Source organism: Eleginops maclovinus, chromosome 6 (assembly GCF_036324505.1).
Source record: "Eleginops maclovinus isolate JMC-PN-2008 ecotype Puerto Natales chromosome 6, JC_Emac_rtc_rv5, whole genome shotgun sequence".
NCBI lineage: Eukaryota > Metazoa > Chordata > Actinopteri > Perciformes > Eleginopidae > Eleginops > Eleginops maclovinus.
This window is the reverse complement of record NC_086354.1, coordinates 889,048-1,177,405: the sequence shown is the minus strand read 5'-3', so window position 1 is coordinate 1,177,405 and position 288,358 is coordinate 889,048. Positions and strand designations below refer to the sequence as shown.

The window sequence follows — 288,358 nt, the reverse complement described above, 5'->3', positions numbered from 1 at the left end:
AATTTCTCACAGCACAAAGAATGGCAGAAGAGGAGAGAAGACGAAGAACACCACCACTGCCTGTGCCAGCTCATCAACCGATAGTAAAAATAAAACCAACCAGTCTACCCAGGTTCGACGGATTCAAAAGGAATTTCCATCGATGGAGGAAGGACTGGGAGAACCTGCAAAGGCAGGGGGAGCCGACCGGCTCAGTAGAGGCAAAGAAGTTCCAACTCCTGGACAGCATTGAGGAGAGAATTTGCCGGGACCTGCGCCTGCCTACTTACAACACTGCTGAAGATATGTTCAGAGTGCTGGAGATCAGGTATGGAAACAAGTCTACAATTGCCCTGGAGATAATTGAAGATCTGGAGAAATGTCCTGCTTTAAGAGCAAACCAGCCAAGGAAAGTCATGGACATGATTCAAACCATTGAGAAGGCCCTGAACGATCTCACAGAGCTCGGAAACACTGGAGCCATAAAGAATCCTCTGGTGATAAGATCCATAGAGAGCAAGCTGCCAGACAATATGAAGAGAGACTGGCTCGTATTCATGGTCAACCCAAGAAATGGCGTGACCCCAGACACTCACTTCGACAGCCTTCTTGGATTCCTGAAGACCCAAGAGGAAATTCTTGAGAGACTGGAGCAGCTTAGTGTGAGTGACAAGCCTGAAAGGAAACTTACTTACCTGGACAAGAAGTATGCCTCCACACGTTCCACAAGGAGGGGAGGATGTATTATCTGTGGAGATGAAAAGCACCGGGAGAAGATTTTCTTTTGCAAGCGGTTTAAAGAACTGAAGCCTGGCGAGAAGCTGAGTGCTGTGGAGAAGTTGGGAGCAGTGTTGGGGAGTAACGGAATACATGTAGCGGCGTTACGTATTCAGAATACAAATTATGAGTAACTGTATTCCGTTACAGTTACAATTTAAATAGATGGTTGTAGTGGCCAAACTTCGTTTTCAGGGTTCATTAATTAGACCACTTCGTGTGGGCAGCCTAAGGTTTTCTGACTCGTTCCATATCCCATGCTTCACCGTTATTCATTTTACTTTCAGTGTACTCACGGACCAGTTGAGTTTCTTTTTGTTTTCTTTAATTCTTGACGTCTTGGTAACACAAAAATATCTTGGTACAAACACAAAACAGGTAAAATAAATAGTAATATCACTTGGTATTATCCTTCATAAGGCACGGACAAGGCCAGGGAAACGGACACGGTCAAAAAGCTATGTGCCTTCGTTGCTGCACGCACGTCAACTGAGCAGCACGTCTCTCATACAAAATTACACGTATCCCTTAGAATCCTGTTAACCTATCAAATTTCAGCATTAATAACACAGTTCGAAATCAGCATATTTAACTTAACTAGTCTACAACATTGTTAATATTATTCTGACCTATTTACATTCAAAAATATTAATCAAAATAACTTAACAATAATTTGGCTCTCACATTTCCAGCCCCTAATTGTAAGACATGAAGGCTGACAATTACTCACTATAATAACAACTATAGAGCCAAACAAATCACACATTAAGTATTACCTATCAACGAAACTCACATCTTTCACAGATAACATTCAGAAAGTTACAATATTCACATTCCTTTTTTTTTTAAATTTATTTTATTTTTTTTATCACTCACTGTCCTTTTCGCAAATGAGGCAAAGTTTGTCAACAGGTCTTTCTAAGGTGCTGGTCTTTGTCTTGATGACCACACGTCGCACAAGTCCCTTGGCATCTGGAATCACCCGTTGAACCCTCCCCAGTACCCACGAGCTTCGTGGTGCAGTATCGTCGACGATCATGACGATGTCCCCGGCACTCAAGTTGTTCTTGACGCTGGTCCATTTCTGTCGCTCCTGCAGCATGGGTAGATATTCACGCACCCACCGCTTCCAAAACACGTCAGCAAGATGTTGCACTTGCCTCCATCTACGGCGGGAATATGAGTCCTCCTTTTGGAACAGTCCAGGGGGAAGGACTGGCTGCTTCTTCATCAGTAGCAAGTGGCTAGGGGTTAACGGCTCCGGATCTGTTGGATCGTCTGTTGTTGTGGTCAGTGGTCTATTGTTCAGCACTGACTCCACTTCGCACATCAGTGTCAGCAAACATTCATCACTGACTGTCTGTTGCTTGAGCACAGACCGGAGAACCTTTCTCACAGATCTGATCTGCCTTTCCCAAATTCCCCCGAAGTGAGACCCAGAGGGTGGATTGAATATCCACTGAATTCCTCTTTGCATCACGGATTCTGATATCTTGGACTGGTTCCACTGTTGAATTGCTGTACGCAGCTCACGCTCAGCGGCCACTAGGTTAGTGCCATTATCTGAGCGCATAATAGACACCTGTCCTCTCCTGCACACAAAACGTCTGATGGCATTCAGACAAGAATCAGTGTCCAATGTGTGCGCAATCTCTATGTGCACTGCTCTCGTTGTGAGACAGGTGAACAGCACACCGTATCTTTTGACTGTACTGCGGCCTTGTTTGACATCAAATGGCCCAAAGTAGTCGACCCCCACGTTGGTGAAAGGAGGGTTGTCAGGCAGAAGTCTGTCTTCTGGCAAATCTGCCATCTTCTGCTCTAAAGGTTTGCCTTTAACTTTTCTGCAGATCACACACCTTGTTAGAAACTTTCTCACTACTGAGTTGGCAGAGGGTATCCAATATTCTTGTCGTAACTGGGAGAGCATGTAAAGTCTTCCGCAGTGTCCAATCTTTTCGTGAGTGTCTCTCAAGATCAATGTGGTGACGTGTAGGTCCTTCGGAAGGATTGCTGGATGTTTTGAGTGCTCTGGCATAGCAGCAGCAGAGAGACGACCTCCGACTCTCAGCACACCTTCATGAAGTTTTGGATCGAGTTTCCGCAAGTGACTGGTCTTCTTCACGCTGTTGCCTTTCTTTAGCATGGTGATCTCTTCCTGGAAACATTCGTTCTGACAGAACTTGATGATCTCTGTTTCTGCTTGCATTAGGTCTTCCAAGGTAAGTATTGTGGTTGTTGTCATTGGTTTCTTGTCTTGTCTGTTCGTATTGTCTGTGTTTGTTTGTTCTTTCTTTTTTCTACAGCGTTGCAGAAGCAGGTCTTTAAACTTGAGAACCCACGCCACAGCTCTCTTCAAACGGTACCAGCTCGAGTAGTGGTCGAACAGTTTGTTCACGAGATGCACATCTTCAGCTGCTTTTGTGAGATTAACTGTGGCGGTGTGTCTCACCTCATTGTCAACTTCGTCAGTTTCTGTTTTGTCAGGTCTTTTTGGCCAGTTGTGTTCTGGTTCTTTAAGAAAAGCTGGACCCTGGAACCAGCTTGCGTTCTTCATGAATTTGGTTGGTGCAAGCCCTCGGGATGCACAATCGGCGGGATTAGTTGATGTGTCAACATATCTCCATTGCTGAGGCATGGTTAGCTCTCTGATTACAGCGATGCGATTTGCAACGAATGTCTTAGAGCGAAGCTTCTCGTTCTCAATGTACTTTAGCACCGTTGTGCTGTCAGTCCAAAACAAAGAATCGAGTAGATCCATCTGGAGCTCGCTTCTCAGCATCTTGTCTGTCTTCACAGCAACCATCGCTGCTGTCAGTTCAATGCGTGGGATAGTGGTCTGCTTAATTGGAGTCACGCGGGATGTGCCCTTCATAAAGGCGCAATGAACATGTCCATCTTCACCAGTCAACCGTAGGTAAGAGACAGTTCCATACCCACTTTCGCTTCCATCAAAAAAATGGTGGAGCTGTGCTGTAGTCACAGGCCCAAATTCCACTGGTCTCAAGCCTCTCGGTATGGTCACAGCTGACAGCTGGTTTAGTTCTTTCAGCCAATTGTTCCATTTTCTGCTGAGCTGTTCTGGAATCTTCTCGTCCCAAGCAAGTTCCTCCTTGCACATCTGCTGTAGTATCAACTTTGCAGGAAGAATTGCTGGAGCGAGGAATCCGAGCGGGTCATAGATGGAACTTGTGATCGAGAGAATTCCTCGTCTCGTGACAGGTTTATCTTTGACGTTGATCCTAAACTTGAAGGCATCAGACTCAGTGCTCCATAGAACACCCAAAGCTCTTTCCATGGGTAGCGCGTCGTGGGTCAAGTCCAGGTCTCTGATGTCTTTCGCTCTTTCATGGTCAGGGACAGAGGAGAGCAACGCTCGGCTGTTGCTTGCCCACTTCGTTAAACGAAATCCTCCACTAGCGCACAATGCTGTGAGGTCTTTGTACAGCTTGACTGCTTGATCTTCATTAGCAACAGATGTCAATGAGTCATCAACATAGAAGTTCTTCAGGATTGAGTTCACAGCTTCAGGTGATGACTTGCTGCGGTTCTCCTCAGCCGTTCTTCGAAGTGCGTAGTTCGCGCAACTAGGAGAAGAAGTCGCACCGAAAATGTGGACTGTCATCCTGTACTCAACGATGTCTTGACTTAGGTCTCCTGCTGGCCACCACAGGAAGCGCTGCAGGTTGGTGTCATTCTCAGGAATGCAGACTTGATGGTACATGGCCTCGATGTCTGCAATCATCGCAATTGGTTCTTGCCTGAAGCGGAGAAGAACTCCAATCAACGAGTTTGTTAAATCCGGTCCCTGAAGTAGCTCACTGTTTAGTGAGACTCCCTGGTAGCTGGCCGCACAGTCGAAGACGACGCGGAGCTTCTTCTTCTGTGGGTGATATACCCCGTGGTGGGGAATATACCACAGTTTTCTATCATGGCGGTTCAGTTGTGGCTTAGGAACCTCAACGGCGTACCCCTTGCTCAGCATGTCATTCATAAAGGCTGTATATTCTTCATGGAACTCGGGATTCCGTTTCAACTTGTTCCTGAGGTTCAACACACGTTGTAGCACTGAACTGCGATTGTTCGGCATCTGGACACACAACTTCTTTGTTGGCAGACTGATGTAGTAATGTCCATCCATAAGACGGGCAGAACTGGACACAGACTCCATGAATTTGTGGTCCTCCTGAGACATTTCAGATCTTTCATCACAGTGGCTTTCAGGAAAATCATGGTTATACTGTTGTATAAGCAGATGCTCCACACTGTCCATGGCTATTCTGTTCACAACAGCATGTGATTGTGCATGATCGTCAGCTGCAGTGTCTGTCTCTCTAAGCGGCCTGTTCAGGATCCATCCAAGTGCAGTTTTCACAGCATATAGACCATTGTCCTTACTTGGGATCACTTTCCATGGCTCCAAGATGGTGTACTCTTTTGTTCCAATGAGAAGCTCCACTCCAGCATCGATCTGAGGCAGCCTAACCTCTCTGAGGTATGGCCACTTGTCAATCTCTCTCTGAAGCGGAATGTTCTCGAGACACAGGAATGCTCTTCTGTGTGTAGACCTTTGACACTACGATGAAATTGTTGTCTTCAAGGCTGCTGACCTCCAAGTCTGTGAGGACGTAGCTTTCTACCTTGCCCTTGGAATTGATGGTACTCAACATGAGATCAGTGCGTCTGCCTTGCACATTCAGCTGCCTTGCCAAAGCTTCCGTACAAAATGACGCAGAGCTGCCAGGGTCCATGAATGCGTAGACCTCGACAGTCTTGTCACTCTTGCTGACTTTCACTTGCGCAGGAACGATGGCAAGCACACACCTGTCTCCAGCCCCAGTACAGGCACTAGTCTCCTTCTCTTCTGACACCTCTGGTGGTGCTCTGGCAGCACTGACTTTGTTGACCTCAGTTCCAACAGGTTTCTCCTTGGTGATCTCCTTATAAAAATGCAGCAGGCTTGGATGCTTCAGAGCGCAAACATCGCATGTCATCTTCTTCTTACATTCCTTGCTCAGATGACCCTTCACTAGGCAACTGAAACAAAGTCCATTCTTCTTCAAGAAGTTCACTCTGTCACTATGAGCCTTTTCTTTAATCTTGCGACACTCATGCAATGTGTGATTCATTTCACAAAACAGGCAGGGCTTCGTAAAGGCTCTGCTGAGTGAGACATCTGACTTCGACTTTGTGTCGCTTGACTCACTTCCACTAACTTGGTCAACTTTAGTAGCAAAACTACTTCCCTGCTTTCCTTCTTTCATTAGTTTGTATCCCTGCTGTGGTTTCTTAGTGACCTTATCTGTGGCTGTGGTGTCAATATCGCCGAAGAGTGGGTCAGACACAATCTTTGCTTGACGTTCCACAAAGCTCACCAGCTCTGTGAATCTTGCTCTTTTGTTGCGCTTCTCCTGGATGTCATACGCATGAGCTCTCCATCTTTCTCGTGTTTTGAATGGCAACTTCGAAATTATGACCCTCATGGTAGTGGGATTATCCATCTCTTCCATATAATCCAGATCTTCCATGGCATTACGACAGCTCACCAGGAACACAGAGAATGCACTCAATGCTTTACTATCCTCGGCCTTGATCTGAGGCCACTTGGACACCTTCTCAATTAGCGCCGTAGCCACCTTCAGCTCATGTCCATATTTTCCTTCAAGCAGCTTCCAAGCCTTAGCGTAGCCGCGTTGTTCAGGCATATGCTGACAGCTCCTCACTAGATCGCGAGGTTCACCTCTGGTGTACTGATCCAAGAAATATAGCTTGTCAGCATCGCTGTCTGCTCTGGAGTCAATGGCATGAAGGAATGCTCTCGTAAACGATCTGTACTCCAGCGGGTCTCCCTGGAACACAGGCACGTCTCTTTGAGGTAAGCGGAACAGCTGCTGATTTCTTGCAAGCATCTCTGCGATGTCTGTCTGTTTTTGCATCATACGATACATCTCACTGGTAGCAGTGTCTTGGTATGAAGTACCTCTGAGTTGCATAGGCGGCGGTAGCATAGCTCTGGGTGGCTGCAGCGTAGCACTAGGCAATTGCAGGGTAGCTCTAGGCGGCAGCAGCGGCGTAGCTCTCAGTGGCGGCTGTGGAGCTCTTGGTTGTTTTGGTGTGGCGCCGGGTGACGCTCCTGGGTAACCAGTACGCATCTGGTCTTCAGGTCTTTCAGTGAATAGCCTTGCACTGTCAGTGAATTTTGGTGTGGCTGAAATGTTTTGCATATCGCCATATCCATCTTCAGTTTTGAAATCAATAAGCTGCGTTGGTAATGCTTTGGCCCCACTCACTTGAGACAGTCGCCCTTCAGATTCTTCATACACTTTTACTTTGGCAGTAGATACTGCTAGAGCAGTTTCAATTTCCAATCTTACCATTGCTGCTTTAATTTCCGCTTCTTTCATTTCTAACACTTGTTTTTCCTTTAAAGCAGATGCTTGTGCTATGAGAGCTGCTCTATTAGCTTCTTCTTTAACTCGTGCTGAAGATACACTTGACACTCTTGATCTCCTTGAAATTCTAGAAACACTGTCCCCTGGTGTTATCTCTTGATCAGCTACTTGTGCTTCAATCCACTTCTTTGTATTTGTCATAAACTGTAAGCACTGTTCTGACTTTGGCTGAAACCACATCTGCTGGTCAGCCTCCTTTTCCTCTTCATTAATAAGATACAACAACACTGCCTGATTGCATTCATTAAACTCTTCAAACAACTTGTTGTAAACTTTCATTTCTTTTTTAACATCTCCCAAAGCTGGTACATTTTCACCTCGCAAGAGCTTCTCTATTTCGTTAGATTTTGCTGTCATTTGTCCTACTTTACCTCTTCTGGCTGTTGTCACACAGTGTAATCTGTCTTCCAGTCCTTTAGCTGTTAACGTCCTTTGTCTATCGTCATGACGCACGTCACTCAGAACGTCTTGGTCCGCCATTATTCACGAGGTTTCACTCAGCTAATCTGCTACACAGCCTCGTTTCAGTTTAACCCAACTGTCTTCGGGTTTTTAACTTAGCACAAAAATGACTGCAAGCTTATTCAAAACGAACTTCTCAACATTCAAAACGAGTAAAAAGTAACTGCACAAGCACTGTCACTTATCATTCCACAGCTGGCAAACGTAGCCTCCACTTAAGCTGGGCATACACTGTGCGATTTTTGGCCCGATATCGACAAGATTTTCACTCGTGCGACTATTTTGGAGATCGGGCCGAGTTTTGGCTCAATCGTGCGTCTCGCATCGTGTAGTATACATGGGGTAACGACAAACGATTAAGCCCTCCCGACCACCTCCCGATCGATCGGATGAAAATCAAACTTGTTTGAAATTCTGGTCGCCCCTCGTGAGGCTCTCGCACAGTTGAAGCAGTTTCACGAGCCGATTTGCCTCATCCTGTCACACTACGCATGCGCGAACATAGATACGGAAGAGAAAATTGACAACAGAAGAAGAAGACAACAGAACAGCATGGCAGCACAACGCGTGAACTGGACGCCGGCAACGGAGGGTCGGCTTGTTGAGCTATGGCAGGCACATCCCTGCTTGTTTGATGTGGCTTCACAGTCCTACCATGACCGCAACAACAGGGATAAGAGTTGGATGGCAATTGCAACCCAATTGCAGCTGCCTGGTAAGTTTTTGTCCGGACTAGCAATTTAGCAATGTGGATAACAACTGTTATCAATAACTGTTGTTGGTGGTGGTGGTGTGTGTGTGTGTGTGTGTGTGTGTGTGTGTGTGTGTGACTCAATTTCTTTTAAGTTTATGGGACCATCGAAAATGTATAGATGATTAGCAGATAATAATGTTAGCAGTACATGTAGTAAGCATACATCATACAGTATGTTAATGTTAGCCTACTTTTGCAGTGAACGAGGTAAAAACGAGGGTGGCATCACTGCGGACGCAGTTTGGGAAATTGATCAAACCCAAGCCCAGTGGCAGTGGGCAAAAAACACTGACCCCCAAACAGCAGTGGATACTGCAGCATTTGGACTTTTTGAGGGTCCATGTCGCGCACAGATCTACAGAGTCCACTCTGAGAGTAAGTTTTAAATAAAGTAAAGTCTAGTCACTTTATTTATATAGCACTTTCACACAACATAATTGATCCAAATCCAAAAGTGCTTCAAATAAAAAGAATACAAAAAAGTAGGCTAAGAATATGTCTGTGAAGATTCTCATTCATCCAGGTCATGGTATTCAGCTGCAGTTGTTTTAAGGTGCTATATAAATGAAGATGAGTTCAGTTCAGTTAGTTAAGGCAACTGGACTTCTTTTTGGAGTTGAAGACGTTTCACCTTTCATCCAAAAGGCTTCTCCAGATCTGGTTTGGAAATTGGAAACCAGGGGAATAAATCTCTGGATCGTGGGTGGTACTGTGACCTGCAGACCACTCCCCTCATCATGTGATTTTCCCATGGCAGTGCTATGTCTAAATTAAGTTACTCCTGCTCACATTGTCTAGGTTTAGTGGTAATACAATGAGAAATTGGTATTTGACCTAAACAACACTGTTAAGATCTTAACTTGTGTGTAATCACTTTCCCTGTCTGCTTTCTGCACTGTTTCCTTCAGCCTGGGTCGGAGTCGGAGGACACAAGTATTACAGAGGAGGGAGAGGAAGACCAAACCACAGTTGACATTGACGCAGATGTCGAAGATGTCACTTCGAACATCAGTAGTCCACTGTCAGAGCCCACGGAAAACCCCAGTCCACCAGTCAAAGTGTCAAGTGGTCAGTCTAGTAAAAGACCTCGAGTCCAGAAATCCAACTCAAAATTTGATGAGCACAACCTTGAAATGGCCAAATTGTCCGTGCTTCAGCAGGTCCAGAAAACCTTATCTGGCTCCGATGCTGATTCAGAGGAACGGTTTGGCCAACAAGTAGCATCAGAGCTAAGAAACCTTACCAATCCCGCTGTACAATTAAGGGTAAGGAGGAACATTATGAACTTAATTTATGATGCTCAGGAGACAGCGATCAGCCAGCAGGGCAGCGTTCCTGGAAATCTGTATGGCAGCCAAGCACAATTTCCAGGTACACAGGTTAGGCCACCTTTATACCCCATGCTGCACCCCTATCAGGTCCAGTCAGCCCCCCAAAGCCACCAGGCCACAACCCAGCCAATGTCATTTTTGTCAATGCTGAACACTAGACAAGACTAGTCCAACAATAACACCCTTCCTGTGTTCTTTCACTAAATTTACATGTTCTTTATAAGTCACTAATGTGAGTTACCAACTACCTCAATGTTGTTCTTTGTGTTACTGGAAATATTTTTGGATTTATTTATAATTGTTAATGAAGAAAATCATTTTGTTTATTTTCCCCACAGAGGTAGATTTATTTTTGTAATAATGAAGGGATGTGTTTAATGTTTCTGTACATAGTTTTTATACATGTTCAATAAACAAAGAGTAATGTTTCTTCAAATACAGAAGTGAACTGTCATTTTATAATAACACAAAAATAATGACTTGGTAACTTTTCTCAGACAATTTGGTTGTCTCATCTCCTACACCATGCCTTCTTGCCAAGACACACTCCCTGCTGGTGTCTGAAAGTAGCTGCAAAGGAGGTTCCGCTGCATTTTCGCTTCCACTGAAGGGTTTCTTGCTCGTCCCATCGCAACTGACTGAAGACCTCCCTCCCGTCTCCATGCTCCTTCAATGAGCCTGTGGTTGGCATCTTCTGTGTCTACATACCCAGGTGGTACATAGGCATCTGATCTGCGTTGCCGCAGGAAATTGTGAAGACACATGCAGGCAAAGACAATCTTCACAACCTTGTCAGGTTCCAGGCAGATTGTGGTTCTGAAAACTCTGAAGCGGTTTGACAGAATTCCGAATGCATTTTCTACCACACGTCGTGCTCTGGACAGGCGGTAGTTGTAGATGCGTTGGTTGGTGTTGAGGTTTCTGTGGGGGAATGGCTTCATGAGGTCAGGGCGGAGAGGATAAGCCTCATCACCAACCAGCACATATGGCATCACAGCGTCAGTGCCTGGCAGGGTTTCCACAGGGGGGAAGTTCAGGGTGCCTTTATCCATCGCCTCCCTCAGGTCCGAATGCGCAAACACTCCTGCGTCTGACACCCTTCCCTGTGTCCCTGCGGACGCGTAGACGAACTTGTAATTAGCATCCACTACAGCCATGAGAATGATGGAAAATCGTGACTTGTAGTTGTAGAACAGGCTTCCGCTCTTGGCAGGGGGTTGGATGAAAATGTGTTTGCCATCTATAGCCCCCAAGCATTGGGGAAACTGCCACTTATGGTAAAAGTCGCTGGCAATGGCCTTCCATTCGGCATCAGTTGATGGTGTCTGAAGGAAGTACAAAGTAATACATGACATTAATCTGGTGAAATAATGTTTTCAAAAACACTTTGAGTTCTTTTTTTTTTAAATTTCACCTTTCATAAAGACAGTATAAATACACAAAGGACTCAGCTGATTTAGGTGAGAAATCATTGTGCAAGCCAACCTTTCAATAGTCTGACCATGGGTAATGTGATGTTCTGTATGATTTTAGATTATTATTCCCAGTTAAATTTACCTTCAAGTAATCTTCACGCAACACAGAGGTAAGGGCTGTGCATGTTTCCATGACGATCCTGCTCAGTGTGGTGCTTCCAATCCTATACTGGAAACTCAACGAGTTGAAGGTCTCGCCTATCAAAATGGAGAAAATGTCTATAGTGTTGTGTGGATTTAAATGTTAAAGGTGGACAATGAGATCTTGCCTGGTTTTTAGTAAATTTTCATTTTTGTCTAAAATCGTAAGCATCTCCCTATGATCAGCTTGCTGCCTGCTCCCAGAATACATTGTGAAAAAGTCCGGTCTTCGGAGACAACATGGGCAATGAGCAAAGTTGGGGGACAATAAGTAAAGTTAATTTAGTAGTGTGAAATTGAAAGTAACATTTTGTTTGGTGTTTACGTGGAATATCAACAGAAGTGACATCATGCAGGATCTCATAGTCCACCTTTTAATGTAAGGGAAGATGAACATCGACAGATTTTAGTATGGATTGAGAATAGAATCTAGTAGGTGGTAATAGTACCTACATGGATAGAAAGAGGTGTAGTTGGAGGTGCCAGCATAACTGATGTAGAAAGGTGAAAGTTGTATGATGTAGTGTGGTTGTATGCAGTTGCATGTGTGAACTTGATTTTTAATATGACAGATAGATGACCTTGCCTCACTTTCAACCTTTGAGTAATAGGGAGCATATGTCAACACACTTGCCTGTTGCCAAAAATCTAAGGGTAACAGAAAGCCTCTCCTTAGGGCTGATGGCCTTCCTGAGGTGAGTATCCTGCTTCACAATGTGAGGAGTAACCCTCCCCAGAAGAAAATAGAACTCCTCTACAGAAATTCTGAGGAGGTCCCGAAAACCCCTCATATCATCAACCTATAAAACAGAACACAGGCGCATTATAGATGTTAGATGTCGTTGTTAATTTAAGAGTCTGATCAAAACATTTAAATGTTGTATAATAAGACAAACTGTCAAAGTAAAACTGATGCCTCCATCACATCAATAAGATTGTTTGCATAGTTCCTCCCCCTAGACAGCTGCAGTCATTGGATAGACCATCACATTTCAACTGTATTGTATCTACTGTAGGCTACCCTAGGCTACTACAAACACAGAACAGTAGAAAGTCAGTTAAAGTTGACAGAACTATAACAAGTAGTCTACTTATGGATTTATTGACTGACCACGTTGGTGTACACGAGCTGAAAGGGTCTGATAGGCCTAATGTGCTATTATAACAATTTACTTACCTCCAGCTCTCGTTGAAGAATTGACAGGCCATACTGCCCACGTCTACCAAGCCATTTCCTCGTCCATACACGTCGCCGTCGTCTTTTTTTTTTTGCTGTCTGCACACAGAATGGCACAAATTGCCAGAGCAACGCGCTTTTCTTTGGTGAGTAGCATCATCTCAGGAAAGCATCTGTGAGAATCCAAGCATCTCCCACTTCCGGCTTCTTCTTCTTGCAATTCCGGTCAGTCCGACCGAGTCCGACGTGTCGTGTAGTGTGAGCAGCCAGATCGCATCAGACCATCGGATCGTACAGTGTGAGAACGGGAATCGTGAGCTGCGACGTTTTAACCCTTGCGATTCTCGTACAGTATGAGCAGCAGCTGAATACCGCGATTCCAAAAATCGCACAGTGTATGCCCAGCATTAGCTTGGTTAGCTTAGCTCCAATTCGTTTTAGTCATCCAAGTTAGCACCATTAAACGTCGTTTTGCAAACGTTTCTGAAACTATACATCTTCTTACTTGTCTTCCACATCAAGCTTAGGAAGCTTTTTGACTTAATGTAGTGGCCAAACTTCGTTTTCAGGGTTCATTAATTAGACCACTTCGTGTGGGCAGCCTAAGGTTTTCTGACTCGTTCCATATCCCATGCTTCACCGTTATTCATTTTACTTTCAGTGTACTCACGGACCAGTTGAGTTTCTTTTTGTTTTCTTTAATTCTTGACGTCTTGGTAACACAAAAATATCTTGGTACAAACACAAAACAGGTAAAATAAATAGTAATATCACTTGGTATTATCCTTCATAAGGCACGGACAAGGCCAGGGAAACGGACACGGTCAAAAAGCTATGTGCCTTCGTTGCTGCACGCACGTCAACTGAGCAGCACGTCTCTCATACAAAATTACACGTATCCAGGGGTGTAGTGGGCGTTGGACGCGGGGGCAGTCCCGGCGTCACGGGGGGGGCGTGAGGGGGCGTCGCCCCCTCACGCGGACTGTCCGCCCCCTCAATCAAAATAGTATTTTTTTAATGTATTTTTTATTGTTTTTAGTTTTATTACAACAGTTTATGATGTGTTAAAAATAACAGAAAACTCCACTGACAAACCAAAATGAACAGCATGGGTAAATAAAAAAACAGCTTTGCAATTTACGCAGTTTAGGCTACGTCAAATTGACGGTTAGCCTACTGACGGTCAGTGCGTCATCCCGATTCCCGCCATAAAACAAAAACAAACGAAGCAACGTAGCAGCTATTTTAATTCAAGCGGACATTCAGAATATTTTATACATCTCTGTCTATGGACAGAATGGATATTCGCAAATGGCTGAAAAAGCCAGAAACAACCACACCGTCGGCGGCATCACCGCCGCCTGGCAGCAGCAGCAGCAGGAGCACCGGAGAGGACGAGGAACCAGGGTGCGAACTGGAGGGGAGCAGGGGGAGCTATAGCTCCCCTAGTGGTGACATGAGCTCCCCTGGGAACATGGTTTGCGAAATTTTAGGGGAGCTCTCTAAAATATTGATATGATGACCAAATAAATGCCATTTTGGGTAATGTTTTTTTCAAAGGTGTAAAATAAGTGAAATAAAATTCTATTCATAGTTGTCAGGCTGTATGACGTCAAAATGCCCAGTTGGCGGGCAAGAAAGGCATTCGATAGCTCTTCTAGTTCTACCACTGGAATTTACCTAGGATCACCGATTACCTTTCATTCAAAATCAATGAATATCTCTACCTTAATGTGTTCTGACTGAGTAATACAATGCAAGACAGTTGTTGTTCGGTTGGTTGTTCAAATCGGCGAGGAGACAAGCCAGGACTAGGCATATCAGCAGCAGAAAAAAAACCAGGTTGTGGTTACAGTCAATAAGACGTGACCCCTGCCTTCGGAGATGCCATCAAAGTTTGGCAGCCCTCAAAGTATACACGTGAATAGTTGAATTTGCAAATAATTATTTTCTTACAAATCAGCCCTCTGTCTCAAAACAAGCTTCAGCAGCTAACTGGTAAAGTGTAGGCTGAACTAGGTTAGCCTACTGTTATCCTGGGAAAGCATAGCATCCTCTGAGCTAGATAACTCTCACCCTCAATTTGCGATATTCAGCCAGTCTATGAAACTACACGATTCATAACACGGTGACGGTGGTTTAAGTATTAAGTTTGCGTAGCCCATACATGCTCGGTAAATCTGTTTCTGTTTCATGTAAATCTAGACCTTTGGCACCCCGTGTGCAACGGATTTTCTATTTAATAGGCCTATGTCACAGAATCAGAATCCCCCCCCCCCCCTCAAAAAAAATAAAAAAAATAAATCCGGCTCCCCCGGACACCGTGGTATAGTTCGCACACTGCGAGGAACACCTGCCGAGGGAGGAGCCGCGGGTTCAGCCTCGCAGTGAGGAGAGTGAGCTGGGTTCACTGGGACCAGAGAGCCCGCTGTCGCACTCACAGCATGGTTTAGGCCTACCAGAGGACCTCGGAGTTGACAAGCCAGCTCAGGTTCATCTCAGGCAGTTTCCAAAGAAGCAACAGCATAATAATGACTGTAAACGGTCATTTTCGGCTAATTGGTACAACGAGAGAGACTGGCTTGAATATTCGCAGCAATTGGATGCAGCCTTTTGTTTTCCCTGCAGGAAATTTGGAGGGAGTGACTCCGTTTTCACAAGAACTGGATATACTAATTGGAAGCATGCTAATGATAAGGCAAAGGGATTTAGCAGGCACAGTAACAGCAAAGAGCATCAAGCATGCAATGGTAGCTGGAAAGAGAAGGAAATGCGATGCAACACAGGCAGTGACATTTCAACCATGGTTAACTCTCATCAGCTTGCGCGAAACCGCCTGTATGTGTCTGCAATTGTTGACATAATTGAATTTCTTGTCTCAAACGAACTGCCACTGAGGGGTGAAGTGGATTCAGTCAATAGCAGAGATGAACTGGGAAGCGGAATGTTTCTCTCCCTGTTTGGTTACACGCTGAGGCAAAACCAAGAGCTTGCAAAGGCTTTCAGTACAATTCCAAAAAACGCAACTTACACATCACATGATATTCAAAATCACATCATTGAACTGATGAGCACGATCGTAACAGAGCAAATTGTTAAAGATGTCGGGGAGTCATGGTTTACACTCAAGGTGGATGGAACTAAAGACCCGACAGGCAGTGAAAATGTATCTATAGTTGTGCGTTATATGGACAAGGACTACAAAATGCAAGAGAGGCTGTTATCAATGCAGACAACGGACAAATGTGATGCCCAGTCACTCACTAATGTTGTGCTTGATGAACTGTCAAATGCTGGCCTTGACGCAAACAAAATTCTTAGTCAGTGTTATGACGGAGCCAGCGTCATGTCGGGACGAGAGGGAGGCATGCAGAAGCTTATTCAAAATAAGTTAAACAGAGAAGCGCCTTACATCCATTGTTTCAACCACCAATTACATTTGGTGATCGTGCATGCTATTTCCTCAGAGAGTGCAGTTGGGGATTTTTTTGAAGTGTGCAATTCCTTTTATAAATTTATGAAAAAGCCCACTGTAGCCGCACAGTACAAAGGAGAGAAGCTTAAAAGGCTGTTAGAGCAGCGATGGACCGGACACCTTGACACGGTGTCTGTGGTGCTGAAGTCACACACTGCACTGGTGGACTTCCTGAAAGAGATCGGAACCATGGGAGCAAGTGCTGATGTGAAAATTGAATCTGTTGGACTTCACAAGGCCATTACAGAACGGAGCTTCACATTTCTCACCGGTGTGATGCACAAACTATTGGGGCTGATGGACCCAGCCAATCGGATGCTGCAAGCCGAAGAAACAGATCTAATCACTGCAGTCCAGCTCATTCAAAGTGCCTCTTCTTGCATAGAGGATCTACGATCAGATGCGGAATTTCAGAAACTGTGGTCTGACAGCGATGCAGGTGATGGCGCCGGCGTGCCTGCTCCTCCAAAACGGCAGCGGCAGGCCACCAGGACGCTACAAGACTACGTGGTGAGTGAAAGCCTTGGGCAGCGCGAAGTGGACATTCAACAAGAGTGCAAGCGGCTGTTTTTTGGCATCATCGACTCTATTCTGAGTGAAATGGCTGCACGTTTCAGCGAGCGTAATGGGAAATATATGTCAGCTTTGGACGCTTTGGACCCCGCCAGTGTGAATTTCCTGGAGGCTGAGAAAGTGAAACCACTACTGGATTTAACAAACACAGACATGGTTGAGGCACAGTTCACAGTTGCGCGAGAGTTTTTGAAAAGCCGGTGCACAGGCCAGGGAGAAGTGAGAGTGACTTTGAGTCACCTTGTTGCAAAGGAGTCCAGGGTATTAAGTGCCATGCCAGCGGTAATGACAGCATTCAAACACGCACTAACATTCGGGGCATCAACTGCTACATGTGAAAACTCGTTCTCCACGTTGAAGAATGTATTTAGTGAGCACAGACGCAGCATGTTGCATCGACGCAAAGCCCATCTCATCCAGCTGGCCTTTGAGAATGACCTCAGTAGGAAATTCAAAGATGAATGGAAGGAGATGCTGCTGAGGAGGTTCCACTCGTCAGGAAAGAGGAGACTGCAACTCTACTGAAGGTAAGAGCTGGTTATTTTATCATTTGTATTGTTGCTACTGTTTGTTAGCAATGTGGTTATTGATCATACGTTGTTGGATATGTTAGATCAGCGCCTCTGATCTGTGGAGTCTGTTTTGATGTTGCTCTGTTATGTTTTCTCATTCTATGCAGCATCATGTGACATGTCACCGCCGGTGACATGTCACATGATGCTGTGACTCACCGCCCCACCTCGGTTTTCAGCTGCCCCCCCCTCTGTACTGAGCTGGAGCCGGGACTGCGCGGGGGTACGCCGTCCACCCACTTCTCCCGACGTGATATATAAAAAAATAATAAATATAAAATAGCTTAGGCTACAACCAGTGGTGTAGTGGGGATTTTTTAAGTGAGGGTACGCTATTTGTGACGTCACCCCCCAAACACACACACACACACACACACACACACACACACACACACACACACACACACACACACACACACACACACACTCCCACCCAAAAAGCCATACATATATTCAGCTTAACATGCAGAAATACACACAGGTGTCATATGGATTATTGTTTGTTTGTAGCCCAGTTTCCCGTCCTTTGCATCGATCCAGGGATAGGCCTCCTTTTTTCTCTTCCACATCTCCTCAGTCCAGATCGCGAACGGTGAGCTGTCGGAGCTCCCCATAGAAATATGGGAGCTCCCCACCGCCTCCGCGCTAGCATTATCAGAAGATGTGGGAACTTCGGTGGTGGTGCTGGCTTGTGGCTCAGTCAACGTCTCTGGCTCCTGAATTTCATTGCTGACATCTTTCCGAAAATAAAAATCAATACTTTTCTGTCGATTTGACATTTTAATAACTACACTAACCACACTGAAATCAAAATAGGCTACACATCACATCCACGTTCTCGTTGTTTTTTTTTTTGTCTTGTTTTAAGTCTCAGGTTGATGACGATTATCGAATGTTCATGTTATGTTCATGTCGTAGCCAATATAGGTCACGGACAGATACTGGGGATGTCTTATGTAGCCTATGTAGGTTGTTCTCACCATTGCCAATATCTCCGGATTGACATTTGAGTTGTAAGCTATTTTTTTAAATTTTTTTTTTTAGTTGTAGCCTAAGCTATTTTATATTTATTATTTTTTTATATATCACGTCGGGAGAAGTGGGTGGACGGCGTACCCCCGCGTCCAACGCCCACTACACCCCTGGCTACAACTAAAAAAAAAAATTAAAAAAATAGCTTACAACTCAAATGTCAATCCGGAGATATTGGCAATGGTGAGAACAACCTACATAGGCTACATAAGACATCCCCAGTATCTGTCCGTGACCTATATTGGCTACGACATGAACATTCGATAATCGTCATCAACCTGAGACTTAAAACAAGACAAAAAAAAAACAACGAGAACGTGGATGTGATGTGTAGCCTATTTTGATTTCAGTGTGGTTAGTGTAGTTATTAAAATGTCAAATCGACAGAAAAGTATTGATTTTTATTTTCGGAAAGATGTCAGCAATGAAATTCAGGAGCCAGAGACGTTGACTGAGCCACAAGCCAGCACCACCACCGAAGTTCCCACATCTTCTGCTAATGCTAGCGCGGAGGCGGTGGGGAGCTCCCATATTTCTATGGGGAGCTCCGACAGCTCACCGTTCGTGATCTGGACTGAGGAGATGTGGAAGAGAAAAAAGGAGGCCTATCCCTGGATCGACGCAAAGGACGGGAAACTGGGCTACAAACAAACAATAGTCTATATGACACCTGTGTGTATTTCTGCATGTTAAGCTGAATATGGCTTTTTGGGTGGGAGTGTGTGTGTGTGTGTGTGTGTTTGGGGGGTGACGTCACAAATAGCGTACCCTCACTTAAAAAATCCCCACTACACCACTGCACGTATCCCTTAGAATCCTGTTAACCTATCAAATTTCAGCATTAATAACACAGTTCGAAATCAGCATATTTAACTTAACTAGTCTACAACATTGTTAATATTATTCTGACCTATTTACATTCAAAAATATTAATCAAAATAACTTAACAATAATTTGGCTCTCACAATGGTATTCAGAATACAGTTACATTGTTGAAATCAATGGATTACATGACGATACTTCTCTGTTTCACGAGTTTATTCACTCTAAATAAATTAATGCATTTCCCAGAAGCCCCAACCCCAACATGAAAACGAACGATTGTTTGCGTGATTAGTCACCATCAGGGCCGTAGCCAGCATTTTGGAATAAGTGAGGTCCATGATGCGCGCGCGGCGATTTAACAAAAAAATATATATAAATATTTTAAATTATATTGTTTTTTAGATATACATTTATGTATATGTATAATATATATATATATTTTATGTATTTATTAAATTACAAGTCACACAAGAGTTTTATTGTTGAAATGTCTTTTAATTGTATAAACCAGCATTTTCCCCCCAAAAAATGTACTGTACTATATTTACATTTTTTTTATAGCAATAGTACACCACCATGTTTTTAAAGAATATAGGGGGTAACTTTGAACTTGATGAACTGAATGATGAATGATTCCAAAATAAAAATAATATTCAAGTAGAAATAAATCATTGCAAATTACAGCCCCTAAAAGTACAAATGGCATCACCTAAAATCTCAACAATCAACTTTTTAATCAAATGCAAGCTGAATCCTCCTATGACCAGAGGCATCCCACCGTCGAAGGATATTCTCCCGGTCCACTTCCACTTTCTGATGCACATGCATCATCGCCAGGCCCGTCAGTCTGTCGTTGGACATGGTAGATCTAAGCCATGTCTTTAGTCTTCGCATGGCTGAGAATGACCTCTCACAGGCACAAGTTGTCACTGGCAAGGTTAAGAAAATCTTCAACATACATTTTATGTTAGGGAAGAATGACAGGTTGTGGTTTTGTAGAACTTCTAGGGCAAAAGAAGGAAGGGGGCCATCTTCAAATTTATGTCTCCAGCGCTCAATTTCCTGTCTGGCAGTGTCTTGGTCAGGGAGGTCTTCGTGGTACCACCGAAGCATCTCATCCTCTCGTGCTGGTGTTAAATATTTCAAGGATGATGGCACCAAGTATGATGCAAGGATAGGGGGCTTATTATTCTTGGCAAATCTCTCATCCAACTGAGCTGTGATGTGGTCCAAGAAGGGGTAGAAGAGATTTATCCTGTAATGGTCCTCCACTGATTCTGTGGTCACGTTTGCTCTGTATGGTTGTCTCACAGATACCCTCCGCTTGGCTGGGACAACACCTATTGAATTAGCCAATGCAGTGGCTTTCTCAAAGCACAACCTGGAACCTTTGTCCTCTCTTTGGTTGGCGATGACCTGCCGCATGTTTCTTGCTTCCTCATAGGCTGTGAGGATGTCCAAATTTGTAGTCTGCAGCAGTTTGGTTAAAGGATGTATGTATCCAAGTATTTCATTTACCATCACAGCTGTAATTATGGTCTCAAATGATTCCATGCTGTGCCTGAGGGTGGCAGCCTTTGCAGAAACAGAAGGTTTTTCAACCCCCATTTTTTCCAACACAGAATGCACCGCTGTGAACTTCTCCACAAATGCGCTGAGGGTGGTTGATCTGCTGCTCCATCTTGTGTCACTCATGAGTGGGATTCCTGATTTTTTTGTTGTTTGACCTTCTTTACTGGTTTCTGCCTCCAAAGCACCTTTTCTGGCACTAGATCCTGAAAAGAACACTGCAATTTCCTCAATAATAGACATTGTATTCCTCACTATAGGCAGATCTGAACAGCCATGCACTACAACTAAATTAAGTGCATGGCTCCTGCAGTGGGTGTACATTGCCCTGGGATGAACATCACTGATTCTTTTTTGGACTCCACTCACATGGCCACTCATTGTAGATGCCCCATCATATCCTTGGCCCCTTAAATACTCAGTGTGAAGTCCCCATTCAGTCAGCTGTCGAAGAATTACTGTGGCTATTGTCTTCGCATCTTGCTGAGTCAAAGGGCAGAATCCAAGAAAGTCCTCTCTTATTTCAGAACTCTCTCCCTCCCCAGTCACATACCGAACGCAGAGTGATAGTTGCTCAATTCCACTGATATCCATTGACTCATCAGCTAAAACAGTGAAGAACTTCGCTGTTTTGATATTGTTGATAAGAGTCTCCCTTATGTCCTCTGCACAGCATGCAATGAGATCATTCTGAATTTGTGGGGATATGTATTTTGCATTCTTGGCTGCAGTCTCCAGATGTTGCTTGAGTGTAGTGTCAAACTGTGCTTTCCAGTTAACAAAATAGTTAAAATTTCCATTTTCACTGGATCCCTCCCAGTTCCCCCGGAAAGGCACATTTCTTTTCCCTAAACATACAATGATGTCTATGATGGAGAGCAAAGCCTTGCGGTTAGCCATGACCTTGTCATCATATTGCTTGCTGATAACAGATTTAATATCTTTCTTTTGGCCTTGTGTGATCAACATGAAATTTTCAGCCAATTCGGTGGCTCTCTGGTGTCCCTCTGAATGGCTATGCCTTGGGATCACGCCTCTTTTATCACCAACTGCATTTTTCCAGTCAGTAAAGCCCTTTGTAAGGAAGCTAAAGTTTTTTCCTTTTACTTTATTAAAGCAGAGGCAAGTGGCACAATAAGCTGCATCCTCAGATGGCGAGTAGCTCAGCCATTCATAATTTTTCTCCCACTGGGGATTGTACATCAGCTGTTTTCCTCCCAAGGTACGTTTGGGATAGCTATATCCCTGTGGTGCTAACCACCGATTTTGGAGTACACTTTTTTTCTCATCATCTGTAAGGGCATCACCATTAATAACTTTGTTTTTTACCCTAACCGGATGAAAGGGATGCTGAGGGCATGAACTTCCAATTTCTTCTCCCCCTATTTCCATGTTTCCCTGCTCCCTGCTGTATTCATTCTCTGCGCTTCTCTGCCCTCCCTCCTCCACTGTGTGCCTCTGCGCTTCATCATCCTCTGCGCTTCTCTGCCCTCCCTCCTCCACTGTGTGCCTCTGCGCTTCATCATCCTCTGCGCTTCTCTGCCCTCCCTCCTCCACTGTGTGCCTCTGCGCTTCATCATCCTCTGTGTGCCTCTCTCCTTCCATCTCTGAATGACTCTCTTCTCTGTGCTCCAGCTTACTTTCCCTATTCTCTCTTTCATCCTCCTTGCTTTCCTGTTTACTATCTCCATCTCTGTCCTTTTCTTTCTTTTTCTTTGACAGAAATGCATCCATTGTGTTTTGTTTTAATCTCTTGGACATGGTTGGCCTGCTCTTTGTGACTTGTTTTCTGTGGAATGGGTATATTAAAATTAATATGAGCTGAAAACGTGCTAGATTAACTGAACATTAATATCTAAAGGTGCCCCCTCCAAATTTAACCCATAGCCTAACCCAATAAAGTCAATAAGACTAGATGCTTATTAATCTACCTGAAAAGGAAGCTTTGGCTGATCCTACAGTATGGGTCTAATGCTATATAAAATAGTTGTAACTAATTTTTGTCACTTATCTTATTCTTGCATTAATATCAATTCAACTGTAGTCTGCATAAATTCACCATTGCAGCGCAGCCGCCTGCTGCATCACAGCAGATTAAATAGGTTCTACCATGTAAGGGAATTCTCTCCTCCCAAATGTTTCAGATGGTTTGGCCCACGGCTCGTCTTTTAAATAACAACGGCGCGAAACAGAGCGCGTCAGTGATGGAGGGTAGAAAGAGGCCAGGTGGAACGGAGAGGGCTAAGCTTAAAAAAAGACAGGAGGTGGCAGCCAAATGTGCCAAATTGACAGATATGTTCTCAAGACAAGCTGGTAGGTTACTGAGAGATATGGATAATAGGCCTGGTTGTGAATTTGATCAAATAGGCTATAACGTGGCGAACGTTTGCAATGTCAACTCAACTGTCATCTGACTGCTTTTGTTGTTAAATATGTAAAATCTCACAATTTATATGATTTAGAAGTGTATTCCTATATTCAAAGAAGAACCGAACACTTTCTTTACATTCCAGTTCTGATGAACAATTGCTTAACGCTTTATCACACTGTATCTCCTCATCAACTGTAGCCTGCATTCCCACAGGCGCGCACATGTGGTTACTAACGCAATATTAAATAGGGACGATCACATTTGTTGTTTGATATTTGTTATTAAATGCATCTCAAACATGCAATTAAAATAAATATAATTATTTAGAAGTGCTGTATGCAAATATTGTACATGGTTCGCGTGTGCAGGAACAGGGGCAGCGCGAGCACGTTGGGGTGTTTAGTTGCCTTTTTGAATTACTGGAGAGTCTGCACGCGCGTTCTATCCGCGGGAATCAGCATCATGTTTCATGTTCAAGCCTTCCCCTCCCATTTATTATAATGTGAGCTGAGCCCGCTCAGACCCGTGCAGGGAATAGACTGTTCTATTTTCAAGTTGCAATGAGCACTTATCCGGACACCGCGCGGGCACGACGCTTTGATGTGAAAGGAAGAATCTGTTTTCTTGTCGATTTCTATCCATTTCGGACTGAGCACGAATGCAGATGCAGAGATGTTCACGTCCCGTGCTTGCTGTGTGTAAACGAACCGAACACTTGCTTTACATTCCATTTTTCCATTTTTTGACAAACAGTTTCAAATGTGCTGTCACGCTTATCTCCTCTGCAACTGTAACCTATTTCGTCTCGCCGTCATATCGTGCATTTCCACAGAGGCGCGCACACTGTGGTTATCAACTCACTATTAAATATATTTTTTTATTGTTATCGATTGTTTTCTAGCAACAGCTCAGCAGACCACTTCCAGTGCTACTGATGATCCCAAGGAGGGCACGACTACTGAAGGGCCAGGTAGAGGAAGATACTGTAGTTAGTCAAGATAGACATTTGTGATGTAAAATATTGGCATAGAGAAGAAAACCATGGTAGGGTGGTAGACTAAATCATGCAAATCATTTAACACAACCACAATTACAGTAAATAAATAAATGAATTAATCAGTGAATAAAAGGATAAATAAAGTGTGTCATGTTTTCTAGCAACATAGACAACTCTTAATGAACATTTTCTGTAGCCTCAGAGGATCAGGTGCAGTCTGAAGGAGAATGCAGTAGGCATGGAGAGGCCAGGACCACAGAGGAAACAGGTAGCAGGATTTAAAACGAACTAATTACTTGAAATGGATCAAAATAAGTCCAAATGAAATAAGTAATCACTTCAATCAATAATTAATCAATAATTGTCTATGTGACTAATTGCTATAATATAGGAGAGTCAGATGCTGAGAGGGAGGCTCGAGGAACCTTAGAAACAGCAGGAGTGCAGCAGGAGATCTCACAGGCAGCCAATAGCATAGATGAGGAGGCATTTGATTATTTTTCTCGTCCTCAGAGACAAGACCTACAAATGTTTTTTAGTTTCCATCCTCAGCAGCCCACAACACCCCCTGTAGCCAAAGTGTTCTACAACAAACAAGGCACCAACCGCAAATGGTTGACTTTCAGTGACAAAACAGAATCACTGTACTGTTCTGTTAGTTTGGCATTTGCGCCACCTGCTAAAACAAACAATCCCTTCATTAAGGGTGGTATGAAGGCATGGCAACATATCCATCAGCGCATTGAAGAGCATGAACAAAGTAAGATACATAGGAATTGTACAGATGCTTACTTTCTGATGGCTAAAGATGCAAATGTAAACAGCCTTTTGGCAGGCAAACAGATGTCTTTACATCATGAGAAAGTTAAACAGAAGCGCCAGGTAATGGAACGCATTGTTGATGTGGTTAAAGTCATTGGAAAATGTGGTCTTAGTTATCGAGGGGATAAGGCAGAGGCTGCTTACACCCTAGAAAACACTGCAGTCAATCATGGCAACTTTTTAGAGTTGCTACTGCTTTTGGGCCGATATGATCCCTGTCTTCAGCAACACATTAGCAGTTGCATTGAGCAAAGCAAAATTCACCATGACAGTGGGGGAAAAGGAAGAGGGTCTCTTGTGACACTTTTTTCCAAGGACATAGTCAACAAAGTGGTGGATGTACTCAAAATGCTGATAAAACGCAGAATCGCTGATGAGGTCAGAGAGGCAGGCATGTTTTCGGTACAGATAGACACTACTCAGGATGTGTCATCCACAGACCAATGTTCTGTCATACTAAGGTATGTGACAGATGTGATTCATGAGCGACTGGTTGCTGTGGTGGATTGTGAGAAGTCCACAGGTCAGCATTTCACTGACCTGTTGAAACAGACTTTGGATGATCTCAGCATTGATATTGGCACATGTGTGGGCAACTCCACTGATGGTGCTGCCAATATGCAGGGCCAATATCAGGGGTTCTCAGCATTGCTCTCTGAACTGGCTCCTACACAGATTCACATGTGGTGTTATGCCCATGTGTTAAATCTTGTTCTGACAGACACAACAGGCAGTGTGGTTGAAAGCACATCACTTTTTTCCATTCTGAATGATGTGGCAGTGTTTCTGAAGGAGTCGTGGAAACGCATGCAAAAGTGGGAGGAGATGAGTGAGGACAGACGTCACCGGAAATTGGCTCCAATAGGAGCTACAAGGTGGTGGGCTAAGGATCAGGCCCTTACAAAGGTGTTTGGGAGCTTTGGCGATCCAAGGGATGCTCTCTATGTTGACCTCTTGTTGACCCTGGTGGCAATTGAAGCGGATGACACTATGAAGTCAGTGGTCAGGGCCAAAGCAAAGGGGCATGTGGAAACCCTTTTGAGATATGAGGTTATACTCACAGCCCAGATTTTCCTCCGCATCTTCAGGCACACCTCCCCTCTATCCAAGTATTTACAGACACATGGGATGAATATTTTGTCAGCTCAGCGTTTGGTTGAGGGGACAGAGGAAAGCCTCAAAACATTTGCCAGGGACTTTGAGGGAGTTAAAGGAGCAGCTGATGTGTTTGTGAGTTGGGCCAACAAGAAACTGGAAGAGGCAGACAGTGAACTTGTTGTGGAGAGTTCTCTCCCAGAAAAACGACTCAGAAAAAAGAAAAGAATGCCAGAGAGCTCCAGGAAGATGACCCACCAGTCTCACCTTATACTGCATTTGAGGTCAAGGTCCATAATGTTATTCTGGACACAGTTGCTGGCAGTATCAACAGGAGGTTTGCAGCCAATGCAACACTTGCCTCAGATGTTGCTTGCCTTGACCCAAACAACTTTGCTGAGTTGAGGGAAAACGGAATCCCCAGTACAGCACTGCAAGAGTTAAGCAAGTGTGTATTGAGGTTTGATGACAGAGCGACTGTCAGCAGGTTGCATGACGAGCTGTATAGCCTGGCATCCCAGTGGGAGAGACTGAAAAAGTCTCCTCTGGAGGATTATGTGGTCGGGACAGGAAGAGAGGTCACACAGACTGATGAGGAGGGTAGTGGAATTTCATACATGGAGCCAGAATTTGAGCTGGAGAGCAGGACATGCTCTTCTTGCAAAAACTGTGCTATCTGCGTTTACTTGATCCTCACACAATATAACCTCCTCACAGATGCTTACATGTAATCGGGTTGGCTTATAAGTTTCTCTTGACTCTTTCAACCACCCAGGTTGCATGCGAGCGGAGCTTCTCTGCCTTAAAATGTGTGAAAACCAGGCTACGAAGCTCAATGTCGCAGGAACTCCTTGATGCATTTATGCTCATGTGTGTTGAAAAGGACATTTTGATGTCCATTGACAATGACACTGTCATTAACGAATTCGCAAAGACAAGCACTTTGCTGAGGAAACTTTTGCTGTTTTAATCTTAAATACAGTATGTGCAGTTTGATTTTTGAAATAACTTTGATTTGTGAAATAACTTTTCTTCTTTATCATTATCTTTATTTTATTTGAATTTGAATTATATATTGTTAAAGTGACGCAAAGTATTATATACCTTTGTTTAAAACAAATAAAAAGCATTGAGAGAGAATTGTTTTTTGTTTGTTTTATCTTTTCATGGACTCAAATTCCTCCTCCATATCAGAGTGGCCTGAATTTGAATTAAATTCCCGGACTGAGAAAATGGCCCACCCCGGCCCTGCCAACAAATGAGCTAAAATATCCGTTGAAGTCGTGGACAGTCCCAAAACGGATATTTAAAACGGATATTTTGCTCATTTGGACACTATTTTAACGGTACAGGGAAAAATAGTAGCCTACTTTCACTTACCAAATGGTTTCTTGACGTTGACACAGGCTAGAAGTTACTGTCGTTACTGCTATCATTCACACACTGACTTCATGTCGGCTGAACATTCTTATCCTCGCGTCGCACGCGCGCTTTGTGTTATTTTTTTTCTTAGTTCTGCACACGTAAACGCAAAAAGCCGAAAGTGCACACAGGAAACCGAAAACAAAGCCCATGGATGTTAACCACAATCTGCAAAGCACGTTTCACAGAGGTTTAATGAGAGGTTTTTAATGTTTGATTCAGTTGGGCATTTTTGACGTTCAAAAAAAAAAAAAACCTCGGATGAAATAAGCGAGGTCCGGACCTCCCTTACCTCTAATGTGGCTACGACCATGGTCACCATGAAGTCCGAAGAGGAACAGCAGGAGCTAGAGATAGAGCTGGAGCCGGAGCCGGCACAACAGAGCCAGGGCAGGAATGCGTTTCTTACATGGAAATTCAAACAGCATTTCACATTAAAGAAAGAGAAGGGAGAACCAAATATAACTGTGCAGTGCAACCTCTGCTTGCCAGCAACCGACCACCATCATCCAATAGCATATTCTATGAGCATCTTCATAATATTCTTAAGCAATGTGATGTTAAAAAGGAGTTAATACTAATGGGTGACTTTAATATAAACTGGAACAAAAAAACTGAGCGTAAAAACTTAAAAGATATAACTAATAAATTCAATCTCTCCCAACTGATACAAGGTCCGACAAGAATAACCAACTCCTCTCAGACACAAATCGATCTGATATTTACAAACAGACCGGAGAGAGTAACTACATCGCATAACATGTTGACTGGTCTGTCTGATCATAATATCACATTGCTGGTAAGGAAACTAACCAGAAAACGACTTGGAAATTCTACCATAAGAAATCAATTTTATGAGAAAATTCCTAAAAACGAAATAGTGAACTTGGAGAATGCTATAAATCAAATTGACTGGTCTGATCTTCTAACCAACAGAGACACTGAAGTTAGCTGCAGTACTTTTTTCTCTACCATTAACGAAATAAGAGCAAACTTCACAAGGAAGGTGAAACAGAAACATGGACAAAAGACCACCGTACCATGGCTAAATGACACTCTCTGGCAACAAATGAAAGATAGAGATTCTGCTTTAAAGAGGGCTCTAAAATCAGGGCATAGTAGTGACCGGCTTGCCTTCACAACTCTCCGAAATAAAGTATTAAGGAATCTAAGAAAGGCTAAGGCAGATTTTTTTATTAGAATCATTAATGAAGCACAGGGAAATGGGAAACTTATTTGGGAAAATCTTAATAAACTAATTGGTAGGAATAAAGAACAAAGAACAACTTTACCTGAACTTAAAATCAATGGAATATTGACCCAAGATAATGATATGATTGCAATTACTTTTAACGATTTCTTTATAAAATCAGTCAGGGAGTTGGCTCAAGGTATCCTAACTGAAACTGTGCCATCTATCCCCATTGATGATACTAAACCTATTTTTAAAATAAAGGAAATATCTGAATCAGAGGTTATCAAAATTATAACCTCCTTGAGGAACTCAAAAGCAAGGGATTCATATGGTTGGGATACCACATTTTTAAAATCACACAGGGATACACTTGCTTGCCCCATTGCTCATCTGATCAACCTGTCAATTAGGCAAAGCACTTTTCCAAGTTCATGGAAAACAGCAGTGGTATCTCCAATCTATAAGTCTGGTGATAAAACCATGGTGTCAAATTATAGACCCATTAGTATACTATCAGTAATCTCCAAGGTATCAGAAAAATGGGTGGCAGAACAGTTGAAAAATCATCTAAACTTGGGCCACAGTCCTTTACACCCAATGCAATTTGGATTTCGTACAAACCACTCTACAGATACAGCTAACTGTTTCCTCCTTGAAAACATCAAGTCAAAATTAGATGAGGGTGGTATAGTAGGTGCAGTGTTTCTGGACCTTAAGAAGGCTTTTGACACCGTGAATCACCAGACACTTTTATCTAAATTATCTTATTTTAACTTCTCAGCTGAGGCCATGAAATGGATGGAGTCCTATCTTATTAACAGGAAACAGAGTGTACATATAGGTAATTCTTATTCATCATATCTGGACTGTAATATTGGTGTACCCCAGGGGTCAGTACTGGGCCCTATCTTGTTTAGCTTGTACATTAACGACTTACCTTCAGTTTGTCCCTCTGTTAATATACAGATGTATGCAGATGATACCGTTCTTTATGTGCATTCCAAAAACAAGCAACAGGCTGCAGCAAAACTAACTGAAACACTGGTACATGTTTCTGACTGGCTAGAAAGGTCATATCTACATCTTAACATTAATAAAACAGTCTGTATGTTCTTTTCTAAGAGATCCTCAAGTGCACCACAGGCTGATGTCTATATTAAAGGAGAAAAGCTCATGGTTGTGTCTGATTTTAAATACCTTGGCATCATCCTAGATTCTAACTTAACCTTTAAAAAGCATGTTAAAAAGGTGGCTAATACCATCAGATATAATCTGGCTAATTTTAGACATATAAGGCCATACTTAACGACAGAGGCAGCTAAACTTTTTATGCATGCCATGATCTTTTCTCACATATCATACTGCTACACAAGCTGGTCCCAAGCAAACATGACAACTCTTAAACCAATAGAAACCCTCTATAAGCAAACTTTAAAAACACTAGATCAAAAACCTATCAGTTACCGCCACTGTCATATCATTACAAAATATAATTTATTTAGCTTTGACAGTTTTTTACATTATCTAGATGCCTGTCTTATTTTTAAAATATTACATGGGCTTGCACCTCCTCCACTGGATGAATTTGTTCAACAGAAGAGCAGCAGTGGCAGGGCAACTAGGGCAGCCACCAGGGGAGACTGTGTTGTACAGTACAGACATAGTAAATTTAGCCAAACAGTCTTCTCAGTTCGGGCCTCAAATTATTGGAACTGCCTTCCACACAAAATCAGAGACAGCACCAGCTATCAGTTATTTAAAACAACACTTAAGAGATGGATTAAAAACAATCAAAACTGCACTCATTAATAGCTGTCTTAATTCATTCTAGGCCATTTGTATTTATTCTGTCTTTACTCTTTTGTAATGTGTAAGTTGATGATGTGTTGACCTGCCGGGGCACTACGGACGAAAATTAGCTTTGGCTAACTCCGGCACATTTACGTTTTTAGTGTATGTTTACATTGAGAATGTTAATTAATGTGCACTGTCCCTTTTCAAATAAACAAATAAATAAATAAAAACCTCCTTTCAGCGTCCAAAGACTCCACCTCCAACCTGAAGAAGCATCTTAAAGTAAGTTCGTTTTTTTAATTATCCGGGGGTTGTCGTCTGCTGTAGTTTTACTGGTCATCTTGCTATTTAATAGTTGTATCAGTTATGTGCAACTTTTCATTCTATATAGTACTTAATGTGCTGATTTACTAGCCCCGGAGCCATTGAAAGAGTCTGACTAGCCCTGTTTGACATGCTAGCTAACGTTAGCTAAAATTAGCTTGTGTTAGCTTAGACAGTGGTTAGATTTTTGTAGTATGCAGTTCGGGACTACAAACACAAAAAAATCCGTCTGCTAGTTCAGGTACTTGTTAGTAATGCTACTGTGGAAGCTTTTTATATGTTTAAATGCTTCCACGTGGTTTTACACACATGTATAGGCCTACATTAATCCTCTTCATTCTTCCCAGCATAAAACAATTTCACTGTTATTTATTTGTGCTCTTGATGTCTTTCTTTATTTTAGAGGAAGCATTCCAGTGTCTTGAAAACAGCAGAAATGGCAACAGATGATGGTGGTGAACGAAGAGCCATGCCCACCACACCTCCTCTCAAACAATCAACACTCAGCACCTCAGCAGTCACCCAAAGAAAAGTAAACTCCTTGGTTCTTGAGTTCGTAATTGCAGATGTGCAGCCCTTTTCATTAGTGGAGAATGCCCCATTCCGTAAGATGATCGAAGGAATTAGTGGGGGTAGGACACCCATGTGCAGAAAAACATTGATGTTGCGCATTGAAAGGGGATCTCAAAGTATGAAGGAGGTGTAACATGTTCTGTACATGTCGAATATATATAGTTCCAGACAGGAGCCAACTAGTAGTCCAGTTCACTTTATTAACTGTATTACAACTTAACCTGCCTACTTCCTGTATGTCCGTCTCCTAATATGTTCCCTATACAACAGGTACACATCTGCTCTCGCTACATCTCCCCCCTTTAGTTACTTGTCAGATTCTTAAAAGAACTTCTTTTGTTTTTACTGTACCTGTAGATAAACTTGACCAGTATAACATATTGACATATTAAACCATTAAACATTCAAGTCCCCAGCATTACTTTTCCTTTCCTGTTTTTTTTTTCTTCTTTTCAGTAGTGCATAACATCTCCTGTTAACATTAAACATACAGTAGAACACATAATAATTTTCCATTAAGAAATTCTTTCTTCCTTTTTTTTTTTTTTCAAAACTCTTTCTTCTCTAGGGGTCGGCGTGGACTACCCGGGTCCCCAAGCTGTGCAGGGTTTATTCTGCCCTGTGAACCAAACCACAGCTTTCTAGCTAGTCTACAAATTCAGCCTGTTTGGTGGTCTTATGGTCCGGCCCAATCTAGTCTCTCTGGTAGTCTCTGGAATGACCCGGATGTGAGATCTGTTCCGCCTGAGAGTTCCTGAGGGCAGGTCTATGTTGTAAGACCTAGATGTCTGAGCTGAACCACTGACAGTCCCTGTTTCTTTTGTGTTCTTCACCCAGACCTTTTGTCCTGGTCTGAGCTGTTGTCTTGTCTTTGTGTTGTGTCGTTTGTTGAACCAGGAGGCCTGTTGTTCTATCAAGTCCTGGTCCTTCTTTCTGAAATCCTGGAGGTCAGGCCATCCAGGTTGTAGTTTCTCTTGACTGACCGGCAGGGGTGTCCTGATGTTGCAGCCCATTAGCAGCTGTGCAGGGGATGAGCCGTGTGTCAAAGGAGTGGCCCTGTAGGCCATGAGAGCCTTGTGTGGATCTTCCCCCTTTTTCAGGAGAGATTTCACCGTCCTCACTGCCCTCTCAGCCTCTCCTCCGTTACTTTGAGGGTAGCGGGGGCTGCTGGTTGTGTGCGTGAAGTCATAGTCCCTGGCGAAGGCTGCAAACTCCGCTGCAGAGAACTGGGGGCCATTGTCCGAGATGACAGTCTCCGGGACTCCATGACGGGAGTTCATGTATTTTGTTAATCATGTCCTCTTGCATTGTGACTGGGATGACGAGTCTTTCGCCTTTCATCAGTAGTCCGTCTACAACGAGCAGGTCCTGTTGATACTGCCAGTACAGCTGCAGTTGTGGTGGAAGAGCTTTTCTGTTCTGAGGCCAACCTGTTTGCACCATGCCTTTCAGCCTTTTGCAGACATCATCTGAATCTTGTGCTGTCTTGATCTGCACCAACCTCTGCTCTGACACTGGGAAGTGCACCATTATTAGGTTGATGGAGACACACACATCCTCTTCCAGCTGCTCGTCCTCTGGTGTAGGCGGGGCTTGAATCGGTGCCCTGGACAGTGCATCCGCTGTGATCAATTTCTTCCCCGGCACATGTTCAATTTTGTACGTGAAGCGAAGCAGCCGCAGCCTGAACCTCAGAATGCGAGGTGGCAAGTCATCTAGTGCTCTACTGCCTAGCAGTGAAATGAGAGGTTTGTGGTCAGTTTGTATCAAAAAGTCCATCCCTATCAGGTAAGACTGAAACCGTTCACACGCCCAGGTCAGTGCAAGCGCTTCCTTCTCTATCTGGGCGTATCTACGCTCCGTGATTGTCATGCTGCGTGATATGAAGGCAACTGGCCTCCATTCTCCAGACAGCTGCTTCTGAGACAATACTCCACCCAGCCCAAAGGACGAAGCGTCTGCTGCAACTATTGTCTCTCTGTGTAGGCAGTACTGTGCCAGTACTGTTGGTGAGCTCAGTTCCTTACGCAGCTCGTCAAACGCTCTCTGCTGTGCACTCCCCCACACCCAGTCTGTGTCTGTTTTGAGCAGTTCTCTTAGCGGTTGTGTGAGCTCTGATATCCGTGGAGAGAATTTCCCCACGTAGTTGACCATGCCAACAAACCTTTTCACGTCTGCAGCGTCTTTTGGCGTGGGCATCTCTGTGATTGCCTTAATTTTTCCTGGATCTGCTTCAATGCCTCCTGCACTGACGATGTGGCCCAGGAACATGACCTTGTTGACCGCAAACTGACACTTGTCGTTATTGAGTGTCAGGCCCTCTTCCTGGAGCCGCCCTAACACTCTGTGCAGCCTGTGGTCATGTTGTTCACGTGTTGTTCCAAACACGAGAATGTCATCAGCATGGCATACAGTCCCTAACCCTGTCAGCATCTGTGTGAGCCTCTTTGAAAATGCTCAGGTGCGGATGAAATCCCGAATGGGAGTCTCTTGTAGCAGTATCGCCCAAACGGGGTGATAAATGTGGTCAGCGGGACTGAGTTTTGATGTAGGGGTACCTGCCAGAATCCGGCTGTAGCATCTAGCTTAGTAAAGACCGTTGCACCTGCAAGCTTGGCCAGGGTTTCGTCAACGGCCGGCAAGATGAGTCTTTCTCTGCAAACATACTCATTCAGATGGGTCATATCAGAGCAGATTCTGATTTTTCCCTTGGGCTTTGGTGCCACCACCATGCCTGCACACCAGTCTGTAGGCTCTTCAATGGGCACAATCACACCCATTTTTTCCATTCTTTGGAGCTCCTCTTTGACTTTGTCATGCAGCGGTAGAGGTACACGTCGTGGCAGTGATAATGCGAAGGGCTTGACGTCTTGCTTCAACTTGATTCTGTACTCCCCTGTAAGGCAGCCCAGTCCTGTGAAGACTTTGGGGTATTGTTTCTTCATGTCAGCCTCTAGCTCTATTACACTGTCGACTAAATGCAGTAGTTTTAGATCTGAGATTGCTGGCAGACCCAGTAGAGGAGTAGCTATAGCTTTTGTACTACATACACTGGTTGTGTTGTTGTTCTCTCTTTATATTTCATGACACCATGAAACTGACCTCTCACCTTTAGAGGTTCATTGCTGGGTCCACACAATGGTATGGATGCTTTGGTGAGTGGGCCGTGCCATTTTTCTGAGTAGGCATTACCTGGGATGACTGTTGCGTCCGCCCCTGTATCCAGCTTGAAGGTAATGTCTTGACCATTCACTCTTAGTGTTTTTTTCCATGTTTCAGATTTCTTTCCTGTGGACACTGCTCCCAGGAAAAGAGTATCCTCTTCTTCTGCCTCGAAAACTGCCCCTACTCTCCCTGATTTACAAACAGCTGCAAAATGTCCTCTCTTCTGACACTTTCGGCATTCAGCATCCCTTGCAGCACAGTTATTTAGAGAGTGTGGTGGTCCTTTTCCACATCGTCCACAGTTTTTCTGTCCTTTCTGGAAATCCTTTTGTCCCTTTCCGTAGGACGTCTTCCCTGTCTGGTACTCTGTGTTTGACTTTTTCTTGAATTTCAGAAAGTCCACATTGGCCTCTCTTTGTTCTGTAGGTTTTGTTTCTCTCACTGTTGGTTGCTGTTTTTTAATTTCTTCATGTTGCCTAATTTTAGTAACAGCCAGGGTGCGATTTGTAGGGGGGGATGGTGAGGATTTCCCCCCCTCTGGTTTTCCTATCCCTACCTCTGCTAAATTATTTTTATCTCTGGTGGGGACAAGGATTTCCCCCCCTTGATAGCGATGAATGCAACTTAACTGCTAGCCTACTTAAACTCTTGAAATCTAACGATCTTCAGTGTCTTTACATCAGAGTAGGCTATTCAGCAGCCTTCTGGCAGACGGTGCATATTTCTGAACGTCATCGAACACAAAAACATTGTAACATTTTTGTGCGGGAACTTCGCAGGAAAAACAGCGCTGAACCAAACATGAAACGCGTTCAGAGCAGCATATCATCTTACTTTACAGGACCCATTTGCAGAATTGTGGATAGAAGAGGGCCGAAATGCTGCAGACAATGCCCCGATAGGAAAAACGAAAAAGCCACCACAAATTTGTCACCAGAGCCGACTGTTTACTTTGTCTAGTTTTCCAGACCTGTCCCTGAGTGTTGACAGCACGTTGTGCTATTTAGTGAATTATTTTGAGTGTTTGATTTAAGTTAATTGGAGGGTCTTTTCATGGAGAGCATTGATGCTGTTCTATGGTGCTTTCTGCCTGTTAGTGCGTACGCATGTTTTTGTGACGTTGAATAGAAACATGTATGGGTTATTAAAAGTTTTGCCATGTTGTGATGGGGACTAATCCACGGACCCGAAAAAAAAGGCCTGTCTACTTTTTGCGTTTTTTTCTCCCTAGTTATGCAAGTTAAAAGTCCAATGTTCTTGTCTATGAATAAATTAAAAAAAACATCCCCCTCTCTGTTTTTTTGTCAAATCGCACCCTGGTAACAGCCTTTTCCAGTGTTTATTCACTGTCCATTTACAGCTTTTCAGACAGGGTGTGATGCCTTATTCCTACCACTAGTCTGTCTCTGATCATTTCATCTTGCAGCGGGCCATATTGACAGTGCTCAGATAACTTATAAACTGCAGAGATGAAGGCTTCAGCAGATTCCCCTGGCTCTTGGCTTCTCTTATTGAAACGAGCCCTCTCATATATTACATTGTATTTGCTTATGAAGTATTTATTAAAGGCTTCTTTAACCTCTTTGTATTTCTTTGCATCTTCAGCACTTAAGCCTAGCGTGGACAGAACATCATCTGCTTTATCGCCCATTGCATATACTAATGAATTCACCTGATAATCTTCATCTTTCTTGTCCAGTCCAGCTGCAACTCGGAACCTTTCAAACCGACGAATCCAATTGGGCCAGTTAGCAAAGTCCGAAAAGTCAAAGTTTTCTGGTGGGCTTATGGAGAAAAGGGAATCCATTGTTTCTTTCCTTGTATCGTTGTCTGGCTTCTCTGCGTTGTCTCTTAACGTCCCGTGCCGACAGGCTCCCTCGTTGTCTGTCTAACTAGCTTGCTGCACAGTTTCTAACTGCTGGCTAGCGTTAGCCTAGTTTTTGAACCTACCGCGATTTACGCGCTAATTAATTATTTACCGCAACTTGACGGGCAATTTCTTCCAAGCGACCGTCTGAGGCGGGATTCAGCACGCTTCTGACACCATGTAACATGTTCTGTACATGTCGAATATATATAGTTCCAGACAGGAGCCAACTAATAGTCCAGTTCACTTTATTAACTGTATTACAACTTAACCTGCCTACTTCCTGTATGTCCGTCTCCTAATATGTTCCCTATACAACAGGTACACATCTGCTCTCGCTACAGGAGGCACTTACTGAAACTCTTCAGGATGTTCAAAACGTGTGCACAACAGCAGATATATGGACGGCTCATCATAGGAGTTTCATGGGAATCACGTGTCACTGGATTGAGCCAGAGACATTAGATCGAAAGTCTGCTGCGCTGGCATGTGAAAGGATAAGGGGCCACCACACCTATGATGTGATTGCTGCCAAAATTAGTCAGATTCATGCAGAATTCCAGATCCAAGGCAAAGTCAGTGCCACAGTCACTGACAATGGTAGCAATTTCGTGAAGGCATTCAATGAATATGGAGGGTGTGAAATGGATGATGAGATGGATGGCATACATGATGTGCAGTTTGCTGATGTCTCTGAAGTTCATCAGGAGGAGCAAGAGGAAGAGGAGCTAAACTTTTTTTTGCCACCTCACCATCGATGTGCCGCGCACACTTTGAATCTTGTTGCCACAAATGATCTTGACAAAGTTGCCTCGCAGGGTGTTTCTCGAAAATGTGCTGCAATCTGGAATAAGTCTCATCGCTCCTCAGGTGCTGCTGATGCAATTGACGAAATTGCCCAAATGAAATGTTTGGTACCTTCAGTGACTAGGTGGAGCTCAGAGTATCATGCAATCGAGAAGTTAATGAGTCTCACTGAGAGTCAGCTCAATGGAATCTGTGACCAGCTGAAAGTGGCCAAACTGCATCCTCAAGAGATGATGTTTCTAAAAGAGTACACAGCCATTCTGAAACCTCTTGCCTACTCAATCAACCTGCTCCAGGGAGAAAATAACTGTTACTTTGGATACATAGTTCCCACCATTCTCAGCCTAAAAGCCAAGTTAGCTGAAAAGTTGACACAAGTGCAGTTCTCAACCCACATCCTCTCAGCTGTTATAAAAGCCATTGACACTCGATTTGGGCAGGTGTTGGCCTCCCATGAGGCAAGGATGGCGGCTTCCACCATCCCAAAGTTTCGACTGTGGTGGCTTGCTGATGAAGAGAGGGAAGCCATGAAAAGAGCAATGGTCCAAGAGACTCGTCTTCTTCATACAGAGCCTTCTGAGGACGCCGGCACCTCTGGAAATGCAGCAGTTGGAGGTGATCCAGAAGATGATGACAACTTCTTCACTTTTGAGAGAGCACAGATGACAAGTTCATCAGTGGAGGAAGAGGTGCAGAGGTATCTCCAAGATCCGGACAAGTCATTGGCTTCATTGAAGATGTATCCAATGATCAGAGCCCTCTTCTTAAAGTACAATACTACTCTGCCATCAAGTGCTCCTGTCGAGCGTCTCTTTAGCCAGGGAGGACTTATTTTCACTCCACACCGTAACAAAATGACAGATAAGCACTTTGAGCAGGCTCTCCTGCTGCGATACAACCGCCTTTACTGGAGTGTTGATATGTAGAGTAGGTGGGTCAAATATGTAGGTAGGTGGCTCAAAGCATATTGGCTTTAGGTTCACAGGCATTCACAGGCAATGCACATTGACAACAACATTATTCTTTTTAAAACCAATTGTTGTATTTTTTTCATCTGACATTCACATAAAAGCAACACCTTACATGCCTTCTGCAAATGTTTGCAAAAAAAAGTTTTTCACCCTATGTACAACTTTGACATTTTGGATTGTTTTTTGCTGCTAGCCTTTGTTGTTACATTACCAAGAAGTAATGTTGGTTTTTCAATATAACATTTGGTGGCGTAGTTTTAAAAAAGGATATCATTTTGCCATCAACACATTCAGTTTGTGTTTCTGTTTTGTTTTGAAGGACCGTTATTAGTGTATCTTTCTTAATGGAAGAACAGTAATGTTTAAAAAGTCAGCTGTAACAATCTTAATGGAATGTTTCATATCATCCTTTTATGCTTTTGTCATGTAAAATCGGGACAAGGGTAGGGAAAATGCAGGTTTTCCTCTGGTGCTTTTTATTTTTAAGGTGATAAGTTGGAACACCTACGCACTTAGTCGCTCAGTGAAAAAAAAATGTTAGATGTAACAGCTAATTCTGAACAGAAACAGAGTATTTTATGTTTTTCTATTTTCCCACTTTTAACAGCTGAGTAAATAAAGAAACTGAATGGGAAAATTGGTCAATTCTTTTTTTTTTAACCAAGCAAAACATATTTTGTGTTAACATACCCTTAGTCTTTGTTCAGGGCACATTTTCTGGACATTTCTTTGTTCCTCTACAGAAAATTATCATATATTGCACTTTCAGGGTGACTTGGACCTAACACATTCAGCCAATTGGAACAGAAGAACACACCAGAATAGGGCTGTTTAGTAAGCAGGATTTGATGGGCATATTCCTACACGTATAAAATGCAATTCAATGTGGAAGTAATCCAAGTATTCAGAATACGTTACTCAGATTGACTAATGTAACGGAATACGTTACAAATTACATTTTTAGGCATGTATTCTGTATTCTGTAACGGAATACGTTTTGAAAGTATCCTTCCCAACACTGGTTGGGAGCATGCAAGTGATGCTTAGTCTGTCATGGAGAAGATGAGTACTGTAAAGACACTTACCTGTGCAGGAACAGGGACTGTAAAAAAGGGAGCTCTTCGGACCACCATTTCTTTCTTTGCTCAAGAGGAGACTTCAAGATGGAGGAAAATCTACCTGGAGGAAGCAAAAGCTCACAGAGGAGCAAGTAAAATTGATGTCTGAACTCACTCCGGAGATGGCAGAAAGATTCAGGAAAGCTTTTACCAACACCACTGCAAGGGCCAACTGTGTTGTGAAGGATCAACGTGGAGTGGTGGCGTCAAGAACACCTGAGCTACCAGTCATTCTAATGCTGTGAGAGGTAACTGCCAATGCAGGACAGAAGATTGGAACTCTCATTGACTTAGCATCAGACACCAACTACGTCACCCACAGTGCTGCCAGGAGATTGAATCTGCTAAGTGAAAACATCACGCTAATTGTCCATGGAGTCGGGGGGATGGCCATGGAGGTGAAAACCAAAAGATACTCACTCAGAGTGATGGTCAAGACACCCAACGGCACGGAGAGAGCTCATGAGCTTGTCTGCTATGGCTTGGAAGAAATCGCCAAAGTGCACAGAGTAATCAAACCAGAGCAACTCAAAAAATTCTTCCCAGGAACCAACCTGGAAGAGCTCAAAAGACCAAAGCACATTGAGCTACTCATCAGTCACCGGGAAGGAAGACTTGCTCCACAAAGAGTGAAGGTGATTGGGGACCTTGTCCTTTGGGAAAGCCCATTAGGAAAGACGGTTGGTGGAGCGCATCCAGACCTCTTTGAAGAGGTGGATATGGCTGCGCATACATCTAAAACACACTTTGCGCAATCCATGAGAACCTCAGCAGTGAAGTATCAAGAAATCACTGAAGCACAGGAGTTCAAAGCTGAAACCAAAAGTACGGTTGCTGGCAAAGAGTTCTTGGACTGGTGGAGATGGGACAGCATTGGAGCAGCCTGCGAACCAAAGTGTGGAGGATGCCGGTGCGGCAACTGTCAACCAGGAGGCAAGGAAATGACTCTGAGTGAAGAAAGAGAGCTGGAGATCATAAGGAAAGGGCTAACCTACATCAGAGCAGATGCGCACAGTGATGGACCACACTGGGACACCAAGTATCCCTGGATTCAAGATCCAAGTTCCCTTCCCAACAACAGGAGTGGGGTGGAAGCCACTTTCTTGAGGACAGAGAAACAACTCAAAAAAGAGCCAGAGTGGAGAATGGCATACACAGCTCAAGTCCATGAGATGGTGGAGAGAAGAGCAGCAAAGAAACTCTCCAAAGACATCACTGCAAGCTGGAAAGGACCAGTATGGTATGTCAGCCACTTGGTGGCACCGAATTTGCACTCGCTCACAACACCCGTGCGACTGGTATGGAACAGCAGCCAGAAGTTTAAAGGGCTCAGCATGAATGACCTTCTGCTGAAGGGGCCTGATGTCCTCAATCCCATCCGAGCAGTACAACTCAGGTTCAGAGGAGGTGTCCATGCTGCCCTTGGCGACATCAAGAAAATGTACAATTCTGTGTGGCTGGAAGACCTGGAGATGCACCTCCACAGATTTCTCTGGAGAGACACTGAGGAGGGAGAGATCGAAGAGTATGCCATTACCAGAGTCAACATTGGCGATTGACCAGCAGGGTGCATTGCACAGCTGGCCATGAGGGAGACAGCAAAGCTGCCCATGTTTGCTCACCTGGAGGAGGAACGTAGGATCCTTGATGAGGATGCTTATGTCGACGATGTCCTGACCTCCCATAATGACTTGCTAAAGCTGGACCAGAACACCAAAAGAGTTGAAGAGATCCTGAAGGCAGGCGGGTTCTTCCTCAAGCCCTGGGTCCGGTCAGGCCAAAGTGGGAGGCAGGAGATTGTGCCAGGAGAACAAGGAGCAGAGGAAAACAGAATACTCATTCTTCCAAACCAGATGAGGGAAGGAGACAACAAAGCCCTTGGAATTGGATACCTCGTTGAAGAGGATAAACTTTACCTCATGACCTCAATCAACTTCTCAAAGAGGAAAAGGAAAATCAGAGTCGGCCAAAATCTCCTTGGTGAAGAGGTGAGAGAGAACACTCCAAACCCACTGACGAGAAGACAACTGCTAAGCCAAGTAGCAAGCCTGTATGACCCGATAGGCCTTGTCACACCTGTCAAACAGAAGGGTGCTATTCTTGTCAGGAATGCATTTCAGGAAGCTGGAGGCAAAGCTCTGACCAGAGACACTTGGGACAAACCTCTGTCTGAAAAATTGAGGGAAGAAGCCATCCTGCTGTTAGAAGAATACACACGTCTTAGCCAAATCACCTTCCACAGAAGCCTCACACCAGTCGATTGGATTGGAAAACCTTGGGGAGTAACATTCTCTGATGGAAGTGACAAGAGCTATGGAGCTGTGGTGTACTTCCGATGGGAAACTGAACAAGGCATCCGAGTCAGACTGGCTGAATCCAAAGCAAAGCTCACACCATTGGACCAAAAGGGAGAACCAGTGAAAGCTGAAACCTGCGGAGCGGTCTTTACAGCACGACTCAGGAAGTACATTGAAAAACACAGCCGAATGGAAATCGAACGATGGCTCCACCTGCTGGACAGTCGGACTGTGTTGGGAGCAATCCAAAGAGACAGCTATGGATATCAAACCTTCTTTGCGAACAGAGTTGGAGAGATCCAGAAATCCACCTCTGTCGAAGACTGGTGGTGGATCCCAGGAGACCGGAACATTGCTGACCTCATAACAAGAGGAGCAAGGCCAGAAAACCTTAAAGAGGATTCTGTGTGGCAGAACGGACCAGACTTTGTGAAGGACCCTGTGGAAGAGTGGCCAAAAAAGTCAGCCAAAGAAGTCAATGCATTTGCCAAAGAAGGCATAGACCAGCTCCAAAGGAAGTCTTTCACAGCAGCACTGACCAGAACCAAGGTCAAAAAACAAAGTGATGTCCCTTCTTTTACTGCAATGCCAGAGTCTCCAGTCTCAATTCAAGTGACGAGGGACCAGGAAGATGCACAGCAAAGCAGCCCTGATGGAAAAGAACCCAAGATCCAATTCCAGAGAGTACCAGCTGGTTCTGCAATGGAGGGAATCCTTGACATCAGGAAGTTCAGCAATTTGACCAAGCTGACCAGAGTCATCGCCTGGGTATGGAGAGCTGTAAAGAAGTGGAGAAAACTACTGACAAAGACCTCAGGCTCTAGCAAGCCAAAGTGGGAGGGAATTCCTTCAACACCAGAGATAACGTCCCGAGCTAAAGAAGCTGTACTCACCATTGCAGAATGTGAAGATGCACTCCGGGATCTATTCCTTGCGGCTCAAGAAGGTGAAACCTTTCCAGACACCACACTGAACAGACTTGTCGTGTACAAGGAGGAAGACACAGGACTTTTGCTCTGTGGATGAAGATTCCAAATATTTAACGAGGACAAAACTACAGTACCAATTATACCATATGATGCATGGATATCCACTCTTCTAGCTCAAGAAGCCCACGATGCAAACCATGAAGAAATAGCGGGCACACTACTCCGGATGAGAAGCAGAGCCTGGGTGATAAAAGGCCGGAAACTGGCTCAGAAGATTGTTGACAGCTGTGTGACATGCAGAAAAGCTCGGGCAAGAAAGTGCCAGCAGATCATGGGAGACCTTCCATTGGAGCGGATAACACCGGCCAAACCATTTGAGTACACAACAGTGGACTTATTTGGACCTTGTGAAGTCAAGGACGAGGTGAGAAAGAAAGTCAAGCTCAAGGTGTGGGGAATTGTCTTCTGCTGCATGGCATCCAGAGCTATGCACACAGATGTTGTCAGTGACCAGTCAACTGAAGGCTTCTTACTGGCGTACCAGAGATTCACAGCACTTAGAGGGCATCCGAAGAAACTGTGGTCAGATCCTGGAAAGAACTTTGTGGGAGCCAGACCGGCCCTCAAAGAGCTCTACCTCTTTCTGGACCAACTGGGAAAATCTGAGCTTGAGAATGAAGCTTCCAAGCATGGAACAGAATGGAGTTGGAAAATCCACCCAGCAAACTCTCCTCACAGGAATCGAGCTGCAGAAGCAGCTGTTTGTGCTGTGAAGCGGGCCTTGCAAAACCTGGGAGGAGAAGGACTCTTCACATGGAGTGAGTTCCAGACATTCTTGTTCATGGCTGCCAATCTTGCTAATGAAAGACCCATTGATGCCAGGGTGCAGAGCCGGGAGGACTGCATAGACTACATTAGCCCAAATACCCTTCTGCTTGGACAGACTGGACCCAGAGGAGATCTTGGAAGCTTTAACTTTGAAGGCTACCCCTACAGAAGATTGAGGGCTATTCAAACAGAAATCGATCGATTCTGGAGGAAATGGAGTCAGTTAGCTGGGCCCAACCTATTCGTGAGGACTAAGTGGCACACAGTGCAAAGGAATGTGGCAGTTGGAGATGTTGTCTGGCTAGCGGACCAAAACGCCCTGAGGGGTCAGTATAGGCTCGCCAAAGTGGTCAATGTCAACGCTGACAAGAAGGGCATCGTCAGGGATGTTCACGTCAGAACTTTTCCTAGCTACCCTGTCCCAACTATGAAGCCTGCTCAAAACCAGAAAGCAACAAAGACTCAAAACCAAAATATCAGCTACAGTTCTTCACAGAGATGTCAGGCGTATCATTGTCCTACTTCCGATTGAAGAGCAACACTGAAAGGGCAACTTAAACAAACCCTGCCCAACACTAAGGTGCTGTGACCTCCTTGGGTTCAAGAACCAGGAGGTCAAGTGGGAGGTGTGGCGTCAAACAAGTGTGAGCATAGGACCAGCATCTGTGGAGGAACTCCAGGCCTGAAGGGGGCAGAGAGAGCTCACCCAGACACCCAACAGACAGGATGTAACCCATGTTTCTGGAGGGATCGATTTCACCTGCGCACCTCTAATCAAGCATGAGTATAAAATGTTTGGAGTTAGCTCGGCGAGCCCTCTTTGCTCGGTCTCCTCAGCCTACTGACAGCTCATGTTCAACCACAGACGCAACTGGTATGGACTTCAAATATTTAGTTTGAAAGAATAATTTGTTTGCTGTTTTCTGTTTGATTTTGATCTGTTTTGAATTTAAATGAGATGTTTAGTTTAATGATCAGGATTGATGCATACTGATGTGGATTGTGATTTGCCCTTTTTGTTTCTTAAAGGTTATCAACCTATTCTTCCTCTGGAATTTCCCTTTGTGCCATCAATCTAAAATAAAATAAATCACCAGAAAGGAACAGAGTTGTCCCCTTGCATTATTTGTGTTGAACAAGCTGTTTTCAAGTTTGGGCAGAGCTGAATCTGAATCTTAACATCTGGATAACTTGACAGTGTTTATTAAATATCAAATGGGTTTGAAAGCATTTATTCAACAGTATATAGGCAAACAGTAAGAACAGCTTATGCATACCAGGCGGAATGTGCAGAAAATGCCACTTTTGGGGTTCTTTTTTTCATTTTCAAGGGGTGGGGGGTTATTTTCAAGATACAGAGTTACTTTTGGTGTCAAAGTTCTTGTATTGATAGTGTAAATCAAGTCCCAAATGGGTGTGTTGAAATTTTGAACTTGATGATTATCCCCCCCCCTACCTTGGTCTGAAAACGTTTGAGAAAAACTGATTTAAAGCTACAGTCACAGAATCAGCACTTCAGGAACAGGGCTGAGATAGAGGGGGGTGAGACATGCTACAATGGGGGATCTGTTTGCTATTTTGAGCAAAACACTTCACAGACATGTTGTGTATAGATATGGCACTATAATATATTGTTCAAATATATCATTATTGGGGACCTTTAAAATATGACTGTAGTCTGCAACATTGAATAAAATTAAATTCTAATAGGTGCCTTCAGTAAAAGGCCCGAACCAAATGTGCAAATCTGCCATAGGTTTTCTGAACTTGGACTAACTCCAACATGTTTAGAGACAGTTTATTTTATGTTTCATGTACAAAAATGTCTTTCGCAGAAACATAGACTCAGACAGTAAGCATAATAAAGCTTTTTTTAATCACAGCGTTTAAACATATTTTCCACATACACTTACCAATGCGATTTTCAACACCTTACTGATCAACAGATAAAAGTTGTTAGATAACAGGAAACTGCTCAAGATCCTCCGTTAGAAAAGGGAAATGATCTTATGAGTCACAACATCCGACAGAATGCCAGTGCAAAGAATAAGGAAAAAAAAGTTTTATTACAACACAAGTCAGAGGGACTTGAAGGGCCTTGATAAAAGGTGTCAAATACTCAACATTTTACATTCAACCAACAGGAAATCTCAGAATAAGGAACACACCAAAGCAGGTCTAAAGCAGAAGCATTCCATCATGTTCAGCATTAATAAAAGTCTCCAGAAAAATAAGCTCTAACAATGAAAAATGTCTGTACGTTTCCATTGCTCAGCCTCAACTCTTATCTAAGTTTTTTAAAGTTTTTTTTATGTTTGTGTGGTTGGGATGGGGAGGCAGCTTTACGATACAGAGCCAGAAAGTAATGAAAAACACATTGCTGGTTCTGGCCTTTTCATTGAATTCATTGTCTCATACTTGAGGTCCTTAAAATGTCAGATAAATGTCTTAAAGATTGTTCCAATTCTTGGTATTAGACCCAGCAGATTAAACTGTAGATAGATAAAATCAAACCTATATAGAATACTGTGGTTGAGCATTCCTGAAACTGTGTGTGTGTGTGGGTCTAGTACTCGTAGGCAGAGTGTGGGGTCCTCTGGGAGGTGCTTCTGGTGCTCTGGCTGCTGGCGCTCATGTGCCTCTTAAGACAGGGAATCTTTTTGGCCATCAACCTTCTGAAGTGGCTCTGGAACTTTTTTCCCACAAATGTGTAGAATACAGGACTAATGCAACAATACAAATAGGCTATGTTCCGGGTCACATACAGTGCGTAGTCCAGGCTGTCCGAGTCAAAACACGAGTCTTCCTCCTTGCTGGTGTCCTGGAGAGCTCGAAGGAGGATGACGATGTTGTAGGGTGTCCAGCAGGCGAAGAAGGTGAAGATTATGACAAAGATGAGCTTGATGGCACGGCATTTCTCCTTCATGCGGGTAGACAAAATGCGGACAGTGATGCTGATGTAGCAGTACATCACCATGGTCAGAGGGAGGAGGAAGAAGAGCAGGAATTGTTGATAGTTAGTGAACTGCCGCCAGCGCTCCATGGTGCTCTCAGAGTATCCCGACTCCTCACACGTCAGCCCGTTGGAGACACTCTTCCACACATTTTTGAAAACCAGCTCCTTCAGACTGGCTACAATACTGATGCACCAAACTACCACTGACGCAGTGATTGCATATGCCCTCTTCCTGCTCTTGGCAGCCGCCACTGCATGCACCACTGCAAGGTACCGGTCAAATGTCATGAGTGTGAGAAAGAGGATCGAGCTGTAAAAGCCAATGAAGTATGCACTGCTCACCATCTTACACAGAACCACACCAAAGATCCACTCAGACAGATGGTAGGTTGCCCAGAAGGGGAGACTGGAGGCAAAGAGAAGGTTTGACAGGACCAGATTCAGAAGGAAGATGTTTGTCACTGTGCCGAGCTTCTCAAATTTGTAGATGATGAAGAGAACAAGCCCGTTGCCAAGGTAACTCAGGAGGAAGATGGCGCAGTAGAAAACTGGGATGAATTTTGCACCAAATTGGTTGACAGCCTTCTTTGGACATAACTTGACAGTTTCACTAACCACATAGCTGGGATCAGTTGAGCTATTGCCTTCAAACATTTCCAGAAAGGCGCGATAGTCTTCTTCAGAGCTCATGGCTGTGGTTGACCTGTGAGATATTAGAGAGCCATGTAAGTCACTTTTCTGTTGGTTGAAGAAACTGTTAAAAGGAACATTGTTCTGATAAGTGGTCACAACAGGTCTGGCTGTTAAAATGTCATGGAAGTTACATATATTTCATGTTCATATTTCCCACTGCAGAAATTACAACGAGAAGCTATTGTAAACAAATAATGAGGATCCAAACAACAGAGGACTCAAGAGTGTAACTGCAGAGGAGTGTTATGAAATAAGTTACACTTAATCCAATGACTCTTGTGTTTGTGACATTCAAAATAAAGAAGCGAAACCGCTGACAGACCAAAACAGTCACACATCTGGTGTGAAACTTGTTCTCGGAAATTAGTCATTGCAACTGCATTATGCTCCTTCCCTATTATAATAACCATCATACCTAATAATATAACCCCTTTTATACGTTGCAGAGGTGGAGAAGTACTCAGATCGTGTACTTGACTAAAAGTAGAAGTACTCAGATCTTGTACTTGACTAAAAGTAGAAGTACTCAGATCTTGTACTTGAATAAAAGTAGAAGTACTCAGATCTTGTACTTGAGTAAAAGTAGAAGTACTCAGATCTTGTACTTGAATAAAAGTAGAAGTACTCAGATCTTGTACTTGAGTAAAAGTAGAAGTACTCAGATCTTGTACTTTAGTAAAAGTAGAAGTACCAGAGTGTAGGAATACTCTGTTACAGTAAAAGTCCTGCATTCAAAATGTCTATCTCTGCTTTCTTGTTTTCATTTTGACAAAGGTGTCTTTGACTACATTTTATTATCTGGACAATTGGTGTAGTAGTCCCATAAAGCGGTGTTTGCTAATCTGGGCAGAAGAGATTGGGTTGGAAGTGAAGTATAACTAGTAGCGATGTTTGTGAAGATGATGAAGAAGTCTCCGGAGACACCAGCTTGTATATAATAAGGTTTATTACAACAGCATAGTATCATACCCCAACCAGTCCCCCAGAACTATCTCTGTGCATGCCATTTAAAGAGGAAAAAAGAGTGTGCGCACCTAAAGTGTGTGTGTTAACATGAAGTAGGCAATAACCCTGTGTGCCCCACTAAGGTGTCATTTGTTTTTAAACATAGAACCTCTCTGTTTTATTTCACAAAGCCAGATGAAGCAGTGAACTAAGCTGAGAGGGCGGATTTAAGGGTCTTGAGGCAGGCAAGATGTGACCAATCCCACCCAAAAAACCTTTTATCAATTTATAACATTAATCACATGGATAGTTTATGTTGACAGATGATGACCACTGTTGCTATAAATGAGTTTAGCTTACTGTGTGAATGTCTAAGTAGATGTCCACTTGGCTGAACAGTACCTTACTTTGCATATGCTTTCTTAAACAGATCCTGTGAGTGATTTAAAGGAGCAGCTCATTTCTTGACTGATGCATCATCTTCAGTGCTTTCATGTGAAGGCAACAAATGGATTTAGCAATATTGCAGTTATTGTTTCAATCAAACATTGTATCAATTGATACAATGTGAAGAGATACTCATCAGGTTTTCTCATTATAAGCAATTCAATATATATTTGACTTGTTCAATTAAAGATATAATAGTGTTTTTCCAGTATCTATGGCGTGTAGTTAGGCAATGATTGTCCTGATGCTGTCATTTTAACTCAACTGCATTTAATAACTATAATTATTATAGATTAAAGTAAAAACAATTCTCAACATACATTTTACATAATTACCATCATTATACCAGTTTCAAACCAGAATTAACCCAAATAAATAAGCATTTCTACATTTCATAGCATAAGAAATTCAGAAATCAAGCAAAAAACAACAGACTGGGGGTGTCACTCACCAGGACAGCGCTGTGGGGATGCAGAGAGAGGGGGGGTACAGACTTTCAGTGGTGGCTGCAATCGACTGAGCTCAGAGTGGGTGACAGAGGCGTAAGAGGATGTCCTACATCTGACTCATTCTGTCTTGTTGCTTTGTTTCACAGCTTTTGAACAGCTTATATCACACTTACATTGTCTCTAGGCAGAGAAGATTTTAGATCTTGAAAGGAGAATAGTAACAAACTGTGTTCATAGGAGGGTCTTGAATAAGCTTTTGTGGATCAAACTTTTGCTGGATATCTTTTTTTACTTTTTTGAAAAGGAACAAAAGAGATTTGTAACGAAAAGCCCTGGCAGAACATCACCCCCCACTCATCCACCTTCACTGGCTGCCAGTCAAGTCCTGGATCCAGTACAAAGGGTACATCCAGTGAGAAGAGCTGCAACTCAAATTACGGTCACGACAAAGAGTGAAATGTGGCATATTTATTTTTTATCTGGTTGAAAAGCATCTCACTAAAATTGTCTATTTACATTGTAGGAATTCTTTAATTGCAGCAAGTATGCTACCCCTCCATCGACTAGTGTTGATAAATGTTCTAAATACATTATCCTGTGAAATCAAAATGACCCCAGCAGTCAGTACAAAAAAGAAAAAAGCCTTCATTCCATTATTTAATCCAACATATCAACAAATCCAGATCAGTCTGTAAGAAGCTGTGAGAAGCTGTGACGTTCAAAGTCCCTTCAAAGGATTTGGCATTTGGTTTAATATACATCCATGTTCTTTCTGTTGGTTAGACAGACAGCTGCCCGGGTGTGTGTGCAGCCCCTTTGTGTTCTCTGGATCACATCTCTGTGTCAGCTCTGGATCACAGCTCTGGATCACCGCTCTGTGTCACCGCTCTGTATCGCAGCTCTGTGTCAGCGCTCTGTGCTGCAGGAGGGTTCAGCAGGTCAATGATCTGTCCTTCCTTCAGTTTCAGAACGGCTTGCTTGAGACTCCACCTGTAAGAAAGGATACAAACAGAAATGTTGTACACAAAGCACCATGTGATGTACGCTTTGACCTTCAAAGAAAAAGTGACAGATAGATATGGGAGCTGAGTCTGTTAGTGATCCAACTATACGTTTCTGGACAACCGGATTTAGTCGAGCTGCTGAATAAATCTCTTGTTTGGTCATCAGATCTAAAGTCTGCTCCAGCACTGCTTTGCATTGGATACCAGGCCTGGGAGAGAGTGCTCAGATCATGTTTGTGTTGTTATTAGTGATTGAATCAGTTCACCACTCTTGTTCCCCATTGTATGTAGAAACACAGCTTTAGCTGCTCTTCCTGAGCAGCAGAGTGTGGTCTTCTTCCAGCACAATTCATAAATCAGAGCCCGTTTTATCAACATACTAAATGATTATTGAACTGAAGAAAAAACAGACACTGTAGGAAATACTAACATTATTAAACATTTTGAATGTATGTGAAGACATTGCAGATGTATTAACTCATGGTCCTGCTTTTACACATTAAATATGTATTTTCTCTGTTGAAGAGCCTCTCACTAAATGACATCTCTATTCACACAGTAGCATTCCACAACTGCAGCAAATATGTTTGAAGCATTGATTCCCATTGGTTGAAGCAATCACTAAATGAATGTGATTAAGCACACATTTTTCCTCAGAATACCAACAACTTGTTTGCACTGCTCACATGGATGTAACTTGTACCATGTGTGTATTCAGAACTACTGTATATGGCTCCTGCACATATGTGTATTTATATAATATATATATACACACACACATCGTTTCATCTTCCAAATCCTTTGTATATGTAAGACACCAGGATATATATTGAATAATGGCGTTTTGTTATCTCTGTTGGATCAGCCAAATAGTTATCCCTGATAAAGGGGGCTGTGGGATTAATAAAGTGGCTTCTTTTTATTAATAGTATTTTGCCAAACAATTTAGAAAGTCTCCATCAGCTTTTCAATACCACTGTACATTTGCATGTGTCAAAATGATTTACATGCATATTTCACAATATACTGGATAAAAAATAACTGTCAACACAACATGCCTCTCAGAATCCGGAAGGCACTGACCTGTTGGTGTCCAGGTCTCTCGTTGAATAGGTATACAGATAACCTCCAGTCTGGGAACCAGTCACAGGGATCTTTATCTGCAACACACACAGGGCACATTCAAGTTCCTCTGCAGTGTGGACAGACACAGAGCTCTCCACTGCAGGATCGGAAGTACATCATCATCTGAATCCCAAGCCAAGCTCAGGTTTTTGTCTTAAAGAAAACTCACAACTTATTAAAGCCCAGTTTGAAAACTTATTTGCTGGTCCAGCAGTGGCTCAGTAAGTAGGGGCTTGGACTGGGAATCGTAGGGTCGCCGGTTCAAGTCCCCGAACAGACTTGAAAATATGGAAGGTGGACTGCTACTTGGAGAGGTCCCAGTTCACCTCCTAGGCCCTGCTGTGGTGCCCTTGAGCAAGGCACCGGACACCTCCAATCCCCCCTCCCCATTGCTCCCCGGGCGCTGCACAATAGCTGCCCACTGCTCCTAGTACTAGGATGGGTTAAATGCAGAGGACCAATTTCACTGTGTGTGCTCTGCTGTGTGCATGTATGTGACTAATAAAGAGGGTTTCATCCTCCGATTCTATGCACAACATCAAGAGAGAAAATCCATGAGCTCCCAGTGAACATATAAAACATATACGGCTATAACAGCAATTAGGGAAGTAAAATAAGTCTAATAATAATCACAATCTTAATTTTGCTTTCTGAAATAAACATGACATGCACAATCTGCCGCAGCCGCCTGAAACACCTTTCTGAAGGTTCATATTTTACAGTCGAGGTCTTTATGATTAAGTTGTTTGATAGAAAACAAAGTCATTTATCCAACCTCTTGATTTACATCTAAAGTGCTTAAGATTAATGCATTTAACATTTGTCTGTTTTTCCAATTTCATGGAGCACAGACATTACATCTCCAAAAATGTACAAAGCTCTTATTTTAAAAAGTATCTTTGGGGACAGCAGATTAACTGCACCAGAGTTTTCTGTAAAATTAGGCTAACAGAATGATGGTACCATTCATCTGTTTGTATCACACATATTTATCTATTACTACCAACAGCAGTTTTCATGTCGCTTAACAGCATTTCATTTTACATTCTATTTTCTTTTCTGTTCCATCCCATAAGAACCCATGGTGTTACAGGACATTAATGTGTTCTGGAAAGTTCCTTTACTGAACATCGTGGTGGGTCATGGGCCAGGTCAAGTGATTTTGTGTTGCCATAACAACATGTCCAAGATGTCTGTGTGCCAGGCTAACACATGTGACTGAACTAGCTCCTTTTCCAAAGATTGTTTTTTTGTTGCTAAAGGAAAGATTCAAGCCATTCAAGAATTCAAATGCTTATATAACATGTCCTTTATTACATAAACCTGTTGTGAAAATGTTTGTTGATCAAATTGATATGAATCACATGAGATAAAAAGTGACGTATATGTCACAATAACAAATATGATTATGATCTGCTCAGTTCATTTAACTGATTCAAATATATTATGTTAATATATTCAATATTGGTGAATCAAATAATATTAAAACAAATGAAAGACAAAAAATCATAAATGTATTAAATTATAAAAAGAATATATAAAAGAATATCCTTACCATTAACGCCCAATGTGACATCTGACACTGGGGGAAACAATGTCAGAAATGTGTGCTAAGTCTATTTTGTCTTTTCTATGTTTCCCTTGAGTAGAAATGGGTTCGGGTTCTTATGGGTTGAAGTATTTGACTTCTTCTTGCACTATTTGTATTGTTTTATGTCTTATATATTATGTTGCATTGTTGGAGGTGCCTGTAGAGGTTCATTGCATATCTACGCTGAAGCTACAATGCACATGACAACAAAGCCTTTGAAGCTAGCTATCTATCTATCTATCTATCTATCTATCTATCTATCTATCTATCTATAATATAGTGCTAGCAATCATATTTGGTCAGTGCCAGCTGATCCAAAAATCCCTAAGAATGAACTGATCATCAAAAGAGTGATTGACCTACACTGAAGGATAGAACTCGCTAATGTTAAACGTGATTATTGCCGGGCATTGCATGAATAATAACAAGTGTTTCTGAAAATATAGTTGTTGTGAAAGGAGCTTGTTGACCCTCATCACAGTTGAACACAAGTTGATGACTGGATGAAAACACAGTACCTGTGCAGTGCGCTGATCTATGCGGTTGTTTTTGTCTGAAAGATGAATGTTGTGGACTTTTAAAGGTGGGGCCCCAAGCCCTTCCATGGCAACGGGACACGCCTCCAACTTCTGCAGCGCCATTCTGTGGTAGTCTGACTCAGCAAATGTCTCTGTACAAGAATGAAGTGGAAAGAATAATTAAATAATGAGTAAAGGTGCTGAAAGCAGTGAAACGGTTAAGTATAACCAATCCGTTTTTTGTATTTACTTTGTTGATTTTATCCATCTTCAAAATGTGGTTCTGTTTTCAAAACACACAAGCCTAGCAAATATAGAAGTATAACAGGAAAGGGAAAATTGAGCGCTTGCTCAACCGTTATTTGATCACACATTGATGCATATACTGTACTTTATGCTGTTGGAAATACATAGCTTAATACTCACTCTGCATCAGATAGTACATGGTGCCTACCCCCCCCCCGGTCAGCACAGTGGTGAAGATGGTGAGCTGCTGAAGTTTACTGGTGGGGACCCTCATCCTCTTCCCTGTAAGGCTACAGACAGCGGGGATCAGTTTAAAGGAAATAGCACACGGTGTACACTTGTTTCCCTGGATTGTTTTGATCTGTGGATTCGTTCTAGGAAATGGGTCACATATTGAAAGTAGCTGGGAATCAATTATTTGTCAGTAGAGAGCGTAAAGGGATTTTCTACACATTGAGTTTCGGGCATTAAATACTAGCATGCCTGTTACAAAGGAAAGCTTATCCCTGAGAGAGACAGAGCTTAATCCAATAATATAGCGGAGTCATTCCTTTCACAGAGCTTGAACAGTTCATAAGGAGAATGGGAAAAACGTTGCCAGGAGCTACTGACAGACTCCATGCTGTAACTCCTGCTGGCATTTTGCCATTCAGCAGGGTTCAAACCGATGATCACTTCCAATCTGGAATGACCTGTCGTTGTTTCCTAAGGTATGGAGAATGGCCACCAGATAGGAAGCACATTTTCCTTTCTCTTTAGTGGCCGAGTTTGACCGTGAGATCACGTCACCTCTCCATGTAGATGTCAAAAATGTTTGATTAACCATTGCTGAAATAACAACTGTTTCTGCTTTGTACACGCTGGAAAATCCCAGATCTAAGTTAATCAAACGCTGTCTGTATGGGTTTATAACATCATCCAGAGCCACAAACAGATCCATGAGAGATGTGCTCAAATTATCCTTGAAGTCAAAGGGGAAGTGAAGGCTGATTCAATCTTACTATCAGAATCAGCATCAGAACTACTTTACTTTCCCAACTGGGAAATGTTTTGATTGCAGCAGCGAAATTGAAAAAGAAGAAGCATAACAAATTACAAATAATTAGAACTAAAAATAAAAAGCAGAAATATACAATGTAAAAATAATGCAGTGAAATTGAATATTAAATAAATATAATTTAAATGTACAATGTTAAGTTTCAAGGAGTGCATGTTAAGTCCAGTTTACAGAGAGGCTATGGAGCAGTGAGTTGTCTGCCAGCCAGAGGGGTATTATTGTAAAGTGTTATTGCAGTGGGCAGGGATGTTCTCCTGTCCTTGTGACAGCGGAGCTGGAGCAGTCTGTTGGAGAAGGAGCTCCACTGTCCTTCCAGCTGCAGGTGGAGAGGGTGGGTGGGGTTTTCCATGATGGATAACAGTTTGTTCAGAGTCCTCCTCTACACCACAGCCTCAAAAGGGTCCAGTTTGATGCCGATGCCAGAGCCAGCTTTGCTGATCAGTTTATTGATTCTGCTGATCTCACCGGCTCTGATGCTGCCCCCCCAGCAGACAGCAGCAGAGAAGAGTGCACTAGCAACAACAGACTGGTAGAAGATCTCCAACATCTTGCTGCACACGTTGAAGGATCTCAGCTTCCTCAGGAAATAGAGTCGGCTCATCCCCTTCTTGTAAACAGCGTCAGTGTTGGCCCTCCAGTTCAGTCCGTTTTCGAGGTGCACTCCACGGTACTTCTAATCCTCCACCACAGCCACATCCTCACCCAGAATGCACAGGGGCAGTGAAGACGTCTTCTTCCTCCTGAAGTCAATGACCAGCTCTCTGGTCTTGGCCACATTCAGAAGCAGACGGTTTCTTGCAGTCCACTCCACAAATTCCTCCACCATCGCTCTGTACTCCTCCTCCCGTCCATCCCTTATACACTCTACCACTGCAGAGTCATCTGAACATTTCTGCAGGTGGCATGACTTGAGTTGTATTTAAAGTCAGGTGTATAAAGTGAACAGGAAAGGAGACAGCACAGTTCCCTGTGGGGCTCCTGTAATACCAACCACCACATCAGACAGGACACTGCCCAGCCGGACATACTGTGGCCTGTCTGTGAGGTAGTTGGTAATCCAGGAGATGGTGGACATGTCTACCCTCATAGCCTGCAGCTTGTCACTCAGTAGCCGTGGCTGGATCGTGTTGAATGCACTGGAGAAATCAAAGAGGGTGATTCTCACAGTGCACCCCGACCCATCCAGGTACGAGTGAGTACGTTGCAGCAGGTAGATAATAGCACCATCGACCCCCAGGTGAGGCTGGTAGGCAAATTGCAGAGGGTCTATAAATGATCTCACCTGCGTTGAAGGCATAGAGAGCAGTTGGGGGATGTTGAAGCCAGGATGAGTGGTGGAGGTGAGGTGTGAAGTGGGGGAGACAGCAGCAGGGGGTAGATGAACCTATTGAAGAAGGTGTTCAGCTCGTTAGCCCTCTCCAAGGTGCCGGTCATCAACCTGTCTCTCCCCTTGAACCCCGTGATGGCCTTCATTCCAGTCCACACATCCTTGCTATTGTTCTGCTGGAGCTTGGCCTCCAGCTTCTTCCTGTAGGAATCCTTGCTCTTCCTCAGCTCGTCCCTCAGGTCGTGCTGGATACTCCTCTGCAATAATTTGTCCCCGGACTTGTTTAAAAGCTGTTTCAGGTCACTAGTGATCCAGGGTTCATTGTTCGGAAAGCAGTGAACATTTTTAGCTGGAAGAAGTTTATGTCAATCAATTTGCAAACAGCCTAAATAACGCTTTGTTATTTCTGTCTGCAAAACATGCAACAAAAGTTTTAAATTGCTGGTTTTCTGATTGGAGTTTGGATCTATCTGTGCAAGGCTAAGCTCATTAGCATTGTAGATGCTCCATCCACAAATAAAATAATGTAATAAAGGCCTAAATAAAAGCAGCATCTTTTTTGCTCAAACCAAAAACATTCTTCTTGGGCTTTCAATCGATTTAAATATTTTATCTTATTAATCACACATGTTGTACTTGTTCTAAATGCCTTTCAGCCCGGGCCCCAGCCGCCATGCTCCCGGTTCCTGCCCCAATAAAAATGCTTCTGGCTCCAGTTCGGGCCCCTGACCCAGATTACAGTTTTTTTAAACTGGTGCAGATTAAGAAATGTAGTTTTTTATTTTTTGTTTTACTCTGAAGTTTTATTTGACATATATCTTCCTCAGGTTAGGAATAGTTTGCCAAGTTTTGATTGTAAATGTATATCATTTTCTCACGGGATAAACAATGAGACAACCCAGTTTTATCCATTGTGTATGAACACATGCTTCAGCTCTTCAGACCAACACAGTAAGCTGTGAGCATGTTCCTAATTCTCTTGGTAAGCAACCTCCTGTCTGTTTAATAAAGCAACATAATCTGCCATTTTTATATGGTAGAATTTATTCAATTCAAGCAGTCTTCAATTGTTTGTCCTAAACATAGCTTAACATGGCCATATATATCCTTTTGAAATGTAACAGTATCCAGTTTATATTGTGTATCACCTTTAGCTTAAAAATACATAGATGTGTTGTAGTTGACTGGGCACACTAGCTAATCAAAAACAAGGAGGCCCAGGAGACCTACCCACCAATGAACACGAAACATTTGAGTGTAATAGTTGATTTAAAAATATGAACAGTAAACAACAAAACGGAAAAATCATTGATATTTGTGTTTCTAGCGACAAAATGAAAAATAAATTAAAAACTGCTGAATTTCCTTTTGATATTTGGGGGGAAGCGACCCCTTTATGGATTCCACTTGTTTATATTATACCTTAAAAACGAGAACCAGAACTAGAACCTTCTCACCTTGTGTAACAGCATTAGGACGACTCGGCTCCCTCTACATCCGGTTACGTCACACACATATTCGCCAGTCTGATGCAAGTGCGCTCCATTTATCCACAGGCATTTGCTGCTGACACTGCCGTTTACTATTTCTTTGTTTTGATCCTCAGGTTAACCCACAATCTCTGTTCTCGCGATAAAAAATAAATACATTGTATTACAAGTTTGGGAGAAAGTTACAAACCAAAAGCTTTAACATCGAACATTGGTAAAATATGGAAAAATCTATAAATAAGAGATATATTTACTATTTGGAGTCCAGAGAAGGTTTAGAATGAGAAGCACTGCTGACTGTAGTTTGCATAAACTAAAAAAGAAAAATCTCATTGTCTGCAGATGATGGAGGGAATAATGACAGCAGGATATAGAAAAGGTTGATGATTGGGCAGTGGAATGGGGATGTAGATTTTCTATAGGAAAAACACAAGCTTTATTTAGTGGCGTGGATTAATGCCTCTGGAAAAAAGAAGAATACAAATTGCAAAAACCAATTGGGCAAATATAAGAGGACATAATGATACGTATCCTGTGCAAAACATACTAGAGATATGTCAAGACAGGGAAAAGCGACAAGTGAAGAGGAAAATGAAACAGAAGTTCTACAAGTGGAATAGAGTTTAGTAATCATTTTGGAAATAATTACCCAGAATACACAAAGTATATACAGATGCTTCCAACTGCCATTAAAACAACAGATGAAGAAAAAGAAGAAAGCTCCGCCCCTCTAGCAGAAAAAGTAATTTGAGTATGAGTAGCAAGCTCGTCATGCAAACTCAACATTATGGTGAATCTAGTATGCCATCCGGGAACTTCTCGCATACTCAAACTCGCATACTACGCATTCGCATACTCAAAATGACGTCAGAGTTAGTATGAGTAGTAGGCAAGTATGTGGTTTCGAACACATTCAAAGGGTAAATGACATAATGTTACACACTCTTGTACAGTAGGTGGCGGTATGCACCTTAAAGTTGGTTGCGATCCGCCATTAAACCCAAAGAAGAAGAGGAAGAAAAAGATCGGGCTCACCACTACAGCACAGCAAGCACACCTAATACTTCGCGGCACTGATGCAGACAGAGAGTTCCGCGAGGCTCACTCGGAGGCTGCTGGTTTTATTAGCTGATAGCTCTGTGTTACGTCATCTATTGGGATAACTTTACGACACACAACATAACGGCTTAATTTCTTCGTGTTGGTCTCCAAAGGGCAGTGAACCAGGTAAGCGACTTCCCGCCGTTGACAGGCTGTGTTTTCTAAACGTCGAAGCATACTCTGCATAACGTCCCTCACACTGTTCCCATTCACTTACCTCTATAGCTACATTTTGCGTGAACTCCGCTGTAATTTCCGGTGTTCCAGTTTAACTGGATTCCGGTTTAACTGGTTGAGTTTGTTTACCTTTTCCGCCAGATGTTGTGGTTGCCAGGTTCGTAATTTTCACGTAACTTGTGTGTCTGAAGTGTGACCAGACAATGTAGAAAACCTCGGCGAAAAAACGTTAACATCACCAGTTCATGTAAAATGCACATGTCGAGATCACCTACAGACAACAACAGAAAATATGCTGGCCAAAAAATAAAAATGAAAATAAACAATATTCATACTCTAGCGACATTTCGAACCCGTACATTTGGGTAATATATATATCAACCATGAATGTTACTCATTATGCCACCGACCGGCTCAAACAATGCCCTGCTTGAACCATATAAGTGTTGTCAACTCTTGTCAGCTGTTTACTAATCACCGTTTAACATGGATGAAATAAACCCCACCATGTTAACTGGTGATATTCACAATATGACACAGGCAGACGCTGCCAACGCAAGCCTCAAAAACGAATGCAAAAGCCATGTGTTACGGACAATAGACAAGCATGGACATCTGAAACGATATTGCTTTGTTTTTTAGCCTTAAAAGTGCATATAGCGACCATTACAAAGCACATATCAAACGGCTATGAAAATAGCCGCTGTGAGATACGAACCCAGTCATGCTTTCAAAAGGTATTAACCCACTGCCTTACCGCTAATGGCCTGAGCTACTGTTCAGACGTTGAAAGAACAGGTGAATATTTATTATTGACTATTTACTTGTAGCTGCTCCCAACAATTGGGAAAAACAGTAACAATGACATTGAAATTGATCACTGGATGAAGTCAATTAGCAAATTAGGTGGCAAAGGATATATATATATATATATATATATATATATATATATATATATTAGGGATGTTAACGGTTAATCGACTATCGATTAATTGTCGAAAAGAATTTACTCGATTAAATTAAATTAATTGTGACTAATTGAACATTGTAATCTATGACCGTTTCCCACAGGACGTTCTTGAACGTGACCCGAGATTCTCGCGAGCCGCTAGAGCTAGACACAAACTTGAGGCGGTAAAAAAACTAAAACAAACAATGATGAGGCGGTCAAAACGGAGTGGAGTGTGGGAGCATTTTAGATTAATTAACGATGAAAAAGACGCACAATGCAAACTTTGCGGTGCTACATTTAAATACAACAGCTCTACAAGTTCGTTAAGATACCACCTGAACAACTTGCATGTAACGTTAGCCATTCCGTCGCCTTCACAACCTACAATTGCTGCTGTGCTGGGAAGGCGAGTATGCGACCAAAGAAAAGCAGACGGCATTACTCAGAGAATTTGCGGGATGATTGAAAGAGATATAATGCCAATTAGCACCACCGAGGCCGAGGGATTTCGGGAGCTGATACAATTCATGGAGCCAGGATATAACATCCCTTCGCGAGCGACTGTGACTTCCAACTTGGAGGCACGCTACGAAATTAAGAAGGCTAAGCTAAAAACATGTTTGTCCGCGGCTAATGTGGCTCTGACGACGGATTGTTGGACAGCACTGACTACAGAAAGCTACATCACGATTACTTGCCACTATATTGAAAACGACTGGCAGGTAAAGTCGGCAGTCCTTCTTACGGAGAGCTTATCCGAGAGACATACAGCTGATAATTTAGCTGCCAAACTGAACCAGGCTGTGGAGTCATGGGGACTCACCGGCCGTGTAGTAGCCTGTGTGCACGACAACGCTCGGAACATTGTTTCAGCAAACAACCCCGCACGAGTCAGTTGGAAGTCAGTGTGTTGCTTTGCTCATACTTTAAATCTGGCCGTCAATGACGGATTCGCTGCTGCTGGTGTCAACCGAGTAATTGGAGCTGCTGGCAGGCTGGTCAAGCACTTCAATCACAGCACACCAGCAACGAAAGCGCTAGAAGCAAAACAAAGACAAATGCAGCTACCAGCTCATCGGCTCATTCAGTCCTGTAAGACCAGGTGGAACTCTGTACATGCGATGTTTGGCAGACTCGTAGAACAGCGATGGGCCGTGTGTGCTGTGCTATCAGACCGCTCAGAGACCAAGCTTTCAGATGCGAGGACGCTGGAGTTGAGAGACGACTTCTGGCAGCTTATGGAGGACATAGCGCCAGCACTAGAGGCTCTCCAATGTGCTACTACTGTAATGTCAGCAGAGGCGGAGGTATCCATATCCAACACGTACCCCATCACATTTAGTCTGATTAACACGCATCTCAAGATGGCAAATGGAGACAGCAACAGAGTGGCGGAATTCAAATCTAAAGTGCGCACTTCGTTGGGGGAACGGATGAAGGTAAGCTATGGCCATTAATTAATTAAACTCTTCGATCACATTTGAGCTATATAACAGATTATGGGGTGAATCACTTATCACCAACACATTGTCACAGTGTAAACTGCGTTTTTATGCAGTTGTACCCTTGTCATGTCAAACCTTATTAAATAAAACTCTAATGCTAGCTTTCTCCTTTATTTAATTTTAACAGGTTGAGTCTGAAGACCTCACATCAACAACACCAATGATAGCAACGATGCTGGACCCACGGCATAAGCACCTGGGATTTCTAAGCCCAGCAAGCAGGATCTCAGCTAATACCAAACTGCTTGAACTGGCTATGGAAGAACATGTGGACTCCACATCAACAAATGAAGCCACCACTGGAGATGATGTGCCAGTCCAGGGAGCTACACTTCAGAGACACACTTCTGCTATGACTCTTCTACTGGGTGAAAACTATACCACCAGCAGCAACGATGACATTAAAGAGGAAGTGGACATGTTTCTGAAGGATGCCTCACCACTCCTTGATTCCAGTCCCACAGAATGGTGGAAAGTCAATGAAGGAAGATTTCCGAGGCTGGCAAATGTGGCACGACGATATCTGTGCATACCGGGCACGTCTGTCCCATCAGAACGTGTATTCTCAGCAGCTGGCCTGACTGTAAACAGGCTGCGCACACGACTTACTCCTGACCACGTTAATATGCTTATTTTCTTGAACAAAAATAGAGGGGTCTAGGTCAGGAGCCTATTCAAAACACATTGAGACAGGAATGTTTTTGTTTCAGGAGAGGTAGCCTATATCTTCATTTGACTGTTCTAAGGGTCGCCCTCTAATGTTACTGTCACCTTCCTCAGGGATGATTTAAGTTGTGTTCAGAATATATTTGAAGTTTCCAGGGCTAGTTATCTTACTGTTACCTTTCTCAGACCAAAGGGGATTATAAATGCTGCTAATGTTTCAAGTTTTACATATGTAGTTAACCAGATTATAATGTGTAGGCTTAATATTGTGTAGGCTAGGCCTACCCATATTGTTTAGATTTCTATTTAAAATTAATTTTATTTTGCTTAATGTTTCACATGCGACAGGTGAGCCAGTGCACAATTATTTTGTTATGTATTTTAATTTTCTGTGCTTAATGTATTTTGTTAAACTACATAAATGCCATTATCTGCACATTATCCTAACTGGTACAATAAAACATCAATTGTGCAATATAGCATGCATTTTTATTCAGTAAATAAGCAATATTTAGCTTTTAATGTTAAAGACACTATTGATACACTGAGAAATTTACATTCTCAGGAAAAAAGCCGTTTATATCAGTTAATCGTTAATCGATCGATAAGGTCAATCAACTAATGATTAATGAATTAATCGATAATTTGCATCCCTAATATATATAGCTGTTTAGACGGGCCATTTATAATCGTCAGCATGGATGGAAAAAGTGCTGACATAATGTCAAAGAAGGGCAAGACCTTGCATAAAGTATATAGACCAACTCGGCCATAGAGCCAACACCACGTGTGCCGCACAAATGGCAAACTGGTTCCCCATCCGCAATTACTGACCCATCTTCACCTCAGTCCCCCTCCTCACCTCAGTCCCCGTCCCCTCCTCAGTCCAGCCGTATTTTTCACAAGTACAACAAATACCAGCAGACACTCTGGAAACTGGGAATTATGGACTTATTTTGTTGATTGTTGATGAAACTGGTGGCTGGTCCCTTTGATGAGCAGGGGATCAGCCATCTGCGAATAGACATAGCCCAACAGCTCATCAAGGAAACGGGTTGGTTTCTACTTTGTTTTCAGTTGTTATGCAAGTGCTATTTATTCCAGCCAATAACATGGCTGTCTGTAATCAGATGATTTGTCGGAGCTATGTCGGGTGCGTGGCGAACATGACACCCATGACCAATGGGTAAGCACTTGAAGTTGATTATTGTAATATTTTATTATACAACTGTCCTAAAGCATATCTTTTTTGGTTTTTTTTGCCCTTTTCTTCCAGACGGAGTGCACGCTTTGTAAAAGCTGGTATCACAGCCTTTGTGTGGGGGAACCACCTGTGGACAAAGATTATTACTGTCCTGCACGTATTTGACAGCCAAAAAATAAATAAAGTCCCTGGCCAAACCATGCCTCTATTCATCCAGTGATGAAGTTGTAGCCAATTGTGACAGTTTTTCTCAATTGGGAGCAGCTACAAGTAAATAGTCAATAATAAATATTCACCTGTTCTTTCAACGTCTGAACAGTAGCTCAGGCCATTAGCGGTAAGGCAGTGGATTGATACCTTTTGAAATCATGACTGGGTTCGTATCTCACAGCGGCTACTTTCATAGCGTTTGATATGTGCTTTGTAATGGTCACTATATGCACTTTTTTAAGGCTAAAAAACAAAGCAATATCCTTTCAGATGTCCATGCTTGTCTATTGTCCGTAACACATAGCTTTTGAATTCGTTTTTGAGGCTTGCGTTGGCAGCGTCTGCCTGTGTCATATTGTGAATATTAACATGGTGGGGTTTATTTCATCCATGTTAAACGGTGATTGGAAACAGCTGACAAGAACTGACAACACTTGCATGGTTCAAGCAGGGCGTTGTTTGAGCCGGTCGGTGGCGTAATGAGTAACATTCATTACGCGAGGTCCGAGCTAAACTTAAAGCACGGGCCATCGCGCACAGCAGCGGTGATTTGGATGAGTACAGGAATTCCAGGTATGCACTCCGGAGAGCTATTAGCAGTGCGAAAAGACAATACAGGGATAAGGTGGAGTCGAACTACAAGGGCTCCAACGCCAGAAATATGTGGTCTGGACTAAAAACAATAACAGACTACAAAAGGACAACGAGTGGTGCTGAGGAAGTGTCTGCATCTCTCCCAGATGAACTGAACACATTTTATGCACGCTTTGAGAAGCCCCCGGCTGTGGAGGCACAAAAGGCCCAGGATCCCTGCTCACTGGTTTTAACCAGTGCAGATGTGTGTAGATCTCTGAAAAGGATCAACACACACAGGGCTCCAGGACCTGATGGCATCCCTGGCCGTGCTCTCAAGGTGTGTGCAGTTCAGCTGGCAGATGTGTTCACAGACATTTTCAATAGGTCACTGCTCCAGTCTGTAGTCCCCACATGTTTTAAAGAGTCCATCATTGTCCCTGTCCCCAAAAAGACAAAACCCATCTGCCTCAATGACTACCGCCCAGTTGCACTCACCTCCATCATCATGAAGTGCTTTGAGCGGTTAGTCAAAACTTTTATCACCTCCTCCCTCCCTGACTCACTGGACCCCCTGCAGTTTGCCTACAGAGCAAACAGGTCCACGGATGATGCCATCTCCCTCACCCTCCACACTGCCCTCTCCCACCTGGACCAGAGGAACACTTATGTGAGAATGCTGTTCATTGACTACAGTTCAGCATTCAACACCATTGTGCCCTCCAAGCTCATCATTAAGCTCAGGGACCTTGGGCTCAACAGCGCCCTCTGTGACTGGATCATGAGCTTCCTGACGGGCAGATCCCAGGCAGTGCGGATGGGGAACATCACATCCTCCACCTTGACCCTCAACACCGGAGCCCCTCAGGGTTGTGTGCTCAGCCCTCTCCTCTACTCCCTGTTCACGCACGACTGCGTGGCCACACACAGCTCCAACACCATCATCAAGTTTGCTGACGACACGACCGTCATCGGCCTGATCACAGACGGCGACGAGACGGCGTACAGAGAGGAGGTCAGAGCCCTGACATCTTGGTGCCAGGACAACAACCTCCATCTCAACGTCAGCAAAACAAAGGAGCTGATTGTGGACTACAGGAAGAGGCAGAGAGAGGCACACACACCCATCACCATCGACGGGACTCCTGTGGAGAGAGTCAGCAGCTTCAGGTTCCTCGGGGTAAACATCAGTGAGGACCTGACATGGACACATCACACCAGGGTCATATCCAAGACGGCTCGACAGCGGCTCTTCTTCCTCCGCAGGCTGCGGAAGTTCAACATGGACTCCAGGATACTCTGCAACTTCTACAGGTGCACCATCGAGAGTATCCTGACTGGCTGCATCACCGCCTGGTATGGCAGTTGCACCGCCCTCAACCGTAAGACTCTACAGAGGGTGGTGAAAACTGCTCAGCACATCACCAGGACGGAGCTGCCATCCATGGAGGACCTCTACACCCAGCGGTGTAGGAAGAAGGCCGGTAGGATATTAAAGGACCCCCATCACCCCAGCAACAATCTGTTCTGTCTGCTGCCGTCTGGCAGACGGTACCGCAGCATCCGGACCAAGACCACCAGACTCAGAGACAGTTTTATACCACAGGCTATAAGACTACTGAACTCCTGAGCTCTGTGAATGTCTACTCACATCTGTTTATAGTACACACATACATATATATTATACACATCTGCCATACATATCTGTTTATAGTACACATATCTATATATTGTACATATCTGCCATATACATCTGCTATACATAATATATGCATCTGTCCATACCTCCTCATTCAACAGTGTAAAGTATTTAAATACTTTCAATGTATTCCACATATGTATATATTTCACATCCTCAAATCTTTATTGTTAATATTGTAAATATTCTTCTCTCTTTTTGCACTACTTTATTTATCTTTTGCACCATGCATGTTGAGTTGTTGGAGGAGCACGCGACATAAGATTTTCATTGCCAACATATACGCTGTATCTGCTGTGCATATGACAAATAAAAACCTTGAACCTTGAACCTTGAACCTTCATGGTTGATATATTATAGGGTGACCAGATTTGAGGTGGCGAAACAGAGGACACTTGCGATTGTTGGGGGGGAAGTCTAAGTACAGTAGACTTCTGTGCAAAGCGCCATTCAATTTAAGTACACGCTTAAACTGTGAAAACCGGACGTTTTCATGAATTTATAAAACCCCCCCGGACGCTCCGGACAGGACATAAAAAGAGGACATTTCCGGGCAAAAGAGGACGTCTGGTCACCCTAATATTACCCAAATGTACGGGTTTGAATCCTGTCGCTAGATTATGAATATTGTTTATTTTCAGTTTTATTTCTTGGCCAGCGTATTTTGTGTTGTGTCTGTAGGTGATCTCCACATGCACATTTACATGAAATGATGCCTACGTTTTTTCACCGAGGTTTTTTTTTTTTTAATATTGTCTGTTCACACTTCAGACACACAAGTAAGGTGAAAATGACGAACCTGGCAACCACATATGATTTGGCCCGTGTAGCGTCATATGACGCTCATGGAGTGGAAAACGTAAACAAACTCAACCAGTTGAACCGGAATCCAGTTAAACTGGAACACCGGCTCTCTCATTACGGTTTGACGCCGAAGTTGAAGGAGGACCAGCTGTGCTCTGTGTGTTACATTTGCTAGCTCACATGATCACTGCAGTCCACTCTCTCGTTTTCTCGTTCAAATCAGCTCCGATCTGGAGTGCACGATTGATCGAACCTTTACCGAAGCCAAGGACGCTTGTCGAGCTGGTGTTTATTTTATTGAAACGGCTTGGAGAGCGGGGATTGATAACTACTAAATTATATTACTGCGTAAGACTTCTACCACAAGTACCAATAAGTACCTTTACTGTTTATTTGTAGTAATTCTCTGTCAAAGCCCCCTACTGCGCACAATAATGCATGTGTTATGATATTAGGGTCATGCCGAGGCACGCCTATCCCTTTTTTGAGATAGAGAGAGGAGTGTGGCGCGTGCATGTAGGTGTTTGCATGGTAGAGCGAGCGTTGTATGTATCTTGAAGTGAACAGCGCAGCAGCAAGAGCAGGTCTGTCTACAGTCAAAGTTAGACCTGTAACCAAGTTCTTTCCTGCCTGGAGCCGACAGGAAAGTTCAACACATGTTTTATTATTTTAAGAGAATACGGTGATATGTGATACCCAGTCTCCAGCAGCAGCAGCAGCAGCAGTATCTGTACCCATTGGAAAATCTTACGCCGGGGTTTTGTTCCGACCTCCTCTCAGGGAATCCCGACTCCTCACACGTTAGCCCGTTGGAGACACTCTTCCCCACATTTTAGAAAACCGGCTCTTTCAGTGTTACTGTGGTAAACAATAAATGAGGATCCAAACAGAACACTTAGAGAGTAATTGCAGTGTTATGAAATAAGCAATGACTCATGCTTGATCCGTCATTTTGTTTGTGACTCAAATATAAGAAGAGAAAAACGTGACAGAGCAAAACAGTCCCACAGCTGGTGTGTGAGACTTGTTTTCGGAAATGAGTCATTGCAGCTGCACTAGGCTCCTTACTTTGTGTGTGTGTGTGTGTGTGTGTGTGTGTGTGTGTGTGTGTGTGTGTGTGTGTGTGTGTGTGTGTGTGTGTGTGTGTGTGTGTGTGTGTGTGTGTGTGTGTGTGTGTGTGTGTGTGTGTGTGTGTGTGTGTGTGTGTGTGTGTGTGTGTGTGTGTGTGTGTCAGCTGCAGCACTCTGAGGGTTCTCTGCAGCAGTGTGGTGGTCACTGCCCCAGGGAAATGTCGTAGTACAAGCATGTAACCGTGTGGAAGGGAAAGCCTAATAAACGGTAGGATGCGGCTGACCCCCGCAGGGAGAGCGCCAGCTGTTGGAGCAAATTGTCCTAAGATGGTGATACTGCATCTACATTCTAGTCCATGTTGGCATCTGGGCCGAACAATAATTTTCCCCTTTTACTAACATTGGGAAAAAAACATCTGTGAATCAGAGGATGATTGTAATTTTACTAAATAAACTACCCATCATGTACATTTTTACAGCCCTTGTTGAATCACTGCAGTCTTAAAGTTGTTAAATGCGCTAATAGCTGAATTCTACGGAAGCCGAGAACGGCCATAATTTTTTGTTTTTGTTTAAGTACTGTCATGTTGCGATAACGAATAATCTCGTTATCACGATATAACAAAAATCGTTTTCTCGTGATTACAAATTAATTTATTTTGTTATCTCGACATAACAGATCGTTTGGTCGTGATAACGAATTAATTTATAATATGTTCGACTTGATTTCAACCATTTCAACCCGATTTCAACCTACAAGAGCTGCCACAAACGGCTTCCATAGCCACTCACTGTAGGTGTAGCCTACGGGTAAATTACACTTTATGTTAGTTTGTTTACTTGACTGGGTTTGTTTAGGGGCTACCGGTTAGCAGTTGAGAGGCTGACAAACTCCTATCTTTCCGGCTGCTTCAGCTAAGGTAACGTAAGTATTTCTGTTATATCGTGATAACGAAATTAATTAATTCAAAACATTCCTCCCTGAACTGAACTCCGGTGCATTCGATAATCGACTTGTGCGGACTTCCCTTGCAGAGGAGCTGGTCTGGGGGGCAGTTGGTGAGTCTTGTAAAACAGTTCCTTTTAATAAACTTCAGGTTTGTAAACTAGGTTGTTGGTGCTCCGTTTTATGTGTAGGGATCCTAGTCATGCTACTGCAGAGGTTTGGTGCTATTTCGAGCAATGTTAGTGGTTAAAAAATGCCGTTTTGGGAGCGTTCTGCACACTGCCCCGATCCAATGCACTGTAAGCCATTGGGGCTATTAGCGTTGCTCCCGGTTTTTCCGGGCAAGCTCTATACTGGTTGATGAACGAAAAAAACTCTCTGGAGGGCTTACTTGATCAGTTTTCATGCAGAAAAAGACCCTGGGGTCAATTTTTGCCGGACTATCCCTTTTTAAGGAAGCTCAAATGTGCATGCTTCATGGGTCCAGATAGGGTTACCTTTTTAAATCTACAATCGCTCCATTTTGGTTGTCTTTTAAATGTATACATCAACGTCTGTTTGTGATGACGCCGGTACGGCTGGATAGTCTGACAGCAGCTCTGTCCCTGTTTCAATCACACACAAACACTCCCCCCCCCCCCCCCCCCCACACACACACACACACATGCACACACACACATCTGACGCCTCTGTTAGTTCACATTTGTATTATTTGTTGTAGACCCAAATACATTTAATGAAGTAAGAACTAATTTTCAAGAAAGATAAAAGCCATTCTTAAGAATGTAAAACGGAAAAGCTGTTCCTGCAGACAGATATTAAATCTGTCTCTTTTTAATTTTATTGTGTTCATAATAATAATAAGGAATTGGAGATCATGAAAAAGGTTTTCAATAAATGAATAAACAGATTTTTTCCACTCTATTGTTCAGATATGAGAAAATAATTGAAACAAAACACAGTATAAACTGAGGAAGGATTCCCTGAGTTTAATGTCTTGACTGCTGTTAAACTGCCATCATGTTAAGAAGCATCAGATCAGTGCAAGCGCTGCAGCGTCCAATCAGTGATGGATACACAGTAGGGGGTGGGGCGAGTGGCTGAGGAATTTCACGGGAGAATGGTCTGGTGGTTCCTCGCACCTCGGTCCTCCAGCTCAAATAAGCGCCATGGTACACTCCTTAAGATGGCGCACACAGATCAACTTCCGGTGAGACAGAGGAAATGAAAAATAAGAGTGACCTTGAACAAGGTCGCTGTTTCTCCATGGAATACGTTCTTTACTTCTAATGCTCTGCTGAACTTTAATTATTTCTGTTTTGGACCATGTGTTTTTGGGCAAGTTATGAAGTGAAATGCTTTGAATATGCATTGAATCTCTTTTTCTTTATCTCTTAGCATGTTTGGAGCGGTGGTTGTTGGCATCGGCACAGCCGGCTGGGTGAGGATCCGAGACATGTTGGCTCCTCTGCCTGGCAGTGCTGCAGAGAAACTCAACGTCAGAGCTTTCATTTCCAGGTAACACACAGAGGGATCCGAGTCATGGGCAGCTTAGTAAAGAACTTCTGTGTACATCCTGCCGACTGCTCTCATGTTGCAGCATGTTGATGCATCCTTCCATAGGGGTTTCAGTAGGTGTGAGAACGTGCTCTGGCATAGTTATTTGCCACCAGTGTTGGGTGTAGCGCGTTACAAAAGTAACGTAGTTACAGCAATGCAGAGTTGTGGACTCGAGTCACATGACTTGGACTCGAGTCATGAATTTGATGACTTTACACTTGAGTTGACAAAATCTAAAAAGACTTGCACTTTTACTTGTACTTTAACATCAGTGACTCGTATTTGGACTTGGACTTGCCCCTTTTCACTCGAAAAGACTTGCTACTTTCCCCAAACCCAAAGATTAAAAAGTATGTTGACATGGACCGCGCTATCTCTCTTTGCACCTGTGCATAACGTGTGTGGCATGACATCCAATCAAATTAGATCCACGTTGTTTTGATCGGACAGCATCCAACCAATCAACGTACTAGACAACCAATGAGGCGGAACAAACTATAAGGCGCCAAGTAGGCAAAAATGATACCACGGGTAGTTTCGTTTGGATTTAAAAACTTTGAGGTGGTCAAAAAAAAAAAAACTGCAGTCTGTAAAACATGCGGGACGAAGATAACAGACGGAGACGCGACAACTTCCAACTTCATTCGACATTTGAAGTTGCACAAACAACGGTAAGTTTTGAATGAAAGCCAGCTGTAGCTTATTGGCTAACTGCTAGCTAGCATATCAATGAGACTGTAAACGTCACCTTGGCTTACGAACACGCTAAACGGTATCTCCTGTGGGTTCATTAATGGATAAGTTCACTATTTAGCACTTTGAGCCCCCTTTCTGGGTCGTCTTGGATGAAATAGAAATGTTGACGATTGGTCCAGTCTCCAGCTTTTGGCTAATTTGGAATCACCCCCTGCTTCAGAATGGTTTGCTACAGGCATTCATAACATTGTCCTTAAAACAACCCTAAACATTCATTTTCAAGGATGAGCAACTCACCGAGTGGTAAGTGGTGTTCGTAGTTCTTTTAAAAAAATATATCGGCGAAATATTTGGTTTCCATCCGTGTTATTTGCTATTGTGGGACTAGCTATGTTTTCAGATACCTCACTGAGTAGGCTATTAACTTCCGCTTGATATTTGGAATACAAAATGGCAAATTAAACACGACAGAAACTGTATTTCGCTAAGACACTGGTTTTGGAGCATCACCACTAACCAGTGACCACTCGGTGAGTTGCACATCTTTGAAAAGGAACATTTAAGGTTGATTTAGGGACCGCTTTATGAATGCCCGCACATGAAGCATGGGGGACCAATCGTTAAAATGTCGGCGTCAAACACACCATTTCATCCTAGACAAACCAGAAATGGGGCTCAAAGTGCAAAATAGTGAACTTATCCATACTCATATTGTAAAAGGATAGTTTAGGATTTTTTGAAGCGAGATTGTATGTACTTAGCAGCTAGTCAGTGAATCATACACAGTAGACTGCTGCCAGCAGCAAAACTAAAGCAAGCCTCATCAAATCAAGGTCAGCTTAATTTACTGTATGTTATTAATATGTGTACCATTTTCGCTTGCTGCCAGACGATTTTTTCCGATAGGAAAACTAAGTATATCTCACTCTCTCCAGCACACCAGATTCCATTGACAAAAATGGATATTTTACTTTGCAGCACAAAGGAGTTGCTAGTCTACTGCTGCCTCATTGAGGTTGTTTATGTAATTTAGGTAAATCACAACAAAGCTGAACTATCAACGAAGACATTGAATAGCACAATTAAACTTAATCATTGAGCCAGCAGTAGACCAGCAATTTCTGTGTGATGCAGGTAAAACTGCTGTTTTTGCCAATGGAATCAGGTGTGCTGGAGAGAGTGAATTAACAAGCATACTTCAGTTTCCTGTCGGAAAGGGCTGCTTGATGGCAAGGTAAAGCAGGAAAAATATAAATTAATATAGTAAGTGTACACTGAAAATGTATTTTATCAATGTAATGTTAAAACAAACACAATCTTACGGTATACAATACAATTCATAATAATACAAAAATAGATATTAACACAATGTTTGCATTGATATATGAGGAGATAGTTTCAAATGCAATTCATGTGTGGCTATAAGGGACTTTCTGACATCTGTTTTAGATGCTTACCTGTTACAGATTTGAAGAATACCAGATGAGTAGAAGCATCATAGATGAACCACAACAGCCTTCAATCTCACATTTCTTGGACAGTCGTGTAGCGCATTACAGCATGAGTCATCCACAGCAGAAGGCTATCACCAACGCAATACTGTCCGACTTGATTATTGATTGCAACCTTCCCCTGTCTATTGTGGAACACAAGAGTTTTCGGCACTTTCTGACAGTAATTGACAGTAAGTACAGCCCAGTGTGTCGCAGAATGTTGACATCAAAACAGAGAGCCTCGCTGGGGAGAGACGTTCAAGATTAAAAACTCAATTGAGCAACACTGAGCATGTTTCAGTCACTGTGGACATTTGGTCTGACCGAAAGATGAGGGGATTCCTTGGTGTCACTGTCCACTGGATAGAGAAAGAGACAGCTACAGAGAGGACACAGCTAAATACAAATCTCTTGGCCTGCAATCGCTTCAAAGGCTCACACACAGCTGAACGAATCTGTGACCAATTTGAGTCAATATGCGATGAATTCAACATCAAAGATAAATTGGACTACATTATTAGTGACAATGCTGCTAACATGCGAAAGGCATTCACTGTGTGCTTCCCCAGTGAACAAGAGGATGATGACGGAGATCATCGTGATGATCCTGATCTCTGGTGTGACTAACCCTGGAAGAACAGCAAACGGTAGATGCTGCTATGGCAAAGAAACAGCGCCTGCAGTGTTTTGCGCATACTCTTCAGCTGGTGGTGGGAGACGGTTTGAAAAAGAAACAAAAGTGGCATGTCCTTCTCTTTCCAAGTTATCAAAACTTAGCTCATTGCTGCACACAAGCACAACATTCAAAGATGTGTTTGATAGTGAATTTGGGGAACAGAAAGGCGTCCCTGCTGCAGTCAACACAAGATGGAACTCAACACTGAGGCAAGTAAAGGCAGTTCTCCAGTGTGATCATCTAAAGCTCTTTGCCATTCTAGAAAACGCTGGGCATAAGGAGTTGTCCTTCACACCACGAGAGTGGAATCTGTTGAAGGAGTTGGTGGACATCTTGAAGCCGTTTGGAGAAGCAACTGATTTGACACGAGGAGAGAAGGTCGTCACAATCAGTGCAGTTGTTCCATCCGTCTTGTCCCTCAATCATCACCTTGAGAAGCTGAAGCCTCAAGTTTGTTTCCTGAACAGCCTGGTCGGAAGTCTCCAGGCATCCCTAAACAAAAGATTTCTTGGGATCTTCATTAACGTGAAAATGGCCGGGACTCAAGATGGGATCACTGCCCCCTTTTCAGACCCAGTCTACCTCAAAGCAGCCGCCTTGGATCCAGCCTTTTCTCTGCTGTGGGTGGAGCACCATGTACTGGTCAATCGTGACATCAAGGCAGAGGTGGCACAACAAGTTAAAGGTAAATATTATTGACTTCAATGCAACTTTTTTTCTCGTAGTCTGATCTTATTGACAGCAATAATTGCATTTTTCAGTCTAACACTGTATCACCAACACCAATGGTAATAAGGGCTCTTTTGTTTCTGCTGTTGTTAAATGTTTTTCCAGAATTGATCCTGCAAGATGCTGCAGACTGAGCAACCTGTGCCTCTGGTTGATGAAGAAGAGCAAGAGGACCTTGGACAAGGAGAAGGGCTGTTTGCTGCATACCATAAGAGGCAGAAGAAGGATGTTGGGACCACTCCAGCACTACAGCTAGTAGGGCTGTCACTTTACGTTCGAGAATCGATTGTACAATCGATTGGACCGACCAACACACGTTTTGAAAACGAAAAGAGGGAATCGATTTTTACCAAATAACTTATTTTTTTAGCGAATTAAACAAATAAAAAATATTTTATTTCATTATGATTATTGTTAACATAACTCACAAACAAGCAGAAAAGAAAATAATTCCGAAAGTGCAGTAGGGATTGTGCTGCTAAAAAGTTAATTTCCACCAATTTTACGCACCGGGAACAGCCTGATAGTGCTGCCGACTTAGTGTTTTGCCAAAAAATGGAGGGCAACGGCGATCAACCTGCGCGACATGAGAGACGAGTGATAACCCCTAATCACATGAGGAGTTCGACATGGAAGCACTTCGGATTTTGGGCAGAAGGCAAAACTATGGAGAAGGACAAAGTGGTATGCAAACTGTGCGATCCTGAGTTCCCATATCACAGCAGCACTACAACTATGAGGGGGCATATGAGACTCAGTATGTTCTAGTCCACTGTCTGCTGTGGGGACTGTAGCGTTCCTGCGTGTTGGGTAAGTGAAATATTTTCAACCTATTTTTATGTTAGCTAGTCCTCAAGTGAATTTTAAGTTTTATTTTCAAACTATTTAAAAATCGCCTGCCTATGCGAAATTTGTTTCATATTTATTGGTAAACAGCCAGAAACCTGCAGGAATGTTTTCGTCATTGATGTTATGACAGTCCATACTGCTTATTGTTTTTCGAGAATGCTCCTGTTTGTTAAACACAACGTTCATGCAATAAATAATCAGAAATGCTGACCTGTACGTCTCTTGCGCCCTCTTTACGATAGTCCTAATGGCAGTGTGTTGGCCTTTATTTTGAAAATTGAAACGTAGACGTGGATAATCGATTCTACAGTCGATTCAATGAAAATTTAAGCCTAAAAAATCGATTGTGATTTTTTCAAAAAGTGACAGTCCTACTACCTAGACACAGCCGAAGGACAGAACGCCCTTTTGTTCTTGGCACTGAACATGAAGTCTCTTCCTTCACTCTTCCGAGTGGCCACCAGAGTCTTGGCAGTGCCTGCCTCTAGTGCTCCAGTGGAGCGAGTTTTCAGCCATGGTGGCATCATACTACGTCCCCATCGTGCACAAATGACTGACAGACTTTTGGCCAATTTGATCTTTTGCAAATGCAATGCAGCATAGGGCCCTGACATAGAAAAGCACAACTCTGTTCATTTTGGATTTGGAAAAGTTACATTCATCAGTTTTTGTGATCCTCCAAATACCTGTTTGAGGGTGAAGACATGGTTTTTAGTTCAAGGCTAGATTTAAGTTTTAAGGTGAAGAGTGTTTGGCAAAAATGAGGATCTTTTGAGACAGTTATAGTGCAATAAGCAATGGAAATACAATGTCAGCACTTTCTGTGGAAATTACATTTGCCTTTGTTTATTTCAAATGTGTTTGAACAATGTTCTTGGTTTGATAAATATATACAGATCTTAAAAGCATACATGATTTGTGTAAATATTATTTCTCTGTTAAAAGGACTCGGAAGGACTTGAAACTCAAACGGTAGGACTTGGGACTTGACTTGAGACTTGTCGGTCTTGACTTGGGACTTGACTCAGACTTGCTTGTCTTGCCTCGGGACTTGAAAGCAAAGACTTGAGACTAACTTGTGACTTGCAATCAATGACGTGGTCCCACCTCTGCAGTAATGTATTACTTTGTGCTATAACGCATTACTTTAGACATTTGAGTAATATAATACCCGTTACAATTCTCAGTAACACAGTTCCAACACATTTTAACTGGAAATTAAGTTTGTTTTTTTTAAGAATTCACCAACATAGCGAACCATTCGACACCAGAAAAAAAAGTGTGCGGGTAAAATAGTAAGCCTGTTGTTTACTATTGGTTAAGATGGCTGAAGAAACAGGTTCTTCTTTTGCGTGATGGGGATTCTCACATTATTTTCAGTTAATTTGAGAAAAAGATAAAAACATTATTGTCAAGTGCCATCTATGTTCGACAGCAAAAGAGTTGTCTAAGTCAAGAAATAGCACTAGCAACCTAAAGGTGTGTGTGTGCATGTGTGGGGCAATCACATTTTGTGTGAGTGCCCGAGTGAGCTGTTGTTGTTAGCATCTGGTTAGCTAGCTGCGCTAACGGATATAAGCAGCTGTTTTAACAAGGTGGAGGGTTATTATTATTGATTAACTTTAGTCTAAGTTAAAGTTAAGTAAGGTCCGCCCCCCACTTAAAACGTGTTCACATGGAAAGGATACTATATACATTTTCAGAGCTGCCAACTTTTCAAAAAACCTTGGAGTGAGATTTTTTCGGGGGTAACCAACATTTTGCCGCGCATGCAGGCACGCACGTTGGTTTCTCAGATATTAGGGAATTGGAATTCATTTGATGTTGTACCCATGTTGTACCCTGCATTCTGGTGGTTTGTGGGGAGGCCCAAAGCCGTAGGGGCGGCCTACTGAAGATGGACAATATTGTTTACATTCTGTGAAGCAACGACATAGCTGAAGGTCCACCCCCAGGAAATTTTGGATTAAGAAGATGTGATTTCCTGCATTCTAGTGGAATTTTGGGTGGTTTGCTAAAGATGTCCAATACCTGAACTTACTCTGATTCATGTTCGTCATCAGGACTTGTAGGGCCTAGACTGGAGATGAACATTCAACCAGAAAACTATTGTTGTGCCTAAAGGACTGCCTATGTGCCACAATATAGCCTTATTCATAGACCAGTGTTTAAGATTTGACCTGATTGATATTCTGATTACATCAAACTGGTATCAAACTAACTCTTAACTGAAACCTAACCTATGTTGTGAATAATTGTATTCTTAAGAGCACTTAATGATCATTTATGTTCAGCCAAAAATGACAAGATCAGTTAGGGAGGGACATTATTCTTCATTCAAAGCTTCCCACCACATGGTCCATCAGAAACAAATAAAGTGCTTAAAGTGCTTAGACATTACAACTTTTTCAAGCAATAAAAAAGATGAACGCATTACAAAAATAACTCAAAATGAGGCATAATCAGTATCGGATGCAGATCAGTAGCTGGATAAAGTCCTTGTTTATGATCTTTGGGCACGGTTATACTGGCCTGTGGCCTTCTTGGAGGACTTGATGACATCTGAGGGGGGCTCCCGTTTGAAACAGGGCTCCAGGTCGGCCATCTTTATGGTCATTATTGATTATAGGGTGCCATCCAATGCTAGGCTGTTTCTTGTCTTGGTTTTGTTCAGTCCCACAACTGAAAACACCCTCTCAGCGTCTGCATTGGAATGGGGCAACACCAGGACCAGCTTGGCTCCTGTCACCTATGGAAAATGCATCAAGAACACAATGGAAAAACATACCTTGATGTTTTTATTGATTAATAGTTGTACACTGTAGGTTGGTCCATTAACAAAGTTCAAATAGAAACTTGCATAATTTGCAACATGCATGACAATATATGCATGCAACAATTTTATAGCAACAGATGTAGCCAAGCCACACCTGCCAAAAGGAAAGAAAACTAAATAAATGTTTACCTTATGTTTCCGGTTTGCCATTTCAGCCCAGAAGCTTTCCAATTCAGTTTCGTCCTGCAGGGATATCATTGGCATGGTCTGATAATTTAGAAACTCCTCACCCAGAAGGTCATGCTCCTCTGGCCCATGGTATTGGAGGAGATGGGGAAAACTATTTATGAAAGTAGAGTAACAAGTTCTTAAGTTTTAGGTATATTGTCATCAACCAGCAGCAGTTCATACGCATCTTTGAGGAGAAGCCATGTAGGAATAGCTCATGTGCAGTTTAGGAGTGAACATATATCACCATAAAATGCAGGGTATTTTAGCTAGGATGATAGACAATAATTAGAGAAAAAAAACTAACCTTTAAACAAAGTACAGGACATCTTCAATGTCACTTTCAGCCCTCTGCCGTACATCTACAAATGTTGCATGTTTGATCAGTGGCTCTTTCAGTGGCAGCTTCTTAAGTGCATAGTCCACGGCACTTGTCAGGAAACACATCACAGCTTCATGGAATGAATCCACCTGCTGTGGTGTGATGTCACCCTCGTCGAGTAGACTGTTAAGTTTAGCCCTGGTTGTGAACCCAATGTTCAACTTTCTTCCTGTCACAGATACAGCATATCAGGTCAACATAAATGGTTTAACATGCTGATGCGGCAATATCAGCTAGACACTCATTTAATTCCATATCATATATTTTCTACAGCTCAGCATTTCAATATTACACTTAATAGTATCAAACATGCATACCTGTCAGGTATCCTTTCCGATTTGTGCTAGCCTTGAACCAGTAACCTATGTCCACTACCATGTCCTCCAAATCAAACGGGACACCTGCAATGCATTAATAAAATCATAACTTATTCAGTCAATGCAAGTAATTAGGATACAAATAAAACCTTACATGTAAAGATAAATCAGACCTTAACTCCCTTTTTAAAAATCCGACTCCAGCAGCTTTGGCGGTGTTATGTGCCTCATGAGAAGGACAACCATGAATATAGGTGTTGTGATGCTTCTGGAAGACCCTAGAGGCAATGGAATTACGTGATCCAACGTTCACAGCTGCATTGTCGACTGAGAGACCAATGCAGTTCTCCCAACGGATGCCATGCTCCTCTAAGGCGGTGTTAATTTTGGTGAAGATCTCACTTGCTGTCCCACTTGTTGTGTACATATTCAAAAACTGGTGGACAACATTGCTGCCGATGAAGACCCTGACAGTAAGCAGGTTCATCTTTGCCACTCCTATGATGACAAGTTAGAATCATAAAGATGTTCATGTTGTTAGATGTTTAAAAATACACAAAGCAAATGTTTTGCAGAAGAGAAAACTCTCAAATACTTTGGGAAATACCAGTGTCATTCGATCCATCTGTAACAACGGTATACGGGGCTTTTTGCATCTCCTTCACAAGTTCCTGTGTGAAATATGGAGCGAGTGCTTCATTGGTAATGCGGGAAGACTTAGCACTGGCACACCTGTAGTCCTGCGCTGTCTTTGAATCTCCGAAACATTCTTTTAGGAGAGGCCCCAGGTGGTCCGCAAAGGCTAGGGGGATGTTGTGAACTACCAACCCAGCTGGCATTTTGACCTCAGCCCTTCTGGTCTGTAAGAAATTAAAAATTATTAATCCTCCCAAATAGACTAGACGGGATGTACCCAAAAAGTGAATGTAAGGAGCATTTATGGGTACAAGTTGGGAACCGGCCTACTTTACATATTTCAAGGGTGCTGAATCCAAAAAAACCGGTACCCGAGCGAAATTTTGAGTTTTTGACCTTCTAATTTGCATATCAAAATGGCCGCCAAACTCCCTATCTTGCTCAGTCGTTGGACCATTTTCCCCAAGTTTTTTTGTAAGTAGGCAATCAAAGATGATGAATTAAGTGTCTAGATCTATAGTCTGGGGTCAGAGCAAGGATATAGTGGAGGCTCAGTGCCTTTTTTATGTATATATATATGCAAAATACCAACTTTTAAGGTGAAATTAAGCATTATTTGTGTCATTTTTTAAGGCCGACATAAATATTCAGTCAATATCACTCTTAAATGTTCCCAGTGTATATATGATATGTGATGTATTCCATATTACATAATAACTAAGAAAAACACCATTGCAAGTTGTCTGAGAATTCATTTTTTTATGCAAACAAAGCATAATGCTCTTAATTCAAACATCGAAAAACCCAAGTGAATAGGGAAAAAAAAAAACATGAAACTTCCCTTGAACAGTTCTACAGATCACATCTTGTTTCTGTATATTTTCTTTCATGTTTCTAGCTGAATTGCTTTGCTTTCATCTGTCTTCTGTAAGTTCCATAGGTCACTTGTTTTGGTAAATTGTTTTTATACCTTTCTAGTTTGCTTGTGTGCCATTTGTCTTTGGAATTTCATTTTGATTAGTATTTCTTTCTGCAGTCCTTTTCCAAGTTCTTTGGTTACCCATTGCCTTGGTATGCTTGAGGACTACAACTCCACATTTAAACAAGGACATTGGTCATCACTCTGACATGTACACATTGCAGTGCATAACAGCCCCGATTTTCGGCATTTGCACTGGCGTGTTGTGCATTGTTTTTTACAGGCACACCTGATCATTTCCAGGCAACTTTCAGGTATTGGGTTCTGTGACATAAGAATGGGCTGTAGTCCTGAATCACCATCTTTCCATCCCATGTCCAAGGGTGAAGGAAGCTCAGGTGTGGCATAGTGAGCATTTCTCCAAACCATTGCCTGGTAGTGTACTCTCAGCAGATGGAAGTGGAGCGCATCGCTTGTAGGCGGCATTGCTTCTGGTTTACCTGTCCTGGAGAAAAGTATATGCCTTGCTGCATCAACAGAGTCTGTTTTATGCACATCATATATTCTGCAGACAAAAGCCTCTGAAGATCTTTGAGTCTCCTCGGTGAGATCACCAATTCCGAGGTTGCTGAGCAATTGATGGTGCATTTTCCAGACTTTCCATGATGTACTTTTGGTGTGACTTGCAATGTATGATGTGGTATCACAACCAGTTAGTGCATGAAATGCTACAAGGCTTGGTGCTGAATCCTTTGGCAGTTTGTTAAAAACAGCATCAATTGGTATATATTGTGGCTTCCTTGTGGTACCAGACAACAGCCAGAGTTTTTTACATGCTACGTGTGGGAAATGGGAAACGAGAATCACAAGTACATCAGTGTCTCTAGATGACACGACTACTGTGTCTGACTGGCAGTGCACTGCATGTAATACCAATCGGGTATCTGCCTCTTCGTGTGTGGCTCTCAGATGAGTCAGGTTGGTTGTTGCTTTTGATGACCTAACCTCCGTCTCTTCGTCTCTGAACCCACCAGCAACTACTATCTCTTTATCATCCGGTGCCTGAGCACATAGTTCTTCAGAGAGTAGATTGGCAAGATCAGCTTTGTTGTCAGGGAGGGACAGGAAATTGGTCCAGTTTTTTGGAAGAGGCACATCACGACCCTCAACAAGTCGTCTGATTGGTTGAGCTGCTTTTGTGCATCGTGTCCTGGTAGCACCCTTGATGGTCTCTTCTCTGTATCTGTCAAACACAACGTCTATCCTTTTATAGTAACATCCTGCTTTCAACACTGCTCTGACAAATGTGTCGGCCAGATCCCCAAATGTTACTGCTTTGTCTGGCTTTCCAAGGGCAACCACAAGTGCCTGTCCATCTATGATGAGACAAGATGACATGTCGGGAAGTTCAATAGCCTCAGGACAGACTATGTCTTCAGTTAACTTATTTACTAATACAGACTTGTTTCCAGTGCGAAGTGTCCCATTCATTTCAGCAAGGGATATGGGAACTGGCAGAAGCTCGTGTTTTAGGACAGCTGGTAAGTCAACTGGACGACCTGCCTCATAGGCCGTAACAAGGCGTTTGAGAATGTTTCGGTCAGCCTTTATGACAGTTCTGTTGTCTTTGATTTTAGGATTTTTGGCCACTTCATACAGAGATGCAAATGTTTTAGCTTTGCTCTTATGTAGGGTTGCATGGATTGGGACCTCTGGTTTATCTTTGTCCTCAGGAACAATCATCCTTTTCTCAATGAATGAATTCACTTTTTCTTGTCCTAGGTCTTTGGCAGAAAGTAATGAGCTTTGGATAGCCTCTGTGGCAACGTCTTTCGTGGCGAGATTTTGCAATGAGCCTGAGGAGACTGAATCAAACACCTTGAACCCTTTGAAGACTAAAACCAATGCCATTTCGTCTCTGTTGTCTCTCTTTTCACGGGATTTGGTAGCTTCATTGTGGACGTAGGTTTTCTCAGGTGTGTTGCTGAACATCAAATGTGTCTCTTCTGCTACATGGGACCTCATGTTGTAGGAGAGTGTCCATCTGGAAAGGGCTGAAGGTGTCTTAGTAATGCCAATGATCCCCCCTCCTTTTTTCCCTGTTCCGTTGATCCACTCCATTGCTTGGTCTGGATCGACCTGGTTGAATCGTTGATCGGACCGCTTCACAACAAAGTTGCCTCTTTGGAACTCAGATAGTACAGGTTCTGGGAGTTGGTGCATCTCAGCAATATACACTGGCCCCCATCTTGCATAGTTCAGGTGGTCATATCGCATGAAGTACGGCAACATCCAGCTGAAGGAGTGAAGATGAAGCTCCCAGAGTCCATCACGCTGAGCTCGTGTAAACTGCAACAGTGTTGAGACCATATCCATGTAGTTCCACCAGAAGACAAAGTTGACATCTTCAGATTTACTTGCGATGAAATCTTTGAGGAGACTGTCAAACTGTTCCTGCTTCAGATATGTTATCAACTGAGGAATCATTTCAGGATTTTCATCAGCAGCCATAGCAGAGATCTCATCATGGCATTCCTTGTTTGATTCTGCAGCAAACGCGAGGAATGTTGGCAACAAAAGCTGCCATAGGGCCTGCAAGGTCAGTTTGTGAGCTCTCATACCCTTGTTGTATGCTTTCCCTGACATGACAAGCATGACAGCACCCTCCCCCAGCAATCCACTCTCCAGCCACACTTCAGCTAGACCAGACCCAGCCATGTGATCTCCGATAGTCTTTAGGAAGTTCATTGCAATATGAAGTCCACCAAGCCGAGGGATTAACTTGCCCTGATATTCCTCAACACACCACTTCAGTTCCATGAGCTTGCAGTAAAGAGCTTGGTCCACTGTTATGACTGTATGCTCCTGGCCAAAATGTGATGATATTGCCATGCACCTCTTCACAACTGTATTGAGCGTATCATACTCATGAGCTGGAGCAAGGACTATTGGCAAATATCATACTGCTGTCTGCTCTGGTTCCTTTGACGAGACTGACTGATTGAAAACGGTCCAAGAAGGTTTGGGTTCAGAATCCTGACGTCGCAGGAAGAAAGCCATGTCTGTTGCTTGTGCTTGTTTCACACACTCACTGTCTCCTTTAGGTCTGGTAAACCAGGTCTTGTTAACATGTGATGTGAATACTGGCTTGCTTGTGGCAGAATGTACATTGACGTGGTGCAGGTTCTCCAGGACATCTGGCACAACCAGTGTACGGCTAGTGGAGGGCTTCAGCATGTCAAGTTCTATATCTTTTTTTCCCCGTTGCCAGGCTGCCATTTGGGTTGCATGAAAGGTGTTCTTTCCATCTAAGGACTCATCAAGGATGTCAATGTTGTCGGCAGTGAAGTGGATGAATCGATTTGCTACCATGTTTGGTGGAATAATGGCACCGGTTGCTGGGTCCATAGATTTTAAGGTACTCTCAGCTAAGGCATTGTCTACCTTCATCACCTGCTCATAGTTCAAACAGTGGCCGGCCTTGTTGAATAACTCTACCAGCTGTTTTGATCGTGTAGCCTGATGTAGTGTAGTAGCCAGTCCGATATGTTTAGGTGTCCATTTTCTGCCGCGACTGACACAGTAGATCAGGTCCTGTGCTATGCTCAGCACTTTTCTACGGAGAAGGTCTTCATTCTTTTCAGAATTGTCATTTTCAAATGCCTCTTGACCACCAACGATTAGTCTCAGTAGCATATATAAACTATCTGGGACACATGCAATAGCGTCATCCTCACTTACAGAGAAACCTTTATGGCCTGGGGTTTCTATCAACTCTTGATGAATTTTCAGCGCTACATGTACAAGTGATAAGAAACTGTCATCTGTAGGCACATACTGAGGCAATGTTTTCTCACTCTCATCCTCATCCATCATTTCCAACACTGCTGTATTTGCCACCGTATTTGCGTACTTTGTCGGAATTAGTATGGTTTTTCGCTCGGATGGACACCTATCAAGATGTTGAAAAAAGTTGAAGATGTCACCCAGCTGTGACTGCAACTTTTCACGAAATGTTGCCCTTCTACTGCAGTAAGAGAGTGGAATTGTGGTTGATGATTTTTCACTGAGTACCTTATACCGTTCCCAGACATCATCGAGAAGAAGTACATGTCCTTTATCTGCTGCCCCTTGCAGCTCTTTGCATAGCCATGTCATCGCAAGGTCTGGGTAGTCTGAGTTTCCAGAGTGTTCTTGTATTGCCTGCTTTGTCTTGTCCGTAGATCTGATGAATGCTCTTAAACATGGTAAGTGATATTTTGCCTCAGCTGCAATTAGATCAATCACTCCAGCCAGCCGAACATAAATGTTATGGTCTAAAGAAGAAGCTTGAATAATTTGATCACTCAGTTTTGTTGTCATTACTGATCTCAATGGTTTCTTCAAAACATCTGTTTGGCAGAACAGGCATAAACTCCAATCTACTGGATCCATTTGCATTCGCAGTGAACGCCTGCTACTGCAAGGCTGTGCTTCTGCCGTTTGTCTGCTGCTACCTGCACGTTCAGAGTCATGTGCTTGTGCTGTTTGTCTGCTGTTACCTGCAAGTTCAGAGGCATGTTCTTGTGCAGTTTGTCTGCTGCTACCTGCATGTTCAGAACCCACTGTCTTTTGCAAACGTTCTAATTTGCTTTTATCAGTGAAGTGGGAATAGCACATTTTATGCCATACAACACTCTGGGCTGCAGTGGAGTCCAATACATCTTCAACACGATCAATCAAAACACTGTTCTTTGAGTCATTTAGATTTCTCCTGGTTCTGGCAGCATGCCTAGCTTTTGCCAATCCTTGGTCAGATGCATTACTAAGACTCCCCTTGTTGCTTAAACAAAAAAGGCAGACATCTTCTGTTCCCAGGTTTGTTATTGGATCCATTTGAAGCTGAAAAGCAAAATCAAAGAAAAATAACTTTAAATTTACTTTAGAAGATCTAAATTAAAATGTTAAAGAAAATGTGTTCTCTTAAAGACAATAAAAGTCACAGCTTACACTCCCAATGCTTCAGACATGTGAAAGCCTCCTTTTGAATGGCTCCATCCCAGCTGTAGATTGGAAAATGAAGAAATGTTACATAGGGCTGGGACGATATGCTTTTCTCCCGATTCGATTCTTCTACGATTTTTTTGGATGGCGATTCGATTTAAATTACGATTCTACGATATTGCCGATTCTCTCGATTTTTAGTCTGCATTTTTAACATTTATCTGCACACAAATACTGTAGGAGCCAAATTAACATACTCCATTATAAAGTGAACTTAAACCCTTTTCAAAACCTGTACTCTCTGTATGTAAAAAAGGCGAACAAATGCACATTGCACAATAAAGAAGAAAAAGATCTATTTAAAAATCGTCAAAAAAGATATCGTGATGTATATGTGAATCGATTTTTTCTCCCACCCCTAATGTTACATGAATGTTTCATAACTGGTATGGCCCTTTGAGGATATACCACCTCTGTTGACACATGTATTTTTGATAATTCCTCCCCCCAAATCTAGCCCTGTCACAGCAGTCACTCCCCAGCATCCATTGCCCTATGATAGCTTGTTAGCTAGCTAGCTAGCTAGAAAGTAGGGGGATTTATGCTGCCACAGGGCTATGTTTGGGTTGGAATTATAAGAAATAAACTTGTATCAACAGAGGTGGTCATCTTTAGGGCACAACTGGAAGAAAAAAAAACTAGCTAGCTGTTTTTTTCCCCTCCAAAACTGTTAGCTAACTGTTAGCTAGTTTTCTCCCAGTTGCTAGCCATCTCAATATCATTGAAATACACAATTTTGACCCACTATGGTTGAAAAAGTATCATTTTGGATAAATAGGGTTAACAAGCTCAATCAATAACTAAGGAATATTGACATTTTTTGTCTAAAAAAATCAAAAAGCAGGAAACTTACCAAAGCGTGTGAAACTGTTACGATCCTCTTTGCTGTTAATTCACCTCAGGCAAAGGGTCCTCAGCGATGGGACTGACCATGCTATGTACTGATCTAAATATTCAACTTGGTACGTTTCATGGTGGTCTCTTTTTGAATATTTTTCCCTATTCACCTGGGTTTTTCCCGTCTTAGAATTTAGAGAACAAATGCTTAATTTGCAAAAAAAAACAAAAAAAAAAACATGAAATCTCAGACAACTTGCAATGGATTTTTTTCTTTGTTATCATATAATATGGTGTACATCATATGTCATATCAACAGGGAAAATTTCAGAGTAACTTTTATTTAATATTTATGTCGGCCTTAAAAAATGACACAAATAATGCTTAATTTCACCTTAAAAGTTGGTATTTTGCATATATATATACATAAAAAAGGCACTGAGCCTCCACTATATCCTTGTTTGACCCTTGACTATCGATCTAGAAACTTAATTTCCTCATCTTGATTGCCTACTTACAAAAAAAACTAGGAGGAAATGGTCCAATAACTGTGCAAGATGGGCAATTTGGCGGCCATTTTAATATGCAAATTAGAAGGTCAAAACCTCAAAATTTCACCCGGGTACCGTTTTTTTTGGACTCAGCACCCTTGAAATATGTAAGGTAGGCCGGTTCCCGACTTGTACCCATAAATGCTCCTTACTTCTTATAAAAGGCCTTTTTTCTGAAATCCGTCTAGACTAAAAAGACCATAGTTTATTTCAAATGGACACCTGCGATAATAGGGCACAGGTAAAAAACACATTCAGCAACTAAGATCTCAAATGAAGAAAACTCTACTGTACTACACTGAAATACAAACCACAACTTAGTCAAAACTATCAACCATGACTTAACCGTGATCAACTATTAAACAAAACTCTTGACTGAACCTTGATAGGACCATTACACATATCATACCTTAACATCTTGTGCAGACATCCCCCCAACAGAGGCAACGGGCATTGCATATTGTGATATTGTGGCTGAGGGCTGGAGAGCCCATTGCTTTTCTTGGTGGCCTTTGCTTTTAATGTGGCGCACTACATCTGCCACACCCTGGTGGCAACATGAGTTTTCAATACGGCAGACTGCACACCAGTAGTGCGTGTTGAGGCTCCCTCTGGTACTAAATAGCCATGAAAAGGTCCACTCATTGAAAATGGACCTATATGTTGCTGCTCCAGCCAGAGCACGACTCTTCTGGCCTTGCTGTTGGATTGGGGGAGTCTCTTCTGTCTGTCCCTCTTTGTCTTCTTCCATCTGCCCTGTTGGTCGTTCTATCTGTCCTGTCTATTGCTGCTCTCTGACCTGTCTCCTGCTCTCTCTGTCCTGTGTGTTGCTCTTCTGTTCTCCTGTTATTTCTATCATTGGTTCTGACTGTTCTGTCAGTGTGTTTGTCCGTCTTTTCTCACTTGGCTGGTTCTTTAATTAAAATAAAAGGTTTCACTTTTGTCCTGGCAAAGGTCTCTTACGGACATCTTTGAAACCTTAAAGAATTCAAATGGTCATGTTGGTTTAATAACTGTACTCTGTTACAAGAACATGCCTACTTCTATTACACAAATTTCGTGTAGCATATTTATGTTAAAATCTTTGGAATACATCTTACCTGTTCGAAGTTCTGTTTGGTCCTACAGAAAAAAAGTCTTCATCCACAGTGAGTCCTTTTATTTGTTAATAAAAAGATATATGCCATGTGAGTAAATAAACAATGCTATGAGCTGATGTTTTGAGCATGCAGTAGGCCTATACCACGAGGTTAACAAGGTGCTGTCCTGCTGCTTGTTATGACAGCTGAGTTTACATTCACCACACTAAATCACAGACACACGCACAAACAAATAATTTCTTTCGAGATTTAAAGTTTAAGAGAGTGACCTTTCATTGTAACATACCTAGTAAGTAATCTCAGTTCAGATTCTCATCAGACTTCTCAAGGTAGTTTCTCCCGCTGTCTCTCTCGGTATCTCTTCTTCTGTCGCTAACTTCGGGGATGCAGCATATATGGGTGCAGCGAATAGAGTTCAGTGGTGTTCATCAGCGCCATCTACCGCCAGGGAGTTTGGAAAGGAACAAACGAGTCTGTGGGAGAAATTGGATGTGTGGCGTGTGTGCGTGTGAAACAGACAAAAGCGTGTGTCACACGGCGAAAGCGTGAGAGTTTGCAGCTCAGCATTTGCTTCTGTTATGGCACTGTGGTACTTTTAAAAATAGCACTAGACCCCTGGTGGTAACAGATGCATTGTATCCTATACATCTCAAGGAATACTGTTCCATTATGAAGCCTTTCACAGTTGCACTGGACATCTTACAGGGTGAGGACACCTGTTTTTATGGAACCCTTCAACCAGCACTAAAAGTTCTCATGGGCAAAATCTTAGCAATCAAAAACGGCCTCTCACCAATGAACACTGGGCTGCCTAAAGTTATTGTGGGAGCAATCAAAACTCAATTTGCCGCAATAATTGACTCCAAGGAAGCACTGCTTGCCGCTGTCTCACTGCCCAAGATTAAGCTGCGTTGGGTAAAAGAAGCAGCCAGAAGAGACCATATCAAGTTCCTCCTCATGTCAGAGTGTCGTTCCCTAACAACACAAGAGCCTGCGGCGCTCATCCCCGTAGTCCCTCAACCTGCTGCTGTTGCCTCCAACGAGGACAACAACAGCAGCAGGTTTGCCTTTGACTTACAACCCACTACCACAGCTGATGCACCCATATCTTTGGAAACAGATTTAAATTCTGCCCTTACGATGGAAAGCCTGCACCAGTTTCCAAGAATCCAAAAAATCACACTCCGCTGTAATGCCCCAACACCATCCAGTGCACCAGTAGAAAGACTTTTCAGTCTTGGAAATCTTGTGCTCACCCCAAAACGCAACCGTCTGTGATGGACGCTTTCAACGCCTTCTCCTGATGTGCTTCAACAGATATTTCAGTCAAGTGGGTAGTGGAATAAGCCAGCCCACCATCATAGAACCATAAGTAGGCTATAGGTCAAGGCTTTAAGGGCTTTCATACCTACAAGCCTTTGTTTGGCTGCATTCTACCTCTGTTGTATATTTGGCAGTAACGGGTTTCCTGTTTATTTTGTTATTTTCAATATTCCAATGTGTGTGTTAAACATAGTGGAGCTTACGTGTTTTGTGTGAAGTTGGACTGAAATGACTGAGCTGTATTTCCTTTGAGGCCTAATAGGCCCAAGCACTTATGTACACCCTATAAAAAAAGTGTCCCTCAGACCCATTAGCTATAGGTGTCGCTATAACTGATTTACATTTGGATAGGCTTTCTTTGGTACCCTATATTCTAGGCGTTGTTTGGCAAATAGCAGGGCTCCTCTTTTTAGCCTATGTTTAATTTAGTAGCAATCTTAAGCAATGTTAAGCCTACATGTTAATTTTGTTTGGACTGAAAATGACTGAGCCGAAGGCTATTCCTTGAGGCCTAATCCTCTAAGAGCACTTAATGCCAAGTTCACACTACACGATTTTTAGCCCAATCAGCCGCTCTCAGACGGATTTTGGACCTTGGGGACGAATCGGTGTTAAATCGGCGCTCGGCAGTCGGTGTTTGATCGTTATGTGTGAACTGCTCAAGAGTCAGGTGAGAGACTCCCCGACGCCTCCCCGACGCCCGATATGACATATCTAGCAAGCTAAATATCTGAACCTGTCGGCGAGTCTAAATCCTGTAGTGTGAGAAGGGATGTGCCTGGTAATGGGTGCGCCGACGAGCTACAACCAATGAGAGCGCAAGACATGGGGTGAGGAAAAGCCCCGGGGAGGAGCTGCACAACTTTCTAAAAAGAAGAAGCGTTGTCCAACACAAGAAGTCGACACAGCTGTTTGAAACCTGATTTTGAACTGTAAATTGTAGCTAGGCTACACAATTCACTGAAGTTAAAGTTAGCTGATGTGCTAACAAGCTTAAGCAAAGTAACTTATTGACAGTTTCTAGGTAAAACATAATAACGTTCGAAATCCGCTTCATTTCCCGTGTCACTTCTTGCGTGTTTTCGTGACAAAACTTAGTTTGGAGACCAGAAAGACTCCTCTGGGATTTCTCCTGGTGACAGATCGTGAAGTGTGTGACCCCCTGTCGCCGTTCAATCGCGTAGTGTGCACACCACAATGACTTCAAGACTCCCGAGCGAGTTGTGTAGTGTGAACTGGCAAGCGATCGTACGACTTTGAAAGTTGCAAAGGCATTAGGTATTTTTGATAACACTTTTTCTGAGTCCACTAAATACATTCTAACTTGTTGTGCTGAGAACTTCAATTAAATAAAGGAATAGAAACAAAAAGAAAAATATATTGCACACCTTGTCATTTCATAATGTTATAGGTTTCATTATGGTGAGCTCTAGCTCTATTGTGTTTAATATATATATATAGGCCTACACGTATAAGTATTTACAGTATCTCTATTATAATTTACCAGACTTTGATCCTTTGTCTGCTTTTGTGATTCTGACGGTGATTGATATATTGGATTGGCCATGAGCCTTCACTGCTCCTATTATAAGTTGTTAGTAGCCTTAAGGGCTAGTTGTTATGCTATACCACATCGCCCTTCACTGGAGGTAAAATCAGCTGCAATAAACTACATTTTAGCATTTAAATTGCCTAGCCATACTTTTGTGGTTATTTTGGTGAAAGTATGTCAAAAGTAATATAAAGGTAGTGTAACTCCTTACATTTCAGAGACAGTAATAATGTAATGTAACTTATTACTTAAAAAAAAAAGTAATATGTACTGTATTACATTTTGGAAGTAACTTGCCTAACACTGTTTCCACACAGTTATTTATTCTTTCAGTATAAAACCAGTGTTGGAAGAAGTACTCTGGTATTATACTTAAGTACAAGTAGCAATACTCAATTGTTAAAACACTCTGTTACAAGTAAAAGTCCTACATTCAAAATCTTAGGAATACGTACAAAAGTATTGGCATCCAAATATACTTAGTCCCAGTTTAAATTCATATGGTATTTATTTAAATGAAATTACGGGATCATGAGAATTGATGCAATAATGCGTTCATTTCAGCTGGATTAAGTGATGCTCATTTCATATACTTTATTTACAGCTGCTGGATACCTTGACCTATATTATGTAATTAGTGCCCTTCTGACCAATTGGCTGCTATAGGCGAGATTTCAGCTGAATCTGTTAGAGCCTCCCTCTCTCCCTCCTTGTGAAGCATCAGTAAAGACAGGTTTTAGCTTTCGAAACGTTTTAAAGTGTATCTTATTTTACCTAGCTACATTTTCTTAGCAAGACAGGGGTGATGTGGTCACGGTTGTGGGTGTGGAGACGAGCGGCAGAGTTCTGGATGAACTGGAGTTGGATGGTGTACCATAGAGGATGCTGTTGCAGTAGTCTAATCTGGATGAGATGAAGGCATGGATCAGGGTTTCAGCAGCAGAGAAGGAGCGTGATGGGCGGAGACGGGATATATCAAGTCAGAAAATGATGAACAATCTGAATTTTGAAAGTGAATAAAAGCTGTCAGTTAAATGTAGTGGAGTAAAATATACAACGTTTGATCCTAAAATGTTATTGAAGTATAAAGTAGACATTGGTAAAACAAACTCAAATGTGTGCTCAAGTACAGTACATTCCCTCAGTGTATAAAACAAAGCAGTTCATATGCATCGGGAATGCAAACTACATCCTTTTTCTCTGAAATGGTTTCATTCAAACTGAACATCCGAATAAAGAACAAGACCCTAAATGTGGATAATTCACATTATTGTGGTGAAGTTGACTCGCAGGATCACAGCATGGCAGGCTGCTGTCTTACAAATGCGGTCTCAGAATGAACAAAATACCAACCTGACTCAATGGAAAGCAGAAAACGGCTTAGAAACATAACTGGATGCCACAGGTGAAATGACAGTCGTACTGTAGGAGTGCTGCCATGAATTGAGGAGGGGGGGATAACGTATTTGTCATAATCCTTGGTAAGGTGTGGGTTGGTCTAATAACCTGATGATTTTATCACTTCAATAGCACGAAATGTGGTCCACTTTGTCGTCAGCATCTTGAGAGGAGACCTTGTGTTGATGGCAGCATCAGAGTGGTTTTCATGCGGCTGACAGGTGTTTGTGTTCACAGGAGGAGTCTGGACGCTCAGCATGGAGTGAGCCAGGTGTCCACAGAGGAGGCTGTGAGCAGAGAGGACATCCAGGTGGCGTTCATCTGCACGGAGAACGTGTCTCATGAAGAGAACGTCAGGTAATGTGCAGACCGGCAAAAAGACTCTCGATTTGCCGATTACTCAATTAAAGCTTATAATGTAAATGTACAATGTTAAGTGTGAATGGGTGCACGGAGCAGTGAGTTGTCTGCCAGCCAGAGGGGAATTATTCTACAGTGTCATTGCAGTAGTTATAATGTTATCCTGTACCTGTCCTTGTGACAGCGGAGCTGGAGCAGTCTGTTGGAGAAGGAGCTCCGCTGTCTGTCCAGCTGCAGGTGGAGAGGGTCCATGATGGACAACAGTTTGTTCAGAGTCCTCCTCTCCACCACAGCCTCAAAAGGGTCCAGTTTGATGCCGATGACAGAGCCAGCTTTGCTGATCAGTTTATTGATTCAGCGTCAGTGTTGGCCCTTCAGTTCAGTCCGTTGTCTAGGTGCACTCCCAGGTACTTGTAGTCATCCACCACAGCCACATCCTCACCAAGAATGCACAGGGGCAGTGAAGACGTCCTCTTCTTCTTGAAGTCAATGACCATCCCTCTGGTCTTGGCCACATTCAGAAGCAGACGGTTTCTTGCAGTCCACTCCACAAAATCCTCCACCATCGCTCTGTACTCCTACTCCCGTCCATCCCTTATACACTCTACCACTGCAGAGTCATCTGAACATTTCTACAGGTGGCATGACTCTGAGTTGTATTTAAAGTCAGTGGTGTATAAAGTGAACAAGAAAGGAGACAGCACAGTTCCCTGTGGGGCTCCTGTACTACCAACCACCACATCAAACAGGACACTGCCCAGCAGCAGGACATACTGTGGCCTGTCTGTGAGGTAGTTGGTAATCCAGGAGATGGTGGACACGTCTACCCTCATAGCCTGCAGCTTGTCACTCAGAAGCCGAGACTGGATCGTGTTGAATGCACTGGAGAAATCAAAGAGGGTGATTCTCACAGTGCACCCCGACCCATCCAGGTATGAGTGAGCACGCTGCAGCAGGTAGATAATGGCATCATCCACCCCCAGGCGAGGCTGGTAGGCAAATTGCAGATGATCTACAAATGATCTCACCTGCGGTCTGAGATGGGACAAGACCAGTCTCTCCAGTACCTTCTTCACATGAGATGTGAGAGCTACTGGCCGATAGTCATCAGCAAAGAAAGTTTGGGTCGAATTTGGTAATGAGACACATTTCTTTGCCAGATAAACATTGACAGCCCTAGTGTTGTTTAACTTTGCTAGTTCAACATAAGTGTGATGAAGCACTCCAAGACCTTTGTTTCTTTTTGTTTTCAGTTGGTCTAATATCTCTGCTAAATAGCGTAGCTTGGCAAGCCAGTCTGTGTCCTGAAAGCTCTGGTGGCTATCCAGCATGAAGGTGTGTGTACTGACAGACTGCGTGACCACTCCCTTCCCAGGAAAGCTTGTGTGGCTGTGCACCTCTGATACCAGCCACTTGCAGCTAACCAAGGCAGGATTAGTACCTCCAGGGGCCCCTGGGCACTGAGAGCTCATCGAGCCCCCCAACCCAAGACAGAAATGTGTGCACGCGTAACTCCACGTAATAAGTCTGCACTATTGAATAATTGTGTGTGACTCAGTAAGTGCTGCTCACAGCAGCATTCATTCATTCCCTCCCGCTGAACCAGGGGTGCTAAAATACAAAATAAATAAAGTTGATGCATAGATAGTGAGACCCTATCAGAGAAAGTTTAGAAAGAATATTGGAACTTATCAAAAAGCAGAGGTATTTACGGCGGTGAAGAGTTTCAAATGTTTTATGATGAGTGGTTGTGCACACAAAACATTTGAAAAATCTCTTGTCACTGAGGGCCCCCTTTTGCTCAAGGGCCCCAGGCTCAATCCCCCCCAGTCAGTTCCTGTGGCAAATTATTTTTCAGAATGTTGGCAAACAGTATTGGTCCTGGTGACATCCCTACTCTTCAGCTCTGACTGCAGCAGAGGGTCTACTCCAGACCGCTCCCCCCCCCATGATGGAAACATCTGTGACACTGTCAGATCTGCTGAACACACTGTTGATAAATACACAACTGTTCCTGAATCAGTTTCTGTTTACGATCATATAAAGGGTTAGTTGTTGTTAGTGGTTCAAATGTTATTGTGTTATTCATAAATCACATCTCTAAAATACTAGTATAAACCTGTATTTTGGGGGAGATAAAACAATACACATTTTTATAAATAAATGCATGTAATACTTGTTAGTGAAATCAGTAGTTTTTTTTTTTACTTTATTAAATGTGACATGATTTCTGATTTATTGGCAAGTCCAACTTGCCTTCAGAGAGGACAGACCTCCCACTGAGCCGCTGTGACTCCCTCTGCACAGTGAGCGCCACACAGCTCTTTCTCTCTGCCTCCCGGCTGCTCTCTCTCTCGCTCTCTGCCTCCAGGCTGCTCTCTCTCGCTCTCTGCCTCCAGGCTGCTCTCTCTCTCGCTCTCTGCCTCCAGGCTGCTCTCTCTCGCTCTCTGCCTCCAGGCTGCTCTCTCTCGCTCTCTGCCTCCAGGCTGCTCTCTCTCCCTCTCCACCACCAGGCTGCTCTCTCTTTCTCCAGGCTGCTCTCTCTCTCTCTCTGCATCCAGGCTGCTCTCTCTCCAGGCTGCTCTCTCTCTGCCTCCAGGCTGCTCTCTCTCCACCTCCAGGCTGCAGCTCTCTCTTTGCCTCCAGGCTGCTCCCTCTCCAGGCTGCTCTCTCTCTGCCTCCAGGCTGCAGCTCTCTCTCTCTGCCTCCAGGCTGCTATCTCTCTCTTCCTCCAGGCTGCTCTCTCTCCAGGCTGCTCTCTCTCTGCCTCCAGGCTGCAGCTCTCTCTCTCTCTCCCTCTCTGCCTCCAGACTGTCTCTCTCTCTGCCTCCATGCTGCTCTCTCTCCAGGCTGCTCTCTCTCTGCCTCCAGGCTGCAGCTCTCTCTCTCTCTCTCTCTCTCTCTCTCTCTCTCTCTCTCTCTCTCTCTCTCTCTCTCTCTCTCTCTCTCTCTCTCTCTCTGCCTCCAGGCTGCTCTCTCTCTCTCTCTCTCTGCCTCCAGGCTGTCTCTCTCTCTCTCTCTCTGTGTCCAGGCTGCTCCCTCTCCAATAACCAGGCTGCTCTCTCTTTCTCCGGGCTGCTCTCTCTCTCTCTCTGCCTCCAGGCTGCTCTCTCTCCAGGCTGCTCTCTTTCTCTGCCTCCAGGCTGCAGCACTCTCACTCTCTGCCTCCAGGCTGCTCTCTCTCTCTCTCTGCCTCCAGGCTGTTCTCTCTCCAGGCTGCTCTCTCTCTGCCTCCAGGCTGCAGCTCTCTCTCTCTCTGCCTCCAGGCAGCTCTCTCTCTCGGCCTCCAGGCTGCTCTCTCTCTCTCTCTGCTTCCAGGCTGCAGCACTCTCACTCTCTGCCTCCAGACTGCTCTCGCTGTTCTCTCACTGTGCAACTTCAGTAGAATGCCTTTTCTCTGTTTTGAGCGGAATACAAAATAGAACTAAGCGACTAGAAAGGGACCTAAGTGGGTCATTTAAAGCGGTTATAAAGGTGTTGTTAACCTTGGCTTTGGACACAATTGAAAGGTTTTTTTATAATTCCAGGTGCCAAGAAGATTCTTCCAGGCTGCTCCCGCTCTGCCTCCAGGCTGCGGCTCTCTCTCTCTCTGTGTCTCTGTCTCGCTCTCGCTCTCGCTCGCTCTCGCTCTCGCTCTCGCTCTCTCTCTCTGTGTCGGTGTGTAAGGGGTTTTTTTTAAGTCCAGGTGCCAAGAACATTCTTCCAGGCTGCTCATCATCATAACTTTACAAACTCGTTCCCTCAACTGTTTAATAATCGAATGAGAAAATGATTCCACAATTTGTAATCAAAATGAAGTTTTTAACTAATTTGTTAATTTTTTTAACCTGTCTCATCAGAACTTTTCTACAGGCAGGAAAACACGTGTGTGTGGAATATCCCATGACCATGGACCACAAAGCTGCGCTAGAGCTTTGGAACCTGGCCCAGGAAAAAGGTGATACTGATTCATACAGTGTGCAAGTTATTAGGCACGTTGTATTTTGGAGGGTTAATGTTATTATGGAACATCTACAGAGCTCTCTGTCAATCCAGAATGTTAATGAACATCAAACCTGAAGATTTAAGAAGGTGAAAGTGAGGTTTTGGCTTTCTTAGGAGAATTTCTGTGTGCAATTATAATGCAACTAAAGGAAAAACTCAAATGTTCCCACCTCACTTTTACATTTTCATCTGTGAGAATAATAAACAAACTTAAAATGTACATATAAACATTTCCTAACATTCCATTTAAAAAAAAAATGATACCAACATAGCCTCCCTTCTCTTCACTGACAGTCCCAAGACTTCAGTTCCTGGGCCCAGTTTTTCAAAAGTGTAATCTGGATCAAATTGATCCGGATTTGGAAATCCCATGTTTTGCTATCCAGGATCACCTGATCCATCTTACTTTTATGCCAGTTTTTAAGGAACATTGGATTGGATCACTGTGATCCAAATACCACATTTCAAGATGACCAAATCATGTTTACCAGAGCCTTAAATTGAACCAACAGTGTAGCCTACTGGCTTAGCAAAGAACAACAGGTAGGCAAAATACTGGTGGCCAGAAATAGCCATTGTTTGTTATAATTTTAGGAAACAGAAACAGTGTAATAAACAGAAACATTTTACAGTCCTTATTTTTTTGTAATAAAAAAACAAAAAATACTATCCAATAGTCAAACATCATTCACAGGACAGATACCAGCTCTTTTCATTTCTTCCTTTAGGAGTTGTATCTCCATATGCACTTTTGTCTGCTGCAGTTGGGTAAGCAAGATTTGTTCTTTACCCAGTTGAATTTGTACTTCTGCTCTTTCGGTTTCCCGTTTCAGAAGTAACTCACCATCCTTGTTTGTACCTGAGGAACATTTGCGTTTTCTTGAAGGAAGGTATTGGACTGTCTCCCTTACTTCCACTGGGGATATATCTTCCTCCTCAATCACTGGAGTCAGGTCCAGCACATTTCCTCTGCCGGAGAATTCTGCTCGCATTCTTCTGAAGTCATAGTCTCTGTAATTGTGGGCTCTCCATCTGCTTCTATGCCTTCAATGCCATGCAGAGCCTCTGATTTTTCTCCTCCTATTATATCAAGGACCATATCAGTGGATTCCCCCCTCTTATATGGCTTGTTACCCATTTGGGTTTTTTTGGCTTCAGCAAGGTCTTTTGTGGCCTTGGCCCTAAGGTTATTCCATCGCAACATTGGCCCTCCCAAGTGTTCTCTTTTCCTTTCTTGGTTACTTTTCTACCCTTTGCAGAGCTGAAACCTCCTACTATCGATGCAAAATTGCCCGAACACCCTCCAGCATTGCGCAAGTTTCTGCCACAGTGAAATTAGGCCCTTTCTAGTCCATGGTTCCAACTCTTTGGTGTAGCCAACACTGACCTTATAAGCCTTGAGCATGATTGCTTTTAGGCTTACACCACTCAGCTTGTTGCCGGTTAATAGGTGAGACCATTTAAACACATCATGTCTTTGCACCCATTTCTCCTAGCATACAGAGGCATCCACATGGCGGGTATTGTTCATCGTTACCGTAGGAGAAGGTACCGTGACAGGATGTATGCTGAGCGCGCCAAACCATACACATCAGAAGAACTGTATGCACGTTTTCGCTTTGGGAGAGATGACATTAAGTACATTGCAGATCTTGTCAGGCCAACACTCCAACACCAAATGCAAAGGAGACATGCTTTATCCGTGGAGGAACAGTGCTTACTCGCTCTGCACTTTTACGCATGTGGGACTTTCCACCAAGTAATTGGTGACAATATGGGAGTGAGAAAATTGACTGAGGAATGTGGTGAAGGCTGTGTCAGTAGCACTGGGCCGTCTGATCAATGAATTTGTTTCCTTTCCCAAGGATGACCAGACAGCTCAGACTAAGCACAAGTTTTGATGAAATGGGGAACATGCCTAGCACTATTGGTGGTATTGATTACACTCATGTCCATATCCAAGCACCTTGTGAAAGGGAGTGGAAGTATGTCAATCGAAAGGGGAGGCACAGCATCAACATCCAACTTGTGGGCAACGCTGACCTCATAATCACGAACTGTGTTGTGAAATGGCCAGGTTCTGTTCATGATGCACGCATTCTAAGAGAGAGTGCACTATACAGAGAGTTTCAATCCCACGGACCAAATGGCATACTATTGGGAGACAGCGCATATCTGCTCCTACCATGGCTAATGACCCCTTTTTCAGTTGCAAACACACCTGAGCAGGCACACATCAACTCCTCACAACAAGATGTGCCATTGAACGCCTAAATGGAGTCCTGAAGAGACTGTTTGTGTGTCTAAACTACTTGCGAGTACAACCCAAGGTGGCATGCAACATAATCCTTGCCTGCAATGTTTTACATAACATTGCCACCAGGCGTGATGTCCCTCTTTATGACAATTTTGATGGACCTGAGCCTGATGTAGAACCAGAACAGCTGCCAAGGTTCATACCAAATGAAGGACACACTGGACATGCTATTAGAGATGCAATTGTGAGAAATTACTTTTAATTAGTCTACTGAATGACTGCGTATATTTTTTTGTTGTCATTGCCATTACTATACTGTAGAATCATAGACCTTTGAGCAACAGTGACATTTATTTGACAGCTGAGAGCTTTGAGATTTGTTTTATTTGTTTTGTTTTTGTTTACCATATCTCATTAGATGTGAAATGCTTCATAGATTTTCTTTATATCCATGATCACTGTCTTGATCAAGGATTTGTATTCATACAAAATATGAAAAAATGTACATATCATCAGTAAACATTGATTTTGTGATCATTCACTTAAAGAAAAACCTCTCTGATTTTGTTTGGTTCGAAGATTCGCAACTGAATCCAGCCTTCTGATGGGATCAGGATAAGCCTTTTTTTTTTGATCAAATAGATCCCAAACAGAGTTCAAAGTTTTGAGAAACCCAAACAGCAGGTTTGATCCAGATCAAATGTAAGATCAGATTACATGATCTGATCTTATCTGGAATCCCTCTTTTGCCTTTGAAAAACCTATTTCCAAGATTTGATCCAATCCGTGATCCAAAATCCCACTGGATTACTTTTGAAAAAGTCATATCTGGATCTGTGGACCATCAATGACAGCCTTCACCCTAAATCTCTCGTTTAAGAAGGGCCCACACGTTCTCAGTAGGATTTAGGTCAGGTGAGGAAGGGGACAATGTCCTTATTCTTTCATGCATGGTGCATGTGATGGTGCATCATCCTGCAGAAGATCCTGGTCTTCTTAAAGATGCAGACTTCTTCCTGTACCATTGAGGGAAGAGAGGGTCTTATAAAAACTGGCAGTAGGTTCAGGAGTTGATTTTGAGTCTATCTTCAACCTGAAAAGGTCCATCTCTACCTCTTTTAATAATACCAGTCAACACCAGAACCCCACCTACACCTTGCTGTGTGAGTCCTGTTACTGATCCAGCCCCGGGTCCATCCATCTGGTTCATCAAGAGCCGCTCATCTCATCAGTCCATGAGTCCTTTGAAAATCTGTCTTCAGGTATGTCTTCTTCAGTGGTGATCTGGTTTCAGCCGTCCTTACCTTGGCCCTGTCTCTGAGCTCTGAACACCTCGTCCTTCTGGGCCCTGCAGGTAGGTTGCAGTTCTGGAATATGACAGCACTGGAGGATAATGGCTTCCTGATAGCTTCACGTTTGATTCTTCCCAGATCTTTGGCACTTCATTGAGTCTTTTTTTTCTCAACATATTTCTCCCCATCCTGTGAACATGACCCAATATCTTCTCCTTTTCAAAAGTGCTGCATCTCTCTGAAATACTTTTTACAAACCCTTTTTGAGCCCATTTTACCTGAGGAAAAGAAGCTGCCTGATAATTATGCACATTATGATATAGGGTTGCACACGGACAGAAGTAGCAGAGAGGGTGCTGCTATGTGCGGGGATTAAGGATTGGCCGGAGCTGTTCACAGATGTGTATCAGGCACCAAAACATCAGATGACATTTCTGGAACAAGGAGAACATTGAATGCTCCTGGTAGCCCTTCCTCATTGTCTGCCTCCTCAGATTAGTCTCTGTTACTTTAGCAAAAACACACGTAAATATGTTTCATTTTAATAACTCAACGTATGTGCACAGGAGTTGTTCTCCATGAGGAACACATTGAGCTGCTGACCGAAGACTTCAAAGAGCTGAAGAGAGAGGTGGAGGGGAAGCTCCTGCAGGAAGGAACGCTGCATTTCACCGGTAAGAGATGACTCTGATACTTGCATACATGAGTCACACATTAAAAACAATTTAGAAATGTCAAATTAATAGTGAAATGATGTCCGGTGGGTCTGCCAGGGGACGGTGGCAGGCAGCAGGCTTACACTGAAACTGAGATTTCTGAATTACATCCTTTCTTTTACTCTCCTTTTCTCTGTAGAGGAAGTAAAGAAACCGGAACTCTGGATTTATTTGTTGTTTGAGGTGCAATATATGACTCAGCAGCTTTAAGACATGAAGACACTATTATTTTCCTCTTCGCTCTAATGCAGGAATTTCGCCAGGAAGAGCCTCATAGTTCCCTATTGATTTAAAATAAACTATAAACCGACGCTGATCATGGATCTCCAATGACATTTTTTAATAGTTATCCTCTCCGACCATCATAATTGTGCTTCTTGTAGATTAAAAACAGCACGGTTATCTAGGTTTTTTAATGTGATTGCCCAAAACTTCTGAATCTGTTTTTACCGACAATCAAATGACAGCAAATGTTTTCCCCCAAAAGTGGATGGGGTCGTATTTTTACCAGAAAGTCACATAGGTTTTAACTCTGAATGAGCTATCACAACTTTGCCTCTCAATTTTTATTGTTTTTAAATCTATTAATTCATCTTTATCTGTCACATGCAGACGTATGACACAGTGTTGAGGGGTTTTAGAAAGCTCAAAATACTAACACAAAACAAATTGAGAACATGTATAACATTTTCTATAAAAACAACATCTTCTACTGCAACCGGACTGAATGGCTGCAGCTCCTATTGTCTACAGGAGACTGAAGTTCTGATGTGTGCATTGTTTAAAGGTGGAGTTCTGAAGCCTGGATTTGGTTTCCCAGCATTCAGCGGTATTGCTCGCCTCACGTGGTTGGTGGAGTTGTTCGGGGAGCTGTCGGTAACAGCGGCATCAATGGAGGAAGACTCAGGAAACAACTACAGCAAGATGACTGCAAAGCTGCTGACGTCTGACAGCAGGTGAGGGTCTACCTGCTGCATGCTGGGGGGCCACAGAAACAACATCCAGACTCAGTGTATAAGCTACAGTGGACAAAAGAATTGAGATTTCGGAAGAATAGTAAGACTCCCTAGCGTGGTGAAAAGTCATGCCGCATGTTGTCAGATGGACAAACTCTATATAAATACATTCTGCTATAATGTTTACTGTTATTCAAATCATTTCCAGATGTGTGGCTTTAATGTTTTTAGCTAGGGCAACTGAAACAGATGTTTGGTTAAATTCATAGCAGCATGTGTATTGCTGATAGAGTGCAGACGTTAGAGGCAGCGAGTATTAGCATTTTTCTTGTACTATTTTGAAGCTACAATTTAAAAATAAAAAGAAGGGAAAAACGAATGTCCCACAGCCATGAATACCAAATCCTTGCTGAGCACAATCAAAGGATTCCCGACACAGTGTGTGACTTTGCTTTGACCACACTCATCAGGCCTCACACAGCTTCTCTGTGAGTGTGTAGGAATGAGAACAGCTCTCCATGGATAAGTAGACCAGAGTTTTGTTTAGTTTCTCTTGATCACATTGTCTTAGGTTACAGGATTGCTTGATGTGTCTCTATTGGTTGGGATGATGCCAAACATCTTTTCCATAAATGTGGTTGCGTCTAATCCAGGGGTGTCCAAAACTGACCTGAAACATGTGCTTTACTTATATTGTTATATTTTTTAAATATATGCGTAAACTTATCTTACACAGAAGTATTCATGAGTTACAAGATCACTTTTCAAAAAAAGTAAATTAAGTTGAAAACCTTTTCGAACAAATCTTAGTTGATTTATTGACGTATTAATTAACATATTTGCAAAACACACTTGAAATAGACCCTTAATATTTCCTCTCATTATAAGAAATCTGAGGCTTCTGTTTTAAGGGTTGATCTGCAACACTTTTTGTAACAACTTTAATGAAACCCTACAAAGAGCTGTGATTATCACTGTTTTTTCAAGAATAATGTACCTACATTTGATTGATTTTGCTAACTTCTAACTTAACTTATGAGGCGATGTGGCTCACCTCTAGTGAGGGGCCCAGCCCTTTGTATGTTTTTCTGTATGTGGCCCTCAGTGAAAAAAGTTGGTCGTCAATATACATTGGAGGAAATAAGTATTTGATCCCCTGCCAATTTAGTTAGTTTACCCACATGAACATGAACAGTCTGTAATTTTAATGGTAGGTTTATTTTCAAAGTGAGAGACAGAATATCAAAAAGAAATCCAGAAATGTAGATTAAAAAAAAAGATATAAATTAATATGCATTTAATTGTGGGAGATAAGTATTTGATCCCCTTGCAAAACATGCCTCAGGGGAAGGAGGTTATCAGCCAATATTCTACGGTACATGCCCCCCTCCATCCTCCCCTCGATGCGGTGAACCGCCCTGTCCCCTTAGCAGAGAAATGCCCCCAAAGCATAATGGTTCCACCTCTGTGCTTGACGGTGGGGATGGTGTTCTTGATATGTGGAGTTGATGCCAAGGATCTTGATTCTGGTCTCATCTGACCACATCACCTTCTCAGAAGCCTTCTCTGAATCCTTCAGAGGATCACTGGCAGACTTCAGACGGCCTGTACATGTGCCTTCTTGAGCAGGGGACCTTGCGGGCGCTGCAGGATTTTAATCCATTACAGCGCACTGTGTTACCAATAGTTTTCTTGCTCACTATGATGTGGTGTGTTGGTTCAAAAGACCTCATGGAAAACATACATGAAAGCGAGGATACCCGGCCCGGAGGAAGCCCAGGGTTCCCTTCTGGAGCCAGGCCCAGAAGGAGGACTCGTTGGTGAGCATCTGGTGGCTGGGCTTGCCATGGAGCCCAGCCGGGCACAGCCCAAATAAGCAACCTAGGCAACTCCTCCGCTTCCCCGTCCCGCGGGCCATCCCCACCTAAGGGAAACCGCGATGGGGTCGGGTGCGCTGCCAGAAGGGTGGCAGTGAAAGCAGAGGGTCTCGACGGACCAGACCCGAGCGGCAGAAGCTGGCTTTGGGGACGTGGAACGTCACCTCTCTGGGAGGGAAGGAGCCGGAGCTTGTGCGGCAGGTGGAGCGTTACCAGTTGGATCTGATGGGGCTCACCTCTATGCACAGCGTCCGCTCTGGAACCTTACTTCTTGATAGGGGTTGGACTCTATTCTTCTCCTGAGTTGCCCAAGGTGTGAGGCGCCGAGCGGGTGTGGGGATACTCACAAGCCCCCGGTTGAGTGCCGCTTTGTTGGAGTTTACCCCAGTGGACGAGAGGGTCGCCTACCTACACCAGCGGGTCATGGGGGGGAAAACTCTGACTGTTGTGTGTGCTTATGCACCAAACAGCAGTTCAGAGTATTCGGACTTCTTGGAGACCCTGAAAAGAGTCCTGTATGGGGCTCCCGAAGGGGACTCCTTAGTCTTCCTGGGAGACTTCAACACACAGGTTGGCAATGATGGAGACACTTGGAGGGGCGTGATTGGGAGGAGCGGCCCCCCCCCCGATCTGAACTGGAGTGGTGGTTTGTTACTGGACTTCTTTGCTAGTCATGGATTGGCCATAACAAACACCATGTTCGAACATAAGGATGATCATAAGTGTACGTGGTACCAGAGCACCCTAGGCAGAAGGTCCATGATCGACTTTGTTATCGTATCATCGGACCTGAGGCCTGCATGTTTTGGACACTCGGGTGAAGAGAGAAGCAGAGTTGTCAACTGATCACCATCTTGTGGTGAGTTGGGTCGAGTGTCAGGGGATGCCTCTGGACAGACCTGGTAAGCCCAAACGTGTAGTGCGAGGGAACTGGGAACGTGTGGAGGAATCCCAAGTCCAGAAGGCCTTCAACTCACACCTCTGGTGGAGCTTTTCAGCCATCCCTGTGGAGGCTGGGGACATTGAACCTGAGTGGGCGGTGTTCAAAGCATCTATTGCTGAAGCTGCGGTGGGGAGCTGTGGTCTCAAGGTAATCGGCGGGTGTGGGAGAAGCTCGGAGAAGCCATGGAGAAGGACTTTCGGTCGGCACCAAAGTTGTTCTGGAAAACCATCCGTCACCTCAGGAGGGGGAAGCAGGGAACCATCCAAGCTGTGTACAGTAAGGATGGGACGCTGTTGACCTCAACTGATAGGGTGATAGGGCGGTGGAAGGAACACTTTGAGGAACTCCTGAATCTGACAACTCCGCCCAATATGTTAGAGGCGGAGCTGGAGTATGAAGGGGGATCAACTCCAACCTCACGGGGGGAAGTCACTGAGGTAGTTAAACAACTCCACAGTGGCAAAGCCCCGGGGGGGATGAGATCCGCCCAGAAATGCAGAAGGCTCTGGGTGTTGAGGGACTGTCGTGGTTGACACGTCTCATCAACATTGCGTGGCATTCAGGAACAGTACCGAAGGAGTGGCAGACCGGGGTGGTGGTTCCCCTTTTTAAAAAGGGAGATCAGAGGGTGTGTGCCAATTACAGAGGCATCACATTACTCAGCGTCCCCGGGAAAGTATGGTCCAATCTCTGTACTCCCAAAGCTAGAGCTGTGTCCGGTGCCTCGATAGCACGTCTTACCGATTTCCGGTGAGGGTTGGCCTCCGCCAGGGCTGCGCTTTGTCACCAATCTTGTTTGTGATATTCAAAGACAGGATTTCGAGGCGTAATCGTGGGGGAGGGGGTCTGCAGTTTGGTGGGCTAAGGATTGCACCTCTGCTTTTTGCAGATGATGTGGTCCTAATGGCTTCATCGGTCTTTGACCTACAGCACTCTGGATCGCTTCGTGGACGAGTGTGAAGCGGCTGGGATGAGGATCAGCACCTCCAAATCTGAGGCCATGGTTCTCAACAGGAAACCGATGGACTGTCTACTCCAGGTAGGGAATGAATCCTTACCCCAAGTGAAGGAGTTCAAGTATCTCGGGGTCTTGTTCTCGAGTGAGGGAACAATGGAGCGTGAGATGGGCCGGAGAATCGGAGCAGCGGGAGCGGTACTGCAGTTGCTTTACTGCACAGTTGTGACGAAAAGAGAGCTGAGCCAGAAGGCAAAGTTCCTGTCTACCGGGCCATCTTCGTTCCTACCCTCACCTATGGTCATGAAGGATGGGTCATGACCGAAAGAACGAGATCGCGGATACAAGCGGCCGAAATGGGATTTCTCCGCAGGGTGGCTGGCATCTCCCTTAGGGATACGGTGAGAAGTTCAGTCAACCAGGAGGGACTCGTAGTAGAACCGCTGCTTCTTCGCGTTGAAAGGAGCCAGTTGAGGTGGTTCGGGCACCTAGTGAGGATGCCACCTGGGTGCCTCCCTAGGGAGGTGTTCCAGGCACGTCCAGCTGGGAAGAGACCGAGGGGTAGACCTAGGACCAGGTGGAGGGATTATATCTCTTCGCTGGCCTGGGAGCGTCTTGGAATCCCCCAGTCAGACCTTGCTGATGTGGCCAGGGAAAGAGGAGTTTGGGGCTCTCTGCTGGAGCTGTAACCTCCGCGACCCTGACCGATAAGCGGGAGAAGATGGATGGATGGATGGACTGTGGTCCCAGCTGCCTTCAGATCATTAACAACTCCCTCCTGTGTAGTTCTTGGCTGACCCCCCCACCTTTCTAATGATCATTGATGCCCCAGAGGTGAGATGTTAGATCGTTGAACCCCAGACCGAGGGCGATTGATGGTCATTTTGTGCTTCTTCAATCTTGTAATAATCAAATCAAGCTGCTTGCTGGTGGTCTTGTCTTCTATTCCAGCCTTGTGCTGGTCTAACATCTGGTCCCTGATGTCCTTAGACATTAGTTCCACCATGATCACAAGATCTGTCTTTGGCCTTGCCCTCGGTGGAGAGTTGTAATCTGATTTATTATTATTATAATAATAATAAAAATAATACCTTTGATTTGTATTGCACTTTTCATTTCAGCAATCTCAAAGTGCTACACAGCAGGGAAAAAAATGTGTTAAAAGGAGAACCTATAAAAGACGCTTAGCAAAATGCTTTTTTAAAAGATGTGTTCTTAGGTTTCGTTTAAAAAAAAATGTGTAGTCTGTGGGGCCGTCAGGGAGGGCGTTCCACAGCCTCGGGGCAGCTGAGGAAAAGGCCCTATCATCCATGGTGCGGAGCTTGGTTCTGTGGGCTTGGAGGGTGTTTGTGGTTGTAGAACTGAGGGTACGTGGGGAGGGCGGGGGTGTGAGGAGTTCCTGGAGGTAAAGGGGGGCATGTCCATGAATGCACTCATGGGTTATTGACTGTGGACAGGTGTCTTTTATCCAGGTAAAGATTGACATTAGGAGTTTATTCTCAAAGCCAGAGGACTTATTTAACCGCTCCGTGGGAGCCATAATTCTTGTTGGTTGCAAGGGGATCAAATACTTATCTCCCACAATTAAATGCCAATCAATTAATATTTTTTTAATCTACATTTCTGGATTTTCTTTTATATATTCTGTCTCTCACTGTTAAAATAAACCTACCTTAAAAATGACAGACTGTTCATTTCTTTGTAAGTGGGTAAACTAACTAAATTGGCAGGGAATCAAATACTTATTTCCTCCACTGTATTTATTGGGATGACTCCTCTTTAAAAAGAATGTGTTCCAGTCTCTGCCACTTCATGACAGTTAGTAAGAGCACAGATATGGACACAGCTGGAATGAATGTCCAAACTATTATTGAGTCTGTGTTTTTAATGTGCTTTTAGACCTCTGACGTGGATTGAAGAACGGGGGCCGGGCCTCCCGAGGGCCAAGAACATCAACTTTCAATTTGACTCGTGCACTCTGGGCAAGGTTCCCCCTGCACCCAGAGGGGCAGTGGGTCTCTTCATGCAGGACCTGATCCACTTCTCTTCCAAACTGGCAGGCCAAGTGAGTCCCAAGGAGCTCCACAGAGAGAAGATCCGGATCCTGCACTGCCTGAGACTGGCCGAGAGTATACAGCAACTTTGCACAAGATAGATGGGGACTCTCCTAGTTATGACCTTAAATCATGATATTACAATACGATTTCTTTAACTGAATCACCATACCCTTACATCTAAGCACTACTAAGTTGTGTTATTTCATCAGAACTCAAGTACAGTATTGATGTTATTTACAGTTTATTTATTTTACCAGATCTCATTGTTGACTTTTTCACATGAAGCTTGAATAAACGTGGTTATAACCCTGCTGAAGCATCGACAGAAGAATCAACAGCTGGAAATTATGTTCAATGACAAACCAATGGTTCCAAAGCAATACTTTGAGGAGCTGCTTGAATTTAAGAGACAGACAGAAAGCTGGTGGACATATCTATTGAATTGCAATGTAGTGTGGTCACTGGAGACACATTAAGATCTATTAATCAGCTTGGGGAATCAAATTGTTTTTAATTGACATTAAAAATAATAATACACATTGACATTTTTCCTGCATTACCTTGATTAAAGCCTCCACATTTACGATCGAAGTGTTGCTATGTTTCTTTCAAAGTAAATTATTTACCCTTGTATTTACATCGGTCAGCTGGCAGCACTGTGTTCTAGATGTGGAACGGGTATTGCTGGGACCCTGATCTGGTGCGTTATGAATATTCTGCTGGACTGTATCCCCAGTTTTGAGGACTGCTCCCCAGAGACTGTGCAGACTATACCAAAGCATTTCGATTTGTTCATACTTCTGTAGACAAAATATTCTTTTCTCTGGCTTTATCTGGCAATTTTTTCATTGTCATGGTTCTTTACTTAATTGTCTTAAACTGTGTAAAATCTGTGAACAAACAACACATTCGAATTACTCAAACATTTTTGGCCAGTAAATCTGATTTGATTCTGTTGTGGGAAAAATATCAGAAAGGTACTGTGGATTAGCTGCAACAGCCTGTAAATATGAGTATAAAGTAAGATGAATGTGAAAAAGTACAAAGGAAAACAATAGTAACAATGTGTCTTATTTGGGGCAATTCTTGCTTTCAATGGAATGGTCAATATTTAATTTCCATATCCCCGGGACCTCCGGTATCCATGTGCAGCGGGGAGTGGAGGTCCGTCAGCAGTCTCCCACTGAATAAATCCACCACTTAATACCATCATTATGAAATCTGATGGTATTTTCAAAAAAAGAGTGGGTATTTCCCTTTATCATGGTCAAACAGGGATTAACTAAATTCAATAAACGGGATCATTTTCTACTTCTAAAAATAAGATCACTATAAAACAGAAATGAAAAAACACAGTTTTCTCATTTCTGTACAGGAAGTTGTCGTTTACAGAATAAGAGCGCAGAGGAGGAAGGTCCTGTGTCGGCCGGGTGCAGGGTTTTCGTCAAATCAGCCCACCACAAATACATGACCTCTACATTTTATTTACTCTACATCTATATTTGGATCTACTTTTTTTCATAAACTATTTAAAAAATCAAAAAAGTTTGATCAAAACTACCAACCCTTCAAACATTTTCAGGATTTTGCACATGCTGCAGGACCTGCTGGTCTGCTGCTGGAATTGAGCTAAATTAAACACACACACACTCACACAAACCCTCAATCTTTTTATCATTTTAACATTCTCTCCAGTGCCATTTAAGAAACAGGAATAAATGCGGTCCTTTTTTGAAAATGTTAACATTAATCTCAGTATTATTTTCCCCCTTAGAGAAAAATCGTAATAGAATTAAACCACATGTGAATATACATGTTTGACCTCACATGGAAAATGAATGCAGCTTCATGGAGAACAATAGAGCTCTGAAGGCTGCTGGTTCCACTGTTTAGTGTGTTTAAGTTAAAGGACGATGTTCACAACCATAACCACATGCCAACTCTTTCCTTTGCAATGTCTCCTTAACCTGCAGGACAATCCTTGAAGTCAAATAACCAGGCGCCTTCACAGCTGCTAAAATGTATTACACTTATAAAACAGAGACTTGACTGAAGTCAGTAAAAAGCACAGGTCTAAGTGAACAGTTTGTTTTTCAGGCTGATGAACTTGGAGGTTGGTTTTGGTTGAAGCATATCAAGTCCTACAAATAGTCTCTGAAAGACTTCAAAAGTCTTGGCAAGTTTGGGAGGATAATCCAGATTTAGGGCATATGTGAGGCCGAGGAGAAGGCAGCAGGCTCGGGGAAGGTTATCCAGGTCTGTCATCACTGGAGTCCCAGCGATGATGATGCCCACTGCGTCGGGCTGCTGACAGACATAGACGCTCATACTCCGAGAGGTCATACCCTGGTGGTCCTGATGCACTTTCTCCTCCGCTGTTCTCTAGAAGACGAGGACACACACACACACGAATATAAGGAGCAGGAATTGGCTTGGTTTGGGGTCATAGGAGGTCACCAGCATGCAGTCTATCCTGAATTTTTAACTGTGTTTTGATTTGGAATTATCTAGAATCATGCCCTTTGTTAAAAGTCACTTGATGTCTGTGGGTTTTACGCGGTCAATTCCATTTCATTGTACAAGTGAGAGGATTACTGAAATACAATTATGTATTAAAATCCTTAATAAATGCATAAAATATATATAAACATATACATATATGCAAGTGTGTGTATATATACACACACACACACACATCTATACATATATACAGATGCACCTTCAAACAGAGTAACAGGACAATACTTACAAAGTAGTCAGAGATGAGATCCTGCACACTCTCCCCGAGGTACTCAATGAGGCATCTCAGAGTCACGTCCCTCCTCTTCACCACGGACACATGATGACCCTACAGGCAATCATTGGATCAGAAATAAAAAGCAGAACCTAGGATTGATGAACATGAAAACATTTTTTTAAACCAAAGATCATTTTGAGTAAACCTTAAGCTCTGGATTCATTTATAGTTTGTCTTGGTTATGGTTCCACACCCCTTCCTCACCTGACTCAGTTCAGCCATCATGCCCTTCATGCGCTGTCCCACCGCTCCTCCCTTTGAGCTGAATAACTCCAGGAACTTTGAAGTGAACCTGTCCAGCTGAGACATGAACGTGGACTCCAGAGGGATAGTGTTACACCTTCGGAACTCTTCATTTATCTGGAGGAGAGGATCTTGTTAACAACTTATACAGAAAACATTAGGGAGGCGGGGTATAAAGCAGGATACATACAGTGTGACCAGAAGCTCCAGTAAGACAAGTGTTGGAAAGCTGGTGTCACCATCTCCACCACAAAAAGTTCCAATCACGGCTGACAAAAGGAGAGCTTAATGCTAAATGCTAACCTTAAAACCAGTCAAATCCAAATAATGAAGCTCAGCACAAGTTCAACCAGGCAGACCATCTTTATATCTGTCATTCACACATTTCCATCCCACTTCGCTCACCCTCCAATCAGCGGTCAGGTGTGTTCCCTCCCCAGCTGAACCTATCACTCTGTCTCTATTCCCACAAGCCGATGAAAGTGTATCGTTAAACCTTTCAATCTGCCCAAATCTTTCTTTGAAATAGTTTGATTATTTCTGGCAGAAAGGTGCTGGGGGTATCATTCTTGCATTTCATCACTTGTGCTTCCTTAGTATGTTTTTATGACAATCATTTATCAACATATCACCAGTCTCGCCGCAGATATATGATTGGCTAGCATTGCCCCTTTGCATTTTATTATGTATCTGTAGGAATACGCTTCTACACTCCAGCTGACAGCACTAGTGCACAGCGATAAAGATACCACAGTCATCTTCAATATTCATGGCCCACCTTTCCAACCTGCTCCCCACTGACTTTACCCACGGCCACGACCGCACAAGAAAGAGCTCACCACCATCTAGTGGATTGAGAAAGCAATTTTCACTAAATACTTTCATTTGGATTTGCAATATGAATAGTTTATATAATAAAATATCGACAGTTGGCGGCCGTGTATCGATATAATATCACCATACTATGCTGTATCGATTATTTCCCCCACCCATAATAACCATACAGGAATAAATATGAAATGTACATTTTGCTATGGGAATATGTGTTGTTGTTTTTTTAAGGAAAACATAACGCAAAAGTGAGTTCTGCAAATAAAGGGCCAGGGCTGGTAAATAATATGAATAAAAGAAAAGTTTAATCCTAACACTGTTGGAAATACTTTTGACAGAGAAAATGTTTGGTAAAAAAAAGAGATTTTCCTCCCCTTTAATGAGTCCCTCACAAACCCTTGTTGAGTCCCTCCTTCAGTTTAAGAGCCACTTTGATCATTCAACCGGTTTCTTTACCTGCAGAGGACTGAAGAGGGCGGGCCATCTCTCTTTGAATCTGGCCACCTGCATGGACTCCCCCACCACCTCCCTCCTCCGGCAGCTGTACGTCCTTGACATCATGTCATTGATCATCGGGCTACTGTCCCTGGACTCGCTTGCTGAAATGAGCTCGAGTCTCATATTCTCCAGGCTGTCCTCTGTTTCACCGGCTGGGTGGGGGGGGTAGTAGTTTACCTCAGATTTCCTTGGTTTCTTGATATTCTTGGCAGGTTTCCTATCCCCCTCTTGCTTGTGCTTCAGTGTGTTTATCATCAGTTCAGGGTTCCCGTGGGCTTTCAGTTTGCTCCGGTAGTTTGCACATTTGTACTTGAGGCTCTGCTGCCACCCGTCACACCCATTATAGGAGCCCGGCTCCCTCAGGCAGGGATGCCTGTCTATAAGTGCATGTGCGACTGCGGTCCTCTGGGGATCATTGGGATAAGCGGTGTAAGAGAACATGGCCTCAGCCAGGCGCTCCAGAATGTCCGATTTAACACATTGTGACGTCAGCAGCGTTCCATCTTTCAAAAACTTCTCGTTGCCCTGCTGCAAAGCCATCTCTGTGTTGTAGGAGAAAATGGGAATTGGAAAGACGGCAGGCCACAGGTTACGCCTGTCAGATGCAGGGGGGCTGGGAATGACGGGGTCTCGTGAGTCCACAGAGGGCAGATCATACACAGGGGACATATCAGATGGTTCATGTTTGGGCCCCTGAGGGACTTTGGTCATTTTTATGCCTGGGGGAACGTGCACTACCTTGAGTGTGTCTTTATCCTTGAGGTCACTTGTAGAGGTCAGAGTGAAGAAGTCGTCAAAGTCAGTATCTTTGTATAGAAGACCTATTTCTGTGCTGATGGAAAAAGCTTGTTTAAACACTTCAATCAAATCCTCCACAGACGAGGGGACGCCATTCTGAAAAGTGATCTTCTTTATTTCGTGATGGATGAGGACTCGAAATTTAAAAGCTTGTTGCATATCTGCAAATAAAAGAAACACAAGCTGTTATACATCGATAGAGTGAAACATGTTCCTGTGGTCTTGAAACCAGGATGTACTGCTATATCTTAAGGTTCAAGATAGGGTTACTTTGTTGTTACCATGGAAGAAGATTGCCTTTGAGAAGTTGCATTTAGACCAGTTACCACTTTAAAAAAAACATTAAGTAAGAGCACATATGAACTCCTAGCCATGAGAGAAAAAAAACAACCAATCAATTTGTCATGCGCCATTAACTACCTTAAGAGCTACAGGAAAAACAAAAAGGACCAATTTACAAGCCTTCATCAAGTGTTAATAACCACTGTGCTTACACACCCTGCCCCTCCTTTCAGAATTCATATCACAAACTCCTATAACCCCATTGGCCTGCTAAATAGGGGGCCTTCATGCTGCGGTTCATATGCAATCATCCTAAATGACCCGCCCTGTTATGGTATCGAGTAATTGTACTTTACAAACGTTAATCAGGGTTTCTTGCCGAAAATAAGTTAGTTAAGGTGGCGGGCTGTCCGGGGGGAGGGGGACCGTGAATTTTTTAAGACCTTAGTTAAGGCGGCAGGCATGCGTTACTTAGGCAGCTGCCTAAGCTGTAAAGTGCTGGGGGAAACCCTGCTTAATTATAAAACAGGTAGATCTAATCGAGTAATTTACATGGTTTTTATTTCAGATGAAATTGCTATACCCTAAGCCAGGGGTGTCCAAATTACGGCCCAGGGGCCAAACGCAGCCTGCGGGCCATCTTGAATAGGCCCTTAGCAAATTCAAAAAGGTATAATGGAATATGGCCCGCAAATGAAACTTGTGCTTGTCTTATATTGTACTTTCTTAAATATATAAACATATGACACAGTAGTATTCGTGTGAATAAGCCCACTTTTCAAATAAATTCGACCATTTTTAGTTGAAAACCTTTTCCTAACAAATCTAAGTTGATAAGAAAAGAGCCCGATAACTTATTTACATAACAAACTTGAAATATACCCTTCATATTTCCCCTCATTATAATCAATCTGAGGCTTCTGATTTTAGAAATGAGCTGACAACAGAACAAAAGAAACCCTACGGAGAGCTGGGAAGAAGGCTGTTTGTTTTCTTAAAGCATATTCAAGTATCAAGCATCAATTTTCCTATATTTGATTGATTTTGTGACAACACTGCAGTTTAATGTAACTCTGTAAACAATACTGGTGTTTTTTTACAATTATTCATAGACAAAAAAAAACTTCAAAAGAGTGGGATGAATTAGGGAACGCCTCATTGGATGACGGGCAGGACTGGATTCAAACCAGACTATATACAGTCAATGATCTTAATCCACACAAAAAACATTTAAAAACACCTTGTGCAGCAGATAGACCCTGTTCAGTCCGATGGAGCTGGCTCACAGCTGACCAGCTTCTGTAGGAGGAGGACACACGTGGACCGTGGAAGCAGTTCATTCATTCGGAGAAGTGTTGAGCTGTTCATATTATTATTCTGGAGAGCCTTAAACCGACATTTTTAAATGACAGCTAAATTAGCTTTTTATTAGCGACACCATCCTTCTTAAAATTGAGTTTTTATAATCTATTATTTACTTTTATGATGTTATGCTGCATATGTCCAAAACAGGTCTTAACATCTGACCTGAGGATAATCTGTTCTTGTTGGTTTTAGTTTGTGATATGCGTCATACAGAAAGCACTTTGAGCTGCACCTGCTGTATGAAAAGTGCTGTATAAATAAAGCTGTATTATTATTATTATTATTATTATTATTATTATTATTATCATCAATGATCTATGCGCCAAGCTGTGATTGATCCACAATTGTGTGATCTCTTGAGCAACCAATGGAGGAGGCCTGCAACTCTGCAGGAAGTCCAGTTAATTGAAGTCACAGAGAAAGTGCTGTTGAACAAATATACATTTACCATGATATCAAACCAGCTTTACCATGAAACACGAATTTGGGCATTTCGCCCCCCTATGCTCGTCAAATAAATAATGCCAAATCCCTTTTTAATTGATTTAGCAGAGCCTTTGGTGAATACACCGAAGATCAAATGGACAGTAGGTTCTATTTGAAAGACCGGAAATGCTCAAACTCTTAGATTGACGCTAAACGACCTTTTAACACACCCGACAAAACAACTAGTCAGCTGCTCTACATGTAGAAGAGAAGAACACATCGATAGGATGTGGAGTTTCAGCCGGGCAGAGGATCAGATACCTGCTGTGTTGGTCTGGGACTGGGACCTCTCGTGTGTGAGCAGCCTGCGCTGGCGGGAGATCTCTTCTTCATAGTTGGAGATAGTGGTTTCCAGCAGCCCAGATATCTCCTCCACAGCGATAGCAAGCCGCTGGGCGATGAAGGTTTTTAGTGTCTGGAGTGTGGACATTTTCAGAACAAAAGTAGCGTGTGAAAAACTTCTTCTTCTTCTTTTTCTTCTTCTTCTTCTTCTTCTTCTTCTTCTTCTTCTTCTTCTTCTTCTTCTTCTTCTTCTTCTTCTTCTTCTTCTTCTTCTTCTTCTTCTTCTTCTTCTTCTTCTTCTTCTTCTTCTTCTTCTTCTTCTTCTTCTTCTTCTTCTTATATATTTGATTGGCGGTTGGCAAACAACTTTTTAGCAGCATTACCGCCATCTACCGTATTGGAGTGTGAGTCTGGGCGAAAATGCTCTAATCTAGAAAATAAATAAATGAATAAAATAAAATAAAATAAATAAATAAATAAAAGGAGGTATTATATCCTTTTAATCAGTCCTGTGGCTTCTAGATATTGGAAAAGGTACTTAAAGCACATCTGACTTGAGCTCTTCTGCAGAATTGTTTTCCTGCTTAACTGCACACTTTCAGAATCTAGTCCAAGGATGAGTTGCTGCCTCTCCTGGTCAAACCTAACACAATGCTCTAATACATGCTCCACGGTCTCTCTTCTTCTCCTCCTCTCCCTCCTGCTTCTTCTTCTCCTTCTTCTTCTGAGATTTATTAGCGGATGGCAACCAAAGAACATGTGAATTACCGCCACCTACTGGACTGGAGTGTGGATCAGTAAATCGCCAGGAAAACAAGAACTACACCAACTTTTTCTTTAATTCTAGAACATTTTGAACAGGCTGAATCAGGGGCGTAACCACCATAGACATTGAGGGGGACACGTCCCCCCCAATGTTGGGAAAGTACCAATCTGTCCCCTCCAATATTTTGTCTAGTATGTGACATAAAAGTCCTCCTTCTTTCCTAGATCAGTCCCTTGCTGTTCCAGATTTACTTTCAATGTGGGAAACACAAGAGAACGAATCAACCAAACAATCAAGGAAAAAAAAAACATTGCGACCCCCTTCCCCCGTTGTGAACTTGGCTTAGCCCAGAATGTCAAGTTGCGGTCGCGGATTCTTAGCTTCGGAGAGCTAGACTTCGGTGACATAATGGATGACGGCCCCCCCTCCCAAGAAACGAGACATTCGTTCATTCTTTACAGTCAGGAATGTAAGTGCAGGGTCCCTCTTTAAAAACTAAGCAAAATGGATGAATGAATGGAAACCCTTCATAAAAGCATTAAGGCTTATTCTGCTCTTTAGGCACTAGACAGGTTTTAGCAACGTGGCAGGGCGCATCGTTAGAGCTAGGCTACTGCACAGTTGCAGAGAACTTATAAGAAAACACTGGTTGATTAGCCTACCTTCCAGGATCTTGCCATGGTTCACATTAATACAGCTAGCTAGTAATCCACAACACGATAGCAACCCGAAAACATCAAGTAGCCCAGGACGTTAGTGATTGATTTGATTTGATTTGATTTGATACATCTACACCACCAAACTAAATGCAAATTAGAAATATAGCTGTTGCATCTTCATCCAATAAAACATCTTCACTCCATAAGTATCCGTTTGATAACTTATTTACTTGTCAGAATTATCAGCACACACTTTACATTACAACACCGACTGGAACAGTTCCCTATCTCCTGCTACCTAGCTCGGTCTACCTCAATTGTAGCTTAACCTCGACATGCCCACTATGCAGGTCTCAGAGCGCCCTCTAGTGGACAAACAACATAACTAAGTACTGCACCATTAACTTATAAGTCAGTACCATAATGCTCAATACTTAAGATATCGCAATAGCAATGTGTTGCACACTTTAATAAATACTCTCCTCAAACTTGTATGGAGTTTTATAGAGACCTCTTTCTGCTACCCGTACAACTACTAGGATATTAATTAAATACTACTGCTACTGCTGCTGCTACTACTACTACTACTAATAATAATAATAATAAGAAGAAGAAGAAGAAGACTAAGAATAAGTATATTTCTTTATTCATAAGTTTAAATTCAGTGAATTTTGAGGACCAAACAAAACAGATAATGAAATAAAATACTACTACTACTACTACTAGTAGTAGTACTACTACAAATAACAACAACAATAACAAGTTTTTTTTCTTCTTATTTACATGTATTTCTGTGGAAGAGACAGTAGGCTACTGCTTAAAACACAAATTGGGAATTGTGTGGTGTATCGTCAGATCCTGGAAGAGCATGTGATATTGTGCAACCATGTTTTTGTGTTGAATAAATTATGTCGATGTAATAATTTTGTCCTTTTTGGCAAGCCCTTTTTGCTACAACTTAACTTACCATGCAATTCTACAGTCATACTATCCCTAATCTGTTCGTATGCCATGCATCAACATATTTTTGTAAGGTGACAGACAGCAGAGAGGCTGGAGGAGATGGAGGCGAGGACAGAGGAGGTAGAGGAAAAGAGGCAGGAAGAGATAGAGGAGCAGAGGCTGAGGGAGAGGATGGAGGTGGTAGTGGAGGAGAACCCACAGTTAGAGATAGAGGAGGAGGTGGAGGAAGACAAGCAGAGACAGAGGCTGGAAATTCACAGGCACCTGCAGGGAGAGGACAGACAGGCACCTGCTCAGAAGATACACGTAAGATATTGGAATAAGAACAACAATTTTGTAGAACACATAAATAAATACTAAGGGTAAGCACCCAATAAGCTTAGTTTAGCAGTATAAGTCAACATTTCATATTATATATTTTTCAGGAGAGACAGACCCAGGCAGGGAGAGAAGTGATCAGCATGCAGAGGAGCTTGGTAGCTGACCACATCAGCCAAACTCTTGTTTTATTCAAACTCAGTCCTTGACCAAAAATACACTAAAATTTCAGGACAGCTGGTTTAGGAAGCACACGTGGCTTCATTACAGCAAGGCATTGAAGGGGGTGTTGTGTTTTTATTGTGCCAAATATTTTGCAATTCAGAAATCGTCTTTAGCCAGTAAGGCTGATGGGGCATTCATAACAACAGGTTTCAGTAACTGGAAAAAAGCACTTGAGAAGTTCCATCAGCATGAAAACAGCGACTGTCATGCAGCAGCGATGACCACATATCTGCACAGCAAACAGCCAATCACTACACAACTCTCAACGCAATTACAGAAACAGCAGCATGAGGCTAGGAACAGCCTCTTGAAGATTGTGGGTGGGATTATGTATCTGGCAAGGCAAGGCAATGCTTTCAGGGGGCATGACAGCAAAGAGGGAAACTTGCACCAACTGATGATTTATAAAGCAGAGGATGACGCCGAATTCAACAGCTGGCTCCAGAGAGGCAATAACTTCACCAGCCCAAAAATTCTAAATGAAATCATAAACATAATCGGCAACAAAATAGTATATGACATCGTTAAGGAGATCCTGTCATTGCCCCTAATCCAGTACTCTCTCATCATTGATGGGACACAGGATGCAGCTGGAGTCGAGCAAGAGTCGTTCTGTCTGCGCTTCATTGACAAAAACTTGCAACCCAGAGAGGAATTTATCGGTCTCTACCAGGTTACATCCACTACTGGAGAGAACATCGCAAGTGCAGCCAAAGATGTCCTGCTTCGCCTGAATCTACCTCTTTCCCAGCTACGAGGTCAAGCATACGATGGGGCGGCCAATATGTCGGGACGAATGCAGGGTGTGCAAGCACATCTGAAGAAGGAGCAACCTCTGGCTGTTTATGTTCACTGTGGGCCACATTGTATCAATCTTATTACCCAAGCTGCCTGTGCATCCTCCACTATCATAAGAGATGCTATTCATTTGGTGCATGAATTGGGCGTGTTGTTCCACCAGTCTATGAAGTTCAGGGCCATCTTTGCAACTATAGCGAAGTCGGATCATACAGCTCCTTACACATCGCTGAAGCCTCTTTGCCCCACCAGGTGGACGGTGCGAACGCCAGCCATTCGCTCTGTTCTCAATCAGTACCACTCCGTGCTTGCTGCAACAGAGGAAATGGCTCAGTCTTCCATGATGGATGTGGCTGCAAAAGCAAGTGGCCTTCATGAGAAGTTTTTGAGGGGCAATACACTTCTTGGCCTTCTTCTTGCAGAAGATGTGATGTCGATGTTGGAGGAGCTGAACATTTCTCTGCAGCAGAGAAGACAGACGACATCAGGGATGCTGGCTGCCGTGGAGCATGTGAAGAGAGGGATCCAGGAGAAAAGATCAGAAGGGCATTTTGGCCAGCTGTACATGAGAGCATCTCAGGTTGTAACATCTGTAAGCCTGCAGCCCATCAAAATGCCTCACGTGAGAATGCCCCCAAAACGCTTCACTGGTCCAGCCATGCAGCATCAGCATCATACGGCTCAAGACTACTACAGAGTGCAGTACTTTGGCACTTTAGACACTGTCGTTACACAGTGCTCAGAGCGTTTTAGCCAAGAGGGGCTTCAGAGGCTACAAAAGTTAGAAAACATTGTCATCACTGGGAAGATGGATACACTCATCAATGAATACCCAGAGTTGGATGCCATGTCTTTGGACATACAGTTGAAAATGTTCAAGGCCAACTACCCCAGTACAAGTCTCTCAGAGGTAGCAGAGATTTTGAAGGGTATGACGCCAGAGGTACGACATCTTTTTAGGGAAGTGGAGGCCCTCTTGCGACTTGTCATGGTTGTTCCTGCCTCCTCAGCAGAGGCTGAGCGAAGTTTTAGTGCCCTTAGACGCCTGAAGACATGGCTGAGAACATCAATGACGCAAACCCGGCTAAACAATCTTGCCGTTTGCCATGTCCATCAAGACAAATTGGATGCATTGGACAGGAGACAGATCTGTCAAAGATTTGTGGAAATGAATGGGGAACGCCTCCGTACTTTTGGGGCATTTATTTAAGTCTTATTTAGATATATTTCTATGCTCTTTTTGACCTAATTATCAGAATATCACTTATCTTTGTTTAAGAAGCCAATAAGTTAACAATTGCACATTTTGTATTTGTGTTTTGCTACTTGACAGCCTACAATAAAAAACAAGCTTTGAATTGTAACTTGTTAATTGGTCATTGTACTGCATTTCTTAAATCTATGTTCTATACAAGCACATCTTTATCAATAGACCTATATGAAAATTGTACAAAATTCACTTTAAATATTTTGGGAAGGGCTCACATTTGGACCAAGGGCTGAAATCTACTGTTCTATATCTATTTCATGGGGTTAGGATTTGTCTTACAGGTCACCCTAAAATGCACTATAATGCAGGAAATGGCATCTAAGAAATCAAAAATCTTCTGGGGGAGGACCCACAGACCCCCCGCAGGAAGGCTTTTCCCAATGCTCATTTGGACCCCCCCAATATCACCTACATGGTTTCGCCCTTGCTGCTAGCCGTGCAGGTTACTTTTTTACTGTTCTGTCCTAGCTGCGCGCTCCTTTGCCCAACTTGACAGACAGCTAACACTCTGAGGGCTAAACTAGCAAATAAAAGACTTGGAAGCAGAAGTGTATTTCCTTTGTTGTTTACTTCTTTATTTTCTTCTATTAAAGTGTTTTTCCCTCTAGATATTTGTAAAACTGCAAGTAAACAAATAGTACAAATTAAAGAATATATTGGTTCACGTTGCACAAAGGTACATATAGCCTAACAGGCAAATGTTAGCTATAATGCTAAACACGCTACATTAAGGCAGGGTTTCATATCTAATCTAATGATGCAAGTTTCCCAAAACGTTTTCCATCACATTAAACAGACTACAAAACAAACAGTGGCTCATACAGTATTTTGTGTACTTACAAGTAAAGCCTTCTCAAGCATGAACGTGTTAAGTAAGTGACCATCAACTTCTCGGTAAGACAGTACGAGTACAACTATTGCGAATGCACGTTAACTTCCTGTTAGTGCTTGCCTATCTCAAAATTAACCACAAGGTGGCAGTAAAACACCATATTTAAACGTGTGCCATGACAGTCGTTATCACGACATAACAGTGCATTAAAAAATTGTACGAGTTAAGAGAAGAACTCAAGAGTTTTCTTGACAGAAGAGAAAAATGCATATGCAGAGCTGCTCGCAGATGAACAATGGTGCGTAAAACTCGCGTATTTGGCTGACATCTTTAAGCACCTCAATGAGCTGAACATTAAAATGCAAGGCAAAGAAGAAAACCTCCTCTCCTCATCTGACAAACTGCGTGGCTTCAGATCTAAGCTCACGCTCTGGCGTTCCTTTGTGGGACAGGGCAGGCTGGATATGTTTCCCCTGTGCAACGTGTAAACATGTAAACAGCAGCACACTTTCTGCCCTCATAGCCCAGCATCTGAAATCTCTCGAGGAGCGTTTTAGTCATTATTTTCCATCGGAATCTTACGCTCAGTTTGACTGGGTCCGTGATCCTTGGAGTTCAAGCGCACTGGAGAGCGCAAAGGACCTGTCACTGCCAACGCAGGAGCAACTGATGGAGATCAGGGAAGACCGCACATTGAAAATGAGATTTGGTGACATGGAATTGGACAGGTTTTGGATATCAGTGGAAAAAGAGTACCCAGTGGCCTCAAGTAGCGCTGTTGCTATTTTGCTACCCTTCTCCACAACTTATCTGTGCGAACTGAGCTTTTCAAGCCTGACATACATCAAGAACAAGTACAGGGAGCGCCTGAGGACTGTGGACCAGGAGCTCCGTGTCTGCCTCTCATCCATCCCTGCTAGGAAAGGGCGGTTGTGTGCGTCGCACCAGGCTCACGTCTCCCACTGATGGTGAGTCAAAACCCCTCCTCTCTCTCAATTGCGGCTTGTTTGTGTAAGTGTGAGAGCGTGCCTGCGCTCTGCGCGCACGTCGACCTCTCTCTCTCTTGCTCTCTCATTGTGTGTGTGTGTGTGTGTGTGTGTGTGTGTGTGTGTGTGTGTGTGTGTGTGTGTGTGTGTGTGTGTGTGTGTGTGTGTGTGTGTGTGTGTGTGTGTGCGGATGGCACGGATGGAAACACGGATGGAAACAAGGACTATGATGACATTTTAACCTGCATCTTTTTCTTATCTTATTCATTGTATCTCATTTTATTTATCTGTTGTCATGTCTACCCCCTTTATTTTATTTTAACTGCATCCTGCACTTCATTTGAGTTCTCTTGGTCTCAATTTCTTGTTGAGTTCTTGCTTACTTGTGGTTTTATGACATTTGTGACTGGTTTATTGTTTTGTGAAGCACTTCTGTGTTTTTAAAGGTGCTGCTAGATAAAGTTCCTATAAAGTTGTTATTATCATTATTACTATTCACAGTTCGTGTTGCACTTTACTGTCCCGTCTAAATAAACAGGACATTTGCATTTATGTTTAGGCTATGCAGTTATGTAGTGTCGTTTTTAATCATATTTTATATTGGGGTGCCTTGATATTTTATGCACTTTTGAAAGGTGCCCTGACTGAAAAAAGTTTGAGAAAGGCTGTATTAGACTACCGGCAACTTAATAATCATTACTAAGTAAATGAGCATTTAACGACAACCTAATGCTATATAAACACAGGAACAAAAACCAAGTTAGCTAGCTAACATACCTCTGACGAAGTGGTCGCTGCAGACACGCGGGCATGAGCAGACTCTGCTCCTCCCGAGCGCAGACGTAGGTTTAAAATCCACTTTTTACTGAGAGCTTTTTACATTTCTTACCTTTGTGAATGACAATCTTTGGTACTCTATAAAACCCTGTGGCAGCGGGGTGTGGTTAGGGCGCCGGCTGCTGGAGTGGTAGGAGTGGCTCAGCCGGAGGCCAGACAGCTGATCGGGATCAGGTAATCAGTACCTGATTAAAGTCATGGTCGTAACCTGGTTCTGGGCTGTTGCAGTAGACGGGGGCCAGAGTGAGGACTGTTTCCCCTCGCCCGCAGGACGAGAGCCACTAACCGCCAGTACCATTGTGAAAGTACTGTTCTGTAAATAAAGATTTCATTGTGTTTCGAAGTACCGAGTGGTCCTTCCATCATTGGGAACGTAGGTGTGAGCCCGAACGCTCACAAAACCCCTTTTCCTTTTGTCGGTTAGAACGATTGGAGCAGCCGTAAACTACACAAAACATGGGCATTTTTTCGGACGGCAGATCCTCAGAAGCTACTTCACTTTCGTTCCTCCATCTGAATTTCGCGCTCTCGCGATGCAGCAATGTGACGTCACGTGAAACCAACCCATTTATAGAAGCTGCTATTTCCAAAGTAAAGAAAGCCTAGCATACAAATGACATATGCTAGTCCGTTAACTTTGGTTGGGAAAACCATTACCCTTGACGATGGGAATCATGAATTTTCAAATTGCACAATGAAGAAATATATTATATGCTGCAAACAAATAAACGCAGCTTCGAAGTCATCACTGCCAAAATGGCTCATCACATGGTCATAATGCGTGGCTGTGAGGTGAATAGGCAGGTTCTGTGACAATGCACTTGCTGATTGCTGGGAAAGATAGGTGTCTATCACAATAAAAAAAACTACTACATATTATTAGTTTATTTTTATTTTATATGAATAATATTAATCGGCTAACTACATAAAAGCTAAAGTTAACAAATACATTTAGTGGAGTAAAAAGTACCATATTTGCCTGGAAATTATAGTGGAGTAGAATTTATTTATTAATAAAGTAGGATAAAATGGAAATTACAGTGAAGTACAAGTACCTCAAAACTGTATTTAATTACAGAACTTCAGTTAACTTTCTTAGTTGCATTCCACCACTTAATTTGAGGTAGTAACAGATTGGTATGTGTAAGGAAATGAAAAGGAAATATTACATTCTCTAGGAGTGACTTTGCTATTGGATTACTCAAAAAGTACACAGTAAAAGTAATTCATATTATTTGTGCAAGTAGTCCTAGAAGTACTAAGTACAAACATGGCAGAATCATAAACTACTTATGGAAGAAATGTTTTTAGACCACATCAAAGTTGACGAAAATGCTCATTCTTGTTCTCTGGAGGGGACTGCTTTGAAACTCAAATTACTCAAAAAGTACACAGTAAAAGTACTTCCTATTATTTGTGCAAGTAGCCCTAGAAGTACGTACTACAAACATGGCAGAATCCTAAACTATTTATGGAAAAAAAAATGTTTGGCCACATCAAAGTTAGACGAAAATGCTCATTGTTATTCTCTGGAGGGAATTTTGCCTTTCTCAAAAAGTACACAGTAAAAGTAGTTCATAGTATTTGTATTCCTCGGTGCGATTTTCTGTAGCTTTAAAGAGGTCGAATATATCAAAGTCAAAGTCCACTTTATTGTCAAAGTTTCCACATGTGTTATACATACAGAAAATTGAAATACCGTTTCTGGCAGTCCCACAGTGCAAATATAAACAAGAACATATAACATAAAGAGCCAGAAAAAAAAATATAGGGGGGTAAAAAGGGGTATACAAAAAAAAACATAACTAAGTAATATATACATATGTTGGACACAATCAACACAGTTTGACAGTAGTGCAAGTAGTTCCAGGTGAGGTCATCTGTGATGGTCACACCCAGGAATTTGGTGCTGCTGTGGAGCAGGTGAGCCATCAGCATTGATGGTCAGAGGGAGGGGGGGTTTGGAATGGGTTCTCCTGAAGTCAACAACAATCTCCTTTGTTTTCCCCACATTGAGGAAGAGATTGTTATTTTGGCAGCAACGGGCCAGCTGGTTCACTTCCTTCCTGTAGTTAGTAGTGGTAGTGTCGTCAGCGAACTTCACAATTTGGTTGAGGCTGTAGTTGGGTTTGCAGTCATGAGTCAGCAGGGTGAAGAGATGGGGGCTGAGCACACAGCCTTGGGGGGCCCCGTGCTCAGTGTTAGTGTGTTCGATGTCTTGTTGTTGACCCGGACAGCTTGTGGTCTCTCTGTGAGGAAGACCAGCAACCAGTTGCAGAGAGAGGGGCTGAGGCCCAGGTCTGTAAGTTTACACACAAGCTGCTGGGGGATGATGGTGTTGAATGCTGAGCTGAAGTCTATGAATAGTGTTCTGACGTAGGAGTTCTTAGTGTCCAGGTGTGTGAGGGCTGGTTGTAGAGCGGAGGTGATTGCATCCTCTGTGGACCGTTTAGCTCGGTAGGCAAACTGAAACGGGTCCAGGGAGGGAGGAAGAGTGGATTTGATCTGCCCATACAAAACGTCTATTGATTCGATGTTCATTCAGTTCATTACCTGGAATAATTCAAGTATTTCTGTAAGATCAACTTGTGAGACTGTATTTGAAAGTCACCAGTTAATTCCAACAGCTTCACAGGGTGGTTTTATTGCATGACCGTAAACCTGTAACTAATCACGCGCTCGAAATGCAGGGGCGGCTGGTTTGACCACGCAAAAGTGAAAGACGGCTTTGAAAAATAGACTGGATGACTTTGTCCGTCGTCTATTATAAACTAATGTTCCAGATGCCAATCCACCATTGAGTGACAGTAAATCACGTTGTTATCTTCTTTCTTTCTTTATTAACTTTCTTTACATGCATTTGCTTGTGTGTGTGTGTGTGTGTGTGTGTGTGTGTGTGTGTGTGTGGTTTCTGAAATAAGGATACAATAATAAGTATTACTAACATTGCATGGCTAACAGATCAACTCAACTTGCAATCTTCTGCAATACAAACTTGGCCACTAGATGGCACTCCAACATAAGGCAATGGCTGTAGCCACAGTAGCTTCTATGAGAAAATGTAGCAGGCACATGTTCATGGAACTATTCATTATTACAGCTAGATTTCTTAACTTAATATCACACATAACCAACAGGGTAAATATTAAGATTCTTCATGTCAAATCCCAACTCAGGGATATTTAAATAGTGCCCATTTGGCAGAATGAGGTTAGCATGACTTGCAGAAATGAGCGCATGGCTAGTTAGCTCTTGCAGCTGCAAACTCTCAACTTCTCCTACATACATCATACATTCTTATAACACAGTCAATACAAAACACATATCAACTTAACAGTACTTACATCTTAATGGACGCACACTAACACAGGTAAACTGGAAATACAGCAGCAGGAACTCACAGCTCTCGTCACCAACTACGGAGACGTTAGATATTGGGCCAAACCATTACATGGACTAATCCAAACTAAAGGGGGGGAAACGGAACAGTCCAAGTGAGAGGGCCTTTTTCACAGCCGCCCCCAGATTTCTGTAGGAAATCTGTACCTGTTAAAGGGCCTATCTAACCTACTTAGTCTATACGATCTAATCCGGTATGCTGGGTAGGCTGATGATTCTTGCCACTGGACGTGTGTAGGAGCGATCTCCCACCTTCACCTCGATGACTCTGATCCGACCATCAAGTCCAGGCATGGTCCGGGTGATCTTCCCCACTGGCCACAACGCTCTAGGTAGCTGAGGGTCAACCACCATCACGGTGTCCCCAACACTCAGGCTTGGTGGGTCTGAGTGCCATTTCTGACGAGCCTGTAGACCTGGCAGGTAGCTCCTGATGAAGTGCTTCCAGAAGTGATCTGCAAGCAACTGGCTATGACGCCATCTCCGTCGGCTGAGGAGTTCTGACTCAGGGTACACCACCTGAGGAAGGGACGCGTCAGGCCGCCCCATCAGCAAAGTGTTGGGTGTAACTGGGTCAGGGTCAGCCACGTCAGATGAAGTGTAGCCCAGGGGCTTGGCATTCAAGATCCCCTCTACTTCTATTAATAGCGTGCGCAAGACCTCTTCAGAGAGGGATTGAGAGCCGACAGTCACCTGTAGGGCTTGCTTCAGTGACCTTATCTCCCTCTCCCAACAACCCCCAAAGTGAGGAGCACTTGGGGGATTAAAGGTGAACTGAATTTGCTGAGTGGCAAGCTGGGCTTGTAGGTCTGAGCTGAGTGAGTTGAAGGTCTCTCTAAGTTCACGTTCACCTGCTTTAAAATTGGTTCCGTGGTCTGAGAGTAGTTCGAAGGGCTTGCCTCGACGTGCCACGAACCGCCTCAAAGCCATTAAGAAGGCATCACAATCCATGCTAGAGAGAATATCCAAATGTACAGCTCGGGTTGTCATGCACTTGAATATAATACCCCATCTCTTCTCAGTTCTCCTACCAATCTTAACGCTGTACGGGCCAAAGCAATCGACTCCAGTGGAGTAAAAGGCAGGCTGATGTAAGCGGAGTCGAGCTGGAGGTAGATCCGCCATTCTTGGGATGGCGGGCTGGCCGCGCCACTTCCTGCATTGAACACAGCGGTGTTGATGCCGACGAATGGCTTCTCTTCCTCTTAGAATCCAATATTTCCTCCTCATTTCTGCGAACACACGCTCACTGCCTGGGTGATGAAGCTGGTCATCGTACTCCTGGATGAGGAGCTGGGTGATTCTGTGCTTAGGATCCAGCACAATTGGGTGTATTGCCCCAGCCTCCAGTGTAGTAGCTTGACGCAGGCGTCCGCCGACCCGTATTAGCTGTGAGGTGCTATCAAATTCAGGTGCGAGAGAGAGGAGGCGACTGGTACTGGACAGAGGCTTACCCGCCACGAGCTGCTGACGGTCTGCCTCAAAGCAGTCTTGTTGGACTTGCTGAAGAAGAATATTCTTAGCCTCTCTGTAACTGTCAGCTGTAAGCTGTGCGCTGTCCTGCCCATGTAAAGACAAAGCAGTGGCTTTGACTAGATCATGAAAAGTCTGGTACTGATCAGCATCAGGGACTGGAGGAATGACTGCCGTAGAGGTGAGACCACAGAAAATGGTTTTCCTTTGTTCCTCGCTGTCTGCAATGATTGCTGGCTGCATGGGCGCTTGAGGCCACTGGTCTGGTTTCTCCCATAAGAAGGCAGGTCCTCGAAGCCAGCGGCTGTCTGCGGTGAGTTCTGAAAGGAGTTTCCCTCGGGTGATGTCATCAGCCGAATTGCTTGCTGTGTCTACATACCGCCACGCCTCTCTGTCGGTCAGATCTTGAATTTCGGCAATGCGTGTTCCCACAAACACCTTATACCTACAGGAGTCTGACTGCAGCCAAGCGAGGACGGTGGTAGAATCCGTCCACAGGGTCACTCGATGTATAGGGAGTGTCAGCTCTTCTTTCAGCACCTTAGACAGCTGCGCTCCGGACAGCGCTGCACAGAGCTCCAGACGAGGGATGGACTGTTGTTTCTTTGGGGCTACACGCGATCTGGCACTGAGGAAGGCTATTTCAATATCACCCCCGGACGCCTCGCTCCTCAGGTAAGCAACAGAGCCATAGGCCCTTTCGGAAGCGTCGCAGAAGACGTGTATCTCCCTCTGAATGGCTGAGGAATCCATACCAGGGCTGGTGTAGCATCTTGCCAACTTGATGGTCTGTAGGACTGGAAGCTCGCTCTCCCACTCCTGCCAGGTGCGTAACAGATCATCAGGCAACGATGGATCGTCCCAGTCCCGTCTTTTGTCCCACAGCCGCTGAACTATCATCTTAGCCCTGGTGGTATATGGCACGATAAAACCCAAAGGGTCATACTGGCTCGCAAGCACCTGATAAATGGTGCGCATGGTGATAGTAGAGTGCTCCAAGGGGCGAGACTTGTATGACAGTGTATCTGAAGGGCAATGCCAGTGCAGTCCCAGGGCAGACTCATGGGCATCCAGCTGGCCTTGGGCTATCCACATTTCTGCACTGTCTGACCTGATCTCTCGTGGGAGATGAGCAATGACAGAGGTTTTATTACTTGCCCACTGTCTCAGTTCAAAGCCTCCACTAATCAAAGTAGCTTGTAGCTGATCCACCAAGGCCTTGCCATCCACCTCAGCAGGTATGCTCCTCAGACAATTGTCCACGTAGAAGGACTGCAGCACAGCGTCCCTGATGGCATCTCCCTCCCTGCTGTGGTCCACGATGTGTTTTTGGAGGGCAAATACCGCACAGCAGGGTGAACACGTTGTGCCGAAGGGAAGCACTCTCCACTCATAGATGTCTGGTGGCTCTTCACGCTTCAAGTCCCTCCACAGGAAACGGAGTAGGGGTTGGTCCTGTGGTTGAAGTCTGACCTGGTGAAACATGCCACGAATATCACTGCTGATACCCACAGCGTGTTCTCTGAACCGTAGCAGCACTGCGAGTAAAGAGGGTCCCAGTGTTGGACCAGGAAGCAAGAGTTTGTTGAGATTCTTACCTCCATACTCAAATGAACAGTTGAAGACCACCCGATTCTTGCCATTATGGAACACCATATGGTGTGGAATGTACCAGCGGGTGTGGTTGTCTTCCTCCTCCGGTGGTAGCTTACGGACGTAACCAGCTTCCACCAATCTCTTGACTTCAGCAATGTATGCTGCTGCTTTCTCTGGCTCTCGGGCCAGTCTTCTCTCTGTGCTCCGTAGCTGGGGAAGAACGGCTTCCTTCGGGGCTCGAAGTGGAGGCATGTCCTTCATCCGAAGAAGAGGAGTAGCATAGCGGCATACTCCGGCTATTTCCACCCTTGTGGTTTGGCTCTCAAGGATGGCGATGGCTTCTGTATCCTGACGAGAGCGCGTGCTGAGCTTCTCGTTATGCCAGGGCAGTGTGTCCATCTGCCACAACCTCTCTACATGGCTGTAGATGTCTGGTGGAGTGGATGTGGTGGCAGTGAACAAACACTGCTGCTCATTGAGGTAGTGCTTCATTCCATGGGCTGGACCCTGGAGCGTCCATCCCAGTCGAGTCCTCACAGCTGCTCGACTTCCTGGTGGCCCCAGACGCACAGGTTCAACTGGGGTGATTAGGTGCGGGTGGTCGGAGCCTATCAGCAGCAGTGGACGCACACCTTGAAAGGGCTTTAGAGGCAGATCTTGTAGGTGCCGATATCTCTTCTGAAGGCTCTGCACGGGGTAAGTATGTTCGGCTAGACCCAGACGCTTAGCAGTGAAGGCTCTGGTGATCCGGAATGTTTGTTGAGGCTCTGCTGCTGTAGATATAGTGAAGGACACAACAGCACCACGAACAGTCTGTAGCTCTTGCCGGACAGTTCTCAGGTGGAGCTCCTCAGGTTGGCCTTCGAGACCCAGCTGATGGGCAGCTGCATGGAGGAGGATGGTTCGTTCGGAACCATCATCTAAGATGGCATAGGCCTCGATGGCCCTGTTTCCGTTCCGCAGCACAACTTTGATCAGTTTAAGTAGCACTTTCCGTCCTTCCAGTGGCCTGTCTATATACAAAACCTCCTCTGTGTTGCTCTTATGTGTCTCTGACTTGGATTGGATCCAGTCTTTGCCCTCCTTCCCTGATTTCTCTTTAGACCGCTCATTGAGGTCATGCAGAACAAGGAGGTGTCGGTTGTTGCATGTCTTGCATCGCATCTTCAGGTCACATTCAGATGCACGATGTGCCCTGCCGCAACGCCAACAGCCGTTATTGCTCTTTATCCAGGTCTGCTTCTGAGTGGTGCTAAGCAGCTTGAAATTTGCACAGTTGTTAAAGGAATGCTTATCATTGTCACAGTATGGGCAATATTTCTTACTGGTGTCAGAAGAAGGCGGTGTTGTCTTCACCTGTGTAGGCGACACACCTGTGCTTAGGAGGACGGTGGAGGACTCCTTTCTTGACTTGAAGGTCCTCTGTTGATCTTTGCTCTTATTTTCCTTCTCTATCGTGCTCTTGATACTGAATCTAGAGTTGTCCTCTTGTACCTGGAGTTCGAACTCTAACCAGTCAGCCAGATCAAGGAGAGTGGGTATGGGTACCACATGTGGATGGGTATGTCGCCGGAAATGAGAGCGGAGATCATGTGGGAGTTTGGATAGCAGCCGGGAGACATGTGAGCCACACTCCAACTCTACTTTGCCTTTTCTTCCTAGCTGCTCCAGCATGCCCACCAGAGAACGCACCCGGAGAGCAAACATCCTGAAGGCTTTGATGTCGGCGCTCGCTATATTGGGCCCATCCATAACTTCTGCTATCCTCTGCAAGGCAAGTTGGTGGGGCTGCCCATATTGGAGGTCGAGTGCACCCATTGTGTCTGTATATGGATGTCTTGAATTACTATATGAATCAGCAATCAGGAGTGCCTCTTCGTTCTTCAGATGATCAACTAAGATCTGGTATCTGAACCTTTCTGATGAGTGCCTGGGCAGAAGATTTTCAAGAGCTATTCGAAGACGACTGAATTCTCTTGGACTGGGCTGTGTCATATCTGGAATAGTAGGCTTCGGCCCACGGTAAGTCTGCTCCCGTCCACCGATAGGGCTTGGCGATCGAGACGGAGAGTGACGAGACTTTGGTGTCTGGCTGTGCCTATAGGGCCTCTGGCTATAACCACGGGATTGTGGAGTTCTAGCAGGCCGCCTCCAGTATGCCTCTTCATCTTCGCTTTCAGATGTTTCTCTTGTATCTGATTGTCTACTTGCCCTTGACATCCTATGCCGAGCTGGAAAGCGTTCCCTCTGATGTGATTCCTTCCATGCCTCTGACATCCTAGACAGTGCTGGTGATGGTTCTCTCAGGCGTGATTCCCTGCTTGACTCCATCCTGGGGGGTGATGGTGATGCTCCTCTTCTGGTCTGTTCCTTTACCTCTGATTGGAGAGTAGGGGCTGATCTGTCTTTTGCAGGGGAATCGCCTGTGTGTAATGTCTGAATCAGACTACTCAGATGTGAAACTTGACGCTGTAGCTGCTCTGTTTCAAAGGCACTCTTGCGACTCAGCTGTTCCATCTCGAACTCGTTGTTCTTATTTTCTTTGCGAAGATTTTCGTTCTCCATCTGTATCAGCTCTAACTCACTGAATAAGGCTCTCTTTCCTTCCTTGCTAGGCTTCTTAACCTTCTCAGTGGACTCATCATCCTTGGGATTCCATCCATCCCTTGTATGAAGGTCTTGAAGGCTGCACTGACTGATGGGCGATGGTGAACGCCTACCACCCACTGCTCCTTCATGCTCCTCTGCTTCTTCATCCTCATGCCTATGGCCGTATAGTGAATGAAGTGGAGGTCTGGATGTTCTCCTGAGGGCTGTGAGATCGTAGCTTTCCAGGTACGCGGGGAGGGTAGTCTTCCTCCTGACACGCGCACTGTTCGGGTCTTCTGACATCGCATACATCTTTATCAATGATGAATCAGATCCGGCTCGAAGGACCATGAAAAATAGACTGGATGACTTTGTCCGTCGTCTATTATAAACTAATGTTCCAGATGCCAATCCACCATTGAGTGACAGTAAATCACGTTGTTATCTTCTTTCTTTCTTTATTAACTTTCTTTACATGCATTTGCTTGTGTGTGTGTGTGGTTTCTGAAATAAGGATACAATAATAAGTATTACTAACATTGCATGGCTAACAGATCAACTCAACTTGCAATCTTCTGCAATACAAACTTGGCCACTAGATGGCACTCCAACATAAGGCAATGGCTGTAGCCACAGTAGCTTCTATGAGAAAATGTAGCAGGCACATGTTCATGGAACTATTCATTATTACAGCTAGATTTCTTAACTTAATATCACACATAACCAACAGGGTAAATATTAAGATTCTTCATGTCAAATCCCAACTCAGGGATATTTAAATAGTGCCCATTTGGCAGAATGAGGTTAGCATGACTTGCAGAAATGAGCGCATGGCTAGTTAGCTCTTGCAGCTGCAAACTCTCAACTTCTCCTACATACATCATACATTCTTATAACACAGTCAATACAAAACACATATCAACTTAACAGTACTTACATCTTAATGGACGCACACTAACACAGGTAAACTGGAAATACAGCAGCAGGAACTCACAGCTCTCGTCACCAACTACGGAGACGTTAGATATTGGGCCAAACCATTACATGGACTAATCCAAACTAAAGGGGGGGAAACGGAACAGTCCAAGTGAGAGGGCCTTTTTCACAGGCTTGCTTGACCACAGTCATCATTTCGGGGTTAAAATGTGTTGGAACTGCGTTACTGAGAATTGTAACGGTTATTGTATTACCTACATTTCAGAAGTAATGTGTTATAGCACTGCGTTACAGCAACAACTAATACATTACTGTAACTCCGTTACTTTTGTAACGCGTTACACCCAACTCTGTTCTATTGTAGTTAAATTCAGTTGTTCATGCTAAATGTTTTGGTTAGAAATATGATGTACTTATATACTTATGATTCAGATTAATACTTAGTAATTGTGTTACTCAAGAGTGTGTTACTTAACTTTAATGCTGATTTACTTACTTGTATAAGAATGTATGAATCATAACAAACGGTGCAGGCAAAGCTTAGGGGAGCAGCAGGGTGAAACCAGGTCAGACAGAGGACTCACCTACAAAGTAAGAGAGCAGCAAAGGGGGGGGCTACTACTCACATGCAAGGCAAAGGAGAGCAGCAAAGGTGGTGGCTGGAGGCAGTCGAGGACAGGGAAACAGAGAACAAAGAATAGAGGACAGGAACTGGTAAAAGGGGAGGAGGTGTGTTGCAAGGTCGTTATGCTCTGTCCACAGATGCTGTAGCGTTTGGTGTGCAGACCGGCTGCATGGGATGACACCGTGGGAGAGGCAGCAACAATCTTTTCACGCGGGAGACGGAAGGAGGAGCTGGAACAATGCCCAAAAGATCAACACTGCCCTAACTGTCTATTTTTGCAAACATGTACAAAAACTGGGCTGAGGGAAATATAGTCTGTCAGACTTCGTGCCCTGACACTCTCTGTTGTGTGTAAGGACAGTGTGGCCCAGAGCGCTCTGTAACCTGTGTCTTATTGTTTTACTTTATTAAAGCTGATTGTGTTAAATTTAAGAAGAACGTTTCCTCGTCATTCAAAAGAACACGCGGAGCAGGTCCAAGCTCCAACAGTTCCCAACACTGTAAATGTGAGATTGCGCTCCTGAAACCGACTTCAATGAGAAGGGATCAGGAAACTAAGTCAGAGTGAGACCTCTTCACAGCCCGCTCTTTGAGGCGCATTGCGCATGCCCCGAAAGAACCCGGAAGTAAACAAGCAGCCTTCCTCCGCGTGCGGCTGGAGACCACGGTGAGTTATAAAGATTACTTTGACAGATAATTACTTTAAAAGTACAAAGTAAAAGTACTTCATTGTATTTTAGCAGTAGACTCACTAGTAGAGTCCAACAAACCCGTCTTATTAAGAACTTATGGCAGAATATAACGCTGATCAAAGATATATGTCAAACGTGAATACTTGTACTAGATAAGTAATAGTACTTAGTAAAGAGATTACTCCAAATGTTTCTTAAATCTGAATTTCTACATGTATGGCCGCCATTCCAGTGTGGTGTTATCTTATGAGAGGGGCACAATAAACACAGGTTAAAAAAGACAAAGACAATCTGTGTTGTTGTTTGCGTGGAACAAACATAAAATACATTTGGTATTTATTTCGGTATCTTTAAGTCAAGGTTCTGTGTTTCAGTAACAACATTGATTCAGCAGTTGTTTTTTTCCCATCTACAATCCCTCTTTTAGTAACTAAGTTACAATTGTATTAAATTACATAAACAGTATTTGCTGCAACACTGAGTATAAGTTAATGAACAGTTCAGCCTCTGCTGAACTTAAGGATCTCTGCATCCCAGGCTGGGGTTTGCTCTTTCACATCTCAGCAACAATATCCTGCCATTTTTGATGATTTTTAGTCTCTGAGCGGCTGGGTTTTAATCTAACTTGAAGTAAAAACGGATGTGTTGTTTTTTTCCTGCGTGCTACAGACGGCCAGTGGCCCCTAAGGGGTCCGACTAAAATGCCGAGTTACATTAGTTCCACCTATCGCGCCACTGATATAGCAATAAATAGTCATTTTATTAACTATTCTTTGGGAGGGGTTCACAGGGGGGTCCTAGGTCAGTGTTTACCCCCCCCCCCCCCCAGAACCTCCCCTGAGTGTTATACAACTGAAGTCTCAGTGGTTTCACTGATCTGAACCACTATCTAAAGCAGTCACGTGATAAGACAGTCAGCGAGGCTTCGGATAACTTCGATGACGTCACTGGCAACATGTCGACCTGGGCAAGATACCTAAACCTGAGTTGCTCCTGATGGCCAACCATGTGTGAATGTTGGATTCCTAGAAGTGGCACACTGCCCTGCATGAATGTGGTGTGAATGGTGAGTAGTATGTAAAGGGCTTTGAGGGTCGTAAAGACTGGACAAAGCGCTATATAAAGTATAAGTCAATCTATCATTCACAGGGCTAAACGGATCAAGTGTCTTTCAGTAGGCACGCTCTTTAAATACAATGTATTATTATTATTATTATTATTATTATTATTAGAAGATGAAACAGAAGAAAAGAGAGGAGAACATCTCCATGCAAACCAACAACACCATGAAGAAGAAGAGGAGGAGGGAGGAAGAGGATGTCTGTCCTCCTGCTGCTGTACAACACCATGACGAGGAGGAGAAGAAGGACAAGAGAAAGAAAGATGTGCTGGGAAAGGAGAAGGAAAACACAAGCAACACAGCAACAGCAGCAGAAAGAGAGCCGTGAGTTATGAATGTTCATATTCAGTGTTAGGCAAGTTACTTCCAAAATGTAATACAGTACATATAGCTTATTACTGTTTAAGTAAAAAGTTACATTACATTATTACTGTTTAAGTAGTAAGTTACATTACATTATTACTGTCTCTGAACTGTAATGCATTACACTACTTTTGAGTTACTTTCACCAAAAATAACAGCAGAAGTATGGCTTTAGATGCTGAAATGTAGTTTATTGCAGCTGATTTTACCTCCAGTGAAGGGCGATGTGGTCTAGCATAACAACTGTGTAAGCCCTTAAGGCTACTAACAACTTATAATAGGAGCAGTGAAGGCTCATGGCCAATCCAATATATAAATCACCGTCAGAATCACAAAAGCCGCTACAGCTTTATCCAACTCTTCTGCAAATGTCTATCTATCTGGCAGTACATGCTGAAAAGTTAGAAAAATAGCTGGAAATTAAACTCATGCTCCGTTTAAGTGGGCTAAATAATATTTGATACCGGTAACATGACGTCTCTGTGTGTTATTAATAACATGTTAGTGGAGCCTCTGCACGGCCCTGTAACCTGCTGTACATGAAAGAGTCTCTATGGCAACGTTAGCTCACCATGTGAGTGTGTGTGTGTTGTTTTTAAAAGTTGTTTTTATGAATTTTAAAATGTAAAGTGTCTTTGAATAGCGCTCTAAATAAAACATATTCATATTATTATCAGCACCACCACGCAAACCAACAACATCATGAAGAAGAAGAAGAAGAAGAAGAGGAGGGAGGACGAGGAGGTTTGTCATCCTGCTACTACACAACACCAGGAGGAGAAGAAGAAGAGGAGAAAGAAAGATGTGATGGGATTAAAGGAGAAGGAGAAACAGACTCAGAAGACGAGCAGCACAGTAACAGCAGCAGAAAGAGAGCCGTGAGTTATTATTCTTCATATTCTGTTATTAACAGTGTACTTCCTGTTGTTAAGAGCAAGGTAAACTATATAGACAAAAGTATTGGACCACCTACACATTACACCTACAGGAGCTTTCATGACATCGCATTCCAAATTCTCAGGCGTTAAAGCTCCCCTATTATGCAAAATGCACTTTTAGATGTCTTTTATACATAACTATGTGTCCCCGTTGTGTAAGTAGACTCACGAAGTGTCAGAAAATACAACCCTCTCTCTTTTCCTCCTTACCCACATCTCTAAAAACGGGGGTACAAACGAACTGATCCAGATTAGCTTCGGTTATGACATCATATCAGAAATGTGGGCTGACTTTACATTGAACTCCTGGCAACGTCCCGCCCACGTGACACATCCCAACCTATTGTCCCCAATATACAGTCGCAAGCTGCACCCCCTCCGCAGCACCTGTGTGTGTGTGTGTGTGTGTTCAGCAGGAGGGACTTAGAGATGTTCTATATATAAAACATATAATGTCTCGTTCTAGTGGTAAACACTGAGAAGTGTTTAGCTGAGTTTCTCCTGTCTCTCTTCAGACAGAGAGCTGCGCTCCAAAGGGGCGTGGCCTGTTTCAGCTCAGCTCAAATTTAAAGCTACAGTCACAGAATCAGCACTTTTCGAAAACGGGGCTGAAACAGAGGGATAGCGGACCTGCTAAAATCAATGATACAGTATGTTTGGCATTTTGAGCAAAACACGTCAGACATTATTTTTTTACATAATTGAGTCCTATAGTATATGCCATAAAAGAGCATAATAGGAGACCTTTAATGCAGAGCTGGTTTGGAGCTCTGCAGTTAGAGCTTTGGCCACTTTTACGCACTATGCGCCTCAGCACTTGGCGACCTCGGCCTGTAATTTTACGTGGTCTGACACTTCGTGGCTGAGTTGCTGTGGTTCCTAAACGTTTCCACATTGCAATAATACCACTTACAGTTGATCGTGGAATATCTAGGAGAGAAGAAATTTCATGAACTGACTTGTTGCAACGGTGGCATTCTATTACAGAACCACGTTCGAGTTCAGTGAGCTCTTTAGAACGACCCATTGTTTTTTACAAATGTTTCTAAAGGCAGACTGCATGGGTAGGTGCTTGATTTTCTACACATGTGGCACCAAAAGGAAACTCTTGAATTCAATGAATAGCCCAATACATTTGTCTTTATTGTGTGTGTGTGTGTGTGTGTGTGTGTGTGTGTGTGTGTGTGTGTGTGTGTGTGTGTGTGTGTGTGTGTGTGTGTGTGTGTGTGTGTTGTTTTTAAAAGTTGTTTTTATGAATTTTAAAATGTAAAGTGTCTTTGAATAACGCTCTAAATAAAACATATTCATATTATTATCAGCACCACCACGCAAACCAACACCATGAAGAAGAAGAAGAAGAAGAGGAGGAGGGAGGAGGAGGAGGACGAGGTCTGTCCTTCTGCTGCTGCACAACACCAGGAGGAGAAGAACAAGAGGAGAAAGAAAGATGTGATGGGAGTAAAGGAGAAGAAGGAGAAACAGACTCAGAAGACGAGCAGCACAGTAACAGCAGCAGAAAGAGAGCCGTGAGTTATTATAATAATTATTATGTTATTAACAATATACTTCCTGTTTTACATCCTGTGGTACTTCAGGTTGAACTTCTTGTTGTACTTCCTGTTGTCAGGTTGGACTCTAAACTGGTGGAGGAGCTGCAGGAGTTTGTTCCAGACATCAAGAATAAATCTGCCGATCTGATCAGAAAACTGCTGCGATACGACCTGCACCGCTTCAAAGCCTTCAAACAGCAAGGTGTGTGTGTGTGTGTGTGTGTGTGTGTGTGTGTGTGTGTGTGTGTGTGTGTGTGTGTGTGTGTGTGTGTGTGTGTGTGTGTGTGTGTGTGTGTGTGTGTGTGTGTGTGTGTGTGTGTGTGTGTGTGTGTGTGTGTGTGTGTGTGTGTGTGTGTGTTTGCAAGTATTTATAAGTGAAGTATGTGTGCAGGTGTGAGTCTGCGCTCCGGCCGCTGCTCTCATCAGGAGAACCAGCGAATCAGACAGAACATGAAGGACTTCCTCTCTCTCACAAGCATCAGCTCGGCCAATCTGTTGCTGTTCCCACGCCGATACAAGAACCAGGAAGTGGAGATCAGAAAACTGAGAGCACAACATCGTTTCCTAGAGAAGATTGGTATTCACACTAATCTTTATTATGCACACACACCCACAAACACACACACACACCACAACACACACACACACACACACACACACACACACACACACACACACACACACATACACACACACACACACATATATTTGTGTATTTTGATGCTTTGGCAACATTGTTTCTTTTTTTTCTTCTTTTCTTTGAATATATATATATATAACTGTTCTCTCTCCGTCCGTCCAGCTGAGGGGATTCCTCGCACTTGTCATCAGGTCTATATCAGAGCCAGGAAGATGTTTGATGAACGGAACTACAATGGGAGGTTAGTGTTAAGAAACCAGACCACTGTCAGTGTGCGTGTTCACCTTGTGACAGTTTGACTTTTATTTTTTATGTCTGATCATTTCATTTAGGGATGCCAGTCAGGTCTCTCTCCTGACATTTAAGATTTTTTTTTAAAGTCACGGTCAAAACTGCACAAAGGTGCATATCATTTATAGTCCACCCTCCAACACTGAATTACTTTAAGAAAAATAAGCAACACAACTCAAAATATTTTTGTAAAAATGTACATCGTCTATATTTAATTCTCACCACAAAAAAGGAAACCCTCAAACCAGAAATAAAAATGAAATCAAAAAGTCATACAGTGTATTTAAATGGTCCACAAAGGACAGTTCATTTCTTAAAAGAAAAAATCCCCAAATAACCAAGGTAGATCCGTTTGAAAATACCCAACCAAACCTCATCCAGTAAAAATACACTTCTACTCCCGGGATTCAGTGTGTCAGTCGAGTCACCCAGTCCGGGTTTGCAATGTGATTGTGGGGATGACTGGCTTCCTAACAGTTCTGACTTCATTGATTCACTCGAAGTGATGAGACAGACGGATCAGTGTGTGACAGTTTGTGTTGTAGGAACCAATCGACCTCAGTGTATTTATTATTACCGGAGCATTAAGCTTGTTGCTCAGACCTCTGTCTGTTACTCTTTTCCTCCCAGACTCGCTCTGACTAAATATAAGGAAGGGAAATTGTATCAAGGCGCAAACCAAAAACGAATCGTTGACGGGGTGGCCGTTAACATGGGTGTACCTGTGATGACAATTGTGGTTAAAACCTGGTGTGTGTGTGTGTGTGTGTGTGTGCGTGTGCGTGTGCGCGTGCGTGTGTTTACCTGTTGTTCCCTCAGGTTTTCGAAGGAGGAAGTACGCTGTCTGAGCAAGCTGCAGACTCTGCACGGGAACGACTGGTCGAAGATCGCCGAGAAGATGGATCGCAGCGCGTACTCGTTACAGAAACGCTTTGCACACATCGGTCAGTCCTGACCTGCTTCTGCAGGTTCCGTAGGAACACAAAGCACTATTTACTAAGTGTGTGTGTGTGTGTGTGTGTGTGTGTGTGTGTGTGTGTGTGTGTGTGTGTGTGTGTGTGTGTGTGTGTGTGTGTGTGTGTGTGTGTGTGTGTGTGTGTGTGTGTGTCCAGCTGTAGGACAGGGTGCGTGGAGCATAGAGGAGGAGTCCAAGTTGAAGTCTGCACTGAAGGCTCACCTGGAGGCTCTGGCTGGGGCTTCTGCTGGTTCTGCTGGTTCTGAAGGTCCTAGTCTAACCAGAGACCAGCTGTGTAACAACCTGCCCTGGAAGGAGATCAGCCAGCAGGTGGAGACCCGGTCTTGGACCCAGTGCCGCCTCAAGTGGTGAGTGTCCCATCAGCCCTGATTAATAATATCATTCCAACAGTATAGGGCTGCAACAACGAATCCATAAAAATCGATTACTAAAATAGTTGGCAACGAATTCAGTTATCGATTCGGTGGGTCTTTGTTGTTACTCTCTGTTTGCGGAGCGGGCTACGTCACTCGAAAAAAGAAAATATTAAAAAAATGGCGGAGGCGGAGAGAAGCACGGTCCAACCAGAGCCTATCTATATACGGCTCTGGGTCCGACTAAAATCATCCAACAGCGTGGGAACACACCTTAAGCTACAGTGGTTGTTTGCGTCCTATTGCATGACGAGTAAGGGATAATGTGCAGCGATGCGGTCAACCGAAAGCTTCGCGTCGGTCTCTGTACTAATACTGTTGGTGTTTTTTTCAACAATGACCAGCTCGCTGCACATTATCTGGCTTATTACACGGCCAAATACTAAACAAACTAACGAGTAACTTGAATTATTTTAACTTTTATTTAAACTACCCCAATTTATTGATTTGGCTAAGTCAAAGTGCTTGCAAATTTGCAGAAAGTGGGTTGGGTTGAGACACTGTGTACTGTATTTAATAATAATAATCATAATAATAATAAATGTATTTTATAAGCGCTTTTACAGGTGCTCAAAGTCGCTTTAAAAAGGTACATAAAAAGAAAGACAACAAATAAATAAAGTAAAAGTCACATTAAAATCGAGCAATATAACAACAATCACACATTAAAGCCAGTTTGAAAAGGTGAGCTTTTATGAGTTTCTTGAAGGTGATGAGTGAACTAGGACACATTCAATAGTTTTTAGCAAATCTGAACATCGCCTACATTTGGGTTGTCTTGTGTGTTGATTTTGTCAATTTGGAAATACAGTTTTCTGAATAAACTAATGGAAAAAAAAATGTTGCCGCAGTTTTTATCCAATTAATCGATTAATCTTAGAAATAATTGACAGATTAAATCGATTATCAAAATAATCGTTAGTTGCAGCCCTACAACAGTAAGAACATCAATAACAGTGCTGTTGCTGCTGCTGCAGGTTCTCCCTGCTGAAGGGGAAGCTGGCCTCAGGTGTGAGCACCTTCAACAGAGGACCTGAAGGACTGGAGGCTAAAATCCTGCTCATCAACACGTAAGACCCTTTTGAAATACAACGCCTAATCACTGTTGACATGTTTTAATTTGAAAGGCAGATAAGAGTCATTATATTCAAACAGATTTAGGGTTTGATCATCACTAACGATAATTTCAATAATAAGGACATTTTTTATTTAAAAAGATAGATTAGATGTAATTGTGCTAATAATAATTATAATGTTAATATTTTCATTAGTTCTATTAATTGAAATAATAATAATGTTTGTATTGTCAGGCTGTACAACATGCGTGTGGAGGACGTGTGCGACGTCGACTGGGATGAGGTCGCTAATACTGTCGGGTGAGTTCAAAGGACAAATTGTCAGCTACTCAAACAGAGCTGTAACCTCAATGACCAGGTGGTAACCATAGTAACTTGGTGTGTGTGTGTGTGTGTGTGTGTGTGTGTGTGTGTGTGTGTGTGTGTGTGTGTGTGTGTGTGTGTGTGTGTGTGTGTGTGTGTGTGTGTGTGTGTGTGTGTGTGTGTGTGTGTGTGTGTGTGTGTGTGTGTGTGTGTGCTTCAGGAAGGTGACTCCTGTGTGTGTTCAGAAGAGTTTCCACAGACTGAAGGTTTCCAAAGTGCCCCACTGGAGCCACCTGTTCTACGGAGGTACTGCTATACACCGGAGTACTACAGTAATACTACTAATATAGTACTGAGTACTATATTAATAATACTGAGTACTGCAGTATATATCACTAGTTATTACATGACTTAGTTGAATACTCGATTCTGATTGGTCAATTCAGAACATGTGACACGTTGTTAATCCAGTATTACAGACTGCCGTCAAGAACTTATTGACCGTTAAGCAGGATCAACAAAGAGAAAGACGTTAAAAGACGGAGCGCTGGACGTCAGATAAATCACCAGAAGAAGACAGACAGGAAGTAAACACTAACTGGAACACGGTCTGGGTTCTGCAGGGTTTAAGGACTTGTTAGTGGATCAGAAACTGCGAACAGACTTGAACAGTTATAGAAAACCTCGATCCAGCCGTTCGTGCCCTGTGGAGTTTTTTTCTTCTTAGCGGAAGAAATACGATCATTTTTGGAAATAACTTCAATTATTATTTGGAATCAAGTCGTTAGTTTGTTTGGTTCCATGATCAGCCTGTCGGGTGTTATTTTTCCCATAATGACCAACTGCACATTATCCCTTACATGATCCTTAGATGAAGGAGAAGTGCTCACTAACACAGATTAAGACGCAACAATATTTGAGAGCAATAGGCCTTTTTTCTTAGATCTTTGATTTCAGCTCATGAAGATGAGAGTGAAAACAAAAGTGTTGCGTTTATATTTTTATTCAGTGTATATCACAGAGTACTGCAATATATGTCACAGAGTACTGCATGAACAGTTTGAGTTGAATTAAGTAAAGCTACCATGACGTCCTCCTCACCTGTGATGTCACTTCCTGTTGCAGAGATCATAGACTTCCTGCACCTGAGGGTGACTCCTCTCCTGCAGGAGCAGCTGAGGAAGAGTAGGAGCGGACAGGAGGCTCAAGAGGAGGCGCATCAGGAGAGCTGCTACCTGCTTTCCAACATCTTCTCTCAGGACGACTTCTTGGAGCTGGACAACAGTCAGCTGACCACAGGCCAATCACAGCGCTGACCGCTGGAGGCCCCCCCCCCAAGATCTGACTGCAGAACTCATTTCCTGTCATTAAGATCCTTTCCTGTCACAAAACTGTTTTGGCAGCATGTTCTCAGAACTTATTTTTTTAAATATTGGAGCAAGGAGAGCGTTAAATAAAAAAGTGGTTAATAAACACAAGCTGTATAACATTTCTCACTAAAAACGATCTCCCATGTGTCCACACACCTACATGTTGGAATTTCTGCACGATATTAATGAACACATCAACATGAAAACATAATCAGAAAGTCTGTCTATATGTAAAGGAACATCTGAGATCTGAATGAAGAATCCCTCAGTGAAAACACTCACAGCTGCTTACTGATCCTGGTTTAGGGTTTGTTATATCTGACGCAGTTTTGATTTCTTTTTGTTTCATGAAAACTTACTTGAGTATGTACTGTTGAAATAACCTGTGGCACTAGCAGGCTTGGGGAGTAATACATAGCATAACAGGATTACATGATCCGTATACAAAAAAAGGTCACTTTTTTTTTGACAATCCAATATTTATTTATTTTTCAGTGGGGGGGGGGGTCCGTCCTACAGCCCGTCCTCCAGAGCTGTCTCGTCGCATTCCAGGCCGCCCTCCTTGTGTATTTAGTCCCTGTTTCCCTTTTGTCTGTTGTTCGCAGGCCCGTTTCTAGGATTTTGGGGGCCCTAGGCAAAGAAGTTGTTGGGGGCCTTTAAAAAAAAAAATTCCGCAATTCTGTGCGTTTTAATCACAAAAGAGGTCAAACATACACTGAAAAGTAGCCTTTATTTTTTTTTTTATTTCCTACTGAAACTGCTGCTTGCGGCCCTTGGCCTCAGCAAATGCAGACACAATCCCCTCCAAGTCCAAAGACCTGCGGACGTCACTCTCAATTGACATGAGTGCCAGTCCAGAGAGCCTCTCTTGGCTCATAGTTGACCTCATGTAATTCTTTATGCGCTTCAGAGATGAAAAGCTCCTCTCTCCGGAGGCAACCGAGACAGGAAGGGTCAGAAGTAGGCGCAGTGCAATGCTTAAATTGCTGTACAGGTCCAACAGCTTCTCACTGTATATGTAGTCCAGCATTTTAAATGGGCACCTGGATACTTCATCTGGAAAGGTGTGGACAGCAGAGTTGATCTCCAATGCCAAGTCGTCTGCATCAATATCATGGAGGGTTTGTTCCACTTTCCTGCATCTCTCATGCAATTTCCCAGTCTTGATTGTGGCCCTCATGATATCAATGCTGAACAGGAAGTCGTACAGGGCATACACCCCCTCCAGTCTGGAAAATCTGTCTTTTAGGCTGGTGATGGCAGTGTCAACCAAAGGCAGGAAGAAGTCCCTTCTGAAGGCCTCTTCTGGGGTCGATTGGGTTTCATCTGTACTCTCGTAAAGGAACTGCCTTTTCTTTTTACGTTGCCTTTTCTCAGGCAATTTCCTCTCAATTTCCAGATCTTCTGCAATCTCCATTGCATCCGTTTGGCTTGATGCGAGTCCATTTTCCCTGAAATCTTCTAGGTACTCTGTCACTCCCTCGGTTTCTTTTTTCAGTGTTTGCATTGAAACATCCGGGCTCTGGAGGAGCTTGCTCATATGGTTAACCTGATACAAAACGTTGTACCAGGTTATTGTGCACAGAAGAAAGGACCATGTTTTAAGCTCACCATGTAAGCTTTTTGCTGAGGACATGGTCTCTGAGTCCCCCTTCTCTGTAGCATATGTCTCCAGTGCTGACAGTCCGTCTAGTATTTCAGGTAGATGGTACCGCACTACCTTCACACTGTCAATTCGGGCCTCCCATCTCGTCCCTGAAAGTGGCTTAAGGGTGAGCTGCTTCACATGCTGCTTCAAAATTGCCCAGCGGTGCACAGAGGAACTGAAAAGGTTGTACAGTCGTTGCAGCATACCAAAAAAAGACATGGACAACACTGAAGACTTGGCAGCATCTGACACAACCAGATTTAGTGTGTGACTGCTGCATGGGATGCATAGCGCCTTGTTGTTCAGCTCTAAAATTCTTGCCTGCACACCCTGTTTGTGGCCCATCATATTGCTGCCATTGTCGTATGACTGCCCACGGCAATCTGAAATGCTGAGGTTGTGCTTCTCCAACTGGTCAAGCAGGATTTCACTGAGCCCTTTACCAGTTGTGTCTTCAACATGTACAAATCCCAAAAAATGCTCAGCAATAGAAACAGGTGTTTCACAGTTGACAATCCTGAGAACAACAGAAAGTTGTTCCTTGTGGCTGATGTCAGGAGTGCAATCCATGATCACGGAGAAGTATTTTGCTTTGTGCACTCTTCTTGCAATCTCCTGTAGGATTTTGTCTCCGACCAGCTGAATGATTTCGTTCTGAATGACTCCACTCAGGTAATGCACCTTTGTCTCTTTGCATTGTATTCGTCTGATGTGTTCATTCATTACCGGATCAAACTGTGCTAGGAGTTCCACTTGAGCCAGAAAATTCCCATTGTGGCGATCATACACGGTACTGGTAGTTCCTCTCAAAGCCTGGTTGCGTTCTGCCAGATGGGAAACTATGGCAATCACTCTCCGAATCACGCCTTTCCAGTGTTCAACTTCAAGTTGCATCAACTCCATCTGTCTTTGATCAATCAGTGTACTGGTTTGCAGTCTCCTCTGAAGGTCGTGCCACTTTTTCACATTGTCACAGTGCACCTTTGTGCACTCGTGTTTTTTTAGGCGATAGGAAAGGTTCTTCCATCCACCGTAGCCACAGGTCGTTAAGGCATTGTCACGCTCACGCTTCCCGAAAACAGTACAAGGGAAACAGAACACTCCATCTGTGTGGATGGAATACACCAGCCACGATCGATGTATATTCTCACCATTTTTCATGGTTCTTTTGTAACTGTCCTTGGTGAATCTTCGAGGAGGATTGTCTAAGTTTTGCGGGAATTCAATGTCCATGATTTGCACAGGTCCTTTTTTGACTATTTCACAGCGCATACTGCTTGTTAGGACACTGGGCCAACATCCTGGGTCATCACTTAATGTGGTGCTTGCAATACCTACAGGTACCCCAGTTCTGGATGGTGGGGTGGTCTCTGCCATGTCAATGTCATCTTCCTCTTTGTCCTCCTCATGAAGTGGAGATGGAGTTGATGGCACTGTTGAAAACATATAGTTGCAAATTAATTTATAGCACAATTGCCATGTGGTAAGTACAGCAACTAGGGAATGGTGATCTACTTGTATAATGCTTTAAAAAGAAAGGGTCATTTTAATACACTTTCATAGCACATGGGTGTTAGGTGATAAGTTGAAATTGTGCGGCTTAATGCACCTTCTGTTGAACCACTGCTGGGAAGTGGTGTGGATGCTTCCACTTGCTCCTCCTCAAGTCGTGATGGAGTTGATGGCACTGCTGAAAAATATGTAATTACAAATTAATTCATGGCACAGTTTCATGTGTGAAGTACGACAACTAAATGCTTAAGGTATGGTGATCTACTTGTGTAACGCTTTATAGCAAATGGTCATTTTAATACACTTTCACAGCACATGCTGCTATAACTTTGGGTCACTATGATAGGTGATAAGTTGAAATTGTGCGGCTTAATGCACCTTCTGTTGAACCACTGCTGGGAAGTGGTGTGGACGCCGCAATGTTGTCTTCCACTTGCTCCTCCTCATAAACATGTGACGAAGACGATGTTGATGGCCCTGGTGCAAAAATAAATAAATACATAAATAATATTCTTTTTATTTATATTGCACATTTTGCATGCATTGATCTCAACAACTCAGTTATTCATTAACATTAGTGAATGTCCCACATATTTGAAATGTCCAGAAGACTCTGTGGGCAAGTGGAATGAATACACACAACTATGACTTGAATTAGAAAAATGTAAAGTCATTTTGATAACATCAAGTGTGTTGATAGAAGGCACTAATAATAGGTAGAAAAGAACGTTACCTTCAGTAGCACCAGAGACAACACTTGGTAGAGCGGGATGAAGAAATTTCAGCAATGCCCCTTGGAGAAAGAATAAGTACTGTATGATTAGCTTGGTTATTTTTCAAATGCTTTTGAAATCCTATCATTTTACAGTCTGATAATTGTGGTGAAATAGATATTAAAAGCATTACACACAGTTCCTACTAGGCGGTTTAGTGGCGGTTTCTATACGACTACAGGTGAAGCACTGCTTCACCAAAAAAAAGTAAAAAAAATAATAATAATAAAATCTTACAATAATCCCGTTTTCACTGGTTTGAAAACAGAAATACAGTCACTAAGACGAGCTGTTTTCCTGAAATCAATTCTGTGAGTGGCAACAGCGCCATCCCCGCACCCGTGGTGTGTCTGTGTGTGTCTGTGTACTGTCTGTGTCCCATAGAAAAAGCTCAAAGCTATCGGTACAGTTTTTAACGGTGGTCCAGTGGTATTTACAGCTATCATGGAGACCAACAACAACAAACAGCAGAATAGGTTTAGAAAAGGATTAATTGACACTAAAGTGGCTGTTTTCTTCATGTGGCTGATCTGCGCCGGGATGTTAACCGTTAAAATGTAAATAAAGTAAGTAAATCAACCCAATGGTATTCTAGCAAAATTATTGTAAACTCCCATGTTAATCTCCTATTAAATAGCTAGCTACTACAGGAATAACTATTTCACTGGTTGTCTCAAGGCTCTAACGACTGAAAACATATGTGAAGTTTATTTAGGATATTAAGAGGAATTAATCGTTGATCAATTTGGCCAGCTGATAACGTTATGAACTTATAGTGAAGTCAAAGGTAGCAGTTTAAGTTTGGTTAGCATGCTAGCATGCCAAACCACTGGTTCCTAGCTAGTCGTCGTTACAACCTCGCTACTCTAGCAAAATATGGTATACCCTGCCTGGCACAATTTTCATGTTGATTGTGTATATTCTACTTACCGGTGTCTTGTTTTCTTTTCTGCTCCTCTTCCCTTTTCTTCTTCTTTTTTTGATTGCCGGAGAGATAATTTCGCTTCATTTTAATTTTTCACTTTTCACTTGCACTTGACGCTGTCGCGCTAATGCATGGGAAAGGGGGGCCCCCTCGAGCTGGGGTATTTCGACTACAATGTGTCGTTGCGCTTTTCGGACATCGCATGCTCTAGGGAGGCGCTGTTGCTGCCCTCGCAGTCGCAGCAGAGCCCTTCATATACAGATGACTGCTTATTATTATGAAGCTATTTAAAATCGTCATTGCTGTTGAATACATGACCTGTCTTATTGGTATGCATGTTGTTTGATTCATGTTGCATTTGTATCAGACTTTTCTTTGAATTTTGAAAAAAAAAAAAAAAAAAAATCTTAACCTGTCGTCTTTGGGGGGCCTCCTCCTACTCGGGGGCCCTAGGCAATTGCCTACCATGCCTACCTGAACGCGACGGGCCTGGTTGTTCGGTCGTCGTCATTTCCTCCCTGATACCTTCCATGTTACCTGCCTGTTCCTGTCGCCCTTCATGTCTGGAGCTAAGTGTTTTTCATGTCCTGTGTTCCCCTTGCTTCGTGTTTTCATCAACAGCTTTTGAATAAAGCTCGCTTTTTGTTTGGACCCTTACCTGCTTCCCCTTGATTTACTTCACCTGGGTCCTGTTTCCCCAACCCTGACAACTTCCACCACTGCACATACCTCAGACAAATGGCGAGACGTTCCTCCGAACTGATGGCCTCCCGGTAATGTGTGTTTACCGGGAGGCCATGTGTGTGACGTGTGCACCTGGGTGTTGTAGGAAAGAGAACTCTCTGGCTGTGTCATGGCGACGACCGCGGTGAGGCGCAAAGTGTGGAGAGGGGAAAAGTGTCCAGTTTAGCTCATTGTGAACCTGCTTAAAGACGTGTTATCACGGTCTGAGTGAAATAAAGCGGCAGATGTTCCAGCGGCACCCAAACGCCTCGTCATTGTTTTGTTAACGTAAAAATAGCCTGGGCGGCTGGTTACCGGCCTGACAACGAGCCAAGGTCAGACATTCAAATGCCAGTGAGCATTTCAACTACGGTTCGGAGCCGAGATACTGTCCGAGAGTAAAAGAACGGAGTGCAGTAGCAGAGAAGACGGCAATGTTCGGAGCTAACGCTAATCACGGACTAATGAAGCATGCTAATGTACCGAACCCAAAAGTCAGCTTTAATCCATTCCTGCTGGACATAGAGAGAGTGTTGGAGCTAATGTGGACATTTTTAACCTGGCAAATGTTGGATTCGCTGGGTATGGTAACAGCACTAACCCCTTCATAAGGAGCATTGAACTAACGCTAGCGGCACGTGGCGCAGCAGACTGCACCGTCCGTGCCTCCCCACCGGCATCACTTAACCCTTTCATCACCCCGACAAAGCAACAAGTGCCCACTATAAGTGAATTTATAAGCCCCTTTGAGCAAGAAATGTGACTGTTTAATGAACATGGCATCGACCCCATTGAAAGCTGCACATTATGGGGAAGGACAACACTCGTCTCCGCTAAATAACCCCTTCACTGCCATGGATTATCACTATTCTTTGCCAGTTATTCCAAGTGATTCAGCCTACGCTCAGAGCTTCACCCCAACAGAGCGGGGAGCCTGACTGAGGAGGGCTCGGTCTGAGCCGCTGCTCATGCAGCACGAGAAGAGGATTTTATTGACACTAGTGATGATGAACAATATGGAAAGAGAGAGAGAATTCCCACATTACGCCCGAGTCAGTTCGATGTTGTGGGATCTTGGAGAGACTTTCTTTATCAGTTTGAAAGTTGTGCTAAGGCTAACCACTGGTCAGACAGAACCATGGCTGTGCAGCTTAAATTCAGCCTGACCTGCGCAGCGGGTGCCATCAGCCACAAAAATCCCAGGTCCGCTCGATGGAGTTAACAGCGGATGGTGAGTGAGATCGAGGCAGCCTACGGGCCATGTTCGCAGCATGCTGCACCCATCGGCATCGAATTAAGACAGAGAGTGAGAGGACCAGGTGAGGCCCTACACCTTTTAAGAGACGATATCTACGAGAAAATGTCCATTGTGTATGCTGACCGTACTGATTTGGAGCAGGACAGTATCAGCGTGGAGGTATTCACCAACGCCCTGGCCATAGGCGCCGATACCGTGGGTGCTTCGGGGCCCGAGCACCCACGGAGATTGCCGAGCACCCACGGAGATTTAACCGCACACACGGAGATTGCCGAGCACCCACGAAGATTTAAACCGTTTAACCGCCAATGTAGAGCGCAGCTGGCTTACGAAATGGAGAGATTTCTGATAAAACCCCCCAAAAAAACATCAAGCGATGCTCAAACTTCCACAAGTGCCCAGTCAACTAACGGTAGGCCTAACGAAGATAACCAAAGCAGTGAAGGTGTGCGGAAAAAAGGACGGTCATTTCAGGCTAGTTGGAAGACGAAATTCCCGTGGATAGCATATGCCACCACCAAAGACAAGGTATTTTGTGAAGTTTGCACAACTGCTAAAAAAATGAATGCTCCGCTTCCATCAACAACACACGATCAAGAATCGTTCAAAGGTTTTGTACAGGATGGCTTTTCCAGCTGGTCTAAAGCACTGGAACGATTCAGATCTCATGAAAAGTCAAATTTGCATCGCATTGCTGCTAGCATTGTTGCTGCTGCTAATGCAGGTGTTAATGTTGCCGCTTCTATTTCTGCTGGAAAACTAAAGCAGATGTCTGATGCCAGAATAGCTTTGTTGGCTGTCCTATCGTCTATTCAATATCTCTCGTGTCAGGGATTGGCCATTCGAGGAAAAACAGACCAGGCTTCCAATTTGATACAGTTGCTAAACTTACGTGCAGAAGATATCCCGGAGTTACAGTCATGGCTGGCTCGGAAGGAGAGCAAGTGGCTATCTCATGACATCCTCAACGAGATGACTGAAATTATGGCCCATGATGTGATGAGAACGCTAATTGGAGAAATCAAGTCTGCTGAGTTTTTCTCTGTGATTATGGATGAGACCGCCGATATTACGGTCAAAGAGCAGGTGTCTATCTGCTTCCGTTTTGTGACTGAAGATCTGGAACCAGAGGAACTTTTTCTTGGATTTTATCAGACATCAAAAACGACAGCAGAAACCCTTTTTCAGCTTTTAAAAGACGTTTTGGTTAGATTCTCACTGCCAGTCAGTAAATGCAGAGGACAATGCTATGACGGTGCGTCAAATGTGTCTGGCATTAGAACAGGTCTACAGGCTCGCATGCGGGAGCTGGAGCCCCGAGCACAGTACATCCATTGCACTGCTCATGTTATGAATTTGGTTGTGCATGATGTCGCCCAAAACATTCCACCATGTCGGAACTTCATGGTACTTATTCGTGACATGGTAACACTCATCAGAAATTCCCCAAAGCGACTCACCAGGTTCCAAGAGTTTCAAGGCAAAGACGCATCATCTTTGAAACCGTTATGCCCGACGCGCTGGACCATGACAACGGCCTCGTTACAAGCCATTGCTTCCAACTACAGCGCGCTACTGGAATTTCTGGAGGACCTGTCTCTGAACGAAAAAGGTGACGCAGGAGGTAAAGCCTACGGTTTTCTTTTGCACCTGCAGAAATTTAGCACTTTTTTCTCTTTGAAACTCATGCTGAAATTCTTCTCTCGCATGGAAACAGTCAATGCTGCACTCCAAAAGAGGAGTTTGCACCTACAGAAAGCTAGGCAGATGGTTGACACGCTCAGAGAAGACATAAAGTGTCTTCGTGAAGAAGGATTCCAAGGATTTTGGGAAAACACAACTGCAGCAGCACATGACTTGAATTTGGAGAGCCCAGCTGTGCCAAGGCCAAGAAAAATACCCCGCCGACTGGAAGATGGAGGTTTGCCGCACTGCTTTCAAACACCAGAAACAATGTACCGACAGCAATTCTTTGAGATCATGGATACAGCGTCAACATGCCTGGACTGCAGGTTTAGTCCTTCTGTATTCGAACGCATGCAAGATGTTGAGGATTTTCTGATCGGGAAGGGTGACTGCAAAAGCATCATGGAGTTCTATAGGGATGATTTGGATGAGAAAAGGCTCAGGCTGCATCGTGATATGTGCATTGACTTAGCAAAGCAACGAGGAGTTCGCCTAGCTTCTTTTCAAGATGTAGTGGACTTCCTAAAAGGCAATCAGGGAGAGCACCTGAGAATCATGTTGCCAGAGATGACCAAACTAGTGAAACTCGCACTGACTGTCCCAGTAACATCCTGCAGTTCAGAGAGGTCATTTTCAGGCCTGCGGCGACTTAAAACTTATTTGAGGTCCACGATGGGGCAAGCAAGACTGACCCATATTGCTGTATTGAACACTCACAAGGATGTATCAAGAAATAGGAATCTGGATGTAATCGCAGACGAATTCATCAAGCGCACTGCTGCGAGGAGTGCCACTTTCCTCATAAAGAAGTAGCGTCAATGGTGAGTGAAAACAAATCCAATTTTGATATTTAGTAGCTGTGTGGGCCTATGTGTTGATGGTTAATTGACTGCATTTTACTGCGTGGACCTGTATGCTTTGTGTGTGTAACAACAGCATTAGATGGCCGATTATAACTTGTTTGGCTGGCGGCGTACGTGTCTCACAGCCACGGTGGTGTCGAATTTGCGTTGGATTGTGCACTTGGCCTTAGTTAATGCGAGTCGTTTTACTAAATCATCTTGGTGGAATTGATTATTACTTCAGATCATCTACCTGTGCATCGAACCATCCTGCCTGCCTCAACGACGACTCTTTTGCCTCTTCCTCGCCGGTACTTCTATATCTGACCTGCCTGCCGTGCATCGAACCTGGACTGTGACTGTGACCATCGGACTCCTCTACTGCCTTTCCCATACTGGATATTGTTTTATTTGTTTTTGAACTGCCTACCTGTTTACCGAACCTTTTCAGTAAAGATTATTGATTGCACTCACCCCCTCGTGCGTTTGAATCCTCAAACTCTGCATCCAGGGCTCGACATTAACTTTTTGGCTTACCAGCCAACATGACTGGTAGATGAAAATAATTACCAGCATATTACCATCATATTTTTACCGGCCAAAATTAAACCTGGCTTTTCAGACCTACTCTGACATTGTTTGACATAAACAACCTGTAGCCTAAATAACCCTATGGAAGTAGTATTATTTACATTCATTTGTGCCTAATTTGATATGTGCCTAAATGATCATTTATTATTTGAATAATTCATAGAGGCTTATGCCACCTTCCGTCTTAGATGCAAAAGACTTTTATTTTGATAAAGGTATCGAAAATGTGTTTATGTCACCGTGGGAACGTGAACTTGTCATTACGACTTCAGATCTGGTTACGGATGGATGCACATGCACAAAGTTAACAAATTGTATGGTTTAATGGACCCGTAAGAGAGCTCTTATGGTGTTTTACCCATTTATATTGTTAGGCTACAGAAGAATACATGGCGCTGAAATCCATGCGTTTGACTACTTTTTCCAAATCCATAGGGCAAAAAGTCACGTAGGCTATGTTTTTTGCATAAGGTTTATCTTGGGCGTTGAGGGTCGGGCTTTAAACTTTTTAGAGCACCCACCGGCAGAAACATAAATCGGCGCCTATGGCCCTGGCTGACGCAGAGTTATTTCAAAGGCTAGTGGAAGAGAAGCCATGCACCCTGGCTAAAGCCTACGAGATATCCCACAGGTATGAGACCACCAAGCGGGCAGCCAGAGCCGTCACACAGCTAATGCAGCCTGGTCTTCGTAACGCTGCAGAGCAGAGACTCAGGGCAGCTATGGTGTATGAAAGTGCTGACGTGTCAGCCTGTAAAGACCCAGTGGGGGTGGCCAGGGCCGTAGCCAGCATTTTGGAATAAGTGAGGTCCATGATGCGCGCGCGGCGATTTAACAAAAAAATATATATAAATATTTTAAATTATATTGTTTTTTAGATATACATTTATGTATATGTATAATATATATATATATTTTATGTATTTATTAAATTACAAGTCACACAAGAGTTTTATTGTTGAAATGTCTTTTAATTGTATAAACCAGCATTTTCCCCCCAAAAAATGTACTGTACTATATTTACATTTTTTTTTATAGCAATAGTACACCACCATGTTTTTAAAGAATATAGGGGGTAACTTTGAACTTGATGAACTGAATGATGAATGATTCCAAAATAAAAATAATATTCAAGTAGAAATAAATCATTGCAAATTACAGCCCCTAAAAGTACAAATGGCATCACCTAAAATCTCAACAATCAACTTTTTAATCAAATGCAAGCTGAATCCTCCTATGACCAGAGGCATCCCACCGTCGAAGGATATTCTCCCGGTCCACTTCCACTTTCTGATGCACATGCATCATCGCCAGGCCCGTCAGTCTGTCGTTGGACATGGTAGATCTAAGCCATGTCTTTAGTCTTCGCATGGCTGAGAATGACCTCTCACAGGCACAAGTTGTCACTGGCAAGGTTAAGAAAATCTTCAACATACATTTTATGTTAGGGAAGAATGACAGGTTGTGGTTTTGTAGAACTTCTAGGGCAAAAGAAGGAAGGGGGCCATCTTCAAATTTATGTCTCCAGCGCTCAATTTCCTGTCTGGCAGTGTCTTGGTCAGGGAGGTCTTCGTGGTACCACCGAAGCATCTCATCCTCTCGTGCTGGTGTTAAATATTTCAAGGATGATGGCACCAAGTATGATGCAAGGATAGGGGGCTTATTATTCTTGGCAAATCTCTCATCCAACTGAGCTGTGATGTGGTCCAAGAAGGGGTAGAAGAGATTTATCCTGTAATGGTCCTCCACTGATTCTGTGGTCACGTTTGCTCTGTATGGTTGTCTCACAGATACCCTCCGCTTGGCTGGGACAACACCTATTGAATTAGCCAATGCAGTGGCTTTCTCAAAGCACAACCTGGAACCTTTGTCCTCTCTTTGGTTGGCGATGACCTGCCGCATGTTTCTTGCTTCCTCATAGGCTGTGAGGATGTCCAAATTTGTAGTCTGCAGCAGTTTGGTTAAAGGATGTATGTATCCAAGTATTTCATTTACCATCACAGCTGTAATTATGGTCTCAAATGATTCCATGCTGTGCCTGAGGGTGGCAGCCTTTGCAGAAACAGAAGGTTTTTCAACCCCCATTTTTTCCAACACAGAATGCACCGCTGTGAACTTCTCCACAAATGCGCTGAGGGTGGTTGATCTGCTGCTCCATCTTGTGTCACTCATGAGTGGGATTCCTGATTTTTTTGTTGTTTGACCTTCTTTACTGGTTTCTGCCTCCAAAGCACCTTTTCTGGCACTAGATCCTGAAAAGAACACTGCAATTTCCTCAATAATAGACATTGTATTCCTCACTATAGGCAGATCTGAACAGCCATGCACTACAACTAAATTAAGTGCATGGCTCCTGCAGTGGGTGTACATTGCCCTGGGATGAACATCACTGATTCTTTTTTGGACTCCACTCACATGGCCACTCATTGTAGATGCCCCATCATATCCTTGGCCCCTTAAATACTCAGTGTGAAGTCCCCATTCAGTCAGCTGTCGAAGAATTACTGTGGCTATTGTCTTCGCATCTTGCTGAGTCAAAGGGCAGAATCCAAGAAAGTCCTCTCTTATTTCAGAACTCTCTCCCTCCCCAGTCACATACCGAACGCAGAGTGATAGTTGCTCAATTCCACTGATATCCATTGACTCATCAGCTAAAACAGTGAAGAACTTCGCTGTTTTGATATTGTTGATAAGAGTCTCCCTTATGTCCTCTGCACAGCATGCAATGAGATCATTCTGAATTTGTGGGGATATGTATTTTGCATTCTTGGCTGCAGTCTCCAGATGTTGCTTGAGTGTAGTGTCAAACTGTGCTTTCCAGTTAACAAAATAGTTAAAATTTCCATTTTCAATGGATCCCTCCCAGTTCCCCCGGAAAGGCACATTTCTTTTCCCTAAACATACAATGATGTCTATGATGGAGAGCAAAGCCTTGCGGTTAGCCATGACCTTGTCATCATATTGCTTGCTGATAACAGATTTAATATCTTTCTTTTGGCCTTGTGTGATCAACATGAAATTTTCAGCCAATTCGGTGGCTCTCTGGTGTCCCTCTGAATGGCTATGCCTTGGGATCACGCCTCTTTTATCACCAACTGCATTTTTCCAGTCAGTAAAGCCCTTTGTAAGGAAGCTAAAGTTTTTTCCTTTTACTTTATTAAAGCAGAGGCAAGTGGCACAATAAGCTGCATCCTCAGATGGCGAGTAGCTCAGCCATTCATAATTTTTCTCCCACTGGGGATTGTACATCAGCTGTTTTCCTCCCAAGGTACGTTTGGGATAGCTATATCCCTGTGGTGCTAACCACCGATTTTGGAGTACACTTTTTTTCTCATCATCTGTAAGGGCATCACCATTAATAACTTTGTTTTTTACCCTAACCGGATCAAAGGGATGCTGAGGGCATGAACTTCCAATTTCTTCTCCCCCTATTTCCATGTTTCCCTGCTCCCTGCTGTATTCATTCTCTGCGCTTCTCTGCCCTCCCTCCTCCACTGTGTGCCTCTGCGCTTCATCATCCTCTGCGCTTCTCTGCCCTCCCTCCTCCACTGTGTGCCTCTGCGCTTCATCATCCTCTGCGCTTCTCTGCCCTCCCTCCTCCACTGTGTGCCTCTGCGCTTCATCATCCTCTGTGTGCCTCTCTCCTTCCATCTCTGAATGACTCTCTTCTCTGTGCTCCAGCTTACTTTCCCTATTCTCTCTTTCATCCTCCTTGCTTTCCTGTTTACTATCTCCATCTCTGTCCTTTTCTTTCTTTTTCTTTGACAGAAATGCATCCAGCATGAAGGAGCAGTTTTCAAGATGGCGCCGTTGTGTGTGGCTGGCCGTCTACCTCTGCTACCTTTTATGTATATTGTCCTGTTTTTATCGCTTTTATCCCACAAAGTGTCATCGCTACTGGTGTATGATCGCCTGAGTCTCCTAAAAATCCACGATTCTGTGGATAGACCACCGATCCAGGATTTTAACGACCAGACAAAGCCACTGCCACCTGTCCTGGCGTCTTTACCCTCTTACCTATGGCGTCTACCTGTGCGGTTACCACGCAACAGCCGTCGCAGAAGACGGGGAAAGAGAGGTGGAGTAATACGCCGGCTGAAAGCTCACCTGGCCTTGTCCTCCACGTACAGTGCTCGCCATCCGCTGTTTGGTCCCTCTAAGGACGGCGCCGGCTATGGCATCCGAGGCTCCGTGGATTACTCCTACCGATGGCTGCTGCCAGCCGTACCGGAGGCCGGGCACCCACTTCCCTGCCGCCGACACGTGAGAATCCGCAGACGGGGCTGCGCGCTGGAGAATCTCCGTCTTGTCAACCGGGCCTCCCAACAGACGGATCGGCGTTTGGTCCGCATGGCTCTCATCAACACCAGATCGGTCGTGAACAAGACTTTTATCTTAAATGACTTTTTTACTTCGTATTCCTTGGATTTCCTCCTGTTGACGGAAACCTGGCTGAAACCAGGTGAAAACAGCGCATTTTCTGAGCTCCTCCCACCCAGCTGTTCTTTCTTCAGCTCCCCGCGAGTGTCGGGGCGAGGGGGGGGGCTTGCTGCTGTGTTCAATGACAGTTTTAAATGTCGGCTTCTTCCCACAGGTCCATACTCCTCGTTTGAACTGCAATTGTTTGTAGTGGAGTTTGCAAGTCCTGTGTTGTGTGCAGTTGTCTATCGCCCTCCGAAATATAATAAGGGCTTTATTCAAGAGTTCTCTGAGTTTCTGGCTGATACTCTCCCAAAATATGACAAGCTCCTGATCTGTGGGGATTTTAATGTTCACGTCTGTTGCCCATCTGACAAATTTGCCACTGACTTTAAAACCCTATTGGCAACTTTTAATTTAATTCAATCCGTGGATAAACCAACGCACCATCTTGGGCACACATTGGATCTTGTTATTTCATTTGGGCTCTCAGTTTCCCTCAAAGAGATTTCTGAGACTGCAATCTCAGATCACCTCCCTGTTGTTTTTGAACTGATGGCGCCCCAACCAGTCAGCAAACCTCTTGATCCATCCCGTCAGCGGCGGATCATCACTCCCTCCACGGCCGATGAATTTTCTGCTGCCTTCAAGGACTCTCAGTTCTTTGCCATGAACGGATTGGCTTCCCCTCTCTGTCCTGACCTTTTTCTCTCCTCCTTCCATTCCACCTGTGCTGGGATTCTGGACACTATTGCCCCTTTTAGGCGAAAATCTTCTAAACCAAGAACGGATCCCTGGTTGAACGACACCACCCGTGCCACTAGGCAACGTTGTAGGCAGGCGGAACGCAGATGGAAGGGGGACAAACTGCATGTGTCTCTGCAAATATTAAGGGACTGTCTCGCTGATTATCAGAGAGTTGTGCGTGAAGCAAAATCTCAGTACCTCTCTAATATTATTTCTTCCAGCAGTCACTGTCCCAAGGTGTTATTTGATACAATTAATGCTGTTGTTAATCCATGCACTTCTGCAGTGACTGATGTTTCAATAGCCACTTGTGAGAATTTTCTTCATCATTTTGTTGACAAGGTGGATTCTGTCAGAAAATATATCAGTAAGAGTGTCACCATGAATACTAACAATGATCTGCTCGTTGCCCCAGCTCATTCTGCTGTGTTTGAACAGTTTGAGTTGGTTTCCCTTTTTTCTCTTGGTGACATAATGAAATCCATGAAATCTACAAATTGCCCATTGGATACTGTCCCTGCCAAAGTGCTGAAAATGGTTTTTAATACTGTGGGGCCTAGTCTCCTGGTTTTTATCAACTCCTGCCTTAGATTAGGAACTGTTCCAGATGCTTTTAAACATGCCGTGGTCAGGCCCCTTCTTAAAAAGCCTAATCTTGACCCCTCTGTGTTATCAAATTTTAGACCTGTCTCCAATCTGCCCTTTCTTTCTAAGGTTTTAGAAAAAACTGTTTTTATACAATTACAGTCCTTTTTGGATGACAACTCCGTACTCGAGAAGTTCCAATCTGGGTTTAGGTCTCGCCACAGTACTGAGTCTGCACTGTTAAAGGTGCACAACGATATTGCTCTGTCTGTGGATGCCAAGTGCCCCGTTATCTTAGTGCTGCTTGATCTGACAGCAGCCTTCGACACGGTGGACCATGCAGTCCTCCTGTCACGTCTAAAAAATTACGTTGGCATCCACGGCACCGCGTTGAAGTGGTTTACATCTTATTTGTCCAGTAGGACTTTCTCTGTTATGGTTGGTGACCTGTCCTCTTCCAGTGCTCCTCTCTCTTGTGGAGTCCCACAAGGATCTATTCTTGGCCCTATCCTTTTTTCTTTGTACATGTTACCACTGGGGTCAATTATAGCCAGGCACAACCTTTCCTTTCACTGTTATGCAGACGACCTGCAAATCTATCTGCCAGTGAAGCCAAACAGTAACAGTGCACATTGTTCTTTATTTGACTGTATTGCTGATATTAAGCAGTGGTTGGCTCAAAATTTTCTTAACTTAAATGATGAAAAAACTGAATGTATTGTGTTTGGAGATACTGCGTCAGCCGACTTTGGCACCCTGTCTCCAAAGCTCAGTTCAACTGTCAGAAATCTTGGTGTAACTTTTGACAGTCATCTCAAGTTCGACAAACAAATCAGTAATGTTGTCAGGACCAGTTTTTTCCAGCTGCGTCTTTTAGCTAAAGTTAAAATGTTTTTAAGCCGCCACGACCTCGAGAAAGCCATTCATGCTTTAATTAGTTCACGGCTAGATTATTGTAACGCACTTTATGTTGGCCTCTCTCAGTCCTCCCTCAGTCGCCTCCAACTCGTGCAAAATGCCGCGGCACGTCTTTTAACCAACACTCACAGACGTGTGCACATTACCCCTGTTCTTAACTCCCTTCATTGGCTTCCTGTCCTTTTTAGAATTGATTTTAAACTTATAATGTTTGTTTTTAAAGCTCTTCATGGCCTTGCCCCATTATATTTATCCGAACTTTTAACCATCCGAGATCCAGGTAGAGCGTTGAGGTCGACAAATCAACTTGTACTGGAAGCGCCCAGATCAAAATATAAACACTGGGGTGACCGAGCCTTTTCCGTCGCTGCTCCCAGGCTCTGGAACAAGCTCCCCACCGAGATGCGTCTCATCTCGGACCCGGGCCTTTTTAAATCCAGGCTAAAAACCTACTTATTTAGGATGGCTTTTAATACCCAGTAGAACGATGGCGCTTTTATCTTATTTTATTTTATTTGACTTTGCTGTATTTTATTGCTCTCACTGTTTTTATTGTTTTTAAATTGTTTTCATTTCTGTCTTTTTATTGTTACACTATGTAAAGCACTTTGGTACTCCGAAAGGATTGTTGTAAAGGGCTGTATAAATAAAGTACATTTACATTTACATTTACATTTACATTTACATTTACATTGTGTTTTGTTTTAATCTCTTGGACATGGTTGGCCTGCTCTTTGTGACTTGTTTTCTGTGGAATGGGTATATTAAAATTAATATGAGCTGAAAACGTGCTAGATTAACTGAACATTAATATCTAAAGGTGCCCCCTCCAAATTTAACCCATAGCCTAACCCAATAAAGTCAATAAGACTAGATGCTTATTAATCTACCTGAAAAGGAAGCTTTGGCTGATCCTACAGTATGGGTCTAATGCCAAAGTAGCCAACAAACAATGCCGGGGTGGCAATGGTATTATCCGGGACCTTTCCCGGCCCAAACCATCGACCTGGCCTGATTGGCCCATGGGGAAAATAGTTGTAACTAATTTTTGTCACTTATCTTATTCTTGCATTAATATCAATTCAACTGTAGTCTGCATAAATTCACCATTGCAGCGCAGCCGCCTGCTGCATCACAGCAGATTAAATAGGTTCTACCATGTAAGGGAATTCTCTCCTTCCAAATGTTTCAGATGGTTTGGCCCACGGCTCGTCTTTTAAATAACAACGGCGCGAAACAGAGCGCGTCAGTGATGGAGGGTAGAAAGAGGCCAGGTGGAACGGAGAGGGCTAAGCTTAAAAAAAGACAGGAGGTGGCAGCCAAATGTGCCAAATTGACAGATATGTTCTCAAGACAAGCTGGTAGGTTACTGAGAGATATGGATAATAGGCCTGGTTGTGAATTTGATCAAATAGGCTATAACGTGGCGAACGTTTGCAATGTCAACTCAACTGTCATCTGACTGCTTTTGTTGTTAAATATGTAAAATCTCACAATTTATATGATTTAGAAGTGTATTCCTATATTCAAAGAAGAACCGAACACTTTCTTTACATTCCAGTTCTGATGAACAATTGCTTAACGCTTTATCACACTGTATCTCCTCATCAACTGTAGCCTGCATTCCCACAGGCGCGCACATGTGGTTACTAACGCAATATTAAATAGGGACGATCGCATTTGTTGTTTGATATTTGTTATTAAATGCATCTCAAACATGCAATTAAAATAAATATAATTATTTAGAAGTGCTGTATGCAAATATTGTACATGGTTCGCGTGTGCAGGAACAGGGGCAGCGCGAGCACGTTGGGGTGTTTAGTTGCCTTTTTGAATTACTGGAGAGTCTGCACGCGCGTTCTATCCGCGGGAATCAGCATCATGTTTCATGTTCAAGCCTTCCCCTCCCATTTATTATAATGTGAGCTGAGCCCGCTCAGACCCGTGCAGGGAATAGACTGTTCTATTTTCAAGTTGCAATGAGCACTTATCCGGACACCGCGCGGGCACGACGCTTTGATGTGAAAGGAAGAATCTGTTTTCTTGTCGATTTCTATCCATTTCGGACTGAGCACGAATGCAGATGCAGAGATGTTCACGTCCCGTGCTTGCTGTGTGTAAACGAACCGAACACTTGCTTTACATTCCATTTTTCCATTTTTTGACAAACAGTTTCAAATGTGCTGTCACGCTTATCTCCTCTGCAACTGTAACCTATTTCGTCTCGCCGTCATATCGTGCATTTCCACAGAGGCGCGCACACTGTGGTTATCAACTCACTATTAAATATATTTTTTTATTGTTATCGATTGTTTTCTAGCAACAGCTCAGCAGACCACTTCCAGTGCTACTGATGATCCCAAGGAGGGCACGACTACTGAAGGGCCAGGTAGAGGAAGATACTGTAGTTAGTCAAGATAGACATTTGTGATGTAAAATATTGGCATAGAGAAGAAAACCATGGTAGGGTGGTAGACTAAATCATGCAAATCATTTAACACAACCACAATTACAGTAAATAAATAAATGAATTAATCAGTGAATAAAAGGATAAATAAAGTGTGTCATGTTTTCTAGCAACATAGACAACTCTTAATGAACATTTTCTGTAGCCTCAGAGGATCAGGTGCAGTCTGAAGGAGAATGCAGTAGGCATGGAGAGGCCAGGACCACAGAGGAAACAGGTAGCAGGATTTAAAACGAACTAATTACTTGAAATGGATCAAAATAAGTCCAAATGAAATAAGTAATCACTTCAATCAATAATTAATCAATAATTGTCTATGTGACTAATTGCTATAATATAGGAGAGTCAGATGCTGAGAGGGAGGCTCGAGGAACCTTAGAAACAGCAGGAGTGCAGCAGGAGATCTCACAGGCAGCCAATAGCATAGATGAGGAGGCATTTGATTATTTTTCTCGTCCTCAGAGACAAGACCTACAAATGTTTTTTAGTTTCCATCCTCAGCAGCCCACAACACCCCCTGTAGCCAAAGTGTTCTACAACAAACAAGGCACCAACCGCAAATGGTTGACTTTCAGTGACAAAACAGAATCACTGTACTGTTCTGTTTGTTTGGCATTTGCGCCACCTGCTAAAACAAACAATCCCTTCATTAAGGGTGGTATGAAGGCATGGAAACATATCCATCAGCGCATTGAAGAGCATGAACAAAGTAAGATACATAGGAATTGTACAGATGCTTACTTTCTGATGGCTAAAGATGCAAATGTAAACAGCCTTTTGGCAGGCAAACAGATGTCTTTACATCATGAGAAAGTTAAACAGAAGCGCCAGGTAATGGAACGCATTGTTGATGTGGTTAAAGTCATTGGAAAATGTGGTCTTAGTTATCGAGGGGATAAGGCAGAGGCTGCTTACACCCTAGAAAACACTGCAGTCAATCATGGCAACTTTTTAGAGTTGCTACTGCTTTTGGGCCGATATGATCCCTGTCTTCAGCAACACATTAGCAGTTGCATTGAGCAAAGCAAAATTCACCATGACAGTGGGGGAAAAGGAAGAGGGTCTCTTGTGACACTTTTTTCCAAGGACATAGTCAACAAAGTGGTGGATGTACTCAAAATGCTGATAAAACGCAGAATCGCTGATGAGGTCAGAGAGGCAGGCATGTTTTCGGTACAGATAGACACTACTCAGGATGTGTCATCCACAGACCAATGTTCTGTCATACTAAGGTATGTGACAGATGTGATTCATGAGCGACTGGTTGCTGTGGTGGATTGTGAGAAGTCCACAGGTCAGCATTTCACTGACCTGTTGAAACAGACTTTGGATGATCTCAGCATTGATATTGGCACATGTGTGGGCAACTCCACTGATGGTGCTGCCAATATGCAGGGCCAATATCAGGGGTTCTCAGCATTGCTCTCTGAACTGGCTCCTACACAGATTCACATGTGGTGTTATGCCCATGTGTTAAATCTTGTTCTGACAGACACAACAGGCAGTGTGGTTGAAAGCACATCACTTTTTTCCATTCTGAATGATGTGGCAGTGTTTCTGAAGGAGTCGTGGAAACGCATGCAAAAGTGGGAGGAGATGAGTGAGGACAGACGTCACCGGAAATTGGCTCCAATAGGAGCTACAAGGTGGTGGGCTAAGGATCAGGCCCTTACAAAGGTGTTTGGGAGCTTTGGCGATCCAAGGGATGCTCTCTATGTTGACCTCTTGTTGACCCTGGTGGCAATTGAAGCGGATGACACTATGAAGTCAGTGGTCAGGGCCAAAGCAAAGGGGCATGTGGAAACCCTTTTGAGATATGAGGTTATACTCACAGCCCAGATTTTCCTCCGCATCTTCAGGCACACCTCCCCTCTATCCAAGTATTTACAGACACATGGGATGAATATTTTGTCAGCTCAGCGTTTGGTTGAGGGGACAGAGGAAAGCCTCAAAACATTTGCCAGGGACTTTGAGGGAGTTAAAGGAGCAGCTGATGTGTTTGTGAGTTGGGCCAACAAGAAACTGGAAGAGGCAGACAGTGAACTTGTTGTGGAGAGTTCTCTCCCAGAAAAACGACTCAGAAAAAAGAAAAGAATGCCAGAAGAGCTCCAGGAAGATGACCCACCAGTCTCACCTTATACTGCATTTGAGGTCAAGGTCCATAATGTTATTCTGGACACAGTTGCTGGCAGTATCAACAGGAGGTTTGCAGCCAATGCAACACTTGCCTCAGATTTTGCTTGCCTTGACCCAAACAACTTTGCTGAGTTGAGGGAAAACGGAATCCCCAGTACAGCACTGCAAGAGTTAAGCAAGTGTGTATTGAGGTTTGATGACAGAGCGACTGTCAGCAGGTTGCATGACGAGCTGTATAGCCTGGCATCCCAGTGGGAGAGACTGAAAAAGTCTCCTCTGGAGGATTATGTGGTCAGGACAGGAAGAGAGGTCACACAGACTGATGAGGAGGGTAGTGGAATTTCATACATGGAGCCAGAATTTGAGCTGGAGAGCAGGACATGCTCTTCTTGCAAAAACTGTGCTATCTGCGTTTACTTGATCCTCACACAATATAACCTCCTCACAGATGCTTACATGTAATCGGGTTGGCTTATAAGTTTCTCTTGACTCTTTCAACCACCCAGGTTGCATGCGAGCGGAGCTTCTCTGCCTTAAAATGTGTGAAAACCAGGCTACGAAGCTCAATGTCGCAGGAACTCCTTGATGCATTTTTGCTCATGTGTGTTGAAAAGGACATTTTGATGTCCATTGACAATGACACTGTCATTAACGAATTCGCAAAGACAAGCACTTTGCTGAGGAAACTTTTGCTGTTTTAATCTTAAATACAGTATGTGCAGTTTGATTTTTGAAATAACTTTGATTTGTGAAATAACTTTTCTTCTTTATCATTATCTTTATTTTATTTGAATTTGAATTATATATTGTTAAAGTGACGCAAAGTATTATATACCTTTGTTTAAAACAAATAAAAAGCATTGAGAGAGAATTGTTTTTTGTTTGTTTTATCTTTTCATGGACTCAAATTCCTCCTCCATATCAGAGTGGCCTGAATTTGAATTAAATTCCCGGACTGAGAAATGGCCCACCCCGGCCCTGCCAACAAATGAGCTAAAATATCCGTTGAAGTCGTGGACAGTCCCAAAACGGATATTTAAAACGGATATTTTGCTCATTTGGACACTATTTTAACGGTACAGGGAAAAATAGTAGCCTACTTTCACTTACCAAATGGTTTCTTGACGTTGACACAGGCTAGAAGTTACTGTCGTTACTGCTATCATTCACACACTGACTTCATGTCGGCTGAACATTCTTATCCTCGCGTCGCACGCGCGCTTTGTGTTATTTTTTTTCTTAGTTCTGCACACGTAAACGCAAAAAGCCGAAAGTGCACACAGGAAACCGAAAACAAAGCCCATGGATGTTAACCACAATCTGCAAAGCACGTTTCACAGAGGTTTAATGAGAGGTTTTTAATGTTTGATTCAGTTGGGCATTTTTGACGTTCAAAAAAAAAAAAAACCTCGGATGAAATAAGCGAGGTCCGGACCTCCCTTACCTCTAATGTGGCTACGGCCATGGGGGTGGCTGAAGAGCGAGCTGCGGAGCCTGCTAGCACCCCCAGAGGAGCACCAAGGTTTCACCAGCAGTGGCAGTCCAACAAAGCTAAGCCTGTAATAATGAACTTTAAAGAAGCCATCTGCCACAACTGTTCTGGAGCGGGGCACATACAGAGAAACTGCCCTTCTCCCCGCAAGCCCTAACTTCGGCTCCTAACTCAGGTACGGTGGTCACATGCATCAAAATACAGATACATGGACTTGAACTGTGTGCTCTGCTAGACTCTGGTGCTCTGAGGAATGTACTCCCCCTCCACCATTTCGACGCCATTCCCAGTGTCCGAACTACGGGGGGACTCGGGGGATCCGAGACCCCCTGAAACTGACACGAGACCCCCCGAAAACATGATTTGGGAAATGTTGGGGGGTCTCTAAAATAGTGTTTTCGAGATCCGCGCTCTGAGTCAAGCGCAAGAGCAAGCGCACCCCCCCCCCCCGAGAGAAAAATGGGACCCCCCGAAAATCTCGGCATAGTTCGAACACTGGCCATTCCCATGGCATCCAGGCCACAAATCTAGCCATCCACCTTGCAAGTGTTGCAGGGCATCGGTCCTGAGGGGCTGGCCATGCAAGGAGAAGTCAACCTGCTGGAGCGAGTCGGGAGCAGAGTCACCAACGTGAATTTCATTATGGCAGACACAGGTGACAATATGGAGGTTATTCTGGGGCATCCTTTTCTGCTGCAGTCACAAGCTCACCTGGACTATGGTCACAAAGAAATCACTGCCTTCGGTGAGAGGGTTCCTCGCCTCAAACCCAGCACACAGCCTGAGATGCACCTCGTCAGAGTGGCTCGCACAACAGTGTTGGAGTCAGGATGTGAGTATGTAGTGCCTGGTACAGCCCGCCTCCGCAATGCTGTTTGTGGAGATATGATGTTGACACCCACCAAAGGCTTCATTGAGAGACAGCATGTCCTGGCAGCCCTTGTCGTCGTCCAGACCCAGCAGTCCTCCAACCTCCCCATGAGAATTTACAATCCTGGCCCCACACCAGTCACGCTGAGGAAAGGGGCAGTGGTTGAGGTCCTCCAGCCGGCAGAGGTGATGGGGAACATGGATCTCCAACTGACCAGGAAACCCGCTGCCTAAGGACAATCCTGCTCTCCCTTTACCCAGCCATCTACAGGACATGTACACTAAGAGCTGTGCTCGGCTGTCTGAGGGGGACCGAGCTGGATTAGCAAACATGCTAAAGTCATACAGTGATGTGTTATCCACTGGACCTACCGATCTTGGCCGCAGGAACCTAGTGCAGCATGACATTCAGACCACTCCAGGGCCACCTGTGAAATAGCCACCACGCAGAATGGCCAGAGACAAACAGATCGCTGCAGACCAGCAAGTACAGCAGAGCCTGGAGGCCGGCGTAGCCCCACCCAGCAACAGCGGCTGGGCTGCACCAATTGTAATGGTGAAGAAAAATGACCAAAGCCCACAACTATGTGTGGATTACAGACCCCTTAACGAAAGGACTATTAAAGATGCTTATCCCCTGCCACGTATTCAGGACACACTGGACACGCTGTCCGCTGCCAAGTACTTCAGTACACTGGACTTAACATCAGGCTACTGGCAGGCTCAGTCATGTGTTCACCAGGCTAAGTGAGGCTAACCTAAAGCTAAAACCATCCAAGTGTTGCCTTTTCCGGGAGAAGGTGGCTTACCTGGGGCACATCGTCTCTGCTCAGGGTGTGACTACTGATCCAGGAAAGGTGAAAAAGGAGTGGCCTGCTCCCTGCAATATTTCAGAGGTGCGTCAGTTTGTTGGCCTGGCTTCATATTACAGACGCTTCGTGGAAAACTTTGCTACAGTAGCCAGATCACTTCATGAACTCACCAAAAAGTATGCACACTTTAACTAGGCTGAGGCATGCCAGGAGGCATTCGACAAACTGAAAATACTTCTGACAACTGCTCCTGTCCTAGGCTACCCCCTTGACAGTGGCGAGATGCCTTTGACCCGGATGCTAGTGACTGGGGAATCGGAGCAGTCCTCTCCCAAGTCCAGGGCGGCGAGGAGAGGGTGTTAGCCTATGGGAGCAGGAGATTGTCGACAACAGAACAAAATTACTGCATTACCAGACGTGAACTGCTGGGAGCTGTGGAGTTCAGCTCCCACTTCAGACAATATCTGCTAGGCAGAGCATTCACTCTCCGGACTGATCACAGCAGCGTGCGCTGGTTAACCAGGTTGAAAGAACCAGACTGACAGCTGGAGAAGCTGGCGGAGTATGATTCTCAGGTGATCCATTGCCTAGGGAGACACCACCAAAACGCGGATGCACTCTCTAGGAGACCCTGCAGGCAGTCTTGTGCCTGCACAGTGCCAGAACCTGAGCATAACAGTGACCAACACCAGTGCTAGCAGTGTGATATGACAGACATCATTGCAGAGGTTGTCATAGTGACTCCCCCAGAGTCAGTGGGGGTAGCTTAGCCCGAGTTGCCTATAGTGGGGGTAGAGGACACCTCCAGCAGCAGCAACAGTTGTGACTGTGACCTGCTACATCCCAGCATCAACCGGGTGAGTGAACATCTGAACACAAACTTATTCTCTGGTTGGACTCAAGAACAGTTGAGCATGGCTCAGGAGTCCGACCCTGACAATGCACCTGTGAAAAAGTGGATGGAGGAAGGACGCCGCCCACTTTATGCAGAAAGTAATGGAGCAGATGCATGATGGGCCTGTGGGTGGTCACTTTGGAGTGGAAAGGACCCTCACACGACTGAAAACCAGATATTTCTGGCATAACATGAAAGATGATGTCACACTGGTGTCGCACCTGCCCCAACTGTGCTGCCAAAGCTATGCCTAAGAAAACACCTCAAGCGGCCATGGGCACGGTGCGGGTCGGCGCTCCCATGGAGAGGATAGCAGTGGATCTGATGGGACCTTTAAATGAAACAGACAGACACAACCACTACATACTTACTGGTGCAGGACTACTTCAGTAAGTGGGTTGAAGCCTATCCCGTCCCTGATGAGCGGGCATCCACGGTGGCTGAGAAAATAGCCTCTGAGTGGGTGTGTAGATATGGTGCTCTTCAGTGCCTGCACAGTGACCAGGGCGCAAACTTTGAGGTAGCTGTTTTCAAGGGGATGTGTGAACTGCTGGGGATAGACAAGACACGTACTACGCTGTTTCATCCACAGTCTGATGGATCGGGGGTCCCCTTCTGACTCTCACCCCTCCCCAGAGGCCCCAGTGGCTCCGCAGAGCACCAGACTGGTTTGTTGACTGGGTGAATCACTGAGTTGTTTGAACATTTAACCTGAGTTAAAACCTCAGAAGGATTGCATAATAAGAATATCGTAGGTGGAAGCTTCATGACTACGCCAACAGGTGGCGACGATGAAATCATAAGTGCTATGCAGATCTTCCCAAGGACCCGCCTCCGACGGCGTCAGCCAATAGAAGAGACCGGGAAACACCCACGTGATGACAACAAACAGGATTCAGCCCCCGCTGCCAACCAATGAGAGAAGACGAGACTGGAAGGAACACAGAGTAGAAGTGTCTGATGTAGGGAAAAGATCGGGCTCTTCACCTCCGTGCTGCTGGGAGACAGCTAACTGCCTAAACGTGGTCTGTGGTCCAGTGGCGTGGGGGAGGACCGCAGCTGTGCCCCTTTGAAAACCTACTACAATGTTGCTTTAATAAATACTCTTAAATTTAACCTAGCAGCTTCCAGGTCTACTTTTCCACAACTGTTGGGATTCAAACAACAAACATTTTCCTAACAAAATGGTGACCCCGACGTGATTTGAGGATCAGGGGAGGCTCGATCTACCAGCGGCCACTCGTTGATTTCAAAATCTGCATAGTCTATTTTTAGGTGCGAGTGCCCGATGGTGAGTTGAAATCATAATAAAGACCGTCTGTTCAGGGTTGGGAATTACAATTAGAAAAAAGAGTGGAAGCGATGGTGTGGTGGGTTTGCAGAGGTGTGTGTGTGTAAGTTCGATTGAAAACCTTTGGCCAAGGCACCGGCTCCATCCAGATTTTGAGTTTATTCTAATTTTCTTGGGGTTTAGTTAGGAGTTAAAGTAAAAAATACTTGTAGTTAAAGGTTAAAACAGGCCCGATGGAACCCTCCGTGTTGGTGTTGTAAAATAGGATTACTAGTGTAAGTGTGGGTGAATTACGATTTGTGTATCTTTGTCTCATTCTAAGCGTGGCTACCTATTGAGCAAGCATAGAATATAGTGTTAAGAATAAAGGAAAGACCTGTATTAGGGTTTCATCCTCCGATTCTATTAGGGGCCTAAGTAAAGACTTAGTGTTGCAGCGACTGGGGAACTTGATATCATCATCTGAAAGAACGAAATCGATTAAACTATGGTATCGATTAAACTACGGTATCGATAGCAGTTATCAGTTGGGTTATCAATCAATCCAGTCCGGTAAGCATAGCATATAGTGTTACATTTAAAAAAGACAGTTTTAGGGCCAGACTTTAATCGGAAGTATGTGTTGCAGCTTTGAGGTAGAAAAGCGTGGACAAACTGTTCCACGCTGCCTGCGCGGTGCAAGCATAGTCTACAAGTTAGGGTCATTGTGTTTTTACTGTTGTTAAATTAGAAGTTCACAACAGTGGTTTTTTTATTTATTTTTTATTTTGCATGTATGGTGTCTGTGCTGAAAACTACAGTTTTAATTACATGATGTCAGTTGAATTCCATTCAAACTGACCAGCTTTCTGGCGGGGGTTGGGCGTTTTCCCTTCATTCTTTCAAGAAGCCAGTGAATGCTAGGTTGTTAAGCTGAGAAGAACAGTGACAGCCTTTTGATGAGTGGAGAGCAGATAAGAGGAGCAATACATAATTAACGTAAAAATAGAGCCTGGAACTAGTAATCAAACATAGGGTAATGACAATTATAGTATAGGCGTGGTCTAATTAAGACAGAAAGCTGCATTTTTAGAAAGAGTGGTAAATATAATAGCACACTCTGGTGGCCAAAGGAAGGTAGTGCACCACATACGAGCAAAGTGAAATATTTTTAGACCTGGTGGACAGAGCCAGTGATACAAGTGAAATTAAAACCCACTCAAATTAATTTGGCCCCCAGTGAATAGTTTAGGTACTACATTAGAAAAATTAATTTAGCAATTATTAATACGTATACACCTATACATATATATATACACATATATATATATATATACACATATACATATATATATATATATGTATATATATATATATATGTATATATATATATATATATATATGTGTATATATATATATATATATATACAGTGGTATGCAAAAGTTTGGGCACCCCTTAGGAAAACCACTGCATCAGTTTGTCACTTGCTGAGCTTTTGAAGCAGCAACTTCATTTTAACATATGTTATACCTTATGGTAACAGAAACATCTCAGTAGTGAAATAACTTTTATTGGTCAAACAGAAACATGTTTATGTGCATTCAAACAAAAATAGGCATGTGCATAAATTTGGGCACCCCTAAGAAATAATTCCATTAATATTTAGTATTGCCTCCTTTTGCTGCAATAACGGCCTGTAGACGCCTCCTGTAGCCACAGACAAGTCCCTTAAGCCTGGCAGGTGGTATTTTGGCCCATTCTTCCACACAAAACGTCTCCAGTTCAGTCAGGTTTCTTGGCCTCCGTGCATGGACAGCCTTCTTCAAATAAATCCATACATTTTCAATGATGTTAAGGTCTGGGGACTGGGATGGCCATTCCAGAACATTGTACCTGTGCTTCTGCATGAATTCCTTGGTGGATTTTGATCGGTGCTTAGGATCATTGTCCTGCTGAAAAATCCAACCCCGGCGTAGCTTCAACTTTGTGACTGACTCTAGAACATTCTTGTCAAGAATCTCCTGGTACTGTAAGGAATTCATGTGGCCCTCAACTTTAACAAGTTTTCCAGTACCTGTGCTAGCCACACAGCCCCATAACATGATAGATCCTCCACCAAATTTTACAGTGGGCAACAAGTTCTTTTCATTGAATGCAGTGTGTTTTTTTCGCCATGCATACCTGTTCATGTTATGACCAAATAACTCAATCTTGGTCTCATCTGACCACAGTATTTTGTTCCAAAATGCTTCTGGCTTGTCCAGATGTGCTTTTGCATACCTCATGCGACTCTTCTTGTGATTAACACTCAGGAAAGGCTTTTTGCACATCACCCTTCCAATGAGCTCTTCCTGGTGCAAAGTACGCTGGATTGTGGAACGGTGAACAACTACACCATCAGCAGCCAGATGTTGTTGTAGTTCTCTGGAGGTGGTCTGTGGCTTCTCTGTGACCATTTTCACCATCCTTCGCCTGTGCCTTTCCCCTATTTTTGTCGGCCTACCACATCTTTCCTTCACACGGACTGTTCCTGTGGCCTTCCATTTCACAACTACGTTTCTGACTGTGGAGACAGACAGTTTAAACCTGTCAGATAATTTTTTGTACCCTTCTCCTAATTTATAATGTTGGATTATCTTAGCTTTCAGGTCAGTGGAGAGTTGTTTTGAGGTCCCCATCTTGCCACTCCCTAAGAAAGAACCTAGGCCAGGCACAGCCAGCTATTACCTATGTTAAATAGCCTTTTTCATGATTGGTTCCACCTGTCTTTGTAATTGAAGGTCTAATGAGCTAATCAAAGCAATTTTGTGCAGCAACCTGTCAGCTATAAATCCGTACAGGTGTTGAAATGAATGCTATTTATAAGGGTGCCCAAACTTTTGCACATCCCATTTTTTGCATTTTATTTTATTATAATAAAACTATGTAATGCTACCCTAAGAATTTTGGTCTGGAAAACACTAAAACGTCTACATCTTTGTAGGAAAACAAATGTTGTTGCTGTGATCTTCTATTATAAAGGAAAAGCAAATTGTCATGAAATCTCAGAGGGGTGCCCAAACTTTTGCATACCACTGTATATATATACACATATATACATATACATCCATCCATCCATCTTCTCCCACTTTTCCGTCAGGGTCACGGAGGTAACAGCTCCAGCAGAGAGCCCCAAACGTCCCTTTCCCACATCAACCAGCTCTGACTGGGGGATTCCAAGGCGCTCCCAGGCCAGAAAAGAGATATAATCCCTCCACCTGGTCCTAGGTCTACCCCTCGGTCTCTTCCCAGCTGGACGTGCCTGGAACACCTCCCTAGGGAGGCGCTCAGGTGGCATCCTCACTAGGTGCCCGAACCACCTCAACTGGCTCCTTTCAACGCGAAGGAGCAGTGGTTCTACTCCGAGTCCCTCCCGGATGACTGAACTTCTCACCTTATCCGTAAGGGAGATGCCAGCCACCCTGCAGAGAAATCCCATTTCGGCCGCTTGTATCCGCGATCTCGTTCTTTCGGTCATGACCCATCCTTCATGACCGTAGGTGAGGGTAGGAACGAAGATGGCCCGGTAGACAGAGAGCTTTGCCTTCTGGCTCAGCTCTCTTTTCGTCAACAACGGTGTGGTGAAGCGACTGCAGTACCGCTCCAGCTGCTCCGATTCTCCGGCCCATCTCACGCTCCATTGTTCCCTCACTCGAGAACAAGACCCCGAGATACTTGAACTCCTTCACTTGGGGCAAGGCTTCATTCCCTACCTGGAGTGGACAGTCCATCGGTTTCCTGCTAAGAACCATGGCCTCAGATTTGGAGGTGCTGATCCTCATCCCAGCCGCTTCACACTCGGCTGCGAACCGATCCAGTGAGTGCTGAAGGTCACAGACCGATGAAGCCATTAGGACCACATCATCTGCAAAAAGCAGTGGTGCAATCCTTAGACCACCTCCCCCACGACTATGCCTCGAAATCCTGTCCATGAATATCACAAACAGGATTGGTGACAAAGTGCAGCCCTGGAGGAGGCCAACCCGCACCGGAAATCGGTCCGACGTGCTACCGAGGACCCGGACACAGCTCTCGCTTTGAGAGTACAGAGATTGGAAGGCCCTGAGTAGAGACCCCCTCACCCCATACTCCCGCAGCACCTCCCACAGTATCTCCCTGGGAACCCGGTCATACGCCTTCTCCAAATCCACAAAGCACATGTAGACTGGATGAGCGTACTCCCAGGCCCCTTCCAAGATCCTTGGGAGAGTATCTGCATTGTTCCTCCTCAATCTGAGGTTCGACAATTGGCCGGACCCTCCTTTCCAGCACCTTAGAGTAAACTTTCCCGGGGACGCTGAGTAATGTGATGCCTCTGTAATTGGCACACACCCTCTGATCCCCCTTTTAAAATAGGGGAACCACCACCCTGGTCTGCCACTCCTTCGGTACTGTTTCCGACTTCCACGCAATGTTGATGAGACGTGTCAACCATGACAGTCCCTCAACACCCAGAGCCTTCAGCATTTCTGGGCAGATCTCATCCACCCCCGGGGCTTTGCCAGTGTGGAGTTGTTTAACTACCTCAGTGACTTCCCCCTGTGAGATTGGAGTTGATTCCCTTCGTACTCCAGTTGTCGGGTTCAGGAGTTCCTCAAAGTGTTCCTTCCACCGCCCTAACACCCTATCAGTTGAGTTCAACAGCGTCCCATCCTTACTGTACACAGCTTGGATGGTTCCCTGCTTCCCCCTCCTGAGGTGTCGGACGCTGCGGACTGAAGGACGAGGCCGGGAGGAGCGCCCTGCTGACGGGCTGCATGCTGGGGAGGAGCGCCATGGCCTGGAGTCTGCTCACACACGGAGCCCGGGTCAGTGAACGCACCATCAGAGGTTTGAATTGGCACAATGCTGGATCAATTGAATTTGAATAAAATATAGATACATTACACTACAGCAACAGGATAAGGCGGTTGTGCTGTCTGGCAAAATAGTCCACAAATACATCAAGATCCAGAGCCTTGGCCCTTCTGGACTCTATGCTCAGGACACCAAGATCACGGAGTCTCTCTTCAGTAGTGGTGGAAGGTTTTTAGCAGTTTCAGTGTGGAGAAACTGTGTTGGGAAGAGGCTGAGCTTACAGGAAGGATTACAGCAATCTTGCACAGTCTAAAGAGCTAAAAAAAAAAACTTCCCTGTATGGCTCAATAAAACAAACCAGATCAACTGTACTGCATGGCTTTTTAACTTCACCACTCTGTATTTTTCTGTCCAAAACTCTATTACATTGATGGAGCTCATGCCCTTAATCATCAATGTCTGCATTATACAAACAGCCAAATGAAAAAACATTGCTTTCCTTTAAAAAGGCATCACTCTGGGGGCTGAGAGACTATGCTTCTCATGAGCTCACAGTTGGTAGTCGAGAAACGTCTGTTCAAATCATTGAGCATGCTGTCAATTACAGGATAGGACTGTTCTTTCATCCTTGCCTGAACCCCTGAATGCTTACCGTTCATAACGGCAGCACCATCGTATGCTTGTCCTACGAGGTTATTTTTGTAGTTCAGGCCATACCGTTCCAGAAAGTGCACTATTTGTCCAGTAAGCCCTGCTGCATCTAACCTCTCTGCAGATTCAAACCGACTCCTCTGGCTCTCCCTCTTCCTGCTCCTCAGCTCTCTCAATACCTTGATTTGTTTCTCTCAATGCTGTCTCTCTCTTTTTTTTGTTTACGCGGCCAAAGAAGGAAGCTATGTCCCTTCCTCGTTTCATGATAACTATTAGAAGAAAAGAAAACGTAGGAGCATTACATTTCGTTGCCTAACCATTCCTCCCTGCAGATAGCCTACTGTTGATTACTTTACTCAAATGTATTTGTTTTCACAATGCAACAGCCAAGACGGAGGAAGTTACGTGGTTAACATCAACATTGTGTAGACCTAGCAAGGATACTGGCATTTGGATGTTCATTTCTGCTTCAATGAGTTTGCTTAGATATGATTAAGTTTCTAAGCATATCAAGACCAGACATTTACAAACTTGATTTCATTATCAGTGTGAGGAACAACAGCAACACGGTTATGTGCAGGAACAACAAGTCACTTACGAGATGAAATCGTTTTGCTTACCTTCGACTCTTGCAACAGAAGCTGAGCGCCAGCACCACACCTGGCAGACTAGTGTTTGGGTGCGCCGATCTAATTTACTGGAGTAGAACGTTGCATCGCATTAGTTCCGCTTTTGGCGCTCGCGTGTAAAATCATAATAAATTCATAATTGTTTTATTTGGTCAGCACAGGGTGGCCACAGGGACGGCCAGGGACATCAGAGGCCTCCGTGTAGAACCTCCACTGCTCACAAAGCCCCCAGCCTCTCTGACAGTCACAGGATCATAGTTCAAAGAGTCCTTCCTGATGGTCTGGAAACACTTTAGGAGGTCATCCTTTTTGCTCGTACACAGTGTCAACTGCGCAATTGTGGAAGTTCCACAGTGTTGTAGAAGCTCTGGGGAGTCTATGTGCCACCACTTGGTTGCACATTGCGATTTGCTTGGGTGACCTGGAGAAGAAGCCAGAAAATTACCTTACGCTGCATTCCGCCGGTGGCTCCCCTCATAACAGAAGCCCCATCGTGAGCTTGGGCGATAAGTTTGGCCTTTTGTCGATTTGGGAGTATGGGGCTTAGCCTCTCCAGAAGCGCTGTAGCGATTGTGTCAGTAGTCGAGTTCTGGATAGTAATGACCGATGTAGCGTAGCACAAGCACCAGCTGGCAGTAGGTGGAGACGGCCGTCGTCTCGTTGGCTTAAATGGCGATAAAACAGCGCTGTTTACCTCCTGCAGAAAGTAATCCCTCAGCACCGACAACATGCTGTCCAACAGCTCGTTTTGTACCGTCTTTGAAGTGCCTTTAAAAACGGTGGCAGTCTTTAGGTGCACCTCCAGCAGTGTCCAGGGAGGACACTAAATCCACCAATCCCCTGAAAATGCCAGGGTTGACTGAAGAGTCTGTCTCGTCATGCCCACGCAAAGCCAACTAAAAAGCACCACAAAACTTAACACTATAGATTATTTTGCATAAAATATGTCTGTTTTTATCCACGTCCTCATTGTGTTTCCTCACCGCAATCCTGTAGCCCTCGTCCAGCTGCGTAGCAATGTTCACTCTGCGTAGCGTGGCTAGCTTCATAGATTTGTCCATGTGTGCCCTGGTGTTCTCATGCTTCCTCACTTTCTCAGACAGGTGCTTCATATCCCTCACTTAAAAACCAAGACAGATTTCACCGAGTTAGGGTTGAATCTTGGGGCTGTGTTGACGCTCGTCATTGTCATTGTTGTTAAAATGGCTAATTGTAACTTGGGGCGATAAAATAATCGCACCTCGGGTAGTAGTGTTGAGGATGCTGATTTGCTACATTTTATGACACACGTTCATATCTTGAATCAGCAATTGGCTAACTTGCTACAGAGACCCGCCACCGCCTCAGCACAGTACTTTAGTCATACAGTATACTAGGAAAAGCATATAATTTGCGCAAATTATTTTAAAATCATATTTTACACATATTTCTGGGTGCATTCCATATTTGAAACACACAAATATTGACAATTTATATAAATAATAATAATAATAATTATAATTATTATTATAATTATTAGGGTCTGAGACCAGAGGTTGGCGGAGACCCTATTGTAATCGATCGCAAAGCGAGCGACAACCCTGCCTAACATAAAAAAGCACAAAAAAAGGGGTCTCGAGTCATGCCAGCAGTTAGGACGCGCGAGCTTAGTGACGTGGGCGCCGCATTGTTCTCGCGATGCTAGGTGATCCCTCGCCATGGAACACGATGATGTCATAACTCCAACTGACATACTCAGAATGGCCCCAGATTTCAGATGTTGGTTAACACTGCTGACCTGAACAGCTCTACGTCAAATATATAATGTGATGTTTCCATGGCAACGCATCCCTCGCCATAAAACACGATGTCGCCCTAACTCCCTGGAAAATGATCCGATTGCCATTAACCTTCACATGTACATCACCGGTCCATACCTGTAAAGGAGAGTGGGGTTTCCAGGAAATTGTGGTTTAGAGATGGCACGGTGTGGATGGGTGTGTCCCGGTAAAAGATGTGTAGCTGTGGTCTGCAACAACAGCAAAAACAAGGGAATGACATTAATAATGATCACAATTAGCCATAAGAAAATAATTGTACAATTGTAATAAACAAGCAAGTGAAATACACGAATACAGAGCAGTTAGCAACTAAGCTACCACTAGCATCCAGCACCGCTAACAAGCTAGACACATTACTGCCAACATAGATATCGCTACTTACTATAAATAAACACTGGCAAATTTACATTGCACAAATGAAACTCACCTTTATCTTTTTATGCACAGCACCAAACAGCAGTACAGTAAAGGAAATGTTGAAAAGGAGAAAAAAGCACTGTCATCTCATCCACCATCATAAACGAAACTGAAAGTAAAACATTTCACCGGCACACAGACACGGCAGCTCCGATGACATTAAGGCAGGGGCGTAACCATGCTGTAGATATTGGGGGGGTCCAAAAACAAATTTTCGGGCTACTAGTAATAACTGGGAACATACACTGTAAGTGGACCAAGTTGAATGCTGATCTCTGCACAGAAGAACTGGAGGAACACGGGATTAACCAAACGTAATAACTCCCTGTCTTTATTTTCATAATATAATAAAGCTGTGTGTCATCAGCATAGCAATGATAAGAGTGTCTGAGTATAGGTTTGTACACACAGGCCTGTAGGGTTTCTGACGTAATGTTTGTTTGACTACCAACACTTTTGAGCAAGATTTAGGTCTGTTTACATAAACTAACTACAAAGAAGTACTTAAATCAGAAATTGCTTTGCATCAAACTGAATTAATATTTTCCTAATCTCATAATTAATCAAAAATGAGTTACTAATACATTCATTACTTTTATTCCAAGTTACAGATGCACTGCACATGGTTGCAACTGATTGCATTCATGTATCTTGTTAAATAAATAAGAATGCACTGCACCCAACATTAAGTCAGATTCTCTGCTCAGGTCCTCTTCTGAGGATTCAGTTTGATGATTTACCATACCATAAACACTGTAATATCTGTTTAAACCACGTTGCAATTTCACACTGATGACATATAAATGCAATAAGATAATATATTAAGAGAAAAAACAGCTTTGTTTCAGATCTGTTTTCCCAGGGTCTCATCAAAAAGTTAGACAGATAAATAGAATGCTTTATTTTCCCATGCGCCCAGTGACCATATGGTGAGTATGTGTAAAAGTGCCGCAGCTACAGACAAGGCAGCAGGGGGCGGAGACGGACAGGTATCATCTAAATAAATGACCCAAAAACTTGGAGGCTTTCATCATTTAAATCAACTAGGCTCTGACATATTTGTCTGCGTCATCGTTGTTCTCAGCCATGTCTTCAGACGTCTCAAGGCGCTGAAACTTCGCTCTGCCTCCGCTGAAGAGGCAGGAACCACCATCAGCAGTCTAAAGAGAACCTCAACCTGCATGAAAAGATGTCGGACCTCTGGCACCATTTCTTGGAAAATATCTGCTACCTCTGAGAAAGTTGTGTATGTGTAATTGGCCTGGAACATTCTCAGCTGCACTTCTAAAGTCATGGCATTCGACTCTGGGTATTCATCTAGGACTGCATCAATCTTCCCAGAAATGAGTACATTTTCCAATTTTTGCATCCTTGGAAGCCCATTTTGGCTGAAACGCTCAGTGCACTGCACCACGGCAGTATCCAAATAACTGAAGTATTGCATTCTGTAGTACGCTTGGACCAGTTAAGCGCTTCGGAGGCCTCCCTACATGAGGCATCTCGATGGGCCGCAGGTTTAGAGATGTTACAACCTCAGATGCTCTGGAGTACTGCCGGTCAAAGTGCTCTTCAGATCTTTTAGCCTGGATGGCTCTTGTCACATGCTTGAAAGCAGCCAGCATCCCTGATGTAGTTTGCCTTCTCTGCTGCAGAAAAATGTTCAGCTCCTCCAAGTCAGACATAAGATCTTCTGCCAGAATGATGCCAAGAATGGTATTCCCCCTCAAAAAGCTGTGATGAAAGCCACTTGCTTTTGCAGACATTTCCATTGTGGTAGACTGAGACATTTCTTCCGTGGCTGTCAGCACAGATTCGTATTAGGTGAGGACAGAGCGAATGGCTGGCGTTCGCACTGTCCAGCTGGTGGGGCAGAGAGGCTTGAGAGATGTGTGCGGTGAACTGTGATCTGACTTTGCTACAGAGGAAAAGATAGCCTTGAACTTCCCAGACTGATTAAATAAAACACCCAATTCATGCACTAGCTGCATTGCATCTCTTACAATGGGGGAGGACATATACGTGGCTTGGGTGATCAGGTTCACACAATGCAGCCCACAATGAACATAGACGGCAAGAGGCTACTCTTTCTTAAGATGAGCTTGCACACCTTGCATCCTACCAGACATATTGGCTGCCCCATCGTAAGTTTGACGCCGTAGCTGTGATAGTGGGAGATTTAGGCGAAGCAAAACATCTTTAGCTACACGTGCTATGTTTTCTCCAGTAATGGATGTGACGTGATATAGACCAATGAACTCCTCTCTGGGTTGCAAGTTTTTGTCAACAAAGCGCAGACAGAAGGATTTTTGCTCAACTCCTGCTGCATCCTGTGTGCCATCAATTATAAGTGAAAAATGAACAAATGCCAATGATTGGATCAAATGCCAATGATTGGATTGTAATTTCACGCAACACTGTGTTACTGACTATTTTAAGGACCTAGTTTTTGAATTTTAGGGCTGGTGAAATTATTGTGCCGCTCAAGCCACCTCGTAAGTTCATCATCACCCTCTGCTTTGTACTTAATTAACTGGTCGAAGTTGCCCTTTATGTTGTCATGCCCCCTGAAAGCATTACCCTGTCTTGCTAAACACATCAACCCCCCCACAATCTATAAGAGATTATTTCTAGCCACCTGCTGCTGCTTTTGTAACTGACTGGAAAGCTGAGTACTGACAGGCTGTTTGCGGTGCAAATGTGTTGTCATCGCTGCTGAATGACAAACAACATCTTGGTGTTGAGAGAACCTTTGAAGTGCTTTTTTCCAATTGCTAAACCCTGTTGAAATAAAAGCTCCATCGGCCTTACTGGCTAAAGAACATTTGTGTTCGCTAAAATATTTGGAACAATAAAAACATAGCACACCTGTGGCAGCCGGGTGTGGTTAGAGCGCCGGCTGCTGGGGTGAGGGGAGTGGCTCGGCCGGAGACCAGACAGCTGATCGGAATCAGGTAATCAGGCATTTAATATAAAGCATGTTGGTAACCTGGTTCTGATCTGTCTTGCAGTAGGCTGGGTCCTGGGAAGACGACACACCCCGTCCTGGCCTTGCCCGCTCGGAAAGTACCGCGGAGCTGCCTGTTGTGTGCACAATTCTCGAACAATAAACGCTGTTGTTTTTGCCCAACCCCGAACGCTTCCGTCTCTTACCTTTTACCTGAGCCATCCCGCTCACAGTGGCACCTGAACAGAGACGTGAACCCCTCAGATGACGGAAGGAGAAAGCCCGCTGGGCCAGGCCCTCCAGCGTCTCGCCCTCATGCAGGAGAGCACAACGGCCCTGCAACGGCAGCAGAGCGAGGCTCTCCTCGAAATCGCTTCCAGCCAGCGGGAGGACTGTGCTCTCCTGCGGGAGCTGCTGCAGCGTCCGGCCGCCCGGGAGGCCGAGCCGGTGACCAACCCCGCCCGGCCGCCGCAGATTGCCCTCCAGAAGATGTCAGCCGACGACGACCCAGAGGCTTATCTGGACATATTTGAGGGCACTGCGGCGGCGTGCGGGTGGCCGGAGGAGGACTGGGCTGTGCGGCTTCTTCCCGTGCTGGCCGGGGCAGCGCAGCTAGCCGCCCACAGCCTGCCAGCGTCCGATCGACATGAGTACAAGCAGCTGCGGAGGGCCATCCTGGACCGGCTCGGCAGCACACCAGAGGGACACCGCCGCCGGTTCAGGGCCCTTCCCTTTGAGGACGCTGGCCGCCCCTTCTCCTACACGAAGCAGCTCCTCGATGCGGCGAGGCGCTGGCTTCAGCCGGGGATGCGCTCCGCCGAGGACGTCATGGAGCAGGTGGCACTGGAGCAGTTTGTCGCCGGGCTGCCATCGTCAACGGCGAATTGGGTCCAGTGTCACCGCCCTGCCAGCCTGGAGGCAGCCGTCGTCCTCGCGGAGGACCACCTTTCGCTTCCCCGGCGGAGCATGAAGGAGGAGCCCCGACAATCTGTCGTCCCCGCGGACCGACCCGTTCCAGCCCCAAGGAGGAGGTTCCCGACAGCAGCCGCTGCACCGCGTTCCCCTCAACCCACGACCCGGCCCCTTCCCACCCAAGCCCTACCTCATCTCTCTCTCTCTCTCTCTCCCCAGGATCCAGCCTCCGCCTCTGGTCGCCCGGCACCACGGGGGGCTCCTCAGGCGCCAGGGCAGGAGTGCTGGCGGTGCGGGCAGCCCGGCCACTTCCGGCGGGAGTGTCCCATGATGGAGGTCGGACAGTTGGTCCAGGTTGCGGGACCGCCAGTTGCCTCCCCCGGTTTAGAAGGGACGTACCGTATACCGGTATGTATACAGGGGGGTACCCACCAGGCTCTGATGGACACGGGCTGTAATCAGACGATGATCCATCAGCGCTTGGTTCGGCCGGGGGCATTGGTGGAAGCATCGTGGGTGAAGGTGAGGTGTGTGCATGGGGATATTCACCAGTACCCGGAGGTGACTCTGGAAATATCTTTTAGGGGAAAAAAGCATAGAGTCAGGGCTGGAGTTAGTACTCGCCTCACGCACCCTCTGATCTTGGGAACAAATTGGCCGGGGTTTGCTAAGCTAGCGAGGGCTATGGGGGTGCGTTCACGGGAGTCAGGGAAATGTGAGTGGTGTGCTGTGTTTAGTGGCGAATCGGAAGCGGCTGACGGCGACGAAGGGGGAACAGACACGGAGGGGGCCGGGGAGGTCCCTCTACCACCGGAGGGTGCCGGGGAGGCCCCTCTGCCCCCGCCAGTGTTCCCGGTTGAGGATTTCCCCCTCGAACAGTCTAGGGACGGGACCCTTCAGCACGCTTTCGATCAGGTGGTGAGTATTGATGGCTCCCAGCTCCACCCAAACACAGCACTCACACACCCCCACTTTGTTGTTATTAGGGACAGGCTGTATCGTGTGAGCCGTGACACACAGACAGGAGAGATCAATACCCAGTTGTTGGTACCACAAAGCCGTCGGGAAATGATTTTCCAGGCGGCTCATCACAACCCCATGTCAGGTCACCTAGGGTACGATAAGACACTACACCGGATCATGGCCCGATTTTATTGGCCGGGCATTCGCGCGGATGTGAAGCGGTGGTGTGCATCCTGCAGCGAATGTCAGCTGGTTAATCCGCCGGCCACCCCAAAAGCGCCTCTGCGCCCACTCCCATTAATTGAGGTGCCTTTTGAGAGAGTTGGTATGGACCTCATCGGGCCATTAGACCGGAGTGCACGGGGATATCGCTTTGTACTCGTCCTAGTGGATTATGCAACACGATATCCCGAGGCAGTGCCGTTGCGCAATATCTCTGCAAAGAGCGTTGCACAGGCACTGTTTCATATAATCTCCCGAGTCGGGATCCCGAAAGAGATCCTGACTGACCAGGGCACGTCATTTATGTCACGCACACTACGCGAGCTGTATGAACTGTTGGGCGTCCGCTCAATCCGGACTAGTGTTTACCATCCACAGACCGATGGCCTGGTGGAGCGGTTTAACAAAACGCTAAAGAACATGGTTCGTAAGTTCGTTCACGAGGATAGCCGTAATTGGGATAAATGGCTAGACCCTCTGTTGTCTGCAGTGCGGGAGGTGCCTCAGTCCTCCACGGGATTTTCTCCCTTTGAACTCTGTTTGGCAGGAAGCCACGGGGTGTTTTGGACCTATTTAAAGAAAACTGGGAGGAGGGTCCGAGCACAAGTAAAAACGAAATTCAGTACGTTATGGACCTGCGAGCAAAACTCCATTCACTGGGGCAGTTATCACGGGAGAATTTGCTGCAGGCTCAGGAACGTCAGCAGCGCCTGTACAACAGAGGGTCGAAACTGAGACAATTTTCACCGGGAGATAAAGTACTTGTGTTACTCCCGACTTCTAGCTCCAAATTACTCGCCAAGTGGCAAGGGCCCTTCGTGGTCACACGACGAGTGGGGGACGTAGATTATGAGCTGGTGCGTTCTGACAGGGGGGGAGCAACACAGATCTACCACGTAAACCTCCTTAAAACATGGAGGGAAGTGGCGTCTGCTTCTCTGGCCACCACGGTGATAGAGAGAGATGAGTTGGGACCGGAGGTCATTATTAACACCGAATTAGCCCCGGTCTGTTGCGGCGACCATCTCTCACCCGGTCAGGTGGCAGACGTTGCCGCGTTGCAAGGGCGGTTTGCCGATGTGTTCTCCCCGCTGCCAGGGCGCACCTCTCTCATAAACCACCGCATAGAAACGCCCCCGGGCGTGGCCATTCGTTCACGGCCCTATCGGCTGCCTGAACACAAGAGGAAAATTGTTCAGGCGGAGCTTCAGGCTATGCTAGAGATGGGAGTAATAGAAGAGTCCACCAGTGACTGGTGTTGCCCTGTCGTGCTGGTACATAAGCCGGACGGGTCAATCTGGTTCTGTGTGGACTACCGCAGGGTTAACGAGGTGTCGAAATTCAATGCTTATCCAATGCCCCGGGTCGACGAACTCCTGGACCGGCTAGGCACTGCTCGTTTTTATACGACACTGGATTTAACCAAGGGCTACTGGCAGATTCCCCTTTCTCCAGAGTCGAACGAAAAAACGGCCTTCTCCACTCCGTACGGTTTGTACCAATTTGTCACACTTCCTTTCGGGTTGTTCGGGGCTCCAGCCACCTTCCAACGGCTCATGGACCGAGTGCTGCGTCCCCACTCTGCAAATGCTGCTGCTTACTTGGATGATGTCATCATCCACAGTGAGACATGGGAGCAGCATATGCAGCAGGTGGGGGCAGTGCTCGAGTCCCTGAGGCAGGCGGGGCTCACGGCCAACCCAAAGAAGTGTGCGGTTGGGCGGAGGGAGGTACGGTATCTGGGGGTACCACTTGGGCGGCGGGCAGGTGCGGCCACAGATAGAGAAAACTGCCGCCATTTCTGCCTGTCCGGTGCCCAAGACGAAAAAAGAGGTCAGGAGGTTCGTGGGGGTGGCCGGTTACTACAGGCGGTTCATCCCCGCCTTTTCGGAGCTGACCAGCCCTCTGACCGACCTGACCCGAAAGGGTGCTTCAGATCCGGTCCAGTGGACGGAGCAATGTCAGCTGGCGTTTGAGAGGGTTAAGAAAGCCCTCTGTGGAAAGCCGCTTCTGTTCACCCCTAACTTCTCTCTACCTTTTGTTTTGCAGACCGACGCCTCGAACAGTGGGGTGGGGGCTGTTTTGTCCCAGCAGATAGAGGGGGTTGACCGCCCCGTACTGTACATTAGCCGTAAGCTGGCTCAGAGGGAGGTGAACTACAGTACGGTGGAAAAGGAGTGCCTCGCCATACGGTGGGCGGTCGGCGCCCTGCGTTACTACCTCCTGGGGCGCCCTTTCACCCTCTATTCGGACCATGCCCCGCTCCAGTGGCTCCACCTCATGAAGGATGCCAACGCCCGGATCACTCGTTGGTATCTGGCGTTACAGCCGTTTAACTTCAAGGTGATCCACAGGCCGGGTAACCGGATGGTCGTGGCCGATTTCCTCTCCCGCTCGGCGGAGGGGGGGGGGGGAAGTCAGCTGTCGGCCGGCGGGATCCCGGCCTGAGTCGGGCGGTGGGGGTATGTGGCAGCCGGGTGTGGTTAGAGCGCCGGCTGCTGGGGTGAGGGGAGTGGCTCGGCCGGAGACCAGACAGCTGATCGGAATCAGGTAATCAGGCATTTAATATAAAGCATGTTGGTAACCTGGTTCTGATCTGTCTTGCAGTAGGCTGGGTCCTGGGAAGACGACACACCCTGTCCTGGCCTTGCCCGCTCGGAAAGTACAGCGGAGCTGCCTGTTGTGTGCACAATTCTCGAACAATAAACACTGTTGTTTTTGCCCAACCCCGAACGCTTCCGTCTCTTACCTTTTACCTGAGCCATCCCGCTCACAACACCCTTCAACGAGGGGCTGTAATGAAGCAACCTGTACTGCCTCAACCAACTATCCTGAAATTTGAGAGTCTTTTTTGCCAGCGACTGAGTCTGAATGAAGTGGACATTGGACTGGTGTGGGCAAGTACCATGCTCCTCCAAGCGCTGATCTGCCTGGCCACTGCTTCCAGCATTCCTCTCCCTGTCTCTCTTTGCTGCCTGCATTGTGACCACCAGATACCATATTTTTACCAGAAGAACAATCAATGACTAACCTTGATGATCATTTTTACCTAATACATTGCATATTCAGATATTGTGCTTGCATTGCTAGTTTTAAGCATTACTTAAATATTATCATGCTGTTTAGCTAACTATAGAGTAAGTAAGTGTATAAAGATAAGTAAGTTATATAATACAACAACATACAGTGAAACATTAGCTTTGTAAGGGATAATGCTGGAAGCAGCAGAAAAGAATACATGCTGCACGTATTTGCATCGTGGCCGCCATTATGGATTATGAAATATGGATTTCAAATAATACACCTCAAGGTGTAATGCCAGCCGTGGCCACGATGCCAATAAAAAGGTGGTGCATTATTATCCCTGCTTTATACCACGGTTCAGGTTGCCACACTTTCTTTATGTTAATTTGCAGATATAATTTCCACTTCAACAGCTACCTAAAAAGTTAGCTATCTAAGGGATAATGGAAGCAGAAAATTATGCATGTTCGAGGTGGTATTCGCCTGGTGGCCGCCATTACACCTCGGTTTGCACTTGCTACACTTGCTTTATGTTAATTTGCGGATGTAATTTCCACTTTTTATCGCGTTATCGTTTTCTTAACTTACAGGACAAACTGTCCTTACTAACTCGACCGACATCATATAATGTGAAATGTATTGGTATGCAATGGCTAAGACAACCTAGTCGTTAGTTGTCCATAGCTAACATTCGCTAACTAACTTAACCTGTCCTTGGCAAGCTAACGTTAGCATATCCTAGCACTCTGTTGAAAAACTCACTTAAAAAAAAAAAGTCAAATGTCCTGCCAGTGCAGGCCAGGGTCCATTCTCCTCTTTTTTGCGCCCTTTCCTTCCTCCTCCATTACTAGCAAACACGTCTTTTTATTTGTCTGGAACAGATTTTTTTCGCATCAACTCCAAATTCCACACTCATCTTAAACCACCAACGCTAATCTGAACTCAACTCAACGGCTCGTGGATCAAGGACCCCGGTGGGCGTAACCAAGTGTGTCAAAGTGGGAAGGGGAGTCACACTTATGTTTTCCTTAAAAAACGGAAATAAGTTCAAAGTAAATAGGACATAACAAACAACGGATCAGTTACAGGATTTGGTTCATAAAAGAAGGACATATTTAAAAATAATAATACCGTTTATTTCGTACGAAACGTGCACACAAAAGACAGCTCCCCGGCACTTCCAGGACGGCAAGGCCAGGACGGGGTGTGTCGTCTTCCCAGGACCCAGCCTACTGCAAGACAGACCAGAACCAGGTTACCAACAGGCTTTATTTTAACTGACTGATTACCTGATTCCGATCAGCTGTCTGGTCTCCGGCTGAGCCACTCCCCTCACCCCAGCAGCCGGCTGCCACATACCCCCACCGCCCGACTCAGGCCGGGATCCCGCCGGCCGAAAGCTGACTCCCCCCCCCCCCCCCCTCCGCCGAGCGGGAGAGGAAATCAGCCACGACCATCCGGTTACCCGGCCTGTGGATCACCTTGAAGTTAAACGGCTGTAACGCCAGATACCAACGAGTGATCCGGGCGTTGGCATCCTTCATGTGGTGGAGCCACTGGAGCGGGGCATGGTCCGAATAGAGGGTGAAAGGGCGCCCCAGGAGGTAGTAACGCAGGGCGCCGACCGCCCACCGTATGGCGAGACACTCCTTTTCCACCGTACTGTAGTTCACCTCCCTCTGAGCCAGCTTACGGCTAATGTACAGTACGGGGCGGTCGACCCCCTCTACCTCCTGGGACAAAACGGCCCCCACCCCACTGTTCGAGGCGTCGGTCTGCAAAACAAAAGGTAGAGAGAAGTTAGGGGTGAACAGAAGCGGCTTTCCACAGAGGGCTTTCTTAACCCTCTCAAACGCCAGCTGACATTGCTCCGTCCACTGGACCGGATCTGAAGCACCCTTTCGGGTCAGGTCGGTCAGAGGGCTGGTCAGCCCCGAAAAGGCGGGGATGAACCGCCTGTAGTAACCGGCCACCCCCACGAACCTCCTGACCTCTTTTTTCGTCTTGGGCACCGGACAGGCAGAAATGGCGGCAGTTTTCTCTATCTGTGGCTGCACCTGCCCGCCGCCCAAGTGGTACCCCAGATACCGTACCTCCCTCCGCCCAACCGCACACTTCTTTGGGTTGGCCGTGAGCCCCGCCTGCCTCAGGGACTCGAGCACTGCCCCCACCTGCTGCATATGCTGCTCCCATGTCTCACTGTGGATGATGACATCATCCAAGTAAGCAGCAGCATATGCAGAGTGGGGACGCAGCACTCGGTCCATGAGCCGTCGGGGCTAATTCGGTGTTAATAATGACCTCCGGTCCCAACTCATCTCTCTCTATCACCGTGGTGGCCAGAGAAGCAGACGCCACTTCCCTCCATGTTTTAAGGAGGTTTACGTGGTAGATCTGTGTTGCTCCCCCCCTGTCAGAACGCACCAGCTCATAATCCACGTCCCCCACTCGTCGTATGACCACGAAGGGCCCTTGCCACTTGGCGAGTAATTTGGAGCTAGAAGTCGGGAGTAATACAAGTACTTTATCTCCCGGTGAAAATTGTCTCAGTTTCGACCCTCTGTTGTGCAGGCGCTGCTGACGTTCCTGAGCCTGCAGCAAATTCTCCCGTGATAACTGCCCCAGTGAATGGAGTTTTGCTCGCAGGTCCATAACGTACTGAATTTCGTTTTTACTTGTGCTCGGACCCTCCTCCCAGTTTTCTTTAAATAGGTCCAAAACACCCCGTGGCTTCCTGCCAAACAGCAGTTCAAAGGGAGAAAATCCCGTGGAGGACTGAGGCACCTCCCGCAATGCAAACAACAGAGGGTCTAGCCATTTATCCCAATTGCGGCTATCCTCGTGAACGAACTTACGAACCATGTTCTTTAGCGTTTTGTTAAACCGCTCCACCAGGCCATCGGTCTGTGGATGGTAAACACTAGTCCGGATCGAGCGGACGCCCAACAGTTCATACAGCTCGCGTAGTGTGCGTGACATAAATGACGTGCCCTGGTCAGTCAGGATCTCTTTCGGGATCCCGACTCGGGAGATTATATGAAACAGTGCCTGTGCAACGCTCTTTGCAGAGATATTGCGCAACGGCACTGCCTCGGGCTATCGTGTTGCATAATCCACTAGGACGAGTACAAAGCGATATCCCCGTGCACTCCGGTCTAATGGCCCGATGAGGTCCATACCAACTCTCTCAAAAGGCACCTCAATTAATGGGAGTGGGCGCAGAGGCGCTTTTGGGGTGGCCGGCGGATTAACCAGCTGACATTCGCTGCAGGATGCACACCACCGCTTCACATCCGCGCGAATGCCCGGCCAATAAAATCGGGCCATGATCCGGTGTAGTGTCTTATCGTACCCTAGGTGACCTGACATGGGGTTGTGATGAGCCGCCTGGAAAATCATTTCCCGACGACTTTGTGGTACCAACAACTGGGTATTGATCTCTCCTGTCTGTGTGTCACGGCTCACACGATACAGCCTGTCCCTAATAACAACACAGTGTGGGTGTGTGAGTGCTGTGTTTGGGTGTAGCTGGGAGCCATCAATACTCACCACCTGATCGAAAGCGTGCTGAAGGGTCCCGTCCCTAGACTGTTCGAGGGGGAAATCCTCAACCGGGAACACTGGCGGGGGCAGAGGGGCCTCCCCGGCACCCTCCGGTGGTAGAGGGACCTCCCCGGCCCCCTCCGTGTCTGTTCCCCCTTCGTCGCCGTCAGCCGCTTCCGATTCGCCACTAAACACAGCACACAACTCACATTTCCTGACTCCCATGAACGCACCCCCATAGCCCCCGCTAGCTTAGCAAACCCCGGCCAATTTGTTCCCAAGATCAGAGGGTGCGTGAGGCGAGTACTAACTCCAGCCCTGACTCTATGCTTTTTACCCCTAAAAGATATTTCCAGAGTCACCTCCGGGTACTGGTGAATATCCCCATGCACACACCTCACCTTCACCCACGATGCTTCAACCAATGCCCCCGGCCGAACCAAGCGCTGATGGATCATCGTCTGATTACAGCCCGTGTCCATCAGAGCCTGGTGGGTACCCCCCTGTATACATACAGGTATACGGTACGTCCCTTCTAAACCGGGGGAGGCAACTGGCGGTCCCGCAACCCAGACCAATTGTCCGACCTCCATCATGGGACACTCCCGCCGGAAGTGGCCGGGCTGCCCGCACCGCCAGCACTCTTGCCCTGGCGCCTGAGGAGCCCCCCGTGGTGCCGGACGACCAGAGGCGGAGGCTGGATCCTGGGGAGAGAGAGAGAGAGAGAGAGAGATGAGGTAGGGCTTGGGTGGGAAGGGGCCGGGTCGTGGGTTGAGGGGAACGCGGTGCAGCGGCTGCTGTCGGGAACCTCCTCCTTGGGGCTGGAACGGGTCGGCCCGCGGGGACGACAGGTTGTCGGGGCTCCTCCTTCATGCTCCGCCGGGGAAGCGAAAGGTGGTCCTCCGCGAGGACGACGGCTGCCTCCAGGCTGGCAGGGCGGTGACACTGGACCCAATTCGCCGTTGACGATGGCAGCCCGGCGACAAACTGCTCCAGTGCCACCTGCTCCATGACGTCCTCGGCAGAGCGCATCCCCGGCTGAAGCCAGCGCCTCGCCGCATCGAGGAGCTGCTTCGCGTAGGAGAAGGGGCGGCCAGCGTCCTGGAAGGGAAGGGCCCTGAACCGGCGGCGGTGTCCCTCTGGCGTGCTGCCGAGCCGGTCCAGGATGGCCCTCCGTAGCTGCTTGTACTCATGTCGATCGGACGCTGGCAGGCTGTGGGCGGCTAGCTGCGCTCCCCCGGCCAGCAGGGGAAGACGCAGCACAGCCCACTCCTCCTCCGGTCACCCGCACGCCGCCGCAGTGCCCTCAAATATGTCCAGATAAGCCTCTGGGTTATCGTCGGCTGACATCTTCTGGAGGGCAATCTGCGGCGGCCGGGCGGGGTTGGTCACCGGCTCGGCCTCCCGGGTGGCCGGACGCTGCAGCAGCTCCCGCAGGAGAGCACGGTCCTCCCGCTGGCTGGAGGCGATTTCGAGGAGAGGCCTCGCTCTGCTGACGTTGCAGGGCCGTGGTGCTCTCCTGCATGAGGGCGAGATGATGGAGGGCCTGGCCCAGCGGGCTTTCTCCTTCCGTCATCTGAGGGGTTCAGGTCCCTGTTCAGGCGCCACTGTGACCAGGATCGCTCAGGTTGAAGGCAAGAGACGGAAGGGTTCGGGGTTGGGCAAAAATAATACCGTTTATTTCGTACGAAACGTGCACACAACAGACAGCTCCCCGGCACTTCCAGGACGGCAAGGCCAGGACGGGGTGTGTCGGCTGCCCAGGACCCAGCCTACTGCAAGACAGACCAGAACCAGGTTACCAACATGCTTTATGTTAACTGACTGATTACCTGATTCCGATCAGCTGTCTGGTCTCCGGCCGAGCCACTCCCCTCACCCCAGCAGCCGGCGCTCTAACCACACCCGGCTGCCACACTGATCTACTTATAATGTCAATGTGTGGGCTTTCTAACAATACCTCAACAGCTCCACCTAAAATCTGAGGTTTAAAAATGTGGCTGGCCATAAAACACGATGTCGCCGTTACTACAATGTACTTGGTACGATCGCCACCAAACTTCACATGTAAATCATCGGTTCATGCCTCAACAACTCTACGTAAAATCTGAGGTTTCAAAATGTGGCGTTTCCATGGCAGCGCATCCCTCACCATAAAACACAATTTTCTCATAACTCCAGTGAACATTCTCCAAACGGCCCCAAACTTCATATGTTTGATAACGATGCAGACCTAAAGACACCTAGGACTAACACGGGGTGTCATCGTATGCCGTTGCCATGGCAAGACAATGCTCGCCATGAAACACTGTTTTCTCATAACTCCAGTAAACATTCTCCAAACGGCCCCAGACTTCATATGTTTGATAACGATGCCGTCCTCAAGTCACCTAGGCCTATTATGGGTTGTCATCATAAGCGGTTACCATGGTGACAGATAACTCATCGTGTTTATGTTACAGCTGTAACTCCCATGTACATTCTCTGATCGGCCTGAAACTTCCCACGTTTGCTAACGGCGAGTCCTTGAGACACCTTTGTGTTGGGTCGACATACGGACAACAGCGGACCTGCGCGGAGCGTCGAACACCCGCTCATCGCTGCTCGCAGCTTTAATTATTATTATTATTATTATTATTATTATTATTATTATTATTATTATTATTAATAATAATGTTTTTGTGTGTGGTTTAGGGAGGGTGGCGCCCTATCACCCTCTATGGGCCAGCCACCACTGATTGATATATGCTTTATTGATCGCAATTTGGGAAATGATTTCGTTACAGAAGCAGCAGTGTCTTCTGACATTAAAATACAAATACTTAAAAAGTGAAAACGAGAATAAACATTTAAAAAGGAAAATACAATGACAAATATTATATCCTATAAAATATTCTGGATAATTAAAATGTTCTACAGTCTTATTGCAGAAGGCAGGAATGTTTTGCTATAACTGTGTGACAGCGGAGCTGGACCAGTCTGTTGGAGAAAGAGCTGCGCAGTCTGTCCAGCTGCAGGTAGAGAGGGTTAGGGGGTTATTCATGATTGATAACAGTTTGTTCAGAGTCCCTTCTCCCCCACAGCTTCAAAATTGACAGAGCCACCCTTGTTAATCAATCTATTGACTCTGCTGGTTCGTTCCAGAACTCTCTAACTGCAGAACTTTACCAGAGGTTGGAGACATACTCAGGTCTTGTACTTAAGTAAAAGTAAAAGTCCTGCATTCAAAATGTTCCTCCAGTGAAAGTAGAAAGTACTCTCATCAAAATGTACTTAAAGTAGCGACAGTAAAAGTAGTCATTGTTTGATTGGTCCATTTCAGAATAATATCTCTGATATGTTTTATAATTATTGATCATTAAAGTGTTCTCAGAGCTGGTAAAGGTGCAGCTAGTTTGAATGGCTTTGTATACTGCAGGGTAGCTGCTGGATTTACTCCAGGTGAACTAAAGTCTGATTTAAGGGCTGATTATACTCTGCCTGGCCAAAAAAAAGGTCCCACACTCTAATATCCGTTGGACCGCCTTTAGCTTTGATTACGGCACGCATTCTCTGTGGCCTCGTTTCCACAAGCTTCTGCAATGTCACAACATTTATTTCTGTCTTGCATTCATTTTTTTTCATCTTGTATTGATGACGGGAGATTCAGACCACTGCGCAAAGTCTTCTCCAGCACATCCCAAAGATTCTCAATCAGGTTCAGGTCTAGACTCCGTGGGGACCAATCCATGTGTGAAAATGATGTCTCATGCTCCCTGAACCACTCTTTCACAATCTGAGCCCGATGGATCCTGGCATTGTCATCTTGGAACATGCCCGTTCCATCAGGGAAGAAAAAATCCATTGATGGAATAACCTGGTCATTCAGTATATTCAGGTAGTCAGCTGACCTCATTCTTTGCATAGCCGTGGGAAGATGATTTGGGTTGGGGGTGCTGAAGACTGAGAGGTGTTCCGATAGGCTAAATAAAAGACAGGCATACGTGTGCGCAATATTTAAACACCACACGATGTATTTCATTGTAAACCAGATAGGCTACTGTGATGTGAACACTAAAACAAAAGGCTACTTATTTCAATAAAAAAATGTTTACAGCTTTAAAGACGGTATTGTAAATGAGCGACTTCCGAAAAAACATTAAACCAAACAAGCATCAACAGAAACCTGCAGTGTTCTCAGGGGCAGGGAAGAATGCACAATATGTCTATTAGTATCTGTTGAGCTGTGGTGCACTACTGTTGCACAGATAACGTTGCATTCGGAGGAAAAGCATACACGGAGAGTGAATTATCTTTAGCCGTACTTGGCGTATTTATTCGGTGTGCTCTGACACATCAGTCTCACGGTCAGAGCTACTACGGCATCAACTACTACTGAACAAGCATTTAGTTCAACCTTTTATAGGCTGTACCTTAGAATCGCACACAACTGAGAACAGTTATTATATCTCAACAATCTCAACTGACATGAAAAACAAAAAAGTCAGCGTCGAACTATTTACAGTACACTGCTCGGCGGCAGCTGAGCTGATCAAATCAAGCGCTTACCGTTGGGCCTTTCACAGTACTACTCCAAACACGGACTGACGCTCAGGCGTCATGGAAATAAAATCTCTCATGAGCGCATTCATGTCCACATCGTCCATAATGTCTTTGTGGACATTCATCAATGAAAGATGCGTCAGCCTCTTCTGTGTCATTGTGGACCTTAACCAAGTCTTTAACCTTCTCAAAGTGGAGAACGATCGTTCCGATGAGGCCACTGATATTGGCAGAGCCAGACATAACTGGATGACTTTCTCAACCTCAGAAAAGAGAGCTCTCGTCTGTGGATGGAGATTACAAAGACGTGCTGCTACATCTTTAACTGTGGTGCACCGAGACTCCTTGGTGACAGTGTTCAGCATTTTAAGCTGGAGATCAAGGCGGCAGTTGTCCAGCTCCATAGGAAGCTGAAGGCTGTCCAAGTCCACTGTTTCTCCCTGTGCTGCTGCTATAACTGCCCTCTCTCTTTTCCCCGCTAGCGTCAAAGTCTCTTGGTCGAACCTTCTTTGAAGCTCCCCTGAAACTAGATCGACAGCCTCATAGAATTCCCGTTTCCAAGAGGCTGTTGGTGCGCTGCGAGTGAGTGCTTCTGGCTCTGCAGTTTGCCTAAATCGTGCCGGGGTTCTGCTCTCTCTCGTTTCTGGCATTTTGAGATCCATTCTTGAGGAATGTTCTTCCACCTTCTGAAACATCTGCACAACATTTGGGTCGTCTCGAAGGGCCGCAATGCTGTTTTTCAGTACATTTGCGCACTCAAGTGTGCCAAGCGCACTCATTGTGGAGCTCTGCAGCTTCCGTGCCACAGCCTCACACGGTTCAAACAGTGCCTGGCAACAGAGCAGGCCGAAGAGAGTTCTGCCTTTACGGGCTTGCTTCCACAGCCCGACAATCTTTGCTCTGCTGTCACCTCTTGTGGTTTTGTCATCTTTCAACAACGTTAGTGTGGCCAGCAGAGTGTTGTAAGATGAACATATGCGCCTGATGGCTGTGGCCCGCACACACCACCTGGTTGGGCACAGGCCTAGGATGTTAACTGCAACCTCGTCGCAACTACTGAAAAGCGATTCATAAAGCTGTTTACGCTTTGACGACTCTCGTATCACACCAGCAACACCCCGCACAAAGTTTAATGTATCGGCCACTAGGCCAACTTCGCAGGCGACTTCTTGGAGAACTAAATCAAGTGCGTGGTTGTTGCAGTGAACGTACATGGACAGAGGGCACAGTTCTTTCAGACGGGCCTGGACTCCTGAGAAACAGCCGGACATATTACTAGCGCCATCAAAACAATAAGCAATAAGTCTTTCAATCGGAATGTTCAGTCTCAAAAACACATCCTTGATGCAAGAAAATAAAGTTTGTCCGGTAGAGTCAGGAGCATTATAAAAACCCAAAAACAAGCAATGCGCCTCCAGGCTGCTGTCAAGAAACTGCAAACAACATGAGAACTGTTCTGTGGTGCTAATGTCAGTAGTGCCATCAGCAACTAGTCCATAAAACATGGATTCGGAAGAATTGGCGACAATGTTCCTCTGAATTGCATGCGCGAACTGTTGAATGATCTCGTTCTGTATGGTGTTTGACATCCAATTGTCTCGTCTCATAATCCACTCTCTTTCCTTCGGAAGATCATATGTTCGCTCCAGCATGTATCCAAACAGTATACCATCACGTGTAGTGTCTCCCCTGAACGGAATACCTTTGCTGCCCAAAAAACGAATACTTCTGAACAGTAGTTCCAAAACATGACGAGCAGTCGCCTGTTGTTTGCAAACCGCATCAGATAAGAGAGCGTTAATCGGTGTGCCTTCCAGTGCAGCAAGTCTCTGAATGGAGTCTGTGTGCAGTTTAGATTTTTCATGTTCGTTGAATTTTGAGGTAGCCTTACGCCAGTTTCCGAAACCACCCGACAGAAATGGGTTGTCTGCACGAACACTATCAGCATTGATCAGTCTTTTTTCTTTGGCTCTCAGGCAAGCAAAACACAAGACACGATCTATCTCTGGAACATAATGTAGCCACTTCCACCTGTTAAACCAGGATGGTGAAAATGTACGACTGTACGTTTCATTCCCACAACGTCGACCAGGAAAATTAAAGTTCAACGGTTGGAAAGGCTCAGTGGGTACACATCCACTGTCAGTGGCAGCAGCATTGTGCAGAGACGTGGCGGGCTTTGGAGGGCCGTTATTACCGTCATCATTTGTGTCAGTGATCTCTGCATCTTCTGAAACGGAGGATGAACTGCTGCTGCTAGCTGGATTTGTTTCCGTTTCTCCAATCTGGAGACACTCTGGTGGTGTAGACCTACTGGTTTTAGACACTGGTATTGGTAATCCACTGAAAAAATCTGAAATTCGTTTCTGTGCCATTTTAACGTTCAGGCTGCCATTTTAGCTTAAACAATCCCGTGGCTACTTCATATGACATCTGATATAACCAGAATGCACAGCGCTATCGAAAACGTTTTGAAGATTATTTTTGTAATAATTAAGAAACTGTATTAAACCATATTACACAACATAATTTTAAATTTTAGACATTTTATGCATTTAATAGTTTATGTATTTTATCGTTAGTTTTTTTTTGTCAACTGGCGGGGCTGCTACGATATTCCAACTGTCGGGACCAGACCTCCAGCAGGGGGTGATGCAGCACCCCCAGCACCCCTACTTCCCACGGCTATGATTCTTTGGGCACGTTGCTGAACCTAGACCAGAACAACTGCAGCAATCCCAGATCATAGCACTGCCCCCACAGGCTGGTGACCTTTTTTTTGGCCTGGCAGTGTATTTCACATCTTTGATCCAAATCTGTAACTAAAGGGATTAAATAAATGTAGTGGAGTACAAGTACACGATTTACCTCTGACTTGGAGTGGAGTACACAGTAGCAAAAAAAATGAAATACTCAAGTAGTAATACAGTACAGTTCTTTAGTAAATCTACTTTACAACACTAGATTAGATTCAACCTTATTGTCATTGAACAAAGTACTAAGACAATTAAATGTAGTTAGCATCTAACAAGAAGTGTAAAACAAGCTCAAGTGTCTCATTAAAAGCTCTAGTCTTAACAACAGATGTGGAAACTATTTGAAATGAAATGCCAAGTTTAAATTGCATTTGTAAGGGTGAGATATGTTAGGGAATATTTTGTGTAAGCTTATAAATCTCTCGCCCAGGCCTTGGGAATTTGTGTCTCTTCTCTCTGTCCTCCTTTGGCCTGGCTCTACAGCCTTGGAGGTGCTGTTATCTTCATTAAGGAGGGGCAGCCTGAGCTTCCGCAGACTCTCACGCCTGTTCTTAGATTGGTTTTATTGTTTGGGGCTGAGTCCAGATGCTTCGTTAGACACCTTATGTGTGACCAGGATGTCAGGTTAAGTTTTGACGTATTGTCCTAGATTGTTTAGTCTGCTGCTCTGAGAATGTTGATTACCCATTTGGAACTAGTTAAAACGTCTTCCTATCCCTGAGACCTTCAGAATTGGTTTAGCAACCGCTGTAGCAACTCGTGTCTACCGCAAATGTCTTGTCAATTCTCCGGCCGCAACTCCAAATAAATCCAACAGTGTTTTGCCATCAAGTTCCTGCTCTCCCGTGTCTCTCTGAGTTTTGTCTCCATTGCTTCAGAAGTTTCCACCACAAGTTATACAAGTGATTTTCATCTAAGGAGCAGTTGGGCTAAACACCAGACAACATGTAGGCGAATCATCACAGAGGAGCGAGGGGGGTCTTATAGAATGGAGACCAGCTCAAGGGAAACACGAGAAAAAGAAGGGTTGGGAAACCACTGCATTTACAGGACTTCTTCTGAAGTGATGGAGCTGTGAGCCCACGCCTGATGCTCTCTGTCCCGCAGGTTACTCCCCCCTGCACCTGGCGGCTGGGTGGGGTCACCTGGAGATGGTAAGGACTCTGCTGGAGTTTGGAGCTGATACCAAGGCAGAGACCTTCAGGGGGGAACGGCCCCTGGACCTGGTAAGGAGATACTCCTGGACCGACTGCGCTGACTGTCTCAGCCTGGCCGGTGAGCCCGCTCATGTTATGGCTCTTCTTAGACCAGTCCAGATGTTAGTCATTCTCAACTTGTAAGCATTGCTCTAATTAAACTAAGTACATTTACTTGAGAACTGTATTTAAAGTAGGGATGGGAATGATTATTGGAATATTCAAAATAATTCAGGGATTAGCCAATGAGTTATGAATATATTATTTTTACTAGGGTCTGAGACCAGAGGCCGTCGAAGACCCTATTGAAATTGGTCGTTCGCGAAGGGGAATGGAGGGGCAAAACCCCAGTGAAGGGGTCCGAAATCATAACAACAGGGTAGCCCGCGGGTACCAGGTCACGTGGGCACAGCACAGCCGACGTGACTGCAACTCGCATGATTGATATCCGTATGATCGACTTAGTCGCTCGCGATGCGAGCGATAACCATGCAAAGCCCACACAAAACAGAGAAAAAGAGGGGCAAAAGCCCAGTGAAGGGGTCCGAAATCTTAACTGAGTAGCCCGCAGGTGCCCAGTCACATGGGTGCAACGTTATTGAAATTGGTCCGATTATTATTATTATTCTGATTTTTATTTTTCCACTTTGAACGTTAATTTGACCCCCGCAACATATGTGAAAACTCACGAACATTTGCGCTGGTGAAAATAGACGTCTGAAATTGGTTTCGGAACTTTCCGATAAAAATTGCGTAGGCCACGCCCACTTCCGTTTTTAATGTAAACCCCCCCAACTTTAACTTTATCGGAAACGAACGAAAATCGCTAAGCATATCCAGGGTCCGGCGACGAACAAAAAAGCCTCTTGGACCAGTACGAACGTACAGGAAGTCGGCCATTTTGAATTTGGTGTCGGAAAAACACGATTTATTTATTTATTTATGATTGGCTCGAAAATCATAGGGTAGCTTCTTGAGACATGGGCGACAAAACGATATCACGAAATCTAACTTTTTTTCGCACGGCGTAGCCGTTATTTAGCGCCAAAGTTCGCGGTCGTCCGATTTTCGGCGACCCCTCGCCATGGAACATGATGACGTCATCACTCCAACCGACATGCTCAGAAAGTCACCAAACGCCACATGATGGTTAACACTGCTGCCCTGAACAGCTCTACGTCAAAATTTACGTTACAAAATGTGGCGTTGCCGTGGCAACGCATCCCTTGCCAAAAAACACGATGTCGCTGTAACTCCAATGGACAAGGTCCGATCATCACCCAATCTTCGCCTGTGTGTCACTGGTCCATGCCTCAACAGCACTAAGCAGAATCTGCGATCTCACGGTCGGCCGTTGCGATGGAAACCGCAATGCTCGCCATAAAACACGTTGTCATTGTAAGTCAATGGAAAATTGTCCGAACGCCACCAGACCTCAGATAGTGGTTAAAGGTCCGCCGCCCTTGAACAGCTCTGTTGATTATGGGGTGTCATTACATGCCGTTGCCATGGAAACGCAATGCTCGCCATAAAACACGTTGTCATTGTAAGTCAATGGAAAATCGTACGAACGCCATCAGACCTCAGATAATGGTTAAAGGTCCGCCCTTGAACAGCTCTGTTAATTATGGGATGTCATCGTATGCCGTTGCCATCGAAAGTCAATGCTCGCCATAAAACACGTTGTCATCATAAGTCAATGGAAAATCAACCAAATCGCACCAGACTGCAGATAATGGTTACTGGCCACACGCTGACCAGCTCTATGTTAATTATGGGATGTCATCGTATGCCGTTGCCATAGCAACACGTTTTTCTCTTAACTCCAGTTAACATGCTCCAAATGACCTAAAACGTAACGTTTGATATTGATGCAGCCCTGAACACATCTAGGAGTATTATGGGATGTCATCATATGCCGTTGCCATGGCGACAGATCATGTTTGTGTTAATGCTGTAACTCCCATGAATGTCATCCGATCGGCCAGAAACTTCCCGCCTTTTCTAACGAGTGACTGGAAAACACCTGCGTGACACATGTCGACGTTGTGACCACATCCTGCCAGCGTCTCAGACCCGCTCATCGCTGCTTGCAGCTTTAATTTAATTTGATATACATATTTGTTATTTTTGTATTTATTTGTTTAATAAGAGGGGTGCCTAAGATGATTACATATCACCAAGTGGATTCATTAAATGTACATAACGATGCCATATAAATGATCTCAGTTGAATATTGGGTATTTTTTACTTTTCCGGGTCACGTAGGAATAGGGGTCAAGTTACGTTACGTCACTATAAGGACACACAGCTTCAAAACGGTAATGTGTGGAAACATGTCGACCAGGTTGGTGGAGGCGGAGTAGAGTACAACCAATGCAAAGTTAAACTTCTGTATCATAAGTCACCTAGCTCAATAAAAAAACACATTAAATTCAAACATAAAGCCGAGAGTCTAGAGCACGAGAGTGCAGGAACTGCCAGGTATCACCTCCTTTACCACCATGAGATGGTACTGTGACCCCGCAGGAAGCGGGGAAATGACAACACTCATTACCAGAATGATAACCAGGGACATGCTACCACTGAGCTTTGTCGAGGGAGAGGGGGTCTGACAACTCTTGAACTTTGTTTAACCGGGGTATATATAGGGTGCCCGCCCGTAAGACTATTGTTAGCATGGTTGAACGAAAAAACAAAGAGGGTGTGAAAATTATTAATACACAATTCTTGTCAACCATTATCAGAATCGGTTTTATTACCAATTAGGTTTACACTTACGGGGAATTTGTTTTGGTGTAAATGGTGCATACAAAGACACAGAAAAAAGAATACGGTTTTTTAAGAAAGGAGCCAAACATAGTACTATTATAAGAACTATTTCAACAAATGAAAATTGAGAAAATAATTACATATTTACAACACTTCATTTGTCACACTTACAGTTAAAGGCTATTTGTGATTGAAATTATTGGATAGCTTAAATTTCTCTTATATATTCCTGCAAATATGAAAACAGTGACTTCATTAAATAAGAATAACGATGTGAAGAAAGATTTTTTTAAAGTATTTTGTGCCATTTAAAGATCTCTCCTGTACATTTGTGCACAGAACACATATGCACATGTGTGCTCTGCCAAGTCAGACTGGATTTAGAGCGTGGAACATGCAACAGTCAGACTTTATGGCCCAAAGGAGAGAGCTACAGGACACGTTGCAGAGCGTTCTGCACAAGCTCTCAGCTCAGAGTGAGTATTACTATAATAGTTGTATTACTGCAGCATAGGGAAAAGGAGCAGTAGAGGCTTTCAAATGTAATTATGTTGTCCATAAAATTCCGACAGAAGTTATCTGTGAATGTTTACTCCTTCTGTAAGCTGTCCTTGGAAGTACACAAAACAACATTTCAGATCCTATCCTTGATCTATTTTTCCATTATGCATTCGGAAAAAATGATGCAGAAAAACTCATGCGTGCTTTTATGGTATTCATTTTAGTTTACTTTGACGGTACTTCCTTTGAATAATTGGAAGGTTTATGTATTTTTATTGTTTTCTTATTTTATTTTGTTTTATTTGTATTTGTACATACTATCTTGTCTTCTCATTTTGCTGTAACTCCAGACATAGAGATGTCAGCCCATTATATCTGGAAACAAATACGAATCAAAGAGGATCATTTTTCACTTTTATTACTTTGAATGAATGATGATGATTTTAGCCGTTCCTGAAATCAGGTCCCACCGATATTTGAATTCGGATCGCTGGATTCAGAGTCCAGAGTGCAAACCATTACACCATGGCACCACTGTATGCGGCGTGTTGTATTCACTGACCTGCAGTTTGAGAAGGAAATGTGTAAATGTCTTAAATGTCTCAAATCAGACAGGGATGACATATTGTATACTGTACTATTATATGCAGATAGAGGCTCAATCCTAAAAGCGATGTTTTCAATGGTTCATCCAATATTTCTGGGGGAAAAAAGCCCTGTAGCAAACAAACCTTTGTGATACGTACTTTTGTTCAGCAGGGTAATTTCAAAATATTAAACCCTACTTTTATAACTTTTGAAGCTAAATTCTATCGGCAGCATTAATAAGGCTAAAGATTATATTCAATTGACTCAATTAGTCACTCGTTAGCATTTGAATAGTTAATAGCCAGGTTAGGCATGGTTATCTTGACTAGTTCTAAAAATCAAGTCCCACTGAGATTTGAACTTTGATCACTGGATTCAGAGTCCAGAGTGCTAACCATTACACCATGGCACCACTGTGTCTGATATGGTGCGTTCATTTTGTAGTCGGAAATGCGTAAACTGTGACAATGTCTCAAATCAGACGACATATTGTATACTGTGCTATTGTAGGAAAGGCACAGTTAAGAAGCATTAGTGGAGGTCATTTCGTGCCAGAGCTGCCCCGAAATGAACAGCTCTGGCTAGTGCAATCCGCCTCAGCGCTTACTATCATTTAATAAAGACACTGGGTGGTACAGAAATTTCTATCAGTGTGCTATTTACCTCATGGACTAGTTAATCTGAAGTCTAGATTCGCTATAGGAGAAAGGGGTATTTGCAATCTGCATTGAGTGGAAGAATAAAGGAGTTGCACAACCAACAGGTAAGTTTTACGTGTTAAATTGTATTGGGTAAAGGGAATGAGGAAAATAAAAATCATAAAAAAATAAAATGTCAACACACACAAGATATCAAATCACAATTCACAGTCCAAATCCTAACTCACTAATACACAGCTTTATTTTGGGTAGCTCGCCACGACTACTGAGTCCCCTCTACCTTACAGAACTGGGAGAGTCTCAGTAGAAGAAGTCTTCATGTAGATCTTGAAACAGGAACCATATAGAGAAAAGAATATAGAAAAGAAAAAGACCCGGCCTATACAGGCCAAAAGGAGGGTTATTACAATGTTCTCATTAAAACATATATACTTTTACATATAAACCTTTTCATATAAACACACATATACATATTCTGATTACATCACAACATTGCTTATCTATAATCATAACTAACATGAAACAAATGGCTGAACCATTACTCTTTTTTTTTAACGCCACTCACTCTCAAAAAAACACAGGAGGTGAGGGTAATATAATGAACCACCTTAACATGAACAATTGTTAAACACAACATATGAAATTAACATCTCTCCGTATGAACACTAGGATATGCACATTTAACTCCATATGCATCCATATACAAAGTTAACTCACCAGAGGCTCAGGTATCACACGCACACACATATATTCTCCGGCACAAATGCAGGTTTCACGGCTCTCGTCCGTCCAGGCAACACTTTTAAAGAAATAGGGACACGGGAGTTCAGCCATGTGTGTTCTGACAATGCAATTTAGCGAAGTTCAAGTGGCTAATGCTAAGCTAGCGCCACGGTTGCTAATAAACACTACTATGTACTACTCACGCTCTCGTTCGTCTTTTTTTTGTAGAATACACGATCCACTAACCAAACGACAGCAACAACAAAAAAAGGGTCTCGCTCTCTGCGGCGATTAAAATAGTGACTCAACAGCCAGACATGTTGATCTCTACATTAGCCTCTACAGCACCGCGAGAGCAAGCGTGCAGCTGCCTCGACGTCGGTCCGGGAGAGACAGAGCGCGAACCGCACGCACGTCCCGACGGCGTCCGATTCGCCACGTCATGTGAACTCCCTGTCACTGCCTACCGCACATCCAGAAAGGCACACCCACAGGGGCGTAACCACCATAGACATTGAGGGGGACACGTCCCCCCCAATGTTGGGAAAGTACCAATCTGTCCCCTCCAATATTTTGTCTAGTATGTGACATAAAAGTCCTCCTTCTTTCCTAGATCAGTCCCTTGCTGTTCCAGATTTACTTTCAATGTGGGAAACACAAGAGAACGAATCAACCAAACAATCAAGGAAAAAAAAAAACATTGCGACCCCCTTCCCCCGTTGTGAACTTGGCTTAGCCCAGAATGTCAAGTTGCGGTCGCGGATTCTTAGCTTCGGAGAGCTAGACTTCGGTGACATAATGGATGACGGCCCCCCTCCCAAGAAACGAGACATTCGTTCATTCTTTACAGTCAGGAATGTAAGTGCAGGGTCCCTCTTTAAAAACTAAGCAAAATGGATGAATGAATGGAAACCCTTCATAAAAGCATTAAGGCTTATTCTGCTCTTTAGGCACTAGACAGGTTTTAGCAACGTGGCAGGGCGCATCGTTAGAGCTAGGCTACTGCACAGTTGCAGAGAACTTATAAGAAAACACTGGTTGATTAGCCTACCTTCCAGGATCTTGCCATGGTTCACATTAATACAGCTAGCTAGTAATCCACAACACGATAGCAACCCGAAAACATCAAGTAGCCCAGGACGTTAGTGATTGATTTGATTTGATTTGATTTGATACATCTACACCACCAAACTAAATGCAAATTAGAAATATAGCTGTTGCATCTTCATCCAATAAAACATCTTCACTCCATAAGTATCCGTTTGATAACTTATTTACTTGTCAGAATTATCAGCACACACTTTACATTACAACACCGACTGGAACAGTTCCCTATCTCCTGCTACCTAGCTGGGTCTACCTCAATTGTAGCTTAACCTCGACATGCCCACTATGCAGGTCTCAGAGCGCCCTCTAGTGGACAAACAACATAACTAAGTACTGCACCATTAACTTATAAGTCAGTACCATAATGCTCAATACTTAAGATATCGCAATAGCAATGTGTTGCACACTTTAATAAATACTCTCCTCAAACTTGTATGGAGTTTTACAGAGACCTCTTTCTGCTACCCGTACAACTACTAGGATATTAATTAAATACTACTGCTACTGCTGCTGCTACTACTACTACTACTAATAATAATAATAAGAAGAAGAAGAAGAAGAAGACTAAGAATAAGTATATTTCTTTATTCATAAGTTTAAATTCAGTGAATTTTGAGGACCAAACAAAACAGATAATGAAATAAAATACTACTACTACTACTACTAGTAGTAGTACTACTACAAATAACAACAACAATAACAAGTTTTTTTTCTTCTTATTTACATGTATTTCTGTGGAAGAGACAGTAGGCTACTGCTTAAAACACAAATTGGGAATTGTGTGGTGTATCGTCAGATCCTGGAAGAGCATGTGATATTGTGCAACCATGTTTTTGTGTTGAATAAATTATGTCGATGTAATAATTTTGTCCTTTTTGGCAAGCCCTTTTTGCTACAACTTAACTTACCATGCAATTCTACAGTCATACTATCCCTAATCTGTTCGTATGCCATGCATCAACATATTTTTGTAAGGTGACAGACAGCAGAGAGGCTGGAGGAGATGGAGGCGAGGACAGAGGAGGTAGAGGAAAAGAGGCAGGAAGAGATAGAGGAGCAGAGGCTGAGGGAGAGGATGGAGGTGGTAGTGGAGGAGAACCCACAGTTAGAGATAGAGGAGGAGGTGGAGGAAGACAAGCAGAGACAGAGGCTGGAAATTCACAGGCACCTGCAGGGAGAGGACAGACAGGCACCTGCTCAGAAGATACACGTAAGATATTGGAATAAGAACAACAATTTTGTAGAACACATAAATAAATACTAAGGGTAAGCACCCAATAAGCTTAGTTTAGCAGTATAAGTCAACATTTCATATTATATATTTTTCAGGAGAGACAGACCCAGGCAGGGAGAGAAGTGATCAGCATGCAGAGGAGCTTGGTAGCTGACCACATCAGCCAAACTCTTGTTTTATTCAAACTCAGTCCTTGACCAAAAATACACTAAAATTTCAGGACAGCTGGTTTAGGAAGCACACGTGGCTTCATTACAGCAAGGCATTGAAGGGGGTGTTGTGTTTTTATTGTGCCAAATATTTTGCAATTCAGAAATCGTCTTTAGCCAGTAAGGCTGATGGGGCATTCATAACAACAGGTTTCAGTAACTGGAAAAAAGCACTTGAGAAGTTCCATCAGCATGAAAACAGCGACTGTCATGCAGCAGCGATGACCACATATCTGCACAGCAAACAGCCAATCACTACACAACTCTCAACGCAATTACAGAAACAGCAGCATGAGGCTAGGAACAGCCTCTTGAAGATTGTGGGTGGGATTATGTATCTGGCAAGGCAAGGCAATGCTTTCAGGGGGCATGACAGCAAAGAGGGAAACTTGCACCAACTGATGATTTATAAAGCAGAGGATGACGCCGAATTCAACAGCTGGCTCCAGAGAGGCAATAACTTCACCAGCCCAAAAATTCTAAATGAAATCATAAACATAATCGGCAACAAAATAGTATATGACATCGTTAAGGAGATCCTGTCATTGCCCCTAATCCAGTACTCTCTCATCATTGATGGGACACAGGATGCAGCTGGAGTCGAGCAAGAGTCGTTCTGTCTGCGCTTCATTGACAAAAACTTGCAACCCAGAGAGGAATTTATCGGTCTCTACCAGGTTACATCCACTACTGGAGAGAACATTGCAAGTGCAGCCAAAGATGTCCTGCTTCGCCTGAATCTACCTCTTTCCCAGCTACGAGGTCAAGCATACGATGGGGCGGCCAATATGTCGGGACGAATGCAGGGTGTGCAAGCACATCTGAAGAAGGAGCAACCTCTGGCTGTTTATGTTCACTGTGGGCCACATTGTATCAATCTTATTACCCAAGCTGCCTGTGCATCCTCCACTATCATAAGAGATGCTATTCATTTGGTGCATGAATTGGGCGTGTTGTTCCACCAGTCTATGAAGTTCAGGGCCATCTTTGCAACTATAGCGAAGTCGGATCATACAGCTCCTTACACATCGCTGAAGCCTCTTTGCCCCACCAGGTGGACGGTGCGAACGCCAGCCATTCGCTCTGTTCTCAATCAGTACCACTCCGTGCTTGCTGCAACAGAGGAAATGGCTCAGTCTTCCATGATGGATGTGGCTGCAAAAGCAAGTGGCCTTCATGAGAAGTTTTTGAGGGGCAATACACTTCTTGGCCTTCTTCTTGCAGAAGATGTGATGTCGATGTTGGAGGAGCTGAACATTTCTCTGCAGCAGAGAAGACAGACGACATCAGGGATGCTGGCTGCCGTGGAGCATGTGAAGAGAGGGATCCAGGAGAAAAGATCAGAAGGGCATTTTGGCCAGCTGTACATGAGAGCATCTCAGGTTGTAACATCTGTAAGCCTGCAGCCCATCAAAATGCCTCACGTGAGAATGCCCCCAAAACGCTTCACTGGTCCAGCCATGCAGCATCAGCATCATACGGCTCAAGACTACTACAGAGTGCAGTACTTTGGCACTTTAGACACTGTCGTTACACAGTGCTCAGAGCGTTTTAGCCAAGAGGGGCTTCAGAGGCTACAAAAGTTAGAAAACATTGTCATCACTGGGAAGATGGATACACTCATCAATGAATACCCAGAGTTGGATGCCATGTCTTTGGACATACAGTTGAAAATGTTCAAGGCCAACTACCCCAGTACAAGTCTCTCAGAGGTAGCAGAGATTTTGAAGGGTATGACGCCAGAGGTACGACATCTTTTTAGGGAAGTGGAGGCCCTCTTGCGACTTGTCATGGTTGTTCCTGCCTCCTCAGCAGAGGCTGAGCGAAGTTTTAGTGCCCTTAGACGCCTGAAGACATGGCTGAGAACATCAATGACGCAAACCCGGCTAAACAATCTTGCCGTTTGCCATGTCCATCAAGACAAATTGGATGCATTGGACAGGAGACAGATCTGTCAAAGATTTGTGGAAATGAATGGGGAACGCCTCCGTACTTTTGGGGCATTTATTTAAGTCTTATTTAGATATATTTCTATGCTCTTTTTGACCTAATTATCAGAATATCACTTATCTTTGTTTAAGAAGCCAATAAGTTAACAATTGCACATTTTGTATTTGTGTTTTGCTACTTGACAGCCTACAATAAAAAACCAGCTTTGAATTGTAACTTGTTAATTGGTCATTATACTGCATTTCTTAAAACTATGTTCTATACAAGCACATCTTTATCAATAGACCTATATGAAAATTGTACAAAATTCACTTTAAATATTTTGGGAAGGGCTCACATTTGGACCAAGGGCTGAAATCTACTGTTCTATATCTATTTCATGGGGTTAGGATTTGTCTTACAGGTCACCCTAAAATGCACTATAATGCAGGAAATGGCATCTAAGAAATCAAAAATCTTCTGGGGGTGGACCCCCAGACCCCCCGCAGGAAGGCTTTTCCCAATGCTCATTTGGACCCCCCCAATATCACCTACATGGTTTCGCCCTTGCACACCCACCATACATATCCAACAAAAATGCCCCTTTTTACCAAATCTATTGTGCTGTTAATTTGTGTATACTAATTATTTGTAATCTATTTATTGTCATATTTAAGATTTTAATAAAAAATCATATTTATTCCTCCTATGTAAGATTATTTTAAATCAATCCTATTTATTTATCTGACACATAAAAATATGAATGTATTTATTTATCTATTTATTTCACCAATGATCTGATAACTGAATTAAGGCCCTTGTAACCTGGGTTACACCAGTAACCACTGGACTTCTACAGAGCTTAACTTGACGTTGCAGTTGTGATGATGAATTCACTTCAAAAATGCCCCTTTTGTCACTAAACGTCTGAAAGATTCTGGAACTTTACCATAAGGAACTGAAAAATCCGTGTATCATTCGTTCATTTGTTTTTCCGATTTCAAAACCAAAACCAGAAATCGGATAACGGTTCGTTTTCTCGTTTTTCCGATTTCAAAACCAAAACCAGAAATCGGATTACGGTTCGTTTTCTCGTTTTTCGTTTTTTCGTTTTTTCGATTATGCACCCCCAAACGGAAAATGGAAAATGAAACAATCGGATAACAAATGAACGAATGATACACGGATTCTTGCGCAGGGCTGGCAGGGCTCGTTTGGTTGTCAGGGAAACCAAACAATCGCGAGCCACAGGGTAAAAGATCATCGGTGCCTACTGTATGAAGCAGCTTGTAACATGGGGGTTTTGAGCATTTGATCTAAATAAATACGTCATATGTTTAATCCTTACCTTAGCAATCTCCATCGTAGCCTATTCGCGTAGGTCTGTCATTGTTATGTGCATTGTTGTTGTTGGCTGATATCAGGCTAGCTTACTATGAAAAACCCATGAAAGTCCATATAGGCATACAAGAGTAGACCTAGGAAATCACCTTATCACCACTGTTGGGCAAGTTACTCAAAAACTGTAAAGCAGCCTACTGATCAGGCCTACCCAATAGGCATAGGCCTACTGTCTTTTCAACCCTTACACTACCATAGGCCTATTACTATTTAAAATGTAGGCCTAAGGCATTACTTTTGCATTACTTAAGTAACTTTAACAGACTAAAAAAATTGCAGGTTCAGGAATAGCTTTCTGACCCACCACACTGAACACCATTAAAATCCAGGTTACAGTAAAACGTATTGTAACTTAAGTTACTAGCATTGTAACTAGTATATATTACAGTTCCCCCCTCTGCAATGCCTTACATTAGTTACAGGAAATAAATAAATAATGCATTACAGTAATTACATACTTTTGTAATGCTTTATTCCCAACACTGCTTATCACGTGGGTGATATCAACAAAATACAACAATACGATAAGATAGATAAATAAACTTTATTGTCCGTTAAGAAAGCTTTCTGCTGAGGAGTTCTTGTAGTTGGTGGTAGTAGATTGAATCTCCTGTCTGGTGGGAGTTGATGAAGGGGATGAGAGGGTCCTCTATCATAAATCTTAATTCTTATGGTAGTCAGCGTAGAGAAGCTTAAGCAGGAGTGATGTCATAGACTGCAGAGAATAATGTTGAGGAATAAAGATGAAGTCTTGGAGAACTGTGGCCTATCCAATGGAACTTGAAGGACACTGTCCGGTGGGATAACAAAGTAAGACTCTTCGGAAACAGACGCAAGAGAAGCAGATCCCAAATCAGGAACATCACATTGCTGTGGAAGAAGACAGAAAAAAACCAGGTATGAGTATATGGGTGGTTGACGTGAACTCAAATCCAAAGTGAAAAAAATAATAATTCAAAAATATATGTCCAATGACATATAATTATATTCCCTTATATGTGAATAATTCAAAACTGAATGTGTCCATTTCTAATTCTTCATATATTTTGCATATTATTCACTTTTGGTGTGGTAGTCCTAAAATGTGTCCACCGGTGCAACGACATAAAGAATGCCATTATTTAATTCAGAGAATGTTGGACAGGTAAGATAGATAAGCACAAGGCATATTAGTTTGTCCCAATTATATTTCCACATCAAACATACCCCCAACAAATTCAGAATTATGTTATTTATATACTATAAGATGTACACATAGAGACTTAACCCAAATGTCTGGGTTACATTCATTATAATTTGTATAAAACTCAAGGAATCTTCATTTCATCCTTAAAGCTGCATAGTGATGATATCATTGTTATACTATCCAACACTTTTTACATACATTTTTCATTAAAATACCTTTTCCCCTCACAATTCAATTTGTCGCACCACAGGACATTTTGTTGCACCGTTGGACAACAGAATACTAGTATGCCTATGTTGTGTACAGTCAAATTTATTATTTCACCCACTTTCACCCCCACAGATGACAGGTACCCTGTCATAAATTTCCGTCCGTACGTTGGACCGGTCTATGGACAGTAAATAAACACACAACTAAACAAACAAACAAATACCCTAATAATAAAGTCATAAAGGATTACAAGTGTGTAGCCTAGCCTACATTCAATTATTAGGCCGAGGCTAGGCTATTTCGGCTACGGTTTAGCCCAGACGGCAAAATATGTTTGGCCCGATCTATTTCCTATCTGGGGCTCATCTGGCCCTGAATCGTTTTCGGTATTCATAAGGCTATGGCAATAATATTCAAACAAATGCCTAGTTCTAGATCTAGGCTTACTCACCTTTTGAATAGATGTCAGGACAGCTTCTTCCAGCTCTTGGTCTGTGATGTGCCCCTTCCGTCTCAGCCCAACGTCGCCACAGAATCTCCTCACCGACATCTCCGAGGACCCCTTAATTCCCATACTCTTCAATGTCTCAGACATTTCGGCGTGAGTTTTCCCCGACAGAAAGAGTTGATTTATCATCTCGTAGTGAGACTCCAAATTAGCCATGTTTCCTTACAGATCAGTTGTGGCATGAGTCAGTTGTTGGCTCGCGATCGGTTTCCCTGACAACTAACATTCCCAGGATTTGTTATCCGAATGTTTCATTTTCCATTTTCCGTTTGGGGGTGCATAATCGAAAAAACGAGAAAACGAAAAACGAGAAAACGAACCGTAATCCGATTTCTGGTTTTGGTTTTGAAATCGGAAAAACGAGAAAACGAACCGTTATCCGATTTCTGGTTTTGGTATTGAAATCGGAAAAACGAGAAAACGAACCGTTATCCGATTTCTGGTTTTGGTTTTGAAATCGGAAAAACAAATGAACGAATGATACACGGATTCTGAAAGCACTTACACCAGAAACTGCATCTTACATTAAAGTCCCTATCCTTAGAAATTAAATGTTAGCTCGATGAGTGTCTCCACTGCTTACTTACAATAAACCAGCTGGACCATAAACCAGTTGGTAGTTACGGCTGCTTTTACATTTCAAAGCCCATTTACTTATATTTGACTAAAGAAGTTCAGTCAATACTACCAGAGTATGTATAAAAACCAGTATCTGTACTTGAATGAAGGATGTGTGTACTTTTGCAATTTCTGCTCATCAGTCCTCCAGATGAATCATACCCTGATTAAATGTTTTAGCTTTATTATTGAACTGGTCATTTTGAATAATCACAAAAAGGCTCAGGAATTTTTAGTTCATCACACACTTCAAACTCTTTAAAAATATTCTGCTCTTGATTTTCTGAATTAACAAGATTCCTCGAAAATCCCCGAGACAGCTGGTTCTCAGAGTGACTAACACTACACCCTTAAGCCACACATAAAGGACATACAACATCCTGGTTCACGACAGGAAACTAAACACGTATCTGTTAAAACATGGGTAGTTTGAATAAATTGATATAAGATTAGGTTTTATTGTCATTTCACTTTCAAACTGAAACCTTTGCATACTGCCGTGTATCAATAAGAGACAGAGTTCACACAGCGCCTTTAGGAGCAGTGGATACAGTGCTCAGCGTAAATGAGTACACCCCCTTTGAAATGTAACATTTTAAACAATATCTCAATGAACACAAAAACAATTTACAAAATGTTGACAAGACCAAGTTTAATATAACATGTTTAACTTATAACATGAAAGTAAGGTTAATAATACAACTTCGATTACACTTTTCAGTTTTACTCAAATAAGGGTGATGCAAAAATGAGTGCACCCCACAACAACAACTACTACATCTAGTACTTTGTATGGCCTCCATGATTTTTAATGACAGCACCAAGTCTAGGCATGGAATGAACAAGTTGGAAACATTTTGCTACATCAATATTTTTCCATTCTTCTCTTTTAGAGACTGGATGCTGGATGGAGAGTGATGCTCAACTTGTCTCTTCAGAATTCCCCATAGATGCTCAATTGGGTTCAGATCAGGAGACATACTTGGCCACTGAATCACTTTCACCCTGTTCTTCTTCAGAAATCCAACAGTGGCCTTAGATGTGTGTTTAGGATCATTGTCATGTTGGAAAAGTGCACGACGACCAAGGGCACAGATTGATGGTAGCACCTTCTCTTTCAGTATAGAGCAGTACAAATATGAATTCATGATGCCGTCAATGAAACGCAGCTCCCAGAAACCAGCAGCACTCATGCAACCCCACATAAGGACACTGCCACCCCCATGTTTCACTGTAGGCACCATTCATGTTTCTTTGTATTCCTCACCTTCGCGACGCCATAGTTTTGAAGCCATCAGTTCCAAAAACATTTATCTTGGTCTCATCACTCCAGAGTATAGAGTCCCAGTAGTCTTCATCTTTGTCAGCATGGGTTTCTTGAAGTAACACCCTTTTATAGTCAGCTGTCTGCTGGACACCTGTGTAATGAGTAATTAGACTCACCTGTCGTTGATTATTGTTAAATTAGACATTTGTAGTCTAAAATTTAGCTTTGCTCAAGAGACTTTCAGTGGGGCGTACTCATTTGTGCATCACCCTTATTTGAGTAAAACTGAAAAATGTGTAATCTAAGTTATATTATTAACCTTACTTTCATGTTATCAGTTAAACAGATGTTATATTAAACTTAGTCTTGTCAACATTTTGGAAATTGTTTTTGTGTTCATTGAGATATTGTTTAAAATGTTACCTTTCGAAGGGGTTGTACTCATTTACGCTGAGCACTGTAGTACCTATTTCACTGTAACGCCATTTAAATTGTGATTGCAGCGTTACCCTTGCATAAAATACACTGTTATCATAGCAACAGAAATCATGTTGAGTGCTAGGACAGCCGTTTAGCTCAAAGGCACTCATTAACCTCAGAACATGAAGGCCCGCTTCCTGAAGGTGTAGCAACTCTGGCTTTAAAACTGAAAAGGATGTTGTTGTTGTTGTTGTCGTCATGACTCCTTCCAGATTAGGCCTTTAACCTGCTGCCAGCTTCTTCCCAGAGCTGAACATTTCACTCTTCAATACGGTGGCCCTAAAGGTTCTTGTGACATTTAGGGCCACCATACTTAACTTCAATCTATTTCTATATCTATACAAAGTTATCAAATATGTACAAAGGCTGCTGAGACAGACGGAACAGAACGTTTTTGAGTCCCACTTCATCTCAGTGTGTTGATGAGCACACAGCACATACATTCCCTGTAAAGCAGGAGGAGCAATGGTCTGCAGAAAGGGGCTGAAGGTTCACCACAAAACAAATGCATGCAAGTACATGAGTCCTTCAATCCAGAATGTATGACAGGTACCAGGGTGTTGCTTTGCATCAAGGAATCCTTCACATTTAGAGGACAGGTGGCTGACGAGGAAACAATGGCCAGCTCAGGTTATTCTCACTGGAGTTCTCTGTCACGCTGAAACACAAATGCTTCCATAATGTCCTGAATGAGACAGTACATGCTGGGACTTATACATTATTCACAAAGCTCCCAGTCTTTAGTCTTTTATCAGATCCTGTTCGCCTAAGTCACTGAGAACTCATGACAAGTATTTACAGGAAGTTGAGAAGGTCAAAGGTTTTAGTTTTTCTGACTGTTTGCTCAATGTTAAATGGATAGTGTGCTTACAGGAGCTGCTTATCCATATTCAAGTTGCAGCAGATGGCAATCGATACACCCCCAAATGAGGAATACAAACCAGGGACCAAACCAATGTAGTGCAGTAGAAGGGGGCAGACAGCCCACCACAATATAAAGTTAATGTTGATGTTGTGTTTGTTATACAGAAAGCGCTTTCTGGCAGGGAACTCTTCAAAACCACCAGAACACGTTGGCAGAAACAGTAGTCGTGTCTCGCGGAGCTTTGGTGTTTTAAAGGGTTATTTCTGATTTACCCAGGTCACACAATAACACAATCACAAGGCAGAAACTTAAAAGAGATGTGTTTTTTTTCAATGGAGGCGGTTGGATTTGAAGAGAACGTTGTTTCCCCATCTGACTGCAAGATAACGGGGTGACAAAGATCTAAATATATTTATACTGATCCTTTGGGTGGCTAAAATTGGCTTTGCGGCTGCCTTTACACGCTGGAAGTGTCAAACACCCCCCACTGTATACACTGACTATGGATAAATATGCTCTATAAACTACCCCTTTAAAAAGGTTGAAAGAACACTGTTTCCATCGTGTTCCATCCCCTCAACCTGGCTGCTTCTATTGGTAACTACATCGACTTTCCCCTGGTAAGACACCTTACTGTTATCATAATGTGCTTGCATTTGTGTAACCAGGATCATTATCAACATCAAACCTGAGAATAGACTGAGATGAGAAATCTCCCTTATTTCCCCTTAAAGCACTTCATACTTTGAGAATTTCCTGCAGTTGGAAGGACTAATTTAGATCATTTAAGCTGATGACCTTTTTTACACTCTCAGACAAACAATGCAATGAATGGTGGTTACTCTCAGTGAGGGGGAGTGTCTATTATTTACCTTTTATTCTGTTTAATCAAAAATTAGGTTTAGATCTTTTGAAGCGGAGTCCAACTCTGTGCAATTACACTACAACACACAACATGGGTGTGAGCTGAAGTGTGAGAGTGCTGCATGTGCACAGCTGGGCTGATATGTGTGGTATGACAGCGCTGTTGGAAGGGTAACATAAACCTCTACTGTCTGAAATAAGGAGAGCATGTTCCTTAGGGCCAGATTCCACATGGCACCTTTTTCTGAGAGCCAGCGGCTGTAAACTTGATTCCAATGAGAACAGAGCGCATGCCGCCTTCAGAGAAGCTGCAGCGCCCAGCGTGCACCGGTTCTCCAAGCTCAGAGTATGTGTGTTCAAAGACTTTGCAGTGTCCAGTGGTGGCCATGTTTGCTCTACAGTCTTGCTCAGTGACTCCTATCCCTCTGATTGGCAGTTTTTCTTGTGTCCCACAATGATGAGATCTCATGGTTCTGGTCACGTTTGCAGCTTATTCATTCACATGTTGCCACTACAACAACCACTAATGGCACTGTGTGTGTGTGTGTGTGTGTGTGTGTGTGTGTGTGTGTGTGTGTGTGTGTGTGTGTGTGTGTGTGTGTGTGTGTGTGTGTGTGTGTGTGTGTGTGTGTGTGTGTGTGTGTGTGTGTGTGTGTGTGTGTCAGTGCTTCTCAGGGTCCCACTCTGGAAGTTTCTTCACTAAGGCCTTATGGTCCACCCCAACAGTGGCCACCAGGCCTCCTTTGTTGAGCGCTGCTCCGCTGTAGTCGATGTCCTCTCCCTGGAGTGTGGTCATGTGGCCTCCTGCAGTCATGGTAATTACATGTCAGTACAATGCACAACCCATAAAGAACATGCCTTACAGAGATCATCTGGCTATTTAAAAGCTCAATACAAAAGGGCCTTGCAGTATAGTTGAACCCGAACATGTTGAGACCCCAAAGTTTGATCATAGAAACTGCCGGATGCTAACCTGCATATGTTGGGCAATTTGTACAATTAGCGTAAGTTGTGTTAATTAGCATAAAATTGCATTATAGTCTACTACAACACTTAAAAGAGGCCTGGCCCTTTTGTTTTTTTGGCCAGATGTTTAATCAATTTTTGACATTTTCAGGATAAAAAAAGTCAGTTTTAATCAGAAAGTGGCCATAAGTGTCCTCTCTGTGAGGTGTGTTTGAGTACCATGAGTAGTGTTGGGACCATTGGATATAGAGAGCACAAGATGATAATTATTGTCTCTACTGTGGACAATTTATTCTCAAATAGATAAACCATGTCTAATCCAAATGATCCAGAGTCCTCTAAATGTTAAAAACCAGTTCAAATATGGCCACTTTCTGGTTAAAACTGACTTTTTTTATGCTGATGTCAGAAATACATTCAGCATCCTCAAAATTGTCCAAATTGGTCAAGCCCTTTTTAAAAAAACATACTGTCTGCAAAGACTTTAAAGCCAATTAAAAAATGCCAACCAATGCAAGTTAGCAACCAGCAGTTTCTATTAGCTGGGGACCGTACTATACATTTCTATGGTGAAACTTTGGGGTATTCAACAACAGGACTCTATGAGCTGGCAAATACACTATAATATGTGATCTCTTTTGAAATGAAACTAATATCTAATGCATTTTGATATTACGTTAAGGTTTGCTAAATGCTTGATGCAAGATATATTATTTACACGCAACAGAAATGCTACAATTATTCATCAGAATAAATGCAGGCCTTACTATAAGTGAGAGTTCCTACATGAACAAACAATTTCCTGCCAAAGTCAGAACAGTTTTTTTTTGTTTTATCTGAGAGACTTGTAGTCAAGATAACAATGCATTCCCAAACAAACGGGTGTTTGTAGTCTGATCGACAGGAATATCTGAACAGAATTTGAAGCAGTAAAACACCCCACACATTGGAAAATAATCGCTGTTACCATACCCAGAGCGGTCAGTAGTGCTGCCCCGGCACAGATGTCCCATTTCTTAATGAAGGTGACGTGAATGTAGATGTCGGCCTGGTCCATGGGACTGCTGTCACTTGAAGGCATCTCTAAAAGTGACAGGACCTTATATCCTGAGGGAAAGAGAGACAAGGTCCAATACACATTAAGATAAGACTTTGCATAAAGGGCTGGCCCCCCTCAGTGGACTCAGCCCATCCAGTCGGATAGACTGCTGTAATGCACTTTTCCCTGACCTCCAGAAAGAACTCCGGCTGTTAACCAGAACTAAGAAGAGATCCAGTTCGAGCCGCTCTGCACTGGCTTCCTGTAAACTTTAGGGTAGATTAAGGTCCTCCTCCTGACATATAAAGCCCTTCATGGGCAAGGAAAAAGCTACATAGTCAACTCCCTTTCAGCTACAAGCCTTCAAGAACATGATGTATTTTGGCTCTGATCTTGCTTGTTGCAAGTTCATTAAGTCTTTTTACGTGTAATCAGAATCAGAATGTCTTTATTGTCATCATACAAACGTATAACAATAATAATATAAAAAGGGATAAAAGCAGCAGACAAGAGCAGGAACCTGAGCAGTCTGTAAAACCATCGCGCCAAAGTGCTTTAAATTCAGAACAACAAACACAATGTTAATTCTGCTTCCAATTAGTTTAGTTTTTTCCTTAAAAAACACAAAAAGAACCGATAGAAATATGGTTAAAGCACCGGATGGATGAGCAGTATCGGTATTTAAAATACAACAATACCCACCCTTTCTTTCTATTGGTTCTCAATACCACAGGTGCAGATAAACCCTTCTGTGTTTTGTCTGCACCTGCAACACTTTAAAATGTAAGATTTACAGGTCCATCTCAATAAATTAGAATATTGCGGAAATGTTAATTCATTTCAGTAATATATTTTAAAAGGTGACACTCATATTATATAGATTCATTATATAACACAAAGTGAATTATTTACAGCGTTTATTTGTTTTAATCTTGATGATTGAGAATTACAGCTAATAAAACCCCAAAAGTCATCATTTGTGAAAACTACAATATTAATTAAATCCAATGACAGAAGTTATTTTAATACAGAATACAGTTTCATTTTTCAGGAGGTTCGGTTTGCGTTCACACGGGCAAACCTCAAACGGACTATAAACTATAAACAAAAGTCATGTGTATGGAAATGCTGTTCAAGAACTACTCAGACATTAAGCGGGTAGAAACGCAAATCCAGGCGATTTCTACTGTAGCCTCCACCGTGGAGCATCGGCAGGTTATTCAAGCTGCTTTTAATCTGGAGAGATATCTACAGACTCTAGCGGACGGCTCCTATGATTTTATGATCAGACAATGTGTGTTAAAATGATAAAAGAATTTAAAAAACACATCTACTGGGCTCACTATAGGAATTGTGTTCAAGATATTGTGGAGGTTGTCATACCAAATAAATGTGTCTTTAATAGCAGGGGATCTGACACTTATGTATTGTTGACGGAGCTGTTTTACTTTTACACAAAACTGCTCAACGCTCTGGTTAAATCTATTCTGCTTGCTAACTTCACCTCCAGTAACCAGAACAGGAAATGACGCATAAACACTACGCTTGCTATGTTTCAGTGCGGACTGCGTTCACTCCAGCAATGAACCGCTCCAGGGTTCACTAGCAAGCGGTCTGAGACCACCTCTGTTAGGCGGGACAGAGTCCGGTTGGTTAGTTCACATCAGAGGTCTCGGACTGCGTTAACACCAACCCAAACAAACCGCAGCAAGGGGGTTAACACTCCAGGGTTCGATTCAACCGAACTAAACAAGGCTGGTGTGAACGTGGTATTGATGTTGTGTAATATTCTAATCTTTTGAAGTACTGAAATGTGCGTTTTCATTAGTTTCATTTAGTTGTAAGACACAATCATCAAGATTAAAATAAATAATCGCTTATAATAATTCATTTTGTGTGTAAGGAATCTATATTGTGTACGAGTTTCACCTTTTGAACAGAATCACTGAAATTAATTAAGGTTACCACGTTATTCTAACTCACTGACATGCACCTGTGAATGTTAAATAATCCTGATCCAACTCACCGGCGCCTCCTGCTTTGATGATTGTGGTGGAGTTTCCAAAAGCCTCCTGAACAAAGCTCTTCACTTTCCCCGAGTGGGAACGGGAGACAATGGCCTTGGGGGGGCTGACACTGTAGGAGGACCGGGCTCTCATGTTTGACCCCTGGCCTACAAACGCCCAGGCTGAGGGGCAGAGGGAAGAGAGGGAGAAGAAAGACAATGAGGACGATTTGGTGAGAGAAGTGTTCCAGGTTCACTCGTTCAAGTTTATTGCACACCAGAGTGGAGGAACACTTACCAGTGAAACCAGTGAAGGGCACGTGTATGACCCCAATGATGGGTTTACCATCCACAGCCACACACACCATCGTGGTCACAAACTTCACCAGATTCTCTATGGGGAGAGAGAGCATCAGATAGAGGGGAGGGAGGAGACAGCCAGAGGACAGAGGAACACTTTTTAATTTAACAGGTTGAGTGAGGACCTACAGTGAGTGTTTGGTTTGGGGGTGAGTTTAGCTGGTTGGGCACATGGCACTGTCGGATAGCATTTCCCCCCATCAAGCATAACGGAGTCAGTAAATCCAAACAAAATGTAACTTCAGTCCAGGTCCCAGTTCAGAGTCTTTACAAATATGTTTCCATCGCTGTTCATTTTGTCGCTGCAGTCTCTCCCTCATCACTTAATTCTACTGTCCTAAATGAACAATGTCCTTAATGCGCTACCTACTCCCCACTGGTAGGGAACAGTATTAAATGACTGAGCTTCACTGCAGGAACAGATGCTCAGAAATGACAAATTATTTGCAGCAACTAACTTTTTTGTGCCAATTAAGTGAAGTTGGACAATTTCCCACGGCACAAAGAAGTGCTGTCCAACATGTCTGCTCACATGATGATTAAAATGAGTTCCTATCTTTGAGCTGGAATGCATACCTGTGTATTCCTGTGTGGCGTCCAGAGGATCGATCCACACGGTGACACTCTCCACAGGAACGTCCCTCCCCCCCTCTACTTTCTCCAGTATGTCGGCTGGTATCTTCCGGCTCCAGGCTGCAGCCTCATCCAGTGTGTTGTCATGTTCCTCACTGTTCACCTGAACACACACACACACACACACACACACACACACACACACACACACACACACACACACACACACACACACACACACACACACACACACACACACACACACACACACACACACACACACACACACACACACACACACACACACACACACACACACACACACACACACACACACACACACACACACACACACACACACACACACACACACACACACACACACACACACACGAGTACTGTGCAGCTCATTGAGGCTCAGGAAGTAGAGGGTCTTCCTCCAATCAGAAGGTCTGTGGTCAGTATGTCAGTATGTCCTTGGGCTGGATAGTTAACCCAAAATTGCTCCTGATGGCCAATGGTGTGTGTGTGTGTGTTTGATTGAAATATTGTCACCTAATCGTGACCTCTGTAGTCAAGGAAGACTTCCTCTCCCACAGTGTCAGCCTCTTTAGAGACACAGAGACCGTCAGTACAGATTTAACCGTTAAGATATTGTAAATACACAGTAAAAAAAGAAAGAAAGACGTCATTGTTGTTTATTATTGTATTTGAGTGTTGCCTCTTTGTTTTGATTTGTATGACCATTGTAAAGGCCTATTTTCTTAGTTGAATATTTGTGGAAAGCCTTTGATTTTGTGATGATTAATCACAAGTGCCACATCATCGACATATCATCGGAAGCCACGACACAGTTAACAACTCCCGTGACAGCTGAGCCTGTGTCAAAGGGTCCAAACGTGTTGAATTCATTTAATATAAGGTTGGATCCATTTCATTCCTCATAGGTAGGGATGCAACAATACATCGGCCAAACATCGGCATCGGACAGTGTTTGGCCTATTTACTTCCATCGGCACATGGGCAAATAAGGTGACATTCACCGATGGCAGTCGCCGATGCTTTTGTTATTTTTTCTCGCGTTCAGTCACAACATCTGTGGCACCCGTAGTCCGTTTGTATAAAAAAAAACATTAACTAAAGAAAACAAAAAAAACGTGTCGGCAGAGTGGGACTACTTCACTGTTTCACCCAGAGATCTGCGATTTACTTATGTAGATTAACTACATTATTTCAAAGTTTACAGTAACTTTGGATAATAACAAGGGAATAATAAACGGAGCGCTCTCTTTTCCTCTCTCCCTCCTCCCTCTCCTGACAGCCCGTCCGTCTCATGCAGCTCGCTGATCCAGTAATGAGTGATCCGACAGTAAAGAGTAAATACACTGCTCGGCCAAAAAAAAGGTCAACACCTGGATTTAACCAAGCAAATAGGTAAGAGCCTTGCATTGAATAATTACTGCATGGGTGATTATGTTTCAGCTGGCAACAAGTTATTGAACCCTAACTGATGCAGTGAGTAGCTTCTCATTTGTTAAACAGTCATGTCGAAAGACATATCCTGTGGTCGCAGAAAAGATGTTAATCTGTTTCAGAAGGGTCAAATTATTGGCACGCATCAAGCAGAGAAAACATCTAAGGAGATTGCTGAAACTACTAAAATCGGTTTAAGAACTGTCCAACGCATTATTAAAAACTGGAAGGACAGTGGGGAAACATCATCTTCCAGGAAGGAATGTGGTCGGGAAAAAATCTTGAATGATCGTGATCGGCGATCACTTGAACGTTTGGTGAAATCATATGGTAGAAAAACAACAGCAGAACTCACGGCTATGTTTAATAGTGAAAGTAAGAGCATTTCCACACGCACAATGTGAAGGGAACTCAAGGGATTGGGACTAAACAGCTGTGTAGCCGTAAGAAAAGCACTTGTCAGTGAGGCTAATCGGAAAAAAAGGCTTCAATCTGCTAGGGAATGTAAAGATTGGACTCTGGAGCAATGGAAGAACGTCATGTGGTCTGATGAGTCCAGATTTACCCTGTTCCAGACTGATGGGCGCATCAGGGTAAGAAGAGAGGTGGCTCTCTTCTGCAGTGATGCACCCATCATGCCTAGTGCCTACTGTACAAGCCTGTGGGGGCAGTGCTATGATCTGGGGTTGCTGCAGTTGGTCTGGTCTAGGTTCAGCAATGTTATGTGCCCAAAGACTGAGGTCAGCTTGTGCTGCCTATTTCTATGTTTATAGAGATGAGATTTGTTTTTTGGCTGAGAGTGAGCGCTCTTTACTTTGTTGGTTTGCTCTGGGCGTGTCAGAGTGAGCGCTCTCTATTTTGAGAGGATCTTTGTACACTGAATCAGCGCGGATATTGTCACATGGATTAGCAGAGAAGCTATGCAAGTGTATGTGTGTCTGTGACACTTGAGTCTTGGAGACTATTTGTCTGTAAGTAATTAATGTACAGTTTTGGATGTGTTTTTTTGCAGAATGTTTGAAGTTTGTAACGTTTTGTCAGAAGCTATTTCAATGTGTGCTTTATCTAGCAAATTATGATGTTAATGGTAGCTAACTCAGAATGCAATGTATGTGTTAAGCCTGCATACTCATGTTTGTTTTATTTCTATATTGTTGCAGTTTCACAAAAGTAAAAGAAGAAATCAGTTAAAACAAGAAAGCAAGCCTTGTGATTATTGGGAAACTTTTACATGTTACGCTAACTTAGGGTGACCAGATTTGAGGTGGCGAAAAAGAGGACACTTGCGATTGTTGGGGGGGAAGTCTAAGTACAGTAGACTTCTGTGCAAAGCGCCATTCAATTTAAGTACACGCTTAATGGTCCCATGAAAAACTGTGAAAACCGGACGTTTTCATGAATTTATAAAACCCCCCCGGACGCTCCGGACAGGACATAAAAAGAGGACATGTCCGGGCAAAAGAGGACGTCTGGTCACCCTAGCTAACTGTCTAGCTACGCCAACGGATATGCGCTGTAAGGGCAGTATAGTGAAAAGACAAGAGCACGGTGGATTCAAGTGATAGTACACTACGCAGCTAACATGAGTCTACACTCATGAAAAAACTATAATAATGAAGACACCACTACGCACAAAGAAGCAAGTGGAGAACAACGAGGGACTGTGGATCACACTTCCAAGCGACATGAACATCCTCAAGCCTCTGATGCTAAGTCATATTCATCCAGAGCATCCTGTAGACCAGTGGTCTCCAACCTTTTTAAGCCCAAGATCCCTGACCTCCACCTTGGTGAAGCCGTCCAACTTATGAAGGAGGGCTTCCGGGACATGTTATCCCTGGGTACTCCTGACACAGTTGCAAGGTATCGACGGGCCCGAAGGGCAGCAGTCTCAGCCGTGGCCGAGGCAAAGCAGCGGGTGTGGGAGAAGTTCGGAGAAGCCATGGAGAAGGACTTTCGGTCGGCACCAAAGTTGTTCTGGAAAACCGTCCGACACCTCAGGAGGGGGAAGCAGGGAACCATCCAAGCTGTAAGGATGGGACGCTGTTGACCTCAACTGATAGGGTGTTAGGGCGGTGGAAGGAACTCCTGAATCCGACGAGGCGGAGCTGGAGTATGTAGGGGGATCAATTCCAATCTCACAGGGGGAAGTCACTGAGGTAGTTAAACAGCTCCACAGTGGCAAAGCCCCGGGGGTGGATGAGATCCGCCCAGAAATGCTGAAGGCTCTGGGTATTGAGGGACTGTTATGGTTGACATGTCTCATCAACATTGGGTGGAAGTCGGAAAAAGTACCGAAGGAGTGGCAGACCGGGGTGGTGGTTCCCCTTGTAAAAAAAGGGGGATCAGAGGGTGTGTGCCAATTACAGAGGCATCACACTACGCAGCATCCCCGGGAAAGTCTACTCTAAGGTGCTGGCCTGACCACCGGTGTCCACCAGGAGGTTCGAGGGTTACCGCCCCTTGAGGCACCTAAGACCTTGAGACCACAGCTCCCCGCCGCAGCTTCGGCAATGAAGGCTTTGAACACCGCCCACTCTGGTTCAATGTCCCCAGCCTCCACAGGGATGCCTGAAAAGCTCCGCCGAAGGTGTGAGTTGAAGGCCTCCTGGACTTAGGACTCCTCCAGACGTTCCCAGTTCACCCGCACTACACGTTTGGGCTTACCAGGTCTGTCCAGAGGCTTCCCCCGCCACTCGACCCAACTCACCACCAGATGGTGATCAGTTGACAACTCCGCCCCTCTCTTCACCAGAGTGTCCAAAACATGCGGCCTCAGGTCCGATGATACGATAACAAAATCGATCATGGACCTTCTGCCTAGGGTGCTCTGGTACCACGTACACTTATGAGCATCCTTATGTTCGAACATGGTGTTTGTTATGGCCAATCCATTACTAGCACAGAAGTCCAGTAACAAACCACCACTCCGGTTCAGACCAGGGGGGCCGTTCCTCCCAATCACGCCCCTCCAAGTGTCTCCATCATTGCCCACGTTTGCGTTGAAGTCTCCCAGCAAGACTAAGAAGTCCCCTTCAGGAGCCCCATACAGGACTTCTTTCAGGGTCTCCAAGAAGGCCGAATACTCTGAACTGCTGTTTGGTGCATAAGCACACACAACAGTCAGAGTTTTCCCCCCCATGACCCGCAGGCATAGGGAGGCGACCCTCTCATCCACTGGGGTAGACGCCAACAAAGCGGCACTCAACCGGGGGCTTGTGAGTATCCCCACACCCGCTCGGCGCCTCACACCTTGGGCAACTCAGGAGAAGAATAGAGTCCAACCCCTATCAAGAAGTAAGGTTCCAGAGCCGACGCTGTGCATAGAGGTGAGCCCCATCAGATCCAACTGGTAACGCTCCACCTCCCGCACAAGCTCCGGCTCCTTCTCTCCCAGAGAGGTGACATTCCACGTCCCCAAAGCCAGCTTCTGTCGACCGAGTCTGGTCCGACGAGACCCTCTGCTTTCACTGCCACCCTTCTGGCAGCGCACCCGACCCCATCGCTGTTTCCCGTAGGTGGTGGGCCCGCGGGACGGAGAAGCGGAGGTGTTGCTTTTTCGGGCTGTGCCCGGCCGGGCTCCGTGGCAAGCCCGGCCACCAGACGCTCGCTGACGAGTCCTCCTTCTGGGTCTGGCTCCAGAAGGGGACCCCGGGCTTCCTCCGGGCCGGGTATCCTCGCTTTCACGTGTTTTTCATGAGGTCTTTTGAACCAATCTTAGTCTGGCCCCTTACCTGAGACCAATTTGCCATGGGAGACCTTACCAGCAACACAAGGTTCCAGACAACACAGCCCCCAGGTTCATCGGGGCACACAAACCTCTCCACCACGATAAGGTGCTGGTTCTCGGAAAGGCACAGCTTTATGTCCAACACAAAAAATAAAGGTGTGGCCTATTTCCTTTTGTATGAGGTAATTATTTAGTTCATAGAAGGCACACACACACAAAACACACTAGCAGTGAGCAGATCACATGCAGTGTTATGTTTATCTGCTCAAGCTTCATGAAAGTTACATAACATCGGCATTTTAGAAAATATAAATCAATAAAATGTATTATTATTATTATTAAAATAGAACTGTAATTGTGTTTTAACAAAATTCTCAGTCAGTGTAAATAAGCTCAGTGCAGTTATGTACCATCTTATGCATCATCACTTTTCACATTGCCATCAAAACTGGCATGTTACTCACCCAGGTTAGTGAGATGGCTGTGACTGAACACTGTCTGTGTTTTGTAGTTTGGCTCATAGCTACTGACAGCTAGTCTGAGACAGTCTGTGAGGTGTTTGTCAGTGAGGCGGCTCCTGTACTTTGATTTAATTATTCTTATCTGTGAAAACTAGGGATGCACCGAAAATTCGGCCACCGAAAATTTTCGGCCGAAAATGGCCCAAAAGTTCATTTTCTGTTTTCGGCCGAAACACTTTTGTCACCGAAACAACAAGGCCGAAACAGAACGTTGTGATGATGACGCAAGCTGTTCTGCCCTCCTTAAGCATTTGGTAGCTTGCGTATTATATGTGGGGAAATACTGCCACCTAGCGGACAATACTATTTACAAAGTCGCGCAGGTTTAGTTCTTTTTCGTTGTCGAGTTGACTTGAGTTAGGAGAACATACGGATACAGTTTCTGCCGGATTCCTCTTCAAAGACTTAGCTTTAACGCGCGAGCTTTGGACATTATTAGTCTGTAAGTGCCTATTCTTTGTTACCACATTCAATGCCATGTAGACAATTAAGAGTTTATGTTGAATTTATGTCTCTACATCTCTAGGATAATTTGTCACTTAGCCATGCTAGCTCTCGTGGTATCATGCTACCTGCTATGCACTGTAATATTATCTTCGTGAGATTTATGTATCCCTTTGTTTCTGTTTGTTTCAGTTTTACAAAAAAGAATATCCATGTCCTTTATAAATACTTGCTTGGTGAACAAAGTAAACGGAAGAAAACCAACGCTTCTTGCCTCGCTTGAGTTCATCAGCTATATTTATTAGACGACAAATTGTTAGCTAGCTGTCTAGTTCTGCAAGCTAGAGAACGCAGCACGAGGACAGCATACAAGCAAAAAACCGCGAACAGCACTCGGGCCAACATGTCTGCGGTGTGGACGCAATTCACTGTGTCTGAAAAAGAACAACGAATAGCAATTTGCAATACGTGTAAAGCCGAAATTTCTAGAGGGGGTATATCTGCAAAGAGTTTTTCCACGTCGGGTTTAATTCATCATCTTAAATCAAAACATCCCGATCGCTATTCTGAATTTGAGAAAAACGCGGCACAGAAAAGGAAAGCCATTCCGAGCACACCGACTCCGTCTGTGGCAGACGTTTTTGAAAAGGCCAAAAAGTTTCCCAGTGATGGTGCCAAGGCTAAGGGCATTACACAAAAAATGATGGAATTCATTGCCTTAGATGATCAGCCGTTCTCTGTTGTAGAGGACGTGGGATTTCGTAGGCTGATAGAGCACATTGAGCCCCGTTATGCCATACCGAGCAGACGACATTTCTCAGACGTATGTTTACCTGAGCTGTTCAATGTTGTTGCAACTCACGTCCATGAGCTTATGGCATCTGATATTTCAGCAATCAGTTTCACGACCGATATATGGAGCTCAGACGTCAGCATCACGAGTATGCTCAGTCTAACTGCACAGTGGATCGACACAGATTTCAAGCTGCAAAAGATTCTGCTTAATTCACAAGAGTTTCGAGGATCACATACAGCAGCAGCCATTTCTGATGCATTCGCCAATATGTTCGACACCTGGCATATCGACCGATCTAAAGTGCATGCCATAGTCAGTGACAACGCAAGAAATATGACAAAAGCGATAGAAGAAAGTCAGCTGAAAGGAATATGGTGCATGGCCCACACACTACATCTGGCTGTGAATGAGGGACTGTGTCTCAGCGGAGCGTAAAAGACGTATTGGCTATAGGCAGAAGAATTGTTGGCCACTTTAAACATTCTCAGCTGGCCTATTCCCGCTTGCAGTCTATGCAAGATCAGTTAGGAACAACAAAAAAACGGTTCCAACAAGACGTGAGTACACGGTGGAACAGCACATATTATATGCTCGAAAGCCTCTTTGCGCAAAAGCGTGTCTTGGCTGCATACAGCGCAGATCACGAGCTCCCCGCGACATTCACTTCACACCAGTGGGTCTTAATAGAGAACATTCTCTCTCTTCTTGCCCCCTTTGAGCAGCTAACTAAAGAGATCAGCTCCTCTGATGCATCTGCAGCAGACGTTATTCCTTTAATTGCAGCGCTAAAGCGTCTTCTAAGCAAAGAGGTTGAGACGGACCACGGAGTGAAAACAATGAAAAGTACACTCTTAGAGTCTGTCAGCACACGTTTCACTGAGATCTATTCGGATCCTCTGCACTTCATCGCGACTGTACTTGATCCGCGTTATAAAGATCATTACTTTGATGTGGGAACGAGGCAGCGCGCACGAGAAATGATCCAAGCCGCGATGGATGCGGAGAACCCGCTTGGAGACGGAGAAGCGCACAGCGCAGAAGAAGGAGAGCAGAGCGCAGAAAAAAGGACTCGTCTCTCTGCACCAGATGAGAGGCATGCACCCTCATTGTCTGATATGTTCAATGAGATCCTGCAAGAGAGTGCCCCAAATAATAGGTAGGGTATTATTTTCTTATATACTTATACTTACTATATATGTGATTATCAGATGATTTTATTTTTCTGCTAGATATTTTTTTGTTGCTATTTGAGAATAATGTTTATTTATGCACTGGCCCTATTTATCTTTCTCAAATGTCAGGCAGATGACAAGCTCAACCGCTCAACAGTTAGATGGTTATCTGTCTGAAGTCACCATCCCCAGAAGTGATAACCCTCTTGCCCACTGGAAAAATAACCAAGGCCGCTTCCCTGACCTGGCAAAGATGGCACGCAAGTACTTGTCTGCTCCGTGCACAAGCGTTGACAGCGAGAGACTGTTCAGTGCTGCAGCTCATGTTCTCGATGAGAAGAGGAACAGACTTCACTGTGATAAAGCAGAGAAGCTACTCTTCATCAAGAAAAACCTGCCACTTTACCTCAAGAAGTAGAATGGGCTTGTGTCAAGTGTTTAAATATTTGTTTTCCACTTCTACATTTGTTGTTGTTAAAGGCCTAAGTTTAACATATGGGCTATGGCAATCTTTGTTTTGATATACTATTATGTTGTAGGCCTACAGAGAAAATTGGCTATTGTTATCTTTCAGCAGTTGCACTTGTTCTGAATGCACTTGACTTAAATGCACTTTGTTTTTTTATGAGAGAGCATATTTAATTTTACAATATTTCAGCAGGCCAGTCAGTTTACAGGCCTGTACATTATTATTTCATGTAGGCTACACATGTGTGGTCAAGTTAAACATTTCATTTTATTTTATATTGTGCATAATGTCAGTTCTAAATAAATATTTTCATAATTTCGTGATTTATTTATTCTTTGAATTGCAACGCCTTGATTTTTAGTAAGGTTAGCACACAGTCATAGCCATAAATGCAATGATACTAATAATTGGAATAATAATTTATTTCGGTGTTTCGGTTTTCGGCCTTGGTTTCCTCATTTTCGGTTTTCGGTTTCGGCCAAGAATTTTCATTTCGGTGCATCCCTAGTGAAAACGCCATTTCACAGAGGTAAGTGGAGCCAAAGTAGGCACTCACTCTTTGTGCACGAGGCGAGGAGGGGAAACCTCCCTGCTGACAATTCCCCAAAAGGTACTGTCCCGTGATCTTACTTTTAGCTCAATGTCATTTTGCAAATCAACCATCTCCATGTCAACCCCACTGAAAGAGCAAATACCTGCTGAAATTTGGCAGCTACCTGTTCCACATCAATGGTCAGGAATGGGTTTAAGACGAATGCAGCAACATCTTCCATGACGTCTAATTCACTAAAACGCTGACTGAACTCTGCTGCCACTTTCTCCAGGTGAACACAGCACTGCTCAGGGTGAAAAGCGTCCTTGTCACCGATGGCCTGTGACATTTTCTCCAGGTTGGGAAATGTGTCAGCCTCCCGTTTTTCAGCTGTGTGTTCCAAACACAGAGCTTGGCCTTGAACGCATTCACTGTGCTTATCATGTGGAGCAGGTGTCGGTCTTTTCCCTGGAGCTTGTTGTTCAGTGCGTTCAGTTTTGCCGTCAGGTCTGTCAGAAACCCCAGGTCTAGCAGCCACTGATCATCTGACAGCTCCTCATGCTCCTCGTTCCTTGCCTCCAGATAAGTCTTTATCTCGGGCAGGAAATCAACAAATCGCTGCAGCACTTTGCCGCGACTCAACCACCGGACATCAGCATGGAGGAGTAGGTCTCCGTACGCGGCATCGAGCTGGTCCAATAACTCCAGCGCGCACACCGCGCATCGCTGGGGCTCCATCAGTGGTAATTGCCACCAGTTTGTGAATCGGGATGTCATTATCGCGGACATATTTTCTAAACGCGTTGTAAATATCCTCACCTCTCGTTCTCTCCTTTAAGTGCAAAAGAATGAGGAGATCCTCTTTTGTTGTAGAGTCCGGGAACGCCACCCTGACAAATACAACAAGCTGAGCTGTGTCCATTACATCCAGGGATTCATCAAACTAGTGAAAAATATTCACAGTGTGACAAATCTTTTAACACTTGTCGATCCACGTCCCCTGACATTTCCTCGACCCTCCTCGCCACTGTATTGGGGCCAAGCTGGACACTGCGGAGCACGGTTTTGATGTCGTCTTTGTTTTTGAAGCCGTTTAAAAAACGGCTCTGCAGTGATGGCCATTGCCTCCTTGAATAAATCGCCATCTGTAAAAGGCTTCTTGTGTTTAGCCAAAAGGTGACTAATACGAAATGAAGCTTCAGTTGCAGCCTTATTTTGAGCAGCAGGTTTGGAGAAAAGCGACTGCTGGGGCTTCAACCCAGCTTTCAGCTCAGCAACTTTCCTAGCGCGGATTGCGCTCTTGGTGGGGAAACTGTCTTTGAATTTGTCGAGGTTGGTGTTTTGGTGCCGCTCCAGATTTCCTCTTTTAGACAGAGTTTGGTGGCACAGCATACAAACACACTTGTCTTTCACCATGGTGAAAATAAATTCCTCTTCCCATTCCTCATGGAAATTATACGTTTTTGACTTCTTTCTCGGAGCCTCGCCATGCCAGCTGACAACATTGCCGTCTATTAGCCATCACCTGTTAGTGCTGTATATTGTCATTTTGCGACAGTTAATGTGCCAGTATCCTTCTTTGATCTTATTAGTCAATTTAATGCCGCCTGTTACGCTGAAAAAAATACAAAAATATTTACAAAATAATTGTTCTATTATTTTCGGGATCTACAGGGAATGTTTCAAAGATCTACCTGTCGATCGCGATCTACGGGTTGGCGACCACTGCTTTAGACCGTCTCAGCGATCATCAGCAACAAGTTCTTCAGCCACGAAAGCCTATGCAAAGGCAAAAGCAGCCCGGGCTCAATTAGCTTACACTGAAAAAGAAGCTGACGTGATGAAACAGAGGGCAGACCTGGAAGCCGGCATGCTAAAGCAAAAAGCTGACTTTGATGCCAGTCTACATCTACTCCAGGGCCAAAGAGCTGCAGCTGCAGCTGAGGCTGAAGCTATACTGTAGCATATGAAGAAGCCGATGCTGAAAGCGTGAAGCTAAGTCGAGAACCCATTGTTGAAGGTGAGCACTTCAATGCAGTCCAATGCACTTCTGAGTATGTTCGAGCGCAGTCTCGGTACACCTGTTCTGCAATGCCTCCTACACAAGTGGAGGCACAGGAAAGACAAATTAAAATTGAACCAACATCAAACACATACCCCCATAGTACTCCAAAGCACGCATCCAACGCTGATCAACAGTACATACATGAGCCACAAAGTGCACAAGACTTCGCAAGATACCTCATCAGGAAGGAATTGGTGAGTGTAGGTCTTTTTCAATTTGATGACAAGCCTGAAAATGACTGGCTGTGGAAGGCCTCTTTTATAAGTGTCACTATAGAGTTGAATCTCACAGCCAGAGAAGAGACAGATTTAATGACTAAATGGCTAGGGCCTGACCAACCTACCGCACAACGGTCGCACATCTTTTCTCAGTCCATGTCCAAACAGTATTCATGTGAAAGAATACTTCAGTGGCATGACACAGCATCCCAGTCTCACCATCCCTGCATGTAAGCAGAACACAGATTGCACTATGATTACAGACAATATCGGGTGTTCGGTGTTTGACAGGTCTAAAGATGACAAGATCGCACTCTCAATAGACGACAAAGCTTTCCTTGCAATCAGGGATGCAGAGGTCTACCAAGATGAAGGAAACTGCTGGGTAGCTCCTTTACTATTCAGCTCTCCTAGACGGCGCCTTCCAAGTAACAGGGAACACGCCTTGAAATGTCTCTTCTCCTTACGAAAAACTCTTGAGAAAAGGTCAGAAATGAAAGAACATTACATCAAATTCATGCAAGAGACACTCGGAACTGACCTCTTCACCCTCATTGAGCCTGAAGCCGACAACAAGATACGTCCTGAAGTGTCTACACTGGCAACCAAGGTATCAGAGTTAATGTTAAGCGCTAAACACTTTGAGCGATGCTCAAGCTGGCAAAAGCTCTGGCAAAAGCTCTGTCAAATCGTAGCCAGACTTATTCATGTTACGTGTTCCTTCAAAGGCAAGACTGGCTTAGCAAGAAAGAAAGGATGGGAATGTTTCGGAGAAACCATCAGCATGAGTGAACTTGCACAAGCCAAGACTTAGATCATTCGCTCTGTCCAGCACAAGGCCTTCAAGGAGGAATTCAAATATCTTGAAGATGGACAGACTTGGTCCAAGCAAAACACACTTGAGAAGCTCAATTCATTTATGGATAAAGAGGGTCTTCTTCGTATTGGAGGTCATCTCTCATTGTTTGAGCATTCAGAAGAAGAAAAACACCCTCTGATCATTCCACACAACCATCACATCACCACACTGCTTGTCAGATACTTCCATGAAAAAGTAGCTCATCAAGGGCGACACTTTACAGAAGGAGCAATTCAAGCAACTGGATAGTGGGGAGCAAACGTCTGGTATCTTCTGTGTTACCTGCCGCAAACTGCGAGGAAGATTGGAAGATCAGAAGATAGCAGATCTGCCGGCTGACAGACTCACACCTGAACCTCCGTTCACCACTGTTGGAATGGATGTTTTTGGGCCATGGTCGGTCATGACACGACGCACAAGAGGAGGGGCTGCGGACAGCAGAACGCTAGGCTTTACTCTTTACATGCATGGCTACCAGAGCAGTGCCTATTGAACTGATTGAATCCATGTCAACAGACAGTTTTATCAATGCCTTAAGAAGATTCTCTCTGTTCTTGGTCCAGCAAAACTACTGCGCTCTGATAGGACTAACTTCATCTGAGCTTCAAAAGAGTTAAGGATTAACACAGACGACACATTAATCAGGAAGTACCTCCAGGAGAAAGGATGCTCTTGGGTTTTCAACCCCCTTCATGCCTCCCACATGGGCGGTTCCTGGGAGCGGCTCATCGGAGCATCCAGGCGCATTCTGGATGCAATGCTGCAGACGGGACCAGTACGTCTTACACATGAGGTTCTGAGCACTCTCATGGCAGAGGTAATCATCCATCAAAACCATCATCACTCGGGCTAACCGAAAGCCATGGCTGACAGGGGATGTCCATCGGCTGCTGAGGGCCAGAGACACTGCCTTCAGAGCCAGGGATGAAACTTGCCGGAGAACAGCGAGAGCCAATCTGTCCCGTGGCATCAGGAAAGCAAAACGGGATTACACACAGAAGATAACCTCCCATTTTGCAGACAGCAGAGACACACGGAGCCTGTGGCAGGGCATTCAGATCATCACGGACTACAAGCCCGCGCCACAGAGCTGCGACAGCAACACCTCTCTGCTCAACAACCTAAATAGCTTCTTTGCACGCTTTGAAGCACAAAACAACACACGCCCACAGAAGACTCCACCCCCCCCACCAAAAAAGGAGTATTTGTGGAGAGATTAACAATTAAGCTGACTTTGACTTTGTGTCTGTATCTACTGACCCAGATATGCCTGCCATTCTAACCCCCACAATGCTCCTTACTCAGAAAATGAGTGCAGTTTCAGCCCCTCCTGGAAACTTCGAAACAGCTCAGTTGCTCGGAAAGCAATGGAAGCAAGTTCATTGCCTGGCTGACACGTTTTGGAAGAGATGGAAAGGAGAGTATCTGTCTACTCTGCAGAGCCGCAGGAAGAGGAAACAACAAGCCGAACATCAAAGAAGGAAACGTCGTCCTTCTCAAAGATAGTCAAGCCCATAGGAACGAATGGCCAATAGAATTGGTTGTTAAGACCTTTCCAAGCAGTAATAAGAGGGTCCGCAAAGTATATAGTATGTTTTTTAGACATATTGTGTTTTTTTAAAGTTTCGATACGAAACGTTGTTGACCCGCTTACGAATGCACTATTACCGGCCATATTCTGACTGCACACCTGACAGTAAACGCAGTGCATTGCGTTCCGTCCTTTGTCATACCTCAGCCAGGGAAATTGTTTTAGCCAGTCCTGTCTGAAAGAATATATTTTGGGCTTTTTAATTTGAGTCTCGGGGTCAGGCTCGGTTGTCTCCTCTGGTTCCAAGTCTGATGCTACCGCCGAAGGACCGGGGCTGGGCATCTGACCAGGGACCGACGGCTCCGTGTCTTGGCTGGATGGACTTTCAGTAGTGGAGATGGAAAGGATGACAGTAGTAGGTCTGGTTGTAGGCTTAGTTTTCTTAATAAAAAAAACGTTCAATGTTTCTACCTCTTTTTATTTTCTCTTGTTCTGTTGGGTTTATTTTCTTTTTCGGTTCCGGTTAGGCTACTCTGGTGCTCAGGTCGCTTGCAATTTTTAAAACACACACCACTTAGAGCAGTGACAGGACCACAGTCAATCAGAGGCAAAGACCCACCCGAGCTCTGTCTCGTATTGGTTTAGACCACGATATGATCCTACGTTGAGTGTGAGTTTGGTCACAGAGAGATCATGAACTTGGGAAAGAAAATTAGGTTTCTACCCGGGCAGCGTCAGGTGCACCAGTGCAACCTAGAAAACTTATTAGTCGTACTTTCAAAAATGTTGGTCACATGTGTGACCAAATTGGTCTCACTCTGGAGCCCGGCATACTGTGCCACTGCCCTCCCCCCCCCTGGGCAGATCAGGCCACAACCTCGTCTTCCTTGTTCCAAAATATGTCCCCCTTGTTCAGAGGCAGCCTGTATCCACTAGGACAGTTAGGAAGTGGACCCCTGAGGCCAATGAGGCTCTACAGGACTGCTTCGAGACCATGGACTGGGATGTGCTTTGTGTGCCACATGGAGAGGACATCAACAGCATGACCGACTGCATCACTGATTACATCAACTTCTGTGAGCAAATAACATTACCAGCTAAAACTGTTCACTCCTTTCCAAACAATAAACCCTGTATTACAAGTGACCTGAAACAGCTTTTAAACAAGAAGAAGGAAGATTTCAAGTCTGGGGTCAAACAACTGCTGAGGAGCATCCAGCACGACCTGAGGGACGAGCTGAGGCTGAGCAAGGATTCCTACAGGAAGAAGCTGGAGGTCAAGCTCCAGCAGAACAATAGCAAGGATGTGTGGACTGGAATGAAGGCCATCACGGGGTTTAAGGGGAGAGGCAGGTTGATGACCAGCACCTTGGAGAGGGCTAACGAGCTGACCACCTTCTTCAATAGGTTCATCTCAGTGTTTTGTTATGAGTATGAAAATGTCCTTTTGTCCAAACTGTCAGATTTGAACATCTCTCCACTAACACTCAATTGGATTGAATCATACCTCACTGGTAGGCGTCAGCATGTTATTGCCAATAATCAACTCTCTAGGCTTAAGCACCGGAGTACCACAACATTCAATACTTGGTCCACTTCTTTTTTCCCTGTACATAAATGACCTTCCATCTGTCTGTCCTGATGTGGGAACACAGCGCTGATGACACCATGATATATGTGCAAGCCAACACAAAGCAGAAGGCTGCTGCTAAACTGACCTCGGCTTTAGTGCAGATCAGTAGCTGGTTAAACCGCTCCTGCCTTCAGCTTAATGTAAATAAAACAGTAGGAATGTTTTTCGCAAAAAGAAAATGTAACATTGTGTAAAATATAAGCATTTCAGGTGAAAATATTGATATTGTGCCGCAGGTTAAATACCTGGGAATCATAATTGACTCAAATCTAACATTCAAAACACAAATAAATAAATTGAGCCAAAGAATTAAGTTCAGCCTGGCAGCCAATTGTTCAGCCAATTTAAAATACATTAGAAACACAATGACTTCTAATTCTGCCAAATTATACATGAATACTCCCAAGCTGGGGGCAAACTAACAGCTCCACACTGAAGCCACTAGCAACCCTGTCCAAGCAAACACTGAAAGTACTTGACCAGAAACCCAACAGGTCCCATCACTCAACAAACATAACATCCTGAGTTGGGAAGATTTAATAAAATACAGGAACATCATGCTGGTGTACAAGATCGTGCACAATACAGCCCCTCCACCTCTGACCTCATTGATAACTCAATGTAATAACACAAGACTGACCACTAGAAGCTCCACCCGTGGCAACCTATCAGTCCCATTTAGGAAGAGCACTTTCGGGCAGTCATCATTGTCGGTCACAGCTACACAAAACTGGAACTCCCTACCCACTCAAATCAAAGACATACATACATTCAGCACCTTTACAGCTCACTTAAAAACATGGCTCACTGACAACTACACCTGCACACACTAGTCTGTTCTGGATAGGGCGTGTGTGTTACATGTTGTGTTCATGGATGTTGACCCTTGTGTCTGTTATATGATTGTGATGTGCTATATGTGACATGTATGTAGTAACGTGTGTTGCTTGCATTTTATGGTTCTCTTTTATCCTTTCGCCTCTATCAACTTGTCTTTCGTCCTTTCTTTTTAACTAACACTGTTGATGATTGTGATTTTAGGGTGTCTATTACCATCTGGCCGGGGAAAACAGCTGGAAATTAGCCATGTCGGCTAAAGCTACCCTATTTACTGTTTTTTGTGACAGTTAATTAATGGGGACTGTCCACAACATTATAAACTAATAAACTAAACAGTGGAGAAGTGAGCACTAAAGGAGTAAAATAAGAGACAGGGACGTGTGCTCACCGTGACTTCGGGGAAGGTGTTGCTTATAAGGTTAAACATCTTCCTATGAGACTGCAGGTCGCCTGTAGTCAGGAGCTCATTGGCTCCCTCCTTCGTCTTGCCCTTTGACTTCTCATTCAAGCTGTTTTCATCACGCACCTTCTTCACCTGGGGAGGAAAGAACACACGCTAACACACTGGACCAACTGAAACGTTGACTTTGATTAAATGTATTATGTCAACAGATTAGAATCAACTATGTTAGGTTAGTTGAAAGCAAAAATGTTAAGTTGTTTTATTAAAACTTAAGCGTATTGCTTTCTTTTTTATTGTTTCAAAAGAGACATTGTCATGGCATCCATATAGGTGGCACAAATGGGTATACAAATCATGACAAAATAAACATGCAACAGAGGGAAAATGGCCCATTTTTCAGAAACAGGAGTTAGAAAAAAAAAAGAAGTAAAATAAAAGTGTCTTGTGCCAGCAATATAGACTGTCAACGTCATTGCAGTTCAAATTGGTCCATGGTTTGTTTCTCTCCACTTTTAAGAGTTATGCATGACAGCAAACACAAAACAACTATACAATGGGGCCAAAAAGTATTTAGTCAGCCACCAATTGTGCAAGTTCTCCCATTTAAAAAGATGAGAGAGGCCTGTAATTTTTATCATAGGTATACCTCAACTATGAGAGACAGAATGGGGGAAACAATCCAGAAAATCACATTGTAGGATCTTTAAAGAATTTTTTTTCAAATTATTGTGGAAAATAAGTATTTGGTCAATAACAAAAGTTCATCTCAATACTTTGTTATATACCCTTTGTTGGCAATGACAGAGGTCAAACGTTTTCTGTAAGTCTTCACAAGGTTTTCACACACTGCTGCTGGTATTTTGGCCCATTCCTCCATGCAGATCTCCTCTAAAGCAGTGATGTTTTGGGGCTGTCGCTGGGCAACACGGACTTTCAACTCCCTCCAAAGATTTTCTATGGGGTTGAGATCTGGAGACTGGCTAGGCCACTCCAGGACCTTGAAATACTTCTTACGAAGCCACTCCTTCGTTGCCCTGGCGGTGTGTTTGGGATCATTGTCATGCTGAAAGACCCAGCCACGCTTCATCTTCAGTGCCCTTGCTGATGGAAGGAGGTTTTCACTCAAAATCTCACGATACATGGCCCCATTCATTCTTTCCTTTACACGGATCAGTCGTCCTGGTCCCTTTGCAGAAAAACAGCCCCAAAGCATGATGTTTCCACCCCCATGCTTCACAGTAGGTATGGTGTTCTTTGGATGCAACTCTGCATTCTTTCTCCTCCAAACACGACGAGTTGAGTTTTTACCAAAAAGTTCTATTTTGGTTTCATCTGACCATATGACATTCTCCCAATCCTCTTCTGGATCATCCAAATGCCCTCTAGCAAACTTCAGACGGGCCTGGACATGTACTGGCTTAAGCAGGGGGACACGTCTGGAACTGCAGGATTTAAGTCCCTGGCGGCGTAGTGTGTGCTGATGGTAGCCTCTGTTACTTTGGTCCCAGCTCTCTGCAGGTCATTCACTAGGTCACCCCGTGTGGTTCTGGGATTTTTGCTCACCGTTCTTGTGATCATTTTGACCCCGCGGGGTGAGATCTTGCGTGGAGCCCCAGATCGAGGGAGATTAGCAGTGGTCTTGTATGTCTTCCATTTTCTAATAATTGCTCCCACAGTTGATTTCTTCACACCAAGCTGCTTACCTATTGCAGATTCAGTTTTCCCAGCCTGGTGCAGGTCTACAATTTTGTCTCTGGTCTCCTTTGACAGCTCTTTGGTCTTGGCCATAGTGGAGTTTGGAGTATGACTGTTTGAGGTTGTGGACAGGTGTCTTTTATACTGATAACGAGTTCAAAAAGGTGCCATTAATACAGGTAACGAGTGGAGGACAGAGGAGCCTCTTAAAGAAGAAGTTACAGGTCTGTGAGAGCCAGAAATCTTGCTTGTTTGTAGGTGACCAAATACTTATTTTACCGAGGAATTTACAATTAATTCATTAAAAATCCTACAATGTGATTTCTGGATTTTTTTTATCCTTCTGTCTCTCTCCTATGATAAAAATTACAGGCCTCTCTCATCTTTTTAAATGGGAGAACTTGCACAATTGGTGGCTGACTAAATACTTTTTTGCCCCACTGTATCTATTAACCCAATGTCTTTCATTAAATCATTAAACTTCTTACTTACTGTTTTAGTATTGTGGGTGTGACTTTATACATCTGGCTTTGGCTGCAGATGTATGTTCAAATCCCCTCCACATATTAGGACTCCTTCAGCATGACTAACTATAATGTCAAAAATCTTTTGGAAAAAATAAATGCTACTTCCTGGGGGGGCATATACGTTTAGCAAGGTGATTTCTGTCCCGTCTACTTTCCCCCTAACCAGGATATATCTGCCCTCCTTATCCTTCTGTTCATATGTTTGTTCAAAAGCAATCTTACTAGAAATGAAAATAGCAACTCCCCTCTTATGATTAGATTTGTATGCAGAGAAAAATATTTTCTTGAAACCCATCCTTCTTAGTTTTTCATGTTCTCTGTCATCTAAATGTGTTTCTTGTAAATACTATGTGTGCTTTGTCCTTTTTCATTTTGGAAAGTAACTTGCTACGTTTAATTGGATTACGTATACCATTGACATTGAAGGAAAGTATCTTTAGCTCCTCAGGTGTCATTTGTTTTTAGCAAAATATTTGGTAGCCAAGAAAAATCTGGTCTCTCTCACTCTCTGGTAGAACACAGTAAAAACACAGAACTAGCCGAACAGTGGCTTCCAAAGTAAAGGTATCTGCAAAATTACCCTTTACCTGGCCAGAGTGAACCCCTGGCTTTGGAGGGAAAGTCTCTCTAAACGCTTGATAGAGTAAGTCCCTCCATAGCAACCTAGTCCATATTATCATGTCCATCAAAAAACTTTCAGCCTCTGACATATTATTAACCATTGTTATTTTTTTTAAGAAAACTGAGGGGAAAAAGGAGTGTGTGTGTGTGTGTGTGTGTGTGTGTGTGTCTCCGAATTGTATTATGTCTTATGAATTTCTCTGGGTTGAATGAGTTACCTTTTGTGTGGGCTTTAATTTGGGTTATTTTCATTTGTATTTTAATGTGGAGATGTTCTTCTGTAAACCTGGAGCTTCTTTCTGATGTCGTCTCCCCCGGACGCCGCTCCCTCTCGTCCTGCTCCCCCCTCTCCTGCCGTGTGCCATGCCCGTTGATTCATCTGCCCGGCTGGATCCTCTGGTGGCTGCACAACCTTGAAAGGGAAGCCTCGGCCCCTGATGTCCTTCGTAGCCTCGCTGATTGTGTGGTAAAGCCGTGTCCCATCTTCATAGAAGACCCGTAGTCTGGCCGGATAGGGAGTCTGGAAACGGATCCTCTTCTTCTTTAACAGTTGTTTCACATCACTGTATTCTTTCCACTTGCCCAGTACCGTGGCCGGGTAGTCGTGGTGAAAATAGATTCTCTTGTCTTTTAGGAAAATCTCCTTCTTTTCCCAGGCTTTACCTAGCAAGTCTGTTTTTGTTTTATACCAGTGGAATTTGACAATGATCGACCTGGGCTTGCTCGTGTCAGTGGGCTTTGGCGCGAGCGCTCTGTGAGCTCTCTCAATGTGGAGCTCTGTGGCCGCTGGAATGTCAAGTTTTTCTCTGAGAAAAGTCTCCACAGAAGTTATCACCGAACTCCCCTCCTCATTTTCAGGCACATTGTGTATTCTGATATTTTCGCTTCTCGACCTTCCTTCCTGGTCAACTAGCTTTTCTTCGTGTTGGCTCTGAATTTTTAGCATGTTTCTCACCACTTGCTCCACTGATTGCAGCCTGGTTTCCACCTCTTCAATGCGGTCTTCTGCTTCCCCGATTCTCTGGTTTGTCTTGTTAAGCTCGTCTTTAATATCGCCCAGCTGGCGGCTGTTCTCTTTTCGGAAAGCTAAAATCTCTCCAGAATCATCTCCATGTTCACTGTCGCTTTCTCGTTAACTTTCTGCTGTCCGCCATCTTTCCCGTTAGCGGTAGATTCTGCATCCCGCGATTCTTCCTCCATTTCGTGGATTTCTGCTGAGTTTTCCTTACTCTTTTCCCTCGTTTCCATCGTTGTCTTGCTATTGCACTGTTTTAGTTTAAAACGGGTTTTATTCACTCATTAGCAGGACGTTGTTCAGAGGAGATTGTGTTCTAGGCTGCCATCTCGGACGGTGGTGGAACCGGAAACAAGCGTATAGCTTTTGAACTTACCTAACACAGTTATTGGTTGAGATGACTGCATGTGAAACTTCAGCCTGAGTGAACTGTATCAATAAGGAGCTGCCACTACTGTGCAATAAGACTTATTAATGGCATATTTATGTTTATATATTGGACATAGTTGTTAATGCACAACAAGGGGTGTAATAGTCTGTGATATTATATGTGTGGGGGTCTACCAGGGGCCATGATGGTTATATATTCCGACCGCTGCAGGAAGGAGGAACCTGCGGTATCTTTCCATGGCTGCCTTCTTAGTTTAACAATTTGAACACAGGAACAAGAATCTGTAAGTAACTCTGTGCAATATATAATTTAACGGCTGCTATCTAGCTTCTACCACAGCTACATGTTACAGTTATTTATTTTATAAATACTGTGATCTTTTGTATATTGTAATATTTTTTATCATGAATGTGTACTTTATTTTTTATTTTAAATATTATGTGCATTCCCTTTATCTAGCAGTATTTATTTTTTGTCTCTATCTAAACTTTAGCTGTAACAAAGTAAAGTCTGTTTTTCAGCAGGAAGTAGATAGTCCTCCCTCTCTGCAGTCCAGATGTCCTTGGGCAAGATACTTAACCCAAATTCAAAAGTCAAAACTCTAATCAACAAATGAAACAGGCTCAGAGAACCATTAGCAAGTTATTCAGAATGAATAACGATTTTGGTTAAATATTTATTCTATGGAAGCGATTTAACTTTTGTTGAGCTGTGAAAATAAACCGTTTTTACCTCTGTGCCGCCGAGCACTGCAGCCTCCACTGAAATAGCCAGCAGGTCCCTCAGGTCCACCGTCCTCCGCTGTCTGCAGACACCAGGGGACAGAACATGTGAGGTTAGAAACAGCACTAACTAAACTTTCAACAAACCTGAAGAAATGTTGTCTTACACTGATGGAAGGTGAATGACTTGTGTGACATTGTACCATGTGACATGGTATTTTTAAATGAAGCCTATATTTTGTGCTAATTCACTAGCTTGTAAAAACAAACATCGCCATGTCAGCCACTGACAAAGTGTCTGCCCTTAAACTACTGAGACACATACAGTATCACGGTGCTGCATTCAGGTCAGCAGAGTTCAAAATGTAGGCTACTTTGTAGTGCAGAATCTCACTATTATTCATTAGATTTCTCGTTTAGCCTGTACATGATCATAAAATAGTAACATTTCTTTCACAGTTTCTAAAGGTCGGAGGTCATATCTGTAAATGTCTTGTTTTGTCCATCCAGATATTCACTTATATATAAATATCTAATATATTTTATATAAAAGCATTTTTGGAGCTAATTCATCCCATAATTCTGAGAAGGAAGAAGGGGTGCAGGTGCAGTTGTGTTTTAGTTTTTGTGATGTAGGATAGAAACAAAGATGAACAAGAAAATCTGATTGACTGAAAACAACTTTTTGTATTAAACATTGTATCAATCAATCAAAATAGTGAAACATACTAAGGTTCAAGACTAACCCGAGTGAGCAGCTTCTTATCATATGACACTGACATGTAGTTACAGCTCATACACTAATCAATAGTCCAGAATATTCTCACCTTCCAACCAGCTGTTCATAAACACTAAGAAGATGACTGCGGAAATATGCAGTGGTGGAAAGTACATTTACTCAAGTATTTGACTACATATTTGTATTTCACTTAGTTATTTTCATTTAATGCTATTTTATACTTCTACTTTACTACATTTCAGACGCAAATATCGTACTTTTGACTGTTCATACAGAAACATATGACATGCTGATATGGTATAATGTACTGTACTGCTCATACACACAGTATTTCTAGTATCTCAACCAGTTCCACATTGTGCATAATGTATACTTTTATGTTTTGTACTTTGAGTATATTTTGAAGGTAATACTTGTGTACTTTCACTTAAGTAACAACCAGATGAAAACTAGCCCCTATGGCTAAATCTGGGAAATGTACATGATGACTTAAGTGCTCGTGTTAATTATTTTCATGGTCCATTCTTAAATAAATAAATACAACATTTGGAATCAGGATTTGCTCTTGATATGGAGTATTTTAAGACCATAGTAAAGGATCCGAGTACTCCTACCACCACTGGAAATGTGATGAGACTCACCTGAAAGCAGCGATGTGGTTGGAGATGACCCCCGCATACAGATGGTAGATGACCCCGACTCCCAGCAGGCAGAACAGCCCCAAACCAAGGGGTGACAGCCGGATTCCCATTGGAGACATTGCCAAGGAAAATAACCTACAAGTTGGTTTTCAGCTAAATAAATAAAAAACAAAGACGGGGGCAGGGGCCTGGCTAAATAATAGACTCGAGATAACGCTTTAAACTAGCTGACGTGGCTGTCATACAGCTGGTCACGGACCGCTTCACCTGGCAGATTAATACCGACGTGTGAGAAGCGGGTCACTGTCAAAGAACAGACGGGCTATTCCGGATGAGTTGGCTGGTCGTTCAGCATTGTCCGACGTGTCACTGACGAAACTGTACCGAATAACCAGCTGTCCCCTCTGTTTGTCGCGACATTCCGTTAGTTGGACAGCTTCCCTTTACTCTTGCAGTTAACTTGAAGCGAGCCAGGGGTTCAGTGGTGTCGAAGGCAGAGCGGAACAATCACGCCTCTGTTCAGACATTTTCCTCTCCAGCGTTACGTGCGTGACGTCACAGCGGAGAGGTCAATTGCGCACTTCTCTTCCGGGTTATCCCTGGTCTCGTCATCAATTTCAGTACTTTTTTTTCTCTCAACCAAAAATGTATGTTTAACTAAGACCAACATAATCGATATGATGGTGATGTAGATTGTCCTTTCTAATGTAACTGTCCGTTATGTAATTTATATTTTTATTTTTAAATTATTTGCATTTCAAGAAATTATTTGATTACAAAGCAAACATATATAACAAAATAAACAGTATATACATACAATAACTATATCAATCCACAAATCAAGAAAAAGGAAAGAAAAAGAGAAAGAAAACATAAATTGACAATATTCTTTAAAAGGTATAGCTTACACATAACGGATACAACATTAATAATCATACCTACATTCATTCTCCCCTCTTACCACCTGGTCATCATAAAAGTTGTGTGTTCATTTTAAATACTGTATATACAATTTAGAAAATGGAAAAGAGCTTTAATTTAATTTTAGATTAAATTAGGTAATCAGTAGTTTTTTAGAAAAAGTATTTCCTGAAATAGTTCATGTGTGCCTGTTTACATGACACTTAAGTCGTTTAAATGTATTTGTCAAGTATTTGCAATTGTATATCTGCATCATTATAGGACTAATAGGGTATATGTCGTTAAGCCAAAGCGATAATGAATTGTGAATTACTAAATAAACGTGTCCCACATGCACCCTCTGATGCTATACACACCAGAGATTCAATTCAAGATTCAATGGTTTTATGATCATATGCACAGTAGCCAGGGGCGGATCTAGCCATTTTGGGGCCCTAGGCAAAATATAGACATGGGGCCCTCATTCTTGAAACACACATCAACCAAATAACCATTCCAATACCCTTGCTTTAAATTGAGATTAAAGAATCGCAATAAACCAATAGTGCACTGTCACTAACAATGGTCTTAACTCTCCACAGTAAAATCAGTTTCAGATTGCTCCAGCATTTGCCAAAATTATATGTTTATTATTCCCGAGAGACAGGCAAAGCAGTGGTTGAGTGTGTGAGTGAATGGGTGGGTGAGTGAGTGAAAAACAATGGGAGAGAGAGAGAGAGTTTAGGTTTGCAGGTAGTTAAGTCATCTTCAAATGTCCATTTTCCATGTTGCCTTCACCATTTCATGTGAGTGAGTGAGTGAGTGGCAAAACAGTGTGTGTGTGTGTGTGTGTGTGTGTGTGTGTGTGTGTGTGTGTGTGTGTGTGTGAGAGAGAGAGTGAGAGAGAGAGAGAGAATGTGAGTGAGTGAATGTGTGTGTGTGTGTGTGTGTGTGTGTGTGTGTGTGTGTGTGTGTGTGTGTGTGTGTGTGTGTGTGTGTGTGTGTGTAAAGGAGTGTGTGAGCGAGACAGAAAGCATTTGTAAAGTCCTACTGTTGTCGTCTTCTCAAAAGTCTTCATATCATAGAAAAGTGGTGAGCAGCTGTATGGAACCCAACCTGAAAAACAGACAAACACAGCATTAGAACAAAAACACTCACTACACTGTGTTTCATTTGGCAAGGATCCTTATACAACAGGAATGTACTTTGTCAAATCAAATACCTTGTTCAGCCAGGGCTCACTGATAGAAGGTGATGTTGTTCATCTGTCTTTTCCCCTGTTGTCTTCTCACTACGACAAAAATCAACACCAGGTCAATCATGGAGCATTATAAATAATTGTGAATATATATAAATAAATGTTTTTTAATCATTACATTCTCTTTGTCCCTCTCTTCCTTTTCTCTGTCTGTATCCCTGTTACTCTTCATCTGTGTCCCTGTTTTGCCTGTTCTCCTTTGCGCCTGTCTCACTCATCTCTTCTTCATGTGCTTTTCCTGCCCTTTATCAGGTCTCATTCTCTCCTTTGTGCCTGTCTTAGTCTCTTCTTCGTGTTCTTGTCCTTGCCAAGTTTCTCTTGTTTTTGATCTTTTAACTTTTTGAACTTTCTGAACTTTCTTTTCAACAGTCTCATCCTCTCTCATTTCAGGTTGAATCATCTGACATCAGCTGTGTATAGCTGAGAGGCCTTGTATACATTCTACAGTCTGACCCTGCGAGCTTTGGCTTCTGCAAATCTTGTGATCACTGAGTCCATGTCCAGTGTTTTTGTGATTTCATGTTCAATAGAGATAACAGCCAGGGCAGACAGGCGGTCTTGAGACATGGTGGACCTCAGGTAAGTCTTGAGTCGTTTTAGTGATGAGAAACTTCTTTCCCCTGATGCCACAGTCACAGGGAGACTGAGCAGCAGTCTCAGAGCTATACTCAAATTTGGGTAAATGTCAAGGATGTTTTCCCTGTACACATAATCCAGCATCTGGAAAGGTGAAGAGACGTGTGGGGGGAATGCTCTGACTGCATTAATTATTTCCTGCTTTAGGTCCTCTGCATCAACATCATTCGTTTTCTTCTCGAGCCTGTGGCAACATTCATCTAATTCCTTTCCCTGCATGACATTTTGCATCTGGTCAGTGGAGTAGAGAAAGCCGTATAGCTCAAAAACACCCTCCATGTGTGAAAATCTCTCCCTGACTGTGACCAGGGTTGTGTCCACCATATGCAGGAAAAACTCTCTTCTGAAATGCTCTTCTGCAGTACACACTGTCTCCTCTCTCCCCTCATACTCAAACTGCCTTTTCTTCTTTCTCTGGCGCATCTCTGGCCAGGCCATCTCCAAATCAATCTTCTCTGCTATCTCCCTGGCATCTATTTTAGCAGAGTTGAATCCATCCTCTCGATAATCTTTCAGAAATCCTATCACTGCAAGGACCTCTCTCCTCATGACCTCCACTGACACCTTGGGGCTCTGCAATAGCTTGCTGACTTTGTTTATGTGAAATAGGACATTGTACCATACAACTGTACTCACCAGAAAAGGCCATTTCTTCATCTCTTTGTGAATGCTGTTGGCATTGGAGGCACATTCAGAGTCCTGCTTCCCCTCAGCATACTCCCTCAGAGCGGTTAGGGCATCCAAAATTTCAGGCAGCTGGTATCGGACAGCTTTCACGGACTCCACCCTACTCCCATCTTGTTGCACTGAGTGATTTAATGGTAAAATCCGTCACGTGTTTTTGAAGGATTGTCCAGCGGTGAACTGAAGCACTGAAAATAGCATACAGTCGCTGTAACAGTCCAAAAAAACTTAAAGCTGTCACAGAAGACTTGGCAGCATCACCAACCACCAGATTCAATGTGTGGCTGGCACATGGGACACAGAGTGCTTTGTTGTTAAGCTCCAGGATTCTGCTCTGGACCCCCTGTTTCTTCCCCTGCATGTTACTGCCGTTGTCGTAGGATTGCCCACGACAATCAGCAAGATCCAAATTTAGTGTCTGCAGGTGTCCCAAAAACAATTTGAGTAGGCCTTTCCCAGTTGTGTCCTCTGCCACGAGAAAGCCAACAAAGTGCTCATGAATAGACACTCCTTCGCCAGGCTTACAGTCCACAATCCTCAGCACCACGGACAGCTGCTCATCATGGCTGACATCTGGGGTGCAGTCCATGATGACACTGAAGTATTTGGATTTCTTCACCCTCTCCACTATTGTTTTCGTCACGCAGCTTCCGATCAAGCAAATCAATTCATTTTGAATCACTTTACTGAAGTAACTCTCAGAGACTGCTTTCTCAGCTACCCTCTTCACGTGGCCCCTCAGTACAGGGTCAAACTGAGCCATCAGTTGAACTTGGCCTAAGAAATTGCCATTGCCGTGCTCATACAGCTTCTCTGAATGGCCTCGAAAAGCTAAGTTGCGCTCGGCCAGATGTGTAATAATGGCAATCAGTCGTTTCAGAATCTCTCTCCATTTGTTAACTTCATTTACAAACAGCTCTTGGTTCACATTATCTATGGCTTTACCTGTTTGAAGCCGTTGATGAAGTGTTCGCCAAGCAGCCATATTATCAAGATGATCGGCAGACCTCGCGTGATCTTTTAAGAAGGCTGCTAAATTTTTCCAATCGTTTGTGCCATCGGAGCTGAACCGCTGCTTGTTGCAATTGCCAAACAGCCGACAACAGAAGCAAACAGCGCGGTCTTTCATCATGCTGTACACGAGCCAGGACCTCTGGATTTTTTCGCCATTCTTCATGTTCATGTTGTAGTACGTGTTTGTGAATCGTCTGCCCTGAGTGTTCTAGGGGAAATCTCCTCGTATCTGCACTGGTCCTTTCTGTACTATTGAACAACGCTCTCTGTCTGTTAACTTTTCTGGCCAATGTGCAGGGTCGTCGCCTATTATTAAATTATCTCCACTGCTGGTGGTAAATGGCCTAGCACTACTCACCACTAAATCACCTTCGTCTTCATCATCCAGAGTCACCTGTTCCTCTGCTTCGGCTTCTATAGCCACCTCTTCTCCTTCGGCACCCATAGCCACCTCTCCTTCCACTTCAACATGTTCCTCATCAATACCTGTTGAGCATGTAGAACTAGCAAGTTCAGGAGCTACTACAGCGGATGCTGTAGCAGCAGGAGATGTAAAAAAGCCAAAGGACGTTAATTTTGGCAGTGTATCTGCAATTCTTTTGCTCTCTTTCTTTTAGAATAACCACTTTCGTAGCTCCGCTTCATTTTTACCGAGTCGCATACAGTTTACTTCCCGCTGCTTTGGTTTGAAGGCACGTCATTATTGCTACGTCATCATATTATGGACTAGTCAATGCACAGTAATGGGGGGTATGTGTGCTTGGACAATTATTATTTAGACATTAATTCGGTATTATGCTGATATTTCTTGTTTTTTTATTAGAAATGTGTTTTGTTTTTTTACTTCACTTAAGTAACAAATTAACATTCGTTTTTTGTGTCTTTACTGTGACTGGGATGGTCAGATTTGGGGGCCCCTATTTGGTTGAGGCCCTAGGCAATTGCCGAGGTTTGCCTAATGGAAGAACCGCCACTGACAGTAGCTACAGTGTAGTTTTGGCAATGAAAATCTTAGCTATTGATAATATAAAAAGAAAACACCGAACTCCACCAAAAGCATATTCTCTTCTTGATGTTATGACTGCAAGGTAAACAGGATAAGTCAACCACTAAACTAACAATCTGTGTGTGGCTCTATGACGTGGCTCTAATCCTCCTGATCTGGTTCCACCTGTGTGGAAACTTCATGATCTTCCACTTGATCTCATCCTTCCTGGAAAAGCAACCGAGGAGCTGCTTTCTTTAAGCAATTCCAGATGGGGGAATGACCCTGGGTCATTATGTTGTCTGTTTGGGAGTTCTGCTTGTTTTCTCTCCTCTTCTGTGTCTGTTGGTGGTGCCCGTCAATTGATTGGCTGTGTGCGGCGCACGATTGGTCCACCTGAGGAGGCGGGAGCGTTTAAGCTGCAGCAAGGCAGTCCCTCTCCCCCTCTCGTCGCACTCTCCTACTCTCAACAAGACAGCATAGCCGTGTCTCTGTGCAGTAGTCGTGTGTTTTCTGTGTGCTAAAAACTACCGTTCAGACCCCTGTTGTACCTTCTGTTGTTTGCAAAAAAAAAGCTAAGCGAAGTTATTCTGTCTTTGGGAGACACGCTTTGATTTGTGTAGGAGGTAGAAGCCCTTTTTTGTTCAAATCCCGTTTCTCCTGTTTTTCGTTAAGACTAGGTAAGAAGCCTGTATTTTATTTTACTTTTTTGTGAGGCAAGACTAGAGCTATATTGTGACTTTTGTTTGTTGTGTCGGGCTGGTCTCACCTACTAAAAAACAATCAATTAAAATTGACAACAGCATTTTCTCCTTGTCACTGAATTATTTTTGGGAGTGGGAAGAGTGCGCAACTTTTATGCTGCGGGAGCCCCAAGACCCCAAGAGGTCCCCAAGACCTCTGCGTAACACATCCCTTATAAAATCATAAATCCTTGTTTCATGTAGAAATGCATATTGTTAACTTCAATATTAAGACCAGCCCAAGGTACTAAGAGGTTATGAGGCAACAGTCTGTATATCCAATCCAATGAACAACATCCAGTCATTACTACTCCCTCTTTCTTTTACCTCCTCCACATCATTCAGCCAGGAAACACCATCTGACAACCCAAGAAGAGATATGTGTGATAAAAGTCTGTAACTGAGAGGTATCCACTTGATTTGGCAAATGTGGACTGTTGAAGTTTCATATTAGCTAGAGCTCAAAAGTAGAATGTGTTTTACATGGACTGAAGACTTTGGATTATTACATTTTATTCTTACAGTGGTGGAACCACAAGGCAAGGAACTCTTTGGAGTCAGTAGATAAAAAGGAGGAAAACAACATCATCACAAATGTTTATAAGTGTTAAGTGGATTAGTGCGCTCATCTTCAGATCAGACGAGCAACCCAAACTGTTAGTTATCATGACACGTGATTGATCATTTTGTCTATAAAATATCAAAACCTAGGGAAAAATGTCCATTCCATTTCTTAAAAGTTGAGTTGATATCTCTAAATGTCTTGTTTGTCATTCCAGAACCATAACGTTCACTTTATTATGAGTTATAAAAAATTGACAATTTTATTTTCAGTTCATCGATTTATGGACTTTTTAAATAAATTGTTGTAGTCAGAGAGACTTGGCAATACGTTTTATTCTCCGTTATGTTTCATCATTTATCCTGTGGATACTCCAATTCCTTTTTTCTCTTTCAAAATAACAGTTAGCATTTTCTCTGTTCCTCCTCATGTCTGCCGGCCAGAATGCAGAGTTCTTTACAGGCTTCAGTCCCAACACTGCCTGCTGATCTCTTTCTCCTTGTCCTCACCCTCTTTCCTCTGTTTTGTAGGTTACAAAGATCTAGCAGGGCATCACCCCCTCTTCTGATGTCTCTTAATCTCTTCCTTCTGTACCTCCTCACTTCCCCTCTTCCCCTCCTTCTTGCTCTGCTGGCCAGTTGACAGAGATGTGGTAAGACTGCAGCTCCTCATCAGAAACTAAGTCAGGGGCACAGCTCATCAGGTCGTGACCCCGAAATGACTTGGGGAAGGCAATGACGTCACGGATGCTGTGGGCCCCGACCATAATGGATACCAGTCGGTCCAAACCTAGAAAAGCATGGAGACGACTTAATAAATGTTTAGCCGATTTTATATTTTAGCTTATGATTTGTGCATTATTAGCTATGTTCACTGGTGATAAGTAACAAAATACATTTACTCAAGTACTGTACTTAAATAAAACATGTTTGTAGTATTTCGGAGTATTTTCTTTCTTGCCTCTTCATACTTTTTCTGCTTCGCTACAATTCAAAGGGAAGTATTGTATTTTTTACTTTATCCAATTTATTTTAGACATTAAGTTTCTATGTCTTTTTTATAATTCCAGATTTGTACACATAACAGTTAGGAAGAACTTGTGTAATATGATGCCATCAAACATTATTAAAGTACCTGAAACAATAAGTGGGTTGACGCAATTCTGGTAGTTGTTTTTTGTAAAAAAAAGCAATCACAGTTTTAGCTTCTCAAAGAGAAAACTTACTGATTTTATTATTTTAATTTAATAATACGAAGTACTTTTACTCCTAATACCATAAGTACATTTTCCTATTCATACTTAACTACTGTTCCCAATGCAGTACTTTGTTTTGTAATTCACTGTTTGTACAGTTTAGTACCTTTACAGCTGCTCAGCCGCCCATGTCACATTACCCATGATCTTTAACCAGCAAGCTCAACATCGTTTTTGTCATTTTTATTTAACTATCTAGCTGCTCACAATTTTTTGTCTTGCTCTGTGGTTGCTCAAGCCATCAGGAGCTAGCTTAAACTGCTATCACAGATTTTCACTTTGTTGCTTGGTATTAATATAAACAGCCCAGCTAGTACGCCGGCTAAGTACAGTAGGTAGCATGTGCAGCCTTGTTAAGCGAAATGTAAAAGAGATTTAGTTACTGCAGTTGTGTACTGTGTGTATTTACAATAAAGCACTAATTGGCTAGCCGTTGTGGAGCTAGTTAGCAGAAGAGAGGCAGGGGCATGTAATGACAACACAGCTGTCATGAAAAGTGACATTCTAAAACAAATTACAAAAGGGTTATACATTGCTATAATGAACTAAAATTATCTATCCACACTACCTCTACACTATCATAGGCATAATGAATGACAGTTGTGTCATAATGAGATGTGTTTTTATCGTTTCTTCAATTAAAATTAAAAAAAATAGCTGATTCATGTATTACTATTTATTTTAAATGTTTATGTTGGCTAGAAAGTTGATTACTTTTTTAATTTAATTCCAATGATTTTAATAATCAGGAGTTATAATAATAATTTTTTTTAGATAGTTTTGTATATATATATATATATATATATATATATATATCCACATTTCTGGACTATGCAAAAGTTTATGTTTTTTATTGTTTATGACGTAGTTTTATGCCATAAGCAAACTCTAGTGGACAGGTCCAAGAGTTTAAAATGGCTCTACACCAGTGAGACAATGGAAGTCTGCAAGCGTGGAACGACCGCTTCATCTTGTAAAAGTGGCCTTACAACAGTGAACTTTGGATTAACCGCCACTACAATTCATTTAAACCATAAACCTCAGTTATTGCTAAAACTTGATGTGGTCAAACGCAGAGTGAACTCACCCAGAGCAATGCCTCCATGTGGTGGTGCTCCTGAGTCCAGAGCCTCCAACAGGTGGGAGAGGAGACTGGGGTCCTCCTGCAGAATGCACATTCATACAACAGTTATGACGAGGAGTTTATTCAACCCATTTCCACAGGAACACTGTTAAGATATATAGACAGTGACTGACCTTGAGGACACTTTTCAGGACATGAAGCTGCTCTGAGGCCTTGTGGATGCGGATGGAGCCTCCCCCGATCTCACAGCCGTTCAACACCAGGTCATAGTGCTGACCGCGCACCTGAGAGGACAGCACATACGCCTTTAAGCATCTCACATGACATCTGAATATTACTTAATTAAAAAAGAAATGAAGATCAAACAGTTCCTTAGTGACTACCTTGTGTGGCTCTGTGTAGAGGAGGTGCGTGTCCTCTGGGCGCGGGGCAGTAAATGGGTGATGGGCTGACTCCAGCTGCTCCGGATCCTCCTCTTTGGGCAAGAAAAGAGGGAAGTCCACAACCCACAGGAAGTGGAATGCTGAGGGGTCGCGGACTGACATGCCTCGAGACTCCAGTAGCTCTGCACACTGCAGACGAAGTTTACCCAGCAGGGGGCGCTGAAAAAGGAGAGGGGTTGTGGTAAGACCGCGGAGAGACGAAGGGTAGGATCAGATCAGATTAGAACACCTATCAGCATTAAAATAATACTAATGGTAACACTACTCATTATTCGTAATGGCCCATTTCCAAATTGTAACAAATGACTGGATTATGATGTGTAAGTGAGTTAATGACAGCTGCTACATGTTCAGCTAATTTCAATTACTTTCAAAAACACTGCTGCTGGATATGTTAACCTACAATTACACGCATGTCAAAGTTCTCTAATTGATTTTATATTTTGTATGAGCTAATAATCTAAATCTGATAAATAACTAGTAATGTAAAGCTGTCAAATGTAGTGGAGTAAAAAGTACAATACTGGCCTCCAAAATATGTAGTATAAATTTGGGAATATTTTGCTTAGGTATCTAACCTTTAACCCAGTCCATCACTTTCTCCTTTCACTCTCTCTCCTCCCATAGCATAGGTCTACGGCCTTGGGTATTGCTGCTATCTCTCTTAAGAAGGACCAGCTCTGGCTCTTTGTTGTTGCCAGTTCATGACAAGCACAAGCTGACCCGAGATACTTTTTAGTTTGTGGACCTCTGGGAGTCCTTCTTGTCAGATGCGTAGGTCCCACTGGTGCACATTCTTTGGCCATGGCTACCATTTAGTTACATTTATGGCACTGTTTGTTTAGTGTTGTTAATGAAGAATGTTGAATATACACTCTGAACTGGTTAAAACCTCGGACTACTGAAGAGTTCTTCAGAATTGGTTGGGCAACCGCTGTGTCAACCGCTGAGTCCCAGCTCTCCCCGTGTCTCTCTGAGTTTCCTCTCCATTGCTTCAGAAGTTTCCATCACAGTATAGAGTATGTAAGCGGCTGAGAGGCAGGGTAGTTGGAGGCACCTACATTACAATTAGCAGTATTGGGAGCTGGTGTGGAAACCCACATACCAGGTGCTGATCACTCCCTCACAGGAGACAAAGCACACAGAAGGGTGCAGTTTCTGTGGGCACACGGAGGGAGCAGGAGGCTCCCTGTCTGAGAACAAAGAACGTTTGGTAAGCTGGTAAGTCGGCTAGCAGCCCAGCTACGTTAGCCTTTGTTTTGGGAAGGTTTTTTGAGTTGGGTACAAATAAAGCCCTTTTTGTTTGAAACACTCCCTCTGTCTTGATTGCTGTGCTACCACTTTTCTTCTTTATTCAGCCCAGTCCTGTACAGTTGCATAAAAGGAAAATACTCAGGTAAAGTACAAGGACCACAATATTGTACTTGAGTAAATGTACTTAATTACTGCCCACCACTGGTTATATATTTCCAGAGGTGGTACTAGTACTCAGATGTTGTACTTGAGTAAAGTAGAAGTACCAGAGTGTAGGAATACTCTGTCACAGTAAAAGTCCTGCATTCAAAATGTTCCTCTAGTGAAAGTAGAAAGTATTCTCATCTAAATGTACTTAAAGTAGCGACAGTAAAAGTAGTCATTGTTTGATTGGTCCATTTCAGAATAATATCTCTGATATGTTTTATAATTATTGATCATTAAAGTGTTCTCAGAGCTGGTAAAGGTGCAGCTAGTTTGAATGGCTTTGTATACTGCAGGGTAGCTGCTGGATTTACTGCAGGTGAACTAAAGTCTGATTTAAGGGCTGATTATATTTCACATCATTAATCCAGATCTGTAACTAAAGGGATTAAATACATGTAGTGGAGTAAAAGTACACCATTTTACCTGTGAAATATTCCAATAAAGTACCTCAAAATTGTACTTGAGTAAATGTACTTAGTTCCGCCCCTGTCAGTGAGTGTCGTACCACAGCGTGCAGGGCCCCGGCTGCCAGCAGCAGCAGGTCTCCTGGTTGGGCTCCGGTCCCCTGCAGCATCTCCTCAGTGGCCGACGCAGACAGCAGCTTCTTCAGAGGAGACTTCAGTGTCCCGTCTGCTCGGACCAGCACCACGCTCAGCTCCTGACACACGCACACACGCACACGCGCACACACACACACACACACACACACACGAAACACAATAACTCACCAACTCTACAGAGGTTTTGAGAGTTGAAATACTGATTTGCTGTTATCATTGCATAAATATGTAAAATAATAATATGTAAATCCCTTTTTAAGTCTGATCCAAAACACTTTTTGAATAAAAAAAAAACTGATACTATTTCTAAATGACTGAACAACATTTCTTATTTGTTATTTGAGATGCACACAAAAAAGGGTATAAGCTATTTATGTATTTAAACATAACATAATTGTTCATGACTTTGTTTTTGTAAGAAATGTTTCAATCATGTCAATATGTTTCTTGTGTAAAGCGCATGGAGAATTTGAAATTCACTTGTTTCACAGATTCTTTTTTAAAGTCTTAAACACAAATCAAATCAAACTTTATTTGTAGCCTATAGCCCAATATCACAAAATACATATCAGTGGGCTTTACAGATTAAAAACAAACAACATTGTAAATGATGGAGTAACAGCAAAATGAGAAGACAAGATATTGTATGTAATACAAATGGAAATAAAAATAAGATAAGATAACAAAAGACAATAAAAATAGTACCATCAAAGTAAAATAAAATTAATACCATAAAATGCCCGCTCTAACCGAAGGCTTTGTTAAACATGTAGGGGTTCAACCCGCTCTTAAAAGTTTGGACACTCTCTGCCTCTGATCTGACAGGAAGTTGGTTCCAGAGCAAGTGCGCTTGGTAGCCGAACGCTGACTCCTGATCTTGTTTTGCGGACTCTGGGCTCCACTAACAGACCTGGACCCTGGGAGCGTAGTGTTCTAGCGGGGCAATAGTGGATTACAAGATCTGTTAGGTACGAAGGTGCCTGACCATTTAGCGCTTTGTAGGTTAAAAGAAGTATTTTAAAATCAATTCTGTGCTTTACCGGTAGCCAGTGTAGAGCAGCTAAAATTGGAGTGATGTGCTCCATGTTCCTGGTTTAGTTAGTATACGGGTTGCAGCATATTGTACCAGCTGAAGGTTTTTAATAGATGTGGTGGGACAGCCTGATAGAAGGGAGTTGCAGTACTCCAGCCTAGAGGTTATAAAAGCACGCATGAGTTTTTCTGCATCATTTTGAGTCAGGATGTGTCAGATTTTTTTTATATTGCAGAGATGAAAGAAGGCAGTCCGTGAAACCTGCTTTATGTGAGATTTGAAGGACAAATCTTTGTCAAAGACGATGCCAAGACTTTTCACTGTGGAGCTGGAGGTCATCAATAATAGTTATTTTAATCGTGGTAACATTTCGTAACTGTTTGGGGCCAAGTAAAATGACTTTGGTTTGTCTGTGTTTAAAAAAACAGGGGAAGGAAAGAGTCTGGATCAAGCTTAGGAAATGGATCACCAGAATGTGTTTCTCTCAGAGGCGTCTCAGGGCTTCCGTACAAACCACTACGTACATTCTATTGCTTTGAGCCGCTCTAGCAGCTTTACTCTAAGGATGGCTATGTTAGCGTGTTGGCCAACACGTTGGTCAAGACTAAAATATCTCAACATCTGGATTGACTTCTACAGTGGACAGCAATTCTTTACATTTTATATGCTTTCACACAAAGAACACACTTTTCACAATGATTCCACAGTCCTTTAAAACAATGTATAGCTTTTATTTCCTCTCATTTTATCCTTATTCTATCCGTCATGTAGTATTATTTCCTGGATCATTCTTTAATCATAAGAACAAAGACAAACACTTACATAACATTACATTCTGACCTCACAAGAAACTAAGTTAAGAGAAAGAGCAGAGAAACAAACCTACCTGTCTAAACTGAGTCTTAGCAGTCTGTTTCAGTTCTTCCAAATCTTTAGCAGAAAATAGTTTCTGTAGTCAAATAAGAAACACATTTTAGTTTTTAGTTATTATGACATTGTAACTCACAATGTCTGCACAGTACGCTTGGATGTATTTTTCCTCACCACTCCACTGGGGACGCAGATGGCCTGAACGGAGCCTGCTGGTTGGCTGAGAGCTGATCTGAGGAACTCTATTTGAGTGGAGGAGAAAACCGGACTGAGGTCCATCAACTGCACACAAAGAAAGAGATCAGAGAGAGATTCAGACTGCTGCATAGTCCTGTTCACACCACCTGAACATAGAGTCCTGCCTTTAACATCAGTATGTCGCTGTCATCATGGATTATTAACGGATTTATTAATGGATAAAAACACCCCTTACTGGGCCCTCATACTCTTTGAAAGCTTATTTGGAAATAATGTAACATTTTTCCAAGATGATCAAACAAAATACGCTTGTGAATCATTTGTATTGTTATTTATTCCATTTAGTTTTAAATGGGAATTTAAGTCCTAATAATGTAATTCATACCAGATACAGTTAGCTTCTGCTCTAACAGAGCCCCATCCCAATTACAGCCCTGTTTATTACTCAAAAAGAATACATATGAAATGTACATGAAATACATTTGATTTGACAAGAAGAGAAAATCATAACATTAAGACATAAAAAAGTATTAGGGCATTTAATACAATACAATTACAATATGGACTATAGGTTGAGTGATGACATCATTGCAGTTAAAAATAACAATAGCTCTCGTAAATAAAAAAATTATAAGTCCAACAGACTTCTTTCTTCACCTCTTCTTGGTCTCAGATTTGCCAGCACAGTCTTATTTGATCTTTGATGAGCAATATATAGATTGTTCATGTTCATCATCATCATCATCATCATCATCATCTATTTACCTGGCTGCTATACCTCAAAACGGTTTCTGAGGACTATTTTTGTGCCTTCTGTAAAATTGTGTAAGTGTTTTATATATTTTTGTATCTTGGTGTAACATTAAGCTGTCTTTTGCTCTTTTGCTGTAACAAATGAAAATTTCTCCTGTGGGACGGATAAAGGGATTCTGATTCAGACAACAAAAGTACTGAGCATGTTGAAAATGCCAAAAATATTCAGTTAAAACTCATAAGTAAAAACTATCCACTCCTAATATCTGGAGATGTTTTCCTAGAGACTCTTAATTTACAGTATTAACAACGTGATTGTTTTTACATTTCCCACATCCCTCCACCACATGTTCTGCCCAGTATCACCATGACATCTTATTTCAGACTCGTTGCTCCACATGTTTTAATGATGCTGCTCGTCTCTGAACGCTTGTAGCTGTGTGAGAAAACACCAGAGTCATCAGAGCCAGGTCACCAGGATCCCCTATGTGAGACAGCATGGAAACTCCCTGTGGGATCCAGGATGTGGAAGATAAACAGAGTGTGGCATTACCTAAGCCTCAAGTAATCTCTCCTGGAATAAACCAGCTGGAGACATTTTGGCAGGCTTTGTGTTTGAGACCACTTAAAAACTGTTATTTAAAAGCTGCCAAACTGTGAACTTAGTTTATAATATGAGAATGAGGAATCAAATGACCCTAAATATGAAAAACAAAGTTCATCTCAAGTGGCAGCAATACAATTTAGTTTGAAGGGTGATATTAGCAATTGTTAAATGGCTTATTGAATACTCAATTCTAATTGGTAAATTTGGACATTCAGAGGTTGTTAAGTAAGGGATAATGTGCAGTGAGGCTTCATTATGGGGAAAAGAACACCCGACTGATCAGGGAGCCCAACGCCAAGCAGAGGGATCTTGAACAGCTTTTCCCTATAATGATCGCCTCGCTGCACATTATCCCGCTTATTACACGGCCAGATACTAAACAAACTAACGACTCGACTCACAATTTTTATTTAAATTATTTTAACTCTGTATTTTAACCACTTTTCCTTTCTCTATGTTGATCCTGCTTAACAATGGTCAATAAGTCCTTGACAGCCGTCTGTATTACCGGATTAACAACGTGTCACATGTTTTGAATTGACTAATCAGATTCGAGTATTCAACTAAGCCATGTAATAATACTTGATAACACACCAAAGCTAAGCAAAATAATGCCCTATGCTGAGGAGGATCAAAGGAGAGAAGGAAAGAAGTTAAAAGACAGATTGCTGGATATCAGACAAATCACCAGGAGAACACAGACAGGAAATAAACACTGACAGGAACAGCAGAAGAAGACAGACAGGAAGTAAACACTCAAGTCGTTTCCCACAAGCCCCCAGGAAGTGCTCTGGACTTTGAGAAAATATTGTAGTGGCCAAAATCCGGGTTCTACAACTTCTGTATCAGTCCATGACGTCACCCGGCCCAGAAATACTTTTTCCCATTGATCTTATTTAAATCATTAGGTCCTTAAAGTTGTAAAATGCGCACATTATCCCTTACTCACATTCATGTTATAATGTAGATTCTCTATCTCCAGCTAAAGGATCAGCTCTGACATCCAGGCATTAAGGAGGAACCAGAAACAAACAAACAAATGTAAATAAAACTCAACCACCCCACCTTCATGCAGAACCTGGTGTCAGGCTTGTCCACACCGTAGTCCCTCATGGCCTCCTCGTACGTCATGGTTTGGAAAGGAACCTGGACGGGACCTTTTTCTGCAGGCCAGGAGTGAGCTAACAGCCCCTCAACCAGTGACAGGATGCCTGCCTGCTCCACAAAAGACATTTCTATGTCTACCTGAGAAGATGGGAAAACACACATCAGAACTGTAAACCAACTCTTGAAGTCCAAATGAAAATTGCATCCAAAACAGGAAATATAACATACATCAGCAGCCACGAAAAAATTAACTAAGAAACCTAAAAGTCTACAGTAGGTGTAGAACAGCAGGTCAGTTTTTGCAAAAAAAAGATTTTTCTTCACCTCCAGGTTGGTTTTTGCTAAGGGTTCCTGTTTCCTCTCAGCTGGCCTGGGACCCACTTCTGGTACACGTTTTTTAACAGCAGATTATTACAACCTATAATTACCTTTGTAGTTAGCTGGCCCCTTCTGGTGGACTTTCTAAGGCTATGAATAGTTTGTTGGTCCATTATTTCATGTGTGTAAGGTTAATGGTCTCTTAAGAGTCTCAGGCTTTATTGTCATGTGCACAGAGCTACAGTGTAGATTTGGCAATGAGAAATTGAAGTCCCTGGCTCCTCCATGCAATATAATATAAGACACAAAACAATGAAGCAAATAAAAAAACTAAAAACATAGTGCGAGAAATGTTGCAAGACTAATGTGTAAATGATGCAGGAGAAGTTAAAGGTCTCCTATTATACTATATTTGAACAATATATTGTAGGGCCATATCTATACATGTCTGTGAAGTGTTTTGCTCAAAACACCAAACTGATCCCCCAGTGTAGCATGCCTCACCCCCCTCTATTTCAGCCCTGTTCCTGAAGTGCTGATTCTGTGACTGTAGCTTTAAATGAACTAGCTGCTGCTGGCCACGCCCCTTTGGAGCTGCTGCTGGCCACGCCCCTTTGGATCGTCATGATCTCTCCTCTTAAGAGTTTTCTACCGGGAGAAACTCAGCTAAACGCTGCCATGATTAAACGCCATATGATGTTCCAAACCACATCCAGCATTATTTCTGAAACACTTCTCAGTGTTTACCACTAGAACAGAGACATTATATGTATTATATATAGAACATCTCTAAGTCTCTCCTGCAGACATCCTGCTGAACACACAGAGGTGCTGGGGAGGGGATTCAGCTCGCTGACTGTATATTGCAGACGATAGGTTGGGAGGTGTCACGTTGCCAGGAGTTCAATGTAAAGCCAGCCCACATTTTGGTTATGACATCATATCGGCAGCAAATCTGGATTAACTCGTTTGTACCCCCATTTTAGAGATGTGGGTAAGGAGGAAAAGAGAGAGTGTTGTATTTTCTGATCCTTGGTGAGTCTTACACACCTGGGACACATTTACAGTGGGGCAAAAAAGTATTCAGTCAGCCACCAATTGTTTAAGTTCTCCCATTTGAAAAGATGAGAGAGGCCTGTAATTTTTATCATAGGTATACCTCAACTATGAGAGACAGAATGGGGGAAACAATCCAGAAAATCACATTGTAGGATCTTTAAAGAATTTATTTTCAAATTATTGTGGAAAATAAGTATTTGGTCAATAACAAAAGTTCATCTCAATACTTTGTTATATACCCTTTGTTGGCAATGACAGAGGTCAAACGTTTTCTGTAAGTCTTCACAAGGTTTTCACACACTGTTGCTGGTATTTTGGCCCATTCCTCCATGCAGATCTCCTCTAAAGCAGTGATGTTTTGGGGCTGTCGCTGGGCAACACGGACTTTCAACTCCCTCCAAAGATTTTCTATGGGGTTGAGATCTGGAGACTGGCTAGGCCACTCCAGGACCTTGAAATGCTTCTTACGAAGCCACTCCTTCGTTGCCCTGGCAGTGTGTTTGGGATCATTGTCATGCTGAAAGACCCAGCCACGCTTCATCTTCAGTGCCCTTGCTGATGGAAGGAGGTTTTCACTCAAAATCTCACGATACATGGCCCCATTCACACTTTCCTTTACACGGATCAGTCGTCCTGGTCCCTTTGCAGAAAAACAGCCCCAAAGCATGATGTTTCCACCCCCATGCTTCACAGTAGGTATGGTGTTCTTTGGATGCAACTCTGCATTCTTTCTCCTCCAAACACGACAAGTTGAGTTTTTACCAAAAAGTTCTATTTTGGTTTCATCTGACCATATGACATTCTCCCAATCCTCTTCTGGATCATCCAAATGCCCTCTAGCAAACTTCAGACGGGCCTGGACATGTACTGGCTTAAGCAGGGGGACACGTCTGGACCTGCAGGATTTAAGTCCCTGGCGGCGTAGTGTGTTACTGATGGTAGCCTCTGTTACTTTGGTCCCAGCTCTCTGCAGGTCATTCACTAGGTCCCCCCGTGTGGTTCTGGGATTTTTGCTCACCGTTCTTGTGATCATTTTGACCCCACGGGGTGAGATCTTGCGTGGAGCCCCAGATCGAGGGAGATTAGCAGTGGTCTTGTATGTCTTCCATTTTCTAATAATTGCTCCCACAGTTGATTTCTTCACACCAAGCTGCTTACCTATTGCAGATTCAGTTTTCCCAGCCTGGTGCAGGTCTACAATTTTGTCTCTGGTCTCCTTTGACAGCTCTTTGGTCTTGGCCATAGTGGAGTTTGGAGTATGACTGTTTGAGGTTGTGGACAGGTGTCTTTTATACTGATAACGAGTTCAAAAAGGTGCCATTAATACAGGTAACGAGTGGAGGACAGAGGAGCCTCTTAAAGAAGAAGTTACAGGTCTGTGAGAGCCAGAAATCTTGCTTGTTTGTAGGTGACCAAATACTTATTTTACCGAGGAATTTACCAATTAATTCATTAAAAATTACAGGCCTCTCTCATCTTTTTAAATGGGAGAACTTGCACAATTTGTGGCTGACTAAATACTTTTTTGCCCCACTGTATATATAAAAGACAGCAAAAAGCCCATTTTGCATAATAGGGGACCTTTAATATAAACATGTCAAACAGAGTGTTCCATTTCCCCATTCTGCTGTGTCAACTGAATTGTATTTTATTCTTATTTTTTTAAATGTATATATACATACAGTCGAGGAAATAAGTATGTGATCCCCTGTCAATTTAGTTAGTTTACCTACTTACAAAGAAATGCTGTCCTTTTTATGGTAGGTTTATTTTCACAGTGAGAGACAGAATATATAAAAGAAATCCAGAAATGTATAGATTAAAAAAAGATATAAATGAATGTGCATTTAATTGGAACCAGGAACCTGAAAATGGGACATGGATAGCCCTTCCAGCACGACAATGAGCCAAAACATACGGCCAAGGCAACTTGGGAGTGGCTAAAGAAGAAGCCCATTAAGGTGAGGGAGGGGCCTAGCCAGTCTCTGGACCTCCATCCCATAGAAAATCTGTGGAGGGAGCTGGAGCTTCCAGCTGCCAGGCATCAGTCTCCAAACCTTAAGGATTTGGAAAGAATCTGCAGAGAGGAGAGGACCAAAATCCCTCCTGAGATGTGAGCAAACCTGGTGACCAACTACAAGAAGCATCTGACCTCTGTGCTGTCCAACAAGGCTTTCTCCACCAAGAACTAAGGCATGTTCTGCAAGGGGATCAAATACTTATCTCCCACAATTAAATGCACATTCATTTATATCTTTTTTTAATCTACATTTCTGGATTTCTTTTATATATTCTGTCTCTCACTGTGAAAATAAACCTACCATAACAATGACAGACTGTTCATTTCTTTGTAAGTGGGTAAACTAACTAAATTGACAGGGGTTCAAATACTTGTTTCCTCCAATGTATGTGCATTGGTATTTAGTGTACTTTTTCAACACAAAGGCATGTGTTACTCAGCAACATTAATATGTATTAAGACACAAAACAACTATAAAAATAGTGAGAGAATAAAGTAATGCGAGAACATATACAAGTCAAATAGAATAAGATAAGCTAGAAACTCAGGTAAAATTAAATATTGTACAAGAATAGAATACTGCTTATTGTAGAAATACTAGAGAGTAGGCTCAGACTGATGAATGCTTTAGGCCATGGAGGCACCTCACAGAGCTCTCAGGCTGTGGGATGAAATGCTCTGGTTGTCTCTGTCCTGATGCTGCGGTGTTCAAGTCCTTTTCTTCCCTTTAAATAATTCAGCTGTGACTGTTCTGAAGAGTCGTTAAAGTCACTGTTATATTAACGGTTTACAGGTATGAGGAGGCGATTGTCCTCCATCCTGGGGTGTGCTCTCTTGATGAAATACTCCTGTGTTGCCAACTTGGCGACGTTCTCTCCAAATCTGGTGACTTTCCAAATCCTTTGGCAATCTATAGCTACTTTTTCTGGTGTTATTGAAAACTTTTCTGGTGTTTGGAGACTCTGAAGTGAAAGCACGAATCCCACAGGAGACCCACACTCTCCTCAAAAAGCCCCCACTGATCCCCCTCTGGCTTACAGAGTGTCTCTTTAGGTACACTTTGCCGGTCCCAAGCCCGGAAAAGAGGGCAAGTTGGACATAGCAATTCCATCCCACGTAACAGTCTTTTGATTAAACCTGACATTCTAACATTTAGCAATACAGGACAAAATTGATTTATGTAATATGGGTCTAGACAAAGCATTAAAGTAATTAAGTGATGGCCTATTTCAATGGCAAAATAAAATATATATACAAAATAAATAATAATAATAAAAAATATTTTTAAAAAATCAACATAACATAATTGATTTGTAGTTTTAAACATATTAAGGGTGTTTTTCCCACTTTTAGTCTCTCCTAAAGCATCTATTACAATTACATTCAAATAGCTAATTAAGCAAATTAGGCAATGACAGCATTTAGCGATTTCTAGCGACTTTAAGGAGGAGCCAATAGCTACTTTCCTTACTATGGAGTTGGCATAACTATGCTAGGAACAAACGGCATATATGGTCACATAGGTTATTACTTGACAGTTTGGTAAGTTCCCTTTCCAGCTCAAATCCCAACCACTGAGGAAATAAAAGAACAGTATAGTCTCAACATAAATCCTGTTGTGTGGGGTTGCACCGTGTCCTCTGTCCTACCTGAGTGAACTCCGGCTGCCGGTCTGGTCTGGAACCTTCATCTCTGTAGCAGCGAGCAACCTGGAAGTACCTGCCTCACAATGGAGACAAACACTGTTAGAATTCACATTGATTTTAATTCATTTTCAAGTTCATGTTCAAAAATAGATATTTTTCCTGTAAAGAGAACATGCTATTCTAGCACAAAATGATTATGAACTTAACAGTACATTTCAAATGTATATTTATGTATAGATGTCGCAATTGGACAAAGTTTTGGCAATGCTGTATGTCGTTATGGTCCTGCTAATAAAGCTATACGAATTGAATTGAATGTTGATAATTACATCCATTTGGGCTGTTGGCTATAGCATGGTGAAGATCAAATATAAAAAGTGTATTACAGTGTAAAATACTGCCGGATTAACAACAAATCATTTGAAATAACAACAAAAGATCTGTATCTGACTATCAAATACAGGCAAAAGGCCAGAACATATCAACACATACAGTTTTCCATCCCATAGCAGTGCCGATGTGGGTTCCCCTGTTAACCGGGGTTCCCTACACTCACCTGTCGACCCCGGCCACCATAAGGAGCTGTTTGAACTGCTGAGGACTCTGGGGCAGGGAGTAGAAGCGGCCCGGCTCTCTGGACGGAACCACAAACTCTTTGGCTCCCTGAAACCCAAAGCCATGATCAGGGTCCGCCTTCACATGTTTCTGAGGGAGGCCATCCCTTTATGATCAGCAAAGTGAACTTCCTTCTGTGCGGGAATATATATAAAGGATCTTCTTACCCCTGGTGTTCTCTTAAACAAGGTGGGAGTTTCCACATCCACAAAACCTACAATGAGAAGAATAAAAGAGAGGGCTAGATTAAGTTTAGCCGTTCTCTCAGTGAGAAAACCCATTTAGAGCCTACACCAAAGTACAGAACAGTCCTGTAATGTCAGTCAGGGACAGTGTGCTGAAGCGTGTGCAGTGTGTGAGGAGTGTGTGATGGCTGGGTAGCTTGTCAAAGTGGTTCCCAGTTTAGGAGAATTACCAGTGAGCCACTGTCCTGGTCAGGCTTGGGGAGTAATGGATTACATGTAACGGGATTACACAATCAGGATACACCAAAAAAGGTAACTGTATTCCCTAACAGTTACATTAAAAAAAAGGTATAATCGGATTACAATGATAGTAAAACCTTAAAGAGCATCTAGTGTGTGTAGTAAAGGATCAGACGTTCCCTCTCCTCTGTCAGCTGTTCTGTTCTGTAGGCTAATACTTTAAGAGTGAATCTATACGCCTACTGCCTAAATCTGCTTTATGGTTTTCACTTTCTTTGGTTCATTTGTTCTTGTTTTATTTCAGTAGGTGAACCCTATATGTTCATAGAATAGTGTGTGAGCTTAACTTCTGTCAACTCAGATTTTATTCCTGCTTTTTTAAAACTGTAGTATGTGCTGATGTGTTTCAGTGTTAGGTTGCTGCCTGAATATGCTTCATGAAAGACAGGTTTCCCTATCAATAAGATAATTTCTAATCCTAAACATCTTGGTTTCTTCTTCTCTTAGGTCACACTGTACTGTGGTCTTACATTAAAAATGTTAAGCTCCCCTGGCAACTCCCCACCCACGTGACACTTCCCAACCTATAGTCCCCAATAATAATAATAATAACAAATCACATTTATATAGCGCTTTTTACGGTACTCAAAGACGCCCTATAATATAACATAACAATATTGCCCTATCAGAACAATGCGAACAGATCATTTATTAATTTATACTAGGGTTAAAAACAAAACAGAGGATAAAACAAGAAGAAGATGGTGGGAGTTAGGTGGTGAAGGCTAGTGCAAAAAGGTGTGTTTTTGGTGCAGATTTGAAAGAAGAGAGGGTTGGGGAGACTTTGAGGTGGGAGGGAAGCGAATTCCATAGGGAGGGGGCAGCAACTGAGAAGGCCCGATCACCCCAGGTCTGGCGCAATATACAGTCGCGAGCTGAATCCCCTCTGTTTTGGAAGTAATATGGTCTGTGTTTACATTAGCAAGCATCGCTAACGCTGTACTGTAGACTATGTGTAATATAAAGGTCCTGTCCTTGTGGTAAACCGAGAGAGAGAAACGTTTGAGCTCCATACTGTTTCAGAATAATGCTGGATGTGGTTTGGAACATAATATGGCGTTTAATCGCGGCAGCGTTTAGCTGAGTTTCTCCCGGTAGAAAACTCTCCCCAGAGGAGAGATCATGACGCTCCAATGGGGCGTGACCAGCAGCAGCTCTCAAGGGGCGTGGCCAGCAGCAGCTCCAAGGGGGCGTGGCCAGCAGCTCTAAAGGGGCGGGGCCAGCAGCAGCTCGTTCATTTAAAGCTAAGTCACAGAATCAGCACTTCAGGAACAGGGCTGAGATAGAGGGGGGTGAGGCATGCTACAATGGGGGATCTGTTTGGTATGTTGAGCAAAACACTTCACAGACATGATGTGTATAAATATGGCCCTACAATATATTGTTCAAATATTGCATGATAGGAGACCTTTAAGTAAAAAGCTCTAATTGATATTAATTTCCTCTTTCATTTATTTGCATTGCATTTGATATTGAGGTAATCCAAAAGTCACTGAAAGTAATAAGATTACATTACTGTTCTATATTTTGATACTCAGATTAGCTTACTGATTACATGTAACAGGTAATCAATCATTTTTAAAGTAACCACCCAGCCCTGGTGGAGAGGAGCTGATCGGGGGAGGAGGATCTGGCTCTGCTCACCATGCTCCTTACAGAGGAACTCCCTCATCCTCATCACCAGCTGAGACCTGAGCCGGAGGTTCCTCTGCATCTGAGACGACCTCAGGTCCAGGTAGCGGTACTTCATCCGCAAAGCCTCCGACTTCTGTGCAAAACCACAATTATTCATAATGAATAACAATATAGAATTATAAAATAGTATTGAAAATGCGCAAAGAGTTACTTACTTTGACAAAGTCTTTAATTTCAAAAGGCAACGTGCAGCACACATTCAAAACCTCCACGCTCTCAGCTAGGACTTCTATCTCTCCTGTCGGCATGCCCTGTTCAGATCAAACCAAAGAAAACGTTAGATCTTATAACTCAAGGTGCTTCACAAAACATCACATACCCAATTTACTGAAAATAAAAATAATATTATCTCCCCCTTCCCAGTGTAATAACCAGAGTAACTCATCTTTGTGGTTGAAAATAACACTTCACTTTAAAAGTAATTTAAACCAAATTAAAATATGAATGAAATTCAGTTGTCACAGCAGAATGGTGAGATGGAACACACAAGTGAACACTATTTGACATGTATATAGTTAACTTACTTCTACTCTGTTTCTTTTTGCACTACAGACCCATCTTCAAATTGTGTGTCTTAAAAAAGGTGCTGGAATCACTGGTAAATCAACAACTTAAGAACTTTTTATCAACTAGTAATATTTTATCTGACTTTCAATCTGGTTTTAGGAAAAAACACAGCTGCCTTAAAAGTAGTAAATTATTTTATACAATTCTTAGACAACAGAGAGCGTTGCGCTGCACTTTTTATTGACTTATCAAAGGCTATTGATACAGTGGATCATGCCTTACTGTCACAAAGACTCTTTCAGATCAGGCTGTCTGTTGGTTCGAGAAGTATTTATGAGGCAGATCACAGTGTGCGGGCAGAAGGCATAACTTCTACATCTCTTCATGTAACCAAGGGTGTGCCACAGGGACCGGTTTTAGGACCATTGTTATTAATTATTTAAATAAACAGTCTTAATAACAATGTTTTAAATGCAAATTTACATTTTTATGCTGATGATCCAGTAATTTACTTTTCTGCATGATTTGGTCAGGCTCTTTCTCAGCTCCGGACTGCTTTACCATTGTACAATCCAACCTATGTGATTTGAAAGTTGTTTTAAATGCTGCAAAGACAAAGCTCATGTTGTTCTCTGTCACAGCTTTTGAAATTATACATACTTTAAATGCCTGAATAAAAACGCAACAAAAAAATGAAGAAAAGTGAAATACAATACACATTATCGTGTGTATTTCAATATAAGGTATTACGAGACGTAGTATTACTCATTTAAATGAGAACTCTTAAAGGGAGGTGTGCAAGAGAGTTGTATTGGCATGTGTGCTGGACTGAAGACATGAGGGATATGTGCGATGAGTATAACGATGAGTGAGCTCAGTTCTGCCATTTTGCTGCTAAACTACAGCCAACTGCTTGTTGAATAATAAAATAAAGGTTGGTAAATGATTTCCAACATTCTTGATTTTAAAATTGAAGATTGAACTGAAGGCAAACAGCACCAATAGAAAGAGAATGATAGTTACATTTTAAGCATTTCACATTGCAATGATGACAATGCCGTTGTCTATGCTGCTCCCTGCTGGATTCATTCTTATCAAACATTTTAACATATTTTTCACATGGAACACTAAACAGTTACTTAATTTCTTTGTTTTTATTCAGGCATTTCAAATCTCCGTTTCCATTTTAAGGGTTGACATGTTATTGGTCTTGATGTATTGTGGTAAGTCTGAGCCAGTAAGGTGGTGACGATAATGAATGACAGAGGAACAGGTGTGATTCCACACAGGAGGATCAGCTCCACCGCAGCATGCAGACTGACTGATCCAATATCTCATAACAGAATCTCTCGTGTCACACACTAACCTTGTTCTCCTGCCCCGCTGGTCGCCGTCTGACTGTGCCTGTTACCTTGACGACAGACTCTGTTGTGAGATCACACAGCATTGCTTTCAAATGACTCGCAGACTTAACACAGAAGAAAAATGAAAAATAAGTCAGATCTAGAAATCAACATCAATCTCAAAATATAGACCTGGAGCAGTGAAAAATATATTGTTATTATTATTATAATAGTGTTATTTTCTGTAATAGTATTAACAGACACTGTAATATGGTATTTGAATTGTTCCATCCTTACTTCTTCCTGAGGGATGAGGACTTGTGCCAGGCCGCTGAAGTCTCGCAGGATGACAAAAAGATCCTGCCTGTCGGAGAAACAAAGTGATTTTAAAGATTTTTTTTTTATGGGAAAAACAAGTCTGGACAGCATAGAGTCACGCAGTATGGAAAGGGAAACCCAGTAACATGTATTACTGACACACTGCGTGTCGTGAAGACCATCATGTAGTATTTTAATCATTTATATGACTGTAGGCTAATACTTTAATCTATACGCTTACTGCCTGAATCTGCTTCATAGTTTTCACTTTCTTTGGTTAATTTGTTCTGTTTTTAATTCAGCATGTAAACCTATATGTTCATAAAATAGTGTGTGTGAGCCTAACTGTGTGTGTGTGTGTGTGTGTGTGTGTGTGTGTGTGTGTGTGTGTGTGTGTGTGTGTGTGTGTGTGTGTGTGTGTGTGTGTGTGTGTGTGTGTGTGTGTGTGTTAAACTAAAATGGAGCATTTTCTGTCAGCTCAGATTTTATTTCTCTTTTTTAAACTGTAGTATGTGCTCATGTGTTTCGGAGTTAGGCTGCTGCCTGAATATGCTTCATGAAAGGCAGATTTTCCTCTCAATAAAATCATTTCTGATCCTAACGGTCTTGATTTCTTCTTTTCTAAGGTCACATTGTCCTGTGGTCTTACATTATACACTTAAGTAAAAACATTTTATTGATATTTATTTTTCTTGTTTATATTTGCATTGCATATGATCGATCTAAGCCGAGAGTAATGGGAAGTAATCAGATTACATAGTTTTTATATTTTGATACTCTGACTACTCATAGTCATGGATTTCATTTTTAAAGTAACCGTCTCAACCCTGCTCATCCCAGGAGCAGGACTCCTCCTGACTGAAGAGGTCAGGTCTCATATATCACCACAGTGTGACTGTGATGTAATGTCTCTTTAGTAGGCTACTCTTTCTGCAGTTACTGTCAGGTGGTACATTTAAATAATTTCCCGATTTGGGAGGAATAAAATGTCTATCTATCTGAACTGCAGGAACAGAGTCTCACCTGAGGTACTGGACCCAGCCACACAGAGTGACGCTCCCCCCCACATGATGTGGCCTGAGCTCTCCACAGGTGTGGCTCCTGAGGGACAAACTGCTGGCACCTGAGACAGAAGCGAATGAGGATCATGGCTGGACGATAAATGTTGATAGGATCACATAATGTTATCTTTAACACATTTACGTTGTTCAAATAAATGATCCTAAGCACCATGACTGGAAAGTTACAAAACTAGATCACATTCATGATTAAGATCCATAATTGATATATTAGCATTAGCGCTGCATGATATTAGTGATTTATGCGATAACATTGTGAAATGATGTGATAAAAAATTTAATTTGTGATAAACAGATATGAAGTAAAGTTTGGGCTCAGATTACCGATTAATGCGAAAGGAGAAACAGAATCACATATTGATGCCATTTGTTTTTATTTTAATAATGCAGGTGGACCCTATGCCATAAAACTACCTTATTTCATATTGATATTTTTTGATGATTGTTTTTAAATGATAAACTTACTTGTTGCTTAAAAAATGTAGGCTGAACTGATTCCAATATGATTTAGTGCCATCTTAATGCATGCTTTAATGATTATCAAGATAAGGTTGTGAATTGCAACAAAACAATTGATAGTGTAATCATATAATAAAACGTGTTATTTATCGTCCCAGTTTTATACCACATATAAGACTGAACTCCTGAGCTCTGTGAATGTCTACTCACATCTGTTTATAGTACACACACATATACATATACATATATATACATATACATACATACATACATATATATATATATATATATACATACATATATATATATATATATATACACATACATACACGTATATATATATATATATATACATACATACACGTATATATATATATATATATATATATATATATATATATACATACATACATACATACACGTATATATATATATATATATACATATATATATATACACATATATATATATATATATATATATATATTATACATATCTGCCATATACATCTGTTATACGTAATATATGCATCTGTCCATACCTCCTCATTCAACAGTGTAAAGTATTTAAATACTTTCAATGTATTCCACATATGTATATATTTCACATCCTTAAATCTTTATTGTTGTTATTGTAAATATTCTTCTCTCTTTTTGCACTATTTTATTTATCTTATTTGCACCATGTATGTTGAGTTGTTGGAGGAGCATGGGATATAAGATTTTCATTGCCAACATATACGCTGTATATGCTGTGCATAGAGCTCCTGCGGTCACGTGACTTTTGGTTGGGAGCCACCATTTTGGCAGTCAACATGACCACCGGTGCCAGTGTTTTCTTACCGAGCGAGTATACTTCTCATTTTAATTCAAGTGAAATTCGGCTTTATAGTACAAAATTAGAGAGATTAAATATAAGCGACCCATATAATTCACCCGGTGTGCTTTTCAAGAGCATAACCTCCTGCTCTGAAGACGATGTACCCGACTTGCGCTACGCAGACATCCACAGCTATCTTGTAAGCTTTCCATCAGTGTACTCAGGAGACTCCCTCAGAGCGTACAAAAGCTTGGAGGCTTACAAATGGTGTCAGTCCGGCTTCGTAAACAACATTCAACTGTGGAGTCTTACATCCAAAAACTTCGGCATCATCACTGCAAGGGTAAGTATTAAATTATTCCAGTTTGATAGGCAGTGTCACGTTAGCATTGTTTGTTTATTAGCTTGGCTAGCTACGGAAGTGTCACGTTAGCATGTTTTTTAGCTTGGATAGCTACTGCAGTGCATCTGTAACTTGCTAGTTTGTATTTTTGATCGTACTCAACCAAAGTGGCTGGCGTTTGTTTACCACTAGCTTGCTACAAGCTAACTTGCTAACTGGCTAGGCTGCGCCAGAGCCACACTTGTTGAGTTAAAAAGGGACATCACAGTGTCCGTTAGCTATAATAACTGGGTGCTACTTCTTAAATTAAACTAATTAAATTTAATTAAACTGACCAGAAACTTTTTGTAGCATTGTACTGTATTCCTTCACCCACCTGATATGAAGTGATCACTGCATAAGCGAAAGCCAACGGCCGGGGGGTCCCATCTTTCAGTCTTTTTCTGAAGGCTCCTGGCTCTTTTAATCGCTCCAATCCACTTCTCCCTCCTCTCCGCGTCTTTAGGAATGCGATAATACGATACACCTTTCTTTTTCCCACGCCTATTTGTGCAACCTGGTGCACAGCAGTTATCCACCATCCTTGACAGTCTGCCAGTGCCTGTCAATTTACTGCCGCGATGACTGCCAAAATGGCTGCCCCTGTCGTATCTCGTCACGTGACCAGCATATATGACATCATCTGCAGGAGCTCAATATGACCAATAAAACCTTGAACCCCTTGAACCCCCAATCCCATGCCTTTACTTATTCATTTCAGTCCTGTGTACATCCTGGACCCAGAATGAAGTCAGTTAGTCTCTAAAGTTTAATGAGTCAGGTGATGCATGCACCCGTCACTTTCAGAGTAGAGTTACCTGTGTGTGCAGCAGCAGTACTGCGGGGTGTGTGTGTGCAGCTCAGGGGTCTGAGCTGAGGGCTCCCCAGCAGCAGGGTTCTGGGCTTAGGGATCCCGAGCAGCAGGGGACCATTCCTGGAGGTCGAGGATGAGCTCTGGTACCAAACAGCGCCAGCCCTGAGAGCAGGACACGCTCTCTGCAGAGCTTGCCTGCTCCTCACTAACATGGTGCTCCACGGTCACACTGAGAGGCTGCAGGCTGAGAAACCACCGTCAGTCCCTCAGCGGTCTGTCGCCGTCTCTGAATGGAACACACTTTGGCTCCCTCTGAGAGAACACAGTGATAAAGAGTTCCTTGATGTACCATAACAACCCTAACACATAAACTCAACTGACCGGGTCAGGCTGTCACCGTGTCCGCTCATACTTCCGCATGTCCCACTACTCTCTGAGAAAGTGGATGGGCTTTTCTCCAGCATTTCACATTAGCTCTATGCTAATCCATATGTGTAGGAGTCACGGAAGCGTAAACGGAAGTGACGCCATGAAGACCAAAGCAGTCGATCGGTAATTTTTTTTTAAGCGCACGTAATCTTGTGTTTAAAACGACGCTGAAGTTAGCATCCTATTCAGAGCTTCCTATTCGGTAATTAAGGGGAAAGTTAAGGGATATTTCATTTACAGCGCTGAGCGACTAATTCTCCGTACTTTGAACCTCTTAAATCGCTGCATAGCCGATTTATTTGGACTAGATAATCCCAGAGAGTCTAAACATTCTTTATAACACAGTTTTGGATTTGTGAAAGCTTTATTCTATTGGTGAAAATACAAAAAAGGGAGATTTCACTGCTTTTTTTGCATCTAGCCCACATTAGACCAGGTCCTGATCTAAACCACTATACGTAGACTCCAGAGAGTCTAAACATTCTTCATAACCCAGTTTTTGATTAGTGAAAGCTTTATTCTATTTGTGAAAATGCAAAAAAGGGAGATTTTGCCGCTTTTTTAAATATCCCTTAACTTTCCCCTTTAACTGAATCGGAAGCTCTGAATAGGATGCTAACTTCAGTGTCGTGTCTTTAAGCATCCTGTCTTACAACACTAATTCAGTTTAGACTTGAATATGTGCTCCTTTTGTAACTTAGCTGTTGAAACACAAGTACATAATGCACTTTTCTGTGCTATGATTCAAATATTTTGGTTTAAATGTATTTTGGTAATGGTTTACCTACAATGAGCAAAACGTTAACGACTTTGTATATTGCAGGGTAGCTGTTGACATTTTATCCGGGTGGTTCTAAGGTTAAGTGTTCATTATATTATTAATCTAAAGCTGTAAAGTAAATAAAAGTTTTGAATAAATGTAGTGGAGTAAAAGCCCAAAAGCCACCTCTGAATTGTTGTGGAGTTGAAGTAGCAAAAATACTTAATACTTTAAATCTTTATTTATTTCACACCACTGATTAGGTACAGCTTTACTGATTTAATAAATCATTTTTTCGGAATCACTTTAGAGCGGTATTACGTATATTCAATGTGTCTGCATTACACTCCGGTCCAGCAGGTGGGGCTGGTGCGTTTGTAACCACTGTGTAAACTTCAGAAGGTAAGACATTCTAAACAAGCAGAAACATTACTGTGAGCTCCGAGGTGTGGGTGGGACGACTGTATTTAGAGTTTTTATACCCGTCAGTGTGTGCAGTATGTCGGCCTGCAGGCTGATGAGAGCCATTTCAGTGCGGGAGTTCGGGGCCCCTTCAGTCCTCAGGCTGACCGAGCTGCGCATTCCTCAGCCCGGACCCGGACAGGTGAGACAGTCGCAGGGGGGGAGGTGGTGTCACAGAAACACACATGCACACACCTTATTCTGTAAAAGTGCCATAAACTGCTTCAAACTTCTCTGTTATTCTGGTATTGTTGAGACACGATCTTTATTCAAAGAGACCACACGTACTGCTCAGCACGTTTCTGTTGCTTTAATGGTCACATTGCATCAGACAGGGCTTCACCTCTCAACCTTTAAACATCAGCCATGTACAGAGGGCTAAAGTAACTAAGTACATTTACTCAAGTACTGTACTAAAGAACATTGTTGAGGGACTTGTACTTTACTTGAGTATTTCAATAGTTGCTTCTTTGTTCTTCTACTCCACTACAATTCAGAGGTAAATGGTGTACTTTTTCTCCACTACATGTATTTAATACCTTTAGTTACAGATCTGGATTAATGATGGTAAATATAATCAGCCCTTAAATCAGACTTTAGTTCACCTGGAGTAAATTCACAAGCTACCCTGCAGTATACAAAGCCATTAAAACTTGCTCCATTATTGCAGCAATAATTATAATCAAAGAGTATTTTATGTATAATTCTGAAATGGGAAAATCTGCGCAATGTAACAGAATATTCCTAGTATTCAGAGTATTTCTTCCACCTCTGGCCATGTACAGTATGTATCTGTATGAATACACTTTACACTGCATTAATGCAGTCAGTAATGTAAATATGATGGTGCATTACCTTTACAATGACCAAAAAATAAAGAAAATGCACCAGAACAAACTGTTTTTTCAACGGTTTTCGGCTGCTGCAGGTGTTGATCCGTGTCCACGCCTGTGGAGTGAACCCTGTGGAAACCTACATCCGGACAGGGACGTACCCCCGTAAGCCCACCCTGCCCTACACACCGGGGACAGACGTAGCTGGGGTGGTGGACAGTGTAGGAGAAGGAGTCACTGCAGTTAAGGTCTGTGATAAAACCACTGACACCAGATTTAATGGTGGATACATTTTATATTTATTTCATTTTTCTTATTGAAATGGCATCCTTTGCTAAATATAATGTAAATAAATCAAATAAATAATTCTAGAAGAAATGTTTACTAATAATTAACTAGCTTAGAAATGTTTAGTCTGAATTAAGAGAAGAACTAATAGATGACAAATGAGTACAAACAGTGTATGCACTAAAGAAAATGGATTAACATGTTTGGATCCCAGCTGGATCTGCTTCATGTCTTATGTGTGTACAACATAAGACATCCTGGATGAGAAGCACCTTCAAGAGCAGATCCACTCCACTAGGTCATGGTGGCTAATGCCAGCCACGACCAAAAGCATTTAATGGTCTGTCATTGTGTTCTAACATTCTTTCACAAGGCATACCTGAAGAAAATGAGCTTAAATTGAAATCTGAGGTAAGGGAGTTAAAGGTTCTGATGGATGTACATTAAATCCATTTCCTGTGTTTCCTGTGCTTCCTGTGCAGGCAGGAGAGCGTGTGTTCACCACAGCCACAGAGTCTGGAGGGTATGCAGAGTTCAGTGTAGCAGCGGAGCAGTGTGTCCACAGACTGCCCGACGCTCTGCACTTCACCCAGGGTGCAGCCATCGGGATCCCTTACTTCACCGCCTACAGAGCTCTGGTTCACAAGTAAGACCTGCAGCGCTGTGGCCCCTGGCTGCTAGGCCACAGGTCTGAACTCTGCAGCTGCATCATTCTTATAGCTGATTTGTGCGCATGTCAGACATTCCGTTGTCCGGTAATTACCGGACATTGGCCGGGAAAAAAAATAAATGTCCGAGAAAATGAAATCTCACCGGTCAAAGTGTCCGTTTGAAATTGACTAATAATCCCTCTATCTAACTCAATTTGATTTTCAGAATAATACTACCATTTAGGCTAAGTCTAATGTAGTAACACAGTAGCCTATTAGAATAAAATAATTTAACCTAACAGGCCTACAAATACATCGGAAGGTGTATGGCGTGTGATTGGCCCACGAGCGTTTGCGTGCAGCAAAGATTCTACCACGAAAAGCGTAAACATGACAACCACTTTGTTTATTGAATGCGGCTAGCGTCTTCTGCTAACAAACAAATAGGCTACGTCGGCTATTGTTAAAATATGGCCGGTCCCAGGCAGAGTAGCCTTAAAAGTTTTTTTCTGAAAGATGCGACGACTCCAGATGCGACTCACAAGAGAGGTGCTGCTGCTGCTGCTGATGATGATGATGACCGGTCTGTGCACGTCAAGACCGTTGATATAACTTACGTGTAGCCTATTGTTGGGCTGTTAAAAGTCTTAATTGTATGTGGGTAAGGGGGATTAGTTTATTAAACTAAATAGAAATATTTGTATTTATTTTTTATTTGTTTGATATATATGGAAGGATGATTGGTTCATCAGATACGTCTCTTAAAATTAACTCGGGCACCTCGTGCAAATAACGCACGGGGTCGTTTGCGCAATAAGTGTTCACGTAATTATTTGAAAGTAAGGCCAATAAATGTGTTAAATTATTTTTGTGTGTCAAATTGTCATTTTGTAAGCTACTAGTCTACTTCAAATGTTTCTACACTAGCCTAATTAGGAACGATGGAATATTTGACCGTGGTGTTATCAAAATGTCCGGAAGGTGAAACCTCGGCCGGTCACTTTGACCGGCAGATTTTTTTTCTAACGGAAACCCTGGCGCATGTTTGTTTCTTTACTCAGAAATATCCTTCAACAACTTCTGTACCTGTTAGGTCATTTCTGTTTACCCACATATTTAATTTCAATGAGGTGTTAAACTCTGAAGCTTAATCAGGAGTTTATAATCTTTTTGACCCCGTCTTTAAACCCTGATATTTCCAGAGATAGAGGTAAACGTCAGCAGGATTAAAAATTGTGATTGTGTATCAGGACCTTAAAGGGGCCCTATTATTCTATGGAAGTCTGATTAAAGACACCTGTTAAGTACACTTTTTATTCCATAGACTGCAGGATTTCAAAACAATCACTAATTCTGATTATTTTAAAAGGAGCCTTACTCTGCTGATATTCAGGTCTATATCAGTGTGTAACGTCTCTACTTTAAAGAGTCCTCTCCTGCTGATGTTCAGGTGTATATCAGTATGTAGCGTCTCTACTTTAAAGAGTCCTCTCCTGCTGATGTTCAGGTGTATATCAGTATGTAGCGTCTCTACTTTAAAGAGTCCTCTCCTGCTGATGTTCAGGTCTATATCAGTATGTAGCGTCTCTACTTTAAAGAGTCCTTTCCTGCTGATGTTCAGGTGTATATCAGTATGTAGAGTCTCTACTTTAAAGAGTCCTCTCCTGCTGATGTTCAGGTGTATATCAGTATGTAGCGTCTCTACTTTAAAGAGTCCTCTCCTGCTGATGTTCAGGTCTATATCAGTATGTAGCGTCTCTACGTTAAAGAGTCCTCTCCTGCTGATGTTCAGGTCTATATCAGTATGTAGCGTCTCTACGTTAAAGAGTCCTTTCCTGCTGATGTTCAGGTGTATATCAGTATGTAGTGTCTCTACTTTAAAGAGTCCTTTCCTGCTGATGTTCAGATGTATATCAGTATGTAGCGTCTCTACTTTAAAGAGTCCTCTGCTGCTGATGTTCAGGTGTATATCAGTATGTAGCGTCTCTACTTTAAAGAGTCCTCTCCTGCTGATGTTCAGGTGTATGTCAGTATGCAGTGGCTCATGGGATAGATACGCCCTCTGGAGGGAACACAGGGATTTTACATGCACTCAAACCTATAGAACACACTACAGGAGAGGGAAACTGTTGACCGTTGATGACTTGCTGTAAATGAGAAGATTATGATGTGTCCACTGGCCGGAGAAAACTATTGTCACAGCTCCACAGCACATCAAATAGTTTCTGGAAACATCTGAGGAGAGTATGAGGCACTGCAGAGAAAGAATCCTGATTTATAGGGGTTTACACTGCCTGCTTAGAAAGTTTGATCAGAGTTCTGAACAGGGATCGACACTGGGTGGGAGACTGTTAGGAGCAGCTTGCTGATCAGTCTCATGCACCTGTCTGGGATACACAGACTAATGTGACCAAATAATTTTAATGAATTTACTAAATATAGCTTTATGAAACCTACTTAAGCATTCTTGCGTGGGTTTATTTGGAGTAATGAAATGTCATGTCTCTAAACGATGTGCTGTGTGTTGCAGAGCGAACACCAAACCGGGAGAGACCGTCCTCATCCACGGAGCCAGTGGGGGGGTACGATGGTTTCTTGTCTTTTTTTTTTTCTACTTGATTTTTAAATTGTTAACACAGTACAAAGAAATGAAAACAAACAACATACAATTCACCAGAGGGGGGGGGGGGTGGGTGTGTGTGTGTGTGTGTGTGTGTGTGTGTGTGTGTGTGTGTGTGTGTGTGTGTGTGTGTGTGTGTGTGTGTGTGTGTGTGTGTGTGTGTGTGTGTGTGTGTGTGTGTGTGTGTGTGTGTGTGTGTGTGTGTGTGTGTGTGTGTGTGTGTGTGTGTGTGTGTGTGTGTGTGTGTGTGTGTGTGTAGGTTGGCGTGGCAGCGTGCCAGCTGTCCCGGGCTCTGGGTCTCAGGGTGTTGGGGACAGCAGGGACCCCGGAGGGGATGAAGCTGGCCCTCGACAACGGAGCTCACCTGGCCTTTAATCACAGAGAGGAGGACTACATAGACAAGATCATGGTACACACACACACACACCAGCAGGAACACCAGAAGGACAGGAAGTCGTCATGAATGGAGCTCATCGAGCATCTTAACATCTATAACCCAGATTGCTGTTCACAGAGAGAAAGCTCATGTTGGTCCTGGGGTTGCATGATTATAAACTCTGTATTTAATTGTGTGTGTGTGTGTGTGTGTGTGTGTGTATGTATGTATGTGTGTGTGTGTGTTGCAGCAAGCCACAGAGGGCCGAGGCGTGGATGTGATATTAGAGATGCTGTCCAATGTGAACCTCAGTAAGGACCTGCAGATGGCGGCCTATGGAGGACGTGTGGCTGTGAGTAGGACTGCAGACCATGGCTCTATAGAGAGCTGTAACAGTGTTGGGGGCAGGGGTCATTTGTGACGTTCTCGAGAGCAAAACGTCACAAATCACCCATCATGCCTGCCTGTCCAGACCATAAATACCCGTATGTGGGCTCATAGAGCTTGCGCACTTGAGTTTTTCCTTAAGCACCACCTCCGAACTTCCACTCTCTGTCAGACAGATGAATGTAGAGATAAAATAACTCTGGATTCAGCTTTTAGTGCACTTTTAAAACTTAATGATTCTAATAAGGGCTATACAAGTTTCAAGGTTTTATTGGTCATATGCACAGCATATACAACGTATACGTTGGCAATGAAAATCTTGTGTCCCATGCTCCTCCAACAACTCCACATACATGGTGCAAATAAGATAAATAAAATAGTGCAAAAAGAGAAGAATATTTACAGTAACAACAATAAAGATTTGAGGATGTGAAATATATACATATGTGGAATACATTGAAAGTATTTAAATACTTTACACTGTTGAATGAGGAGGTATGGACAGATGCATATATTACGTATAACAGATGTATATGGCAGATATGTACAATATATAGATATGTGTACTATAAACACATATGTATGGCAGATGTGTATAATATATATATATAAATATGTATGTGTGTACTATAAACAGATGTGAGTAGACATTCACACAGCTCAGGAGTTCAGCAGTCTTATAGCCTGTGGTATAAAACTGTCCCTGAGTCTGGTGGTCTTGGTCTGGATGCTGCGTTACCGTCTGCCAGACGGCAGCAGACAGAACAGATTGTTGCTGGGGTGATGGGGGTCCTTTATTATCCTACCGGCCTTCTTCCTACACCGCTGGGTGTAGATGTCCGTCCTGGTGATGTGCTGAGCAGTTTTCACCACCCTCTGTAGAGTCTTACGGTTGAGGGCGGTGCAACTGCCATACCAGGCGGTGATGATGGTCAGGATACTCTTGATGGTGCACCTATAGAAGTTGCAGAGTATCCTGGAGTCCATGTTGAACTTCCGCAGCCTGCGGAGGAAGAAGAGCCGCTGTCGAGCCGTCTTGGATATGACCCTGGTGTGATGTGTCCATGTCAGGTCCTCACTGATGTTTACCCCGAGGAACCTGAAGCTGCTGACTCTCTCCACAGGAGTCCCGTCGATGGTGATGGGTGTGTGTGCCTCTCTCTGCCTCTTCCTGTAGTCCACAATCAGCTCCTTTGTTTTGCTGACGTTGAGATGGAGGTTGTTGTCCTGGCACCAAGATGTCAGGGCTCTGACCTCCCCTCTGTACGCCGCCTCGTCGTCGTCTGTGATCAGGCCGATGACGGTCGTGTCGTCAGCAAACTTGATGATGGTGTTGGAGCTGTGTGTGGCCACGCAGTCGTGCGTGAACAGGGAGTAGAGGAGAGGGCTGAGCACACAACCCTGAGGGGCTCCGGTGTTGAGGGTCAAGGTGGAGGATGTGATGTTCCCATCCCACTGCCTGGGATCTGCCCGTTAGGAAGCTCAGGATCCAGTCACAGAGGGCGCTGTTGAGCCCAAGGTCCCTGAGCTTAATGATGAGCTTGGAGGGCACAATGGTGTTGAATGCTGAACTGTAGTCAATGAACAGCATTCTCACATAAGTGTTCCTCTGGTCCAGGTGGGAGAGGGCAGTGTGGAGGGTGAGAGAGATGGCATCATCCGTGGACCTGTTTGCCCTGTAGGCAAACTGCAGGGGGTCCAGTGAGTCAGGGAGGGAGGAGGTGATAAAAGTTTTGACTAACCGCTCAAAGCACTTCATGATGATGGAGGTGAGTGCAACTGGGCGGTAGTCATTGAGGCAGATGGGTTTTGTCTTTTTGGGGACAGGGACAATGATGGACTCTTTAAAACATGTGGGGACTACAGACTGGAGCAGTGACCTATTGAAAATGTGCATAAAATGTGTTCAGTTCATCTGGGAGAGATGCAGACACTTCCTCAACACCACTCGTTGTCCTTTTGTAGTCTGTCATTGTTTTTAGTCCAGACCACATATTTCTGGTGTTGGAGCCCTTGTAGTTCGACTCCACCTTGTCCCTGTATTGTCTTTTCGCACTGCTAATAGCTCTCTGGAGTGCATACCTGGAATTCCTGTACTCATCCAAATCACCGCCGCTGTGCGCGATGGCCCGTGCTTTAAGTTTAGCTCGGACCTCGCCGTTTATCCAGGGCTTTTCATTTGGGAATGTCCGTACAGTAATCCGCGGCACGACGTCATCGATGCATTTGCCGATGTAGCAAATGACCGCGTCAGTGTGTGTGTTTATATCGTCCTCCTCAAACACACACCACTCCGTGATGTCAAAGCAGTGGTGGAGAGCAGAGTCAGACTGCTCGGACCAACGCTGCACTGTCCTCGTCACAGGTCGGTCCCTCTTCAGTCTCTGCCGGTAAACGGGGAGCAGAAGAAAAAGTACAAATGTTTGTATTTAGTTTTTAAAAACTATCCGCTGATTTAGAGACGTCTCTTCCAAATGTTATTATTAGGAAAAAGTAGAAGCTAGAAAGAACTAGGATAGTCCAGGAATGGTGATAAAATCCCCTTTGTTTTTGTATTTATTCATTAATTTTATTGCTATTGCCTGTACGTTGTGCACATTAGTGTCAAACAGCTGAGATAATGATACGTTTCATTGAGATCTGCAAACTCTCCAGTGTTCCTGTGCATTCTTCTGTCCATCTTCCTCTGTTTCTCTTTGATGTTAGGTGATTGGCTGCAGAGGCTCGATAGAGATCAACCCCAGAGACATCATGGCTAAAGAGAGCTGCATCATGGGAGTGGCTCTTTTCTTCGCTACAACGGTAAACAGCGGTGACGTCACACAGCCATCTCCACTGCACGCTACAGCTTTTTATAGACTGCTTACTATTCACAGCTGAAAACAAAACTAACTTATACCAAAGTAAGTTCAAACGAGCCGTACCATGCAGTGGAAATGAGTAAAAATGTGGTGGCTATTGACGGTATCTCGACATCTACTCTCTGAACAACCAGTGGTCTGCAGTGTTTAAACACCAGTAAACGTTAGAAGGGATCCCTTTTAGCTTCGACTCAGCTAACATCGACTGAATGTCAAAGCAATGGAACTGACATTCAGGAATGTACAGTTAATGACAAGAGGACTTCATAAAGACAAACACAAAAAAATACATCAAGAATATCCAAGCAAGCAACAAAATACAGCCAAGCAATCTGGATTATATCTTTGTTTACCCTGGCAGCGCAGCAAGGTAAACAAATACATGATGTAGGTACACGTCAGTAAAATGGTGATAGGGCACAGCAAGCCTCAGACTGCACAGAGAGGAAAAACACAAATATTAAATATGATATAACATTCCTTTATACATTTTATTCCCAACGGCTTGTAAAGCTTAGCATGTGACACAGCAGGAGGGGGGTCAGGTCAGCTATAGGGGTTCGTCCATAAATGTTACCATGAATGGTTCCAAACACCGTTCCATGATGTGAACATTTTTCTGGGTTTATATCCAGAGATGGCAAAAGTACATACATCCTTCTCTCAAGAAGAAGTACAGATACTGTTTAAAAATACTCAGGCAAGGCAAGTTCCTCCATACAGCACCTTTCAACACAAGGCAATTCAAAGGGCTTTACAAAAATGAAAGACATTAAGAGCATTAAGTAACACATAAACAAATGGCATTTAAAAATAGTTATTCTAAAGCAAAGAGAATAAAAGGAATATAAAATACATGAATAAAAGTTACAGTGCAATGCAAGACATGAGTAGTTGGTTTAATTAAAAGCAGCGTTAAAAAGAAATGTCTTCTGCCTGGATGTAAAAGTACTAAGAGTCCATTTTGGAAGAAAAAAAAAGTACTAAGTACAAAAGGCTCTAGGCATTTAATATGTTGAGTTCTCCGTTTCAGGTTATGGACTGTTACTTTGTTAGTTACGGGACCTACGTCACACTGAGCGCGACGCGCATCGTTTACGTTTCATTCCGGCGTGCTCTCGGTAGTAGCACGTGTATTCCTGTGTTGCTGAAAGAAACCCTGTTTGTTAAAGTGTGCGTCCATGCGAGAAAAAACACACACACACACACACACACACACACACACACACACACACACACACACACACACACACACACACACACACACACACACACACACACAAACATATACAAACCACCTGTAAACATACGTCTGTTGCCCATTGGTGTCTTAAATATACATCAATACAAGTGGTTGAATCATCATGTCGTCGTCTCCTTGCCTTCTCCAACGTACACCTCATACCCTGAACATCCTGGCCATGAAGCAGTGTTCTGGCCGACACTCCAGTGTGTGCGATGACAAAACTTGAATAGCCTCATTACTGTCCTACACATCCACTAACCCTCACCCACAGAATCAGCTTTCTGATAGATGTTTTAGTGAGACCTGTAAAGACACGTTACAGTAGTCCAGTCTACTGAAGATAAGATTGTAAAGGTTGAAGTACTGACTTAACCGCTTTACTCAATTAAAAGTAAAGAAGTATGGGCTGAAGTGAAAAGCAGCCATAACTGTTTTATAGAGTCCAGCCGGTCACTGGACCTCACTTTATAGAACCTTACAGAACTTCTATTTCAAGTTGTAATATGGTCTTTTAGCATTTCCTTGCTGCCTTCTGCATTGCTCCAATGAGTTAGCTCTGTAGGATACTGGTTTGATATGGGGGGCGCTGCAGCTGCTTCCTGCTGACTGCCAGCGTCAGCACAGTCCCGAGGATGATGGGCAACAAGCTGAGTTCTCATTGGTCGCTGTTCTTTAGAGAAGACCAGGAAATGATGAATACACCCACGTGTTTTCTGTATGACGTGAGGTTTAAGTAGACGCTCAATGACTAAATAATAATGATCATGCCACCAAATGCAGATTAAAAATAAAGCATGTGCTGAAAATGTACAGAGTAGAAGGTACATGTATTTAAAATGTAAGGAGTAAAAGTAAAAAGTGGAGTAAAGTACTGATTGTAAAGCAGTGAAGCATTTGTAATTAAAGGATGTTACTCATGTAACCGATGATTGGAACATGCTGAATGGTCTTCCTGTGTATCAGGAGGAGAGCCAGCAGTGTGCGGCGCTGCTGTTCGCGGGGATGGAGGCCGGCTGGCTGCGTCCGGTCGTCGGCTCTCAGGTCCCACTGGACCACGCCGCCCAGGCCCACCATGACATCATCCAGTGTCCAGGGGCTGCAGGGAAGACCGTCCTGACCATGTGATGAAGAGACTACCATAAAGGGGAGGGGCTTGCTATATCAATGACTAATCCGGCTACATTACGCCACAGATAATGACTGAAAATCACGTTTGGAATGAGAACTAAAGAGCTAATGTTGCATTATCATTACTTCACTTTGTAAATCATCAGCACAAGGGTATGCTGAGGATACACTGCTGAACCTTTTACTGATGGACATGCTCATTTTCCAAAATAACAACTTTGTTTACCTAAAAAATATAATTGATTCATTAATGATGAGGACATTGGAGTCCTGAATTAATGTTTCATAAAAAGAATGACTATATAATATTACAATGAGGTTCTAAAGACAATTGAGAAGATGGATGAATATGTATTCTTATAAGTTGTATTACAAATTAAAGTGATGAATAAAAACACATTTTATTTTTTTGATGTGAAAAAACCATACTGACATTTGCCCAATGTGTCATTTACTCAAGTAATGTACTTAAGTACGATTTCGGAGTACTTATTTTCAACCCATGCTATATAAATTCTACTTTTTACTCCACTACATTTATTTAACAAAGTAAGTTACTATTTACTTGCACATTCCAATTATAAGCTAGTACAAAATATAAATCAACTAATACATAAACTATGATGTATACTTATAGGTAAAGATATCCAGCAGCAGTATATAATATAAATAATTTAGCATCAATCATCATAATCCATTCATTTAATATACATGATTCTAAAATGGGACATTACGGAGAATAAGTAATTTTTATTTTTATTTTTTTTACTTCGTTTTTATTTCAGTTCCAGCAGCTTATACAAACATATTTACACTTTTGCATATTGTTTTTCCATTTTTTTATCAACTGTATCAACATATTTTATACAAGTAGAGAAAGATTAAAGGAATTGAAGAGAAGAAGAGTAAATAAATTAAAAATAAATATATTAAGAAATAAAATTAAATAAATGAAAAAAATATACATATACGTATATATATATACGTATATATATATACATATATATACATATATATATACGTATATATATATATACATATATATATATATATATATATATATATATATATATATATATATATATATATATATATATATATATATATATGTATATATTAATAAGGAAATAAAGAAACAAAAATAAAACGTGCAGAAGGGGGTAGACAGAGGACTTGTGTGTTAATATGTGTACTCATTTGCCAACACCTATGCCGCTACAGACATTGTGGGTTGGGAGGGCGTAGATACTGTTATGATTCAGAAGGTGTGGGGAAATTTGGATCAATTCACTGTATTAGTGTAGTAACGGCAGGGTTCCATCTTCTAATAAATATATCTGTTTGAAGTCTCAAAGAATATGTTATTTGATCCATCTGATAGATTTCCCGCTCCTTCTCAGTCCATAGATTGTATGTTGGGGGGTCAGGTTTTAGCCACTTAATTGTGATACATTTAATTGCTGATGTTAGCAGTATTTGGAAAAGATATTTCCTCGCTCTTCCATCGATGCCTCCAGGTATAACTCCTAATAATGCAACCTTTGGATCCTTTATGAATTTTTGATGAAACACTTCATTAAGGGCCTCAAACACATCATCCCAGAACGTTCTTAGTTTAGGGCATGTCCAAAAGATATGGGTATGGTTACCTATTTGCACACCACAATTCGGCCAACATTTATTTGAAGTTGTTGGGCCCATTTGAGCTACTAATTCTGGAGTCCGGAAACATCTTGTAATTACCTTCCATTTAAATTCCCTCCATGAACTAGAGTTGGTAACTAGATGTGCTTCAGTACATATTTCTTCCCACACATCCTGTGGTATGTCTGTATTCATTTCAGTTTCCCATTTCCCTTTTATCTGTAGTGTACTATTCATAGTCATGCCTAAAAATATTTGGTTAAGATGTGGCTCTTATCTCCATTTCCTGTTTGTAATTTTATCAAAAACTCTTCAATTGGAGAGGAGACCAAGACTTTATTCCATTCTTTAGGTTTTGTCAGAAAGTTCCTCAATTGTAAATATCTAAAAAAGTTGGTGGCGGGAAGTTTGAATTCCTCTTTTAACTGATCAAATGATTTTAGGTAACCGTCCTTATGGAGTTGGTATAGATTAGTGAGTCCCTTTGCTGACCATTGTCTAAATCCTGCATCTATACGGGAGGGTACAAAATCCTTTATAAACCCGATATTGGAAAGTGCTGAGATTGCTCTAGGTAGTCCAAATGATGATTTTATTTCCCTCCAAATGTTAAGTGGGACTCTAGTCCATTCACCCATTGGAATTTATCTTAAGGGGGTGTCTAGGAAAGGTAATGTCTCCAAGGGTCTCACACACAAAGTTTTTTCAATATTAAGCCATTGTGTGCATGTAAGATCCTGGATCCATGTTGTTAAAGGTTTTAGCTGTGCAGCCCAAAAATAATATCTTAGATTCGGAAGTTTGAGCCCTCCATGTAACTTGGATAATTGTAATGTTTTAAGTCTAATTCTTGGTCGCTTTTTCTGCCATATAAATCTTGAAATGAACTTGTCTAACTTGTCAAATGTAGATTTAGGGATGTCCACAGGTAACATTTGAAATGGATAGAGAAGCCTTGGCAACACATTCATACGTGCAGTCTCGATACGGCCCAGCAGAGACAAGAGAAGTATTGTCCACTGATCTAAATCCTTACTGATGTTCTGGATTATGCTTTTGTAATTTACATCATATATACTTTTTAACAAAGGGGGAATTTGTATACCTAGGTATTTAATGCCATCTTTAGGCCATTTAAACCCACTCTGGAGTTTTACAGTTTGTGGAATTCTTCCCCCCAAGTCCATTGCCATTGTTTTATCTACATTTACTTTATAGCCTGAGAAATATCCATATGTTAGAATTAGGTCTTTTAAGTGTGGAATTGTTGTTGCCGGATCTGTTAGCTATAACAGCGCATCATCTGCGTATAATGACAACTTATGTTCTTCATCAATTGTTGTTAGTCCCTTTATGTCATTGTCGTCTCTGATTAACTGTGCCAATGGTTCAATACTGATATCGAATAGCAGGGGCGTAGAGAGCAGCCCTGTCTGCATCCATGTTCTAATGCAAATCGGTCAGATACTGACCCATTTACTTTAACAGTAGCTTGTGGGTTAGAGTACAATGTTTGTATCCACTTAATGAAATTGGGGCTGAATTGGAATTGTTTCAGAGTTTGAAATAAATATGGCCAGGATACGCGGTCAAATGCCTTCTGTGCATCAAGAGACAGTATCACTGTTTCTTCTTCCCTGAGTTTTGGAGGAGTCATTAGATTTAGTAATCTTCTGATATTATCCCCATAGTATCTTCCCTTTATAAACCCGGTCGGATCAGGGTGGATCATTTCTGTGATAATTCTATTGATGCGCCTTGCTAGAATGGCTGTTAGTATGGTTAGGTCTGTACTTAACAGTGATATGGGCCTATATGATTGGCACGTGGCAGGGTCTTTGCCTTCCTTGGGTATTACGACAATTGTCGCATCCCTCCAAGAGGGAGCCAGGGTTCCGGATTGTAACGCATGTTGGTAGGCTTTTCGAAGTAAAGGTGATAATGTCTCTTTAAACTTTTTATAAAACTCATTGATATACCCGTCCGGTCCAGGACTTTTGTTGTTTTTCAGTGTAGAGATTACATCTTGTATTTTCTTGTTCCCTAATTGCTTCGTCTAGCTCTTTCGCCATGGGTTCAGAGAGCTCTTTTAATTTGATGTCATTTAGAAATTTTGCCAATTATTCATCATCTGTGCAGGTATCGGTGTTGTTATATAGAGACTGATCAAATTTTGCAAAGGAATCAGAAATGTTATCAGATTTTGTAAGTATTGCATTGTCAGACTTTATTTTCTGTACTATATTAGAAGATTGCTGCTTTTTAAGGCTTAATGCTAACAATCTGCTTGCCCTGTTACCATTTTCATAATATTTTTGTTTTTTAAACCTTAAATTGCCCTCAATCTTTTCGGAGAGCAGGCTATTCAGGTCCCTACATGTTAGTATAAGAGCGCTAAGTAGATTGGAGGTAGGTGTTTTTTTATGTTGTTGCTCAAGCTGTCAAGAGGTGCATGGTCAGATATAGTAATTGGTAAGATCTGTATTTCCTCGACCCTGTGTAACTCTGCTTTGGGTGTAAAAAGGAGATATATTCTACAATAAGAAGAATGTCTGTGTGAGTAAAAAGTAAAATCTCTGCCCTTGGGGAACTTACTTCTCCAAACGTCCACTAGGCCTGACTCTGTCGACAGATGTTTAAGCATTTTACTCATTCTAGAGGTTGGAGTTTTGGAGGAAGGTTGTCTATCCATAAGTTGTGACACAACACAGTTGAAGTCTCCTCCCAACAAAAGAATACCAGAGCTGTGCTGCAGAATTGTGTAAAAGATTGTACTAATAAAGCCTGGCTCATCCTCATTAGGAGCATATATGTTCATAAGAGTGACTTGTATTCCATCAATTAATCCATTTATCAGAAGGAAT

At 43.5% G+C, this 288,358-nt stretch overlaps 11 protein-coding genes and 1 long non-coding RNA gene across 19 annotated transcripts; 4 read left to right on the top strand and 8 right to left on the bottom strand.

Moving 5' to 3' along the window:
• Positions 1–10,128: 10,128 nt before the first annotated feature.
• Positions 10,129–12,885, bottom strand: LOC134865451 (uncharacterized). The gene is made up of 4 exons (XM_063884974.1): positions 12,549–12,885; positions 12,006–12,171; positions 11,313–11,428; positions 10,129–11,080 (listed from the first exon to the last, which is right to left on the bottom strand). The coding sequence occupies exons 2-4, from the start codon at positions 12,160–12,162 to the stop codon at positions 10,274–10,276; spliced, it is 1,080 nt and encodes a 359-aa protein (XP_063741044.1). The 5' UTR covers positions 12,163–12,171; positions 12,549–12,885; the 3' UTR covers positions 10,129–10,273.
• A 32,141-nt stretch (positions 12,886–45,026) lies between these two features.
• ccr12a (chemokine (C-C motif) receptor 12a) lies at positions 45,027–48,878 on the bottom strand. The gene is made up of 2 exons (XM_063885453.1): positions 48,662–48,878; positions 45,027–46,828 (listed from the first exon to the last, which is right to left on the bottom strand). Exon 2 carries the CDS (start codon positions 46,813–46,815, stop codon positions 45,736–45,738), a length of 1,080 nt encoding a protein of 359 aa, XP_063741523.1. The 5' UTR covers positions 46,816–46,828; positions 48,662–48,878; the 3' UTR covers positions 45,027–45,735.
• Positions 48,879–49,112: 234 nt separating this feature from the next.
• LOC134865758 (cytochrome c oxidase assembly factor 1 homolog) lies at positions 49,113–56,970 on the bottom strand. The gene is made up of 5 exons (XM_063885456.1): positions 55,483–56,970; positions 53,324–53,433; positions 52,898–53,049; positions 50,747–50,823; positions 49,113–49,649 (listed from the first exon to the last, which is right to left on the bottom strand). Exons 1-5 carry the CDS (start codon positions 55,671–55,673, stop codon positions 49,514–49,516), a joined length of 666 nt encoding a protein of 221 aa, XP_063741526.1. The 5' UTR covers positions 55,674–56,970; the 3' UTR covers positions 49,113–49,513.
• A 1,021-nt stretch (positions 56,971–57,991) lies between these two features.
• blvra (biliverdin reductase A) lies at positions 57,992–106,977 on the top strand. The gene is made up of 7 exons (XM_063885454.1): positions 57,992–58,244; positions 69,323–69,442; positions 91,227–91,346; positions 95,189–95,286; positions 99,449–99,556; positions 100,386–100,554; positions 106,229–106,977. Exons 2-7 carry the CDS (start codon positions 69,324–69,326, stop codon positions 106,482–106,484), a joined length of 870 nt encoding a protein of 289 aa, XP_063741524.1. The 5' UTR covers positions 57,992–58,244; position 69,323; the 3' UTR covers positions 106,485–106,977.
• Positions 106,978–107,436: 459 nt separating this feature from the next.
• LOC134865754 (uncharacterized) lies at positions 107,437–121,653 on the bottom strand. 4 transcript variants are annotated; one of them, XM_063885451.1, is made up of 6 exons: positions 113,948–114,676; positions 113,076–113,134; positions 110,714–111,714; positions 109,388–109,543; positions 109,136–109,234; positions 107,437–108,768 (listed from the first exon to the last, which is right to left on the bottom strand). In XM_063885451.1, the coding sequence occupies exons 3-6, from the start codon at positions 111,710–111,712 to the stop codon at positions 108,460–108,462; spliced, it is 1,563 nt and encodes a 520-aa protein (XP_063741521.1). In that variant the 5' UTR covers positions 111,713–111,714; positions 113,076–113,134; positions 113,948–114,676; the 3' UTR covers positions 107,437–108,459. The 4 variants fall into 4 exon arrangements, with proteins under 4 accessions (XP_063741521.1, XP_063741520.1, XP_063741522.1 ...); XM_063885450.1 differs by having other exon boundaries at positions 113,076–113,221; positions 113,948–114,074; XM_063885452.1 differs by lacking the exons at positions 113,076–113,134; positions 113,948–114,676 and adding an exon at positions 121,563–121,653.
• Positions 121,654–132,787: 11,134 nt separating this feature from the next.
• On the top strand, positions 132,788–142,095 carry LOC134866458 (transcription termination factor 1-like). Of its 4 annotated transcripts, XM_063886655.1 has the most exons (14): positions 132,870–132,907; positions 133,831–133,998; positions 134,165–134,376; positions 135,093–135,293; positions 136,673–136,879; positions 136,981–137,105; positions 137,295–137,480; positions 137,706–137,784; positions 138,654–138,778; positions 138,947–139,157; positions 140,201–140,293; positions 140,534–140,599; positions 140,823–140,908; positions 141,728–142,095. In XM_063886655.1, the coding sequence occupies exons 2-14, from the start codon at positions 133,996–133,998 to the stop codon at positions 141,916–141,918; spliced, it is 1,785 nt and encodes a 594-aa protein (XP_063742725.1). In that variant the 5' UTR covers positions 132,870–132,907; positions 133,831–133,995; the 3' UTR covers positions 141,919–142,095. The 4 variants fall into 4 exon arrangements, with proteins under 4 accessions (XP_063742726.1, XP_063742727.1, XP_063742725.1 ...); XM_063886656.1 differs by lacking the exon at positions 133,831–133,998 and having other exon boundaries at positions 132,788–132,907; XM_063886657.1 differs by lacking the exon at positions 133,831–133,998 and having other exon boundaries at positions 132,799–132,907; positions 134,168–134,376.
• A 588-nt stretch (positions 142,096–142,683) lies between these two features.
• Positions 142,684–145,594, bottom strand: LOC134866457 (zinc finger MYM-type protein 1-like). The gene is made up of 3 exons (XM_063886653.1): positions 145,511–145,594; positions 145,230–145,310; positions 142,684–145,053 (listed from the first exon to the last, which is right to left on the bottom strand). The coding sequence occupies exon 3, from the start codon at positions 144,995–144,997 to the stop codon at positions 142,721–142,723; it is 2,277 nt and encodes a 758-aa protein (XP_063742723.1). The 5' UTR covers positions 144,998–145,053; positions 145,230–145,310; positions 145,511–145,594; the 3' UTR covers positions 142,684–142,720.
• A 21,875-nt stretch (positions 145,595–167,469) lies between these two features.
• ankrd45 (ankyrin repeat domain 45) lies at positions 167,470–200,283 on the top strand. The gene is given in 7 exon segments (XM_063885813.1): positions 167,470–167,559; positions 167,759–167,840; positions 173,280–173,411; positions 196,909–197,076; positions 199,445–199,509; positions 200,109–200,170; positions 200,172–200,283. Coding segments are annotated over 7 exon segments (711 nt in total).
• A 1,339-nt stretch (positions 200,284–201,622) lies between these two features.
• LOC134866528 (uncharacterized) lies at positions 201,623–202,688 on the bottom strand. Its single transcript, XR_010166051.1, has 3 exons — positions 202,444–202,688; positions 202,235–202,316; positions 201,623–201,896 (listed from the first exon to the last, which is right to left on the bottom strand). It is a non-coding gene; the product is annotated as an uncharacterized LOC134866528 (long non-coding RNA).
• Positions 202,689–209,225: 6,537 nt separating this feature from the next.
• Positions 209,226–242,649, bottom strand: bpnt2 (3'(2'), 5'-bisphosphate nucleotidase 2). Its single transcript, XM_063885110.1, has 8 exons — positions 242,099–242,649; positions 240,729–240,801; positions 235,733–235,879; positions 219,065–219,224; positions 218,427–218,522; positions 218,150–218,311; positions 216,057–216,191; positions 209,226–214,922 (listed from the first exon to the last, which is right to left on the bottom strand). Exons 1-8 carry the CDS (start codon positions 242,215–242,217, stop codon positions 214,780–214,782), a joined length of 1,035 nt encoding a protein of 344 aa, XP_063741180.1. The 5' UTR covers positions 242,218–242,649; the 3' UTR covers positions 209,226–214,779.
• Positions 242,650–249,197: 6,548 nt separating this feature from the next.
• Positions 249,198–272,328, bottom strand: dars2 (aspartyl-tRNA synthetase 2, mitochondrial). 2 transcript variants are annotated; one of them, XM_063885902.1, is made up of 17 exons: positions 271,815–272,328; positions 269,281–269,380; positions 268,237–268,303; positions 267,963–268,064; positions 266,245–266,340; positions 266,039–266,162; positions 264,077–264,123; positions 263,851–263,957; positions 263,298–263,367; positions 258,210–258,389; positions 255,761–255,868; positions 255,603–255,665; positions 253,629–253,778; positions 251,603–251,821; positions 251,393–251,503; positions 251,223–251,298; positions 249,198–249,669 (listed from the first exon to the last, which is right to left on the bottom strand). In XM_063885902.1, exons 1-17 carry the CDS (start codon positions 272,020–272,022, stop codon positions 249,479–249,481), a joined length of 2,019 nt encoding a protein of 672 aa, XP_063741972.1. In that variant the 5' UTR covers positions 272,023–272,328; the 3' UTR covers positions 249,198–249,478. The 2 variants fall into 2 exon arrangements, with proteins under 2 accessions (XP_063741972.1, XP_063741971.1); XM_063885901.1 differs by having other exon boundaries at positions 253,629–253,781; positions 271,815–272,327.
• On the top strand, positions 272,325–284,276 carry cryz (crystallin, zeta (quinone reductase)). Its single transcript, XM_063885903.1, has 10 exons — positions 272,325–272,362; positions 273,360–273,401; positions 273,489–273,603; positions 274,390–274,542; positions 275,065–275,228; positions 277,763–277,814; positions 278,112–278,261; positions 278,479–278,580; positions 281,322–281,417; positions 283,686–284,276. The coding sequence occupies exons 1-10, from the start codon at positions 272,340–272,342 to the stop codon at positions 283,845–283,847; spliced, it is 1,059 nt and encodes a 352-aa protein (XP_063741973.1). The 5' UTR covers positions 272,325–272,339; the 3' UTR covers positions 283,848–284,276.
• The last annotated feature ends 4,082 nt before the right edge of the window (positions 284,277–288,358 follow it).

Excerpts from the sequence above, each read along its gene's own strand:
- LOC134865754 (XM_063885449.1), bottom strand. The coding sequence starts at position 114,116 with ATGTCCACACTCCAGACACTAAAAACCTTCATCGCCCAGCGGCTTGCT. Across the intron at positions 111,715-113,947 it reads GTCCCAGACCAACACAGCAG|ATATGCAACAAGCTTTTAAA; the intron begins GTATCTGATCCT and ends TTTTATTTGCAG. Across the intron at positions 108,769-109,135 it reads ATCTCATCTCTGACTACTTT|AGAACAGCGGAGGAGAAAGT; the intron begins GTAAGTATTGTC and ends CTCGTCTTCTAG.
- LOC134865451 (XM_063884974.1), bottom strand. The coding sequence starts at position 12,162 with ATGAGGGGTTTTCGGGACCTCCTCAGAATTTCTGTAGAGGAGTTCTAT. Across the intron at positions 11,429-12,005 it reads CCTTAGATTTTTGGCAACAG|GCGAGACCTTCAACTCGTTG; the intron begins GCAAGTGTGTTG and ends CCATTTTGATAG. Across the intron at positions 11,081-11,312 it reads TGCGTGAAGATTACTTGAAG|ACACCATCAACTGATGCCGA; the intron begins GTAAATTTAACT and ends TACTTCCTTCAG.
- LOC134866457 (XM_063886653.1), bottom strand. The coding sequence starts at position 144,997 with ATGGCAGAGACCACCCCACCATCCAGAACTGGGGTACCTGTAGGTATT.
- LOC134865758 (XM_063885456.1), bottom strand. The coding sequence starts at position 55,673 with ATGAAGGCCATCACGGGGTTCAAGGGGAGAGACAGGTTGATGACCGGC. Across the intron at positions 53,050-53,323 it reads CATGTACTATCTGATGCAGA|AGACATTTGCTGAGTCAGAC; the intron begins GTGAGTATTAAG and ends ATTCTTGTACAG. Across the intron at positions 50,824-52,897 it reads TAGATCAGCGCACTGCACAG|ATAAAGATCCCTGTGACTGG; the intron begins GTACTGTGTTTT and ends TGTGTGTTGCAG.
- bpnt2 (XM_063885110.1), bottom strand. The coding sequence starts at position 242,217 with ATGTCTCCAATGGGAATCCGGCTGTCACCCCTTGGTTTGGGGCTGTTC. Across the intron at positions 218,523-219,064 it reads CGCCACACAGGAATACACAG|AGAATCTGGTGAAGTTTGTG; the intron begins GTATGCATTCCA and ends CTCTCCCCATAG. Across the intron at positions 214,923-216,056 it reads AGCACTACTGACCGCTCTGG|GAGGCCACATGACCACACTC; the intron begins GTATGGTAACAG and ends CCATGACTGCAG.
- LOC134866458 (XM_063886655.1), top strand. Across the intron at positions 135,294-136,672 it reads ACAGCAGCAGAAAGAGAGCC|CACCACCACGCAAACCAACA; the intron begins GTGAGTTATTAT and ends TATTATTATCAG. Across the intron at positions 137,481-137,705 it reads TCGTTTCCTAGAGAAGATTG|CTGAGGGGATTCCTCGCACT; the intron begins GTATTCACACTA and ends CCGTCCGTCCAG.
- ccr12a (XM_063885453.1), bottom strand. The coding sequence starts at position 46,815 with ATGAGCTCTGAAGAAGACTATCGCGCCTTTCTGGAAATGTTTGAAGGC.
- dars2 (XM_063885901.1), bottom strand. The coding sequence starts at position 272,022 with ATGTTAGTGAGGAGCAGGCAAGCTCTGCAGAGAGCGTGTCCTGCTCTC. Across the intron at positions 268,065-268,236 it reads TCCTCATCCCTCAGGAAGAA|TCTGCGAGTCATTTGAAAGC; the intron begins GTAAGGATGGAA and ends TTCTGTGTTAAG. Across the intron at positions 251,822-253,628 it reads CCGGGGCCCTGCACGCTGTG|CGCCCCCTGCTGGGTAAACT; the intron begins GTACGACACTCA and ends CTCCTTTTTCAG.
- blvra (XM_063885454.1), top strand. The coding sequence starts at position 69,324 with ATGTTTGGAGCGGTGGTTGTTGGCATCGGCACAGCCGGCTGGGTGAGG. Across the intron at positions 69,443-91,226 it reads GTCAGAGCTTTCATTTCCAG|GAGGAGTCTGGACGCTCAGC; the intron begins GTAACACACAGA and ends TTGTGTTCACAG. Across the intron at positions 91,347-95,188 it reads TCTCATGAAGAGAACGTCAG|AACTTTTCTACAGGCAGGAA; the intron begins GTAATGTGCAGA and ends CTGTCTCATCAG.
- cryz (XM_063885903.1), top strand. The coding sequence starts at position 272,340 with ATGAAGACCAAAGCAGTCGATCG. Across the intron at positions 273,604-274,389 it reads CTCAGCCCGGACCCGGACAG|GTGTTGATCCGTGTCCACGC; the intron begins GTGAGACAGTCG and ends CGGCTGCTGCAG. Across the intron at positions 281,418-283,685 it reads CTCTTTTCTTCGCTACAACG|GAGGAGAGCCAGCAGTGTGC; the intron begins GTAAACAGCGGT and ends CCTGTGTATCAG.